The 245,119-nt window shown below is 42.9% G+C and overlaps 5 protein-coding genes and 1 long non-coding RNA gene across 11 annotated transcripts; 3 read left to right on the top strand and 3 right to left on the bottom strand.

Moving 5' to 3' along the window:
• Window positions 1–3,617: 3,617 nt before the first annotated feature.
• Window positions 3,618–49,852, bottom strand: ITIH5 (inter-alpha-trypsin inhibitor heavy chain 5). The gene is made up of 14 exons (XM_084506295.1): window positions 49,625–49,852; window positions 46,174–46,218; window positions 42,171–42,334; window positions 40,881–40,988; window positions 38,997–39,247; window positions 30,917–31,086; window positions 30,300–30,416; window positions 16,310–16,481; window positions 13,383–13,692; window positions 10,302–10,855; window positions 9,883–9,933; window positions 8,674–8,790; window positions 5,880–6,257; window positions 3,618–4,569 (listed from the first exon to the last, which is right to left on the bottom strand). Exons 1-14 carry the CDS (start codon window positions 49,742–49,744, stop codon window positions 4,271–4,273), a joined length of 2,856 nt encoding a protein of 951 aa, XP_084362421.1. The 5' UTR covers window positions 49,745–49,852; the 3' UTR covers window positions 3,618–4,270.
• A 6,595-nt stretch (window positions 49,853–56,447) lies between these two features.
• Window positions 56,448–84,019, top strand: ITIH2 (inter-alpha-trypsin inhibitor heavy chain 2). The gene is made up of 21 exons (XM_084503419.1): window positions 56,448–56,776; window positions 58,436–58,510; window positions 63,246–63,281; window positions 63,806–63,978; window positions 64,701–64,805; window positions 65,137–65,299; window positions 66,546–66,653; window positions 68,138–68,266; window positions 68,950–69,066; window positions 70,321–70,489; window positions 71,615–71,740; window positions 72,670–72,851; window positions 73,847–74,032; window positions 74,900–75,039; window positions 75,613–75,785; window positions 78,287–78,421; window positions 79,955–80,068; window positions 81,316–81,514; window positions 82,220–82,392; window positions 83,116–83,227; window positions 83,676–84,019. The coding sequence occupies exons 1-21, from the start codon at window positions 56,693–56,695 to the stop codon at window positions 83,821–83,823; spliced, it is 2,847 nt and encodes a 948-aa protein (XP_084359545.1). The 5' UTR covers window positions 56,448–56,692; the 3' UTR covers window positions 83,824–84,019.
• Window positions 84,020–86,314: 2,295 nt separating this feature from the next.
• KIN (Kin17 DNA and RNA binding protein) lies at window positions 86,315–99,631 on the bottom strand. 2 transcript variants are annotated; one of them, XM_084503423.1, is made up of 13 exons: window positions 99,441–99,631; window positions 98,299–98,393; window positions 97,338–97,381; window positions 97,116–97,238; window positions 96,007–96,188; window positions 94,820–94,868; window positions 94,414–94,471; window positions 90,770–90,893; window positions 90,280–90,330; window positions 89,545–89,613; window positions 88,383–88,482; window positions 88,041–88,141; window positions 86,315–86,583 (listed from the first exon to the last, which is right to left on the bottom strand). In XM_084503423.1, exons 1-13 carry the CDS (start codon window positions 99,552–99,554, stop codon window positions 86,521–86,523), a joined length of 1,173 nt encoding a protein of 390 aa, XP_084359549.1. In that variant the 5' UTR covers window positions 99,555–99,631; the 3' UTR covers window positions 86,315–86,520. The 2 variants fall into 2 exon arrangements, with proteins under 2 accessions (XP_084359549.1, XP_084359550.1); XM_084503424.1 differs by having other exon boundaries at window positions 90,770–90,890.
• ATP5F1C (ATP synthase F1 subunit gamma) lies at window positions 99,623–106,938 on the top strand (the record flags this gene model as incomplete). 5 transcript variants are annotated; one of them, XM_084503450.1, is made up of 10 exons in its annotated part: window positions 99,629–99,829; window positions 100,460–100,494; window positions 101,403–101,534; window positions 102,211–102,415; window positions 102,905–103,048; window positions 103,428–103,492; window positions 104,098–104,253; window positions 105,306–105,402; window positions 106,250–106,287; window positions 106,803–106,938. In XM_084503450.1, exons 1-9 carry the CDS (start codon window positions 99,786–99,788, stop codon window positions 106,254–106,256), a joined length of 885 nt encoding a protein of 294 aa, XP_084359576.1. In that variant the 5' UTR covers window positions 99,629–99,785. The 5 variants fall into 5 exon arrangements, with proteins under 5 accessions (XP_084359579.1, XP_084359576.1, XP_084359577.1 ...); XM_084503453.1 differs by lacking the exon at window positions 100,460–100,494 and having other exon boundaries at window positions 99,623–99,855; XM_084503451.1 differs by lacking the exon at window positions 106,250–106,287.
• Window positions 106,939–112,257: 5,319 nt separating this feature from the next.
• On the top strand, window positions 112,258–225,343 carry TAF3 (TATA-box binding protein associated factor 3). The gene is made up of 7 exons (XM_084503410.1): window positions 112,258–112,510; window positions 122,201–122,443; window positions 197,209–199,019; window positions 203,951–204,033; window positions 219,808–220,063; window positions 223,523–223,629; window positions 224,412–225,343. Exons 1-7 carry the CDS (start codon window positions 112,345–112,347, stop codon window positions 224,524–224,526), a joined length of 2,781 nt encoding a protein of 926 aa, XP_084359536.1. The 5' UTR covers window positions 112,258–112,344; the 3' UTR covers window positions 224,527–225,343.
• Window positions 115,750–118,547, bottom strand: LOC311430042. The gene is made up of 3 exons (XR_014688514.1): window positions 118,018–118,547; window positions 117,100–117,197; window positions 115,750–116,278 (listed from the first exon to the last, which is right to left on the bottom strand). It is a non-coding gene; the product is annotated as an uncharacterized lncRNA (long non-coding RNA).
• Window positions 225,344–245,119: the final 19,776 nt, after the last annotated feature.

Genomic DNA, 245,119 nt, shown 5'->3' with positions numbered 1-245,119 from the left:
CTGTAGATGGGTTGTATGAGCCACTTCAGTGCAAAACCTGATGCTGCCACATCAGCCTGTGCTAGATTCAGTCAGGAGCAGTCATCTGGGATTGATCGCAGTTGCTACCTTATGTTTGCTGGGAAACAGGAGTCGACTCCTTTTACCTAGCTCAAAACAATCATGAAAAATCTCTGCAGGAACATACTGAAAAGCCAGATCAGAAGAGTACACTGAAACCCTCATTAACCTGCCCTCACCTTGTAGGTGTAAGAGAAGAGCCTCAAGTGAGACTGGTGATGATAATCCATGCGTCATCTCAGATCCTGGCACGCATGAGGTGCAGGGCTTTGCCCTTGTTCTGTTGTCAACAGGCCGTGTTAGTCTATAAACAGCAAAAATGCCAAAACATTCTGGAGCTCTCCTGGGAACAGACCCGAGCAGCTGCTCAATGCACTCCCAGACTGGATGCAGATACAGCTGGGCTGACTGTGCAGAGTCGAACCAGGGAACAGTCCATAGAGCAAGATCTGATCCAGGATCCACTGTACAAACAGGTAGACCCAGTTGAGCTATAGGCAGGCCTTGCATACTGCAAAACTGTCCCCAGAAGTGTTGGGCAGGAGATCTGTTTATTTTAGTCTTCCTTCCCTTCTGTTTTCATAGGAAAACCCTATTCCCAAAACCCTATTCCTTAATCAGGCGTGTAGTTAAAGGGTTTGGCTTTTCTCACTTAGGGCTCTAGTCCTTTAAAAGTGAGGCTCAGAGGATGTGAAGTTTTGTGGGTGGCTGTTTTTTCCCAACTTCAAAGTAGTTTAGAAGTGTTAGATGCAAATCAAAGTCTCACATGCCCCTTAGTGAACTTGACATGCTTGGCTATGCTTGCAGCTGTGCAGACTTATAATGTATTTCTGGAAGAGCCTTTTTGTTTCTTCCTTACTTAATAGTCAAAATCCTACTTGTGCTGGCATACCAGAAGGCTCTTGGAACAAATGACATGCAGCTTTCTGAACAGATCATTTATATTGCTTCATGAAATCGCTCACAATGCAACTTTTTCTTGTCTGGTGGAGTCCTGTGCTGGTAAGGGCTGGAGCAACTTTTGTGCTTTTTAAGGTCTTGAGTAAAAATAATTGAAAATTGCTTCCCTGTTAGCATCTTGCCTCTGTTTCGAGGTGAACTGGTATTTCAGTTTTTGTTCTTGCTATAGGGCTTCTTACTACAGTGCTGCAGTGTGAAGAATGCAAATTCAGCCTCAGCAAAGCCCTTGCCCTAAAATGAGAGATGAGTGATGTGATCTTGGTCAGGGAATAAACATGATGGGTCAGCTTTTGGTTGATGCTGGGTGAGGTGGCTCACAACAGGCCATAGCCTGGGAAGTATGTCCTTTCCACTGCTGTTTCAGCAACCCTAAAGTCTGGAGTCCTCCCTCCTCTCTTCTCTAAAATGTTAGCACAACAGAAGAAATTGCACACTCCAAAGTGATGCTCAGCCTTCGTTCCTGAGCTATCTCAGCAGCTTGCAACCTTTAACCGTATCACTGCAGAGCCAAGTGCTTTCTGATCCTCTTGGAGCTGAGAATAGATGTGTGCAGTTGGCACAATGTGCTTCATTGGGTGCCTGTGTGCTCTCACAAAGGGGCATGAAGACCAAACCTGAATAAATCCTCCTTTTGAGGGAGGAAAAGTGTTGTGATACCACCTTTAGAGACTGGGAAGGCCAAAGTGTTCAGTCTATGACCTACCTTTGCCCTTAGTGCTCTTGGGGTAGCAGGAGGATGACCTTCTGAGGGGTTCTTTCAGCCATCAGGTAACGTAAGTTTATCCAGCAGCTTAAAGCATACCTACCCTTAGCTTCAAAGCTTGTTTCGTCTTTGCCAAATGAAAGCTTCACTGCAGCGTTCACTGTAAAATATTTATTGTGAAATGAATAACTGGAGCCTTAAGGAGAACTTGAGTATATTGCTCCAGGTGCTTCACAGGGCTGGGAAGTTTGACTCGATCATTGTTCTTTTCAGACCCTGGAAGGAATGTGTTCCTGGCTGGGCAAGAGGACCAATGATGCACCTGAAACATTAGCAATACATATGTGTACCTATACATACCTATATACAGGAGAGAGGAGATCCTATCCGAATCACTCCCCCTCGCAATACACTCGAACAGCAAAATGTGGGAGGAGAGTGAAAATTTCAAAGAAAGCTCTTTGTAATAACAACTGTATGAAGACACCTGCTGAACCTAGCACTGTCTAGAAGTTCACTGCCACTACCTTGTTCACCCTGTGCTGGTGAAATGGGATGGGATTTGGGAATGGACTGGGTGATCTTCCCACCTTCTTGGGTGGAGAGGTCAACCTCACAGACACTGTTTCTCTAATTTCTGATTCAAGTGCACACTGCTAAGCTTTGGTCTCTTCAGTCCTTGCATGCTCAGGACTGCCAAAGGTCTCTCCTTCAATTTTCCCTTGCAAGGAGGGCTGTCTTCCAAACCAGCTAGGAGCAAGGCAGTAAGTATTTTTGTCTCCATGTTTTCTTCCAATGCATGAGCCCCAGCACAAGTTTTACGGTGGTTGAGCTCTCCAGAAAGACTTTCCAGAGCACAATTAAGTCTAGCTGGTTGCTTTTGACTGTTTCCCTCTCCATACAACACATGGTGTGAATGAGCAACTGTGCTCTCTACCTGCTCTGCTGTCACAGCGCTAGGAGTGCTAACTCCATGACCAAGCAACTGGAAAACAACCCCACCCAAACCAACACCACCAGCTGGAGCTCCTACAGCAACAGTATGATATTTAAATATGCAAAAAATCAGTCAAGATTGACTATTTCTGTAGATCTCTGGCAATTCATTTTTCTTCTAACACATGGATATCATTTAGCTGCTGGGGATGCTTCCACCCCCCGCACATACCCGCCTTCCTTTCAGTCCTGGAAAAGGCAGCGTATACATGAGTTCAGTTTGGCCTTGTCATGTAAACGTCTTTGTGGCTGTCAAAGTCGTCTTTGGCCAAGTTCTCTACTCAGCAAACTCCCCTGTGGCTGATGTATAGCATTATTCAGCGGTGCCTCATTTTAAAATAGACCACAGCTTTGCTGTTTGGGTTTGGAGGTTTCCTTGCAGAGCAGCACCACCTGCAGTGGGGGTGGCTGGCAGACCCTTCCCTAACTTCCTGCTGCCAAATTCCTGCTCTGTACAAATTCCTGCAGTGTAAGGAAGGAGAAGCTGCCAGGGTATGAACTGGGATGAAAAGTTTTTGAAAATTTGGAGTAAATAAATACTTCATCCCTGATTAGAAAAGCAGCTAGAAATTTCTAGTCTAAATTCAAGATTTAGACAGTGCTTTATAGGGTCACAGGATTTGAGGGTGCAGATTCATCATCTTTTAGCAAATCTAAATCCCCGCGAAGCAGAAGTGATGCTCTGCTCAGGGAGGTGGGAGGTCTGTTGGAAGCTCACGATGGAATTTTATTTCTCACAGAGGGAGTAAAGAATCAGGATGAAATCACTAAACCGACGATGTCATTTAAATGGTATGCTCGATGGAATGGGAGCTAGCACCACTCCTATTGCTGCTGGGGACCACAGGTGCTTTTGAAGCAGGCAGCCCGTACTCTGGGACAGCAATAAACCACACAAGGGTTTTCACCGCTGTATTAAGTAGTAGTGGTACAGGGAACATCATGCTCAGTGGCAAATCCAAACCCCATCCCAGTAGCCATGAAAGCAATACCCTGTTGTGGCCTGTTGATTTAAGGTTTTGATCTCTGTTACCTTTTTGATGCTAACAGCTTTCTGCAGATGGATATCCACCCATCTCTCCTCTCTTGCTCTTCTCTCCCCAGGGACCATGGCTGGAGCATGTGCTCCAAGTCACTTCTTTGCAAACTTTTATCACCTAAGGTTAGACAGGCACTGTGCTGCATGATTCATGCCTTTCACTGGGTGACTCACCAGCCCCTGGGGGTATTGCACTGATCCCTGCATGGGTTTATTTGAAGGCCAGCAGCTCTCTGCACTGTTAGATTTGACAGCTAGTCCCTTTCTCCCTCCCGTCCCATGGGACATTGGTCCCTCTGTGTCCTCAACCCTTCCCCCCATCCTTGTCTTCAGAAATTTGATGAACCCTGTTCATCTAGCATGAAAGAGAGACAGTTGAATTCCAAGGGGAAAAAGCCTTGGTTTCTTTGGCACCACAAAGTAAAGAAATATTTATAAGTTGCCTATCTCTAGAGGCTTCAGAAGGGACCCACTGTCACACATGCTGCTGCAATGCATTGCTATTATCAGTCCTAAAGGCTGTTAATCATCCCAGAGGTGGTCCCAGTGTCGAAAGGATGAGAAGCCAAATAGTCTTTATAGCTCCCATCGATCAATTTGTCTGCATTGTTTTTGGCAAACCAGCAGTCAACTTCCTGCTGGCCATTGTAGATCCTCCTCTGCTTCCACACGACAGGAACAAGCCGTCCCTTCACTTTCAAGGTATTTGTAAGGTTTGTTTTTAGTGCTTCAGTTTGGTTCTGACCAACCTGCTGATGACTTGTGTTTAGAGATTCCTGAAGAAGTTTAACTTCATGGTTCAAGAACTGACCTGAAAGACAAGAAAAAATACGCTCTTTGAGTGGTTGTTTTGTGCCTGTACTTATAGGTAATTGTTTAATAGGCTGTATTTTGAGGATTCTTAAAGTATGGGGTAGTAAAGGGCTTTTCAGTAATAGCAGGATGAGTCTAGGTCCTTAGTTTCTTTTATAAATCTAACAGAGATAGATATTAGAATAAAACCCTATTTCTCTTCCACTAGTCAAGATACATTGGTTGAGCTAGAGCTTCTTGAGCAGTACGTTCCCCTCTGTGGGCCATGGTTACTAGAGGATAACAGCCCATAAAAAGCCCATCATCAAGTGGATAATGATTTAGGCCTGCAGCTCCCAGTTCTCTTCCTTTACCTTCTTGGGGGCAAGGTCTTTTATGTCAAACCTAAGTGTAGGTTAGAGTTTTGCACATGCAAGGGGCCTGAATTTAAAACTGCACTACTGAAAGATCATCTTCTGCTTAACCTGGGAGTATCTGAACATCATGGAAACCATGACTTCAGCCTTAGAGTTCAGCACCTGTAGATGTCCATGAACATCACTACTTCTCATCTGAAAGAGCCCAACCATTTAGACATTCTCTGAGTCTACCTAAAGGCTAGTTGCTCTCAAAATGCAGGGGTGGCTTGCCTTTCACTACAAAAGTTTGAAAGAAAGGGGCAACAAGAAATACTTATGTTTCTTGATCTCAACCAGGCTCAGTGTAAACAGCTCAGTGATGCACAGACAGACCCTCTGTACATATGAAAGCGCAGAACTTGAAGGCTGAAAGCCAGCAATTTCTGGCAATGCACTAGCTTTGTGACTAGAGCTCTCTTTCGGGATCTTCAAGACCTCAGTTGACTCTCCTCTTTGTTTAAAGAGAGTCAGACCCAACTCTGTTATGTTCCTGAGAGCACATTAGCAGCTGGGTTATTCTGATTTAAGACTATCATGAGAGAATGTCTTATTGGTCGTATTAGGGGTTCTTGTGAAATACTTGGTTTCTCTCTCTGTATTATTCATCTCTGGGAGCTTCTAGTGTGCACATTCAAATGGCAACTGCATTAAACATAAAAAATAAAAAGAGTGGATTTGAGAAAAACAGGCACAGGTGTATCAAGGATAGTGGAAGATAGCTCATACAGAGAAAGATGGGAGAGGAGTTGGGGATACGGGTAACAGAAGTCATTGACAAGTGGAAGTAAAAGTTCGTTTGGAAACTTAATTTCCACCTACCATTTTCACCACCTCCTGTCTCTGTCCTTTAAAACTGGAAGAATCATTTTTCTCTGGTTTACAGCTCTGAACCTGAGAACCTTTTACTTACCCAGTAACCCATGGGAGTCAGAAGAGAGGCCTTTACTGTTGGAGATATAGAACCCCAGGTGATCCTTCTGATATGGGGCTGGCTTCTTGTAGTGGTGGATGAGGATGACAAAGCTGATCGTGTCTCGTATCGTCACAGTGATGTTGGAATTGGCAGAGACGGACACTTCAAGGCTGCTGCTCCGCACAACAGCACTCCGGTCACAGGACAGAATAAGCCTTTCCCCATCATCCAGGATGATCCTGGTGGGTGTGATCTCTAGGTAAGATCTCTGTGGCTTATTGCTGAGGATAGTGATGGTATTGAAGTAAGTCCGATGTTTCTTGTGGCCATTGGGTGGTGCAGGAGCTCCAATTAGTTGCCCATTCACTGTTACACCTTTCAGGAAAAGAATCAGTAAGTGAAAGCTGGAACCAAGAATAGGTCTCTTGTCTCAAAGACACAAGCCTTGTAACCAAGGATATGCATATTCACTACCTTATGTTCAACTTATTTCACCTACCAGCATTCAAAACAGGTTGGCCAATGTATTATAAATTGATTATCTTATACAGAGCACCTAAATTTACCCAAGCTAAGAAATACTGGCTTGCTCTGGAGACAGGTGCCCCAGTCTCGTTAGTCCCAACCATGTGTATACCATGACACAAGACAGGATCAGTTGTTTCTAAGCTCCATCCAACCTTTGGACTACCTATCATCAACACAATGACATGGGCTTATTCAGCTACATAAGGTATATATTTACCTTCCTGACTGCTATAACCCTACCTGCCATGGTATGACTTGCATAGACTACCTGTGTGTTGAAGCATAAGCTCAGAGCTGGGCAAACACATCAGATCTTGGAGAACTAAGATAAGCTGCTGGTGGGCCTGTGTCAGAGGATCTCAAAGCAGTAGACATTTGAGGTTTGATGTCTGTCACTACCTGACTCTTAAGAAGAGATCTAACCTAGGAAACCACAGAGTAAGGGCTACTACCTTAGCCTGAACATGAAAGACCATCAGAACCTGTAGAGGGAATAGCCTGACCTACAAACAGTGTGATGTGCTAAACCTCCTCAGGCAACAGTGTAAGAAATTCAGGTTCTCCTTGTGTCACTGCAGAGGAGGACCTAGAACCTCCTGTTGGGTCCCTGACCTGCATTGGATTATTTCCACTTCACCAGTGCTGCCTTTCAAGCTTCCCTCAGTTTTGACCCAAAAGAAATACTTTTGAGTGGTCCAAGATGCAGATCTCATTGAGTCAACTGAAGCCTACATGTCCACAGCAAGATTAGCCATCATTTTAATTACTTCTGTGACTTCCTGTCCCTAAGACAGTGTCTCACTTCCCATAGGTCTCTGCACAGCTACTAGACAGCAACAATAAAGGAGGAGGCTTGTGGCTAACCCAAGTTAGACCCCAAGACATCAACACTTAGGTGCAATATCTCCATCTCCCATCATTCCAGAGGGAATCTGTCATTTCTGGCTTCATAGATTCATCTTGCTAGTTCTACAGAGCTTGCTTTCCTCAAATTCATCCTGCATTTGAACCACAGAATGACTCAAGCAGTAGCACATAGTCTGTGAAAGAAATTTAAGGGTAACATTGCCAGGAGATGGATGTGATTTACTGAGGCAGGCATGAACGCAGAAAGATGGAGGCTAGGCCACTGCTACATGGAATAGAATTATTGCGCCTTTATTGTGGGGCTTGTTTATCTCCTTTGTAAAACAAGTCTGTGCATTGTCTCTGGTTTTGACACCCCTGCCTCCCACCATTTCCCTGCTCAGGACATAATCTGCTTATTAGCTGCCCTGCTTAGAATTCCAGATCGGATCAGACCACAGTTTGGGCCTCTGGAGATCAGAGTGACTTGCATAAAGCAGATCCTGAATTATGTGGGTTTTCTTAAGGTTGCCATGCCTTGGTAATCAGTTTAGTAGTCTCTTCACTGAAACAGCCTCAGTGCTTGGTTAACCTGTACTTCTCTCTGTCCTGAAGCAATTGGTGCTGTAAGTAAACACTGAAGTTCTGATATCCAAGCAATCATGTCGAGTCCATGCTGTTAAATCTTTCATTTGCACGTTGTGACCTTGTAACTAGATGGCTGATGAAGCTGCACTGTCAAACAAATACGCTGCCTCCAAATACATGAATCCCCTGTATAATCTCTCAGCATGCTGGTGGCTGCTTGGCTCATGTAAACACTGAATTCTGACAATCCAAAATGCCTGTGCCTGTTTACTCAGCTGTGCTTGCTACAGCATTGGTCAAGCGCAACCCCAGGCCATACTGGATTCTCATCATCAGGAACTGAACTCTCCAATCTAGCTGGACTGAAGGGGTTCAATATGGTCCTCATACGTGGAGCTTGGCAGTTTTGCATGGAATTGCCACTCCCTTCATTATGGTCAATGAAGACCTGAACTGGGAAAAGTTTGGGTATATAAAAGCCAGAAACCATATTTCCCTATGGATATGGTCTAATCACTTTACACTCGCTTCTGTAGATGAGTCATATGTGTAACGGTGGCCATGCCTCCTTAATTTTAGGCTTGCTGTGAACTTACCAGTAAATCATGGCAGAGTGGAGGTAAGTGCAGAGTTTACCTCCCCTTCTAATCCAGGTGAGTAGAGCTGGAAAATTGGTGTACATGAATTTTCCATTGTCTGGCCTGAAAAGCACTTTTTTTTCCAACTTCCTCTGGTTCCTCGCCTACGAAATACCTTGGTTTTATTGCTACAGCGCTGGCCTTGCACTTCAGCTTTCCTTCACAAGCAACTACTTTGCTTAGCTGCTTACCAGATTCCTTATGATCAGAGACGAGTCGAAGAATGTCTCCGGGTTCTCCATCAATATTGAAGCAAACAGAGAACTTGCTGGAGGGAAAATCAATGACAAAGTGAGGGTCTCCATCCGCTGAGAAGACACGGAAAGGAAACAAATGTGAGATATACACAAAACTCCAGAGTCTAAGACTCTAACAATTTTTTTTTTCAAAGTGTGTTTTTCACCCTTTTTTTTTTTTTTTTTTTTTTTTTTGCTTTGTTTTCCTAAGGCCTCCTGGTTTATTGTTTATAAACAGTCAGATGGAATTTGCCAGGAAACACCAAGTTTTGCTTTGTTTTTCACAAAGATTGTTTTATTTTGCTTTGGTTTTCTCACAGAAGACAATGGGCTTTTAATGAGAACAGAAGCCCAAAGTAGCCTAGGAGAAAGTGAGGGTATTTTCTTCCTGAAATACCATTTCATATGGGAGTTGTCATGCAAGTTATATTCCCATTTTCCATACTCCATTTGTAGGCAACACCCCCCAGCATATGTAAATATATCCTCTAATCAAAAATTGCTACATGGGCACACCTCCCACTGAACCTTCCTCAATCTCAGTATCAGATTGGAGCAGTCAATGACAGATTTTAAACAATCCCATGACCTTAATTTTTCAACAGTCCTTGAAAAAACATCAAGTACCAGATAGGTATGATAATAACACAAGCCAAAACCCTAATTTGTAAAGTAACTGTGACCTTAACCAGCACAGTTCAAGGCTAAATTATTGATCTGGGCTTATTCTTTATTCATTTAATTATGAAAAAAATGTTACATAGAAGCAACAGGAAAATATTAAAACACTATAGGATTGTCTCTTCTTTTCTTCTCCAACAACATTTTTATGTTTTAACATTACTTTATAAAAATTAAACATTTTTTGATGAGTTCTAGTAAAGAGAGAATACACTTCATGTTCACTGATCTACATTATTTTCAAACATGACAATCAAATACTGTAGATCAACTCCCTTTCTGTGTTTCCCCACACCTATCCTCATTCCTGATCCCTTTAGTATTTTGTTTTTGTTTTCATTTGCCTCCCTGCTCTGCAGGCTAGTAAATAGAATTTTGGCTGAACTATTAGGATGGTTACACCACAGTGGCATGCAAGTGAATTGTTTTAAATCAACCCCAAATATCTTGGATTATAAAAGGCATGAAAAAAAAGCTACTGACCTGAAGTTTTGGAGATTTTAATTCTTTGCGTATCTTGTTGTCTGCGTATACCTAGGAGTGGGGAGAGAAGGCTGTTACTGAGCAGCAGAAAGAGCCATAATGCTAATTTGCATAATGCTCACAAGATACTATTTGGAGAGATTGTTGCACATACTCCTGCAGATATTTTAAGCTTCCCTCAAAACACTAATTTTTTTTTTGTAGTTTCTAAAGTACATGCTTCCGGGGGGAAGTTAGGTGCCTAAAAGTTCTTGCTCATGGTCACCCAGCCCACAACTAAAAAAATCAATACGAAAATCCCAGTTTTCTGTTTACCACCCTACCATTCATTGGCTCGATCATCCCTGTTACCAAGGCAGCTGTGAGAAATTACCTATTTGAAAATATTTCTTACCAGCATGTTTATTTTTTCCTCGTACCTGGTGGTGCCTTGTGTCCCTGCAAGCTCTGCAGCTTTTCACCAATGCCATCAGTAGAAGGTCTGATAAGCTCCTCTGGAGGTGGTTCTGAATGGAGCCCTGCCTCTCTCATCTTCAGAAAGGTGAAGGGAGTTACAAAATTGTAAGTCAGGGCCATTGACTTTGCTTTCTCCATCAAATATTCTTTCTCCTGATTGTCATCACTCTTCAGCCGGGAGTTAAGCAATTCCTTGATGGTGAGGTAACTCCATGCCCTCTCAATGTAGTTTTGATCACCTTTGCCATCTTCCAGGCCAGGGACAGCTGTGATGTCGTTCTTGCTTGGCAGGTCAATAGCCACATCTGTTTTAAGGAGGATGTACTTCTTGGAGTTGCTAGCAGTCACCTCCACATGGAGGCTATCTGAGGTACGGTTGATGAGTTTGCCAGCTATTATAATTTCAGAGCCATTGAAGTAGTTAGGGAAGAAGTTCTGAGTGACTTGTTCCACATCGTCTTCAGGGTAATCAACACGGATGTCAGAGAGGAGAGGTGTTCCTATCTCATCATAGAATCTAAAATAAAGACACATTACACACTGCTAGTACTATTCATACAAGTATATGCACATGCATTTGTAGTTATTCACAGCGAAGGATGTCAGACTATCTAACATGTCTTCCAGGATATTCAGGAGCAGTTAGAGCTACCAGGCCCCAAATTTAATTCACGTGTGCAGTGTAACTGGGCTCCAAGAGACATTGGAGTCTGTACCCTTGGAGGTTTTCAAAACTTGAGTGTAAAAGGCCTTGAGAAACCTCACCTAAATTTGAAGGTAGTTTCTCTCTGAGCAGGAGGCTGTATTACATGACCTCTACAGGCGCCTTTCAGCCAAAGTTATTCTCTGCCCCATTCTAGTTTTCAGTGTTTCTTAGACATCTAAACAGAGTCTCTTAAGTATGTTCAGAAGCATCCCAGCAGGGTCTGGCAGTTACCTAGCTTCCACTAGAATTCAGGAGCAAGGAGATATTTCTGGACACTTACATTTGCTTAAGAGGGCTTGTCCGTTAAGAATAAATTCTTGGCCTCCCAGGCTTAAAGAAAGCACTGTGGTTATTTCAAAGTGTACATAGAAAACATGCCATTACCCATTGTTTTCTAGTGGTATTATGTGTGGTATTCCATAGCCAGAAACAGTAAGTCAAGATACTAGGTCCCAAAAAGCTGGAGTGTATCTGAACGAAAACTTCTATATTGCTGGAAAAAGCCCTAGCTGCTACAGTTTGGGATGGTCAGTGTGGGACAGGCAAGAATAGTTTTCTGTTGGGCAAAGGAAAATAAAAATCAAGAGTATTTCAAAGGAATGCAGAAATCCTAACCGCTAAATACAGGAGGCCTGGAGGAAGAGAAATTAATTCTACCTTATCGTTGATTTTCTGTTGGAGCAAACCAATGGCTTCTGTGGCATCATAGTTTAATTCTACAATGCTTTGTTAATTTGACCCTACACTAAGAATACACTGTTCTGAGAATACATCGCATTGGACAGGCCAGAAAGCTTTTACAAGGGGTCAAGGCCTAAGTTTACAGTACTGTGTTTTCCCTGAAGCAAAGTGCTTTTGATGGAACTTTCCAGGCTCCTCCACGAATGCTAAATTTCCCATTTAAATGTCATTCTCCTCATCTCTTGGCAAAACATTTGAGTCTAATTTGGTAAATAAACAAAAAAGTGGCCTCAGCTCTTTTTCAGCTCAATCTGCATTTATTTTTCACATCTGCTTATGCAGATTGTTGGAAGGCTGGAGTTGCAATTCTTATTTTATTCTCGCTCTCTCATTAAAAAAAAAAAAAAAAATCCTGAATTGGTTGGCTTTCTTTGAAAATCTCTCTTGAGCACTTAGCATCTTCAATGCAGAGACCTCAACACATTTTAAAACATGAGTGAATTCAACCTGAGAACATTCTGTGGAATAGCTCCTGGAGTATACAAGTGGTGGAGTGAAGGATGCAACCTGTCTGGTAGCACAGCGCAAGCATCTGTGTAAAAATACAATCCATTGACTACAAAAGTCAGACATTTCATTGGTATCCACATACATTTTCCCTCCACCAGTGACTTGAATTGGCCTCCAGCAAGTTACTGTGCTTTTCCTTATAAATTTGGCACCAGATACCAAATGGGTTTGCCATCACTGACCTTGATAAACAGTGAGCTGCTTATCAGATAGAGGTGTTTGAAAAAAATACTTGCTGGGCTGGGTTTCTGTGGCCCAATCAATCAGCACATCCTTCACGTGCCAGGGAATGCCACTTGCTATCCAAAATGTGTGTTCAGAGAAGCAAATGACATGTGTGGAGTGGCAGATGGATCTACAAAATGTGTTTTAAAAGGAAGATGCTAATGTCCTAGCATAACCACCACAGAAAGAACAGTCTAGTGGAAGGCACATGATTGCATTGCTGCAGATAAATTAGGCACTATCCAAGCAAAATCAGAGTTACCTTCTCAATGACTGTCTCTTTTTGGTTTCTGAAGTTCAAAACGATAAGATTTTGGGAGCAAAAGCCAAACAATTTTACTTAGAAATACTGACACACTTCCTGACATTTTAGAGCAGATATTTTAGACAGAGCTATCACATAATCTCTTGTCCCACTAAATGATGAGGATTACAGAAAAGCTGTTTGGGTCACCAAGCAAAATAAGGGAATGAAACAACTACATGCTGTTTATGTTGTTAATTTAAAGTGATCAACGCATCTTTTCCTCCCTCCATCTACCTGAGGAGAGTTTGCACTTGCCTTCTACTTCTCTAGGTTTACATGCCCAGAAGAGTATTCTGAGTACGGGGAACAAATGTTTCATTCTGTGGGGCTCCAGTACCCCTCAGAGTGTCTGCTAGGAAGGAAACAATTTCTGGGTACACTTCCTTCCTGAAAGAAACTTTAAATCTCAGTTTCTAAGTATACCCTGCATCTTTCAACCAGAGCTGAGCCTCAGACAAATTTCCATGTCTTGCCACGTCTCCTGTGGAGGATTTCCTCCCACTAAATGGCCACAAGACCTGATGCAGATTCAAAGACAGAAAAAACAGAACAAACCCTTTCAGGAGGCTGGCTGCATCCTCATCCTCCTGGAAATGCCTTGTCATGCCACAGTTCTCCAGTGCCATCCTCTCCAGCAGCCTGTAGTCCACATCATTGCCAATGCCAATGGTGAAGAGGCAGAACTTATCACGGATGGCATCCTTGGTGTTGCTGAGGATTTTGGATGACTGTGTTTCCCCAACAGTGGGCCTCCCGTCAGTGAGGAAGATGATCAGAGAGACACTTCTGGCATCGATGTCGTTCTGAGCAATGTAATCATTTAGCAGCTTTGCACCAGTCTGGAGAGCACTGTTAATATTAGTTCCTGGGAAAGCACCAAAAGAATTAGCTCATTTCCCCTTCTAAGGGTGGTGCAAATAATTTTCCTAAACTCCTTTTAGTAGAATGACAGCAACTCTGTACATTATGATGTTCTTTTTCTCTGTGTGAGTTTGCAATATCTCTTTTACTCAGTTCAGCTCTTACTCAGCACCAGTTTGGAAAAAAGCTGCTTATATTCTTATGATTTGAAACATGAATTGCAGTTGATTCTGTGAAATTTCTCTATACTTGAATGTTTCAACGTACAACAATCAAGCAGCCATGGTAAGCAGAGTCACAGTACATACTATGTCCTACCGGTACATACAAAAACTGTTAAAGTTAATTACTGGACTCTCTGAGATGGTATCTGAACTGGGAAAACAAGTTCTGCCCAATTTTTCTGAAGGGCACAAGATTTGAAGAGAGAGAAAAGCCCTTCATGTGGGAAAACAAGTGGTTGGTATTGCTCTTCAAACCTGAGTGGCTAAGAAAGTTTAAAGAGATAAGAAATGGCTTTATTGGATGAGGAGTGTGTTTTCAAAATACAATTCCCTAGCAAAGAATGCAACTGCCTGAAGTGGAGAGAGAGGGAGAAAACAGACAATAAATGAGGGAATACAGGTATGTTAGAAAAATATGCATGGAAAGGATTCAAATCCACTGCACATTCAGAAAAAAAAGAAAAGAAAGCTGGAAGAGGAGTATGGCTGTCACCTGGCGCCAGGTATTTCTTGTGCTAGTCCAAGCAAAGAGGGATTGGTTGTGGAAAATTTACAAGATCAGCATGTCTGGATTAAAAACAGCTTTCAGTAAAAAAAAAAAAAAAAAAAAAAAAAAAGCAGGTGAAATAGAGTGAGAGACATACACAACAGATTCCTGCGTGTCCAGAAGGGGAGCTCTAGAGAGTTTACTAGCAAAGATGTGCTAGTAGGTCTGACCATGCATCATGAACTTAGAAGTTTAGTTTGCACAACTCCAGTGTCTGTACCAAGACAAAGAACAGGAAAGAGCATAAAACATCTGAAAAGTCCTCAGAATCCAGACAATCCAGACTGTGTTTCTGCAAAATGACTGAACCAAAATCCTGCACCTAAACGTCTTAATATTCTCAAAGTCCCCATCCAGGTCCAAAACCTCAGAAATAATTGCTTGCCCAGAAACAAATGAAAAACCATCTCATGCAGCAGACAGTGTTATTTCAAATCCAGCCACGTCACAGAGCCACAGAGCACTGAACAATGCCTTCTGAAACATGCACAGATATCGTGCCACAATATCTCATTCCCATTTCTTTGGCGTGCGAGTATGACACAGCAGTGCAAGCACAGCACATGCTCTGTGTGTTTGATGTGTGAGCCAAAGTGCATTCACGTTCACAGGAAGGTACTCAAGCCACAGCGTATTTATGAGGAAATGCAGAGTTAGCCAAAACTAAACGACTGCTTGCCTGTGGTGGAGAGTCACTGCACCTTCCTGTTGAACCCCAGAGTTAATCATTTCCTTTTGATTTTGTTCTGTCAGGTCCACAGGCAATCTCAGCTGTCCCTGCACAACTCTCTTTTGGCACTTCAGAAGTAAAAAGCTTTTCACTCTGAATTTTGTCCCACTATTGGCAATTGTTTAACTGGGCAGGTCTCTTGACCACTTCCTAAACTCTCTTCCTTGTAATGCAAACAGCGTGGAAAACCATCCTGTTTGCTGTGTTTTTCCATCAGAGCGTTTCCTTTGCTAGGAGTGGTCGCTGCTCAAGGGCAACCATAGGAAGACCCTGTCCGACCTTCAGCCAGCTGTGATCCCTTGCACGGAGAAAGATCTGTATAAGTCATTTTGTAGCCTATCTGAGGAGTGTTCAGCCAGGGTGGGCACAGCTGCCAAGGTACGCTTGATTACAAACCTTGCTGTGTTATTTTTTTTACACTAATGCCCATAGACTCCTAGGAGACCACTGAATCAAACTCAAAATCACGCCTGCACTATGCCACTGCTCTGGGGGCTCCTCTTCTCCCCTCTTCACTCCTGGCAATATGGCACAAGCAAAAAGGGATGAGAAATTCTTGAACATTATTATGGCTGTTCCTTAATGCTAGTTAGAAGGAAGAGACAAGAAGGAGACAGCACTAGGTGAGGAATCAGCTCTTGCAGAAGGCAACCCAACAGCCCACACTGGCTAGTCCAGTTATGGAGTTTACGACCCAGGCATAACTACATTCCTGCTTTTACACAGGTTTCCAGAAACTGCAAAAGTACCAACCCATGTCCTTCACAGGGACATGTTGTTTTTTTTTTTTCCCCTGTGTCATAAAGAAAGGATGTTTGGAATTTTCCCATTCTCGGGATGTCACTGAATGAATTGGAGAATAGGCCCAGTTTGGCTTTAAGAAGTGTATCAGATCATATGACCAGCTCTGGGGACAAATAGCCATGATGTAAGCTGATACAGGGCCCATATCCTTCCACCACTTGACCCTAAGTAGAGATAGCAAAGGGTTACTACTTCTCCCATGACTTAAGTGCCAATATTTTTTACTGCTACACGATACAGAACCATGTTCAGCAATGAATTCTGGTGTAGTTAATTGGATAGAAAAATGAATACCATTCATATCTCTGGATCCTACCTCCAGTAGGTGACATGTTATGAATGTACTTTTTGGCATCTCTTATATTATTTGGAGTAACTGGCACCAGCCGGTCCTGCTGCCAGACCTTTATTCGGTTGGAAAAGCCAATGATATTGAAGTGGTCTTCAGGCCTTAGGTCCTGGAGAATTGTGAAGAGAGCTTCTTTGGTCTGGAAAGAGAAGAGAAAAATAGACCAGTAGGTGCAACAGTCTCTGCTTTAGCAGGCAAGAATTAAGATGCTTACTGATCTTACAAATAATTCTACACTGCCAGTTTGGATCATGAAGGCAACTGGGATGTTCTTCCTTGTCTTGAGGCCTGATCTCTGTGGAGCCAGATGCTATGCAAATACAGAACAAAAGAACAACTCTTGCCCCGAAAGATGTTGAATAGCTGGGAGAGGAGTGCTTGGGCCTAAGTAAGCTTAAGAATCATTTATGACAATTAGGATAAAAATTCCTAGTGACTGGGAGAACCCTGCCCTGGACTAAGAAACACTGAATAACGTTAACACCAAAAGCCTCATGGATTTCTTCTAAAGTCCTCCAGGTTTGCAGTAAGGTAGAAGTGACACATGGTTACAAGAGTTATTTAAAAGTTGAAATGCCTCTAAATAAGTCAAGGATGCACATGCCTTGCTCATAATTAGGAAACCGATTGGTACATACATACTGCAATGAATGGTTCCACCAATTAACAGATGTATAAGCTAGTATGTTCAAATGAATACAAAAAAAAAAAAAAAAAAAAAAAAAAAAAAAAGAAGCCTTGACTCCTTGACTAATTACTGCTCATTCTACCTGCTAGTTAGTTTGGTCACAGGTATATTGTTTTTTCCAGCAATACAACACCAACATTATATTGCTCTGCTGCTTGCCATCCCATGCAAATACAGGCAACCAGACAGAGTATCAAGCCAAATAGTATCAAGCCGAGTTCATAATGAGAGAAATTAAGGTCCCTGTGTGATTGGAAAGACAGACCACCAAGGATAAGCCAACAGGAAGAGTACAGATGTGTCCAGTCCTCCCACTGTGACCAACTTTGCTGTAGCATCCATTCAGCTGTGTTTGCATGGAAATGAACTTCAGCTTATTGGGACCAGCTGAGAGAGGATGCCCAGAAGCAGTCCCCATCTGTGCAAAAACATACCCTGTATTTCGATGCAAAACACATGGGAGGAACATGAAGAAATACCTGTAAGCAGAGGGATCAGCAGCTTCTCTGCTCTGCCCCTTCTTGACCATCTTGGAATAATATGGTGGACACCTTGGCATTTAAGGTTTTTCTCATGCCTATCATGGAAATATATGAAGGCCTTGTCCAGAAGAAATACAAAATACAGTGCTGGAAAACAGATGTTTCTAGGCCTGATGTTGCTGTGCAAAGACCGTTTGGAAAGGTTCTCAAAGGACTGATCAAGCTGTGTCATCAATACCCCTCTGGATTCTGCGTGGAAGCTGATGATGCAACTGCAGACAAGTCACCCACAACAGTGGGATCTCTTATCCTCCCAGCTGGTGACTTGGCTTCCAGTCTGAGGTCCATCTGAAGTTAAGGGGGAATACATGTATTTCCCTTAGCTCCCAGCATTTTGGAGCCAGGTCTGGAATTCCTCCTTGTCTGCTTCTGTCTTATGTATTACCCATTCTCCCTCTAGGGATTGCAGGATTCATCTTCCATTTGGTCAGGTGGAACTCTGCTTCATGCCTTACCACCATTACCTTACCAATTTTAATGCATATTTCATAGACAAAAATAATACTGCAGGCACTGGTAGAAGAGGCTTTTCAAAGAGGAGACTCCCCAAATCTCATTATCCATACTGTAGCTGTGATTATAATTAACATCACTTGACATTTCCCATTACAAAAACCCTTTTTTCAGTTGCTTGCATTCTGTCAAACTGCACTTTCCTCAGAGGGATTTATTGGGCCCAAGAAAGCTCATTTTTTTCTTGTTTGTTTGCTTGCTTGCTTGTTTGTTTTTCTGAGAACAAGGCAATAGGAAAAACAATCTTGCTTTGGCTTTCTCACGGGGACACTGCCTCTCACCTCCAGCGTGCACAGAAATTCCTTTTGACATTCTTGCCTGCATTCAGCCAAAAGAAAATGTAAAAAGAAAAAACAATGCAGAGCAACAGTGAAGTGTGTGTGCAGACAGCATCCCAGCTACGACTGCTGAACAGGTCAGGAGAGAACTGCAGCAGTTTCCTAGAAAACTCAGCACTGCTCCACACCCTCACACAGGTTCCAAACGTGGGGTTGGGACCACCTCTCCCTCTCTTTCCTTCTTTCATACTCTCTTTCCTTTTCGTCTTTTATTTTGTCACAGTCGAGTTGTTTCCATGGAGTTTTAGTCAGTTTTTCCCAGGAAAAAGTTCTGTCATATATTAAAGTGGATGCACAGGCAACCCAGATTCCAGCATCTCCAACGTGTGCTTGTCTCTGTAACTTCACTAAAATAAACTTTGTGTACTATATATGCAAACATATGTGCAAGTGTTTACACACATGGTTTTGCTTCAAAGTGAGCAAAATATGAAGGCGGCCAAACGCTTCATCCCCAGTAAAAATGAAGGGTGGGATTCGATGTTCCCAACTCAATCATCAGAAAGCTGGGCACTTCATCTAATCCCTCTCCAGGCAGGGGGAGATACCTCCAGAGACTAATTCATCCCATCTGCTTTGGATAGTTTTTAGGACGGGCTGAGTCACTGTCTGGAAGTGCCTGTCTCCCAGCATTGCCTCCGGGAAGCTGAGTAGCTCAGTCAGAGGAAAGGTGGAACTCACCTCAGGACCTAAACCTGTCCAGTCCTGAACACCACGGTGCTTACTGGAGCCAAAAGGAGCTGAACTGGCTCTCCATTTCTCTCAGTGTTGCTCTGAATTGCTTGGCTCATCGCGTTTGTTTCTGTCTCTCCTCCCAGCCTGTAAGGAACTCCAGGTTTATCCTAAAGACTGCAGCCCTTGCAGGGTGGCAACACACGCCGTACCCATAAATGGGCTGCATGAGGGACCTGACATCCCTCTGGAGGACTGGATGAGATTCAGGAGCTGGCAGGCAAATGGAGCTTTAAATAAGGAGAACATCTTGGTAAAAGTGCACCGCCTGAAATCCTTAAATACACTGCTGTGACTGAGTGCTCTGGAAGCCCAGCCTCTCCTCCAGTCTCCCCAGCCTCCAGGAGAGGATTTAGAGCATTTCGTGCAGGGAGTGCCTGGCAGCAGCTTCGCTCGGGACACGGCAGCAGGTTTCTTGTTCTGGCCTTGTAAGGCCACAGCTGGAACCTCTCCTGGCTCGGAGGAGCCAAGGAGTGGGATTCCCAAGCTGATTGCTGCAATGGGGTCTTTGCACTTCCACTCTGGCCCCAGTGAGTCATTGCATCGAAATGCGTGCCAAAGACACTCTCCTGCGAGGCAGAAAATTAACCATTTCTTCCCTGCCAAGGGTCAGATCATTCCCCCACTGCTGTGCAGATGACATCGATCTCATTTGGGGGATAAATCTAACCCATTCACCATGAGGAAGCCCAGTTTAAGGTCCAACATTCTTGTGCCAGGTTCTTTAAGGTGAAACATTATTTCCAATGTGTTTGCCTGTACAGATGCACTTTTGTGTAGAGGATGGAGCAAGGATTAAAGGAGAGGGTGATAGGAATCAGCAATAAAGAACAGCTGAAAAAAGTCACTTTTTGCCAGTAGGGAATGGTTTGTAGTTGTCACAGACGAGTTTTAAATCAGGATTTAAAGAATTTAAATCAGGATAGCTCAGTGGGGAGATTCCTGTTTCCCTTAGATCAGCAAGGATGAAACTGAGCTGAGAGGCAGAGACCAAATTGCCATTCCAGTGCATTTAAGTTGAGAAATCATGATTCTGAATGAGCTGTCAGTAGAGCTGGAACCTCAGGCTTGAAACAACCAGAGCTACAAAATCTCACTCTCCAAATCTGGAGCAGAAACATCACGGTCCAAAGCTGGGGAAAGCCTGGGTGACAGTGGCTGGCTGGGGAGTGATTCAGAAATGGTGAGAAACTGACTCTCACCTCTACAGTGATACCTGGACATGCAACACAGCTGCTGCTCTTCTGGTTCATCCTTGCTGAGGGCCCTGCATCACAACTGAGATGGCTGAGGGCTGTACAACCACAGGCAACAGCAGGAAAGAGGAGAAATCCTTCAGCTACATGCCAGTTCAGCTGCCACTTGTCACCTCTGTATCTGCCCCTTGGGGCTATCTCTGACTTAGCTAAAACACTGGTGAAACAAAGCATGGAAAGAGGCATGCTCCCTTGGGCCAACTGAGAGCCTTCAGCCCTTTCTTGGGTCAAAGAGCTGCCTTGGAGACATCTGGGATGATGTCAGACCATCTGGGCACCTTTTAGGAGGAATGTGAGCCCCAGTGACATTTCCCCCACAGTCCCTTGGTTGTTTGAGGAGCAGGGTGAGGGCGAAGCCTGGCTACCCTGAACGCTGTGCAGTTCAAAGGGAGACAATGTATGGTTGTTAGATGCCACGGCGTTGCCAGACACTGGCTGTGCTACGAAGCAAGCAGGGAGCTCAAACACCTCATTATCATGCGTGTTCTAGGCCCACGTATTTAAATTTTCCATTGCCTAGCAGCACTTGTAAGTGCTCCATCCCAGGCCCACATCCTCTGTGCAAGCCTCATGCCAGCCCATAAAAATCAAAAGACCTTCAGTCAACGCTGACTCCAGTGCTGTACAAATAATGGGCCTCTGCAGCACAGCACAAACTCAGCCCCTTTTGGAAACAGCTTCCAGATGCTGAGGGAGCTCTCCCAGCAAGCAGTGCCTCTGAGCTCACTTGGCAATCCTTAGTCATACCCTGCACGCCCAAACACAGCTGGCATCTGCCCTCAGCAAGGGCAGGACAGGGAGACATCAGCACCAGCGACAGCCCCTTTCCAGCTTCAGGCAGCACCAGGAAACCGTGTGGGCTTGGGATGAGTGGGTCTAAAAAGCACGGCTAGCAGAGAGGAAGGTGTTAGAGACTGAAAGCTGTACCCATCAGCTGAAAGTATTGCACAAAAATGGACTTCAGGGAGCTGGAAGGGAGGACATGGGACCATCTTCAACCATACAGTGAAGGTAGCTGCAACTAGAGGACAAAATTTCAGCTGCATGCAGAGTCTTGACAACAGTATCCTGTATTTGGCACAAGAGATCACAAGTATATAGCACTGTTAGCTCTGAGGCTCATCTGCCCACTACTTTGGGAACTGGATGCATCAGAGCCTTTACTTTTTCCTTCCACATCTCCTGCAAGATTTCGTATTTGACAAGAAAGAAGCTATGCTGCGAGATGTAAGCTCAAAGGGAATTAGAAACACACAACTCTGGTTGAGTGCAACAGAGCACAGAAGGGCTCAGAAACCAGATATCCTACAGCGGGAAGGAGAAAAGTACAAGTAAATATGTTGTTTGGCAATACACTCTAAGGAAGCACGAGAAGAAAAATACAGAAGAATTGTCCTCCCTTCCCCCACCTCCATTTCATATCCTCCATGCTTTGGTTCATATCTTTCCCTTTCCAAATATGAACAGGCACCTATTGAAGCTCCAGAAGCGGCTTTTCCAAGCCAAAATGGCAATATCTGATCAGTTCTGGCCATAATTTATCAAAGGGATTAATACTGTGAGGTGAGGAAAGGCTGGAATTTGAAACACACCTGAAATGGCTCTGTCGAGTCCAAAATAGGTATTGCCACAGATTTGGTTTGGGATCCAGGCTGTGATCCCGGTAGCCACAGAAAAGGCTGTGGTAGCACCACTGCCATTTCACAGGGGGAAGATAACGTGCAGAAAAAGCACAGGTTCGGGCAGTGTCTTTTCTGCTGAGGACTCATGCCACATCTTACCAGGTTTTCTTTCCTCTATGGCCCCATTTCCCTTCTGCCCACATAATGCAGACCATGTGCCAATTGTCAGCTACAAGGACTTTGTACCAAAAATGGGTTTGAACCCAGAAGCATACCCTTGGATTTTTTGCCATCCTCCATGCCCCTCTTAGGGGAGGACAATCCGCCCTTTCTTCCACTGCATGGAGTGTCGTGCAGTTCAGGGACTGCAGCTCACCCCCTCCCCATCAATGTATCTTTGTGCTTTCTTCCTGGCAGACACTGATCACGTAACCAAGGAAAACTCCTTCACAATTCTGGACAACAAGCATTTTGTTTTATGCTGACACTGGTCTGTGAAGGGAGGGAGTTTGGATATAGAGCTCTGGACAATAAAGAACTGTCTCCAGTGCATGTACCAGCTTCTCACCCCAAAACATCACACAACCCTTGCTAATCAATTGAACTTTGATGACTCCCTGTATGGCCTTAGAAAAAGGTGCACTGCAGTTTCTGTCTGCAAAAGAAACTCTCCATCATTTAGAGGAAGTGTTTCTGTTGCCTATTTTGCCACTGATTTCCAGCTCAGCACTGAGCAAATCATTTTGTACCACATCTGTCCAGTTGTGGGTAATGCAGTTTTCCAGCACCCAACAGCATGATGAGGATAAACACATGAAAATCTGCAAAATGATCTGTTTTCTCAGGAATTGGGATTTCATGTGTGCAGAGTAACTCCTAAGTCTTTGCAGTCTTGCAGTAGCATTGATGATACAAATAAATACCTGGACAAAGACTGAAGGAGGCAAGCTGTTATCAGTACCATGCATCACTAGTTTAAGCCCTTACCAGCAATACTGGTTGCATTTGGAGCAGTAAAAGTTCCCGTAAAACTGGTCAAAAATAAAAGTTTAAAGGCTGCCCCACAGTGCCATACTGACATAACCCCATGGGAAACAACGAGGCTACGCAGGCAGCCAGCCAGACTGACACAGCAGCGTATGAAGGCCACATTCTTGCCTTGTGCTTAGCTCATTTTAAGTAGAATCACATCCCATAACACTCCAGTCAGGCACTCAGACCCTCCCCTTGTCAGCATGACAAACAATCTCCATGGAGCTAGCAGCAAAGAGGTTAATGCCAAGGGGAACATGCCCCATGCCCTCAATGCAGAGCTTGATGTCCCTCCCTCTGTCCTCAGAAGATGGAGCTAGTCGCAGTGCAAGAAAACTTTTCCGGGAACTTGGGACTTTCACTCCCTGCCCCTGTCACAGAGACCAGCTGCAGACACCGTGCTGGGAAGAACTGATATGCCCAAGAAGAGGCTGACCTCGGCACAGGCCTTGGATTTCAGCAGCAATTAGCCGCTACCTTACGCAGCAGGACGTGGGCTGAGGCACAGGTCGCTGTTTCTCATGTTGATTAACCTCCATCCTTCATTCTGCAGCCGCTCTCTCACAGTGGGTGGCTCAGCAGTCAGCAGCTTGCTGGGTCTGAAGCTTTCTAGTCCCTCCTCAGAATATCCTAGCTGTGCATGTAACCCACTAGGAGCAACGTGTTGCTCTTTTACAGAGAGGATATGCTACCTGTCTATGGAGAAAAGATCTGAGATATTTCTCCACGGAGAGACTGCATCATTCCTACTCAGAGAGGTGTCATTTCTCCATGGAGAGGAGGCATGTGTTATTTCTCCATGAAAGGGACTACTCTATGTCCACAGAGACAAGTACCTGTTATCCCTCTGCAGAGATCATGACTCTGTAGCCACCTCCTTTCACAGTCCTTGCCCTTTTTCCTTGAGCTGTGAAACTTCTTACTTTTAGATGCAACTTCATGAGATACATTTTCATCTCCAGTGAATGAGGGGTGGTGACAATGGTTGGTTGTTTGGAGTAAAATCCCAGTGCTTTTGCTTAGGGTTAGCACCAGGCAATGCAAACGCACTAAATAGTTGCTAAAAAGTAAAAATAAAAAATAAAAAATAAAAATAGAAAAAAAGCAAATTTGCCTGTTTTCCCACCTGAGAGTCTGCCACAGGGCCCTCACAGTCCTTCAGCACCTGCTCCCCTTCTCATTTTCCCCATTTCCAAATCTCCTCAGCATCTCCAGCTCCAGGATCCCCACTCTGTCCTACGTTCTGCACATCTCTGCCTCCATCCTGAGCCATTTCAAATGAACACAGGCAAAATCTTTGCCCAAAACTCTGCAGAGCTGAGAAGAGAGCAGATACTTTGAAGAACATCAGCTCATTACATCAGGGAATAACTATCCAAGCAAAAGTTTTCTCCTTATAACACAGATTGTATCACACACCCTGTGCCTAAGAGACCTCCAATTACATCATGCAGACCCCTGAATCAGAAGCTGCCTGTGAACACTGCCTGACGACTGTAGTGCTTCTTACTATAGTAACATAACACAGAAGACATCGTTCCTGTAGGCTTTCCAGCAAGGTCCCAGGCAGTCGTTCAGAGCCTTGACTGCTCTATGCAGTTGGAGACAGACTGATCCAGTTGGGCAATGCCTGTAGTATGTACCCTCTAATAGGGTGAAGGAGTATTTACTTGGAAATAGCAGTGTTGCAAGCAGTGCTAGACTAATAGCTTGGCTCTTGGCAAAGATCGGATGTCTTTTAGACTTGGGGGATCTTGTACAGCCACAAGCCCAGCCTGCACAAGACTGCAAGAAGGCAAGCACAGACAAAGAAAATAACTAAGTTCAAATTCATAATGACAGCATGAACAGAAGCCAGGTCTGCCTCCCAGGTAATTGCTCCAGCAACCGGAAAACACAGTTCTACCTTGGAAAGGACTGCAGAAAACAGATCTAACGTTTCACAGATTCATGTGTATGCCAAGGCCTTGAGGATACTGGGTCTGCAATCCAAGTCTGAGCCACAGGTATTTGTCTGTATCACTGTCACAGCTCTGCTTGTGCCTGGTCATGGACCCCTGACCCCCAGACTGACCTCCCAGCTTTATTTTGCCCCTTTCTTGTTTATCTGGACTCGCCTGGTGATCATTGGGCTGTGTTGGTCACTTCAGTGACATCTGGTTTTTGCTCAGCCTTTGATGAATTCAGCAAATTGATGAATCCCCTTGGAAACCTTGGGGAGAACTCTCACTGTTTTCATGGGTTTTCAGATCAAGCCCCAGCCCTATCTCCACATCAAACTCCACACTTGGTTTGCTTCCTATTTACTCTGAATCCAATTCAAAGACTTGCTATTTACATCTAGGCTGGGGTCTCCTTGGGGAATGCTGCCTCTACTTCTGCTTCAGTGTGGAGCAAATCAGCTGGGGCATGCCAGCCATTAGTCCTAACACCAGAAAAAGATGCTCCCTGTCCTGAAATCTGAGGGAATCTTGCTCTGAAACTTGCTTTTTGTGTGTGTGTGTGACCATGTCATTAATTTTAAGTTTTAGAATTTGGGAAAAACAGATTATTCTGCTGTATGACAAGTACTTGCACCTTTTTTGGAAGCTGGACAGTCAAGGACTGCATGGACTGACATTCTATTTAGTGTAGTGGTTACTATATTCCATATTCACACCTAAAGAGAAGACTGAGATGACGATATTGTATGTTCCTGAGTAGGAGACAACTGCATCGATTTATTTGGTTCTGGAGACAGAGCACACAGTTCCTCTGCATCAACTCAGATGGTTGCTTTCAAATGGAAATGGAAAAGATGACAAATCTTTCTTCTTCACAGTAGCTTTAAAATCACTTAAGGCTGTAATTAGGATTAGCATTTTTTTCCAAAATTCCCTGGTGGTTTAAGGTAGTTCTCCTGGACAGCAGCCACTATGTGGACTTGTAGTCAACAGGCCCACGGCCAGCTCTGCAGCAACCAACAAAAATAAGTAGAATTTGGAGGGAGAACATCATGTGTCCAGGTGCTTGCCTACTCTCTCACCGCCCTGAAACTACTCAGAGAGAGCCTGTGTGTTGAGGCACAGAATTTAGGGATAAGTGTATATAAGGCCTCCAAAGGGGCTCAGACAGTGTGGGTCATGAATCAGGGTTACCAAAAGTGTCCCTTGGATGGATGCAGGCAAGCAAACTAAAGCATTTGCAAACACGCAGCAGGACCCAGCTTCAGTTGAGTTCCTCCTAGCACAATTAACCTCAAAGAAAATTACAGCCTGGCACACTACCATTGACAAGCTGCCAGGCTTGCAGTGTAGCCAGCTGATTAACTGGGTGTGTGGGCATTTGCTGCCTGTGGGAAAGGTAAGGTGAAATGAATCTGTGGTTGAAACAACTACATTTTATGAAGTCTGCAAAACATCTGCAAATCCACCCTGCTGGGGACACGTTCACAGTTTGGAACATGCCTGATCTGTAATGTTGGAATTGCAGGCTGGTAAAGGTCCTCCTTCACCATCCTTCCACCATAACCTGCTTTGTCAGGTTGGAGATAATCATGGTAGTCACAAGGTGGTGAACCTGTAACTGGCCTGTCTTTCTCCTAACTGGGGGACTGCAATGCCCCTACCTCTAAAGCAAAAGGTGCCCATAAAAATCAGCAGATCAAACTGTTCAAAAGGGCAAATGACTTTGCTTCCTTGTAAATCTTGTAGATATAACCTGCTCCCCACACTCTTCTGGCTCCAATTAAAAGCAACTATTTCATACAGAGCTTACTTTCTCTCTGTAAATGAAGGAATAAAGCTCTTGAGGACAGGAACAGTATTTTCCTTTCCAGTGGGACAGAAATAATGACATGAAGTCTTGAACACATGAGCAATTTTTTTTCACTATTATTCTCAAGGGTTTTCTCTTCCTGAACTTAATCTCCCTACCTGATAGATGGTGAGTGTCACAAAGACCCAGATCCTCAGTGGAGGTGGACTGCTGTAACACAGATGAACTCATTAGACATTACCAGGTTTCAGAGGCAGTGAAAACCACAGGAGAAATGTGTACATTAGCTGGTCTTTCCCACAAAGCTCATATATACTTCAGTGATATGAGGGGAATGTCTCAAAGGTCTCAATGATTTGATTTAGCCTGATCAACCAGTCCCACTACATGTGTTTGCGAATGGGTCTGGATATCTCATTGCTTCAATGACTGAGATATCTTAGAAATCGAAAAATGGCACAGATAAAAATTCATGCAGGAAATGGAAAACCTTCAGAGAGGAAAAGAGGAAATGACTCAGATCAAGGAATTGCAGGATGCATGAAATACTGACTCCATTTGAGTCACATCGCCATTAACTCCATGAAAGCAGATGGGTGAAGAGTTCAAAATCTCCTTGAGTTGCTACAGAAAAGGCTGCACAGCTGATGTCTCTCATCCTTGCTTTTACAACCCTGAAACTGGCCTTTGACATAGTTACCAAAGCTGACCTGAAAGAGCACTCTCTAGAAGTGCTGAGTGTATTTTTAGCTGATCTTGCTTGTGACTCAGTAGACAGAAATGAGGAAAGGCTGTCCCATGGGAACTCCCAGCTCTCTACACACTACCATAGACTACCACAGCTGAGAGAAAAAGAGGCATTTCCCCTGCTCACAGGTATCTTGCCACCAGGGGACATGTCTGTAATTTAATAAACATCTAAATACCAACAACAGTTGGGTAAAAGGGTCACTGAGCAAACATGGAAAAGAATATTAATCAGCCAGTCCTAGATCTTGGGCTTTCTTTACCTAATCTCCAGTTTGGGTTGTTTTGTGTGTGTGTTTTCTTTTTCTGTTTCATTTTCTTCATTTGTTTTTTTATTTATCATTTAAGCCATTAAATAATTCATAGTTCAGTGAAGTTCTGTGTTTTCAAGCAGCTAAAATAAGAGCCAGGTAAGTGTTTAATGCACATAGCACTCCTCTATAACATATCAGGGGTTCTCCATAAAAAGAGTGTATCTGAGATAATGGGCAAAAGTTGAGCACACCCTTGACAAAAGTTCTGGCTAGAAGCTTGCTACAGGCTCAAAGGGCATCTACTTCAACCTAATTAGCCTGAAAATTATGTATTTTTAGTAGGAAGAGCAACGAATTAGGCCTTTAAGGGTTAATCCCTGGCCATGTTGTTTTTAGTAAGTGTGTAAAAAAGAACTCTAATATGGTCACGAGGAGAATAAAAGCTTTCATAATATAAGGTTAATCTGCTGACCCGAGGCACTACTTGTGCAGCTCACACCAGCACCAGCCCCTTCAGAGTCCTAATCTCCCTGTTTCGGTGCTCTACAAGCAGATTGTCTGCTTTCAGCATGCAGGGCTGGGTGCATTTGGGCACTATGTTTATTCTGCAAGGCAAGGCAGACATTTCTCAGCCAAAGGATAACAGAAAGCCAAGAGCCAAGCTCTGTCCACAGGAATTTGTAATGATTCCAAGGCATCTTCATTCAAGACCTGCTTCAGCACAGTACTAGGTGTGTTTTTTAACAGCTCTCTATTTGCTGCTCCAGTCACTGGGGAAGGTAATTAGGAGCCATAAAAGCCATACTCCATTTTAGCTTACAGTGGAGATAATTGGATTTAATAGGGACCATAGCTTCTAAATGAAGATTTATCATCACCACTGAAACCAGATGGTGAAGATTTCAGCAGAGAGAAAGGCTCACCCACAATATCCTTGATCAAAGGCAGAGAACTGTCAGGGGATTTACATGGTTTGTGTTTGTGAAGGCCATTTAGGATAGTGTTGGTGGCCAAGAAAAAAAAAAAAAAAAAAAAAAGCATGCTTTCAAATAACCACAATTTCCAGAAATGCCACTCCAGGTTCTAGGCAGACGACCAAGGATCCTGAGTGGACTAATTAGAGCCCCTTTACTGGCCAAGACAGAAGTCTGAGCCATTGGCCTTCAGTCATTTTAGTAGGGTTGTAATATGACATCATCCATCCAAGCTGAAACTGCCCCATACTGGTGTCTTATTAGAATTGTAGATTTTTTTAGGTTGGAAAAACCTTCAAGATTATAAAGTCCAACTGTCAACCTGTTCTGTCAAATCACTAAACTGTGTCCCTTAGTGCCACATCCATACATCTCATAAATACCTCCAGGGATGGTGACTACCTTTTCCATGGGCAGCTTGCTTGACTACCCCTTCTGTGAAGAAATCTTCCTAATATGCAATCTAAATGTCTAAATTTGATACCACCTTAACCTATGTGGAAAGTGACACTTCCCACTGCCTCTAGTTTGGCTATGATAAGAACGCAGAAGATAAAGATTTGGCCCATTCAACAGCCAGAAACCAACTAACAACTCATGACTGGAGCAACTCTTTAAGTGGAAGGAAACTACTAACCCTACCCAGGCTTTTCTCCTGTTTTCCACAGATACTTTAGATGGAAACTGGGCTTACCTCTCCAGTGTGAGTGCAGACCTGAGATATATCTATCTGAACAGAACTGAAATATTCATTTAACTCTGCTTCTAGTTTGGAGTGATAATATCGCACTGAGAGAGAGTTATTCCCCCAGGAATGGTGCCCTTTCAAACCAACTAGTTGCATCCTGAAATGGAGCTGGTTTCCATCTATCCAGCTCAGAGAATTTGAACAAACATGTTTAGATACTAGCCTGAACCCTCCACGTCGAAGGCCAGTTTTAAGCATTGGTGATATGGCCTTCAGCTTGATGTATTGGCTCATGTCAGGATCTTTTCCCTGGAAATGTCTGAGATTCATGGTGAAAGAATCAAATTCTCCAACAGTACAAATTGACCTTTCTTTCAAGAGAACCCATTGAGTTGTACATGACTATGGATTTTGCCAGCGGTTTTATAATGTGAAGACAGAAGCATCTTCTCTCTGCTAAGCTGGATACAATGGTCTGCTGAATGCACTTTGCTGGGAATTCTCTTATTCCACCTCTCTTCAAAATGACCAGAACAGAACTGCCCGGCACAATCCTATCTGTTCAGTTTTGGCAGTACTGGCCTTTTATGCAGAGCGATGAAGTCCTCTACACTCCTTGTTTCCATCCCAACCCCATTAGTATGGTAATTTCTCATTGCAGGTAAATCGTCTTGCCTTGAGGTGTCTTCAGAATCTCGTTTCACCTCAGACATAGCAAATATTTTGGAGAAGAACCCACTTGGTGAGATGAAGCCTGAAGCAAGCTTTTTACAACCATAAAGCCAACCAGCCCATAACACATGCAAGGACCTCACCTGTCTCAGTTTCGTTCCCACCATGGATGCGCTGCTGTCAAGGACAAAGACAACGTTCTTTGGTAACGGAGGAAGATCTGTGGGGGCGAAGTAGTGCACGAAGTACCCGTTAAGAATCTGTAAAAGAGTAATGAATTTAGGAATAGAAGGAAGATCATGATGCAATGATCCGCGCATATAATTATAGGATAATTCATTCGGCACACGTGGTCCTGCTTTCAATATCTGTGACTCTACTCTGGAGGATGAGTTCCCTCTTAATCCCAGTGCCCTGCTTATCCAGATTGGGGGGCCTAGTGAAATTCTTTGCATCTCCTTCCATGGTGGACATTAAGGTTTCCTTCCAAATGCAATAAGGATACAACATCCAGGGATCAGAACCACTACATGAAACTGAAGAGCAAATACAAAAAGAAAGCCAATGAAGTATGTAGCTGTTTTTGTTTTAAGTCCATCTTGTGGCTGCAAGCTCATTAATTTTATTTTGGATAGTTCTCACAAGATGGAGAAGTAGCCTTCACTTGGAAAACATCTGACAGGACACAGGGAGCATGCAAGACAATCGAACCATTTCAGACATAGTTAATAACATAGAAAAAATCAGTCATGTAACATACCTGAATATCCCCAACACTCAGCTCCCGGTTGACATCGTATCTAACTATGAAGTCTCCCAAAATGCCATTTCGGGCAATCTTGGTTTGTTCAACAACATTGGGACTGAATGTAACTTTAGCTAAGGTTTTTGTATGTCCAATTACAGTAGAAGGAGGAGGAGAAACATCACCTGTTGAGATAAAACCGTAATATTACAAGTTATTCCTATTTTCTTACAGACTTCCAGGCACAACACACAGTGTATTACCATGGAGTTAGGCCAACTAGCATAGTTACATACTGAGATTGAAGATTCATCTCACCAACAATAAAATAAGAATTTAGTAACCCCTGCCCTGAATGCTAAACTGAATTCAACATTGCAACGTTATCAGGGATAGAAACATTTATGCAATATTCCTATGTTCATTGCTGTTTGGAGGTCACTGAACTCAAAAGGCAGATACTCTCTGTGTGACTGCTAATCAATTTCTGTGCATAATACACATCAGATATCTAGGTGATATTAATACCAGCTAACTCAAGACATCTAGAATGCAGATCCTATACCTGAGCTCCTGCCAGTCAAAGCAGATATGATTCACTTGACCTGTTTAAACATTTCCTCTAGGATGAGATGAATCATACTGCAGATTTCTACAAAATATAAAGAGATCTTGAGGTGACTTGTTAGATATACTACAGACACGTGAGGTGGGATTGATCTGGCTGATTACAAGTGTCTGTGTAATGTCTACATCTGAACAAGTCACCGTAGCTCCCTTTATATGCAGCAAGAGCTATCAGTACAGTCACTGCAACTTCAGTCTGACATATTGAGCCAAAACCCAAACTTTGCTAGTGCAGTCAAGCAAACTGCATCCCGGAGATGTAACTCACCCCGATCTCCTTGAATCTGTCCTGAGTCAATGAAGACAGACATGCATCCCAGAGAAAGACAATAATTCAGGGCTGAATCTCCCTGAAGGAACACCTGCTTGTCTTGTCAGTTGTGTTGATTTTTTGAAGTTAAGTGATATGAAGATTTCTTCTTGTCTCTTTGTGTGGCCAAAATCCTACCTTACTGTCTTTTGGTGTGTCAGCTGTTTATTAGCTGTTTATTCCCTCTAAATCCCATGTGGACCCTTACATCAGACCAGCCAAAGTTTCAGAGCTGGCCTTGACCTGACCCAGAGTTAAGGGATAAGTGCTTTTCCGTTTGTGCTAACTAGCCGTTGAAAACTCTGAAATAGATTCTTAGCTGATGTTCTTTTTGGGTGCATCAGCTCTTACAGTGACTCCTCTGAGGCATGGAAGTACTATTATTTCTGCTCATGTGCTGATTAAAATTGGTTGGAATTAAATGCTTAATTATGCTGTGTTGGGGGGGAGGGTGTCTCTGTTCTTTGCCAAATATAGCCCAAAAAAGTTTGTGGTATGGCAGGGAAAAGAAAAAATGTGTGAAATTTGGTTCTGTTGTAGTTGTTCATAGTGCAAGTATCTACATCAGAGCTGATTTTCTAGGCTCCGTTATGCTCAACAGAGATCAGATCAAGGATCAGGGGAGATTAGAGTATGATACATCTGGTCATATGTAGGCAAATTCTTCTGGATAATTTTAATTATGTCCTAGACTCTGTTAATGATACTGATCACAATGACAAGGTGCAGGCAGGCTTGGAAAACTGCTTTCCACGGACTCCTGTAACACTGTCTGTGTAATGAAGAGTGGCACTTCACCTTTGTAAAGTGCTTGGAGCAGCGTTAGAGGACTGCAACATGACAGCTGTTGGCAACATTGAACACCATCCACCTCACATCTAGATCCCACAGTGATTTACCAAACTGGATACATAAAATTACATCCATTTAACAAGTGGGAAAATGGAGGCGTGAAGCGGTTACCTAACCCTCCTGACTTCCCACAAGTCAAAGTCCATAAAAATGCTAGTTATAGGGTTCTTGTGGGTTTATAAAATGATTAGCCAAAGCTGTGACACTTGCCCTAAAATGTTATGTACAATCTAGACTTATCTAGGCAAAGGAATGAAAGTAAGACTCATGAATCAATAGCACTCTAGCATTTCACTTGCACATCGCTTTGGCTTTACTTTCACAGACATCCTGTGAGTACGTTTGAACAGATAAGGCACAAGAGCACTCTATCAAGGCAGGGAGGGGTTTCCACTTAGGACCGATTTCTACACAAAAAAAAAATTGTACTTGGAAGACCTGGAAAGTGAAAGAAACTCATCATCAAAATTCTTGATAAAAGGAAGTGCAATGACAGATATTACTCAACTTCAGTAAAGTCAGCAATTGACTCTGCATCACAGCTTCTCTAAGTCAATTCTAATCCATCCATCCTGACAGAAACAGAACAAGAGGTCCCAACCAATGCATTGAAATTGCTTACAGACACTAGTGTCAAATGTTAAAAGGGGCTTATAAAATGATTACCCAGAGCTTTTTGACATTTACTCTAAAGTCTATGTACAGTTCAGATTTCCCCAGGCAAAGAAAAGTCATAAATCAGTAGCTCTATAAAATTTTATCTCCATGTTGATTTGGTTTTACTTTTATAGCCGCTCTCTGATCTGATGAATCAACAGATGTAATATGTTTCTAATACACTATGCATCAGATTTGCTTGTATTGGCCTTCTTGGATTTTGGGTCTGTCTTCTATCACTTCCAAGGTCCCATTTAACAGACAGTGTGTGGGAAATGCCCAGAATTCATAAAAATGGCTTAACAGCTCATTTATGTTTTCTGATTTATTTGAGGGTTTCACATTACTTCTCCTTAACTGCTGAAAAGCAAGCACTGCCATCAGGATTAGTGAAAGCCAGTCTTACACTGGAAACAGAAGGTCTCTCTTTTTACTCACTGCACACATATCTGTGACTGTAGCCTTTGGACTTCACTTCTACGTTTCTCTGCCCTGAGGTACATTGATGGGTTGAGCACGATATGCTGAGCATCACAACAAAATGAGTTACAGTCCCAGCATTTCTATGGACTGACTGTCTGAAATCAGCTGAGTAAGGTAGCCACTCCATGTTCCACATTCTCCTGTTTGTTAAATGAGCATAATCATACGCATCCAGTTTTGTGAAAGACTGTGGAATCTAGATGGGATCATGTGGATCACATTTCTTTTCTCAAATATTCTTCATAGCACTGTGTAAAGGTGGTAAGTGTCATTCCCTGTAACTCGGATAGGTCTTTAGGAACTCCTAGAGAGGAGCTTGCCAAGGCTGCCTCACATTGCCATTATCAGTGACACAAATATCTGTGAAAGCAGCTCCATCTTCGTAGTCATTCTTCTTCCATCTCTAAGATGGAAATTATATATATATATATATATAAAAGGACCTTTTTTATTGGTCCATATGGTGTATATATATATATTTTTTTTTATTTTTTTTTTACTTTTTCATCCTGGAATAATAGAAATCAACTCTGGAAGGCAGGTTATCTAATCCAACTCATGTTACCAGGCTCAGTCCCTTCCTACTTGATTTTGTGACATGGTCTAGAAACACTGCTGACCTCCAGAAATGGAAACTCAATAGCTGCCCTTGCCAGTCCTTTCCAGAACTCCACTTTTTCATGGTTAGGAATACTTTTTCAATGTCTAATTTACATTTTTCTTTCTGTATTACAAACCCATGACTTTTTGTCCTTTCTATTATTGACACAGAAAGCACAGTATTCTTTTCCACCTTGGAGCAGCCTTCTGTGTGTCTGAATACAATTACTATGTCTTTCCCAGGTTTCTCTTTTAGGCAGCATGATTGCTGGATCACGTTTACTCTTTCCCTGTTTACTGGCCCAGTTCTTATCAAATAAGTGACTGAGAAAGAAAAATCTATGAAGTATTGCAGACTATAAAACATGGATGAGCTCCAAAGACCGGAGCTAATCCATGCTCATGCTGAGGTCTTTAATAAGGTCTTTACACCAATTTTCCACCAAACTCTGATAAAATAAACAGAACAGACAAAAATATTTTTCATGCAAAAATGTAGTCCCCACATGATGAAAAGTTAAACCCAAATTATTTTGGAGGCTGGCAGAGGCAGCAAGAGAGCTCAAATGCCCAGTTCTTCCTCTGCTAACAGGTGGTAGCTTCTAGACAACTGTGACAAGAAATAAAATCCTGAAACTTACAACTCTGAAGAGAAATAAAATAATTTTTGAACAGTCTGGTATCTCCCTGCCCAAGTCCGTGGCTATTTCTCACACTGCTGCCCTGTAGGAACAGGATGAGAACATCCACTCCTGAGGATCCTGGGTTAGACGTCATTCAGAAAATGGCTCCACGCTGGGGTCACCAGAAAAGACCAGGATCACTGGCCTCAACACCTCCTGTTTTAGGCTTTGTATATGACAGAAGTGGACACCTGAACACATTAAAAATTTGTTTTCCAAAACATATGTGTCTATCATCTTCCTGTAGGATAAATACAACTCAAAGATGGTGCTGTGTGTGAAGGAGTCACTGGCATAGGAAATATCCTGGAAAGACCTGGTATCACCTCGTTTCTGCTCCATTCTCAGAGAGGATGTACACAGGACTTTCCAAGAGCAAAACACAGGGTGATTTTGCATAAATATCTGGAAAATTGTGAAACCAAGTTCAGTCTTGTATCTTGGGCCCTTACAGCTGAAACCAGGACGAACTGGACTCTTTACTGTTTCTACTCCTACTGCTACAGTGCTGCTTTATAAATGGCAAAAAAGTGTCCTTCACTCTTTCACATCAAGGGGCATCTCCTGTCTACAAGTCTTTAAGTTTTGTCTCTTCTATTTTGTCTCTTCAGACTGTATGGATACTAGCAGTTTGGATACAGTCAAAAGTGCAACTCATGAATGAACATTTAAACAGAGAACTTGTTTTTCAACTGTGTTTCCTGCCTGGTGCATTGGCTCTGCTGATAGCATGTAGAAAACACTACAAATGTAGGAGGACTGGTCCATGAAATATAGATCAGCTCCTCCACTTTTGGCTATCTAAAATATTTGCTCTCATTAGTTTCACCAATAGCATTTATTACCACAGCGGGTTGGCTTTTCAGCTGTGATCATCAATCACTGCTAGCACTCATCATCTGGAGCTAGTGATGGCTGCAGAGCCAAACAGATTTGATTTGCATCTTGATTTTCCTATCCTACATAAGTTCTTCAGGACCTGTATTCAGAAGAGGAATGCCATTTCTTATGCAGGTCAGTCACAGTTGAAAGTATTCAAATGACTTAGGAAGGTACATCCCATCCTGAATTCTGATCTGAGGTTGATGGCACTTCGGACATGTTACTGAGAATGCCATTAATTTATCACTTGATGTCACAATACAGTTTTCACCCAATAGTTTCAAGGTGATTTATTAATGCTTATCAACATCTCCCATTCTGTCATTAACAGAGAGGTATTGTAGACATCTTTGTAACCACAACAAACTGAGGAAGAGAGTTTTCATGATATATTCAGTCTCAAAGCAGTCATGCAGGACTACCTTCCAATGTGTAAGCCTCCATCCTTTGTTTGGTCATTTTTTAGGTCATAGCCTCTCATCTGGGGCACCACAGGTAACACAGTATGGCAGCATCTGGTTTGGCATCCTTTGCTGGCCACTTACAAGACGGCTACCATGCCCTCCAGTGAGGTGATCCTGAAGAGTTTTAAGTCACATGAAGTCTGAAAATAGACCAAGCACTGTCTTTTTGTTGGTTTGCAGCCACTCTTTAGCTGTAAGACCTGCAATTCACTGGTCACTTAAATTCACTTAAAAACCCACTGCCTTCTATGGCGGTCTCTCTACATAAGGATGTCCTGGTCTTGGGTCTCTAGGTGTTGTATGAGCAAGAAGACTTTGCAGACATTAACGGCTCAGATGTTTTGTTTTCCAGATGAAAGCAGACTGAAGTATAGTGGATTTCCAAGTGAAAAACTCCTTGCCTTGAACTAGGAGTATTCTTGTGGTTTCCATTTGTGCTCAGGAAAGCAGGAAGTTCCTATTGTCTGCTCCAACTGTGATTGATCTTGTTGGTCAGAAAAGGTCACACACAAAAAATCCCTCTCTGAAACAACCCGTCCTTCTCTGAGACTCTCTGCCAAGTCTTTTATTTTGCTTCAGATCAGAAAGAAGCTCCTCTGAGTGACACTCAGCTGAGTACCAATGAAGCTTTGGTCTGGCAGAGACAAAACCCACTCCTGCCTGCCCACGGTGGACCCAAAAAACATGTTTTGCACTTCAGTGACTTCCCTAGCAATGATCTCAGCAGAGCAACCAGATTTCACCAACTGTATAGGTTGATTATGCTATAGAGTTTTTAGTAGCAGTTCTGAATAAGGATAAAGCAAGTGAATCTGAGTTTCAGTTGCTTTGCCCATTCTACAATATCACATCTATTTTATTTACATTTTACTGGCTCGGGAGGATTATAGAATTACAGAGCTTGGGCCCATTTTTATATGAGCTATTTTGAACCTGAAGCACAGTGCCAAGAATGATCAATGCTCACAGATCACCATTTGGACAGCAAGTTACAAGAGTTTTCCCTGTATATCATTTACATACAGGAATTTCCACACTGTACTAGACCAGCAGCGTGTCTGCTCTGCTTAGTCTGTCTCCAACATTGATCAATGCCAGATGTTTTGCAGGAAGCCACATGCCACAATGCACTACGATACTCCCCAATAGGTGAAAAAGGCTTCCTGTCCCTCCAGATGAGGGACAGAGCACATTTATTACACAATGGAAGAATGTACAGCAGAGAGGCTAACTAGCTAGATGTATGTGGCCTGACTTGAAGTTAGTCCATCACTGGGGGCCTTGATTTCAGTGTGATTTGAATGAAATCAACAGAACCAGACTGAGCAAGCAGTTTAACTCCATAATCACATGCTTTAGGGTCTGGCAGGCACGAACAGCTCCACTGATTTACTGGTATTATGGCAGTTAGAGTAACTGAGTCTCACAAGTCTTTACCTCCTGCTTCCAGGTTAGACTCACCTTTTAACCTTATTATTGCTTTTTGTCAACTTGTAGCTATCTTGGTATCCTGTGCTCCTCATTGTTAGTTTACACTAGGAAACTGTTAATTTACACCTGCTGTCTCAACAGCAAGCAAAGATGGTTGGGGTAAGAGTAGAATCTTGGACCTCACTTTGAGCTTTGGCAAAACATGGTTTTTCCTCTTGGAATTTCCCATGTTCTAAAAAACAGGATTTCCTATCTGCCTTGGCATGGATGGATGGAAAAAACAATTCATTTAAAATAAACAGTTCCCAGGAGATGTTAAGCCAGGGAAGAAGCTGCTCAAATGCTAAGCACAAGGCCTGAAGGCCTAGTTCAAAGCTTGTGAAGACAATAGAAAAAAAATCCTAATGAATTGAATGGGATCAGCCCTATACTCAATAAACTTCAAAGTTCTCATGTGCTTATGCACAGACACCACACAGACACAGTCATCTATCGAAAACAGGACAAATGCCATCAGCCGTTGAAATAGGACTGAATTCCCACCATCAAACCTCACAGGGTTCATAATTCTGAAAACCTTTTCATGTCATAGCTATTATACCAACTTTATTGAACCTGGAGATTGCCCTGCCAGTGAATGAAATAGATCTCTAAATAGGAATTTCTGATAGCCTACAGTGCTTAGAGACTTGCTTGTCAGTGAAATGCAGCCACCCATGGGCAGCACGTACCTGCCATACACTGACTGCAGCAAGAGTTAAAAAGGGAAAGTAAAAAATGTGTCCTTCTAAAAAATACAGTCACAGCTGGAATTTGCCAGAATAACTCACACCTAATGAGCTGCTAGCATTTATTTTTCTTGTTATCTTCATGAGATGTGTCTTTTAGTTTCTAATATAGTCTTGATCCAGGATAATGTGGCTTTAATACAACGTTGGGGCTTTGTTTAATGGCTCATTTGGAGCAGAAGGTAATTGAACGAAACACTAGTCTATGCAATTATCCAAGACTGCTTTGGAGAACTCCCAGTACTGCCAGTCTGGTTCCTAAGAAGCAATTAGGGCCCCACAGGTAACAAAATCATGGATTATAAAATTTCTCCTTACCTTCAACCTTCCCATTGCCTTTATGCTTGCTGTTTCGAAGGGGAGGCACTTCCAGTGACACTATGCCCGAGTTCTCCAGGATGTTCACCTCCACTCGTAACCTGCCCACCAGCTGCTGGGGACGGATACTGACTGTATACTCATACTTCCCCAGTCGCCTCTGCAAGAGCTCTTCATAATGCAATAGGAAGTTGGCTTGCATCTTGCGAGGAATGAAGACAGAAGCTTTGAATGTCTCATAGCCATTCTCCCTAGAAGAAAAGAGGAGTATGACAAAAAAGTATAGCATAGAGCAGGACCCGAGAGGATTTGCAAGACCCATTGTCATGGTCTTCACTGGGATAGAGTTAATTTTCTTTGTAGAGTCTCATGTGATGGTGTGTTTTGGGTTTTTGATGAAAACAGTGGTGATGACACTCTGATGTTTTTAGTTATTGCAAAGCAGTACTTACACAGAGCCAAGGACTCTTCTGCTTCTCGTGCTGCCCTGCCAGCAACAAGGCTGGGGGTGCACCAAGTGCTGGGAGGGGACACAACCAGGACAGCTGGCCCAGGCTGACCAAAGCATCCCATACCGTATGATGTGATACCAGCAATAAAAGCCCGAATAAAGAAGGAGTGATGACTCTACCTCCCATACAGTGTACTACAGTGATAAGCTACCTAGCATTAGCATGATACCAGGCACTACTACTGTGAAAGGAAAATAAAAAAGTAACCTATGGAAAATGGAAACTTTTAATGCCATATAGGGGTAACATCAGAACTCACTAATGTGCAGTTCTGGTGATGCCCACAATTTAGTGAGTGTTGGAAAGCATTTGAGATTTTGAATTCTCTAGCATATTAGATATGTATTTTTAATGGTAGTCTTTAGGACAGTTCAGATGATCTCTCTGGGTCACTAACAATGGCCTAGCAATGACAGAGTTATTGTCTGCAGAAGAGGATACAACATGGCAGGAATACAGTGATTTATCTTGTCAATTCTTCCAGGTTCTGTCAGTCTCTGTCTGTAACCTGAGAGAGCATCCTTTGTTAAAGGCTTATGATAGATCTTTCCTACCATAAATTTGTCTAGTCACATATGAACAATTTTCAATGGCAAGAAACATGATTTATGTGAAAAATATCTTTGATTGTTTTGAACCTGACATCTAATCATTTTGTTTTTCTGTAGTTTTTCTACAAAAGATGGAAAACAAAGATACTTTAATCTCCTTCCACAGATCACTTGTGAGTTCAGATCTGTTAGACTTCTCCTTCCCTACAGTTCATCATTTTTTGGGTCTGAAAAGCCACAGTCTATTTAGATGTTCCTGATAAATGTGTTTAGGTTGGAATAATGCTTCTATCCAAGGTAAGTGGGAGTAGTGCAGGATTTTCCAGAGCAGCAAAATCCACTCGATGGTGTATCACTTTGAGAGGTATTTTGGGTAATTAGCACACTTGTCAAATTAGAGGGGAAAAATAACTGGTAGTGATGCTGAAGAAGTGCATTCAGGGGAACATATAGGATTTCAGATCATTACAGGGATGAGACTTTCTGCCAGTGCACGGCTAAAAAGACTACACTCAGTCAAGTATTGAGAACAGGGCAAGTAAATATGACAACAGAATGGTACTTGTGGTTTTACTTCTGACTTGAGCTTGACATCCTGGAGCAACTTGAAAGTGAAAATGTTATGTAACAGTGCTGGAAAAGGCCACACACAATTATATGTGACTTGGAGCATGGGAATGACACCAGGCAGTGAGGATAATGCTCTGTTTAGCTCCTTCATCTTCCTATAAATCCATGCATGGTTATGCCAGGGCAGCCAAAATAAAGACAGGAGGAGAGTATGTCACTTTCCAGAACACAGCTGAATGCACTACACTTACCTTGCATTCTGAGGGCCTGGAGGTTTCTTGGTCCTTGCTTTGTCATCAGTGCTGTTTTTCTTTTCTTTCCCCGTGACCTCCCCATAGTAAGTCTTGTTGCCAATGCTCCTAGAGAGATCAGAGATGGCAGCATGACTAATCTTCACCTACAGGCAGAGACAGCTCGCTGCAGAAGGGTTCATGGACCATGCACATGTGGACAGATGCTGGTGCAACTCTCCTTGAGTCCACTCAAGTCACTGAGCCAGAAACTGTCTGGGAAGTGCCTTGGTTGGTTATTCTGGTAGAGAACATTTTTACTCCAGGAGTTTACCTCTCTTAAATGACAGTTTAGTAGGTAACCTCCAAAGTATAACGTTGTTAAACAGAAAGCAAAACAATTGCCAAGACTCCCAGCCAGCACTGTTCTGTGTCTGGTCAGTGATATTCAGAATGACTTCTTTCAAATAGCTGCGTCGCTGACAAAAATGCATCTCCCTGGGAATGAGTTGCAAAACCATGGATTACAGAAAGGAAACAGTGCCTAACATACAGCCTGGCTGGGCAATGGCTAAAGACTGTTTTTCCTTCTATCAAACCAAATGGTAGTCTGTCTAATAAAGCTTGTCCCCTATCTGCTATAGTCAGGTCCAAAGTTGTGGCAGCATTATCTAACCACAGGAATCTGATTATGACTGAATAAAACAAATTTTTGAAACCAAGAGCTTAATTTATTGCTTAGTGAGTCATTTAAGTATGAGTTGGTTGCCTTCTGCTTGCCCTTATCATCCACAGAGTATGACTAGCACCTCCAGCAACAACTCAACCTGTATGCTAGTTGGATTTGACACTTGTCCTCCATTAACAGGGTGGAGAACCTGGAAAAATAAATAGCTTCTGAGGCACCACAGTCACTTAGGAGATGTAAATATGGTGTGACAGTATTACTGAAACTTTAATTGGAAAGGTTTCTGAAAGCTAGGAGAGATTTTCTGATCCAAATCTGAAAAAGAGAAGGAAGTTCTTAAAGGGCACTCATATGAGGAATAGAAGAATGTTCTTCAACAAGTAAATTGAGGTCTTCAATCTTAGTATCTGTCCTTCAAGGATTTGCTCTGTGCTGTGGGGCCATGACCAGTCTTGGATGGAGTATACCATGTGTGTGCTTCCTTTTTTTCCAACTGAAACTATTCAGTGCAAAAAGGCATTGATACAGTCCTACTGCAGATTATTCAGCTTTTAAAATCTCAGAGACCTGTCTGCAGGATGGAAGAACCATTGTTCATCTAGCTGCCAGCGCTACTTACGTACATGGTAAAGTTCGAGATGAAAGCTGCAGCTGGGATCTGCATCTCAAACACACCTTCTCTTGCCTCAGATCCGCTGTTCACCATCGTGCAGGACACCGTGGTGAAAGCATAGCGAGAAATGACTGTAGCTTTCACAGTGAATTCAGACATCCGAGGCCTGGTTTCCTGTAGATATCAAAAGGTTACCCATTAACAGAGACAGCTAGATAACTCCCCTCTTCAGTGTTTCACTGGGTTTAATATTTAATGTGCTCTAGCAAGGAATCCTCCTACATTGAATATTTGACTCCCTGTGAACACCAGGCAGCAGCAGGCAAGGTAGGGATTACCCTCAAAATATCAGGTGAGCTGCAAAAGGCAAACTAAAGACACAGCCGTGCCTTTGTTCATGCACATGGGCAAAAGCCACAATCATTCTCCAGTGCTCAGGAAGGGTCAGGACAGGATAAGTGCCCTGATTATGTGAGCATTTATGTTGTGAAACACATTGATAAAATCCATCTGTATAGAAGTTGCACCCTCCAACTCTGGACATTTGGGACAATGAGGATTAGTCCCTTATGGCCAGGAAGAGAAGTCCAAAATATCTCCCCATAGGGTCCATAACTGATGTCAGAGAAACTGACTGTGCACAAGAGCAGATGTAAAAACCTCTTGAAGGACTGAGATCACTGTGCATGGAGCAGCATCTTAAAACTCACACAGTCAGATCCCTAAGTTTTGTAAACAGAAAAACTGCTGTCAATGGAGCTGGTTGAGTCCTCCTCTGCTGAGAACTCATTCTGGAGGTCTTATCCAATGGATGGAAGAGACTTAATAAGAAACACTGACACTGTGACATGACTAACAAAATATTTTAGGCCTTTTAGGCCATGTTGGATTCCTTCCAGCAGAGAAGCAGAGGAGACTGCAATGAATGACACATGATGTAGCAATGGAAGCTGAAAGCCAATTTCTGCTTCTTGGGAATGTGTTTTTGTGCAGTTTCTGGGTTGCAGCATTTCTGTAACGTGATTTTTGACAGCAATGTCTCCATGGAACTGAACAGATTTCTTCCTGGAAAACTTCAGTATATTTAACTATAAGCAGTCTTTTAAAAATAAACTATTTGTTGCCTTAAACAGTCAAAGACTGTTCTTCAAAAGCAAAAGGGAGCTAAAGAGTAAAAGACATTGCAAATACTCACCAACTTTGCTAAACCAAATACATTGAGAATCTATTCCTACCGAGTATGATAAAAAGCTACAGCCACCAGAGACTTGTGAAGACAAGAACATGCTCTTCAACTGCATTACCAGCCTTTTTTTCCAAACACAAACAATTTTGCCAATTGGCTTAACAAAGGGAGCAATTGTTTGCATGAGAAAGTATGAAACAGAAACATTTCTGCAGTAGCTGATGGCATCAGAACAGCAGTAAGCAAGCATCCAACTAACGAAGCTGCTGGGCTAGTGAATTCCAGGCAAATGGAAGAATGAGGATCCATTAGAAACAAACACAAATCAACAGACTTAGAAATAAAGCCTCTACACTTTCAAGGCTTGAAAAGCCTCTCAAAAATGTGTCTCAAATGAACCTAATCATGACAGATACCTTTAACAGCTGGAGAACAAGTGACGTGCTCTGTGTCTATGTACACCCTGCTCAGCACAGGCTCAGCTCCCATGGAGCACAGTGGCTAAAATCAGCACTTTTTGAGCATGATTCACTTCACTAATTCCAGACAGCAAGATAGATCTACACAAGAATACATCTACTAACTGTAGATGTCCACCCTTAGGTCACAAGTCACTTCTACTCAATTCAGTGGTGACTGGGACTAGATTATGATGTTCTTAGGAATTTAGGACTTTCCCTCATACATGGGCTGGGATTTTCAGTTTCATTCTCCTGAAAGTGGAGAGAATGGGGAGTTTTGATCTGGAGCATTGTAGGCACATTTCCAGATATAATGAGCTAATTGCCTGTGGCCTAATAAGTGTTATAGAGGATTTAACTGCAGAAGTAAAAGAGAGAACCTGAAAATACAGCAAATTCTTTGGTTCCAAATGTCCTGCACCCACTGCTATTTTCAGCGTTTCCTCACAAACAGAGGATATGGATTTGCTCTTGTTCAGACAAGAACATACGAATGGTTGTATTGGGTCAGAACAAAAGTAATCCTAACCCCATAGTCTGTCACTGGCAGATATCAATAGAACATGCTCAGAGAAGAGTGTAAAATCAGACCAATCTTCACTGCTACCACCCAAGAACAGTCTCTCAGTTTTCACTAATTTGCAGCTGAACGAACTCCTACACTAAGCGTGGTATTTTTGTGTTTACTAAATCTCAGAGGATTGTTCTTCTATAACTTTATACATCTGTTTTATGAATCCATGTAAACTTTAGCACAAATAACACCCAGTAGTGAGGAATTCCACAGCTTAATGATATTTCATGAAGAACCACATCCCTTAAGAGTTTTCTTTTGCTGACTCTATTATCTGCTGATTTCAACTGATCTCTGACACATCTCCCTATCCCTCAGAATAAGATCCAGCTCTAATATCCTCAGGAATGGCAAAAACAAATGGAAAAAAAAAAAAAAAAAGACATACATCATATCTCCCTCCTCCTGATGGGTAGATGTTGCTGCTGGAGATAGCAAACACTACACAAGGGCATCACATACAACGGAGGATGAAAGAGCTGATTCATCCTCCCAGCCCTGGAAGGGATCTGCCATTCCTTGTATACAGAAAATATAAACGGTGGGGGCAGAAGCAGTTTCCAAACAGGTTGCTAGGTCGGGCTTGGCGGGCAGCCCAAGTTCCAGTCTGCAACTCTCGCGCATTCCCTGGAGCTCTTGCACAATCCTTCAGTGCTTGATGCTCTGACTTACAGCTGTGCAAATGCCTGTTTGTTTTCTCCACTTTTTATGAAGGCCTTCAGAAGATGAGAGACAGCACAAAGGAAAAAATAATAATAACAAACCATTTGTTTAATATTATTATTGCTGCGATTTATTATGCCTATTAAAAATAAAGCTAGGGAACGCCAAGCCAGCAGATTAGCACACTGGTATGGGAAACGTTGGCTGAAGGCTTTTTGAAGGTGTCCTGGTAATTATGATGAAGTGAGAGCTGAACATTTCCTGCCAAACAAATGATTTGACGTTTATTTACAGTGAATGTTTGGAAAGGCAGAAAAGAGCTGAAGATAAATGAAATTTGCTCCATGTTTTTACCTCTATCAGTTGTTTTCATCAAAATAAACTGACCGCATATCAGATTAGAAGTAATAAACTGGTAATGTGACTGCGAGTTACTCTCCTCTAGGCTGCTGATTCGTATCTGCCAAGGATCAAAGGGGCCAGAAGATAATAATGTGATGACTGCTCAGTGTGTGAAATGAGTTCCTCCAGTTCTCATTTGAGAAGCCTCTGTATCTCAAAGAAGCCAGAAAAATAGCTGGCCATGAACATCAGTTTCACTGGTTGCCTCTTTAGCTGAAGTTTTGATCTAAGCCATGCAAGTCTCAGTGCAACAATACAGCCAGATCTCACAAATTTTCTGTATATCTCATAACTGAAGACATACATCTTAAAGCTTAGGTTCCCCTACCAAAAAGAGGATGTTGGCTTCTCTGTTTTCTTCCTTTCTTAATAAACTTTGGCCTCTGCATTAACAGAGAACAACAGAGATCTTCAAATTTCAAAACTATCTCCCCCTTTCTCTTGAAATTCAATGAGATTTCAGCAGGCTCATGCTCATTGCATGGTTGAGGATGATAATATTAGAGGTTCTCTCCAAATTTGTGGTCAAGAATTTGAATTTTGGGAAGCTTCAGAAGAACACGAACATGTTGTATTGATCAAAACACGATCTTTTTCCCCTATATTCTCATCCTACCATTGTTCACCAACACAGTTTACTTCTGGGCACAGGGATGCACACACATACACACACACAGAGCAAGTGTAATTCTCATGAGGTAAAATAAAGACAGAGTGTGATACATACCAGCCTCTGCAAAAATCTGGTCTGTCTTGGGACACGACGTGCAACCTGCAGAAAGTAAAGGAAGTTAATGGAGCCTGTTCAACTTAGAGAAAGACTTGTCATTTGTTTAAATCCAGACATGGGCTTGTGTGACTGATCACCCATGGCCAGGTTCAAATGTTACTCTGGTTAAAACTAAAACCTAAATCTCTTCTATATTAACAGGCCCATTCATCAAAGCTCAGCAGTGGAATGCAGCTCTCGCAGGCAGGAAGGTTCTGTGTGCTTTGCAAGTGCTATTTGTTCAGAGACCTCTGCTCGAAGGCAGGGACATCAGCCCTTAGCCCTGTCTTTGGGTGTTGTGTCTTCAGCCTTGAGCATGTTCTGTTACAGCTTCCTAGGGAATTATTGCATTATGAGGTCTGCTAAATGGTCTGCAGGGATAAAAAGCTAGTTTTACTAGAAGAAATTCCCCAGTCCACATCCCCTAGTCTCTAGTAGGAAGGGAAGGACCTTCTGCCTTAGAATCTCAACAGGTTTGTCAAATTAATCAGAAGAGATCAAACTACCTGCAGTAGTTAAATTGCTTGTCAAATGTCATTCTCAGCCCACCTAAACCATCAGGTAAAAGCCAAAGCCCATTTCCCAGTCCAAACTTGGGGGTTTTATTATGAAAAAAAGTGGTTTTTACCTGTGACAACACAATCGCCCTCATTTTGTCAACATTCACAACAACAGGTCCCAGCTTAGCAACACGTCCAAATGCAATCCCTCCTCAAAACAGAGAGTACAAGTCTCTTGTCAATGAGGAACAACAAAGGAAGCCAAGTGACTTTTTTAAATGTCAGTGAAACTCCAGAGAGCAGAGGAATGCAATGATAATTTTTTACCTGATTTGCCCTTGTTGGTTTGCATTCAAAAAAATAGCATTCCTTGCCAAAGACATGATTTTATGCCTGTTTATGCAGCAAAGCTCAGAAAAGCCCAGGAGAGAAATTAAAGTCTCCTCTGTCAGAATCCTTATATTTTTTCTTTATTATTTTAGCCAACTTATTTTAAAATTAGAACCTAAGAAAAGCAGCTCCCTTAGGATATTCTCAATGGAGAGGAGAGGGAGAGGGAGAGGGAGAGGGAGAGGGAGAGGGAGAGGGAGAGGGAGAGGGAGAGGGAGAGGGAGAGGGAGAGGGAGAGGGAGAGGGAGAGGGAGAGGGAGAGGGAGAGGGAGAGGGAGAGGGAGAGGGAGAGGGAGAGGGAGAGGGAGAGGGAGAGGGAGAGGGAGAGGAATCCTCTGCAGTTTAAATTGCCAAAGAAACTTTCTGTCTGGGTATATTATATCAGACAAGTAAAGCACCTCAGCAGCCTGCTGTGAGAGGCTGCAGAGTCTCCAGCACTGCAGGGTCTTCAGAACAAGCCAGAAAAATGCCCATGAAGATAATCCTGCTTGGAGCTGTGGCAGGGATAAGATCAGTGCTCCTCAGAACTTTTTTACTAAAGGATTACATTTTGGAACAAATCCACCTGTCATCCTGTATGGTTTTTAACCACAATGGTTTTCAATGACTAATCGATGAAACTGGTAATTTGGCTATTGGCTATTGGTTTTGTCTTCCCCCATCACACACCAAAACTGCCTCTAGTGCAATGGTAATAACCAGCAACCTTGTCACCTACCTCAGCAGAGTGGTCAACCACTGAATAAGCCACATAATCCACTGTCAATGGAAATACCAAAAACCTGAGTGTGCTGACATTTGTGCAGGAAGGTCCTCCTGGGATATTACAGTTAAACACAGCCTTACAGGCTCTCCAGAATTAGTTGGATGTTTGTTATATGGATGTAATTTGTTGATCTAGGGGAAGCACCTGCCTCTGCTTAACGTGGCTTGTGTGTTTAGTGATGACAGAATGGTGTCCTCTTCTGGATCCAGCTGTCCCAGGGGACTAGGGAACCACCTCTATTTATACATCACTGTTTTTCTGTTGGAAGTTACTGCTGCCACTGATCTGCCATCAACATAGCTCCTGTGAAATCACGCTCCTTTAACTCAAGCAAAGTCAGCCAGATTATTTCAACACTGTGAGCCGGTTTCTTGAGCTTCTCAATTGATTTTCCCCATGAGCATATGAACAAATGCTCCCAGATACCACTCCACTGGCAGAACAGTGGTGGAAATATTGTCTACCACTTGAACAGCTGGGTGTGCAAGACCAGCTGTTGGTTTGTGGCTGAATTCCCCAAGAAGGGATATGTGTTTGCAGTAATTAGGATCAGCAATAAAGTTACTGAGGTCCTTGCAGTGGAGAGCAAGGGGCACTTTTGGAAAGAGATTCTTCCCATGCTAGCATGGGTGGGATGAGCAACTGAATAAGACAAGTGTAGATAACATATGAAGAGTCTCAGTCTTCCTATTTATTGCAAGACAGAAGGTACCAGATACAGGCATCTGGTGATGTTTTATACACTCTAGGATATCCTACAGGCATCCAGCACGGCACAGTTCTTCCACAGATCCTGCATCATATCTGCCAGCCCCACACGGGTGTCTCAGGTACTACAGAGCCTCTTGGATCTGATCAAATTTAGAGAACTGCGTAATGCCCTAAGTGACATACCGCAGGTCACCCATGATATCCACTACCTGAAAGATGTGATTACAGATCTGAAGCTCAATCTTTTACGCCACAGCCTCCCTCTGAAGTCTCATTTAACCCCCCAAACTACCATCCGAACTTTCTTCCTAACTTGCAAAAAGTTCATTGCCTTTTCAGCCCCACTTCCCCATAAAACCTAAGCAACTTGATGACACAGTATAACAGTCCTCACTTGCAGAAAACTTTTTTTTTCTCCTCTCGTTAAGAAGCATTTTCACAAGCTGCAATTCATGGAGGTTCGTTTAATCCAGCATGAGTTAAATATCAAGTATGGTAAGACTGCTACTGTAGGACAGGGCAGAAAAGCCTTCCTCCAAGCCTGAAATACTCCAAATTACTCAGACTGGCACAAGGCCAGGATACAGCATTAACTCCCTTGTCCCTGCAGACCACTTAACTTAACACAGATATAGTGATGCCGGCTTTGAAACCCTTCAGGGGCGGTAACACCGCGTCCCTTGGCAGCACAGGGGCTGGTGCTGTCCTGGCTCAGCACCTCAAAACGCCTGAGCTCTCAGCCACAGGGACAGTAGTGTGGCAAGCTGCACAGACGACTGAAATAAATTTGGTTTTAGCAGACTGCTGTGAGCATTAATACCAAACCCCAAAGACAGTGACCACAAATGAGTGACAAATTCAGCGCGTTTTTCTTGCTGTCAGTTCTCTCTCACCGCAGGGGCTGTCCAGGGATTTTCTTCACCTGACAGCCCTCCACACACACACTGAAAGCTCTCAGACTGGCTGCTTTCAATTAACCCATGACAATTAACAAGGCACAAGGCACCAGACGCTCCCAAATAATGACCGCCTTAAAACCTACTTGCTCCACGACGCTGTAGTCTGCCATCAGCTTCTCCTCCAGGTACCTTGCCAGCAGCTCCGAGTCCGGCTGCCCCGCGGCAATGGAGAAGCCCCAAAAGAGCCATAACCAAAGGATCATGACGAGGGGCAGCACCAGGCTGGGGCTGCCCCACAGGTGAGAGGAAAGCCTGAGGCTGCTGCTGTGTGCCTTGCTGCAGGACTGGGCTGCAAGGAGGCTGACAGGAGGCGAGCTGACCCACCCTCTTCTCCTCCTTCCCAGCTTGGGACCGGCCCCTTTTCCACTCAGGGCAGCTGCTGGGTTTCCCTGTCTGTCAGCAGAGTTTCAGTGAATTCCCCTCAGTTTGGGGTACCAAGTATCACCATGCCCCTCTCACTGCCACCCTCAGCCCCCATGTCGCCCCATAGGTGCACACAGGCAGAGGGAATCAGAGCTGGAGGTCCCTGTGGCACTGCCACCTGTCCTTTTGGTGCCAGCAGCACCCCAGCCCTATGGTGGCCCTCCATGGGGTGAATGAAGGCTAAAGAGACATTTCCTTCAGCAGCAGTGCCCAAGCACAGGGGCAGGGCCCAAGATAGCTGCTGGCACATGGTGCCTGCCTAAGGTGCTGGTGTCCAGCTCAAGTGGGAGCTGGAAAGTCTGTGGGGAAGTCTCCCTGTGGGGTCAGACATCATGTTGGGCAGCCTTGAATTTATAAGCCTGGGCTTATGCCACTGTTTGTATAAAAGAGCACCCCCCTGCCGCCCATTTGAGGAGCGTGATCCAAGCATGTACTGTAAGGTTTACCCAGGAGGGGTACAACCGTATGATTTCACCCCCTCTAAAGGGATTTTTAGGCTCTCTCCACCCCACCAGCCTGCTGAAGGGAACAGACAGTGGGGTGCTGAGGGAGGTATGGGCGAAGCACATGGTGAGGGCAGCCTGCAGGTGGGCTGAGCCACGCATCACTGAGCCCGTGGCAGCAGCAACACCTCCTCCTCCTCCTCCTTGGTGCAGAGATCCCAGGTTTGTTTGTGAAAGCAGCCCCAGGGCCCAGGTTCCCGGAGCAGGGCAGGGCTCCCTCCGCACCCTCTCCTTGGCACCCCGCCTGCTGCCTCACTGCGTGGCCGCTGGCGCCCCAGGAGCCCTGTCAGCATGGCAGCAGCCTCGCGCCTCACTTCAGCACTGCCATGCTCCAGACCCGTGCTTTTGTCCCTCTCTCTTGTTGTCCAGATTCTCAGCTGGGCAAAGCTTGGATGAGCCTCCCACTCCCCCTTCATTTCCTGGCAGCACAGCCCTCTCCTACCCCACCAGCCCCAGGGTGAAGGTGGCTTCTCAGGGCTGGCAGCACCAAGCCTGTTGGGTGCAATCTCCACGGCTTGGCTGCCCAAGCTGTTCCCACAGACACGTCTGTGCCAGCTGGCACCAATGGGACATGTCTCATCTCCAGGCACGTCTCATCCTCAGGTATTCAGGAGCTTGCATCTGCAGAGCTCAACCTAACCCCAAATCAGACACACTTACTACTACATTTTTTTATGCCAGCGGTAACTTCTCAACTCCAGCAAACCATGTTTTGTTTTGTTTTTTTTTCTGGTTTTAAATGCGGCATGCACCATCCTGTCGAGATTTAAACCACTGTGTTTTCATTTTCCAGTTCTGGGTCATCAGGGACTGAGGCTGTTTTGCTTCAGCTCCAGTCCATGACAATGATAGTCCAGTGAGTGACACAGTACCACAGACTTGACACCGTTCATATTGCCAGCCTGGTGCTTAAATGTCTCTCCAGCCCTGCTGGGAGGTGTAAATGCACCATTGGACTACTGGAGCCTAAAAGTTTCTCCTTCTGGAGTTCCTCCTTCTGCAGTGACACAAGAACACCCATCTGAAAGCATACATCCTCTGAGAGCACACACTCTGAGAGTCTTACGTCCTCCAAATCCATTATGTGTAATCGAGGAGCAGGAAGGTCCCTGGTCCCCATTCAGAATGAATGAGGGGAGCTAGAGACAGTGTAATGGGAAGGGACAGAAATGTTAAAGCCTTCTGAGCTTCCCATTAACAAATTGATATGCACATAGCACAGCAGTAAGTAAACATGAAGTCCCACTGTGCTCATACACAGGCTCCTCCTGGCCTTGACAGAAGGAGAGAAGGGATCAAAAGCCTGGCCAGTCCCTTACCTTCTGGGACCAGCCCACCACTGGCAGGTACAAGGGTCTCTGGACTGGTAATTTTCAGCTGGTATGGAATTATTTCTTTTTTTTTTTTTCATGCGTTGTCCAGAACAAACATGGAAGAGCTGAACACAGGTGTGTTGTGACATCGTGTGCCCTCACTGCTGGTATGAGGGATGTGCCTAAGCATCCCCTGTCCATGTTTCACTGAGCAGGGTCCATGGCTGAATAAAAGCCCTGCAGGCCTCCAGCATATGTTTATGTCTAGAAACAAGCATTTAAAACAATACAGATAGGATGATTTCCCCACTGTTTTGAAAAACCTAGAAGAAACAAAGGCACTCCTGTGAAAGCAAATCAAAACTAATCAAACCCAGTGGTGCCTGAGCAGGAAGGGAAGGTGTTGTCCTTTGTGAAAATAACCACTCATGACACCAGCTATCATTCTTTGCCTCTTAATTGGCATTCAGCTTATTTCTACAGCCACTCTGCTTCTCCTGTTGCATAGGTAAAGAACCAAGGGCCAGAGTAGATTTAAATACGGTGTCAGTGAAAAGAGATTGTAATATTAATAAAAGTTAATCCTAGACACATCTGGTGAAAGGAGAAAATTCAGAACAAAGCGAGGTCCTAAAGTAGGCATAGGATGAACAATGGGTATGAGAGAATGAGCTGGGAAAAGCAATGCCATGCCCAAGGTGATCAGGAGCAGCCAGTTCTACTCAGGCTCTCAGCAAGGGCACATAAGGACATATGACATAGCTGAATAAGACCAAGATGTGCTTTATTAACCATGTTTCAGATGTAGTTAGTTTTGGTGTGTGAATATTAAGCCTGAGGTCCTGATTGTTCACATTATCCCCTCTTCCTCCTCCTTGGAATACCATCTCCTGATTTGGGGTGGGGGGAACATGACGGGCACTGTCCTGGGTATGCTGTGGAGACAGAGATAAGCAATTACTCATGTGCGCCTGTTCACATTAGGCATGTTTGATTCTGACTTTTGCCAACTTAGCAGGATGAGCAGCTGTTCTTTGGGTGGGAGCTCACCAAATTAAATTGCCTGGCTTGACTCCAGACACCGTGTGCATGAAACACTGGAGAAAGGCATGACCTGGCAGGTGAGCTTCAATGCACATTTCACCTCGGATGGATCGTGTTATGTCAAGGAATCTCTCTGTGTTGACATACAAGCACATGCACCTTGGTGATGCTCTGTCCTCATAATCTGCATCCCCCCCATTTTTCCATGCAAGGCTCACAGATAGGACTAGTCTTCCTCATTTTCACTGTAAAGTTAAATAAACCCTGTAGGAAGGTGATGAATCTACAGAAAACTTTGGCATCTTCCAGCTCAAGAGCAGATGATTTTGGTCATAAGGTGTGTGTCATGACTTCATGGATTCATACATTAAAGGTTTCTAGTTCTCTATTCTTCTAGGCAGATGAATGGGATACCAGACACCCACCTTACACAGATACACCTGCATTAAACGCCCAACTAGAAGTGTCTGAACTAGGAACTTAAACTAAATGACATATTAACAAAACACTGAATTTATTGGCAAGCAAAGCCAGCGACTTGATCGAGCAATTGGCAAGAGTCCCAGAGGATTACACAGACATAGATAACTGTCCAGAGTTAAAATTAATTATGATGAAATGTGGAGAATTACATTAAATATTTTCTTTCAAGCCTTAAGCTAATCCATCTCCTCTGAAACATCCATCTGGGACCTGATGGTCCCCAGTTCTGACACTATCTGGGAGGTGTCTGTGCTCCTGGCAAGACTTTTCTGGGGTCCCGATGGCTGCTGTTCTCCTATTGCCATTAGCTGTGTGCACCATGGTGCAGCTGAGCAATTCAGAACTTCAGAAGCTGATTCAAATCATCCAGGATGCAAATTTTAAATATGCTAACAAACATAAAGTCTTTGCCAAAGGGTTTTAGTACGGGGAGAGTCTGAGTCTGCTGTGGAACTCACTTGGAAAAGGTCATCTGGGCAGATAGGTAGCTTGCTGAGTGGTTTTGAATGACAATACAAAGAGACAAAAGCCCAAGCAAGAGGAAAATGCATTGTATGTGTCTGCATAGCATTTCCCAGAATGGTTGGTGTGTAGGGGGATGGATGTCAGCAGGCACCCCATGCGAATGTGCTGCCTTGTAGGCACACTATTCTTACCTGGGTCATTGGAAATTTTCAGAGAAGAAATTCAGTTTGGGAAGGGAAAACTGGCTATCTCATAAGAGACATAAATCATGAGCATTCCTCCCCGTCTGCAGGCCAAGATAACACAATTTAATTATCCTGAGGAACAAACTCCCCAGCAGTAGCTCCAAGTGCTTGAAAACTTCTTTCCAGAGAAATTCTGGCCATGGGGAGGGCTAGTCATGAAGCAAACCAATCGACACATACCAGAAAACATCTGCATGAGATCCTGTCCTCCCTGTTAAATTCTGGGGAAGTTCACCTCGGGTAAGGGACAGGGATCTTCAAGAGTATCCTCACCTTTTGTTCTTCCCATATATTTTTTGTACCTTTGCCTTGAGAAGTTTCAACTTTTGGGACTCTTTTGGGCAGTATATTTGAGCAGTTCATGCCATCTAGTGGTTACACTGTTTTCCCAATGTTGTTATTTTTACCTAAAAAAAAAATAAAATAAAATAAGCTCCATTTTATGGTTAGGAACAGACTGAAATAAAGCATTAGGAAATTAATATGTAAATAAAAATCTGTTCTATTGGACTCCTTCATCTGTTCAGAGCACTAGTGATTAGTTTCCACGCCCAGGTTCCCTGATACCTCCAGAACATCTGTCTTAATCTTTACACTCCTGATGAGAAAGGACTGCTCACTGTCAGTAGGGGCCTGTGTGTGGACAGAACTCACATTATGGGGAAAATTCAAGCTACTATAGGAACCATCAAGACAGAAAAGGCTGGGTGCCCCACAGCTGCTGTTCCTGCAGTCCTAGTTAACCCCCACCATAGTCACAGCTCTGACTGCAGTCATAGAGGTGGAGTCAAAGAGTGGGTCCAAGTGATATGGTTAGATTGCTAGGCCCTTAACTATGTGATTTAAACCTGACCTAGATGTTTCACAAATCACTCAGCTGTAAGCCAACTCCCCATTTGAAGCAGCATGCCTGGGATCTTAATGCTGAGGATCTCCTCTGCCCAGAAAGCCTGTGAAAAACATAAATGCAGAGCAGCTGCAGGCTGTGTAAATGCACCATCTGAGAGCTGAACCAGAGCTTAGGATGGAAGTAATAAATAAGTGCTGTGGGGACCACTGGTGGATGGATCAATGCAGGAACAAGATCTGTGTGCTGTGAAAGTACTGGGTACAGTCTAGAGGCTCCTAAATTTTCTAGCAAATTATGAACTATGTGATCTCCAAGCTCGATATGCAGGATTGCCTGGAAGATTTGGGGAGAGAGTAAAATAGTGTTGGTAATTCAATTCCTCTTCTAGCATAACAGCTGTGAAACAGTATATATGAAGCTACTATGTGAGAGGATGAAAATGATCAAAACACCGTGGTTCTTTCTGTGATGTATAGCTGAGCTGTGGAACTTCTGGCTGGATGCTACGGATGCAAAAGTTTTATCCGATCTCTCCAGAGGAAACAATAGATTTATGGAAAATAAATTAATTGAGGATTGCTAAATAAATGGAAACCCTCTCCTAGTCAGGATGTACCATAGCTGCAAATAGCTGGAGACTGGAAAGGTCTTTGAAAAATACCTGATATGCTTGCTCCAGTTTTTATGTTCTCTCCTAACCGCTGTTGGCAACAGGTACACGGCAGTGAGTTGAAAAGCCACTATTCTGCTTGGGTTCCTTGTGAATCTCTGACTCTAGTTTCAGGTCTCAGCCTGAGAAGTGATCTGTTGAAAAGATGGAGGAAGAACTTGTGATATCTGCAGAGTAGTGATGCAGAAATCTTTTATTGAAACATCAAAATGTAGCATAACAGGATAAAGTGAGAGAATATGTTAGATATACCATGCTATGCTATGCTACACTGTTCCATATTATATTATACTATAGTCTGCTATTCTGTTGCTGGATCCACATAGTGATTCAATCTTTTCCATTGAATTTGCTCAGATATCTGCAAATTTTTCTTCCCAGAAGACTGGAAGTGGTACCCCAGCTTATTTTGCCAGAAACCTGCTTCCTCCCTTCTTTCTCCCTTTTGCCTTGCTGGCTTACTTTAATCCTATTTCTTTGAGTACCAAAGAGGCAGGGAGACCTAAACAGTTTCAAAATCACCCAGGAGCCTTACAGCATGCCTTTGAAAATCATCATCAGATGCTTTCATGTGACTAATTTCAAGAAACTAGAGCTATCCCACCACCAACGATGATCCTTTCCCAGTCGGAGAGGAAAAAGGGTATTTGTGTGGGTCAGGATCCAGCCCAAAGGTTTCTGCCCACCACTGTGAGGTGGCTGGGTGGGAGGGCCCTTCAAGAAGCACAATATCGCTGCCTCCATCGCTCTGCGAACCAGCCTCCACCTCATTTACTATAAACAAACAGGCTGGGAGTGAGTTCTTGCTTTGATCCTTCAAAGTTTTGGGTGCCCCAAGGTCTGTGCCTAGCAGGAAATTAGCCAAACATCAATGGGGACCTACAAAAGCAAGACGTGAGCCTATCCAAGCCAGAGCTGTTATCGAGGGCAGAGGCGACCGAAGACACTGTTTGGATAACCCTTGCTCGGACACCACAGCTCTGACTTGTGTTGCAAGGCAAATATTTACCTATGGCCTAAACAAAGTCAGCGTTTCAAAACTTTGTTCAAAATACTACATAACCCCAAGCCGTTTCCTTGAACTTGTCTCAGAGAAGGGAAGATCTTGTGTCTAGTACCTATGCGGGCTGTTCTCAGGAGACGAGCAGGAAGAAAATGAAGCACCTGGTCTGCTTAATGGTTTTGTACCTCATTTCTGAAGTAGGAAGCTTTGACCTCATTATCGACGAAATCCCAGATGTGAGTATTTCAAGAGAGGGCCTAGAGCTGCCTTCCTTGCTGAAGTCCAGATCAGTTGGAGCAGGCTTCAGTGAGGGCGGAATTGGGTCATTGCTTCATCATTCTGCTTGTGCCCCATGAATTCTCTTCTACTCTGAGCTGTAAATGGAATTTGTTCTGATAATTGGTTTTCTCCTGCCATTCGTAGTGTTGTTTTTTAATATTATTAAAGCCAGGATGTTATAAGGGTAACTCAACTCATTTAGCATAACTCAACTAATTTTTAACTCAACTTTGCCATTTTCTGGTGGTTTTAAGCTTTAAACATTCAAGTGGGCTACTATGCTCAGACCTTCAGTGTAGTTTAGATCCAGTTTCTCTGGAATAAGCAGCAATCCAGCACTTAGTTTTGTTTGTGGATGGGCTCTCCTGTATGAACCACGATGAATTTCAGCAAAGTTTCATAACAACTTAGTTTTTTGTTACAGGAATTCAAATATAGAGTTAAGATCCCATTGACTGTACATTTATTAGCAGAAAGATGAGATAATTTATAGAACAGCATGAAAATGCTTAAGGTAGATAATATAATAATAAAAACAAGTTTAGTTATAGTTTTGACTTGAAAGCTGAGTCCAGATTTAAACCCCTAGACTCCAGTGAATTTATATTTGAGTGTCTACACCTATTTCCAAATGAATTGAAAACTCTGTTTCAAATTCAACTTTCAAGTGTGTATTGAAATATTTCTATGAAGTCAGCAGGGATCAAACAAAGCTTTCTTTTCCTTTGCAAGAGTAAAAAAAATTAAAAAATAAAAAAAAGAATTAATGAGAAGCGATATTCTCTTTTTCTTTCTTCTTACAGCACTCTTCGTGACACAGTGAGCTTTTTATTCTGTGTTTATGATTCCCATAAATATTCTAGAAAATATTCAAGAAAAATGTTATGGAAAAAAAAAGTTCTGTGCTCCTTTCTAACCATAGATATTGTATCACTTTAATACCAATGTGCTTAAACAAATTAAGTTAATTTTGTGCAAAGCGTTGCATGTATGCTATCATTTAAGTTGGAAAGCAACTCATGAACTTAAATTTCTTTATTGCCATAAATTAAACTGCTAAGAAAGTTTAATTAAGAGTTTCGCTGTGGTGTAAAAAAACATACTTCTAATTGAAACGGTGCAGATTTACACTTGGAAAAGATCTGATGTACCTTTGCTGACCGTGGGTCAAACTTAATTCCCAAGTATAAAATCAGAGACAGTTTCCACTGGTGTGAGCATAAATTCTCTAAAGTTGCTGTTTTAAGTGAGATTAGTATCTGAAATGTTGCAATTAACATAGATGGACCCATTCCAATGGTAATCTGCCTCTTGCTTTTTATGGGCATTTCAGTATATTAAATATTACTCCTTGTTTCAGAAGAAAAGGTTGTGAAGTGATAGTGAAGGTCATGATGTTTTAAGAGTGTATAAAGCTAGTTGGCCACAGAAGGAAACTGAATGTTTGAATATGCAGCATTCTGGTCTGAGGTAGTTTAAACCTCTGCTCTGCATGTGCACCAAGGGGACATAAATTCCTTTTGGAACTCAGACTGCTAATCAACAACAATTCAAGTGATGAATCACATTGTAAGACAGCAGCAACACCTCTTTCTTTCCCTTTCTTTCTCCTCCAGGAAGTGGAAAACCTGATTGACGTAGAAATTGATGGATTTCCTCCAGTCTCCAAGTCAAGAAATGGCAGGTACCAGGTACAGTACCCTGAAATGCTTCAAGAAAAGGGAAGCAATAATCCCTGGGAGCTCTTTCCAAGCAGCTTGTTCCATTTCAAGGGTTGTGAAAGTGCAATCAGATGGGACCTGCAAGTCCTTATATACATTGAGACCTCCACATATCTTGTTGGGAGAACAGCTACTATCCTTTCTGTAGTACCTAGCATAAGGTCTTGTTTTATACCTGAGCTCCTAAGGTAGGAACATAATACAGATAATAAGCAATGGACACATTTGTCTGATTTTGTGTGTGATATACGTGGGCTTTTTCCATGATAAAATGGAAGGCAAGAACTTTTGACATCGGCAACATATGTTCAAACCTTCCAGTGCTGCACGTAGTTCATTCATTTATGTTTAGCTCAGGTCAAAAGAGTTCATTACAGTGTCACATAGCAAATGATCCGGTAGAGTCTGAGACCAAGAAAAATAACTTCTTTCCAGCATGCTGATGTGTTGCAGATAATTGTACTCTGTCAGCTTCTGAAACAGAACCATTTAAAACAACATTGCAGGAGTTTTCTTGTGTTTTGCATGGTAGTAATTAACAGAAATAATAATGATATCAGTTATTTAAAGATGCTGACTTTTATTACACTGAATGAAAACAATGACGACTGTAGTGGACCTTGACTTCCACCATAGCTCTGGTGTTGCCTTTCTTGAGCTTGCTCAGTATAGTGAATATGAAAGATCTTCTTGAATAAAGTTGGATTTCCCAGCATCTTTGAAGTTAAGCCCAGGCAAATGTGATTCATTTTTATCCTAAGGCTTTTCTTTTTGAATGAGTCTGAATGTAGTTTATTGACACCTAAAGCTCCCATTACACTGCCAGAAAGACGGATGATTTTAACATAAATATGAATTAAGCGAGTTCACATTTGCCAGACCAGTATTTAAATATTTTAATGACTATCTAAGCAGAAATCCTCTCTAGCTGCATTTCTTTGGGGCATCATTTCTTTCCAATATATCTATATTAGTGCCATATGCATTATGTTACCTTTGTCCCTGACTTTCTGGATACATAGAGATACAGACATATGTATGTAATAATTTGCAATTCTACTAGTGTCGTTTTTTTTTAATGATACCAGTTATTCCTTACATCCGTATAGTATTTCCCATTCTTTACCTATCAAATGAGTCTTTGCAAACCAGTAGAGCGAAGATCTCAGCTGCAGGATGAGTTACCCTTGTGTTAAAAGATTAATAGATTAATAAATGAAAAGAACTAGATTAATGAATGAAAATTAACTAACCAAACCATCTTGAGACTGTAGCTTTTGGCCAACAGTGGATGCACAGTTATTTATTGTCTCTCACTAGAGGAAGACTACCTTCCAAATTATTGCTTTAACAGTACATTTTCCTGCAGTGAGCTCACTAGTCCATTGGCAAGAAGACAACAGAAGTCCTCTGCAGCCCATACTGATAGGCTATAAAGAGAAAGAACTGTTTTCTAGGTACCATATTAAGTATTTTGCTGAAAAAATAAAATGAAAAAAAAATGTTCCTGAGTAACTCCAAAACCACTGTGTCTCAGGTATGTGAATGGTCTGTGTGACCACAAAAACAGACCACAAAAAACATTCCAACCCTGATGGGTTGGAATGCAGGTAACCTTGTGAACCTCTGTGTGGTGGAGCAGCACCGTTATCTCTGTTTTAGAGATAACGGCAGCACGTGTGTCTAGACTGCAAAGCAGGATGTTCTGTAGCAGGCCTGGTCCCGATCCTAGCAGACTAGAGACTCCAACTTGTGAGATCAGACCTATTTCCTTTACTGTTCTTCCTGCCTGGTTTCCTATCCATGAGAACCAGCATAGGGAGGAAATGAGGAAGGAGAGAAAGGGTGGAATCATAGAATCATAGAATGATAGAAAGGTTTGTGTTGAAAAGAACCTTAAAGATCATCTAATTCCAACCCCCCTGTCATAGGCAGAGACACCTACCACTAGACCAAATTGCTTAAAGCCCCATCCAACCTGGCCTTAAACACTTCCATGGATGGGGCATCCACAGTTTCTCTGGGAATCAACTCGCTGGATACATCCCACAGATAACCTAACCCCCCTGCAATGTCTTTTAATGCATTACCTTTCATAATGCACTCCTTCCTTAGACACCATGGCTGCTTCCTCCATGGACAAGACAGAAGGAGCCAGGGTCAGGAGCCCTGAATAATATGCAGTTTGAAGCACCCAATATTTTATTTTATTTTTTTGTGGTAGATTGCATAGCTGTTGCAACATTCATGCACAGTGATTTGGACAAAGATCATACTAAGAGCTAAATACCCATAGCCTGCACAGATATCAGGACAAGATGGGTCTCAGTACTCTGAAGATATGGCTCTGAATCTATTAAGACCAGATCCTTAGAACAGTTCCTGAGGCACTTCTTGTCTCTACCCTAATATGCATTTTACTGCACATTAGGTTTGCACGAGGTATTGTTTCAATGCAGTGTGTTCATTTGGATGTGGTGTGAAGGAAAATATCAGCCCCAAGTCTTCACTTTAGAAACAACATGAGTCTCACATGTCACAGAAGTCTCTTCAAAGGCCATGTTTTCAGTAACTACACCAGCACTAAAACCTGAAGTATAATTATCTACAGCTCTGTCCTCTTGACCTGCTGGAGTGGCTACACTTTGCAACCTTTGAGATCCTAGGGGGTTGGTTGGCCCACCCCATGTCTGATCAGTAACAGCAGCTGTGGGAGTCACTACGTGTACAACTGATAAGCTCATGTCTCCATCACCACCTCCCCCTTTTCCTCCATCCTCACAAAAACAATCAGGAAGGAAACTTGGGCATTTTGAAAGCTTTATGTGGGTGAGTTGGAAACCCTGAGACCCACTGAAAAACAGAAAAGTACCACAATTAAAAATAAAAAATCCCCAATGTACTGAGGTACCACAATTAAAATGTTTTTAAAAATCCCCATTGTACTAATGCAAAATTGAATTTGTTTCATTTGATGTTTGTTTACTCTTAGTTGGTACCCACAGTGTGATGTTTCCTACCCTAAGGATATGTCTAGGGACAACAGTTTTTTCTTCACAGTCTGATTCTTTATCAGATGTGAAGGGTCCAGTTCATTGTACAATGATGTTTGTAGGGTTTCACGATGGACTGTGCAAGGATCAACCCGTCATGTTTTGCAGGGGGTATCTACTGTGCCATAAACTTCCAGAGACTGAAATCCTGAATGTTGCAGGTGGAACCTGTACAGCTGTGAAATAAGAACCTGAATGTGTTCTCAGCAAGATGGAAATCCTTCAGTCTATCTGTTGGGCTTCAAAGAATCCTTACAATCATTTAATTAAAATGATCTTGCTATGACATGTATCCCCTCTTATGCAGCTCTAGATTCTCCTGGTATAAAAATTAGCTTCAAACAAAATTACTAAATGCAGAGCAAGTCTTTTATGCACCATGCGACTAAAGCAGTTATCATAAGCATCTTCTGTGGGTTAGGGTCCTTTTAGCTTCAAGTACTAGTTAAAACTGAGATAGGATTGATCTGTTTTTGTACATTTTCATAATTTACCCATCAGAATGTGAACTAGGCTCCTAATCATCCTCAGTTAAGCTGAAGGCCTTAATTTTGTTGCCTTAATGTATGCATCTAGTAGTGTGTGAAATAGCATAGGGAGTCCAAACCATCTTATGGGCTGTGGGATAACAAGCAAGACCTACAAGAGCCTCATGACCTCCTGGAGCCCCATCTCACAGCAAGGTGGTACTCTTGGACACCTCCAGCAGCACTGGGCACCCAATCCCCTAATCAGTACAGTCAGTGAAGTGTAGGGCAGGACTCATTTAACCAAGTGAAGGTATCTATTTCCAGATGTAGTGGACCACCCCATTCATTCTGAAGAGCTGAGGTTGCCTGTAGACCAATGTAGACAGCTGTATTAAGCAATTGCTTCTCTCCCTAGAATTAGGTGAGCCAAATCCCATCCCAGGGTTACTGCTCTGAGTTTAAGTTTCAGGGAATTAAACAGAATGAGTCAAATAGCCACAAGATGTCACCACCTCTTCAGAGAAATTCCCAAATGGAAATATTTTTATGGCAGGAAATAAAAACAACCAATAATGAGCATTGTTTCGGTTCATCTAAGCAATACATTGCGTATGTTAACGTTGCGTATGTAAAAGTGCATAAATTGATATAACACCAATTACATAATTGATTTATATATAAACACATATCACATGGTATTCAGTGATATAAATAAATATTCTGTAATGTAAATAAAAACAAAATTAGCTAAAATTTCAGGGATTTGAGGTTTTCCACTTTTCCCAAGACAAGAGATTTTGTTGTTGTTATTAAAAGCTAGGGTTTCTGCCTATGACTTTTTGCCAGTATGTTTTGTTTTCACAAAGGATGTTTTTATTCTTGAAGGAATACATATGTTCTCAAGAGAACCTTTTCTTGTTCTCTTCATATGATCAAATAAAAGAAGAGAGCTGCCTTTCTGTTTTGGCAGAGTCTAAATCACAGCTGGCAGATCACATGCTCCAAGATCCCATGTATAAATACATAAAATAAGACAAAAGGAATCCGCACACCACATCTGAGAACTCAAACTGATTCTGATCATTTTGGAAGCAGCTTTTAGATAGTTACCACTGTTCGAAACAGCCACAATCTGTGCTCTTAGCTCTGCTGAAATACATTCTCTGTATTTTTCTTTTGCAGAGAAGCACATCCGACTGGGGATACGTTGAAGATCTGGTGAGTTTTTCCTTCCTTTGTGGAAAAATATTGAACAAAGTGATTTTGTAGTTAACCTTTTTTTTTTTTCTTTTCTTTTTTTTCCTTTTTTTTTTTCTTTTTGGAAATCAATCTTTTTGTTTGTTCAGTTCCTTGCTTTTACTCCTGGTTGGGTATTAACCTATTTTCTTTAAACAGCCGACTGTTTGCATAATGCTGTTTATACAACTGCTCCTGGAGGGAGAAGAGTATGGTAAATATGAAGAAATAAGCAACAAAAGTGATTAGACAAAGGCAGATTTTAATATACCAGTTTAATACTGTTCTGCCACTGATATGGTTTAACCATTTACAATACTAGGTCAATATTCAATGCTTCAGGTCTTTTTTATTTATGACCTTTCTTGAAAATAGAAGCTCCCTCTTCCTCAATATGTGATGTTGAGAATTACTTTGTAACCAAGACTATAAAAGGAGTTGATACTGCTGTGGAATATATTTTCTAGCTGTGTCCCAAATTTATAGAGTCGTTTTGTCAATTACAGGTGGAGGATGATGACAAAATAGGTCTCTACAGCTACAAAGTCCAATCCACTATAACCTCACGGTTGGCCAACACTATGATCCAAGCCAAAATGGTGAATAACGCAAAACGGTCCCAGCACATAGTGTTTGATGTACAAGTTCCCAAAGGAGCTTTTATTGACAACTTTACTATGTAAGTAGAGGGCAGATAACAGCTTTGTGCTCTAGTAGGTTCGATAAAGAGGGAGAATATAGTGGGAGGAAAATATTCATAAAATCAAAACACTTCATTATCTTTCAGTTTTGGTGTAATTTAAACACGCTTTCTCAATGCAGAGAGGCTCATGCCATTGTATTATCTGTCTGTCCATCTCTCTGTCCCTGGTAATTGTTGGGCCATTGGCCAATGTCAACAAAATTTGACAAAAGGACAGAAGTCTCAAATAGACTACCTGTCTTGTGCAAATTGGCACCAGATCAAAGGAGAGACCCAAATGAGAGCCATGACCAAACAGAAATAAGGTAGCTTGGTTCCGTATTCATTCAGTGAGGAAGCAGCCAGCTGTTGGTTGGCAGACATGTACTGAGCCCTATTTCTAGACAGCCAGGACACGAGTAACTACCTGCCCTCTCCAAAGGATGGAGAAGGTGGGAAGGAGGTGAGGGAGTGCAGTTCCTCCTCAGAGTGCAAGAGGGTTGGCTACATAAAATAAATAAAGAAAAAAAAAAGCAGGCAGGGAAAAAGACAAAGACGTACCAGAAAACATTAATTTGGGGTTAAGCAAGAGCCTTATTAATTTATTTCCCACCAGCTTATAAAGAGATTAGATTTCACCGGTGTTTTTCTGAAGTAGAAAAACAGTCACTGATGGTGAAATTGTTTCTTTTACAAACTGACTGTCTTCTATCTCCTAGGGATGTCAATGGTATAACATTTACCAGCTCGATTCGAGAAAAATCTGAAGCCAGAAGGATGTACTCTCAAGCAAAAGCCAAAGGCAAAGCTGCTGGAATAGTGAGGTATAAGGACTTTGGCATATGGGTACTGTACTAAACTTACGCATATGAGCACTGAGCTGGCCTATTCCAAGAGGAGAGAGTTGAGGGGGGACCCTAGGAAGGAAAAAGGGTTGGAGAGGCAGGTTTTGGTTACTTAGAGCAACTCTGACAATTAACTGTCAGTGACTTCCATTTCTGTTTTCAGCTCGATAAAACATGTGGTGCTGACAGTTCCCTGGTATAGTCCTCAGTTAGAATTGGATTCACCAAATGCATAACTCTAAACCAAAACATAAAAAAGCTCTCTTTCTACTTGTATTTTCTCAAAATAACTCCACAGCTAACTTTTCAGGAGCAATGCCTTGGATATGGAAAACTTCAAAACCGAAGTGAATGTGCCTCCAGGAACAAGAATCCAGTTTGAACTTCACTATCAGGAAATGATTCGAAGGAAACTGAGCTCCTATGAGCATGTTATTTCCATGAAGCCAGGACGCTTGGCAAAGCACATGGAGGTAAAGTAGAGCTTTTGTGTGTAGGCAGCACCCCACAGGTGAATCCTCCCTGAGAAGGCCACCAAAGTTCCTGTGAGCCCTACGGCAGGACATTTCTTCTACAGATCCTTTCTTTTGTGTGGTCTTGATGCAAATAGCCTCAAGGTCACTGCACAGGCCAGCACCAGACACTTCAAGATGAGAGCTGTGTAGCCACCTGAGTGAAGAGCAAATGTGTTCTGCCTCCTCCTCTTATACTAACCTGGTTGGGCATCTCCAGAATCATGACTAACTCACGTCACAACGACATGAGCAAACAAGATTTGGTCCATATATACCCTCGTGTAAACTTTCCTTGACAAAAGGAAAACAAACAACATGTGCTACTCATTCAGAATAGGGCTTTTTACAATAACCCCAGCTTCATGAGATAGTGTCCTATGATAGCAGATGTTCTCTGAATGACAGTTCCTCCACAGCTGGCTGCCAAAAGATAATTAGTTTTATTCTTACCCTCTTTCTTATATGCATCCAAGGATGTCTTCCATCATCTGTCAAGAGGCAGGATTCAGGGCTAGCTGGGTATTTCCATCTGGCTGTTCTTATGGTTCTGTATCATAAATGCATTCTTCCGCTTTCCTTGGCTTCAACACAAGCTGTAAATGAAAGTTTGCTGCTCACATTTCCTTGCTGCTCACATTTCCTCTGTTTCAAGTTTTCCAAAGGCCTGAGTTAGTCTGAAAAGGACATCATATCCTGCTTCCAAGTAGACCTACTTGCTATTCAGAAACAAAAGCACAAAACACCCTTATTTCAGGCCAACAGGATCACCCTAGCCATCCAACCAAAAATGAAAATACTCTTTGTCCTGTCACCAGCATGTGTAGAGAGGAAGACTCATCACCTAACATTCCTCCTGGCCTCAGTACAAAAAACAGCATTTAGGCAGAGACATTTAATGTTTTTCTGCTTCCAGAATATCACCTTTGACTCCCGTCACAGTGCTTGCCACAAGGAGAGGGAGGAGGAGAAAGAATGAACATTTCCAACAAACTCTTCTACTCTTTGGATGCATTTTTTTATCTTTCCATCATGATTTGTTTTCAGTATTGCATATCCCCACCCCAGATGACTTTAGCCTTATAGAAGCATTCTCAAGAGGATTCCACCCTTCTTGTGGAGTTTGTCTATGGGTAGTTTATGAGATACCCACTGTGTACAACACTGGCGCTGGACTGTACTAAATGCCCTCCCTTCCTGCCTCTAGGTGGATGTCCGCATTATTGAGCCTCAAGGACTTCGCTATGTACACGTTCCCAATTCCCTCGGAGATCATTTTGATGGAATCACCACCATCTCCAAGGGAGAGAAAAAGGTAACAGTCACAGAGTGTAAATAGCTTGAAAACTTCAGTTTTCACATATGTTACTACATAGGTATGCTATTTCCTCAAACCTGCTACACGCGTGGTAAAATATGACAAAAATATAGTATTTTCATTATTGCTACCTAGCTGTATGTACAAAATGCTCCAATATCACTGAGCAGTACAGAAACAGCAAGTAGCCTGCCCATCTTTGCACAAAGCTTTCATTTGTAATTTTGAAAGAGCAGTACACAGGCATTGCTGGATGTGAAAAAGGTAGGTGATGAATATCAAGTGGTATAACCACTCTGGAATAACTCCATAATCTCATTTTCAGCTGAGAACATCTGCAAGGGGAATTATTTTAGGAATGCTGTTTTTCTTGACATTCCTAGCCTAGCTATCTTCAGCATAGCTGTTGTGTATAGAAAAACCCTCCCAGAGTAGAATTTTCTAGCAATGACTCTAGTGGGATACACCTCTTCTCACTCTTAGACACAGATCTAACAAAAGGTATGTGACTCAGACCCCAAAATCAGTTTATATTGCTATAACACTATATCCAGCAGTACTGTTCCGTGATATCCAGGTTCAGCTTCATGTCTCATTCACTCACATTCCTAGTTTAGCAAACTAATTCAGAGCTAATGTTAACAGATATCATCAGAGAGAGTTTAATCATGAATTTGAAGGAAAATAAGTGAACACTAATTCAAAGTCCTATTCAGCTGCTTTTATGGCACATTCTTCTCAAGTCAAAAGGCAATGTTTGTTGTCATTTTCCACCTTTAATGTCATGGCAATATTCTTAATCACATATATAACTGATATATAGCAAAATATTGCCAATAGTCCTGAGTATTCAGATCAATGAAACAGAGATGTTTCACATGTTCCAAAGACCTTACAGTATAAGGAAGATGATGCACAAGCACTAACTCTGAGTGTATGGGAAAGTTTGTTTCTGGATATATTTATTATGTCTTAAGAAATTTATCTTAAGTTATCTAGTTATCTAGTGAAAGCAGAGAAATAATAACATAAAACCTGCAAAACCAGTCACAGGACTGAGAATAATTTCTACTACGCAATTTATAGACAAATGACAAGCTCACACTTCTTCAAAAAAAAAAAAAAAAGTTAAAAAAATGCTAAAATTATGGATAATTTCAACTAGGAAAATGCTAAATAGGACAGCATATTACCTCCTAGAAATGGTTTGCCTGGCTCTCATATAAATATTTGGTGTTGTAAAGGTGGGTCACTGTGTTTGTGTCACAGTTGCTACTACTGAATCAGCATGTCCAGGCAAACCTTAGTGCAGTTTTTCTTATGAAGTGACAAAGATAATTTCTCACTTACACCAAGTGTGTAAATAAAGAAAGAAGAAAATATTTCTGTAAAATATTTCATAAATTGATGAACTCTTTTCATTTCAAAGATCTACCTTTCACACAACATCTGATTAACTGATGATCACTTCTCATTTCCAGGCTCATGTTTCTTTCAAGCCAACAATGGCTCAACAACGAAAATGCCCCACGTGCTCATCCACAGCAGTGGATGGAAATTTTGTGGTGCAGTATGATGTGAACAGAGAAAAAACAGGTGGAGAGTTAGAAGTAAGTATTGTTTAACCAGGATGGGAGATGGGTGAATAAAAAAATTGCTGTCATTAGACAAACTGTGCTAAACATCATCACTGTATTCCTTCTGCAGTTCAGTAGGCAGAAATGAAGCTGTGCTGGTGTGTTCAGGGAGAACAAGCATGAGAGAGAGCTCTGTATCCAATTGAAAGAACAGAGAGATTTTAAGTGAGCAGAATGGATTTACTTTATTTATGACTAAGGCATGGACCTACATATAGTCAGGAGCAGATTTCTGTCTTGTCCACAAGCCAATGTCTTTCATAACTAGATGTTGAATCAGAGGACAGTCATTGGAAGTTGTACTAATATATTATAAGGAGACAGACAGAACATCACTATTTTTATGTTATGAAGAAAAGTTATGTGGTAGAATTATTACAGAGAGAACAGCCTTTTAAAAAACATTTTCATTCATCCCCATGCCAGTGCATCAGTGCATGGTAGTTGTCCAAGAACTGGACTCTGCTTTTCTTGATTAACAGTAAAGACTATGGAGGATAGATGGTGTAAGGCTACAAGTACAAATATGTGCAGAGCTTGAAGTTAGATTTGGCCCATAAAGATGAATATAATTTTCTGTTCTGTTGTTGTGTTGAGTTTCCTGGCATCTTTAATATAGCTCACTTGACAGTGAAGCTTTTTATTTTATTTTGCAGATTTTTAATGGCTATTTTATTCACTTTTTTGCTCCGGAAAATCTTGATCCTCTGCCCAAAAACATTTTGTTTGTTATAGACGTCAGTGGCTCAATGTGGGGACTGAAAATGAAACAAGTAAGTGTTTGACTAAAAGAACCTCCTGCCAACTTTTCCCATGTGCTTTACCGCACAACTCTGTGGCAGACTGCCACTCAGAATTACCAGGCTGATTCTTTACTCTGTCAAAAGTCTCAGTGAATTTGGTGAACATTTGGTGAATCAAGGTCTTCATTATTTTATTCATTATTTGTAACTCTCCTTTCATGTTGTAAGGAAGAGATATTGCCATCAGAATACCGATTTTAGCTCCACAGTAAAAATTTATATGACACATCACAAAACATTTTACAAGGACTCTGAACCCCCTTTTTTCAAACTTCCATTAGTAAATCCTGAGAAAGTCTCAGTGGGGGTACTACATCTCTGCTTTCAAAAAGTTGTGGCCAAATTGTTGATTGCCCACTGAACAGCAGTAACATAACCCATGGGTAAAAAAATAAATAAAAATAAAAATTAAAAAAAAAAAAAAGATGGTTTAGTCTGCAAAAGAAAAGACCTAGAGAGACGTAATGGGCATTCAAGTATGCAAGCTGTTGTTCCAAAAGAAAAACCCAGCAACTGACATTCATGTCCACCAAAGGGGGTAGAATAAGATGGAATCAGATGGATTTACAGCAGGAAAGATTTATATTAAATATTAAAAAACAAAACAAAACAAAAAAAAAAAATCTTTATAGTGCTGAGAGGGGAGTTTGAGAGGTTGTAGATCGTTTGTCACTGAAGGTTTTTAAAAACTGGATAGACAAACACTTGTCTGGAATGATCTAGGTATATTTGAATTTGTTTCAGAGTGTAATACTAAGGCTTGGCAGATTGCTTCCTTTGGGAAATCAATGCTGCAAAACTGGGATATAGGCTAATTGTTACTTCTTGAAATCACATATCTTCAAACAGATGTTACCCAGCCTAAAATGACAGCATTGCGGGCAGAGCTAAATCTCCTGAGCTAGTAATTCCTTTCACCTGGACAACAATGTCCCACAGACTGCTTCTCTCTCTTACCTCAGCCTTTGTTAACAGGTGTTAAGCAAGGATAGGTTGAGACACATGGGTTTGATCTTGCTAATTGCATTTTTCCTGTGTTTCATTAGAGAAAAGTTCTACTTTGCGTGAGAAGTATAAACTAGAAGAGATTTGGGAGCAGATGTTATTTTGGATTTCAGTACTCACATTCTTATTCATCAGAGGCATCTGCTTGTAGCCACGCTAAGAAGATGTTCTCAGTAACAGGACCTTAAACTTGTCATCTTTTGAATTTCCTCTTTTCAGACCATTGAGGCCATGAAGGCAATATTGAGTGAGCTCCGTGCTGCCGATCAATTTTCTCTTATTGACTTCAACCACAATGTCCGATGCTGGAGAGATAATTTAGTCTCAGCTACCCCAGCACAGGTTGAAGATGCTAAGAAGTACATCCAGACAATCCATCCCAACGGGGGTATGAGGTTTTGATTGCAAGGTGCTCTTGGAAGTATCACAGAAATGGGTATCTAATACAACCTTCAGATTGGTGGAGTATTCTTAAAAAGAAGTCTGATTCCTAAGATGTTCTCCCATGCCCTGAGGCTAAAGGGGAGCAAGGCTTCCATTTTATTGTGTTATGGGATGGGGTGGCATCTCCTTCCCCTGAATAAACTATGACAGATGTGAGCCTAGGGAGGAAGTAGAAGAGCTGTAGATCCTTCTTCTGCCCTGTTAGCACCACCACAATACCATGCCCCAGAAATGAGGTATGTTTGTGGCTGGTGTGTCACCTCTGCTTTACTATACCATAGTACAGCTATCTTTATAGGGCTTATCTGCAGCCTTATAGACCCCAAATATACATGAAAGACCATGGCCATCTCATGGCTTTGTGAAGCAAGGTCTCTCTTAACCCAAAGGCTGTAAATTGTAGACTACACCGTGATCTAGTAAGTGCCACCCTGTGCAAGCTGTTCATCCTTTTTGTGTCTTATTTCCTTGTCTGGTAAAGAGGGACAGTTGCCTTTTTCAGCCTTTGGAGGCTTCATTCTGGTCCTACTGGAATTGCTGGCAGTGGTGGGGTGGCCCAGCTGTGGACAACAGCCTGGGGTGAAAAAGGGTATCAACATCTGGTCTCTTCATGGAACTTAGTGCAAAATGTGTATGTGTGTGTATATACAAGTGTGTATACATTCGTATAAGTATTCATATATTTCAATATCTTGGTATGAAAAAAGTAACACGCTGGTGAACAAACTCAAGAGCAGATGAATTACAGCAGGTGAATTAATTTTCTATTTCTAAGCAATGTAAAACCTGGCTGATTCTGTCAATTTCCATACATGGTATAATTATGAATTAGAAAAATGGAGGTCTATTTAACACAATGACCCACATGCAACACCTTTCAGCTTCTGTTTCCTCAGGGAACCAGAGTGCTAGCAGATGTACCATAAGCATCACAGAGGAGGGGGTTTGCTGCCTTGATCTCAGGTCTTTGTCCATGCTAATTAATTCCATTAGAAACTCAGAACTGATCTGGATTTGACAAGAGACTCAACAATTATCAAACCTGTTTTCTTCATTATGTCTTTGACAGGCACCAATATCAATGAAGCTCTTCTCCGAGCCACATTCATCCTCAACGAAGCTCAAAACTTAGGCATGTTGGACCCTAACTCAGTCTCCATGATTGTACTGGTCTCTGACGGAGACCCAACAGTAGGTAAGGATCCTGCTTTAAGTGAGAAGAAAGGCCAGTGGGATTAACCTGACAAATGCATGCAGCACATAGACACTTTGACAGTACGTTTAAAAAAAAATGTTCCCCTTTCTTCCAATGGGTTGCTGTTCTTTTGCCAAGTGCTAGAGATGCCATGGGGCTTTGTACAGAAATTTTCAATAGATGAGCAGGTTATGTTATGCAGGTTATTCTTGCAACTATGTGTGAGTCCTATAAGAGAGGTAAGCACAACAACCTTAAAGAAAATTTCCTCTTCCAGTGGTCTCAGTCCACACAGATCTATGCAGTCCCCAGTGAAACACTGAAATCAGAAAAATAAGGCAGAAAGCAAATTAATTTGGGTTGAATTTGACACAGGTCAGAATCAATCCATCAGTGCAAGATGCCAGCCCATTAGACAAACTGCCATTCAAAATAAGTTTAAAAAAAAATAATAATAATTTTTTTTGTTTTGTTTTAGTAAGTTGTTTTTGGTTTTGTTTTTAACTGTGCCAATGGTAGCATAAGACATAGTAAATGTTACAAACCAAACCAAACCAAACCTATATGAAGATGTCTTAGTCTTCAGCGAGCTTAAAGCAGGAGTTATGGGAGAAGTCTGGATGCTTTGCAATGGCAGACTCCCTGGGAAGTTAGTAAAAGCCCTCAATAGACAAAGAATATATCATCATATACCAAAAAGTTTGTTCAAAGGAATTGTCTTCAGTGGAAATGATTTGTTAATCTCCATCTGGGAGAAGCCCAAATGTCACTCTAGACAGGGTTTATCTGACCTTATTTTATAGAAGTTTGTCATCTGAGCTAGCTGTCTAGACTCTCCTTATAATTAAGAGAGAACCAGAGACACTGCATGGGAGACTCTCACTTCCACCATTGCTCATATGGATGTCATTTTTTTGTGTGTCTCAAAGGTGAGCTCAAGCTGACTACAATTCAGAAGAATGTGAAGCAGAGCATAAAGGATGAATTCTCTCTCTTCTGCCTCGGGATTGGATTTGATGTAGATTACGATTTCCTGCAGAGAATTGCAACTGACAACCGTGGCATGGCCCAGAGGATTTTTGGAAATCAGGAGACCTCTGCCCAAATGAAGGTGCATTTCTTGCCCATTGCCTCTGAAACTGACGACCCAGTTTTTCTAACAGCTCAGTGCTCCTAATTACAATTTTTATAGCATCTATAATGCATATTTACTGTACTGCTCAGTGTAGGATTTATATACTGTAAAACGGTCCTAACCAAAAAATAGATCATCTGAATTAAAATTAAGTCCTGGATTTTACCTCAGGCCACTTCAGTGTTAGAAAATGCCCAAACATAAATATTAAATGTTAGTCCAAAATTTACCAGTATAAGAAAGTGCACAGTTCTAGGAGGCTCTAGCTCCAAGTCTGTGAACAGCAACAAACTCTTGTTTCCTTATGCTGTTTATACCCTTATTCCATTTCAATTCACTTGTTTCATCAGGACAGGTGTGACAGGACACACTGCACAAAGTTTTCAGCTCTGGCAGCCCTGGGAGTGCAGCCCCTTAGTAGGAGATGGCTGCCACCCGTGGCATTGTATGGGTAACTGCTTTCCCTCTCTGGTCCCATATGCTAACCCCAGCTGTGTACAAATCCTAGTTCACATCAGCCAAGTACAACGGGATCAGCAATGGGTAGACAGTCCACAGTTCAGAAGTGAACACAAGTGACACAGAGACTTAATTTTGGGCAAGAATTAGGTGGGAAGCAGCTATTTGTCTTACATAATAGCCAAGAGCTGACCAACCTGGTAATCAGTGCAGGCTCATATAGACCTGTGGTCAAGTTGTAGGCAGAAAACAAGTTCTGTAATAATAGTCCGTGTGGTTATGACCATCCTTTGACTTCCACAGAACGTGGGCCAGACCTCCATGCCATACCCACATACAGATGTGCAAAGGCTTAACTATAAAGGACTCTGCATCCAATGGGACAGGGAAAGATCGCCTTGCCCACCAATGCTCCCAGTTTCGTCACCTGCTCTCCTTTCAGTAGGAATGGCACACTTAGGAGGGTTACTTTGGGTACAACAGACTCACTTCTCTGTCTCCTCCCATGTCAGAAATTCTACAACCAGGTCTCCACCCCGCTCTTGAAGAAGATTCAGTTCAACTACCCGCAGGAGTCAGTGTCAGACGTCACCCAGAGCAGCTTCCACAACTACTTTGGTGGCTCAGAGATTGTGGTGGCTGGGAAGGTGGACACGGAGAACCTGCAGCACTTGGAAAGCATCGTCACAGCAACAGCAGTGAGTGAGGCTCTCTAGGATACCTGCTCCTGGGGCTTGAGCTGGTTTATTCACTCATGCATATGGTCTCCTTTTGCAAACTGGAATTTTGCTCTAAGACTATGGAGTCCTCCTTCGTGCCTTGTGGAGGGGCAGGGGGAGATTCCCTAAGGTAGCTCTGTGTATGGCTGAACCTCCCACTGTTGGGGAGTTCAAGCTGGTGGCTCTACGGGGTGATGTCCTAGTGCTGGCCTTTTATGCTCTGCCTTATGGTATGTGCAATGAGACTTTCCCCATGTTTCAGGGCTGTTTTTCCTCATGGAGCAGAATGGGGTTGGGAGGAAATACTACATCCAGCTCCTTCTTTCTGAGGAGACTCAAAATATCCACACTATTACAGGGCTAGGGAGTCATCATTTGTTATTTGTTGCAAAAATCAAGCATGTTCAATCTCCTTCCCAACCAAAACATAGTGCTGCTCAAGGACCTGTGGGAGAAAGGAGAATTTGGCTTCTGTTGCTCAGGAGGAATTATACATGGCAAAGCCTGAGAAGAGGATAGAGAAGCTTTGTTAAGAGCAGAGGAAAAGCTGCTTCTTATTTTGGTATGCGGTAGCACCTTCTTTGGCTACTGCTAACAGCAGCTTTACCTATTTTAATCCACTGTCACTAAAAGTGTCTTTAACAGAAGACCATCTTGCCATATCTCCCCTCCCCATGGCCATCAGGCCAACACTGCTGGGATTTTCTGATCTAGACGTAACCATGGACAAAGCCATAGTAGGTTCTTAATGCCATCCATGCCAAGAGGTGACAAGGAGGGGACCTCAGAGCCACCCCATTCATCTGGCTCACCCTCCATCATCTTAATTTCTCATTTATTCCATAGGCAAATGCAGAGCTTGTCATGGAAACCCTGCGAGATGTTGAAGAGCTGGATGGTTTCATGAAGAAAGACAAATATGCAGATCCTGAATTCACTAAGAAGCTGTGGGCCTATCTGACTGTCAACCAGATGCTGGCAGAGAGGTGAGGAGAAACATGATCTGTGGTGGGAGGGAAGGGAAACTGGAGAGCAATCTGGTCCTCTCTGAGACCACAGGGAGATGGGCTTCACATGGGTAAGATAAACAAATCAAAATAAAGGTAGGTGATACCTCCAGACCCTTACACTCCTATTGTTAGCACTCACAGATATCAGGCAATAGGGTTTGAGAGCAATTAATTAGAGGAATAAGACTTAGATGCAGCTGTGGGGCTGGGTGAATGAAATTCATTTGCCTTTTAGAGCCTGAGTAAGAGCTACAGTTTCAGGATGAAGCCCGTTGACCTTAGGAAGTCTGATGAATCCCACCTAAAGCAGAATGAGGTCTTCTGTTGAGATCAGAAGATGGGACTGGGCATCTCTGAGTCCAGCCCAAAGGCCACAGAAGCCAAGAATAGTCTTCTCATATAGACTGTGTTCATATGACCCCTCAGCTTTGCCTTCTTGCAACCTCTGGATCCTATCAGCTTGGTTCTGTGATTGCTCTGTGGAGGCATAATCACAGCAGTTTGCATGCAGAGCTACTAACTATGACTTATGTTTTATTTCCCACCCAGAAACACAGCCCCCACTGCAGCTTTGAAGAGAAACATCACCAAATCCATCCTGCAGATGTCCCTTGACCATCATATTGTCACCCCCTTCACAGCCATGCTGATAGAGAACTCTGAGAAAGACGAGATAATGCTGGCAGACCAGCCCAAAGACCCCAGAAGGGGCTGCTGCTCAGGTCAGTGTCTCAGTCTGTCCATTACTCTACCTCTCATTTTAGATTTGTTCTCCTCGTATCTCTAAAAATAACTGTGTTGATTGTTCAGTCACAGTACTTGTACTTTTAGGACAGCCCCTATTTTCAGGGAAGGCTGACCAAATCTTCAGCCACTCTGAGAGCATCCTGTTGCACAAGTGCTCTTTGGAGCCATCGGATTCAGTGAGGGCTGAATGTGCTGACATTGCACTGATGAACTTCATGATAAACCAGTTTTGTAACAGATTGAATGTCTTGTTACTGGGGCAGATAAGTCTAGTTCCCCACACTGAATCAAGCTGTAGAATTGGCCAAACTGTGTCTTATCACCACTTTCATATCTTGGAAGTTTCCCAAGGTTGTTAGCAATCAGCCACAAGCATATGTGGAATCTGAGTTGTCCTAACAATATAGAATCCCTTATTAATTAAACTTCTGGATTACTCCTTTAAATCTATCACTCCAACACATGTTCCTCCTTACTGCTATCCTAGGACTAGCCAAACAAGGTGGGTTTGGGTTGTTCTGGCATTAGATGATGGAGCCAGTCGCAAAGCAATGGCTGTTGTCACCTGTGGGTCATCCCTGTCCATCCACGTGTTCCCTGCAGAACCTAACAGCAGCTATTTTGTGCCCTCATCAGCCAGTGACTTGAAAAAGCACAACTCTTGCTGTTAGGAAAACACTGCCAGTAAAAAAGTAGAAGAAAAAAAAAAGTAAAGAAAATAAAAGATCAACTCCTTGGGCATCTAAGTCTGGTGATTTACAATTTATTAATAAGTGGGAGAGTTTAAAATTGGCTGTGAAGGAAAGAAACAACCTACATAAGGGCAACAGGCAGCATCATCCATCTGGCATTTCACACTCAAAGTGATTGTGATTTTTTGGAAACTCCAGGCACATCCAGCATGCTCAGTCCTCACACTCCTGGTTGCCTATAAAGATGTCCTGATGCTGACTTGGTGAAATGAGGTTTTTATGTCTGCCAGTTGTTAATTTCTAGTTCATTTATGTGTCTTTTCAATTCTAATGTGTGCAGCTGAGACCCAAAGAGAAATGAAATGTTTGTTACTGGGTGCTACAGCTCATGACTATCAAACAGTTCAGCAGAGACCTGGCATGTATTACAGTGAGAATTCATTACAGATGGCACCAGCTGACATTCAGATCATGTTTATTTTGATTTACAAGATGCAAAGGACTTAAGTGATTTTATCATTAGGTCCTTGTGTCTTTAAGCGTGTGACAGAATAGTCAAAACTTAACAGCACCGAAATTAGTGTCAAAACATCTGCACTCCTGAACCGTAGCAGAGGACAGAACTTATCAAAGTTGTATCAGAGTAAATCTGTGTTTCTGATTGTGCAAAACATGCAGGCTCTACCAAAAGGTTTATGTATACAAGCATATGTATAATCCGAAGCAGACTTTTCTGTTTGTCCCTATACAATTCTCATTAGGGCAGCACTGTCTGCATAGACAGACTCAGTGGCTTCCACCAAAATAACTCACTTTTCAAAGGATTAGGTAACTGTTCTTTTATCAGAATGGTCTTATTGCAAAACTGAGCTGTGCATAGGATAGTTTCTTCATGCCTAACAGTCTGTAGGGTTAATATGGCTTGGAAACTCCTGCGGTTATGACCAATTTTTAGTTCCATTATTACTTGCACTGGCTTCACACATAACTGTCCTAATAGAAATAACACTGGCTGAGTAAAAATAACCCAGCATCTGCATTAGGGGTTCAAGAGAGAGGATGTTGAGATATTTGGAAGATATAGCCATGAAGGTTTAAGATGTGACTGTCCTGCTGTCCTCTAATTCATTTCCCCCCTGCACCCTTCATAGCATGGCTCGCTGATGTGCCCTGCTCTGGCTCTTGCCCAGAATATTAAAACTTTATGAATTGAAAGCTTTATGAATTGAGTGGGAGAGAGGTGACACGTTACTTTCTCTTCTCTATGGCAAAGGAAGAGAAACTTCTAGCAGAATGGGAAACGTAGGGGATGATGTTTTAAATGTTTGCATTTATTTGCAGTTGCACATGGGCCATTCTAGGGCATGCAGAAACAGACATACCTATTTTCAGGCACCCCAGACTCAGGACCAAAGTCAGCACAGCTTTTTACTGCATGCTAGATTTTAAACATGCAGTTGTTTATATGGCAGACCACTAAAGGCATTGCTTTGAGGGCCTTGCTGAAGTGGGGCCTATTCAGTAAGGGTTAAAATGTCAGGCTGCATTTTTCACCAATAGCTTACATGTAGCTTTATTGCACCGGTAAGCAGGTCATGTTTCTCTGGCAGTGATGCTGGAGCAAACCCATCCTAATTGTACATAAATCTGCCTGTAGTAATAGTGTTGTGCCTGCTTTACATTGGTACAGGAACATCAGGCTCTGATCCACTGCATTACTTTTAAAATTATGCTGTTAAAATGTCTGTTCTAACAAAAATCTAATTATGGCTGTCATTTAACAGGCACTTTGGGATTAACTCCAAATGCACCTAATAATAATAAAGGTATCCCAGCCTGGGCCAATGTCACAGCTGTACCAGTCAGCTTCATGCCTGAGCAAAGGAGTCCTCCGGTGTCTGCTGTGAGCATAAACAGAGGTAAAAGCTACAGCATTTCCCTGCAGGGAAGTACCAGACAGCAACATTCATTACCCAAAAAACAAATAAAGGAAATCATCATAGTTGTTGGGCACTTTGGGAATTCCAGCTTTGGTGACATGATGCTGAGCATCCATGAATGATTTAAACCAGCTCTTAAACTGCAGCTGGGACAACTGGAATAAAGTAAAATGAAACACGGCAATTTAGCAAAGGTCCTGCCTCCACTGATGATGGAGGTGCCTATTGGTTGTCCTATTTTTCCCTGTTGAGTTTTCTGTACTGTATACAAGCTGTATCTTCATTTAAGGGCTAGTGCACAAAAGAATAAATCAACTGCTGTGACTAGCTGATGAAGCTACTCCACAACAGTTGCAGAGGACATCAGTGTGAAAGGCACTCGATACAGCCCTTGCTGAAGGTCTGTGCATGGCACAACCATGGGTGTCCCAGATCACAGCCACCTCCATCAAATTCTTGCAAATCCATGTAACGCCTGAGGTTTAAGCTTTTCTTTCTAAAATATTGAGTCATTTTGACTTGGAATAAATGACTCTGTAAAAACATGCCCTACATTACAAGAGGGAGAGTAATTTAGACCCTAATAGGATCCCAGTGATCCCATCTGCTGCTGCCTGCTTCCCCAAGGCTAAGGCTTTCACTGAGCTTGCAAGCAGCCTCACAGCAGCAGCAAAGCCAACGTAAAGTTACTGCCATTGTAAATGACAGCACAAATGCTCTGTGGTAGATAAAAATCTCTGAATGTTCTGGTGACGGATGGATCCTGTTAACACTTGGGCCTGTGCCACAGTTCAGTGCCTTCTTACACAAACCATCTGGGAAAACCACTGCCTATAAAAGTGGTATTACTACAGTAACTCTGTGATTATGCCTGTATGCAAATGGGTGTATTTACAAAGCTATCAAACAAAAAGCTATCAAACCCCTCCCCAGCATAGATCAAGGGTTAATTTAAGACTTAGAGATAGTCAAGAAATTGCTTGGAAAAGAAGGGGACTGAGGCAAAGTTACCTGCCCATCTTACACAAGTATTTTGCACTGGAAATTTTGTGTTCTGGGAAATGCTGATCAAAATGGGCCCTGGCATCAAGCTGAAGAAGACAAAGGAGCTGGTAAGAATAATGAAAAAAGATTGACTCTGATCAAGAGTTTCAGTATATTCAAAAGATTTAATACGTTCAAAAGAGTCAATATATTCAAAAGCTCCTTCACCCCCTGAAAGTTACCTGTTACCACTTTCTGTGAAGAGAATCCTGGCCAAGGGGCTAGGATTTGCTGAGCATACAGGAAGAGCTAAATGATTCCAAAACGTGAGGAACACCAGTAAATGAATGGAAGCTGGCCAGAATATCCCTGTAGGCAATGAGCAGAGGGGTGGATATCTCTGAATGTTGACAGGGAGATGGTCAGATGCCAGCCACCACCAAACCACCAAGAGTTGAGCAGTGCTTGTGTCCTCCAGGACAGGTACCAGCCTGCTTATCACACTCCTTTCTTTTCTTTCTGTTTCAGTGGACAACGACCCACATTTCATCATATACCTGCCCAAGAGCCAGAGGAACATCTGCTTTAATATCAACTCGGAGCCTGGAGATATCCTCAACTTGGTTTCTGATCGTGGTACTGGTAAGGGTATAAAAAGTGCAGTTTAAGTTATGGCACAGTTTTCTTCCCTCGGGTCTGTAAAGTATTGAAAGGGTGCAGGGAAAATGTATACAAGGAGGATGCACGGTGACAAGAGCATGGCTATCAGATTGAGGGAAGTGATTATGTCCCTCCATATCTGGATTACTGTGTCCAATTTGAGGGTTGCCAGTACAAAAAATGACCAAAGTCGGTGGTGGCCACAGAGATATTTTGGGGCTGGAACACAGGATGTACAGGCAGGGGCTGACAGAGCTGTGGCCAATCAATATATTTATTTATTTATTTATTTTAAAAATACTCAAAGTCTCAGGATGAATCTTGTTGCTGTCTACAAACACCTAATCAGAAGGCAAAGATGTAGCCAGATGGTTCTCAGAGATGCATAGCAAAAGCAAAAGAGGCAACAGAAGCCAGTTGAAACATATCAAATTCACACTAGAGGATACTAGGAAAAGCGCACCATAAGGACAGTCAAATACTGTAAAGGGGGGCAGGATACATGAGGAAATCCCCATCATTAAAGATATTATGCACTAAACTGAAAAAGGCCCTGAGCAACCCAGTCTAGATAAGCCTGCTTTGAATGGAGGATTGGACTAGAGAGCTCCAGAAATCCATCCAGAACATAAATTGCTCCATGATTTTTTCCTTGTTGCCTGCCCCCATTAAACACTAACGACTTGCATACAATTAAGGTCACTCCTGACCCACATTAAAGCAGAGGCACAAGTTTCCAGGGTACTTCCACCACAGGCAGAGGGTAGAACCTGGCTCCTGGCATCCACTTTTCTGCCTGCTTTCTCCAAATGGTGGTGGCTTAAAACACTGTAGGCTGAATCTTCTTGTCTTCATGTGCTCACCTTCCCAACAATCAGGGTTTGCCTATTAAAGCGTGGCAGTGTTTGCTTTTGTCCAGAAGGGTGAAAATGCTTGGGAAATCCCTCCACTGCCCATCCCTCTCACCTGTCACACAAGGGACTGAATGGCTTATGAATCGACTCATAATACCAGCAAGACCTAGCATGGATTCCCACCAAATTAATATGCCAAGGGGTGAATAGTACCATCAGGAGGTGATCTGATAAATTCCTTGCTTGTTAGGAGGAGGGGTCAGAGGGGGGTCCCACTTCGGCTGATCCCATGGCACTCCCTGCTGAGAGCAGAATCCCAAAACTCTAGGTTGTACTCCAACACTCAGGCAACATTTCTTTCTCTGCTCTTCACAGGAGTTGTTGTCAACGGGCAGCTAATCGGGGCCAAGAAGGCAGAGAATAAGAAACTCAACACCTACTTTGGCAAAATTGGGTTTTATTTCAAAACCAAAGGCCTGAAAGTGGAGATCAATACAGAGACAATAACGCTGAAGGATGGATCTTACAGCATCGCGCTGACCTGGTCTGACACGGGACACATCATTCGGAAACAGTAAGTTGCTGAGCATTTGTTGGTTGCCCCATGGAGACCGTTTGCAACACAGCATTGGGTTTATCTACCCGTGGGTGGGATCCAGGCTGCAGGGTGCCTACATTTGGGTGTGTGCATCTTAGCTACCCATATGAGGTCTCAATATGAAGATTACAAATTTAATGAAGATTAGGCAGCAGAGCCAAAAGGGTGATTAAATTCATCAAGAGCAAATACAAAGAGCTGAATTTCTCTCCCTGCTGCTAACTGTATTAACAAAGACCAAGATTCAGTTGCCTGAACATAAGTACGCCGTATTATTTGAGGTACCCAAGGGGCTCCTGATATACACCAATAGATGGGAGATGACTCACAACATCCCAGAGACCTTCACCTGCAGATTAGCAGCTGGCAGCAAAACTGGACATCCTCCAGCACTGGACACCCACGTAGGCAGTGGGTCCAGTTCTTAACTCTCATTATTTGTCACAAGAGCTTGGATTTGTAGGGCAGGATTCGGTTGCCTGAACACGGGCATGAAGTATCCTATTAGACAATGTCCTGCCAAACCTCTGGGACCACTCCAGGGCTATGGGTTTCTCCTGGGGCCTGTCCTATCTCCTAGCCTCATGCAGTAGCTTTGGATGTCCCAAAGCATCTCAAGGGGCCTGAGAGCTGCCCCATGGGCAGCTGAACTGAACCGTATTTTTGTTTTGTTCCTGCTAGACTTCTCATATCGGTGAAGAAGGAAAGCAATGTCACTATCACCGTGGGTGAGGAAATGTCCTTCATGGTTCTGCTGCACCGTGTGTGGAAGAATCACCCAGTTAACGTTGACTTCCTGGGAATCTACATCCCCCCTGAAAACCAGTTATCTCCTGAAGCACATGGGCTGATAGGTAAGGGCTGGGTGCTGGGACAAGGGGGGTGCTAGGAAGGGTTTTTGCTAGATCTTTGAGTGAATCAGCCATCTCTGAGTCCTGATGGAGAAGGCATGAAAAGCATTCAAGTAGGAAATCGGGGAGATTTCTGTAATGTCCTGGAAGCTCCAAGGACACTGTGGGACATCAGGGGCCAGGAGATAATTCCTTATCCCAGCTGTGGAGGGTGTTTTCATAGAAGGCCTGCTAGCCTTGGTCATGTTGTCACGGGGCTTTCCCAGCCTGGCTAATCTGTTGTGAGTTGAAAACAAGCCTGAATCAAACGCCTCAAACCTTCTTTCTTCTTTCTGAAATGTCTGTGAAAAAGTTTGTAATTCAGCTCTCCCTTTTCTGGCAAGAGTATAAAACAAAAGCCAAGGGCTCAGTCCACAGGGAAAAAGAGCCCTCCAAGCCCTGGACCCACCCAGGGCTCCTTTTAAGATGTGGGAACCCAGTGCAGCAGAGGTGGTTTTCCCTTCACAGCTCCAGTCTGCTTAAGTAAAGGTTCACTGGCTCAGAAGCAGAGCTTTTTAACCGCCCTGTGCGGGTGATCCTATAGAGCTGGAGACACGATGCTGTGATCCATGCAGAGTGGTTTGCCTCCAGCAGCCAGTTTGGATTTTCAGAAGTGCCCAGCAGCAGCTTACATCACAGCCACAAAAGTTAGTACATGCGAAGAGCTTTGAATCTCTCTTTGATCAGGTCAGTTCGCAGCTGAACCAGAAGTGTATATCCACCACCAAAGACCTGGGCAAATTCCAGAAAAACCACAAGCCACCATGGAAGTGAAAGGAAACAAGCTCACCGTTACCAGGTAGACATAATGTGCTTTATTGCTCTTTCTAAATCTTTCTTCTCTTTTTAATGACATCACTGACTGCAGGCTTAATAATTTTTAAGGATCTTGAGGGGAAAATAATCCCTGTTTTCCCTCTGCTAACAAATAATCTGGCTTTAGCTTTTGGCAAGACACTCAGGGCAGTAATGCAAGTTGGGTTCTTTTGTATTTGTACCTGGGCATGAGCAGTCCTGGCCCTGTAGCTGCCCATCATCTCATCTTGGACAGACCGTATAAAAGTGCCTGGGATGCCCACAAAAGGCCCACGCAGTCACAGAAACATGAAATTCATTGCATTTGTGGTCATTTCCACTCTGCCAGTGAAGGCGCCACTTTGCAGTGCCAGAAGCAAGCAGGATTAATGATGTCTTCTCATCTACTTGTCATGCCCTGACCTTCATTTTGGGTGGCCTCTTCCTCACAGGGGACTGCAGAAGGACTACAGGACAGACCGTGTGTTTGGGACTAACGTGCAGTGCTGGTTTGTGCACAACAGTGGGAAAGGCTTCATTGACGGCCATTACAAAGATTACCTCGTCCCTCACCTGTACAGCTTTTTGAAGAAACCCTGAATGCTCAAGCACTAGACAGATTTATTACAAAAAATTCTTCTCTGCTCCTTCACACCCCAAACAGTAGTTGTCAGCCTACCAAGCTGGATTGACCAAAGGTGACTTCATCCATTCTTTTATAAGTGATCAGTGTTTCAAAGTGTTTCAAATGTAACTCCCTTTTCCATTAAAAATAAATAAATCTGTAATAAGGTGACATGCTGGAGTGGAGTCGGTATCTTGTACTTACCCTGTGTGATTTGGTGTATATTAAACCACATTAAAAATATTAACTACTTTGTAATATACATCTCATAGTAGACGTCACAGCATTGTGACTTCTGTAGCGTGGGCAACACCCACAGACAGATGTAGAACTTAAGCTTTTGCCTTGTCAAAGCACTAGGAAAATGCAAGTTCAAGGACTGCTGGATTAAGAGAAAAGGAACGTGGGGTCTGGAATGGGTATCCTAAGGAGTCTCCAGTCTTTAAGCATGAGTTAACTAGTGGTCAGAAATGTCCTTGAAATGGCTGATAGTGCCATATTGCAGGGAAATAAATTGGATGAGCCCAAAATATCTTCCAGACTTTGCTTGTTTTTGGGAAAAATTTCAATGTCACAGTGAAGTTCATACCCAGATATAAAACTGGTAAAATCAGATAAAGAGCCTAGAATTCAGACTATACAGAAATCACCAACAGGACTAAAAGCTTCTCCTCCAGGGGGATTAGTTCTACCATTTCATGGCCCGTATGTGAAAAGCAGTGAATAATCATTCTCTGTTCATCTCCACACAACTCAACTTTTCTATTATATTCACTCTAACGTTTCAGGCTCTAGAATGTCAGGTGTAATTGTTTTCAGTGAGAGAAAAGCTGTTCAGTTTTTTCATTTATTCTCATTAGTCTCTTACATGCCTCTTCTTAATCAGAACCTGTCCTTTGAGAAAAGGTAGAGCTCTTTACACAATCCAGGTTGCTCAAACAGCCTAAATTGACAGCCAATCTTCTGTCTTCAGATCCCTTCTGCATTTTTTTTTTTAGGTACTGCATTACTGCTAGACTTGCATTTATGTCTGGGATCCCTGGAAAGCCATTTGGTTCTCCTGTATGAGGTCATTCCAGACAGCAGCTTGTTTCACTAAGCCTCTGCAGTCTTCCAGCCTTCCTGCAGGGGTCCCCTGGAAACCACAAAATCATGGTTCTCTGAGGCAAAGAAAGGTACAATAGTGACTTCGCTGCTACTGACCCTGAACTGTAGATTGCAGTGCAACTGATGTCACGTCACTGAATGTGACATCACAACAGCATCCTGTCCTATGCGACCCTCAGCCCACTAAAGAAGGTGCTGAGTACCTCTTCTAAGAAAAAAAAAAATCAAGTCTCATGAAAGGATTTTTGCTCAAACACAGAAAATTGTTGTGTTAGCATGGCAAAAAAGTTCTACTATTCCCAGATGAGCAGACCAGATGGTCTTCTCACCTTCCCCAGCTTCCTACATCTCAGCTTCCCCCAAAAGCCACACAGCATCAAACACAGCAGCTTCCCACAGCTAAGATCTGCTCTGAAAGGTACAGGGGTATCAGTTTTCTTGCCATCAGGTTCCAGATCCACACAGTGTAATCAGAGGCAGACTGAACCATAAGGTGATGGTTTGTAGTTTGCCTGGGTTGTAGTTTGCCTGTAAAAGAAAAACTTGCACCTTTCTATTCCACAAGTAAGGCAGTTACAACAGTTGGACACTTTACTGTGCTCTTCAGTAGATATAAACCTACAGAGTGCCACCCAGTGTGTTTAAAAGGCTGAAAAGGAATACACTCACCTAAGAAAGGTTTACATTTATTCCTGAAAAGCCTTAAAAATATTGTACAAAATGTGTCAAAAAATAAAAAAATAATGTTAATCATTTAGCATCCACAGCAAAGTATGGAAACAATGAAAATATGAACAAAGGAAAAGGCTCTGGAAAACCCAAACAGCAATCACCAACTCATATCTGCACGCACTCAGGTTGGCATCCTAGAAAGCCCACAAGTAACATTTATCTTGGCAGTCCACATGCAGATAAACTGCATATTGGTATTATTAGAAGCCCTGAAAACAAGGTGATGGAGAAAGTTGATTATGTGGATTCTACTACAGATGATAAGTTAACTAAAAATAAGTTGGTAACAACACTTAATAAACCAGACCATTCTTTAGAAAAAATCCAGAATAATCCCTTGCAGCACTGCTACCTTCTTGCTATTCTGTTAATCCTTTCCCTTGTTCCTCCAGCCAGAATTTAATTTTGGCTGCAGGCTGAAAAGTGTGCAGTTTAAACTTCATTGGCCCTAACACTCTCCGCCCACCTCAAGCAGTTATTGTAGGTAATTCTCTACCCTACGGAACTTGTAATGCACCTCAGTAAATAGAATACGCCAGCTTGCAGCTATCTGCTGTGTTTTACAAAAGGAAATTGAATCAAGTATCATAAAATAACTCTGAAACAGAATCAGAGTACTTCCACTGATAAGATTTCCACAAACATTTTATGTAACAAATTTATAGTGATTTTTAAATAAAACCAGTTTGCTCGTGGTTGATTTCTATATACATTATAAATACATATACACAGAAAACAAAAACCCTGACATGGTAGAGTCTTGTATCTGCCTGGAAGAAGCCAGAAAGATGTTTTCGGGAACCAAAATCATCTCTTGCTCCACAGTTAGCGCCTCAGGCAAGTTTGGAAATGTCTTCATACTGGATACCTTCAACTCGGCGTCCTTTTAAAGGTCCCTGGAAAATAACACAGTGTAAGAAATAAGATCAGAGCATAAACTCGTTTGTTGAATTTCCCACCAGAGAACTTAAAGTAACGTAGCTAAATAGGCCGTATCAAATCTTGCTGCATTCAGTTGTTTTTTAAGAAGCACAACTGAAATGAACAGTACTGGAAACCCCAGGCATTAGCATTTTTATCCGGTGCTGTGCACAGTAAAAGCACAACAGCTACTTTTCTGTTTAAGAGCTCTGCGCAAAAGCCACATATAAATACACAACGGCTGTTGTACAGGTGATACATAGTGGAATGCATTAAAAAAAAAAGAACTGCAGGTTTGGGATTTTTTCACAACACAGCATTTTCTGTTTCATTGCCTGCAATCTGACTGCAGAACATGAAAAGGCTCCAATATTGTCCCAGAAATCTTTTCACGTTCAGGACACTTTGTGTTAATTCAAGTTCCTCAAATTTTGGGGCAAATATAAGCAGCTGTTTTGAGTTGATTCACTGTAAGCTTCTAAGGAATAACAGATTTGATTTTGAATACAGACATGTTATATATAAAACTCCTGGTAACCTTACAATCATTAAGAAAATTCTCACAGACTTTAGTGGTTTTCAGAGGTAGTTTCACCCTTTTTTAATGTATAGACTTACAGTTCACACAGAAGGAGGTAATCTTTACATCTACATATACAAGAACATGAGAAAAAGTAGCCTCCTTTCCCAAGACCAATGTTTCACAATCCTCATCTCCAGCCAAAGCTGTGGTTAGGACACCTGCACAGTCTGTCCTCAAGCAAATTCTCCAGAATTCCACATGGGCTGAGTTTCTGCAGCCCTTCTTTAAACAGGATACTAACAGGGTCTATCTCCTGCCATATCCACGAGTTTAGAGATGGCGTGGCAGAGGAGAGCAAAGAAATAGCCACAAACACAGAGGTGATCACGTGGCTTAACTTTAGCCCGGAGAAAGGTGGGATGTAAAAAAACAAACAGCCAAAAACAAACCTCAAATGTAGTTGTTAACTATAAACAAAACAACAGAGAAGCATATAAAGCCCCGTATTCAGCCTAGTGGAAGGGAAGAGAAAAAGGGAGGAGAAAAATCACCTCCCTGCATATTTCACTTTTTTTTTTTTTTTTACCTTCCCACAAAACAGTGCAACAACAGCCACATTCAAAACAAACATACAAAATATTTTGCAAGTCTCTTTCAAGTTAAAAACTTGCCAAATTCAGCATCTTGGCATCTTCTTAAAAGCAAATAGCAGAACCTTAATCTGCAATGAAGAACAAGCAGCTGTTTTCCTACTGGTTGGGAATAGAGGGGTGAGCACAGCATTTTGTACACCATAAATCCCACCTATAAGACGGGATTAATGACACCTTTTTTTTTTTGTGAAAGCTCTCCAGCATACAGATGAAAAAGCACTCTACACAAACTAACCTTACAGCATTTTATACTTACAGAGTCGATGATTATTGTTGCTGAAAATTTCTTTTCATTGATAGATTCCAAGATGCCTTCGTTTCCCCTGTAACCACCATTTAATACCATAACTTTCTTGCCTGAAGTGAGAAATAGGAGAACGGTTACAAAGAGGGCTCCCAACTTCTTTTCATGGAGTTGGGTTCAACTTCACCACCCACCACAGAACAGAAGGTTTCTCCTCGAGGCTCCAGCAAGCTGTCTTACAGCCTGCCCGTTCACAAAGTGTTTTCAAGTGGATGATTTGTGGTTTAAAAGAACTAAAATTTAAGTTTTGCTGTGACTGCTAAGTTGGAAAACAAGCAAAACAAACAGCCATACCTGGTGCTGGTATTACTGTCTCCAGATGTGTCTGATCAAGCTTCAGTTTGTCTCCAGAATCTATCATCTTCACAACTGCTGTGTATTTGTCAATCACTTCCTGTTGTGAAAGTCAGAGGCCTAACAGTGACTATGACATCCAAAAATTCTCTAAGTTTACATTTTCAAAGTTAACAAATTCAGGACCATGAGTCTGCATTTGTACATTTTCAAATGCAATGATGACTTCTGAGCTGTCCTAAAGGCATCCAGCTTCTGTAAGCCACCAGCTGGCCTCACTCTGAAGTTAAGGCTACCCTCAAAGCACTTCTCTTAAGCATCAATGACTGGTCTACTTTGTAAATGAAGACCAAAAATTTTGGTCAGCCTTGTCTGAAGATTTTGTCAACCTTCAGATAAAGCTACCTTAGCTATCCTCTCAAAGATGGGGAGTAAATTCTTTCTCTCTTGGTGGGCTAAACTGGCGTTACTGCCTCTCAATGAGGAAAAATGTTACTGACCATCTTTACACCTAGCATAAACCACATTCAACCTCCCTTGTTCAGAGCTCAGTGGAAGACAGCCACCGGTACAGATGACCTTCTAAGATGCTTACCAAAAAAAGCTGTGATTCTGAGCTCTCTATGCTCCTGTCAATCATTCAAAACACACTTGGATGTTGTTCTTCGGTGCTCCTGCCAGTGACTGTTTGGCCTCGGACTACCTAGCACAGCATTATTTCACTAGCAGTGGCTAAAAGAAACCACTTCTGAACAGAGCAAGGCTTACAGACTGAAGATTTTGTACACAAAAGATATCTTGCTCAAAGGCAGCATGTGGTGTAAATATTTGTGCAAAACTGACTCGTCTCAGATTAAAATGCAATTGCACTGCTCTTGGTCTTCTCATACTGAAAAAGTGACCGTTCCCCACAAGGGATGTGTTCATAGGGATAAGCTGGGCAGGACAAAAACAGCTAAAGGATCACTGAGTAAATGCAACTAAATCAATTCAGAGATTTGCTCGGCCCAGAGTAAGTCCCAGTGAAGTTAAGGTGAATTACAGCCCCATCAAGTGTTCACTCGAGGCTGAACAGCTTACACAGTGAAACAGAAAACTTCAGAAGTCATCTGATACCAGAACAACTTAACCAAAGCGATGTGCTTCCATTTCCACACTTTACCTTAACGACTCCTTTCTTTTTGTGATACTTCTCCCCCAGCTTTTTTGTGACAATTTTTACAACGATTTCCTGGAAGATTTGAAAGGAAGGAAAAAAAAACACATTACAATGACAAAATATACAAACAATTACACAACCTAATTACACATTCAAGTCACTCTAACCCCAACCACAGTGACACTATGGACACACTGAAGGAAGCAGCAATAGCTGCTCTGCTCTCATCATTCAACACCTTGTATTTACCCTTGAATTGTTGGTTCCAAGTATAATCTCTCAGGACTTCTTTTGTTTTACATATTCAGTTACATTTTAATGTAGGGTATAAAATGACAGCCCTCAACGGTTAAAGGGCAGTTCTTGATCTAAAAAACAGTCTAAAATGAGGTCTCGCATCTCAAAGGCTGATGCTGAACTCTGCATCTCTGTGAGTCAACTACTAGCATAGGAAGAAGAGGGCTGTAAGTCACACCACGATTTAAACATCATCTGCAGAGACTGATGGCACCAACTCCCTAATTAAAGAATTCCACCCCATCTGAGATCTGGTATATGATGTTTCTAGTTGAGCATGACCTGCAGTCTGAGAGGGCAATTCCTCACAGATACTTTAATTTCTCACATTTGGCAGCTTGGGAAATGAGTGAATTTAAGTTGGAATCTGCTTTTGGATCTTTACATGCTTCAAATCACTAGCAGCTTCATTGTTTTGACAATAATTTTTAAGACACTTACAGGCTGCAACCAGTAGTCTGTTCGAGATATTCTTTTCTTCTCTTCTTCAAGCTACAGAACAACGAGAAATAATCACCATTTATTTTCTCCTTTTACCGCAGCTTCCCCATGCTTTCAAACAGCTGAACCAATTCTCCAGACCCACATCAAGCAGAGAAAAGTACAAGGGTATGCCATCATGTGTTTGCTGCACAAAAATGAATCTGATGAGATCTAGCAGTCCATGATAAAATGATGGAGATTTACATTTATTTCTGTCAAGATATTTTCTTCTCTTGCAAAAGCTGTATTCCTTTACTTCCAACATCTGGATTGTGTGGGGAGCACAGATGAGCAGCAGCAAACAGTTTTAAATGGGAAGTGAAATAGTTTTGCCTGATAGGACATGAAAGTCTGAATTCCACAGGAACTGAAGGTCTGAGGTAATTGAGGCCCTGGGAGAGTGGACTCATTGGGGTTATAAAGACAGAGATCCTTGCACAACTGTTACCTCCATAATCTCATCCAGTGCAGATTTCTTCTTTTTCTCTTTGGACTGACCAGAGCTATGAGACGATTCTTTTCTTTTAACTGCCCCTTCCGCTGTCTTCAATGCACTTGGTCCAAGGACGCTGCTGGAAGAACAAGATGGAGTTTTCACAGCAGACCTCAACTTGTCTCCTCTACCAAGCTGCATTTGAAGAACTGTTTGCACAAAAAGGCCTGCTGATCTTTCTGACTTCTGTTGCGCAACGTCACCTTCCAGACCACTCATGCCTCCTCTAGGACTGCGCTTTGCAGCGAGAGCTGATCTCAAGGTGTGAGTTCCATGTCCCCTGATGCTCACTGCAAGCAGTCCAGTTAATGAAAACCACCTAGTGGGCAGTTCACCAGTGCAAAAGCTAAGAGTTGTCTGGGGGCTCGAGTTAAATGGTAAAGGCAAAAACAAGTCTGCAAATAAGAGTTTTACATTTGCTTGGAATATTTCCTTCAAATACTTGAATAAAAATGGCAAGCTTGTGGCTGTAGAGAAGCCACCCGGACTGAGCAACTCTCCAACACAGGTAGAGGCCTGGAAATCCTTCCAGACAGAGATAATCAATCAATCAGGCAGAGGGAGGGAAACAAGGGGAAATTGTAGAAAAGGGCTCTACACCCAGCAAATAAACACCACCTCCAGGGTCATATGTAAAAATAGGCAAACAGCCTATGATTTATGAAAGAAAAGAGCAATCAGCACAAATATTTTTATCTTAGGGATCAGGGAACACCTAGGTAAAGTGAGAACTGCTTAAAGGCAGCCTGTGTTTGCACATTTTTATAGAAAAACATTTGGATGCAGTAAAAATTAGGGTGTTTTCTCATCCAGAAAGGTGAAGAAGGTCACCTCTTACTGTGAGGTGGACAGTAAGATAATCTTACAGCCTTACAACAAACTTCATGTTTTGCCTGGGTTCTCTAGTGAGGATGTTGGAGGTACTAGCAAAGGGAAGATTCATAATGGGAACGAGATACAGAAATGGCAATAGAAACAAAATTGAGAGAAAAATCAAACGTGTCTCAAAGGAAGACTGGAAAACCTCCATAGTAGAGTTCTAGAAAAAACAGCGCATTAAACCACAAATCCAACAGCAAATACTTAAAATAAATATCTTATATAGGGCAAAATACAATTAAAACAACAACTGGAATGCCTACATTTAAGAAAGAAAATGAATATGTTGTGAGGTCACTAAGGGATTCCTGGGTGCCAGGACTAAAACAAGTCTTATTTAAGGTATTCATCAAGGACCCTGGAACAAAGAGTGAGAGACCACCAACACTATTCAGGTGTGCCATCAGCATGGATGACACAAAAAAGAACTGGATGCAAGAAAGGACTGTTTTACCTTGAAACCTGTTTTACATGAGACAAAATTAACCAGCACGTTAGGCAAGCTCACATGCTTTGGAACAGTTTACTCTGAGTAGCTTCTGTCTACTGGAAGCTCAGTGTTTAAGAACAACAGAAGCAGAGGAGGGTCTAGCTATAAGCGTGGATGACAACTACCAACGCAGACCAACCATGAGGGTCAAACGCAACCCTAGGAGGCATCAAGCCAGACAAGTATTAGTGTCTTGCATAAGCCACGGTGAGGTTTCCTTTGCAGCATGCACAAATTGGATCAGCTCTCCTGTTCCAAGGAAGTTTAGCTGACTCTAGAACAAGAGCAAGGAAGGGATCAAGAAAACAAGGCCAGCACAGTAAAAGCTAGCACAGTATAAGCCTGCTCATGCAGTACAGGAAAGGTTGAAAGGCTAAAACTGTTCTCTATATATATTTAGTGCCTGAGGAGAAAGAATCACTGGGGAGAAAAACAACCATTTACATTAAACACCCGCACCAACACAAGACCAACTGGTATAAACTGGCCATGACTACATTTAGACAGAAAACTGCGGACAAATTCCTAAACATTAGGGCAAACAGGTTCTGAAGGAACTCCCCGTGGGATTGTAGGGCTGGGGAGCCCCTGACTGCAGACAGCAGAGGCTGGTAACTGTGTGGGCAGGACTGTGCACGGGTACATTTGCAGTAGGGTGACCTTGGCCATAGCTCCTACCTATTCCTTAATTAGAAGTAATTCTAATCTTGTCCACTAGAGCAGCCCCGTTAAGCACGGATTTGAGGATGCAAGTTCTCAAAGAAAAAAATAAACCCAGGGCCCTTGGTTTACTTAAAGGTGAGCATACAGAAAGCATCAGAAGCCGTTCCTGCAGCGGTGATTCCCAGCTCCATGTCAGGTACATGGAAACACAACAGAGGGCACACCTCCCCTCTCACCCCCCTTCTCAGCAAGTCTCCAACTACATCTCTGTACCCTAAAACCAGGAGCCCCATGCCCTCCAAAATCCACCATCCACAGCCTATGGCCTCTTGGCCCTATTTCTGTCCCCATTCAGGAAATGCAAGCACTAATCCTTGGCAGGATTCTGCAGCGTGTGGTATCAGGTTGAACCCAAATGATCCTCAGCAGCAGCCAACACATCTCACAGCTGCAGAACACACCTTTAGGCTGACACAGGGAGGCAGGATTCACTTCAGTCATACACGGAAACTATATCCCCAGTGACAGATAAACCACAGCCACCTTACTGCGAAGGAGATATCCAAATTTTGTTTCAACACTACCTTTACAAAGCTTACATAAAAGTACCTATCTTATACTTTGAAAAAAAATAGATCTCCTGGTACATGATTTCACATTCAGCCAAATTTTAGCAAGCACCCTAAAAGCAAACCTGAGTTTTCTTCACTCAAACTATTCAGGTGAGTGTCTGCATTAAGTTTCAAACTCACCTTAAGCACAACTCAACACTTAGGGATAATTTACAAGTATTCCTCAAAGCCTGCATCTGTATCTCTTATTGCAAAGAACTACTTTACTGTCTCATTTTCTGCCTGGCATATCACCCATCAGATACCTTATCTGGAAGCTAAGCTTATGATGAGAAGAAAGCTTTCGTTTTACCTGCAATACATTTAATTACAATATTGCCTCACAAGAAAAGATGTGCTGCTCATCACACAGTTCCCCAGACTGCTGTGAGTACAGATCGTTTGCATTATTGATCTCTTCTGTCCATGTTGCTTGTGGTTATATGATGACAATTAAATTTGTGAGCTTTAGAAAGATTTATGTCAGGTAGGTTCAGCTCCTTTAAAGATGATCAGGGAAAGTGTTACCTCCAATTAGACAAAGCAGTCAAAGGTTTTAGGAATTGAAATGAACAAGTCATGAATACCCATTCACAGAAGGCAGCTGGGACTAGATGGGATTCACTTTAAATAGTTTGATTAGATCCCTTATCCACTATCTCACATAATAATCTCTTCCTAGAGGAACCTACTACTGCTTATTACTTTATTGGCACCTACCACGGACCTTAGTGAATTCAAGAAGGCTCCTCACAGCATGCGTTTAAGATCTAACCATTCAACCACTTAAAATACAAAAGGAACCATGAAGCTGCCTAGTATCCCCTCCTGAATAAATGGCAGGATGAGACAGCAGACTCTAGATACTCCAGGACAACATACATCTTCCAATACAAATACCATTGACATGTAAGTAATTTGTAAAAGTCAAGGTTGTCCTTAAATTCTTTTCTCACCTGGTTTTAGAAGATGCTGCTACTGAAGTACTTGCTCCTTTGTTTAAATTAAATGCAACTGAAAAACAAAAACAAAAAAAAAAAAAGAATTACTTTTTGTCTATCTTTATATGTAAGTACATTGAAAGGTGTTACAATTTTAACAATCCACAAATGGGAAAGATCGTAAGATTTAAAACAAAAATTAGCAAGTATTTTCACTTTTAAAATAAACTAGTTCAAAAAATTACACTAGTTCAAAAAAAGTACACAAAAATTCTCCGTGTTTCCACATTTCCATTGCTCTTTTTAACTTATCTCAAAGTACTTTATGAAGCACTGAGCAAGACTTAGTTCTCATCACATTTTAGTCCCAAGATCAGCTTCTGTAAGTTCTAAAAACCGGCATGTTTCAAGAATCAGTTACCTTTTTCTTCTTCATTTTCTCTGTTCAGTTCAGTATAGACTGGTGCCTCCTGCCAAAAGAATACAAAATAGATTTCAGAAAGCTGAGCCAAGATATCATTTTTTTGTGATCACTGATTAGCTCAGTTTTACAGGCTACTGTGAGGTTATCTAGTAACTGTAATAATCTGCCTGGCTTGATTCATACAATTATAAATTGAAAACATTATCTCATCACAGGCTGCTGTGCAAACTTAACTACTCAACACTCTCTCCAGAGATGCTGTCTAAACTTGCTTGATTCTAGCATGAAAGGAAAGGGGGCTTACCTTAAATTTTCTCATTTTGAACCAGCATGATTAGACTGGTTTTTGGACAGACTGATAACCTAAAGAAGAAAAATACTGGAATCTTTCCAGATTTTTAGTACTAAAGGCTCAGACCATTTAAATTTCAATTAGTTTTAAATTAAGTAAAAGATAATTGCTTACAACTGCATTTAAATGTACCTATCAACATCCAGGATCAAATGAGAGGTCTCAATCCCAGGCAACAACACATAGGGAAGTCATGGAACGATGCCAAAGGAACAGCTCCCAAACTGCATGCTGGGACTATCAAAAAAAAACTTTTCACTTTGTGGATTTGATTATTTCAGCCTCACGGGTTACCTTAGCCTTCCTACTGTACTTGTTATTTGCAGCCCTAAAAGTTTTTAAAACATCATAAATGTAGACATCATCCTGGACATTGTTCACTCTCCTATTTTAAAATCAGGATTTTTAAATTGCTTATGACTTGAAGAGAACTATTACTCACTTAGTGGTAAAGCAAGCCAGGTACAAAGCAATTCCAAGCGTTCCTCCAGAGCAGGCTATAATCTTAGATAAATGTTTAACAGAAGTTTCAGGACATAAGTGCAATAATGTGATGATTTAAGTATGGGAAAAGACAACATAAATCAAACCTGACATGGCTAGGATCAGACAGTAAGATGGGGAAATAATTTTTCTCTTGGTTTAGAGAAGAACAGTGCTGTAAATGCAGCCACAATTGCCCACTGCTCCCCAGTTTGAACTGGTGACCAGCTTGCAACCTGGTGCCTGAAGATTAGTTATCACCTTTTAACTGACTGCAAAGGAAATGCCAGTGGGAGGATCCTAGCAGCATTAACTGAACTGAAAGGAATTATAATGCAATTTTCCTCACCAGTTCCTTCCCCTCCAAGCCTCTCCTAACTTGCTGTTCAATGAATTTCGCAGTTTTTTCTTCATCGTCAAGGTCTTGCTTCTTCTTCCTCTCTTGTTCCTGTTGCCTGCGAATAGTCTCTGGGTCCCTATCGATATACTGAATGTACCAGCCTTTTGGAGTCTCATCCACCTTGCAAAGACCTAAAAACCCACAAGAAAAAATTAAATTAATACTAACAAACAACAAGGGAGGAACAAAAAATATATCAAGATCATTTTCATAGCTCACGTTTGCTATAATGACCTCTTCTTTAGGAATATTTAGGAAATACTTTTTTGAATATTTCATAGGGAGACAATACATCCCCTACAGGCCTAGTTAAATTGACTTTGAATTATCTTTATTGATTGTTTCCTTCCTTCGGCTAGCCAGTTCTATTTGGAAATAGGCCAGAAGATGTAGTAAAGCAGACAGAATGCTTTCCTTATTGAAGAAAAGGCTTCCTTCACACTGTTTTAACAAGGAGGTAAACAGAAATCTAACGTCTATAAACACTATAGCATCACACTGTAGGAAACTTCATTATGCTCCCTTATTGTTACTGACACTCAGAGTGCCTTTTCAAACGTTAAATGACTCACGAATGCATCCTGTAGTACACAGGCAATTAAGCCAATGTAAAATTTGTGGTACCACAGTACAACACTCTGTTCCCCCCACTGAACCCAAAATTGCTCAAGTTTAAACCCTTTCATTAGGTCAGGAATGAAAACAATTGTGTGCTTCTTGTCACCTTAAATCCTGAAGGATTCTGTATTTGTAAGAGATGTCCTGCCACAGTTTTTACTTTTTAAATGACAACTCTTGGAAGTTGACTTAGGATTTAGCAATACCTCCAGTAACTACAGGAAAGATTCACAATTGATGCACTTATCCCAGAGCACTGGCACTTTCCATAAGCAAATTCCTAACGGTTAGCACAGAAATGTGTTTGAACATCTGCTACACACATACAGGAGGGAAGGGAAAGAAACAGGAGAACTAACACAAATACTTATTGATTACTTATCAGCAATACCATTATCTAATAATTTTAAAATTTCCTGACCCTGACCAACCCTATTCACCTTCTCTCCCCAGCCATTTCGTGAAATCAGTCAGCGTCTCCCACTGCGTGGCGTTCATGTGGATGTGCTCGCGGTGACTGATGTATTCGTTGTACACGATGTTATTGTGGACTCTCTTGGTTCCTGAAACAGAATTAATATTAAACGTAAGTATTGGACCTAGGAGAAACCAACCAAAATGGAAACAAGAGACAACATTAAAAACAAGCAAACAGTATTTACCAAATCGTCTTCTGAGCAGCTCTAGGAAATCATTTCGGAATTCCCTTAGGGGATAAAAATAAAGTATTTTAGGAAAATGTAAAGAATTACAGAGAGATTTTCTACTGTCATTAGCATTTATGTCACAGCAACATAAACAGGAGCACTCTTTGAGCTGAGCGTGATGAAATTCAGCTGCTCATTTCCCTCTTTTCAGTGAGGTGGCACTAAGCACAGTGTGTACACATACAAGTTAAATCCTCCGAAGGCATTAATACCCTTTCAAAGGGATAAAAAAGAAAGAATGAAGCCTAAACACTTCCCGCTAATTGCTGGTATTTCATTACCAGCTATCTTCCAGGCTTGACTAACGGCTGACACAAAACACGAGGCAGGACAAAGGGCAGCAGCAGGCTGGAGAGATTGATCACTCATCTCGCTGCTAATTCAATGGCAGGAGGATAAAGCCTCCCTTCAGCCTCCTGCTGCAGCCAGCTGCACTGTCAGGCAGGTCAGCTGGACAAAGGAATGAGGGAAACAGCGAGACCCGGGGCAGATCACCAGCTTCTTATCTCCCTGCAATGGTTTTCAGCTCTTTGTAACTCTGTGAGCGTGACAGCCGCTGAGCTGGGGCACAACAGGGACATAATTTGTAAGGGAGAGCAACTCAGAACAGGGCTCAGACATGGGATAAAGCTATCATACTTGGGATAAAAATCATCTGGGAGAAAAAGTTGCTGCATTTGGGGGTGAAAAAAAACTCAAATGGGATAAGATTGTCATATTTTAAACATCGTGGCTCCCTGAAATCTCTTACGTGCTTTCAAGAGGAAACTTTTCAAAGAGCCATTAAAAATATAGCTGGCACTAAGGTGTATCAGAATAAAGTGTCTTCAGTGGGTCATAACTGGCCTTAAGAGGTTTGGCTGTGCAGATCCGACATAGGAATGCAGAGCTGGGTAAGAAGATGTAGCAAACTTACTCAGAGAAGTAATTCAGGAATTGCTGGGGATTCTCAGAAGCCAGCAGCAATTGCCTCTGGTGGGACTCGGACATGCAGTGACATTTGAAGCCATTCTATAAAACAAAAATAACTATTTTAGCTTTGTCTCAATTAGTTTGCTGCTCCTCCTGGTGAGGCAAGCCAGAAACAAAACCCTCCTGAGTTGAGGAAACCAGGAGGAAGAGGACACTCGCATTCCATGGGCATCTGGTCCCAGGTGAACACAACCAAAAAGAGGGGGAAGGGTCAGAGAGAAAAGATCTTTTTCTAACAGGAGAAGCAGGGAAGATCATGAGACAGAATGACAAGGGTGGAAAAGTGACCTTACTGCACTCCAGATATGCAGCATCCCCTCAAGCACGTCACAGTACTCGTCCTGAACCCAAGGGAAACCACGACCTCCCTGAACTCCTAAGGCTGATGAGAGCCACCTCGTACTTATCCCCACTGCCCTGTTAAGGTTGTGGGGAGTGAATTACCCCACCAGGGTGGTTTGGAACCACCGCACTCTCCCTCTCACCCAGGGCTGATCAATCACTGTGTTGGGGATTGATTGTGCCCAAAGAAGGCTTGGGGCCACTGTGCTTTCACTGAAGTGGCTCAGGACTTCTCCCGGGGGGGGAGGACTGGGGATCCTAGTGGGATAAATCCCTAATCCAATTGATCAGGAACCCTTCAGGTCCCACCCAGCTCCTCCCAAGGAGATTTTGATCCACACAGGAGGGGCTGCAAAGCCCCAGAACCTGAAGATCTTCCCCAGAAGAGATCCATACAGATCCTCTCCCAATCAGAGATCCCTGGCTCCCACTGAACGAGGTCCAGTCTCTCCCTGACAGACTCAAACCCCAACGGGAAGGATAAGAACACACAAAAGGCGACTGCAGAACGGCTGCCAGCCCTGAAACTCCTCCTGGGGACCCCACAAGAAGGTCAGGAGCCCAATACACAGCCCCTGAGGGGTCAGGGCCCTTCAGGAGGCCCCCCACAGCACCCCTAAGGGGGTCGAGGCCCTTTAGACGCCCTCATGCAGCCCCTAGAGGGGTCGGGGCCCTTCAGGCGCCCCCCCCACAGCCCGAGGCCCCCCCCCAGGGTTAGGATTGGTGCACCCAGGCGGGGCTCACCTCATCGCGGCACTGCTTCTGGCACATCTGGCAGTACCAGCGGAGCTTCTGCAGCCCCTTGGACTTGATGCGGTTGGCGATGGCCTTGGGGCTGAGGAAATCCGACTTCCCCATGGCGCCCGCGGGCCGCCTCCTTCCCCCGGCACCCTCCCGGAAGTCACCGCCGGAAGTCGCCGAGGGGCATACCGGAAGTCACCGAGGTGCTGCCGGAAGTCGCCTTCCTTGAGCCCTGCGCGCGTGCGCGGTGCGGCGGCGCTGACCTTCAGCGGGGCTAGGGGGGGAGCCGCCGCCATCTTGGCCCCGGGCGCTGCCGCCGCCGCCGCCGCTGTCACCGCCACCGCCGCCATGTTGTGCCGGGGCGCTGCCGTCGGGCTTTACCAGCCGGCATGGTAACGGGAAGGGCTGGGGAGGAGCTGTGAGGGGGAGATGGGGTCGGGGGGGGAGCTGTGAGGGGTCTGGGGGGAGCTGTGAGGGGTCGAGGGGGAGCTCTGAGGGGTCGAGGGGGAGCTCTGAGGGGAGCTCTGAGGGGAGCCGTGAGGGGGCGATGCGGCTGAGGGGAGCTCTGAGGGGGCGAAGGAGCAGGGGGAGCTGTGAGGGGAACGATGGGGCAAGGAAGGGGTCTCAGGGCTCTGCTCTTTACGGGCAGGCGGCTGGTGGTGCAGGGTGAGGGGATGGACAGGGCCAGGAGGGTGTTTGTCACGGTGTTACCCTCTCTGCTTCCTGGGTTTAAGTATTTAAGAAGAAAAACGTGAGGTGTTTTGGAGGTTGTGCCCTTCTGGTGTCCTGCGCTGCGGGCCTTGTTTGCCTTATGCTGTTAGCCAAGGTAGAGGATAATCTATTAAGTGATATATCTAAAGAAAGAAATGTGGAAGAAATGTGGAAGGTTTGGAGAGATGTGTCCCTGCTGAGGGGTGTTTTTTGAAAAATAACTGTTCTTAAATTTCCGCCTCTCATAAACGGACCTGTCTTTGACAGGTGTTGTAATGAACTGCCCTAATTTCTCCCACTTTCATTTTCAGGGGCCAAGTCAGGAATATGGCAACTCTGAAAGACAGTAAGTGCTGCTTTGGCCTGCTTTTCAGAGGGAAAAATGTTGCAGGAAGGCCCTTTGTTAGATGATAATTTCAGCTGGTATCTGTTGGATAAAGTCATTGTGGTAGACCACAACAATGATATGTGAGCCTCATTGAACTTACATGAACCATGTGTCCTTCAGGAAAGTCACCGCTTAAAACATTGCTAGAACTAATTCAGGTGCTGTATAAGCAAACCAGCATAGTCTTATTCAAACACGTCTTAAAAGTAACTTTGTCAAATCTTTTAAAACAGGCTTTTGTTCATCTTTAAGTGAACAGAGCTTATTTTGTTATGTTTATTGTCCCACATTGGGGAATAAAAGGTTGTCTGAACGTTTCTGCTTTGATAATGCTTCTTTAAGCTATTACAGGTTTTTATACAGGGGCTTGGTCTTGGACTTGTTCTTGGACACCTGTTTTGTTTCCTTTTCACATCAATATCTTTATGAATCTCATTGCCACAATCTAAACAGAGCAGGGAAGCTATTCTGTCTCTTTATAGTATTAGGTCTGTATTTGTTCCCTGTCATCCCGGAAAAGCTGGCAATATTCCTCAAATTATGTGTTTGAGAAAGAGGTAGAAATGGAAGGAAAGAGTAGTAAATAAATCTTATGTTGGGGTAAATACTAAATTTATGTCTAGGGTGCAAAACTAACTGCTGTAAAAATGCATTTGTATTAGGTGGTTTGCTGTGTATGCTGTCTTGGTACAAATACACAGGGCATACCTTTTGTGAGGTTTATTTGGGTGTAGTTTATTTTTTTTCTTCTTTGAGGAACGCAGGGAATGACTTCTGAATAGCTCTTAATAGCATTTTATTGCTTGTTATCAATGTCATTGTGCCCCGTTTTAACTAGTTTTGACCTTCATCCATTAACCTTCTAGTTACCCGGCGTTTGAAGTCCATCAAGAACATTCAGAAAATCACAAAGTCCATGAAGATGGTTTCTGCAGCAAAATACGCAAGAGCTGAGAGGGAGCTGAAGCCTGCTAGAATATATGGAACAGGAGCACTGGGTGAGAGAAGGCTCTTGCATTTCAATTTGGGAATAGAAGAGGGAAGCTTTTAGGATGTTGATTAAATGCCTACACTTTTAAATGCCTAGACTTTTAACCTTTTTGAAGATTTTTTTCCAAAAGAATTTGTATCCCTAAGCCACTGTTACCTGGAGTATTCCTTTATAAGTAATTTATGGAAAGATATGTTTAAGAGTTGTACTGTGAAATTCATTCTGATAACTGAATTATTTTTTAACTTTGTGTGGTTGTATAATTTACTTTATTAGTCATAAAAGCAACATCACTCAGATTTTTTGGCCTCCTTCTTCCTGTTAATGAAATAGTGTTGTACCTCCGGTAGCATCAGGTCTAATACTTAAAGGTACTGCCAAACCTTACTGGAAACTCTTGAACTGCACGTGCTTCTTGGACACTGGACTTGCAATCGGTGTCATTATTTAGTTGAAATTCACTGATGCAGAGGTGCAGGTGGCTTTGAATTGCTTCTTTGTCACCTGGTCAGATCATGTGCAAACTTGGAATGATTGTAAGGGAGGTAGAATTCACCTCGCTGTGATGTGGAATTCCTTTACAAGTGATTTTAACTGAAATTAGTCAAAGACGTTTTGATGGGACCTATTTGCTTCCTGGCACTTTTGAATAACTTACTTATTTCCTTTTTTTTTGTTTTCAGCTCTGTATGAGAAAGCAGAAATTAAGGCACCTGAGGACAAGAAGAAGCACCTGCTTATTGGTGTGTCCTCTGACAGAGGTCTGTGTGGTGCTATCCATACATCTATTGCTAAAACCTTGAAGAATCAGATTACCAACCTCTCAAATGCGGGGAAAGAAGTTATGGTGGTTGGTGTAGGCGACAAGATTAGAGGCCTACTTCAGAGGTAAAAAAAAAAAAAAAAAAAAAAAAAAAAAAGGAGAGGGGTTGGGGTTGTTTTTTCCTGTTGTAGAAATTTTAAAATTGCAAAACTGCTCAAAGCTGTGTGGCATTCACAGCTAATTGCATTTTATTTAACTGTGCTAAATACAAGTTCCTTTAGATAAAAGAAAATTGCTGATGGGCTAAAATGGGTTTTGATCACTTGGATTTGACCACTGTCTTACAAAACTGCTGCATGACATTTCAGATTTGTTCCAAAAATGCAAGGTAGCAACATGAACCCTGTTGCAAGTGTCTGCTCATCATGAAGCTGTAGTTAAATTATAATCATAATTTAACTGGGGGAGGGAAGCAAAATTTCTCCCAGACCCTAATTCAGTAGGATGCTTGGTTCCTAACACTAGTAAGTTAGTGTCATTCCTTGCCTCTTGGTGCTAGGTAGTTGTTTGCTAGAGCACCAGCTTGGTTCTGACACAGATTTTTGTTACTGCAGGACACACAGCAATTACTTCCTGATGACATTCAAAGAAGTGGGCCGGAGACCTCCTAGCTTTGGAGATGCTTCAATCATTGCTTCAGAGTTGCTAAACTCTGGGTACGAATTTGATGAAGGCTCTGTCATCTTCAATCGGTTCAGGTAAGGTTAAACTGAAGCTGCACTGGAAAGATCTTGGGTGAAAGACTTCCAAATACGGTGTTGATCCAGTGAAATAAAATGTGAAAACTGTGAATTGGCATGTTCAGTTTAGAAGGTACAGTGCGGTTTGTTATTGTGTGTGAAGAGCTGATCTTGTGGTTTGGTCGTTCCTTTTTTTTAATAGCTATGGTTGGAGTTCTCTTTTTACTTGTATAGCGCGTGCTGTTCTATTTCCAGTTAGTGCATCGTTATATTTTTCAGGTATTTGATATCTCTTCATCAGGAGTATCACAAAAATTTGAGGAATTAGGACAGAAGTTGTCTGTTAGAAGTTGATATTAAATGCTCAGCCAAAGCCTGTTATGCTTTTTTTATATAGATCTGTCATCTCCTACAAAACTGATGAAAAACCAATCTTCTCATTTGAAACAGTTGCTGGTGCTGGTAAGTAACAAACTGGAAACCACCAGGTATGTCAAGGGATAGAAAGTATTTTTGCAGAGAAAGTATTCCACGTATGGAAATAAGATGTTAAGTCATCGTATTATGGTGCCTGTATCATAAGTTTAAAATTTTGTTTTCTCTTGGCATTCCAAGGCTGACAAATCCAATGGCTGTGGGGAGGGAGGTGAAAAAGAAATGTTGTACTAATTTTGGTTTGAGACTTTTCTCTCAAGCAAGAATTGCATATGCAAAACCCTTGGTTCCAGTGTTTTTGGCATTGAGTGGTTTTGCGCTATTCAGTAGAAACACCCCAAAATGTTTGTGCAGCATTGTGCGGGAAGATTAAACATAATACACCACTGATACTTTGGCCCTTGTTAGAATCTGGCTTGCCAGTGATTAAACTTAATTAAAAACACCAAATATGTAATCTTGCTCGTTAATTTATGTTATGAAAGTAGACATAGTACAAGGAGAAAATCCCTCCACGTTGCCTTAAGTGGAAACAAGCTTTCGTACGACATGTTTTCCACATGATATTGTGGTGTTTTGTTAAAAGTAGTACAGCTTGGGTTTCTCTGAATCCACTCTTCCATATTTTACAGAAAGCCTAAGTATCTACGATGACATCGATGCTGATGTGCTGAGAAACTACCAGGAATTTACACTTGCAAATATTCTGTACTACTCCCTGAAGGAGTCCACCACCAGTGAGCAGAGTGCTAGGATGACCGCCATGGACAACGCAAGCAAAAACGCATGTGAGTCTGCTGCCTGGGTTATCCAGGACTTCAACTGCTGACCTCCCTTTTTGCAATTTTTTGCTTCCAAAATGATCAGAAGTGAACCAGCTTTTCTCTTAATTACAATTTGAGTCATTTTTTGTGAGCTAATTCTATTGTTGCTTTTTTTGGAACATGTGAACCTCATTTTGTCCCTGGAAAGAAGGATTGCTGTCAATTTTCTAGAAAACAAGACTAGGTGACTGAAAGCAAACTTAATGTTTTTTTAAATAAGAACATGAAATATTCAACTAACCTGGTGGCAGGCCTGAGGATTTCCATATTTATTTTATAAACCTGTATCTATTTGTAGGACTGATGTAACTAGTAATGCATCAATTTAAAGGTGGGGAAACTGAAACAGGTTAAATATTTTACCACCTGTCATGCAGAAAGTTGAGAATATGCAAGTATTCCTTGGGTGATGTCCAAGTTGAGTGCACTGCAGTGAGTTGCAGTTGGTGTTAGTGGGAGAGTGCCAATAACATTTAACGGGGCATGGTGATAAGACTTCAGTCTCAAGAAAGTAGTGTTGCATAAAGCTTACTGGAAGCTGAATGAAGCTGATGTGATATGCAGTAGGACTACCTGGAACTGTAAGTATAGGTCTCTGCTGACCTCTTTATCTTGAAAGTGGTGGTACAGTCTCCATTAAAAGGAAAAAAGAATTTAAAAAATCAGGCTCCATTTGCCATAACAGCAGTAACTTAGAAGGAAATATTGCTGGTATTTACAGGGAAATCTAACTTAAGCATACACTATTTGGTTTTATGTTAAAATAAGTGATAATGGTACTGTGGTATTTATTAGTCTGTCACCTGTTCTTTAGGTGTTTAGTTCAGTTGCCTCGAGCCAAATTACCTAGTTTCTAGATTGGCTGTGAGTTGTATTACCTGTAGGGGAAACTGAAAAGTGCAGTGAGACTCTTGATCATCCCCGTGGATTTACAAGAATATTTGGTCTTCTGTTCATTCAACTTTTCCTGTATTTGAATACTTATATGCTTAAATTCCCACCTTAATTTATTCTAGCTGAGATGATTGACAAATTGACCTTGACATTCAACCGTACCCGTCAAGCCGTCATTACCAAGGAGCTTATTGAGATCATCTCTGGTGCTGCTGCTCTGTGAGTACCCGTATAAACATGAAATAGGAGTTGTTCCAAAGTCATGTCGTGCTTGCATCCTGCTTCAGTCAGGTTAACGGGGAAGGTCAAGGCGTGTAACTTCCAGAACCAAAGGGAAAACAGCCCATGGCATGACTCCCAAGTTTTTTCAGCTTGTGGCAGTTCTACTAACAAATGTGAAGCTTGACAGTCTTTTATGGCTAGATACGCTTCAAAAGCTGGTAAAATAGATTTTTAGCTTCAACACACATCCTTGCCTGAGCAGAGGATGTTTCCGCATTTTGGGTTTTGAATTGGTTTCCCCGCTGCCCCTGCTACATGTTTTTTTTCGTACTGTCTGCCTCAAGCAGCCCAGCGCATTGCTATAGTACAGCAGAGGAACTCAGGTGACTGAAATACCTTTGCATAAACCAGCCTTGTGTGTTCAGAAGTTTGGGGGAGGGGTTGGAAAGAAGAGGGAATTTCTAGAGTCTGTTGATGCCAACTGTGTATCATAAATGTTAAAGTTGAGTATATTGCTTGTTTCCGTGAGAATGAAGTTCTGCAACTGTGTGTACGGCAGGTTACAAAATGTGTGGGCTTAGACCACACTTTGTAACTGCATGTAGCCAATGTGTATTACAGCTAACAGTTGAAAAACTTGTGGTGTACTCAAAGATGCAAATACATGTGATAATACCCTGTATGTTTACAGTGTCTGGAATACATCCCCTATTGCAATTACGTGCTGTATTGTGCTCCTCACAATACATTTGCAGTTATGAATACTTGCATAGTTTTGCCTTAATTTGCATGAGTTGCTTGCTAACCTGCTTGTTCTGTTTTTTTCTCATAATACCATAACCAGGGATTAATCGACAAAAGAGGTTCAGCCAAATCCAAGAGGTAAAGTTATGGAATAGATTGCATTTAAAATGGAGGGTTTCTAAACACAGTCTTAAACAAGGAAGTCAGAGTTCAGTGATGCTGTTCAGACAAATTTCTACTCTCAGACAGCTGAGAAACTGCCCATTGCTAGTTTGAATCTAAGAGGTTAAGCACCAATTATTTTAAACAAACTATGCCCATAATAGCATACATCAATATTTGACAGTTTTCTATGTTTCTTTTTAATTTATGGGTTATTGGATTCATTTGAAATTACAGTTTATTTTTTTCTATAGTGCCTTGTAATGCTGTGTTATGACTTAAAAATGTCTGTAACACATTGTACCTGAGGAGGGTTCCTTAGCAAAATAAGCACATTCAAAGCTTCAAGGAAGAACAGAATTGATATAGAGAATTTGAGGGGAGCGGGGAGTAAGGGAGATGAATGAGTTGATAAAGCATTTAGATTGGAGGAGATGAGTTTAAAAAAGAATTAATTGAAGGATTTTAATTTGATTCACTTTGCCTTACAGGTGAAGAAGAGTCCTTCTGAGCAGATGGTTTAACTTCCCGGTGTCTGTGTTAATGAGACTGCTTTGCTATTTTGTGAAGAAGTGGTAAAGCCCCAGAAATATATGTAAATTCTTACAATAAACCACCTACATGAAACACATGTTCTTGTTTGTCTATAGAGCAAATGCTTTCAGTTGTCTAAACATCTGGCTTTGATTTGATTGCTCTTTTAAAATACAATTTTTAAAGGCCATGAACCTTATTCTTTTAATTTCTGGCATAGAAAGCATATAAGTGGGAGCTTCTTTTGAAGAGTAAAAGAGATTCTGTGTTTAGTGTACTAACACCTTGTGTTTTAAAGTGTTGGTTTTTTCATATGTGTTGTATTGTGCCCTGAAGGAGGGTAACAGAGGAATAATCTCTCTGGATCATGCAGTTGGAACACTGACCTCTATCTCATTTGAACACAATACTAGTACTGTTTCCAGAAGTTTACATTCTAAAAGAAACTGAGCCGATGATATGAATCATTTCAGTGTTTACTTGAAATGCACACTGTTCATATATATTTGAATGCTGTAAAATACAATAATGCTCCCATTTCCAGCCTTCACTGGGCGTGGCAGATATGAGAAAGGAAAAATGTGAATAAAAGGATATAGCAGAAGTGTAGGAAAGAAATAGTGGTGTAGTATGACCATAAAAGTTGAAAGCTCCCAGCCCAAGTTCTGCAATTAAATCAAGAGCTCTGAAGGACTCAGCATCATACAGGACAGAAACGGGAAGAGGATCTACAGAAGAGATCTGAAGAAAATGGATGTGGCATTAAGCATCAAACCCATCTGAGTTTGACAGCAGGGATGGGCATAAGCAGCCACATCCCGTTTGCTCAAGCTGCTCTTGGATTGAGTTAGCCCTAAGTCAGCTGGTCTAAAAACCATAAGTGCTGTTTGATCAATTCAATTTCTAGCTGACAGCTACGAGCCTGTAATTCTTGAAGCATAATTTTATTTTTATGTAGAACACTTAAATCAAGAAATCAAGCTTTGTCATGTTTCCTTTTCTACTTAAATGTGGGAAACTGTTTTAAACTTGGAAGCCTAGAACAGCAGTGGATTGTAATTTACTCTATTGGGAGTTTGCCCTATACTTAACAATCTCATTTTTTGAGGTAGTCTTGATTTACATTCTACTTCTAATGTTGCACACCTATAGGGCCAAAGCTTCCCAGCGGTGCCTGATTTCCACGGCTGCTGTTGTGGTGGAGCATTATTGACTCCTGTTGTCAGCACCTTGCATGCTCTGCTGATGCTGTGTAAAAATCCCACCTGGCTTTGCCCTGCCTGCCTGCAGCTGGGAATGCAGAGTGGGTAGGAGGCTCATGGGGTTGAGCAGGGATCCATTTCTCACGTCCCAGATGAGAGGGATGGTGTGCAGGTGTAACATTGAGCATGAAAATGTTGATCTCTGTGAAACTTGTTGGCAAATTGGGATCTGCTGAAGAGGCCTGAGGCAGGAGGAACTCCGTGGTACAGCAGCGTCTTGTATGATCATTCCCTTCTTTGTCCTCCCTACCCCTTCCAAGACATAAGGAAGTGGTTAGCACGCAGCCTGGGTCAAACCTGTGTTCCCACTGCAGGCCCTGGGGTATCCTCGTCTTTTTGTGCTGCCCTCTTGCCCAGCAGGCTGCATTTTTGCCAGGGCTGCTGGACCTGCCACGGTGTAGCACATTCTGCCTTGTGCTTTGGCCCAGCGTTTTCAGGACTCTTTCTTGAATCCATTCTCTGTTGTTAAGATGATAGGTAAAGGTTCTAATCTTTTGAGTAACAGCATTTGATTTTACAGCAGTTCAGACACTTCAGCCCTAACATCCTCTGACTTTGCAATCATTGCAATGACTACAAGAGCTCTGCATAAAATTTCTGACCTAGTATGATGCATTATATGCTCCTAGGTACCACAGAAGTAGCATGTCCACAGAAGGACATTCTTTCCAACTCTTTGAATCCCATGTTAATTCCCTTAAGAATACTTGTGAAATTTTGAACAGGTGAGCTGTGCATTTGCAGTTGCTTAAAATGCTCAAAAAATTTTTAGAAGATTGGAAGTGTCAGTTCAAAACTCCCCAAAGCTGCTTGGATTGAAGAGAGTGAGCAAAGAACATGCTGTGTCCTGAAAAATGATGAACTGACAGACTTTGTCATCAGTCTCGCTCCCCTCTCCCTAGATTGCAGGCTTGAGAGGTGGCTGACCTGAGAGACTAGACTGTTTATTGACTAATTAGCACACTACTAATTATCTAATAAATCAATGAGTAATTCACAAACTAATTAACTTCTGGTAATACAACGCTGTTATTTACAATTCTGTGTTTCACACTTGGATTAGTTACACACAATGAGTTACAGTTTGGCTTTTGTGTTAGTGCCTACCCAAGCAGTATCATATAACACTTCCATTGCTCCTCACTCCACCCCTCGCACTACTAAATAACTATTATTTTTGTTTCTGGATCCTCCTTCCCACCACCACCATTTCATCCTTTCCCTGCCCTCTTTTTTTCCCAAATAAACAACTCCCCCATAAACACTTTCCTCATTGTTCCCAGTTTTGCTACATCTGTTGCCAAAATCTGTTGTTCTACTCCCCAAAAGATCCCCCAAACTCAATTATTTGGCTTATGTTGGGTGCATAGGGTTTTACACACTTTCTACTTCAGACCTGTTTCCCTCATGAAATTCAAGCACTTCTTTATCTTACATTCAAGAATCCACATACTGCAGCAAGGCTGCATACTTTTCCACACTCATTGTGCTCATCCTGCTCTCCACTGTTTGATTAAAAGTCATTGGCTTTAATTTTGTGTGTGTGGTTTTGTTTTGTTTGTTTTGTCTTTTTTTTTTGATAGTGTTATAGTTCCCTGGCTATGCCCTGTCTTGTTATCAGGGATGGCACTGGAGTGGGACCTCTTACCTGCACATAAGTGCACACAAACGTGCTTTTACAGATGTTTGTCTGCTTGTTTTTGTGGTTCCACCCTGTGCAACAACCTGCAGTTCCAGAAGAGATTCACAAACACATTTTCAATTACTGAAATTAGAAAGGGGAGGAGTGTAACAAGTCAGCCTTTCTTTTTTTTTTTTTTTTTCCTTTTTTTTTTTTTTATTTTTTATTTTTTTTCTCTGCAAGGAAGAAATAATCCCCTACAAGTCTCCTGGCTTCAAAATCAATTTTTTTTCTCAAACTGATTCTTAAATCAGGCTCCTTCCTGTGTCCTAGAGAAGGACACAGTGTCCTGTGTCCATCACTGTCAAAGGATTCTCTCTGTTACACTAAAATTTCCCCTCCCATTTCTCAGATTCATATTCCTTGCAGCACAGGAACCCTGAAACTTCCACAGGAGCACAGGAGGTTGCTCCAAAACGAACCAGATGCCAGGTTGGCAACATATGTGATCTGTGTGGTGACAGATGTGGTGAGACTGTGTGGGAGTGACGAGGTGGGACATGGTAGCCCTAAGCCACAGCCTCCAAGAGGTTGTGGCTTAGGCCACATTAGAGTCCTGTTACCTGTCAGGAGAGGCCAACCCCCAGCTTCCCACACTTCCTTTTCAGGTAGTTGCAGAGAGCAATGACGTCTCCCCTGAGCCTCCTCTTCTCCAGACTAAACAAACCCAATTCCCTCACCCACTCCTCACAGGACTTGTGCTCCAGATCCTTCACCAGCTTCGTAGCATTTCTCTGGACATGTTCCAGGGCCTCGATGCCCTTGTACTGAGAGGACCAAAACTGAACACAATTCAGTTATATATATCTGGGGGGACTGGGGGGAGGTAGTGGTGGCTCCAGAATGAGACCTGGCTCAGTCACAGAATCCCAGAACAGCTGAGGTTGGAAGGAACCTCTGAAGCTCATCCAGTCCAACCCCTCTGCCAAGCAGGATCACCTAGAGCACATTGCACAGGATGACATCCAGACGGGTTTTGAATATCTCAAGGGATGGGGCATCCACAACCTCTCTGGGCAACCTGTTCCAATGCTTTGTCATCCTCACAGCAAAGAAATGCCCTCTCATATTCAGATTGAACCTCATAATCATATTCAGCTAGAACCTCATATTTAGCTTCTTGTATGCAGCTAGGACCTCATACTCAGCCTCTTATATTCAGCCTGGACCTCCTATTTAGCCTCCCATATTCTGCTTCCACCTCATGTTCAGCCAGGACCTCATATTCAGCCTCTCGTATTCAGCTCGGACCCTCATATTTAGCCTCCCGTATTCAGCTGGGACCCTTGTATTTAGGTTGTCGTATTCAGCCTCCACCTCATAGTCAGCCTCCACCTCATCTTCAGCCTCTCACATCCACCTGGGACCTCATATTCAGCCTCTTGTACCCAACACCTCCTCTCACATTCAGCCTCTCATATTCAGCCTCAACCTTGTGTTTAGTCTCTCACACTCATCCTCTTGTACCCAGCTGAGACCTCATATTCAGCCTCTCATCTTCAGCGTCCACCTCATCTTCAGCCCCTCACATGCAGCCAGGACCTCACATTCAGTTGGGACCCTCACATTTAGCCTCCCACATTCAGCCTCCACCTCACCCTCAGCCTCTCACACCCACCTGGAACCTCACACTCACCTCTCCCACCCAACACCCCCTCTTACACTCAACCTCTTACACTCAATTCAACCTCTCCCACTCAGCTTAGACCTCACACCCCCCTTCCCCTCCTCAACACCCCCTCCCCACACACCTCCCTTCACCCCTTTCCCCCTTTTTTTTCCCCAAAATTTGGAGGAAGTGTGTTCGGCTCTGGTGAGGCCGCACCTCGAGTACTGTGTTCAGTTTTGGGCCCCTCGCTACAAGAAGGACATGGAGGTGCTCGAGAGAGTCCAGAGAAGGGCGACGAAGCTGGTGAGGGGTCTGGAGAACAAGTCCTACGAGGAGCGGCTGAGGGAGCTGGGCTTGTTCAGCCTGGAGAAGAGGAGGCTCAGGGGTGACCTTATTGCTCTTTACAGATACCTTAAAGGAGGCTGTAGAGAGGTGGGGGTTGGTCTGTTCTCCCAGGTGCCTGGTGACAGGACGAGGGGGAATGGGCTTAAGTTGCGCCAGGGGAGTTTTAGGTTAGATGTTAGGAAGAACTTCTTTACTGAAAGGGTTGTGAGGCATTGGAACAGGCTGCCCAGGGAAGTGGTGGAGTCACCATCCCTGGAAGTCTTTAAAAGACGTTTAGATGTAGAGCTTAGGGATATGGTTTAGTGGGGACTGTTAGCGTTAGGTCAGAGGTTGGACTCGATGATCTTGAGGTCTCTTCCATCCTAGAAATTCTGTGATTTCTGTGAAAAATCCCCCCCCAGCCTAACTAATCGAGCCCCCCCCCCTCCACCCTTTCCCGCTCGATGCGCTCGGCGCTGGAGCGGCGGCGCCTGGCGCGGGGCGGGCGGCGGGGAGAGGCGGCAGCGCCAAGATGGCGGCGGCGGAGGCGGCGGCGGGCCCGGCGTGAGGCGGCCGCGGCCCTCCCGGCCCGGGGAGCCGGGGAGGCAGGCAGGGAGGGCGGCATGTGCGAGACCTACTCGCGGTGGCTGCTCCGGGTGTCGGTGGCGCAGATCTGCCAGGCCTTGGGCTGGGATTCGGTGCAGGTCTCGGCCTGCGACCTCCTCACCGACGTGCTGCAGCGGTACCTGCAGGGGCTGGGCCGGGGCTGCCACCGCTACTGCGAGCTGTGTGAGTGAGGGGACGGCTCGGGGAAAAAGGGGGGAGGGGATTAGGGGGGTGGCGGAGAGGTTTTGGGGGTGATGGGGGGGCTTGGGGAGGTGGAGGTGGGTGTTGGGGCGCTTAGGGGTGGTGATGGGGGGTTTTTGGGGGAGGTGAGGGGGTTTTGGGGGAGGTGAGGGGGTTTTGGGGGAGGTGAGGGGGTTTTGGGGGAGGTGAGGGGGTTTTGGGGGAGATGAGGGGGGTTTTGGGGGAGATGAGAGGGTTTGGGGGGGAGGTGAGGGGGTTTGGGGGTTGATGAGGGGGTTTGGGGGGTGATGAGGAGCTTTTGGGGGAGGTGAGGGGGTTTGTAGGGTGATGAGGGGGTTTTTGGGGGAGGTGAGGGGGTTTGGGGGGAGGTGAGGGGGTTTGGGGGGAGGTGAGGGGGTTTGGAGGGTGATGGGGGGTTTGGGGGGAGGTGAGGGGGGTTTGGGGGGAGATGAGGGGGTTTTGGGGGAGGTGAGGGGGGTTTGTGGGGTGATGAGGGGGTTTTGGGGGAGGTGAGGGGGCTTGGGGGGTGGCAAGGGAACTTTCGCGGAGATGAGATGATTTGGGGGGCTAGGGGTGGTGATTGGAGGATCTGAGGGGGTGATGGGGAGGCTTTGGGTAGAGATGAGGGGCTTGGAGTGGTGATTGAGAGGTTTAGGGGGGTAATGAGGGGTTTGGGAGGTTTATAGGAGCAGTGAGAGACTTACATGCTTAATGTAAGGTCTTGGGGGTCTTGAGATAGCAATGGAGGCGTTTGGGGGGCTTGGCGGGGTGATGGGGGGCTTGAGGTAGAGATGGGTGTCTTGAAGTGGTTATGGGGAGATTTGTGAGGCTTGGGGCTGTGATGGGGTGGTGAGAGAGGGGCTCAGGGAGTGATGGAGGGGTGTGGGGGTGTTGGAGTGGTAATGGGGGGTTTGGGGGTGGTGCTGGAGGCAGGAGGCTGGGGAACACCGTGGGGAGAGGGGCTGCGGGAAGGGACAAGGTCAGTGCCACTCGGATGTGGGCTGGGGGAGCAGGGTCAGGCAAGGTGAGCTCCAGAGGTCCCTGCCCACCTCAGCTGCTCTGTGGTTCCCTGAAGGGAGGTGTTGGGCTGGGACTGGGGGCTGTGTGGAGGAAGGCAGGAGAGTCATAGAGGCATTAGTGTTGGAAAAGACTTCCCAGATCATTTGGTCCAACCATCCCCCTACCACCACTGTCACCACCAAACCCTGTCCCCAAGCACCACGTCCAACCTCTCCTTGAACACCCCCAGGGACGGTGACTCCACCACCTCCCTGGGCAACCCGTCCCAGTGCCTGACTGCTCTTTCTGAGCAGAAATGTCTCCTCATTGCCAACCTGAACCTCCCCTGGCACAACTTGAGGCCATTCCCTCTGGTCCTATCACTGGTTACCTGTGAGAAGAGGCTGATCCCCAGCTCCCTAGCTCCCCACAGCTTCCTTTCAGGTAGTTGCAGAGAGCAATGAGATCTCCCGAGCCTCCTCTTCTCCAGACTAAACACCCCCAGTGCCCTCAGTAGGGCAGCCCTGGGGACAGTGGAGGTAGGAGCAGTCTTTTGGGGTCACAGGAAAAGTGACTGTGCGTAGGAAGGCTGTGGGGAGTGTTGGTTATGGGGCTAAGAGCAATATGGGGAGCTGTGCTTGTGCGGCCGTGGACATACCTCTATAGAGTGTCATCGAGCTGTGGTGCCTGAGGTGAGGGGTTAATATGTATCAGGGTGGCATGGGGCTGGGGGTGTGTATGTATGGGGTAAGCAGTGGTGCTGAGGGGCCAGGAATGTGTCAGGGGCTATGGGGCCACTGTGTGTGAGGGCAGGGATGCGCCTGAGTGTTTTCTGGGGGGTTGATGGAGCTGTAGGAGAGATGTGGGATGTGCGTTTGGGGGAAGCAATAGGGCTGCATGTGTAAGGGGTGGGGGTACGTGTATTGGGAGAGGGAGGGGTGTAATTTTGGTGCCCGTGGTATGGGGTGAGAGCCACCCCATGTGGATGCAGTGGAAGGGGTTTGACTGTGGGGACTGGCACTGACACCGCTGCTGAGCTGCCATCAGCAGGAGCTGGAGTGAAGGAGGGGGACGGGGTGCCCAGGGCCTTGCTGGATTTGGGGTGAGGCTGTGCAGGGGGGGAATGGGGCCACCAGCCCCATTGCTGGGGCCTGGAAGGGGGAGTCTACGCCAAGAGGGACAAGAGAAAGAAGTGGGGTCTGTGTGAGCACATGGCAGCGGGGACAGATGGGGGATAGGGCAACAAACAGTGCTGCTGGGTCTGGCAGTGGGACAGGGGGTGACATTGTGAGGCCCTAAGGGTTGTGTGGGACCCCACAGGATAGGATTTGAGGGAGGCAGGTGGCCCTATAGCAAGTGGGGGTGCTGACGGGTCTGTATCACATGTGGCAGAGGAGAGTGAGGAGATGCCTGCGGTACAGGAACGTGAGGAAGGGGGTGCCAGGATCCTGCTGGGTCCGGGAGAGCATGGGGAGGTGGCTGGGGGTGAGGATGAAACCTTGCTGCCCTATTTGTAGGGCATAACGTGAGGGGCGGGGGGCTGCCAGTGCTGCTGTTGGGTCTGTGAGGGTTGGAGCGGGGATAAAGCTGGGGGTGCAGGGGCGTTGTTGGCTGCTTGTTCAGAGTGAATTCGGCGCAGAGACCCGCAGGAGAGGAGCAGCCTGGGTCTGGAGGTGCTGCTGCCTGTTCTGAAAAGTTGGATGCGAAGCTGTGTGCAGTGCCTGAGCCCAAACAGGAGCTGCCTGTGAGGACGTTACAGGAGACAGCGCACAGAGCTCAGAGCAGCGGGGCTACGGGGTAAAAAAGGAGCCAGCCTGGGCTCGGTCAGAGCTCCCCCTTGCCCTGGGGTCGGTGTAAATTCCAGGCTGATGCTCTGTTGGCGGATCGGTGCTGGTGGAAGAGGTGAGCTGGGGAGCAGCGTTGCCTCCCAGGCACGGCTGACTCTGCCGCAGGTACTGCAGCTCTTGTAAGCCCGGGAGGAGAAGGTGCAGAGGTGAGGAAAATCCAGCTTTGGCCTTTTGTTGCTTGAGGAATTGGAAATACTCAGTGGGAGACAGTGGAAATAAAACGTCCCCTCTAGCTCTGGGTACCCCAAAAAGTGGGGAAGGAAATCTTTTTCCCCCTTGGTGCGTGGAGAAGGAAGATGTATCACGTGTATACATAATTTAATGAGAAGGGGAACGTGTTGTTTTCACACCAGTGATACAGTATTTCTTAAACTTTCTTAAAATAATTCCTGTATTTCTTTCTTTAAAAGCTTTGTGACAAGACTTCTTAACGCTCAGCTGATGTCTCACCGCTTCTTCAGCCTCGTTTCCTTTTGCTCCTAAAATAAGTCACCGTACAAACCCAGCTTGGGATGAATGAGCAGGATTTTGCCACGGTTTGGCAGAAGGGGAATTAATTAAATCCCAATTGTAGCATCTTCATTGTCGGCGCGTTATCTTGGAGTCAGACCGGTTGGGCTCGAGTTAGCAGGGTTGTCAGCTGGGGGGACGTAATCTTTGTATTCAAACTGGGATGGATTTACCCCGACGTAGCTGCGACCGTGTGGCATTGCTCTGAGAAGCATGGCATCGCTGCTCACGCAGTTTCTCAGCTGCAGGAGAAAGTGACGGCTTTCCCAGCTGTGTTAGATCTTTGTTCCAGCTGTTACATCCCATTAGGAGAGCCGCGTCCAGGATTTTCAGTGCTTTTCTGCTGTTGTTTCTTTGCATTTGCAGTGGCTGCGGTTGACGGGAGCTTCTGGGGCTGTTAATAGAAGGGAAAAGGATTTGCAAAGTGGCCTCGAGGAGTTTGATGCTGCGAAATGCCTCGGAATATCTGTGCTGGGGGCGGAGAGGGTGAACTTACAGGGGAGATAGTAAGGGTTGCCTTTGCATGATGCTGTTTATTTTTGTTGAAAGCTTATAAGAGGAAATTATTCACTATGCTGTGTGCTTCCCATGCATGTCTATACACTCAAACATTTGGAACACGGTGCTGGAATGTGTAATTAAGGCATTGGGCTACCAAACAAGCTGGCATTGTGTGGTTTCTGAGAGCCAGGATGCCCATTTTTGCCCTTGTTTGTTTTAGGGAGAGGTTCCCTGCCGTGTGCTGCTGCTTTTTGCACTCACGGTCCACGGGGGCTTGCCAAAAGCGGCAGCACAGCTGGGGCTTTGACTTAACCCCTGTGATTTCCTTTCAAACATTGTACTGGGGACACCATCCCATGAAGACAGCCTCGTTTGCTGTGGGTTTAGGAGTTTAGCTAACAGCTTGGCAGCGGGGCAGTTGGTCGTGGATGTCCAGTCCAAGAGTCCACTTGCCACCGTGTTTGTGTGAGCGATGTTATTGATCAGAGGGATGGGGACAGGAGGCATGATCTCTGCCCCCAAAAGTCTGATTTTCTTCTCTTACGTTGCTTTAAAGAGCAACCAGATTGCTTAGCTTCAGTCACTGAGGACACTGGGGCATGTTGCAGCAGAGGTGTAAAGCTGTATGATATAACAGAACACATTTACCCCTGGTTTTATAAACAGGACAGATTTAGATCGCACTTCTAGTTTTAGGAGCAGATGATAAACTACCTTGGAGGTGTTCTGGATGGAGAAGTGAGTTTTTCACCAGTCTTTCCCTGGGTTTCCCATGCTGAACAAATCCTTGGATATCCTCTCACTTCTTTCTGCTGAAATTTGCAGGAAGCAAAGATTTTGGTTTCATATCACGTGAATATATTTTTTAAAAGACTATTTTTATATGAGCATGAAAGAATTTATAAATAAAATCCCCCTCTATTTTAATACATTAAAATTTTATATTAATAATACAAACGCATTCATGAAGGCAGGGTGTGATCTGATGAGCACAACCTTGTCTTAGAAGGCAAAATGACAGATCTTGCAAAATGTTTTGCCAGCATAGAGCTGGCTCAAAAACTGCTCTAGTTTTCTGTGAGCTGTCTCCTGCAAAGGAAAACTGAACTTCATTATGGCAAATCTCTGCTTTGGAGAATGCCAAAAGCAGGCTCATATTTCCACTGGAATTAACACAGCGGAGAGGATTGACCTGGCATCAATCAAATTTACCTTGTAGATTTTTTCATTTTTAAAAAAATTATTTCAACCTTCTAAGTATGTAATAACCTAAATCAAATAATAGTAACCTCCACCAAAGCATTAGGTCTTGGTGCTCGATTTCAGTGAGCAGATTCCCTGCTCTGATGTTGAATGTTGTAACCAATATCTGTCCAGGGCCAGTAACGCTTCTTATAAGTGTACCTCTTTATGTCCTGATAACCTTAAATTTTGATGTTCTCAAGCTAATTAACTTGCTGGCTACAAATGAAGGACAACTTCATTTTTTTTTTGCTTGACATTTATTACCAGGAAAAGGAGCAGACTCCAAGCAGCCATAACAAGAAGATTCTTTTGCCTGCTTGGTAAAATTACATAAATAAGGCTCTTTTTCTCCAGTTAAGTGCACTCAAACAAGGCATGTATACTTACTAAATAATCTGCTGTGTGCTTCTGGCTGTTCCTGTGGATGCAGGATTGAAGTGGTGAGTTGTCTGCCTGAGTTACCCAACCATCGGTGCAGGTACAGCAGGGTTTAATGCGTGGCAGGGCCGTGCGACTTGCTGCAGCACAAGGAGTCCGTGAGGGAGCTGAGGAGCTGTACCTAAATAATCCCCTGCTTAAAAATGAAATAATCTCTCTTTGATACCAGCCATGAGGGTGAACGCTGAGCTATTTATAAGAGGCTGCACGTGTTGCATGGGTAGTGACTCAGGAGTTCTTCTCAATGTATTTATTATAGAGCTGCAGTTTCTCCCTCCTTAAAAAAAAGGCACGAAACCAAAAGCTCTCTGTCCTGCCCTTACTCACTTGTTAATTTTTCACTGACTGGCGTGATCTTTGGGCCTCGAAGGGGGAGGTGATGGGGAGGTGGAGGCAGGACAGAAGTAATCCATCCATCAGCCCTTCCCGAGGCTGAACTGGAGGAAAGCACAGGAGTTTTTCCCCGTGCCAGCCTCAGCTCCAGCAGTTTCTTTGGACACCGTGGATATCTGTTGGCTGGTTTGCAGTGGAGCCGAATTAACTGCAGATTAATTGAATTAACTGCAGGTGACACAGAGCTGTAGGGCTGAGGACTGGAAAACTGCCCGCCTGCCTTGGTTCTGCTGCTTCCCCGCAGTTCCAGTGCTGGTTTGGGATCCACTTCTGCGTGCAGATCCCTCCACACCTGTTGTTCACTTGTGCATAATTGAGGCTGAGGGTAAGGTGACTGCGTGGCCCTTCCTGCAGCTTCCTGACGTGCTGGTTTGGGGCTGGTTGTTGCAGCTGGATCAGTTTCAGTGTACAGTTGCCACTTAGGAGGACTGTACAGCCTAAAAGCTTGTGAGAACAATGCTCTCCTAGTTCTCTGTCCTTTGGGTAAGGAGAAGAGTTGTGTCTTGCTGCCTGAAGTATTCCCACCTGCTTGCTTCTCTTTCCAGTCCTAGAGAATGGATATTATTCGAAGCATTGTGATATAGGGAGCAGCATGAGGCTGGCACTGGAAGGCTTCAGCATCTGAATTTTTAAACAAGTATCTGAAGAATATCAAGAGAAGTTCACTATGCTCAGAATTAATTTTTTTTGGCATCATTAGCTCACGAAAAAATCCCTAAGACTAAATAAAAGACCAGGAGAATTACGTGTTTGTCAGCATTCTCTTTCATGTGTCTGGCTTCTGCTATTTCAGTCACTTTTTTTTTTTATTGAACCAGACAGTAAAGAGAAATGTTAGACCATTCATAAGTATAAAGGCACAAGTTTGGTTGTTTTTTTTTTTTTCATGTTTGATGAATCACCTGAAGTTACATTTAATACATTTGTGTGCTGTGTGTATTTCCAGCTGATAAGTGTTTTGAAACCGAAACTTGTTTCTGTTCGCCTTTCTCACTCAGGGTAGTCTCTCTTGAAAAGAAGAGGTGAAATGATCAGCGCTTTCATTCCCGTGACAGTTTTCAGGAAGTTTTGAGCTTTTAATCAGTTTTACAACTTGTCATGACTTCTTTGGGTGGAGATACATAAAAATGAAACTTCTCTATTTGCTTTTTTTTCTTCATTTAAAAAAGAAGGCATTTTTAATCTGTTACCCTCATCTTTTGAGCCTGCTTTTTAATGATACAGTTGTTTAAATATTTTCATGCCTTAAACACTCGTGATAGTTGCTTCTCTGCCCCGTGTTCTTAATAACCACTTGTAGGAAGAAATCCTTTTTAGCATTTATCACTTGCTACTCATGTCAATTTGTTTTTGGAGGTTGAAAAGATCACAAGCAGAACTGGAAAAGGACCTTCTCATATCACAGCCATAAACTGGACTAACCCTTCACCCTAAGCACGTGGCAGTGCTGGTGGCAAGAGGCCCTTGCTGAACAGAGCTTCCGAAATGCTGTCGTGGAGCCACTGCCATGGGGCAGGTGTTTTGCCTTGTAGTACTTGCTGCATCCTGCCTTGAATGTCCCCCTAACATCTGGCTGGGGAGCTTATTTAGGAATTTTCCCTGCTTGTGGGCTTGATTTTTCTTCCAAGACAGGGCAGACACAAGCACAGGGTGCACCCATGTCTGTTGGTACACTCTCCAGGTCTAGGTGATACCCACCTGGGTGAGTGCTGAGGCTCGCTGTGGACCATCCCTGTCCTCCTAATCACACAGCCAGGCACTTCAAGAGCATCCAGGGAATAAACGTGCTCTAATTCTGAGCTTGTTGAAAAGTTTCCCTAGGGATTTCGTTTTAACTGGCTGTCCAGCTTGTACCCATTAGGTCTCGATGCTTTAGCAAGTGATTCAGGAAGTTTACAGGTATCTGCGTTGTCTGAAGATCACTAAAAGTGACAACACAAATTTTCTTATCCACGTCAACTGAGTTTATTTTTTTTAATAAATAAAAAACTCACCTGTCAAGTGCCCAGTGGCTACAGGGATCTCCAAACTGCCCTAAATTGGCAATAGCAGTAATTACATTTGTGTGAGATTCCAGATTTCTGTCCCTGAAGTCTGCAGGGGAAATCAGTATTGCACTCGTACTAGATATCATAAAAACACAAAATACGAGATGATTCTTGTTGTGCAGAGTTCCCGTTCTGAATACAGACAAAAGAGGTGCTAACTTAACTCTGATCTCCATTTTAGCCATGGAGAGAATTAAAACACCAGCGACTTGCCCAGAGTCACACAAGAGGCCTGTGTTGTAGAGCTGACAATCAAAGCCATAATCTGAGTATTACCCTTATCTTCACCGCGAGACTAAGAAGAGAAATTCTAGAATAAAATTCTTATTTTCTGAATGTACCTGCAGGCATAAGTTGGCTGGGAGCTTGAATTCATCCAGTGAAGTGAGAACCAGCCCTGCATTGGCTTCCAGATAAATCAAGAGGAGATTAGGTTCAAGGAAGAACAAAAGAGCAGATCACAGATCCCCCCGACCCAGTTCTCCAAGGCTGGGGCTTCAGATCCTGCATTCACAACGGTCATTATGTTCCTGCAGTAAGCACGGGCTGCTTTTCTATAGTGACTCAGAAAACTAAATCCCAGCTTATTATCCTGTAGGAATACAATATCTTTGTAAACCAACTGTATATAACTTCAATAATTCAGAATAATTTTATAATTTTTTTAAAAAAATCATGTTTGAGATCCAAGGCATCTTTATTATTGTGATTACAAGAAGTTAGGATGAGGCTTAAAGTGGTGCCTTAGGTACTGAGGCCAGGTGCCCAGTTCTCCCTCTGGAGGCCTTTGGAGGAATTGCCCTCTGCTCAGAGAAACTGAGGCACTTGGAGGACTTCTGGGCTGTGTAATTTAAATCTTTGACCCTAATTACATGCGTGGAAAAACCTGCTTCCTCTATTGGACTGTTTTGGAGATTGTGTAAAAGAATAGTGTAAGAATTCATTGTGTTTTTCATAAGGAAAAGATTTTTGCTCTAGAGTCTAATTTAAAATGCACCACAGGAAATCAGTCCCTGAAAGTTAGAATAGGATGTTCTCTTCTCATCAGACCACTGCGTGGTATTGCTGTGTTTCATCTGGGAGGTATATCTAACTGGTAGGTAAAGTGACTCATAGTTTATGAAGCTGGTAGATTTCATCTGATGGAAAGATGCTATGCAAAGTATTTTTGTTATCGAGAGATAAATGAGATACCTTCTACTTTGCTACCTATGAACTACATTAGTGCAGCAAAATGGAATTGTTAATTTTCCAGATTGAAAAAAATAATCTTTGTTCTGTTACATGCTGGTAAAGGGGCGCTTTTTGCATATTGAGGGTTTATTTTGTTCGTTTCAACGTACATTATGAAATAGAAAACTATTTTGAGTGGTGTTACATGGTGTTAATTGTTTGTTGCCAGGAAAATCTGCCTCTTGCTGCTTCTTCGGTTTACTTGCTGTGTTTGTTGGCGTACAGTTGTTTAAAATGGTAGGGGTTGAAATAAAACACTTTTAAATGGGAGTACAGTCTTAACCCAAAACTTTTTTATAGCCCAATAAACAGTAAACCTGGCAAAACTGAGGGTCGGTAACCTCTGTTACTGGTGGTGAGCAGTGGCAGGTTGTAATCTCTGAGCACAGATCTTCAGGTTAATATTTTTTAACTGGATTTTTGCAAAAACTTTTTTTTTTTTTTTTTTTTTGTTACAGATGGCCGCACAGATCCAATTTTGGATGATGTAGGGGATGCCTTCAAACTTATGGGGGTTAACCTGCATGAGCTAGAAGATTACATACACAATATTGAACCTGTGACTTTCGCACACCAAATCCCTTCGTTTCCCGTCAGCAAGAACAATGTCCTACAGTTTCCCCAGCCTGGGAGTAAAGATGCAGAAGAAAGAAAAGAATACATCCCTGACTATATGCCGCCTATTGTCTCCTCTCAAGAAGGTGCGGAATTAATCATTTGCTTTTTAAATTTTATTTCCTGCGTGTTTGCAGATTTGTTTGCATCGTTGAGCTGTTCAAGCTGTGCTGCCGGCTGTAGTCACTAGGAATTACATAGGCAGAGATGACGTTAAAACGTGGTTAAAAAGAGGAAATAGTGCTGTGGCAAAAGCTTGTTTTCCACTGTTAATTTACGTGCCACAGAGATTAACTGGTGTCAAAGTACGCCATGCTAATACACGTTCCTATAATGCATTTAAGTTCTCGGATGGCCATAGAAATTAATGCTTTATAGTAATTCAAATATGTCTCTTACACATACTGTGAGAACTTGCATAATTAGGTAAAGGCAGAAAAGGGAAGGTTGGCAAGACCTGCACAGGGTTCCCAGGTCCTGACAGCTGGTTTTGCTTCTGTTGAATAAATTCAGCAAAAGCCCAACCTTCCAGTTAAAATGAAGTCAGATTTAAAATAAATAAGAGTCGTTTAGAGGCGCAGTGCTTGCTTTTAATTCTCTTTGCCAATGTTGACTGGTATTTTATCATCACTATTTCAAGTGTTCTCTTTTCCTTTCTTGTATTAAAAGTCCTGCACAGAGGCTAAGGATCACTGTAACAGTGAAACCAACTATAGAAATGTGACAAGCTGCAGTTAACCTAAGAATTTTATCAGCAGCAGTGGAAAAAGCGAAATCTTTTTTTTTTCCTGGTTTTTTTTTTTTTTTTTTTTTTTTTAACTACGTGAAACTTGATTGCTAACTATTAAGATAAATGTTTAAGAGCTTTGACCTAGTCCAACTTTCTCTTTGAATAGTGAACATCCTGCATGTGTGCTTTCTGAGGAAATGCATGTAAGTTTGTGGCTCGAGTACAAAAATGCCAGGCAGAAGAACATTCTTTCCTGAAAGAGTATGTAATAAACTGGCACAATTCTCAAAATGTTTATTTCGTTTAAAGTTTACGTGGGGACAGAATGGATATCGTGCTCTGTTTTGCCTATTGTTCTTTTTGAAGAGCTTAGGTCTCAAATTTTGAATGCTGAAATACGTGCAAATTTCTGCCCAGTGTAAAGATGAAAACAAATGACATCGCCTTGTTGGTAAGATGCAATGTGTGCCCTGCCACTACAAATGTTGCGTGGGGCAGTTTTTCCATGATTACTAAGCAGTATCTTCAATCTTGCATACGTCACGTTCAGATAGCATTACTAGGTGCTTCAGTTAGTCTAAATGAAATTATTGTTGGGAAACAGCTATCAAAAGTGTAAACGAATGTCAGATAGGGTGGTTTCAGTGTGTGCAGTTGTTCGGAAAAAATGCTCCATTTCCAGTAACAATCGGAGGACTTAATTATGCTGATGAGTGTTTCCGAAGCTCTATGCCTGACTTTCCTGTTTTCTCTCTGTATTCTATGCAATTATTTTATAGATCAATAGCATTTTAATGGCTCTTGCCTCCATACAATGCAGGAAGTAAAAATTCTGTTCAAAGCAGAACTATTTTCTTGAATTGATAAGAAGATACTAAAATCTCCCTGTTGTGGAGTTTGCTAAAAGGATTGTTTTTAAAACCTAACAAAATCTCTTAAACTAGGAAGAGACAGGCACAATGTAAATATATATGTAGAGAGCATTAATAAGGGAAAAGTATAGAAGATGACTTTGAAAAGTGACTAAGGATTTTAGCTGTACCGTTCTAGCTACTTCTTGATACACGTTAGTCTGATTTTTCAGGAGGTAAACACACACCATTCTGTCACAGCAATCCAGCTTCTTTGAAGTGTAAGAAGTTACCCAGAAGTTCTGCATTTTTTTTTTTTAATATTTTATTTTATTTGGAAAATTGTACTTCTAAAAGTATGCGAGAAAGATCAAATCCAAAAAAGCTCAAAGCAGTTGTAGACAAGTATCTGGACACAGGGAGAGAGAGATGAGAGGGAGCATTACAGATTCAGTCTGGCTATACATGACATAAAAAGCAAGAGTAAAAATTGAAATGGGGACAGTTGTGCTTTTTTTTTTGTATGTAACTTTTTATACTCTCTCTCTTGCAAGTTAGATCCAGGAGTTAGATTTTAGCACTCCTTATAAATAATGTATGAATCCTTTTAACACCCGAAGCAAGAAGATATCATTTCCAAAGTTGGATGAGAACCAGGAAAACTTCTAATGCCTAAGGCTAGTGTGTCAGAGGACCTATAGACACAACTTCAGGGAAAAGAATACAATTTTTTTTTTAATAGAAATTTAAAGCAAGCATTAAATATAATTGCTGAATGCAGGTTTGTTACTGTTGATGTAAAATACTTACAGTTGAGAACACTTTAATTCTGAATTAAGTGCTTTCTGAGGGTGCTATTTGTAATTTTGTGCCTCATATATCCCTTTTTGGAAGGGGTGAGGTGTATCAAGAAACTGTCTTATATGCTTTGTTGTATTTTACTCTGAGTAAAATCTGGAAGAAAAGCATACTTTTGCAGGTTAGAGGAATGCTTTGCTTGAACACTGAAGAACTGCAGTAACTGGCTGAATAGTTCACAGATCTTTACAGAAGTAACAAAACCCTATTATTACTAAGATTATGCAATACATAATATTTGTGTTGCTTTGAGTATGCAATAAAGATAATGAGCCCATAACGAGGGCTTCGATCACGTTATGATGTGTAACGTAAATCTTTCAGTCAGTTAAAGCATCTATCAGGAAAATGGCCCATTTGATATGGAAGCCTAGAGCTCAGCTCGTGTTATGAATATTTATTTACTGATATGATGCAGGTATCGCTGGTGCTGATATATTTTAGTAATAATGTAGCCACGATGGCCTAAGGGTAGGACCAAAAAAAAAGGTTTATTTGGAGAGGTAATATCATTTAGTTTTATCAGTTGATCCAATTAAAAGTATTATCTCAGTGACAAAGTGACTTCATAGGTAATTCTAGCTAGGTGCTTTAGTAATATAAAGAGTTTTTTAATTGTTTGTTTAAATAAAACCCAGTGTTCAGTATGCACCATGACCAGTAGGTGCTGCTAATCCTCTTCTCAAAAGTCCTCCTGTTCTCTGTGTGTAACTAACTTCTTATTTCCACCTACTCTAGAACTGGCGGTTTTGTGTTCAGCGCATGCAGTCTACCCAGCAGTTTGTGTGATGTCTTAGTTATCATTGCCAAAGACTTGATAAGAGCAAAAAGCCCTGTCCAGCCTGAGCAAAGCCGTTTCCTTCGTGTCTGCTCAATAGTAAGAAATGCTGAAACAGCTCTCTGACTGATTTCTGAACTTGTGGGGGAAGGTGATGACGGCAAATAGGTTTTCGCCATCTCTAATTTGTATCTCTTGGAAGTTTAGTTGTGGCAGAAGTTTTGTTCGAAGAAAGCAGAAAACGTTTTCTTGCTTCAAACTACAAGTGCCTCATTTCAGTAACTTACACTAACTAGATGAACTGGTGCGTGATCCAAATGCTTGCACTGCAAGGATCTGCATATGAAATGACATATTTTAGAAAACAATCTGATCCAGTATTGCCATGGCAAATGTTGTTTTTTAGCAGTATTTCTTACAAAGGACACTGAAGGGATAATTTTATGCCAATGTATCATGATGTTCGCTGTCTGCCGATTTTTAATTAGTCTCCTTTTTGTTTTTTCAGAGTTATTTTAGCACTGTTGTCACTAAAATGTCATGGTAAACTTGTAAGACAGATTATAGAAGGAGAAAAAAATAAATTAGTTGCAAAACATGATGGTCATGCTTTATTTCTCGTGCTTTAATGTGAAGAACATAAGTTTTGCAATAATACATCAACTTCATAGAATTTGTTGATTCCATTTGAAGCAAAACAGTGCTGAGTTAAAACTAGGCCAGCTGAGAAAGCCCAGATACTTTACCACAGCTAATAATAATCAGTATTACATTTATTCTGTGATAGTGTTTAGAGCCCTGGATCCCCGTGCTTTAAGAACATGTATCGTTCTCCATAGCTGAAAAGGAAAGTGTGAATCCTACATGTGCTGTGGTAACCTTGATTTTTAGCTTTGTAGGATCAATTTCTATTTGTGCTTGCTGCATTACCACATTTTTAATAATAACAAGATATTTATTTATTTATTTATTTTAAATAACAATTTTGTCCTCTGCTTTCATTTTGTTTTTTTGGCTTTGTGAAGTGACTGGTAGTCTTTCCCCGTGTCTCTCGTTGGGAGACTGAAGAAAACGTTGTTTCTGTGCATGTAATATTAATCATAGTCTATCATATTTGCATTAGACCCTAATTCTTCTCTTGCACTAAATCATGTTGAGGTACATCAGAATGATATGAGGGAAAAGTTATGAGAGTCTCTTCTCATTATGAGAGTTTTTAGGGAGTCAGACAGTCACTCCCACCTTGTAGAAGTTCAGCTTCTTTCCCTTAGAGATCATCTGGAAACAAATGAAATTTGCACTGGGTATTAAGTTTTGTGGTCTTCCATTCTTGATAATGTGTGTTCAAGCACTTGGCGTTGTATTTCTGATCGTTGAGTCAGGACTGGTTCTTGGCATGCTGTACAAATTTTGGATTTATTTATAGCCTTTTCTGTCAGAGCATTTTATTTCCCTGGCAGATCAAAGCGTACAATTGTTGATCTCCTTACAGTCCTGCTTTACACCCCCTCCCCCTTTGCCTTCGATGCGATATTGGAACCCGTTACCTGCCAAAGCCTGATGCTTGCAGCCACCTGGAAGCCTGGAAACCCAGCTGTCAAATTGCAGATCTTCTTAGAACATCTCTAGCTTTTCATACGGTGTTGGCTGCTAAAAATCACACTTGAATTGATGACAATGAGTGGGATGAAGTGAGGTTGGTGATCAAAACAACATTTTAGCTTCTTATACCTAGGACCTAGTGGTGCTGGAACTGTAATTGTGTAAAGCATTAAGCATCAGACATAAAGCATTAGTGTCTAGCTCCAGTGGCTGGATATATCAGATTTTAAAACTGTCACTGGCCCCTCAGTCTAGCAGTGCTTTTTTTGGCCGTGGTCCAGAACTGAATGTAGCAAGGAGCTCAGACCAGCCTAATTTCAATCTCTGGTTTCCTCAAGGGTTAAACAAAGCCAATGCCTCTCTAAATTATCATGTAGTGGGCTTAAAAAAGAATAGTGGGATATTGACTTTGCCATTTTGATAACTCCGGTCTCGCCGTCACTGTTTTTAAGCCTTTCTGCCTATCCCAAGATCGAGTTGAATCCCACGGACTAACTCTTCTCTATTTTAACAGCTGCACTGATGGTTTAAAAGCAGCAATGATCTTTTCAGCAGAGCTTTCCTAGCATACTTGGCTAAGGAAACCACCACCCATCAGTAAACAGGTATTGTGTAGTCAACTGGTTTGAAGAGTTAACCCCCCTGCTAGCTTGTGAATGCTTTGCTCCTGGCTGCTAACCATGCCCGGTTGCTGAGTGTTTGCAAGCTCCCTTTAGCTGTCTTTGCAGCGAGCGAAGTGTTAGGTGCTGATTGCTTTTGTGTGAGTGAGTCTTCCTCCGTGCATCAGCCTAGCAAGGAAGAAGCAACAGGAGAAACAGACAAAATGAGAAAGGCAGCCAAGCTTGAGATGCAGACAGAAGAAAAGCGTTGGGAAAGAGCCAATAGGAGAGGCAGGTTTCAAAGAAAAAGGAAAATATGAGACAGGAACAAAAAGTATACAGAAAATGTGCCCGGCTTAAATCTTGCCATTAGACAGAAAAATAACTCTTACAGAGAACGCGTGGTGATAAAGCTGTAATTGGGAAGACAGCTGTATCTTTACCTTTTCTTAAGCACTAGTATCATAATCTAAAGCATAATTTCCACTGAAATGCTGCAAGAAAGGATTTAACGAGGAAAATTTAAAGAAAAAAAAAGCTTACAGTGTCAAGCTAAATAGGCTTTCACTGAAGAGCTTCAGTTAATTTGCAGCATTTGGGAAAAAAAAAATCAATGTAATAAGCACCATAGTAAAACTTTAACCATGGCAGAAAACCAATCACATAGCTGGAATTTGTAGAATACATAGACAGAGGCAGACACTATTTTATATTCTGTGGGGGGTTAGTACCTAACTTTCCTTAATCATTCATGTCTTGGAAAAAAAAAATCTCTTTTTTTGCAGGAAGGAAAATGGCTGCTGGAAGCGGGGAAGGGAGGAAATGAATTAAGTGTTTGCATTGTTTTTTTAAAGAGGAGGGAAATCTTCATCTTAGCTTGTGATGATTTTTCATGGTTTTGCTTTTTTTTTTTATACATACACGTTCTGTCCTTGAAAAAAAAAAAAAAAAAAACGGCCTGAAACCTGGCTATAGCTGTGTAGCAAAATCAGAAAAAATATTTTATTAAGATGCTGACTCCAATTTTTTTTAAAAGGAGTGTAGCAAGAAGTTAGTAGTACTAGCAATAAAAATTCAGCATTGGGAAAATTCATTTTATTTAGTTTCTTCAGCTATCAGAGTTTTACTTGCTGCATATGGCAAATGAAAAGTCATGTTCACTGCTTTTCTTCAAGGGGATATCATCCCTTTAAGGCAGTCTCAGAAAGATTGTTCTGTTTTGTTTTTTTATGTTGTTGTTTTTTTTTTTTCCAGACCTGTTTAGATAACTTACAAGTTGTTAGTGATTCGTAGGGATTCAAAATTAAAACTGCACAATGCAGAAGTTGCTTCTTAAAAGCTAGCTTTTTGCAGTAAGTGATTTACATTGAATTGGAATAAAAGTCATGGGTTCTTTCAGTGCATTGTGATGTGCAAATTGCAGTTTGGGCTGTAAGAAAACTGAAGGAGAAAACAGAACTTTATGATAAAAGGATTCTGTTGTCTCGTGTTTTGAACAGAATCGCTGTCATGATTTTCATTTCCCGGAGATCTTTTTGCAGCAAAACTTCTGTCACTTGCCTTGACTTGTCACGTCAGATCAGTTTTTTCCCTTTTCTGACAATGTGTGACTGTGTTTGGAGCCTGCGTGGCTTCCTGCACTGTCTACTGCCACTATGCTTGAGGATTTTGTTTCATCTGGATCATCGGACACCTTTGTGCCTTTGAAAGCATGTTTCAAATTAGGTTATCGCCTGATAGCTGCGGTACTGTTCTCGAGCCTTTCAGGCTTTCCCTTACTGTACTGAGTGTTTTCGGTGGCTCTAGGGAAGGGGGTGGGAAATGGAAAGTCTAGCGGCTGCTTAGAGCAGGATAGAAGAGCAACAGGCCGGTTTGAAGGTCTGACCTTGTAACTTTAATATCTTTGGTGCTTCTTCTTCATACAGGAACATTTCCTACTTTTCCTCTCATCGGTGTTATTTCTCTTTCACTTTTGTCACTGAGCATGTGTTATCTTAATGAAAATGTTAGCCAGTAATTACCAACATGTGCCCTTTAAAAAAGCAAATAAAAATTATTTTAGCTACTGGGATCAAACCTTTAAATTTGATTGTTCCCCCTTGCCCAGGTATTTGTGCCCAGCTTTCTGAGAGACTGCTCATAACCCAAGCAAGCCTTAATTTTGTACTGTATGAGAGAATCGTTTGGGAAGGACATAGAAAATGTTTTTATATGGTAAGATCTTGCACATCTCTCTGATTTTGAAAAATGTGACCTGAAGTTTTTCCAGCAATGCCAGTTTCCTCATGGTGCTGATTAACATTTGCGTGGACGTGGGGAAGGATCCATCCACATGTTGGGTTCAGAAGTCATCTTTCCCAGAAGTTGTTGGAATAACTCTACTCTCCAGACCACTTGCTTGCAGTGTTACTTGTTTCAGGTAGTTTAAAACACTTCTGAAGTGTCTGAAACATCTCTTGTGAAAATACCCATGCTTGGAGCTATTCAGGAATAGACAGCACACATTGTTTAGATGCACGTTTTCAAGTCTAGCTGAGCCTAACCTTGATCTTAGCATCAGAACAAGCCGGTGTCTAGACAAAGATCACTCCTGGATTACGGGCCCCGTATCTCTCCCGCATTAATCAGGTGAATGACTCATTAGGAGCTTCTGCAGACAAGTATGTGGCAGAGTCCAGGGTAAGACCAAGGAACCCTGCCTTCTAATTTTTAAAATTGCGATTAAGAAAGCTCATCTGAATTATTTGTCTTTTGCCACACACAGATAAGCACTATAACTTTACTGTACAGCTCTTCAGTGCCTTCAAGTCTTCACCTTTGAGCGTGTGTTCCTGTTTGCTGCATCTCTCCGCTAAAGGGAATATTAGGGAGTGGGTAAGTCGTTAGGGAGGGATAACTCATTTTGGTGTGTAGGCAGCTCCACTTCATTCTGCAAGAGTTTGAAGTTGGATGGCTAACAGCAAGACTTCAAAATAGTTGGAGACGTGACCCTGGTTCATGTAGCGAGGCACTTGGATAATTAAAATTCATGTGTAGCGTGGTGGTTTTTTGGATTCTTTCATTTTGTAATTGCGCTTGTTAGATACTTTAATGACTTACTGATGACTTGACAAGTCAAAATAATTTTTTTTTAGTTTGGATTTTATTCCTTTGAACAGTTGTGTATTGTGTGACTAGGTAAAGTGTGATTCTGTTTGCATGTTGTGTATAAATATATATTGTTCGGACCAGCTAAGTAACAGCTACCATAGCATAGTTGTGTTTTTGAGAAACAATGTCAAACTTGAGCGGGGCTGGATCCAGCTTGCATTTAGCCCAAGGCTGGAAAACAAAGGGTCTTCAGGTGGTAACACAGTAAGTCACAAACTTCTCAGCCTTGGTTGGAGATGAACATTTCAATCATGTTTATAAGTGATGACACCACGCTGCCAGAGGTGGTGTTTTATATGGAGAGATAAACTGAAGCTCAACTCTGTGTGCGAGTGTGTTTAAAAACAGTCCAATAACAACTTAAATGGCCTTTATTCTGGCCACTTCACTCTCTGCAGCATTTGGCTTAATTTATTTTCTTGGGTGAACTTGTTTGCCCTCCTGCATTCGTGCTGTTGATGTCTGCAGCTTTCCCGTTCCAAAGGGCTGTGTTAAAGGAAGGCTGAGCGTTTCATGTGTATTCGTACGGTTGGGATGGAGCATACTTTTCTTCAAACGTTATGAGCTCTCTTCCCTGAGGGGAGGAGGATGGTACTGATTCTGTGCGTCTGAGAGGTACGGCTTAACAGATTGGCCAAATAATCCATTCTGAATTGGAGAGTGAACAATTTTAATACCCCTTATCTTGCATAGATTTTTGTGGATACTCATCTCAGCAAATGAACTTTGCATTTCTAAATGTTTCGAGCAGCATGTTGGTTCAGGTAGAGCATACTTGAATCTTAATATTCTCCAAGTTTCTCCACGTTTCTCCAAGTTTCTGTGCGTGTGGAACTTTTGTTCCTTGGCGTATTCAAACAAATGGCTCACGCTTATGTGCGGACAACGTTAATGATGTCTGACAGTCACAATTGGGAATAGCATGGAGGAAATAATAGTTCTTGACCAATCGCTAAAACACAGGAAGTCCCGGTGCCATAGGAAGGGAGAGAAACTCACTTTTCATTTCCTTTCGAGTCCACTGTGCTCAGATTAACTTTCAAGGGAACTGAGATGTAGCTTAGAGGATTTGGTCTTCAATCGTGTTACCTATGCGTGGAGCCCATCTCAGCAGGCAGCAAGGCACCAGCCAGAAAAGCTCTCATAGCTCAGCTGCTGGGTATCCTATTGCAAATTAAATATGAAACAAGGATACATTTGGTTTTGCATGGGAAACTTTAACACATGCATTAGGGAGGCTTTCTTTCTGTTCTGAATATTTTAAATCACAATATTGCTGAAGGTGATAGCTCATCTGTAATCTGTCAGGGATATCTGGTTCCTTTTGCTGTTTTAAAGAGAATTGATGGATTTTTTTTTCCCATTCCTATGTGCAACAGTTTTAATTTTGTATAACACAAGTTTTACAAGTTCAGATCAGCAAGAATAAATTGCAAGGCATGTTGGAATTAAGTTACCTTTTTTCATTGTGTGTGTGTAAAATATTCTATAAAGAAATGTTTGCAATGTGATTACAACATTTTTGTGTCTTTTAAAGATTAAAGCTGCAGTTAAACTCAGTTATCCTTGTCCAGAGAGGTTGATTTTGGAATTTTAAAGAAGCTGCGGAATTGGGAATGAAAATCCATGGAAGTTTTGGTGAGATTTAGCCACTCATTTATCATACTTCAGCATCAAACCTTGACTTTTTTCAGTAATGGGGAGAAAAAAGTCCTTAAAAACATGACATAAAACCGCATTGATCTTGATGAGCTAAAAAATGAAGGTGGAATTTTATTGCTGTGGTGTTGCCAGGTAGATCTTAACCTGCTCGGTTACACCTAGAAACTGCAGCATATGAAGGGTGTATCACAACTCAGGCTGATTGTGGCTATTGAGACAATTAACTAATTTTTAGGATGCTTACAGAAAGTAAAATTTATGTGAATTACAAAGTGATAAGTATCTTAATGCTTATGCTGCCTTCTCGTAGATGAGCTGATTTTCACGGAGCACGGTTTATGCAGAAACTCTCTTTTAAACTCAAGGTGATTCAGGCTGAAACACTGAATTTCTTCAAAACCTCGGTTTTATAACCGGTCCAGCTTTAAGGGGATTTCCCTTCGCACAGACATCCCCTCTCATGTCAGCTCACCAAGCGGCGCTCCTTGCACACACTTCTTCCCATCCCTGCTGTCTGGAGGCAGGGAGCTGGGTGAGTGAGCTCTCAGTACCTCTTCCAGACCTCTCTGCTGTAATTGCACACGGCCAGAATGCCAACGTAAAGCCATCTTAAAAACCCAGTGTTGCCTGGTCAAATCCAAAATGCTTCCAGAAATGTGCAGAGTGAAGAATGTTGGTAGAAATTTAATGTGAGCTGGTGGTTGAGCTTGAATTTTGCAGCATTTTTAGGGGTGGAATTGGATTTTGCACACCTGGTCTCTGTGCTTGGTGCACAGGACACGTCCTGCGCTGTGCCATAGCAGTTATGATTTTCCTATGACTTTCCTACAATTTCCGAGGCTAAGCCAAGCAGGGTTGCTGCGGTCTGTACAGGAATCACCCAAGGAAACACGCTGAAGCAGGAAACGGTGTCAATTAGCAGATGGCCTTTTATAAGCAGCTCGCCCTGCCGCGGAGGCCGGCATATTTCAAATGAGATGAAAAATTAAGTCCCGGCCACTTGCGGTGATTAAAGCCTCGGCGGCTCACTTTTCAGGAGTGGCACGTTAACCCTCCTGGCGCTGCTCCAGTCGGGTTACAGCCTGCTGCCAACCCGGCTGCCCTGAGCAGTTTCAAATTCGTAGGGTAAAAACCGCTTGGTGCTCTTCTCTGCTGCCGCGTGGCCACCGCATCCTCCCTGAGCTCACTGCTTTTCAGCCCTAATTGGAGCAGTTCAGAGCTGAGGCCAACTCCTATTGACTGAGGACACACAGAAAGCATTTTTTTCCCCTTTTTTAATGGCAGATCCAGCCGTGCACATGCGTTTTCTAGGGTAGTGTTAGACCTGAACGTGTGATGATGATGATAAATAAATCTAAGGCTGTTAGGCTCTTTCTGGTGCTTACGTGTGATGATGATAAATAAATTTGAGGCTGTTGGGCTCTTTCTGGAGCCTAGGGCAGGGCAGGGAGGGGATCCCATCCTGGAGTCACAGCGGTGTTTGCAGACAACCACCCGTGTGTGATCTGCAGGGGCTGCTGTTGAGGCCAATAAAAAAACCTTGATGCCTTTTCCCCAAATAGTTTTCTTCCTTTCGCGTGCCTCGTAGGACCGCTTTTGTGCGTAATACAGATAATAACTTCCAGACGATGTTTTTGATCGTAGAGAAAAGGTGTGTGGGCTTTTGGAGCAATTAGATGCAAATAAATGAGTCGGAGGGACAAATGGTTATAGTCTGCTGGGATGGAAACGTGTGTGATGTGGGGAGGTGATGCTGGCAGTGCTGTACGCACCACCAGAAGAATGCATGTCGGGGTTAAATAACTTATAGCAGGTTTTTTTTTTTTTTTGGCAAATGGGATAATTCTTATCAGCCCCTAGGAGAACGGTGAGCACTCGTGCTTCCAGCCCGCGCCGCTACGCATGTGCTGGCTCTGTGCAGTGGCTGCTGGCCTTATCTAAACAGAAAACCCTTCCCAGCTTGAGAACAACTCGGCGACTTTTTAATATCAAAAGGAGCACATTATGTGCGACACATGTACGAGACTCAAAGGCACATGTGTGCTGCCGAAAGTTTGTGGAGTTGGTGTGTGCGTGCTAATCTCCTGGGAGTTCGTCACTCCCAGCTTTCATCAAGAGCAAAGGGAGTCAGAGCCGGAGGACTTCTGTTCGCTGCCACTCCATCTGAAAGAACCAGCTCCTTCTTCCTTAGTTCAAGGCAGCGTGCCCAGAAGTACATGCACATCGTGCCTATCAATAGAGTCGCAGGACTCTGACTTGCTTTTTAAGTGAAAATAAATGAAAATGTTTTAATTCCTTATTGTTAGGCAGCGGAGGAGGTTTCTGCTGCGCTCTAATTGTTTTAGATCTGTTTCTTGCTGCAGTGCATCTCGGCATTAAGCTGCTGTTACCTCTAATGTTGCACAGAAGAGATTAAATATATTGGTTGTATCTTAAGGGAAGGACTTTAGATTTTCCTTCTAAGAGGAAAAGCTTAGATGTGGCTTAAAAACCCACTCTCTTTTGGTTATCACAAAGATGACTCCAAGGTGACAGCCATTCAAACCACTCGGAGTCACTGCAGCCTCTCAGTGTCCGCTTTTGCAGTTTCTTTGCCTTAATTGGTGTAAGTTTTGCTTTCCCAGATAATCTTTTATGAAAGGGCAGTGAGATGAGGCAACACGTGAGCTGCAGGGCGAGATCCCCTCCTGAAGTCGTGCCCACCGAGGATCGCATTAACACGGAGAGAACACTCCAGCTATCAGATAACGCGCTCAACACGACTCTCCAGAATTAGGTGACTTTGTTTCCTGGCCTGCATTTAGTGTCCTGGCGTCTAACAAAGCCCGGGGTTACTTTTTGAACAGCCCAAGCTGCCTTAGTTCCATTCTTTGTCCTGAACCAGGGTCCGTTTGTTTCTCTAATATTAAGACAACAGCTGTGACCTCTTCATTTTAATGAGCCAAAGCTTTGTTAGACCAGGAACCTCTCCTGGCCATAGGCATGTGAATATATTTAAGGCAGTTCAATTTCTGTAAGAAACAGCATGCAAAGGGAAGTCCTGCTTCCTCATCCAGAGAGCCACATTCCTAATTGCAGCGGAGTTCGCTGAGAATGACGTTTGGCAGAAATCCAGAGCAGTGCTCAGCCTCGTCGCTTCTTGTTTCAGAGCGAGGCACCTTAACTGTTCTGTCAGCGCACCTTCTGAATTAATATACGGAAAGGTAGAAAGAAGTGGAGATTTTCAAGGTGTTTTTTCGTTAGTTCTTTTTGAAAGCATGTTAGTACTGTACTCATCAAGGATTTATGTTTCTTAAATGTTAGCCGGCTGGGCTGCGTTGTGTAACACATACTTTCACTCTGCCGATGCGATGTCAAGGCTGAAACCTTTGTTCTGCAAAACTCCACTTGTTTCAGCTTTAATTTTGCTTTTTATTTGCTCCTCTCGTTTATAGCATTCATAGCAAAAATGTGTCCTTAAAGTAACAACAGCACAATCTGGTTATGTATGGCAAATGAAATAATACCAAAGGTCTAGGCTGTCTCTAATCCAAGTCTATGTAGGACTTCATAGTGCTATGTGTTTTGAGGCTATAAAATCCATTTCATAAGGAGAATATTTTAAGCTTTATGTTAAAATTTAAATTTTAAAAAAAGTTAGCATCACTAAAACACCAGTAATAATATTTACTGCATTTTAACTGAAATAAATTAGGTTTATTTCTAAGTTTACTTCCAATTGCTTGCTAGATCTTTCCACCACTGCCTTCTTTCTTGCTTGAAAACAAAGCAAAGGAGCATATATCCAGAGAGAATGGTTTCTGTACACTGCATGCTAGCTTTCAGAATGGATGCTTTGGGAGGGAAGCCAAGAAGAGCAAAACAAGCACATGTGAAGAAAATGAAATGTTTAAAGCTGATCTGAGCAGCGGAGATCAGATAACTGCAGTCGTAGTGTGTCTTCTTGGAGGCTGTATTAGCGCTCGCTATGCGGTAATCTGTTAAAGAATAAGAGCTTAGTGTATGATACACCTGGCACAATTCTGAGCGTTAGGTCCAGCAGTTTGCTCCTGACAATCACTGTCCTTTGGAGACAAAAAGAAAAGAAATGGGGAGAAGAAAAAAAAAAAGGGAAAACAAGTAAAATGTCCACCAGGCAAATGAACACGTTCTGCAGTTGGGTTCAACCCAAGTTGTCAGGGCACACCAAGCTGCAGGCAGTGTCACTGTCATCCCAGTTGCAGCTCTGGGAAAAACACAGGACCACGACCTGTTTCCAGTTCCTACTGCACTGATTTGAGGTGCTGAGGACGTGGGGATGCTGGGGGAAGGAACACAGTGGTTTGGAGGCAGCAAAACCATCCCGCAAATATGATGTGGTGGTGTGGCTCAGTGTATGACTCTGAGGGTAGGTTTTGTTCTTCAGGACCAAAGATGTGTGTCAAAGAGATGTTCTCCAGGACCAAAGTGTGTGTCTAAGGTTTGTTGCAGTGAAAGGTAAAGATGAGGGTACTGAACAAATTAGGTACTAGAGACAGCAGAGCCCTGTTAACAGGACACTTTTGTAGGGTCAGTTTATAGCGCTGAGAAGAACCCAAGACCAATTTTGCTTGACCGGGTTGTCAGTGTCTGTCTGGGCAGGTTTTGGGATGTGCTTTGGATCCCAAGCATGGCAGAATTATTTGGATCTGTTCAATCTGCTCAGTAGCCTTGTACAAAATGCACCTGGGGCAACATGTGCTGGAGGGACTTTTTTTATTCTGAGGCTACACCTACATCTTTTTGTCCAAATTCTGCACTGGATCCATCTGATGATGGAATCTCTGCTGAGAAGCAGAACCTATCGGTGCAGGTAGAGTGCCGTGTTAAGGAGTTACCCTTGCTCTGCTACATGAGCAAGATTTTGGGAGATGCTTATGGCACTGTCTTGTACAGGTTAATTCTGAGATGTCCTTTCTCCCCGTGACAGTGGGGCTATGTGGGTACACTGTCAGCTAATATTTAGAAGCTATTGTGAGCTAATTGCACAGAAAATACGCTTTCTGCTCTTTTTTTTTCTCTTCCTCAATCTTCTAAACATCTTGGAAAACGAGATATTTTTCTCCTCCCTCTTAAAATTCAGTTAGATGAGATCTAGTGTTTTCAAATAACCCAGCTGTGGTTTTTTGCCATAGCATTCATATCTCATTTGCTGCCTGATGCAAATTCAATAATCGTATCGGTTCAGGCTACATTTACTGCATCGGCGGATCTTTAACGGCGATATTTTACAAATCACGGCAGCGATGCGTGGGTCGCACTCTTATTTTTGGAGGAATTTCCAACTTGAAAGAGCAATAAGCTTTCTTTACACGAGCTAGAAAATCCCAAGGTGTAAAAGCCCGAAAGGTCTATATCACTCTTCTCCCTTCAGATACCACACGTGCAGAAATTCTGTAGCATCGTTCCAAGCCTCAAGTGGAGAGAAGTTATGACTTAAGGCTATTGAGCGTGTAGCTCTCAGACAGCTGCAAGTTCTGCTATTTTTAAACCCTTCTCGCATTCAACGAGGGCTTGAGTTAATCTATGCAATAATGTATTCAATGAACTTTGATTTAAAACATTTTTGATATTTTAGCTGCACTTTACTAATCGAAAAGGAACGTGGAAGCAAATCTATTGTGAGCTCAGTCTTACGGCAACTTTTGCAAAGAGTTTGAGCTGCTATGTAAAATCTATGCACAAGATGCTGAAATTCTGACTTTTTTTCTTTGTTTCCTGAGAATTATTAATGTCTGATGCATGATTTAAAATGGAAACGGCATTGTAACCTTCACCATATTCACCATAGTGTCACTATCAGCTTGCTATAGTTAAACCATTTGGAGAGAGAAAATAAAAAGAGCTATCAGGTAGTATGTTGGTCTTTTTATTTGAATGCACTTCACTTTTAACAAAAAATAGAGCTGGTATATACGTGCCTAGGGATGTTTTTCAGAGGGACTAAAGAGCCTGAGAGCTGTTGGTGCTCAGTGAGTTCTGGTTTTATCCATTAGCTTGTGATTTTGAAAAACCTCTTATACTCCTTTTCCTGACCTTAACTTTTATGTATGTGTTACTTTGCTTTCCCAGGATATTTAGCAATCATTATTTTTTCTCAGATCCCAGTCTTTCCAGCAGTCGAAATTTTCATTTTTCTGAAACCCCTCCTAATTTGAGAGCTGCTTTCCAAGCCTGTGTGTCCTGCCAAAACTGGACGTTGTTTTTTTGGCATACGGGTCTACACTGCTCCCATGCAGTGCTCTGGGTCTTGGGATACTACAAAGACTGACCTATGTGCTGTGGTCAAGTTTGCAGCACCTTTTTGCTCTGCCTTTTGATGCTGCTTTCTAGTAATTAACCCTCCTAAGGAGTCCATGCTCCTATTTCTAATTAACAGGTGTCTTGAAATTAATATTGTTTTCCTGCACACCGAGATCATCTTACATTCTCCTAAGCATAATAGTTCACGGCTGTATTTCTAATAGCTGTCATTTCCCACTAATGTTTGCTCCACGCTCTCAGTGTTACACCTTCGGACCAGTTTCATTTAACAGGATCATCCCTGTTTTTACAGCATGCCACAATCAGAGTGTGCCTGAGTTATACTTGTCTGGTTCCTTACTAGATAACTCCCTGCATTTGTTAATTCCACTTGTCTGGATTCTTTCAGCATGTTTAATTTTTCGTCCGAGACTTTTCAAGTAAGATTTTGCGATGCTGTCAGATAGCAAACTTTAAAGCTTGTATTACAGTTTCCAGTTATCTATTATTTTTTTGTAGTTCTTTCAGAAGATTCTGAAAATTGATCAAGTTATCTTTTTCTTTTTTTTGTCTCCCTGTGTAATTTTGTAGTGTTTTTTTTTCTTTTCTTAATATGTCCTAATTCTCTTATAGGTTGAAGTGGTAGTTGTTAGGGTCATTCTTTTGAAGTGTGTGCATATTCTGGACTGACTGATAATATTAATTAGATACATGTAATAACAAGCAGCTTTAGTAATTAGCGAACCCCTGATAGAGACGGCACAATAGTTTGAGACATGAATTTTCTCGAGCAGCAAGACAAAGTGATTCAGATGCTCTTCGTTTCAGTCTCAAAACAATGTTGTCTGCTGCATGCAGACTTCTTGGCTAGAGCCTTCAGGACACACACCGCTTATAATCCTGGAACTTGATAGTGATGGTTGCAGTCTGAGACTGTTCAGAATGGAAAAAAAAAAATACAATGTGTGGGTTTTCAATCACTAAAAATCCTCGTATTCTGTAAAAGTTTATTTTTATAGGGATGTGAAGATATTAGGAAGGAAGCAGAAGCAGCTGAAAATGGAAACAACCCCCCGATGTTTGAAAAAGTCAGAGTAAAGTGCAGATAAAGAGGGACAGGCTTAGTATGCTTGCCGTTTATATTTCCATCTCTAATTTCTTGAAATGTGCACGGCACTTATTCACCTCGGGTAAGCTGTATTCCCTCATTTATTGAACAAGGTGCTGAATAAAGACCCAAAAACTTAAGAGGAAAGCTCAGCAGTTGCGGGGGACAGCCTAAGGCTGCCTGGGTTCCTATTTGGGATGTGGCAGCTGATACAGGGAGGTGGCTGTAACCCGTCACCATCCCTACAGGCAAATAGTTTTCTCTGGAGCTCCAAGAAATGGAATTAGGTCCAAACCTGGTGGCTGCTGCGGTCCAGATCCAGCAGAACTGGGAGGTTTGAGGGTTTGTGTGTCCGTAACCCTGAACAAAGTTTTGATGTGTATCTCGACAGTGTTACATCAGTGCTTGCTGCGTTTTTTATCAAATGGAAGATGGACAATTATATGCAATTATTTTTCCCTATTAAATGTGCTTATTGTGGTTTCCATACCCCTTCTCCTAATTTTCAGTGATACTCCTATGCATTTCCTTGTAGGTAAAGCCTGATGTGAGATATTGATATGGAACAGAAATAACAGGGAAGAATTACTTTAGATTCTTTAAATAGATTTTTGCAGAAAGCATTTCAGTATGCTGAAGAAGCAAAAATAAATTTCATAAAAATAACTAAAAAACCCTATCTTCTAAAAGGGAAGTTAATAATTTCTGTCAGCGGAACACTTTGCTTAATCACCTTGATGAGATCCTAAATGAAAAACTTTCTGCAGCTTAGTTAATACCACAAGTGAGTGCAGAAAGCTGGATGTGGCCACCAGAGGTGGTTTTCGCTGGTAGTGTTTGTGATCTTGTTTCTCACCGCTTTTGCAGAGCAGCTGTTCTGTTCTGCATGTCCTCTAATAATCAGGCTGTGTCTTTAACAGCATATTGGTAAGGGAACAAATACAATAACTTGAAAGTACGAAAAAGTTAAGATTTTCCCTATAGGTGTCCCTTGGCAAGGTTCTTACAGTCACGTTTTGTTTCCCTTCTTCAAGTTACTTTGGCTATTTGTGGCGATTCTTTTTTTTCTCTCAACTTCCAGAAATTGTTTCTGAATGTTCTAAAATCTTCCAGAAGAGGACGGGGCAGTTTTGATCTGTTTTACAGCCACTGCTGTTTGGCAAGAGTCTGCTACTTACATATATGCCAGTTATGCTCTGAAATGGGATTCTTCTAGGGTTATATTTTTTCCTGAATATGGATAACAGTTTAACTTGGGAATAATGTATTGCTCTTCCTCCGTTTCATTAGGTTTCCTGTTGTTTTGTGTTGGTTTTTGTTGGGGACATTTAATTTTTTTAGTAAATATTTTATCCGTACATTGATTCATATCCATACATATCCATGCATTGATTCCCTCTCTGTACAGAGCTTAAAAGCGCTGACTCCGTTAACTTTTACAGGAGTGATCTGTGGGGAAAAAGTTCTCCGTGTAATGCTTTGATAGTGACATGCTGGTTTGGAAAACGCTTCTTGTATTTGCTTGCTGCACGTAAAAAGGTGTGCCTGTAAAATCTGATCTCATGTGCTATCACTAATTCTCACGTTGTAAAAAATGTAACTGTAAAAAATTAATTAGAGGCATGAATATAGAGTAAAACCGTAAATTTTCTCTTGGAAAAAAACCTGCTTTGCATATTTTAGACAGAGTTCACTGTTGTAATAAATAGGAATCATGAAAGCTGCTGCATGGGTCCCAGCAATTGGCAGCTCACCACGCGTCCTGATATTCTAGCACACAGAAATGAAGGCATTCTTCCTCATTTTCACTGAGCAGAAAGCAAAACACATCCTGAACAAGTGCTGGGGAAAAATACTTGTAGGGTAGAAACCAAGGGCTTTGTGATTTGGGGAAGGCTGCTTTAAAAAGTTGCTGTTGTGTGCTGTTCAATCTGCGTTGTGGATGTAATAGCGTGTGCTGGGCATGCAGAGGAGGGTCACTTTATTCTCCGTTTCTAGCTTTGTTTGACATCTGCAAATCCTCTCTCCCATTCCGTATGAGCTGTGGGTAGATTGCTTATGAGTGAATTATAGTTTGTTTTTCCCTTTTTTTTTTTTTTTCTAAAAAGTTTGTTTTCAGGGAAAGAGGAAAAAAAGGCTTTGCCCCTGAAGTGAGCTCCCTTATTCTGCAGACAACTTGAGTTTGCACAGAGGGTTTCCAGCTGGTGCAGGCAGTCCTGGTGGTGGAAGTGGAGGCATTCCTGCTGCTGCTCTGCTTCATCTCTCCTCTGCCAGCGCTGCTTCTCGTCTCGGTGCTGCAGCAACTGGCAGTGGGTAGCAGAGGAGGTAGGGGACTGGGAGCTTGCCTGAGCTGGGTCTCAGGCCGAGGGGAAGCTCTCCCGACCCTGCCAGAAAGTTACTGGCGCTTAAACCCCAGGTGGGGAGCTAATTTGGGTGGCCGCTGTGTCCTTGAGTGCCACCTGAACGGAGAATTCCTCGAAGTCTGGATTTTCATATGAGCGAGCAGATAAGTCTGCAGTAAATTAGGGACACACATTCACTTTGATTATTAATTTGGTATTTCTGTCACACTCGCTGGCCTGTTTTTCCCGTATTTGAGCCTCCTTGTCTCTTCAAAAAGCCTCAGTTTAATGGGGATAAAATGTTTTTCACCTTTATTGCTCTCTGGACCCCTGTAGCAATTTGTACGCTGAACTGTCAAACTTCTCACGGTTCTCCGCCGTTGTGATTATTCAGAAGACTACGCAATCATGTTTTCTGTTTTGTTGACAAGGAGATTAGCTTATACCCTAGAACTCCTGTGGGTCACAGCCCGCTGGATTTTCTTAGAAATACACACCGAGTTTACGATTATTCCTTTCAGGAACTAAATGCAGCAGCTTAATGCAGCTGATCGCTCCTGGCACTGCCCGCCTGAAACCACCGGAGAGCAATGGATGGGAGATTTTAGATTGCACAACCCTGTAACACAAAACTAACCCTCCCTTCATGAAGCCAAAAAGCAAGCCACCTACGAGCAGGCGTTTCTTACGTTAAGGCTACAGATTTAACCAGGCAGCAAGCAGACCTTCAGGATTCAGCAGTAACAGCAAATCGTCCCTTGTTTGCATACCATTTTGAGTCAGCACGTTAAGTGGTTTCGTCTCGTTTGAATGTATGGTAATGTTACACATCCATGATATTGCATTGTTAATACGCAATTTTTTTTGTTATTGCACTCATGTGGCTTCACGTCAGTTGTACACCCTGACTTTTAACCTTCTGTGTGCGTGTGTTTAGATACACGTCCAGTGGAGGCTCACCTGCTGCTTTCAGTGCAGCACGTTTTCCTGGGTAAAAAAAAAAAAAAAGCTTAGTAAAAATGTAAACTCGTGAAAATTACATTTATAACACAGATTTGAAATATAAGGAGGTTGTGGGTGAAGAAAGGTGCCCGACTCTTCAAAATCCCACCATTTTGATCTCAGCCTTTTCTGTACTACGGTGCATGAGCAGCTGATTTTTCAGGACACGGTTAACCAAAAACGCCCCATTTTGCTGTTGTGAAACGGGGGCAAAAGAGGTAAACCAGGAAGCAGAAAGCCCAGGGCTCGTAACAGTGTGTAGCAATTAAAAAGGCTGTAGGGATTGTTAAAAACTCCTCTTTCTTTGCAGTTAGCAGCACCTGTGGGTCCTCCCAACCTTGAAGGTTTGTACCTGCTTGATTTCAAACCATGGCACTTGATAAAGATTGGAGAAGTCGGTGTCCATATCAAAGACTGAGCGAGCATCCCGCTCTCCAGCACCGCCATCTAGATCAGCACCTGAGGGACTGCTGCCTCTCAGGAGCCTGCCGAGGTGTTGGGAAAGTTACAGGATTTTATAGTACATGCAAAAAAAAACCCTTTCTTTGGGACTGCCAGCCTGCATTTGCATGTTACACTGACTGTTCTCTCATTTTAAACCACAAAAGAAAAATCAGAATTCTCTAGAATAGTTTTTTTAAAGCCTGTTTAATCTCCTTATTTAGATAGTTTTATGGCTGCAATCTAATCCAGCACACCTGGGTGCTTGTGGCTGTAGTTTTTTTGCAGGTGACAAAAGCTACCTGTGAGCTCACTGTTCGAGCTGCTGAACTGGGGGAAAGGCAATGCTCAGACTGTCAGAACTGTGGTTAATTTATATCGGTTGAAATTCTTAAAAGTTTTGATGTAGGAAAAAAAAACAAACGTTAAAGGGGAAGTCAGTTTCATGGTCATTTGTTTTACTCTCCCAGGGAAGGTAGGAGAGCCAAGGGATGTAAAGCAGGGTGTACAACTGTGTGTCTGCACGAGGTCAGGCCTGAAAACTTCAATTTTTAGATATGAAATTGTGCTGATGAAATCATTTCCCCCAAACACACGTACTTGGAACAGCAGCAGTGAAACCAGATTGTGACGGTCCGATCTCCGAGGAAGACTTTCCTTTTACTTGGCCATTTTAAAATCCCTGTTGTAACCCTGGCAGTGGTGATGGGGGTGTATTTGTGGTTTAGGGCTTTTGTTTCCTTTATTTTTAGGGAAAAAAGAATGGTAAGGAAGTTGTCGGAAATTTCTGTGCTACATTTCTGGGTTGTGCTCAGATCCTTTGCTGCTTGTTTCAGTTTCCCCTTTCCCACTCGGCCACCTAAAATGAGAACTCAGAAAACCAGCAGTCAGCCTCCCCTCCGTGGTACGATGGCTGTTTTGTTAGCTGCTTTCTTGTCAGGAGCCTGACTGCCATGTTTGGGGATATTTATTAAAAAAAAAAACAAACAACAGTTTTCTTGTTGAGACACAGTAATTCATATTTTTATATGGTTTAGATTATTCCATAGTTTTGTTTTAAATTTATTTGTTTCAGAGGTGCTGTCATCTCGTCTGATTTTATCTGTAATGACGCACAGACAAGCTAAGTTTGACCTTAAAAGAGCAGTGTGGGATCCTACACGGATCAGTCTTTGGGAATATCCTTGCTAGATGGATTCTGCGAGCGAGAACCAAACAATTTGGACCTCAGACATCAATGGCTAAATTTCTTTGAGCTACGAACGTCTGTTAAAAGATTAGCTGCAATCTCATTGAAAAACACGTCCATACCACAATGCCACGCTAGCCTGTTCTTCCTGCAGAAAGTTGGCTTAATTCAATTTTGAGCTGGTGCCTAATTTTAGGCAGAAACTATCCCAAAATAGGGAGATGCCCAGTTGTGGGTTCTGCTTGGTGCCGGTGCAGCAATCGAGCATTATTTCGATCTATCAGTAGAGGGCACTGTTGTTGCGTTAAAAACCCTTGAAAGTCTCATCTCCAGCTTTTCTTAATATATATATATTATTTTTATTTTGGAAAGTGTTTAATGTTCTCCATGTAATTAAATTCAGTTCCCTGCATAATTAGCAATGGAACCTTATTCTTTGTGCCACTGCTGTGGGTAGTATTATTTTTGTCTCTATTTGCCTTCAGTTGATGCAAAATACCGTTGCCTATCGAAATGCAGAAGTTTTATAGCTCTCTCTCAAAGCTAAGCAATATGTAAAGGTGGAAATACAACGCTGGGTAGTTAGTTTCATTTAGTTTCTCGGAGTAAATAGGAAGCCTTTAAAATTCCTGCTCGTGGCTTGGGAAATAGCAGAGTTAATGCGCCATAATAATTTTACCTTTGTACCCGAATGTGTGTTATAACGTTGTCGGATCGTCGTGCTTGCAGGTTGTTACAAATAAATATGCAAACCCATAATATTTAATTACGTGGGAAACCTATTGATCTTATTTGGCAGATTTTTTTTTTCTTTCTTTAAATTGTTTTCCTCGGTATCTTTGTAAGAAGTTGTACTGTACCGGTGCTGTTGAGCACCCAGAAATATTAATTACAGAGTGATCAGGCATCGTTATTTTTCATTAATTGCAAATGCAAAGTAATTACAATGACCTAGAAACAGTTTGCTTGTCCAAATACCTGTAAACATCCTAATTTTTTTCTAATTTATGAAGACCGGCTACAAAATGTCGTGTCGGAGAGAAATAATTTTCTGAGGCACCCGAGATCTTAAATCTTAACGCTTGCATTACCTTCGGATGCTCGTAAAGAAACAGTATTTGGAGGAGGGAGGTCTATTAATATTCTCTTACGTTTGGCTTTGAAATTGGCAAATACATACAGAATTAATTATACACGTTGGAGTTTTCTTTCAGAAAGTGCCTCTTTGTCTGTGACCGGTTGGGTTACGTGACCGACCCGGAGAAGTTTGCGTTAGAGATCGAGGGATACGTTGTGCTGCGGACTGGCGGGGTGCTCTTACAGTCATTTAAAAAGCAACCACAAAAGACATCTTCCCCCAAATCTCTGTTGCCTTAGAAATAGTGGGGAATGTTTTTTTGTGTTGTGTTGTGTTTTTTTTTCCCCCCTTCTCTCCTGCAGCTGAAAAATGTTAATTGAGATATCGTCAGCAGAAGACGGCGAGGGAAGGGAAAGGAGCACCAAGGAGTTCGGAGGAAAGTGGCCGGGACGGTGCGGCTCCTCGCTGCCAGGGCTGCCCCGGGAGCAGATCGCGGTGTCGGGGCCGGATCCTGCCACGGACCCGGTGCCTTTGTGCTCTGTAGGGTCTCCGGGAAGCGAGGCCTCAGCGCTTGGCAGGGTCTGTCCGCAGGAGCCGTGTCTCAAGGCCAATGCCGTGTCCAAAGTCGCCGCTAGGATTGCGGCTGGAAGCAACTTTAAATAACAAAGGGCAAAGTTGGCTGCGGTGCTGTGTGTTGCAGTGCAACGCTGCTGGCTTGTACAGGCACAGGCAATCCCCCCCAAAAACATACTCAGTAACGTTGCAGTGCAGCAGGTTGTAATGAGCTGACTGTGGGTATTTGCTAAGATGAATCCTATGCCCAAGAAAACTCCAATTCAGTATAGGGTTCTGCTCTTTAAACCTTTCCTCCACTTCATTTCTTATTTAGTAATGTCTCCTTGCGTCCCTTTGGTAGGCTAATATTCAAGCAAATTCTTGTTTCATCTGAAGCATTAATACTGACGCACTGCTCCTGTATCATCCCTGTAGCTGTTATCTTCTGTATGTTTTCCCCATGAGAGGCTATCGCAGGTTTTTAGTCCAGACTGTTTGTATTCGACAAGGTCAAGATAAGTTTTATCTCTCCAGATAAGTCAAGTGCATGGGGATCGATACGGTTACAGTAAAATACATTGGTAATATTTATTGCCGAGATGCTAATGAATTTTTAAAGCTTGTAAGAAGCCGTCAGTGCAGTGTGGATGCCCTAAATGCTCGTTTCTAACGGGTCTGTGCAATTACAGACATGGGAACTCTTTAAAAAGTAAGGACCCTCATGTTTTTAACGGGGAGGGAACTTCTCACTTTCCCTTCCCCAAATCCTAATAGATTTGTAGGATGCAAGCAGAATAGGTGCTTGCTTTCTCTTAACTTGGGTGTGTGTCTAGGGCTTTTTTTGTGCGGCTTATCCTCAGGTTACCTGGTAGGATTGTAAGGCTGCCTTATTTTTAGCATGCTAATAGTTTTTTCAGAATTTTGCCTTCCAATTTTTATTGACAAGGTAATTGTCTTTGTTTTGGCTTTGACAGAGTAGCTTAGGCCAGTTTCATTTGTGATATAAATTTCCCTGGGTGCGTATTTATGCAGTTAAATCAATAAGTATTTCATAATCTCTCTAAATACTTATGTAACTTAATAATTCCATCCATTATGATGCAGCTACTTAAATATGTATTTTATGTAGGGGCATTTAAAAATGCAAATTATAGGGATTATTTTCCTTCGGGCTTTGTATTTTTCTGTTGCATCAGATAGAGAGTAAGAAAATTAACCCACAAAAAAATCCTACTAAAGTAATACTGAAGATCTGACTTATATCCGGTGAAGATAATTTGGTGATAAGGCTGCATGGCTCGCTTCAACTCATTTTGCTTTCTGTGTTTTCTGTAGTCGATTTTTTGAAGCCCCGCGATGTAGCCCGGTGTGAGGGCTAACTTAAGGAGAAAGTTTCCACCCCTGCCACGGCCGCCTTCTTCGGGGCCTTTTATTCCTTCCCGTTGCTTTCTTTTGTAGGTGTCTTTTCTCCCCCTCCTGTCTCAAACAGCACCCAAAGGTTGTTTTACTCGGAAATTCAAAATCAGGAGGGATAATGCTGCATTTGGGAACTACGTAGCTTCCCTTCGTCTTTACCACAGAGGTTTGATACCTGACACATTTAATTTAATTTAATTAGGGAGGCAGAACCCCATCTTGGTGTTCATTAAGGGGATTATTCATCAAAGTTATTGCTTCCTTGATGGAGAATAACAATATCACTCGCAATGGCTGATGTTGCTCTCATAATTATATTACTTTCTACTATTTTTCTCTCCGGGGCTTTGTACTTAGTCTCTTTATTTAAAAATTTGAAATTGAGGGAAGCGTAAACTTCTGCTGTAGCAAATTCACGAGGGCCACATCTATTTTATTCCAGCAGCTTTATGTCATGTAAATGCTTTTTGGAAGAAAGAAGAAAAAAAAAAATCAGCTTTTTATTGGTTCTCAGAGCTGTCTTTAAATATTTGTATTTCTTTCAAGCTTCGCTGTGCGTCGGCTCGGGGCCTGAGGTTGCTGGCTGCCTGTTTGCTGATGTAGCTGAACTCTGCCGCGCTCAAACCCTGCCGAGATGGCTGGAGCAAGGAAACCTCCGCGGAGCAGGGAGTCACCGCAGGGCTCTCTGGAACAGAGTTGAAACCTAATGGAAAATTAATAAGGGGCGGAGAGGTGGGGGGGAGAGAGAGCGGGCTGTTTGCAAAAGTTATCTTTTGTAAGGCAGCCCTAATCGAATATTCAGAAAATGACAAGCTTTAAAAATAGAACAATTGTCCTTTTAAAGCATGCCTACTTTGGTTAATTTCCCCCCAAGTATCCGGTGTCTGTGACTCAGAAAAACCCTTATCTGCTGCAGGGGGGGAAAAAGAGCACTGCAGAAAAGGTGACAAGTTTTCACCTCTTTCCTCGGAGAACGTTTTAATTCCGCTTTAATCAGCCTGCCAATAAAAGAGTACTTGGCGTTCAAGGGGAAACAAATCAAAATATGCATTTATCAGTCATGAGGCAGAATTCAATCGCTCGCAACCGATGAACTCCAAAAGGAATGAAACCAGTACCATCACGCTGCCTTGGTGGTTAGCTTTGTACCATCAAAGAACTGCTACTATCTTCGGCTGCCACATCCACTGTTTGTCTGTCATCCCTAATTAAGGCCTTTCAAAAGAAACGCTTCATAATTGCTCTTAATGGTTAAAATAAAAATTTTTGCATCTAGATAACCATGCTAGTGCTCTGCTGCGGTGCAGATTTGCCAGTTCTGCAGCTGCCAAAATAACTGGAAAAATACTTGGCCTGGAGATGGGGCAGAGGAAAAGAAAGAGGTTGCAAAGTGGTACTGTCAGAGTTACAACACGGGGCTCCTAAAAGGGCACGTCACGGGCCTATCTTATTAAAATAAACTTTATTTTCCACTAGGAAAGGAGACTTGAGGTTCATGTTGCACTGCACAGGTGGGCTCTCATTTCAGACTCCTCTCTGCTGCTCCTGGTAAGAAAGAGGAGCCTGAAGTGGAAAAAAAGTTTGTTTTTTTGTTGCTCTTTTTTTTTTTTTTTTACATTTAAGCAAAGTTGGACGCTGTTTCATGTATGGGTGTTCCTAGGTTGTGGGAATTTGTTGCTCTGGCTTTTATGCTTGTTTAGCAGGAGGCAAACACATTGCTCACTTTATTGATATTAAACAGAGTCGTCCTGATGGTTCCAGTAGTTAAACTACAGCATTATACACAAAGCTGAAGCTTTCTGCTGAGAGAAACTGCATTCTTTGGGCTTATCTTGCTCCCTGCACTGGAATTTACATGCGTAACTACCAGTGCATCAAGATGAGTTTTTCGCCTTTGTGTGGTTTGCATCTCAATGAGGGCGGAGAGGTGCAGCCTGTTTAGCTTTCATTCTCCTCACCCTGAAAAATGGTTAAAACTCACCTCACACTTTATTTACGCTTTGTTCCATCCGGCTTCTCCTCTCCTTGCAAGGATTTACGGGGCCGGAAAGCAAGAGGCAGGCTGTTCTGGTTTCCTTTTTCCCCCTTCCCATCCCTGTTTGCTTTCTTGTCGTGCAGAATGATGCCCTTGCCCTGCGTGCACAAACCTTCAGGGTTTGTTGAGCTCCAGACCTGGCCTCAACGCCGGTCTCCAGGATCTGCAGCCTCCTCCTGGAGCTGGAAGTGCAAACTACCAGCCCTCACACGGGTTTCATGTGCAAAACCACCAGGATCTGACCTCTACTCTCTCCTTTTCCCCTTCCTGTGGTTCCACAGTATCTCACTTGTGTTGCCCCCGTCTGCGGGGCTTTCTGCTCTCCTCCATCCCACTGAGCTCCATCCTCTCTGCAGACCTCACCTCCTGACCTCCTTCCCCCAACCCGGGAGTCCATCAGACAAAGGAGGTGCGTTGTCATCTGGGTAGTAGATACAAATAAATTGCATTGTATTTTTTCCTTTTACGGTTGATTTTAATCTCCCGATTCAAAAACATGCTGGTTTCGCTTTCAGGTAAAAAAAATATAAAGCAGGATTGTTAAAAAGCCTGTTTGGGTTCACGTCCCTTGCTATTGCTTGAGTTGCCGGGACAACTCGTGGCACGCTGAAATTAAAAAGGGGAGAAGCAAAGTTTGGACCTGGTGCTGGGGGGACAGTTTGGTTTCCTCTGCCCTTGGAGAGTGGCTATGTCAGCCTACAGGAGTAGGAGTGAAGGGCTTTGGGCATTCAGCTCTTAATTTCAGGTCTGCTTATGTTTAATTAACATTAGACTAAGCGGGCTTGATTCCAAAGGTACGTTGCATGCCTTTGGAAGATGACATTTAGGAAAACCCAGCAGAACTGTAAATAATAATAAGTTTACAAAAAGACTCTTAGGGCTGTAAATAAATGCTTTAGGTTTATACCTTGTTGCTTAAATAAACAACTTGACCAACAACAGATATCACAGAAACCAAGTTTTCAGAATAACTTTATTTTAAAGGAGAACTGGAAGGCTTGGAAAACCTTGCATGAAGCTTCTTACATCTCACACATGCGTTTGCATTCGTGCTTTTGTCACGTAGACTTAGGGAGACTTTGTGCTCTTGTGCAGGTTTCTTCACTTCTTGCCTCTGTTGCCCAATTTTCTGATAATGTTCGGTACTCAAGAAGTTTTTATATATTATATATTCACTCTGGGAGAACACAGAAGCATCTGGCTGGTGTGTATTGTTTATGTGAACTCTGAGGTCTTAAATAAAATGTCTGTACTGCTATATGTCAATATACATGTACCTGTGTTTTACAGAGAGCTGATGAGAAAAATGATAAATCGTGAGACAGCACCAAGGAAGGAATGTCCCGGGGAGGCAGGAGGAGGAGAATGAGTGTAAGGTATAGGATGAGTCAGAAGCTGACAGAGTTCTTCAGAATTTGGTAATTAGCAGAAGAGAAAATAGGAGTCAGCATGAGCTGGAATGACAAAGATCTCCAAGTTCTTTTGAGAATGCAGACATCGAGGTGTTGTAATGTTGGGTCTGTATCCTGGTAGAGGACTTAGTTTGTTACCCCATATAGGATAGATAAATTGCAGATATACCACAGAAAAGTATGGGTTGCTCTTTGGAGGACGGCTGTGAAAGCTCCTACTTCAAAGAAAAAAAAAAAAATCTTCCTTTAATTCTCCTTGCAGAGCTTGTGTACTGAGTCAGAGGGACCTGCAAACTTGCTTTGTGAGTGGAGCCATGGCTGGTCCTGTAACTTCTATCCATTATTTTCCAAGTTTCTTGGGAACCTTTCAGCTTTGTGGCAATACATTTCCTGCACTTGGTGCAATGCTGTTAGGGAGGAGGCAAAAAAGCTGCATTCTATACTATCGTCTTTGGGTATTAGAGGCATAATTTCTCTTTTACCTTCCCCATACCTTTTCTCTGTACTATTTTATTTTTTTATAAAGCCAGCAGGTGAGTTGACCGGATACCTGTGACACAGTTTTGGCCAGTTCTGCCCTGGCAGGACTAATTAGCTGCTCTGTTATGTTGTGATGGTATGTTTGGCATCGAACAGTCACCTATTGTTATTTTTTCCTGACTCTCCTATAAAGGGAAACCACAGTAACTGAAGGGGGCCTCTGATTTCGTGAACCTTTGCCTGGGTGTGTTTGGGTGTGTTATTCCAGCATTCTCAAGCAATTCTTATTAGGCTTCTCTTGACCAAACCTTGGTCTCTATAAGATTAGTGGGAAATGTCCCCCTTATTTCTTTGGGGGCAGATTTTGCTACTCTTCAAAGCTGGCAATAAATAGCTGCTCCCGGTCACGGGAGCAAAACGCATTTGAGTGAAGGGTCAGGAAGAGGTGGCAATGCTAAGAAATGTCTTTGAATGTCAGAATCAATTCAAATATTCCTGTATTGAAACGACTGAATTGATGGCATTGTTTTAATTCGTGGAACCTTTTAAAGCCCCGCCTTTCATTTGGAAATATTAACGCTTAAAAGTACGGAGTGCCTCCAAGCTGTACTTTTTGCATTTTTTCAGTGACGTGAAACTTCGAGTCTGTCTACTTTAGATAAAAGATGTACGAAAAAGGGAGACGAAGGAAAAACTGATTCGAGACCCCTTCCTTGAGGCTTCTTAATCTGCTGCAATCACTGTACGTTCTTAACCCTGTAGGTGAATGAAGTTGGAGGCTCGGCTATCCTCTTTGAAAACAAAAGCCACAAAAACGCGGATGCACTGGGTTTCAGAAAAAGCCGCCCCGGCCGTAGCCCGCAGTGTGGTGGTAACCCAAGGGTCAGACGAACTTGAACTGCAGCGTTAGGGCTGGCAGGACGGCTCTCGGGCTTTTCCTGTGAACGCTCTCGCTCTGTGCTGCTGCCCGGGGCTCGCACGCTGCTGCCGCGAACTTTTCCGAGTGGCTCCTGCAGAAAATTCCTGCCATCTGCGGGTCCCAGCGTCCTCCGCTCGCCAGGAGCTTTTATTTTACCTCCCCAATTTGCTCGGCTGCTGGGAACTTCGCCTTGTGATGGGAAGCAATACGGTTTAAAGAAAAATGTTTGGGCATGTCCTATTTGTCTTAGGAGAGGAATTGCTGAGTGTCCGATGGGTAGCTTGTTTTTAACACAGATGGGCTAGAGTTGACTGAAAGAACAGACACAATTTTCTGTGTTTTATTGGATCCAGCACGCGCATTTTGATGTTTGCTTAATGTTCCAATCAGTAACGGCGAAATCCAGCTTTCTGTAAGTAACTACTAGCTCCTAGCCTCATTTTTTCGGATTGTGGAACTCTGTACACTTTAAAATATGATGTAACAGCTCTGCTGGAAGCGTCTTTATACCAAACACGTTTGGTTCAAAAGGTAGCCTAAAAACTTAGGTAACAGCTGACCTGGAGGACAGGCAAATTACACCCAGAAGCAGCAGTGTTGCTGTTTAGGTTTACTTAAATGTTTGTACTTTCTAAATTAGACACGAAGAGCCATGAACAGTAAGTTCTGTGAAGCAGTGGCTTCTGCTTTTACAGTTGTGAAGACGATTTTACAGTTGCACAAGATGATTGAATCAGACTCCAATCAGTTTAATGTATTCCTGGATTTCTTTATTTTAAACCGGAGGAATCACGATAACATTTACTTCAACCTTCAGTAAGAGGCAGTAAACTTCTGGTCTGCTCGCTTTATATAAAATCCAGGTCGTTTTGAATTTTCAACCTCATTTTCTCCTCTGATAGTGCCTGTGCAGAGCTCCTACAGGAGGCAAACGCTCTCGCTGGCAGGCCAGCCTAAGGCACACTTACTGATAAGGAAAAGTGACAGCGAGCTTCAAAAGAAACAAAACAAAAAGGGCCTAAAACACGCTCCGTGTGCAGGCGTGACCCGTGCTAGCCTGACCCTCTGATTCAGGGCATCCCCTGTCTGATGCAGGGGGGGTGGCCAAGTGTCTGCAACCCCTCTGTAGCTACACAGCACCAAACCCAGGATTGATTAAATCCTGGTTATTGGATCAGCTTGATTTTGATTACAGCTTGATTTTTTTTTTTTTTTTTTAATGCTGATTTTTGAAACTTTAAAAAAAAAAAAAAAGCACATTGCATTCATAACCGTGAGAACTTAGAAACTGCTTCCCGTGGAAGCTGGGGTCGCTCAGGCAGCCCCGTCGACCTTTACGTGGTCCCGAGTAAAATACAAAATACCTTTCTAAAAAAAAAAAAAAAAAAAAAGTGGTGGAATTTAGCAAGCTTATAATGTTCTCCCTTCCTTCTGTCATTTCCCATCTTGATTTAGGGTTGCAAATTCGGCTGGGGGAACTATGTAAGGTTTGTATTTTTAATCCTCCCCAGGATCCTTTCATGCCCATCCAGGAGTAACAAGGGGACCCCGCGTTGGACAAAGCATTTGGTGGCTTGGGGGAAGTTCCTCATTCCTGACAGCTGGAGCAGGAGCGAGACCCGGGTTATCCTGCTGTCGCTGCCCTTTTCCTTGGCAGGATCTGGTTGGACGGGGAAGGACCAAGAAGAAGGGCAGCCAGCAAAGCCCGTGGTGGCAGAGGAACCTTGCAGGATGCACGAAGACGTCGGGGCCATGGGGAGCTTTTTGTAGCTGAGCATCTGCCTCTGCATGGCAGCGTTGGTCCAGTTGGTTCTGCTGCCTCCCATGTACATGAGGGTTTCACACAAGTGTTTAAACGAAGAGAAAGAGAAGAAGAAAAGAGAAGAGGTAGGGAGCAGGACGGAGAAACGGCCTTAAAGCGTAGCAGATAAAGGAAGTGCTGGGGGTGCAGTCGAGCTAATCTGCTTGAGATCTCGGTGAAATGCCAGTTGTGTTTGGTTTCGTGTTTGTGTATATATTCCCTGCATTGTTAGATGTTTCTGTGTCTGAAGGAGTGCTAGCTGCTGCAGGAGGTTTAAGGAGGTATGAAAAACATTCCTTCTAAAAATACTGGGAAGCTCCCTCCACCCCCATTGTTTATTGGAAACTTTTCCCCCCTCTTAAGATATTTGATTATGGTGTAATGCAGCTAATTTAAGCATCTGTTTATCACTGCCTGGCTAGACTGAATGTGAAATTTCAATTGAATTACCTCCCAAGAGAGCTTTGAGCTCGGAGGGGAAAACAAATCATTTTCTCTCCGTTCCCCTGGGATTGTCAATAAAAAGAATTCATCTAAATAGTTTACATGCGTTTTGAAATGTTGCATCTACTAGACTCGGTTTTGTTGTCGGTGGAAAATTGCCAGTGTGAGCGCGATATCAGCTCTAACTTGGCTCTGGCAGTGTCGCAGTGGGGCTGTGCAGCGCCTGGAAAGGCTCCGGCCACGGGAGCATCCGCAGCTACTTCGCGTTTGATCACGAAGCGTGCGTGGTTTATTGCAGAGCAGCAGAATAGCCGAGGAGCCTGAGCTGCCTACAACCTCGGGACGCGCCCTGCCACCAGCCCCGTAGCCTCTCCATCCCTTCCAGGTGACGTTTCAATACCTCGTGTTGTGGCTGTGGGTGCCTGGTGGGATCCCACGAGCACCTCACACCGCAGCTCTGGCTGCTCCTGCGGATCTGTGTGCATACATACTAAATATTTCCGTTTCCACAAGAAACAGTGGATTTTCTCTGTTCCCATTATTTGTCATCGTGGTAACAAAGCTCTGGGAAGGAGCAGAGCACGGGTTCTTCTTTCTAGGCCTGGTCGCTTGCTTTCTAAAGAAGCTCCTTACGAGGTTTTCATCTTCTCCATCATTTTGGTAGCGAGAAGAGAGTACGTTTTCTGTGTTTGAAGTGAATTCTGCTCCCAACCTGCAGCCTGCGGATGGGACCTGTAGGTGCCTTTACTCCGCTGGGAGCTGGAACCCAGGTGGTGCGTAGCGCTCAAGCTGGAGCATGTGGACGTGTCTGAGAGCTGCCGGCAGCAATCCACGTCCCACTGCTGCCCCAGTGCCTCCCCAGCCATTCTTCCCACAGGACAGGCAAGTTCTCCTCCCCTTAGCTTCACCCAGTGGGAGAGAGCCCGAGACTGTCTGACAAATATCTGGGGGCTACGTTTCCAGACGCAAGCGGGGACAAAAAAGGTCAGACGTGGCTATGGGAACATCCAAGCTCACCTTTGTGCCCATCACCTGAGTCTCGCCCATGGAGACACTGTTGTGCTTCTTCAGTTTTCTGCTCTTTAGGCTCACTTGGAGCGATGGTAACGTAATTCAGTCTGACAAACCACAGCTTTCTCCCAGAAACACAGAGCATCTCCTGCAAAGCCCCGGCAGGGGACAACAGGAGAGATTAGAGACGGAGGGCTAAGAGCAATAAACCTGGAAGGCGTAGGGATAGAGAAAGTGCTGTACCCCAGATGTCACACCCCAAACCAGGGGGCAGCTGCCCTGAACAGCAAGCAGACGGGAGAGAGGTGGCTGGCAGCATTTGCTTTGCTTACAGCTCTCCAGCTTCCAGCACAGATTCCAGCTGAGAGCTGGCAGAAGGTCCTGCCAGAGGAAGGTGGGTGCCTAATCGGCGAACACCTTTACGCCAGTTCGCCTTTTATGATGTGGTTAGGCAAAATTTGCTCTCGTACAGGCATCCAGGCAGCGAAGAAAAAACTTCTTTAAAGATCTTCTAATCGTGATAGCGGTAAGCAGATTGGAGCTACCCTTGCAGGGCGAATGCCTCTGGATTATTTAGGAGTGGAGATGTGTTCAGACCTGCAGGAGCTTCGCAGTTAAACCCATCGCCCTCTTACTGCTCTCTGTTTTGGGCCCTACTTCTGTTTGTATTGATTGTAAAACAACCTCATTATTTTAACTGGGAGAATGATGAGCCAGCAGGTTGGATGGCAATCAAAAGAAGAGCCTAAAAATTGTGCAAACTTTTAAATAAGACAGACACGGGCTTAAAGGAATTGTAGAGCTTGCTTGTTGAGGAGTTCCATGCTTCTGCAGTGAGTCTGGTAGCTGGTCATGGTTAGTGGCAGAGCCTAAGGACGTTAAACACCATGTGCATAGCCTCTATATCTTCATGACAGTTAAAATCAGCAGGAGTTTAAGATCATCACGGGGAGGGTTTGAAGAGAAGAGTCCCAATGTTGCTTGTTTACTTGTCGATACGTCTTTTGTATGGGGAATTGATCGAGTACTCATTTGCCAAAGCAATAAAAACTGCTCACAGATTGCGGTGGTCTATGAACGACTGCTTCTACATTTAAGTTTTTAAATTATAGCAGTGTTCACTGCTAGCCACACAGGCATCAGTAAAAATTGCTCTGGATTTTTATTCCAGAATGGTAGCAGACCAAAAGCCTGTGGGTCTGCTGGAGCATTGGGTATGCTATGCACGTGTTGCAGGGTGCTCATAGTCCATGTTTCCTTTCCGACCCTAAATACAGGACCGTTAGATTTTACAGAGTAAATATATATAAAAAGATTTATACATAAAATGATTAATCCCAATAGGGTTGATAGTAAACTGCAGAACTTTTTGGTTTTTAGGTTATTTTAATGAGTTGCTGGCACTGTCAACAGGAAAGCTCTACTACTGCGTAGGAATATGATGAGAAAGGACAGGTCTTGGGGCACGATGAGAAAGGACAAGTCTTGTAATTTAAAGTCCGTTGCTAGAAGGACAGTGAGCTCCTTCTCCATGGCCCTCCATTGTCTTCCAGTGTGCCCTTGGCCCACGATGCTTCATCCGTGCCTGTGTCACCGTGCTTGTAAAACACCATCAAGGAGAAATTCATTTTTTAGATCCCCGAGCCGACGTCGTCTTCTCGGAGAGGCGTACGAGATGCTGGTAACTTAGTTTGTGTAACGTTAAAAGCGAGGGCCTGCAGGAGAGTAATCTTGGAGAGTTTCCCAGCACAAATAAGCCCCGTGTCACCCAAAGTCAGAAGTCTCCCTTGAGTGAAGACCATTACCCTCGGGGCGCGCGTCGGTCGCTCTTTAAAATTCTTATAAAAACAAAGAAATTTAATTAGCTGGTATAAAAACGGGGCATGCGTCTCCTGGCAAACATTCAATTAACTTTTTAGTGCTTGCTCCTTAATGCCGCGTTTGACCAGCGGGGCGTTGCGAACGACTTTCCTTTGGGAGGGAGCCGGGCTGGAACGCGGAATCGCACCGGAGCTGTGCTCTGACGGCCAGTCAGGGCTGGTCATCAACATTTTTCCCATGATCTTGGAGTGTGGAGCTGGTTACATTTTACTTATGCCTGTGAGACGCGCTTTGCTTTGGGACGGGTCTTTTCTAGGCTGGGTGATGTCGTATCGAGGGTATAATGTAGCTCGTTTTGCAATTACGGGCTAGATTGCAGTGGTTTAGCATGAACTGCCAATTAAAAGCAACTCTATAATACTTCTAATTCCCATGGCTAATGGGCTGAAAATATGGAGCTCTTTGACCTGGTTTGAATCCAAGCTAAAGATGAATTATGTTGTCTTCTGGTAATTCGTCTGCTGAATATGTAGAGATCGCATTTTCTGCTGGTAAAATGGCAAATCGTGCAAGTGTCGACTCCCGGCTTTGGGAAACGTTGGCTTCCTAAGGCTGAGCTGCCGTGGTGCTGGGTGTGTTCTGAGTAATGCACGAGAAATACTTGAGTTAACAGTGTATGTTTTGTAGGACTTTGGTTTACCTACATCTGTATACATCGATACCCTTTATCATCTCCTTTAGCATTCATCTCGTGTTGTTTTGCTCACTGCTCATGAAACAATTGGAAGGGAAAGTTTCTCTGGATTTCCTTTCCTGAGCATCCTGTGTCCTTTTGGCAGCGTAAACCTCACTGGCTGAATCCTGGAAAAGGATCTCATGCTGGTCTTTAATTGCAGTGCATAATTTTTATAGTTTTCCTCAAAGGGATCGCTTTAATTTTTTTAATATGGGGTTAAATCCGCTGTCTAAATATCCGAGTTTTGTTGATCCTGCGGCAGAACAAAATGAAATACCTCCAGGTTAAACTTGAGGCTGGTTGGGCTGTTAAGAGCTGTATAAATATGCGAGGTGCCTGAGCTTATATGAAGAAAAATGCTCAGCTCGTCAAACGCGGGAGTGATTACGTTGCAGGGCAGCAGGAGTTCTCCTGGAAACAGGGGAAATTATCAGAGTACCAGGACAGAATGCAAAGGTCGATCTGCTGAATACAAATAAAGTATTGAGCACCAGGTTCTGCCTCACGGAGCCGGCGCTTTTGGAAACGCTGCGATAAATGCACTGATAAATTCAAGGGAATGAGTGCTATTGCGAAAGCCTGATGAAGGCTAGAAAGTGTCCAGCTCGTAGGAATTGCACTGCTTGGTCAGGCACAATGAAATTAAATAGAATTTGCTTTAGTGAAATTGCATCAAGGATGATTAAAGGTGCTTCTGGGAAAAGGTGGTGATCACTTTCCACCGAAGCCACTTCAGTGACTTCATTGCCTACCCTGTAGGTCTGTTTTGTTTGTTGTTTTTTTTTTCCCCTTTTGCTCTTTTTCTCTAACTTCAGGCTCCTCTGCCTCCCCTGTTCCCTGCTCTGAGCCTTTTGGGAAACCTCCAGAGATAAGAGCAGGTCTGCTTCAAGTGAGCAGGAGCTCATCATCGGCACCGTTCCTCCAGACCATGAGTTTCCCCAAATACAGCACCTCCTGTGCTTTCACCTTCTTTTTTTCCTGGTCCTTTAACACCACGTTTCGGGTCCGGGGCTGCCGTTTTAGCTTTGTTGCAAGCACTCCAAAAAGATGATGGATGTAACACACACCGGTGAGGCTGAGACCTGCAGGATGGCGCTGGTCACTGCTCCATCCTCAGCTCAGCTCCATGGTCAGGATTGGATCTGTCCTGTTCCCAGCCAAGTCACCAATTCCCAGGTGCCAAAATCACCTCTGGTGCAGCATCACAGGTAACGGGGCTTCTCAGCAGCTCCTGGGCTCTTCCCTCGATGCCCAAGCATGTGCTGAAGGTTGGCCATGACCTTCCAAAACGTTCTCCCATGGCAGGGAAGAAGCAGCTTGTGCACACAAACCAGGGGACCTGAGAGCCTGGAAAACCTTGTGGTACTTCTGCTAATTAACCAAAATATTAATCCCCAGCAAATGATTTTCTAGCTGGTTACGGCAAACGGCACCAGAGCTGCAGCGTTAAAGGGAGGCAGAGCTGTCTGTGCAAGTCCAACAGCTGTGGGTCTTGCTGGAGTATTTTTGCATTACTTCAGGGACCTCTGGCCTCGTGGGTGTAGAGCAATGAATTGAAGCAACTGAACTCTTTCCAATTGTTTTGCTTTCCTTTCTAAAAACTGCTCCAGCTCAGCAGCGCCTGGCTGTGCTCGCGGGGAACTTGCAGTGCCCTGGAGTGCCTGGAGCTGCTTTTACCCCAGACGGGCTGACAGTGCAACCCATCCTTTATGGTAAAACACAACACGTATCCACCCAGAGGTACACACACACGTGTCTAACCCACGTGTAGCACCCGGGGGTTACCAAGATGAAACTGCCTCATGGGTTTTTTTTTGTTTCCATCTGATTGTTTGGCAGATATTGAAATGATGCTCTGGCAATGGGAGCAGAGTTACTCTAAACAACAACAACAAAAAAGACTTAAATTCATGCAAGAACCTCTTGGCGCTGTAAATGGAGCCTGCTTCCTCGTGTGAATATATTTTCTTGACATTTTACCTCTTCTGTTGCTGGTTAATACTAGACCGAGAAATGTAAGGAATATTTTTCATGCCCGTATTTGTTGGAGCAGTGCATGTGCTCTCTCCGGTCATTTATTCCCCCTTCATTTTTGTACCAATTGTAGCATGAACTAATTATTTTCCCAGCTTGAGACGCATTCGAGTTGCGTTTGATAACTGTTTATTTTAGAGATGCCTTTTTGAAGCGCTGACCTAAGCTGAGACTTGGGTTCGTCTGCTCCGCTCCCTTCAAAGGCACGGGGAAAATGAGGGGGTTCAGGGGGAGGAAGGCTTGCTGTGCCGCCCTCCGAATATCCAGGTGAGACGTTGATGCTCCCACTAACAGGATTATCTCCTCTCCGGGCTGGCAAGTCCCTCGTATTGCCCAGGTGGTGGCAGGGAAAGAAGCAGGGAGGTTGTGGCCAAGGAGCCAGATCGCTGTTGGACTGAAAGCATTTCTCCAGCGCGATGCTGCCTGCTCCTGTCTCCTTTCCAAAGGATTTGCTGTTGGCCGGTCTGAAATAACCTCAAATCCACCGCGGAGCTGGAAAGTTGCTGCAAAACGAAGCAGTGTTAACGCTGCTGCTAATAAAGGAGCTGCAGTTTCCGACAGCTTGAAATTGGCCCTGTAAATTTGACACCGAGTTGAGCTTCCGAGGTGCTAATGCCTCAGATTACACTGGGTGGCTGGGATTTTTTCGTGACGTGGCAGTAATGTAGACGGTAATGCCTTACACTGGCCTTTCAGAAGGGGTTTCTTCGGAGGGTTGAGCTTGCAGTGAAGATTTAAAGGCTGTCAGTGTAGATGTGACCGTCCTGTGTATTTTTCGATTCGAGCAGACTGCTTTTGTTGTAATAGAGCAAATGGTAAAAACGCAATATTTTGGCTTCAAATTACACCTTTAGCCTTTTACAACATAAATAGATGCTCTGTATGGCAAGAAAAGATAATTCAATACCACTTGAAAAAGTTCGTTATCTTCATATTCCCATAATTTCATAAATTCCCTAATTTAGGGCTCGAGCGGAGTTTGCTGACTGCTTTGTGTGCACCCAAAGGGGCAGTTGTTACCCTGAGAAGCTTGGTCCCGGGGCATCGAACACAGGATTTGATACTGCGTTAAGCAGTAAACCATGATCAATTTTATGCACTTTTAGAGCTGGTTTCAAGTATCTGTAGACTGTTCTTCATCAGAAAACAAGGCTCTCGATTGAACTAATACTTTGCTTGAACGGGATTTTGCTTTCTGTAGAAAACTGCCTTTTGTGGTAAACCAGAAAACTTCTTTTTTCATTTCTTGTAGGAAAGAGTTCTTCACAGGAAACCATTTTCAGACCAGCTTTAAAAAATACAGATAGTAAGACCACTTTACAGTTTTTTCTCATCACCCGTAAGGAAACTAAATGCTAAACTATCACCATTCTGTGAGGTTTACTGAAAGCAGAAAAGATGTCTCGCCTTTTTATGCTTTGCCAGTCCCCCAGAAAAGGAAGAAAAGAGATTAAAATATAAATACTGGGGTATTTTTGCCCAAAAGGTTGAAGTGTAGAGCTTTAGCTGCTTCACTGCCTCCTCTAAACTTCTGCTTGCTGCTCCCATTTGCAGCAGCAAGCACGGGGAATGCAGCAGCCTAAAATGTTTAAAAATGCTTGGGACAAGAGGAGGGGAAACAGAGGAGGAGGTTAGGTTGGCTTTTTGCAGGAAAACGTGGTACTTTGGCCAAACGCTGCTAAAACAGCAGCTTTTCAGGCAAGAAACGAGTTTCCATTTGGAAACCGCTGGAGCTGCTTGGCTGACCCGTGCCTTTTCCTCCCGGACTGGGTTCCCTGGGTGGACTTGGGTTTCTTCATCCGAATGACTGCGCCTTTTCACGGAGCCATGCTGGTAAACCAGAGAAAACAGGCGGGCCTGAAAGCTGCACGTACAGAGAGCCGCAGGAGGGGAAAAAAAACAGCGGCCCCAAACCGCGGTGCCCGTGAGATGCAAGGATGGGGGCTGTAGAAGGGCACGTTGGGGTTTTCGTCTTTTCAGCCCGAAAAAAACCTCAGCATTTAGTTGTGTTAAAGCAAAACAGTGCCAGCAGGTACTTCGTTAATATACTGATGCAATATTGGATTTATAGATAAATATTATGTGCTTGTCTCTGCTGTAGGTGGGTGCAGGAGCTACCAGCAATCGTTCCCAGACTCTGCTAGAGCAGCTTAGGTCAATTCTTGCAGCAGATCAGTGGCTGGGCTAGTGTTGGCACGTAAGATTTGATTCCTTGTCTCTTCCTTGACCTTTAAGAGCACAATAATTTTGAGATAATTGGTGTTTTTAATTAAAGAAAAAAAATACATTATTTGCATATTTTTCATTTTGACAGCCATCTGTTCGTCGGCCTCAGCCCAAACAAGCAAAATCATACTTCTAATAGGTGAATAAACAACTTTGTTGATGCTGTTGGTTATTGGCAGTTGCTATAGCAATAGGGCTGCCGCGGATTCCCATAGAATGTTTCTGGTATGTGGCTGCTCACCACATCAATCAGATCGGAGGTGCATCCTCCCTGGTAATGGAGATGATAAAAATACCATCGCTGCACATATATCATAAAATTGGGTTCTCATGGTGCCCGGGATGGTAGGAGGTAGATGTCTGTGTTTTTTTTCTTGCAGCAGCATGAGGTGTGGGTCGATTTCCTCACATTTTGTTCCCTGGGATAACTCCAAGTGGAAGGATTTTTTGTTACAGCATCCTCGTGCATGGGCTGGTCAGTGCCAAAGCAGCAGGACCATGTAACCATGGTGGAGGAAAGCTGTCCCACAGTTCATTTTTGAGGCCATAAAACCATCCTTGAAGAGCAGGAGTGAAACATTAGGACTGCCCTTCCTTATTCTTAACCTGAAAGTCGCAGTGAAGGGGAGTGTTTTGAGAGCGTGGGCTGGTTTCTTCTTTCCACCTCTCAGCAGTGGCTTTTCCTGGATTCCAGGAAGTTTTTCCACTAATCCTAAATTGTGTTTTCGCAGGCTGCCCTCCTCGCCAAACGATAGCTTTGCATGCAGCAAGGTGGAGCTCTCCAGATCACCCCCAGCACCACGGGAGCGTTCCTGGGGTGCTCAACCCACCCAAATTCAACCCATCTGGCTTTATTTCAGTGCGTGATCTTGTACACACGTGGGGACGTCCAGGCATAGCTGGTGCCTTCCTTCAAACCTCATGTGTGCAAATAAATCGTGCCGTGCCTCGACAGCTGATCGATGCCAGCTCGGTCCTTTCCTTAGGCAGGAGGAAATCCGATGGAAAAATCGATTATTAACATGATGCGGTAGAAATTCGGGGCTAGAAAAGGCAGGAAATGAGGCTGGGGTTTTTTGGTTGCCATTTTAATTCGGCTACATGGCTCATAAAACGTCCACAAATTAAATTGCGTGCTGTGGTTGGAACATGAACGTGGATTTTGGTGAGCTGAGCTCTGCGTAGCTGGGCAGTGGAAGAGCTGTGCACGGAGCACAAACCCTTTTGGGGTGGGTAGGTGGGAAGTGGTGCCCGTGAGGAGGAGTTCTGTCTAAATGCATATTCAGAGAAAGGAACACGTTAATTTCAGCTACAAATTGTGTTGTGAGGCCTTTATACGATTGCTCGATTATAACCTCATTAACTGTTCTTTTAACTGAATATGGAGACAGGCTGAAGCTCTGAAATCCTGGTCTAAATTTTATTTTATTTTTAAAATTTTTGCTCCCATCCAGGGATTTGGTTCAGGATCTACTTTAAACACATACAGAAGTTTTCAGAGGCTAATACAGGCTACCACAGGTATCTGAGTTAGGTTTGACACATGATCCCAGGCAGGAACCCAACTCCACTATGAAGCCATTACACAAAGAGACACTTCCAGAAGATGATTCAAAACACTGGACGTCTAAATTAGATGTCTAACAAAATCTATTTAAATACTTCTACCTTTTTCCTCCCCGCACTGTTCTTCCCACAGAGATCTATACAAATCCACTAACAAAACCCAAATCATTTTCACTGTTTGGTCTTCTGATTGCTTGGCCTTAAACCCAAGACCAGCTACCAAAACACAATTATTTAAGTTTTCGTGTTTTCACATGGCTCTCCATGTAAAAGTTGAAGAACCCAGGACTGCAAACCACATAATGTGAATTAAATGTGGCAGTAGACAGCGAGTGTTTGTGTTACAGCAACAGTATCACAGGTTCATTTCCTTTGTATATCTTACTTCGCTTTTGCAAACTGGCATAGGGTTTTTCCAGGTTTTTCTGTATACTTTTCGAGCGGCTTTTGTTTCCAGAGATGTAAATTAAAAGGGATGACATTTCCATGCGAGGAGAAGAAATGTTTATTTTAAGAACACACAAGTACCAGTTACAATATCGCTTGTTGATTCCACCTTGCCAGAAGGGCTTTGCCTGGAAGATGAATGTGAATTTGAAAAGGACGCTGTCAAAGTAATTGGGCTTTACAACTTACTCCTATTATCCAAATCTTTGCGTCAAGCTCCTCTGGTTTGCCTCTTAAACACGCGGTAGCAACCTTTAAGAAAAAAGTTTGCGGTGCCTCGGTGCCTGCCCTAAGGTATATTAATAGGGTTTGTACCCAGGAACTTCCCCAAAGGAAGAAAAAAAAAATAAAGTGCACACAAACCTCGGGACAAGTGGAGATGGTTTTCGTCGTGCCACCGTCACACGACAAAGCTGTGCAGATCCAGGTAGCGAAAATATCCTCGTGCCACCACTCCAGAGGCATTTTTACACTTTCTTGTGAATTAGATAATCAATAAAACAAGGAAAGGGGATAGTGTGAGGCTCAGCAGAGCTACAGCACGCAGTTCCTTTACCTTGCTTTACCTTGAACGTCTTACTTGTGTTTTTGTCTACCTGTTGCACGCCTATCTGCAGATAGCATGCTTATGGAAAACTTAAAAGTGAAATTGAATATTGTGCTGCTGGATAATGTGGCAATGCTCGGTCTTTTCCCTGTGCCACTGCTGAAATGGCCAGCTTTCCCCCGATCTTTTATTAGAGATGTAAGATTTGCAGTCCTTTTTGTGGTATATTCTTAATACTGCCTTGTTTCTTTTGCCCTCTGCTTTCCTGTTTGAATTTCTGTTTTTCTGGATGTTAGGAGGTTTCATAAGTACATGTGTTCCTTGACAGTTCCAGTTCATGCACGCGTAAACAAATACATATTCCTCGGTGCTGTTTCAGTTCTGCAGTTGCAGTGCCTTTCTCCCCCTTTATCAGTGGCACCGTTGGTAGAGACAGAAATGGAAACTTTTTCAACTCAAACCAGCTGGGATATCATTGATCAAGATGATCAAATTCAGCCCAGGAAAGTGTGGTGTAAGTAGTAATTGGAGCTGTAATGGAATTGAAGCGGTGTTTTTCTTGCTGTTTGTTTTTAGGATATTTCATGACCTAGTCATTCGTTTTCCCTCCCTTAAAAATATAAATTTTTCAAAGGTAAAGTTAAAGGGTTTTAGAGCTTCTTAAACAGCAGATGCAAAGGTTATCATTTGTCTTTCAGAAAGTATTTAATATATTAGAAAGGGAAATATGACTCTCTAAGGGATTTTCAAATCAGTGCCATCTTTTTCCCTTGGTGTGTTATACCTAACATTGCTGTTTAAAAACGTGCAACGAGACTTCATAGTTTAGAGAAGGGAAAAAAAGCCTTCCCAAGACCCTGGATTTATGTTTTACAAAGAAAACACAGTACAAAGAAATGAGCATTTGATGATGACTTTCAAAGGAAGCAGATTAAGTGGTTCGCAAGTCCTGTGGCATTTGGCACGTGGGCAGACTCAAGCAATAAGTCAAAAAGACACAGATAAAATATTGTCAGAGAGCTGGCTTCGTGGCATCTGTTTTAATGCCAGCAATCTAATTTTGAATTATTCTTACAAATTAGGGAGGCAGTTTACACCAGTGAGTATTTTTCCCTTAATTTTAGAGTGCCAGGCTGGCAAACCTCCTTGCCTCAACCATCTCCTTTGCAATACTTATTTTTTCCAGAGCTAAGTTCCAGAGTCAGCTCCAGAAATTAATTTACTTTTCTCTCTAAAATGTGTTTGAAAGACAAAAACTGAACTGTCTTAAGTACTTACACGTCATCAGTCACTGCAATTGCCACGATGTTTAGACTTGCAGTCTGTTTGCAGAGTGAGGGAGGTGGTTGTGCAACGTCAGGAGACGACTTCTACCATGGCGTGATCACTGGGAGGATATTTTGAGGCAAGGAAATACTTTTATCAATCAAATACATTTTATTAGCACATTCAGTCATCAATCCTGCTTTCCTTAATTGTAACTAATTTTCACTGTAGTGAAAATAATAGGAAGTATAAGTATAGGAAAATAATAGGAAGAATAGGAAGTGTAAAAATCACTAAAAGTTAATAATTTTCACTATAGTCCAGATATAGCTATGTTTTTCCTAGTTTCTTCCCTCTAATTCTTTCCATTTGCTCCCCCATCCCATGTACTTCTTGGCAACACTTGCCCATAGTTTTTATATTCTTCTCTGTAGGAAGGTGAAACTAACACAGTCATAGCAGTCCTGATAAATATGGAGCCTGCCTGTATTGATTACATGGGATCTGTGATTGTAGATTGTATATGTAAAAATACACAAGCACTGTGTATTTTTACAATATTATAAATTTTATAGATTTACAATATTACAAATTTTAAACACAAAAACACACATACATACACACATGAAAGTAGTTGTTGTACAACTTTGGCCAGTTCACCTTGCTGCTGATCAGTAATAAAAGCTCTGTGACAAATTCAACAACTGTTTTTTAAATTAATCAGTATTCTGGAATCAGAGAAATTGTTCTCCCCTTTTTTACTCAGTTTTTGAAAGGTCTGTGCAGCTCCTCGTGCATTACACATCCTCCACATCCATTCTGTGAGCTGTGTAGCATTACGATTGTACAATTAAAATTGTTCAAAGGGGTACAGGGCACCAAATTTTCATTTGTGTAGTTCATCATATATCAGACTTTAGTGTTGAGGTACAAAAAAAGCTGTTCCCTTTTAAATAAAATGACAGCAATCCAGAAAGCTTGAAGTGTTTCTGTCCATTGGAAGATTGACGTTAACACTTCACCTATACTCAACCAGAAGCAATTTTAAAAGGTCTGTTGTTTCCCCTTTTTTTCAAACCTGAACTAGAATTTTTATTTATAATTAATGCACACACCTAAACATCACAGTTTTGCTTTAGCTTTCAGGGCTACCACAAAAAATATGCAGTCATCTCTGATTCAGGCCAGGGAAACTGTTCTCTGGGTTTTCTCTGTGTGCTCATATTCAGCCAGAAATCACTCACACGCTTTCTCGTCTTTATGCTGTGGGAATCCCAAAGCATCTACAAAACCATCTCTGCACACTGCTGCAGAGAGGTCCCCTACAGCCAGCCGGGCAAAAAACCCTTTTAGCCTGCCCCTTGTGGCTGTATGGGCAGGGCTGCTCTGGGCAGTGCAAGGATGCTTTCACCCCTCTGCTGCTCCTTCAGCCACCTTCCCTGGATGCAAAGCCATAGCAGTTTTTGGCCATAGTACACACACACACATAAACCAGGTAATTGACATTTTAAAGGATTGCCAAGATCACATAAAATTATGTTATAATTTCTCATCGTTCATGCAAGTCACTTGTTTAAACGTTTTTATTTTTATTTTTACTGTGGTAGTCAGAATAAACATGATAGCGTTTCAAGAAGCACAGCAATGCTTTGGAAACCAAACTCCCGAGGAAAAGATTGTTTAATTTTGTGTGTATTTTGTGCAGGAAACATTTTTGGCATTCCTGCCTTCCTCTTTCTTATTTTTTGAACACTTTAGGTTTTCTTGCTTGGTTTAATGCAGCATAGCCTCCTCTAAATTTAGTGGGAAGTGTAAACGTATGTAATGCTTTTTCTGTGGTTAGAAAATACATGTAGCATTAAGTTATTAAAGCTCGACTTTAAACTATGTCTTGGGCTAATGATTTTACAGTATAATTGCCTTAGTTAATTTGAAGGCAGGTATACATACAGCTTATTCCATTTTGGCACTATAAAGTTTGCCATTGGTATTATACCTCATTTTTTATATGATTTACATAATTTGTGAAACAGATTTAATATTTTGTGTGTGAGCTAATTAGTTTCTGGTTTAGAGCCTGCATTGTATGTTCATTGGTTTCTGGACACCTTTTACAGTAGCACAGGAGGTCATTGTCGGATCTAAATCCTTTGTGGAGCAATCAATCCCGATTTAATAAAATAAGTTACATAATTTTTAATGTAATTAAACTGGGTTCCATGCAATTGTTTTCAGCTGTAAATGTGCTGAATCGGAAGAAATATAGTAGTGATGTGTTAATTACTGTGCTGGGCTCTTTCCCTCGTTGTGGTGTAATTCTAGATTGCAGGACTTGAGACGAGCATGATTTAAATGCACCTCTGAGGGGCTCTTAAGGGGCGTACTGCTTCTCCTGATAGGGGTGAGGGAAGAAAATGACCATTTCCAGTAGAATTAAGTAGTCTTTCTGCTTAACTTTCAGAAGTCTCAATGTTAACGTATCACTCTGACAACATTTACTAGTCCTTGCCAGATGACAGCAATACCAAGCAGCGATTTCTTGAAGACTTCTTGCCATGAAACCACGGCAGGTGGCAGTGAGTTTGGGTTTCTCAACCAAATGCCAGCTTCCCTGGGCCAGCCGAGCCCTGGGCACGTTTGGTAAGCCCAGCTCCTCTGTGCACAATAAGCATCTTACAGTCACATCTCAAACCAGCTAGAAAAAAAAAGTTCTTTTCCTCTGGTATGTGGTTCCTACACGAGGGCGCACGCTGGTTGTTTTCCTCTCCAAGGAATTGTTTTCTTGGCTGCCGCCATCCCATGTTTCACAGCCCTGTGTAGCTTTAACGGCTCCTGTCTTAATAGGAGTCTAAACAGTCTCCTGTAGCCTTTGTGTCAAAATGAGTGAAAGCTTTGGAAATCGTTTTGGTGTTCATTGAGCAGGAAAAGGAGTTCCTTGAAAGGGAAAGGCTATTTCTCCAGTTAAAAATCTCCACGAGCAATTCCTTGCTGGAAGATTTTGTCCCCCTTCCTTGTGCGAACTCCAAAGTTTAATTTACACAGATTATTGCATACACAAATTATTTCAAGCTTGGATTTTATTTGTTGCTCTCCTTTTTACCCGTGCACGATGTGCCCGTGCTTTTTGTTTTTCTTGGTAGAACAGTTGCACAAGGAGGTAAGTTAATGAGACAGAACCAGAACACAAGGCAGGCATTTCCCTTCTCCCGTGCTCTTAGTAACTGGTGCGGGGATTAAAAAGAACAAATAAACTTCAAATTCAATCAGCCATTAAGCAAATCTCTATCTGGAGGGCCAGTCGCTAGAAGCTGTATTGTGTGCATAACTCTGGATCTGCTGAACACATTTTGTCTTAGAAGCAAGTCCTACCACTTGCCTTGGTGCTCTTTGCTAACGTGCAGCTGATTTCATTTAAAAGCGGCCAAGAGCAGTCTCTTACGTAGGCCTGCGCGTTGATAGATGGCTTTTTGGAGTATTTCTAGAAAACACCAATGAAGGTCATGTTTTTTCTGACACGTTTACATGTATACACAGCTCTGAAAAATAAAGTGTGGGGAAAACAAAGCTGAGCCCGTGCGGTTGTATTTGCAGATTTCCTTTCTCTGCAAAGTTAGACCTTTGCAATGCAGCTGTGCTGGTGGAAGCCTTTCAAACATTTATTTCAGAGCGGGAATCCTGCTTGTCCGACGTTAAACAATTAGATGAAGCGTAATCTCGCTTACTTCCCGTGGAATGCCACACTTTTATTGCTGTCATTTATCAGTTGCAAGATGTAAATAAGACGCGAGCTTAGGAGGCGGACCGAGATAAAACCAGATTGTATTGATCCTTGCGCGGTGCGGAATGAAACCGAAAATCATCTGACATGTACCCACCGGTCATCAAAGCAATTTTTGAAGAATAAAGGCGGAATATGGACATATAAATTCCTTATCTTGTTTGCTTGAAATACGTGGGCAGCTTGGAAGTCTGAAACCTGATAAAAATCGCAGCTAATTGTGTGAGATAGCACCTATTATTTTCATCATAGCCTTAAAACGGGGGAGATTGCAGCTTAGGCTAAAAGCAGCTTGAAGTAGGCAGAAACTTTGGAGAAGCGCTGACAATTTATTGATGGATAACTGGTGACGGGGGGGAGAAAACCATCAAAACTTTCACATTGCTGACAGCAAACAAAACAGAATGAAAAACCGAGGTTTGGGGCATGTAACAAGTTAATGATTTTTTTTTTTTTTTCCTTTTTTCCTTTTTTTTAATCTTTTCCCATCCCCCCGCACTGTCAGGGAGACAAGACGGCTGCTGATTTCTTCAAGCCTTAAAGTTAGCTGACCTCCTCGCTGAACCCGACTTTAATGTAAACATTTTCTTGAGATGGTTCGTAGCAGGGCCAGCAAATCTGGAGAATATTAGTGGCGCTGTGTTTGCGGGAAGCAGGAATCCCTTGGTAATTCTCAGGAGCTCTTTTCCAAGCCAAGGCAGCCTGAGACACAGTTGTGTTTTCAGTTTTGCAGGGTTCGTTGGTAATGCCCTGTGTATCTTTTAAAAATGTAATTAGTAAGACACATAATTAGTTTTTACTTTGAAGTAGAGTTTTTTTACTTGCCTTAGCTCTGTTAAAACTCCTATTTCCCCCCCTCCCATAGGTAAATAATATGATAGCATAACGTGCTGCTTGCTTTAAAGGTTGATATTTTAGCGTTGATATACGAAGCCGAACAGAGGAGTGAAATGAGAGCACAGCTTCCTTCAGGTCCCTCTCTCAGTAAGAAAATTGAATTCCTTTCATGTTCCCCACTTCAGTGCAGTGTGACTTGATGCTGACTTGACCTCGGTATCTCAAGGAAGGGTTGTTGCCCATTGAGGTGGGTGTTTGCATTCTGGGGATGCTCTCCTGTGCCCATTTTGTACAGTGTGAGCTGATGCTGACTGTGTTTTTTGGCTTCAAAACACATTTCACACATCGATCTTCCCAACATCGCATCCGGGCTGTATTTGCTGCAGCCCAGGGCAGGGGCTCCAGAGTGCTGGGAGACATCGCTCACTGGGGCACAAGATTATTGCACATGCTCTGTCTTCTCCTAGGCTGTAAAATCTGAATTTGACTAGCACAAAAAAGTGTGGTTACCCATAAGGAATCTCTGCCTGCTGGAGGCTGCGTTTTCCCTGTCTGGTGGTGGTTTGCCATCAGCATGTGTTCGTGTTGACTTGTACTCCAAAAATTGCATTCAATCTGTTGACCCGTTAGGTGGAAAAATTGGGCAGAATCAGCAGATTGATAGAAAGAACCTGTGCATGTAGTTGATTTTTTTTTTTTCTGTGCAAAAAAATACAATTACTTTCATGATTCAGGGAAAAACCTTACAATTCTCCCATTGCACAGTATCTGAATTCCAGTTTCCTCTTCCACCACAAAGCTGCAGGGATGGAAAATTCTCTTTAGTTCTTTCGCATCAAATATTGAGCAAGAAAAAAAAACATCCCTTAAAGCCAAAAACCCCTGTTTTCTGCTAATGTGTTTTTTCTTCCACCAGTATGTACCGTTGCCATCCTGAACAAACCTGCCACGAACAGAACACAACCAGGGCTTTGGCAGAGCCAGAGCAGAACACGGACAGAACATTACCGACATTTGCTCGGTTTTTGAGATGAGTTGCCTCAATTAATCATTTTTTTTCCTTTCCCTTCTACCCCAGCTCTCCCTATTCATTCGCCGTGCCGCGTAGTCCTAGGCTCTGGATTCTCTTCATTTATCTTTTTTTGGAGGCTGTCAGGTGCTCTGAGCGCGCTGGACGCTAGTTGGAGCATGTGCGACTTCCTGAAATAGCACTAATAATCCCCAGGTTTGAGTTATTACATAATAATTTGATTGACACATCTCACTTTTTTTTTTTTTTTTCAGGGTTTGATTGCAGGTATGCTTAATTGGTGTTAAAATTGGCTGTTGTGTATGTTCTTTGTCACGGCTTGTTTAATACCTGGTGTTCGCAATTGTCCCAGTTTTACCGTCTTGAAAGATGGTTTCTATTTAGTTCCTTTAATGTTTTGCACTGTTTGTTTTAAAACCCACAAATTTAGCTGAAGTGTTTGTTGTTTTTTTTTTTTTTTTCTTAAGAATGTTAACTTCAGAAATAAAATATTTCCTGTTTATCAGCAAAAGTGTTTCTTCCCACTTGCTGGCATGATTTCGAAGATGGATTTTTTTCTATTTCCTTCTCTTGCGCTGCCTTTCTTTCTTGTGCTAAACATAATGCACCCTGAGCAATGATAAAGCTTATTTAACCCAAATATACCTGCCTCACCTCAAATAAATACAAAATAAATTGGGCAAAAGAAAGAGATAATATTTTTGAATCAGTATACAAACATTGCTCTCTGTAAGATATTCATTGTACTGCAATAAATGTGGAAAATATATTGAATTTATGCACACATGATTGACTTTTCATACAGTGAACCCAGGTTAAACATCTTGAATATGGAATATGAATAGAGCTAACATTTTCATATGAAGCAATAATGAAAATGAACAGAGCTCCATTTCGACTGATAGCAAAGAACATTTGATACTCCGAGGCATAAAAATGTGTTTAGTACTTGGGTTTTGTTAAGCTTGACAGAAGCCAGGAAATGGGACGGTACAACCGCGGCATAAAGGCTTCTTCTGTACCCGATGACAGACTCGAGGATGTAGCTTGGCAAAAACAATACCGCCACCCGCCTGCTCTTCGCTCCCTCCAGTAAAAGGAGAAGCTATTTGGGGCCGCCTGTCGGCGGTGGGTTCAGGTCTGAAAATCCCAAGCACCACGACGTGTGTTTTGTTCCCTGGCGCCAGGCCGTGGGCAGAGGGGAGGGAGGAGAGGGAAGAGAAAAACCTTCTCCCCTGCCTTATCCAGGGTGGATGAGGCGGGTGATATGGTTATTGCTTTGTTCTGTAATAGGGCCGGATGGAAATGGGGTTTGGGGTGGGTAATGGGATGTCCTGGTGCTTTCCTATTGGATTTGCAGACCAGTGGCGCTGTGTGCTCAGAGCTCCTACCCCGTGGTCCTCTCCTCGCCCCCATTACCCCACCAGAACTCGCAGTCGAGCCTTTTGGGCAGAGGATAACAAGGGCTGTGTTTCAGGGCCTTTTTCCTGCGGTGGTTTCAGGCCCCGAGGAGCTTTACATGGTGAGTCTGTGTTACCGTTTGATAGGCAGAAAGATCAGAAATCAAAATGCGCAGGTCATGGTAAAGCTGCCTCAAACTCTTTCTGTTCCCTGCCCAGCCACCCCTCACACATCCAGCAGAAATTCAAGTTGCTTTTCCCTTGCAGCCCTATAAATTAATTTGTTTTCTTAGTTGTGACCCTATAAATGCTGTTGTTTAATACAGATCGCATTTGAAGAGTTGACCTCTTCTTTGGTTATAGTGTTTTAAATTCAATGTTTAAAGGTACCTAAAAATCAACTTGAGGAAAAGCTTGGCACAACATTTAGGGTCTGACATATGAGTCTCACCAGTCCTGTAAATGTGCAGAAAAACTCTCTCGAAGAGTCACACGGGGAAAAAGCTGTCTGATCAACGAATACGCAGCTCGGAAGGAAACTTTGGCATCCATTCAATTAAAATAGGCTCTTCATTGAGCCTGTGCTAACCCAGAACGGGCGCTTTTTGCTTTCTTTCAAGGAGAGGGAGACAAAAATAAGCTAACGAGGAAACCTCTTGGCTTCCAAGCTCCAGGTGTTTTCAGACGGTATTTGCTGAAAAGGCGTTGTGATGCACGTGGTTTCATCTTCACCATGAGGATTTACATGAAATACGTAGAACTTGCCAGTTAAACCATAACTAACACTGTTTAAATTCCTTAGGACTGACCCAAAATACCTTGGTATTGCGTATTTGAATTAGAAATGTGTTAGGTCCCGGACCGCTCGTCTTTGCAATGAATGGTTTCTGTATTGTTCATTGCACTTTTTAACAGGTTTCTCTCTGTTTTTTGCTAGTTCTTTATTGCAAATAAGGATTCTTAATTCATGAGTCCTCTGAATTTGCGCCCAGCCTTTGGCTGACCAGCAAGCAGGCTTGTGTCATTCACTCTCAGTTTGTGCACCTGTAAAATGGGTCTGGGGGGACATAGTGCTGAAAACATGCACATCATCTCCTGTTTCCTTGCAGAATATACTAGGGTGTTATGCAGAGAGGACTTGCAGCTGGGATAGGACGATCCCGTAAGTTGTTTCCAAGTTGCAGGTGATGTATAAGGGACCATACAGTTGTAGGTTTTGAGTGCAATGAAGTTTTTAGTCCAATGAGGAAGATCCTGTACCCCAGTTTTAAAGCCCTTTGGGAACCCATGTGGATTAACTGGTGGTGCTGTGTTTTCCAAACCCCAAAAAAGTGACAAAACACGGCAGGAGGAGAAGGAAACCAAAGATTTTGTCTTCCCATCCTTAACGTCATCATTGCTGCCTGCAGCTGCAGAACTTTGTGGTGCCTTGGCCAAGTGCATCCCCTTGCAGCAGCAGCCTTGCTGCGCCCATTCCTGCTTTCAGGAGACGAAGGCCAGTTTTGCAATTAGTGCACTGGGCTGGGATGGGGGAGATGGGGGTCAGGCTTGCTTTGTGACCTTAGGTAGGTCACTTCCTCCATAAATCAGCGTTATTACAGTAATATTTCCTTTCCTTCATCTTAGGTATGCCTTCCGTGTTTGATTTGTAAACTGTTCTGACTGAGGGCTTTTCAGGTTAAGTCTGGACAGCATCTACCGCAATGGAGGTCTGCAGTTAGCTGGGGTCTCCGAGATGCTTCTTTAATAAAAGCGATCATAAATTCCAAGCTATTATTATGTTACATTATTCTTTCAGAGGTTGAGATGTATGAGGTTGTACTTGTTAACCTCTAAGAAGTCAGGAAATACCAGTGGTGAGCTTAGACTTAAAACGTCGTCACACCAGTGTGGTATGGTCACAAGTGATTTCTCAGGCACGATAACATTGATATTTGATTTACCAGAACTCTGTAAACACGAAGGGATGCAGCGTAACATTGTGCATTCAGAGCAGGGATCCTGCTGTACCGTAGCCTTGCTTGAGATTTACATCCAGGCTCCTGATTTAGTTTTTGGTGGAGTTTTGTAGGTGCTCATCATTGTGCATTTAAGAGATAATCATCTGCTTTGATAGAAATGTATTCATCGGTAATATTATATTTTACAGTGAACATTTCAGCCAGAGCCCAGAGATGCATTTCAGAAGCACGGCAGCATTTTAATCAGCACGTGCCATGTGAACAAACACGCTGCTGAGGCCCAGTCCAAGCGACCCGAGTCCTCCAGCTCTGCCCAGTGCTTCCCAGTTTAACGCTGACTGTGCCTTTACAACCCAGCGTGAGTGCACAGGAAATCCCTGCTCATTCCTGAGCAGACCTAGGAAAAGAAAACAACGGCAGCAGATGCTTTGGCCAGGGCGAGTCATTCAGCCTGCTCTGATTTTCCAAGCACTCCCCAGCCGTGCAGGTACATAGGAGGGGAACACAGACGGGGTTTTCTCTTCTGCAGGACACACGCAGCCAGTTTAATAATTTTATAGGGGCATCAGCTGTGAACATCTCCACTACCAAAGATGTGTAACCCAATTCAGGGTGCTTTCAGGCATTCCTGACAGTGTCTCAGGATGGTTTTATATGAAACTTGTTGGGTATTTAAAAGGGAGCTATATAAATATATCTAATTTTGGCTGCACACTAGCAGAGTGGGCTGTCCTGTACATGACCAAGGTTTAATACTGTAGAAAAGCAGAAAATTGTGATGCAGAAGACAGTCCTGGATTTTTTGCAGAGTTTTGTTCACTTTTGCTTGCTCTGCTTGATAAGGAGCGGGATAAGGACCTAAAAGCCCTGACTTGTTTAGGGAGGAAGCCTTGCTTACATCTGTGGGAGTAGGGCCAATTATTCCCCATACAGCGCAGCTTCCTGGAGAGTTCTGTCCCTCCATTTCACATTGCTTTGACAGCCATGGAAATCCTCTCTCTCATTATTTTGTACCTTACTGAATTTATGTGGGTGAGTTCAACGATACCATACCTAGTTTTTAACAAAAAACCCTCCAAAGCACCATTAGGAGAGGTTGTTCAAGTAGTTTCTCTGCTCTGAGTTGCAGTTGCTCCTGGTTTTGTTCCGTTCCCCCATGATTTTGGGAGTGAGCAATTTTACTAAACTTTTTTTTTTTTTTTAAAGGCTGTGACAGGCCAGACCTGATAAATTTTAACATGATAGGGAAAGCTATAACCTGCTGAAAATGGGGGTTATAATTAAAATGTGTAGGCATCCTGAATTATAGCTGTTGCGAGGGTTCCAGCTATAGTAATAATTGAAGAGCGTTTAATAATTTTATATGTTCTTTTCTAGCTTGGCCTTGAGCTTCGGCAGGACTTCAGTTTCAAGATAATTTTCTTGTCCTCAAAAGTTAAATTGCTTTCTTTAATATAAAGCATACAATAAGGAGTGCAATTGAAAAGCTGCATGCCCACTGAACTGCTCTTTCAGCGTCAGCCTCCGCTGGTTAGGAGCAGATCCAGAGGAACAAACACTCTTTTATTATTAGATGATAAATCCCTGATGCCGTATCACTGTTTTGGCTTTCAACCTTATTGAACTTTCAAGAGAAATGCCTTTGTTTATAACATCAACTTCCCAGTAGCATCCAAATATCTGTCACTGGGCTGTGGACGTGAATTTTTATTTGGTAAAACTGTACAGCGTGCTGTGTGAGCAGAAGTAGATGTGTGTTTTTTACCATTTTTAGTGCAGAATTTTGCTTGCGAGCTACAACTTCTAATAACCTTTAATTAAAAGAGATGATGAATTAAGGTGGGTTTTTCTGAGTGCTGAAGAAATATAAAATATTTCTGCTGTAAGTTATCGATATTAAGTTATCCTAGATCACTTAAGTGCTTTAAGAATATGGCTCTGAGTTCAAAAACCCAAATGGAAACAGTGCTTTAGAAAGTATTATTTACCACCACATAGAAATATCGAAATAAATAACAGTATATCTAACAATCTGAGTTTGTTAAACACAGGGAACCTGTTGGAATGGAAAAGCAATCTGCATTTCTGCATGCGTGTGTGTGGCAAGCGGCGTTTCCACGTGTGACTCTGAACTTCGCTGTTCTCCTGGGGCTTCTGCAGGCTCTACAGCTGGGGAAACTGAGGCAAGGCTCTGAATTTGGCAGGAAAATTAGGGTAGAGGCAAAGCAAAGGTAAAAATGGAACTTCGCAGGTTGCTGGATGGGTGTGTTAAGTCCAAGGCTGCCCGTGAAATTTGGTTCCATATCCTTTCCGTTTTTCTACTCAGCATGTTTTTTCAACAGGAGCCTTGATTTCAATGCAGTACTGGAATATTATGCCAGCAAACATTTTTACAATATCAATATATAATAATAATGTATTTATCTATTAATATATATTAAAGTATATTGTGTATATTAATCTATAATATGGTATAAAATTCTAATTATTGTGTAATAATATAATATTTATTATTACATTATTATATAATAGCCCACAGTATAATGTTGGTTACCAGCCTTACCAAATATTAAACAAACTAGCAAGTTTTTTCTTCCTATAGGAGCTTCCTAGCAGAGTTGAGTGTGTCGTCAAGATCCCGTATGTCATAATGCCAAGACACGTCGTTAAAAGGGCTTTATAAGCCATCAGGCTTTAGGCAGTGTTTTCTGCCGAGGAGTAGCAAGTTGGTAGCCTGCCATAATTTGGTTTTTAAGTTTGTCTGTTGAGTGACTCCCAATTTGTATAGATAATATATTGTGTGTTAAAGGGAGTGCTCAGCTTTTGTACCTTCCCTTCCATTAAGAAGATGAGACCGCGGATAACTCCGAGTTTCAGATAATGTGGGATCAAATGCGTTAGCGAGTCGTACTGTAGCAAATCAGCACAATGACTATTTTATGTTTGAAGTGGAGATCATGTTTTGCGTGCCTGTAAATGCCTTGTTGGAAAAATCAATTCTCAGCATCCCCTTTCTCCGTGTTTTTAGTCGTTTCGCCTCGACTGTAGCTTGACACTGAACATTTCAGTGTGCTCCCATGCAGGGTTTAACTCTTGACGTCTTTCAGCTTGCTCCAGGTTTATATCAGGGTAGCTGAGACTGCTGTATAGTTTTGAAGGACATGTGCTGTTAGCCAGTGCTTAATTGTTGTGCTTGTTGTAAAGCAACATGTGAAAAGCAGGCACAGAAGACATCTGAAGAAGAAATTCAACAAGTAGTGCTGGATAACTGTTGCCTCAAGACATTATCCTAGACTCTTAATATTAAACTCCTAATATTTTAATAAATAATATTCCTAATAAATAATATTCCTAATATTCCTAATATCTAAACTCCTGATATTTTTGGCCATCTCCATTTCTTTGGCAGACCTGCAGCACGTGGAACAGCAAAGCTTAGAGCATCCTGCACAGCAGGCTCGGCAGAGCAGGCTTCAGCTGGGGCAGGCAAATGAAAGAGGAAGGCGTCCTGGAGCACCTAGAGAGCTCAAAGCACATGGGGAAATGATCATCAATTAATCAGAATATATTATCAAATAATAATCACCAAATTATGAATAATTTGATGGAGGGTGTGGATCTTCCATGCGCCTCTGAGCTGGTCTCCAGCAGAACAGGGTCTTCAAATCTGCTTGAAATGGGAAAGTCGATGAGAGAAAGAGGTAGGGGAAGGGCTATTCCAAACCGCAGAGCTGGTGGAAGAGGGTTCATAGAGAGATGTCACTTGTTCCTTCGTTGGATTTATTTATTTTTCCTCGCTTGGAAGGCAGTCTGCTGTATTCCACATGAGATGGTCTCTGCCCTGGGTGCAGTAAGCTTTTTCATTTTATGAAGGGCTGCTTTGGTAGCGTGCTGAAAATGTGACTGTGACCTATTTAGACGGGTTAGAGAGGGGTGCAAAGCTCTCTGCACTAGGAAAAAGTATCGTTTTCCAGCTGGGCAGAAAATCGCATTTCTGCTGTAATAGAACACAAGAGCTCATTGAACACCGGAGTGGGGTGACTGAGCCGCCGGGGGAATGAAGTCTCCGCTTAAATATTCCATCAGATAGCAGAAATCCTGGGAGTCCAAGGAGCAGAATCATTGGCTTCAGCAGATGACCAAAAACTGCAGCTTTTTCTTCAGCCAGACTGCCCGGCTGCAGCTGAGGATTGTTTTTAGAGGCACTGCAAGATGCTTTCTGTCTGTATCCTCCAGGTCAGTCACCGAGCACAACCCTGTGCTGGCCAGGAGGCGACCTGCAGAGATCCATGCGTGGCTCAGCCTGCTTTAGAAACAGCAGCTTTGGGAACAGAAGCTTCTGTTTCTTAGCAAATCAAACGGTTGACCTAAACACTCGCAGCTGGGGTGGGGAGCTGCTGGAAATGGCTGGTGGTGGGGCAGCACAAGGCTTGCGTCAGTGATGCTGCAGCAGAGCAGGTTTGTAGGAGGAGGCAGTCTCTCTTCTTAGACCTGTGGTCAAGGGAAAAGCCTGCAAGCCTGAGAGCATGGTGCACTTCTGCCTTGTGCATCCAAAATTGTTTGTTTGTTTGTTTGTTTTTCCCATCTGTCCTTACTGATAAAATAGGAGACCTCTCCTCCTTGTAAACCTGGTATTTCTTCCAGGAAATACAGATGATGGATTTTTTTGAAACGTATTTTAAGATTTCCTTAAGCTTGGCAGGTTTATGTTGTAAGAAAAATATTAATGAGCAAGAACTTCTGTGTTCGGTCCATGCAGGTGCTGCATGGTGCAGCACAGTTCAGTTACCAAATTCCATTATGCAAGTTGGGCACATCTTATCTGGGCCTCGTGCTAGCATCACAGCAGCAAACTTGTTGAATTCCCCTACGTTATGGAAATAGCTGGTGTAGAACCGAAACTGTCTTACAAGTTTTGACACAAGTCCCTTTCAACCAACGGGGAACATATATTATTTTCTATCCTTCAAAGCTGCTTTTCTGCAGAGATAACGTGGGCAAGGATAGCTTCGGAGATAGGCGCTCACTCAGCGGAGGAACATTTCTGTATTACTCGCAGAGATAAGGCCGTATTAAGAACTTCCTCGGAGTTCTTACCAAAAATCAATTCTATCTTTTATAGTTCTCCAGAGATAATTCGTCCCTGTCCCCATCCTAATCCTCAGCAGGGGGACAGAGGCGGGAGGAGGATGCGGTGCAGAAGTGGATGGGACCGCCTCGCTGGCCTCTCGCTGTTAAATTCCAGGTTAAATCCCACCTTTTTCTGTGTGGGGCCTCCGACACGAGGTGCTGGTTGTGCCCACATCCCTCACAGCCTGCTGGCCAAAGCAGCTAATGGATTGCAAGGAATTCAACCCTCAGCCTTAAGAAACTGCTTCAGGAGCAATGCACAGTGAGGCTGTGGAGGAACAAATGCCAACATTGCCTTTATTTATTTATTTTTAGGACATCCAAGCAGTGAAGGATAGTATTTTTTCCCCTTCTGGCCATGAGAGGCAGTCCCTGTATAATAAAATACCCACTTAGCTGCAGTATAGTCTCTTAAGCAAAAGCAGAAGTGGTGGCTTCTGGGTTAGCTTCCCATCCTCATCCTACATTTAAAATGTTCAGCCCTACAACCATCATTTTGTGTGATGACGACCATACACAACTGGCTTGTTCTTTCTCAGTTCTGGTTGCTTTTTCCTCTGTGAGATGAGGCCATCGGCTTTGTTTGTCAGTGCTAATTCTTTGCCATCTGTAAAAATACGTGCCTGTGGCATGAGCAGGTTGTCCTGAAACGTCGGGTCTCTCTAATGGAAAATATCCCAAGAAATGGCTTGGCAGAAATAATATTCCCCAGCAAGAATGAATTCAGACTTTTATTCTGAATCAGGTGCCTCGTGTCTCTAAATAGGGGCTGTTCCCAAGCAGTTACAGAGCTTATTAATCACATTGCTTATGATAAATGGTATTTTTTGCTCCTCTGTCATTCAGCATGTCTGGCGGATGTCAAGGACAGTTCTCCAGCATTTGTCTAGCGTATCGAAAATGGAAATAATGTATTTACAGTTTCTCAGGTGTGCTGGCTAAAATTGTTCCCTGTTTTTTCTCCTTCCAGTTCTTTACACTTTCCGTGATAAATCACTACTTTTCTTTTTTTCCTTTCTAATTTGCAGAAGGCCTAGGTGCATGCCTAACACTTAGAGGATTGTCACTTAGAGGATTACAAAGGTGTCCTTGTTCTTGCTGGCAAACTTTATGGTTAGATTTTTTTCTCCCTGTAAGTCACATAAATTAAAAAAAAAAAAAAGTTTTCTGCGCAGATGAATAACTTCTAGATTTTCATACAATTTTTTTAATAGCCAGAGCACACAATATTTATCCCATGGTAGCAGATGAGTGTTAGAGACCCATGAAGAATTTATGGCAAAAGGAAACGTGTTTGTTTTTTTTTTTATCAAAATTCCTCGTGCTTTTTTTTTGTTGTTGTTGTTATTTCATCCCACAGTTCTGGAGATCGTTTTGATTGAACTTAATGAGTTCCTGGCTGTACACAGAGTACACCAACGCTTTGTGTTTCTTTCCCTAGTCCAGAACTGGTGGAGGCGGGGGGGAAGCTTGGAAATAAAATGAGAATCTGAGGTCTGCCGGGCTCTTATTGGGCGCTTGAAACAAACTCAAATATATGTGGATCTGAAATTCTGTGCTAAAGGGTCTCCAAAAGAAGTGGTGGCAGGTCCTCTTCATCCATCTCAGTGATATTTCATCTTTGAGGGAGATGTGCAGGCATTATCTGAGGTTCTCGTCCTGCTGTCTGTCAGCTTGGAGCAGCCACAGGTCTTGGTGGCAGGGACAAGAGGGAATTGCCTTCTCTCATTTTATTATGGAATAACATAAGGGGAGTGAAACAACAAAATTTAGAAGGCAAACTGAGGAGTGAGCTCTGCTGAGTCAAAGATGCCATTAAGGAAAAATAAATAAATCTCCAGCCCTAGGTGATAATGGGATCTTCTGTGGGATGCTGCCAACAGGAGCCAGCCTCTGGTTTTGCATTTCTCTCCCCTTCCTTTGGGTTGGTTAAAGGATTAAATGGGCGAGCAGAATGGGCAGCTGTGCTCTGGGGAACCCCACGTCATGCAGGTACCCCGTGGCCCAAGCTGCTGCTCCCCCAAGCAGCTCCCAGCTCCTGAGCTTTATATTAGAAACCAAAAAAGTCCAGCAGATGACAAGATAATTCATCATGGCTGTAATGTACTAGGAGGACACATTCCCGTGATTTAGCCTTTTGGTGACAAATTCACCATTTTAAGCAAGAAAATCAGCAACTCGGTGACCAAACTATGATTCTTCAGCTATCCCTGGTTTCTACCATAACGTATGAATAATAAAGCAGGATCGGCAAAAGATATATCTCTAAAAGCCTTTTGAAAGGAGTGAATGCTTCATGAGAATGAGGTGTAATTACTTTTTAATAACCGCTGAGATATGTCACATCTGAACAGCTTCTTATCTCTGAGAGTATCCTCGGGCATTTTGTATTTTTCTGGATGTGCATAAGAAATGAAGGCACGGTATCTGTCATGACAGGTGTGACATGGAGAACGGAGGAGTGGAGGGACTCTCCCTAAATGAGTGGTTGAGGAGCAGAGCCTGCAGGATGTACCCTGTGTGGTGGTGTAACTGAGCCGCCAACGATGCCTCCCGCTTACATTCTGGTTTGTTCCCCAGTTGCTTTGACTACGTGTCCACGTCCTCACCCATCCCATCTTTCCGTATTTACCCCTGAAATATTTATTTAGTAGAGCGCCTCCTTGTCTTATCTCCCTCTCTGTACTACTTCTTGCAGTCCAGTGTTTCATCAGCTCCTTGTATCCTTTCCTTCACTCTTGCCTTTGTCTTGCCACCGATTTCCTTCACCAGTTCAAGAAAATATCCCAAATGACACAAAAAGCAAATGTGTCCTCGTTGCTTCTGCTAAATGTTAGTGATGGAGAAAGCTTAGGATGAGGGACAGGAAACAAAGGAGGTGTAATGTTGGAAGGGGCAGGCCGTGAAGGCCAAGCAAAAGGATGCAACTACAAAGACGAGCAAACATGGAAAAAAGAAGAAACTTAGAAATGGGGAAGAAAATCTTCAGTCTTCTTCATGATTTATTCATGCCTCAATGTGGGTGACTGCGGTAGTTCACAAACAAATGTCAGGTCCCTGCCCCGTGCTTTTACAACTGGAGCTGCGAACTGGGAGAAAGCAATACACAAAACCTCCCGCGTTTCAATTTATTTCTCTGCAACGCATCCCAGAGCATCTTTCATTTTGGGGAGAGGAGGTAATGACAGATTGTTGTTGCTAATAGGATTTGGGTCAAACTGCTGCTTACTGTTTGGCACGTAACTAGATTAATAGGGTGGGTGTTCTTCAAAATTACATGCCACGGCAGGAGGATAATCCCCTCCCCACCGAATTTCAAGTCCCGCTCATCAGCGGAGGAGTTTGGCTGAGCATGCTCTGCAATGATTTATCCATTAAGACCCAAGCTTCCCCACCAGTGGCTTTAATCCCAGCTCGGAAGGAGCTGCCTTGCCATGGCTGAGCACGCCTCGTTCTGCCTGGATCCTGAGAATGCCAACAGTTCGAGCTCACTCCTGTCCATAAATCTCCCCTCCACGCCCCAAAACCCATAAAGCGCACTGGCAAAGGTGGCACAAGTTGGGGTTTATGGGAGCTTTATCTGCTTTAGCCAAGAGCTGGAAGACAGCCGAGCAATTTAGGTTAAAAATCACCAAATTCCTGCTCCGGGTGCCCGCAGAGGTCTTCAGCTTGTGGCTTCTGTGGCAGCCCTCGGAGAGCATCTTCTGGTCTCCTGAGCATCTCAGCTCCCTCTCAGCAGGGAATCACCTGGGAGGCTGCTGGTCTCAGGGCCCCGAAATGGGAAGATTACCTGGGAATCTGACAACTCCAAAATGAGGGAGTTCTTTTTTTAGATCGGAGTGGAAAGTTAACGTTACGTAAAACTGCCTACTGAAGCCAATTCCTGTGCTAAACTTGTTTTCATAGTTGGTTGGTGTTTTATTTTTTCATTTCTCCCAAGTGTCCAAGAAAAATCCTGCTTAGCTAAAAGACATCAATTCAGTTTAAATCAGGGTATCCAACCCTTTGAGGCCAGTACTGATGTGTGCGCACACAGTTCTTGTTTAAATTGAGGCTGCTGCTTACTGGCTCTTTGTTTGCTTCTCCACTCTCCCAGCTTTCTATGCAGAGGATGCTTATCTCGTAAACTGCTGAAAACCTAATTGCTGAGCACCTTTTTTTAAAAAAAATAATTTAGATGGAAAAGCAATATCCTGCAGAATTTCTGTGTATTTCTGTATAGCACCTATATGCTATTCATGCAACCCAACTTGGGGGGAAAGGATCTATTCTGATCGAGTTAACTTCTAGTTAAGCCTAATCATTTTTTATTTTTTTTAAAGCAGAGTTCAATGCAAAGCACTTCTCATTTTCCTCCACAATCAGAGCATCGTTTTTGCTTTGTTAAAGGACACAAGTTGCATCCCTTAGATACGCAGCTTGGGCAAGCCTTACAAAACAATTAGCGCGTCTTTCACATGGGCTAAACTTGATTGAATAATTACTCAAATAATGGTCAGTAATGGAATACATAGGGTTATCTCTTGGCTAATCCTCAGGTAATGGAGTTGGTGTATCTCTGATTTTTCTCATAGCGGTTCCCAGCGAGCAGAAGACTGAGGCAAAAGTGATTATGGGAAGTGGAGGGAGTCACTGGAGGCCAGCAAGGAAAAGGAGGCCTTATCTTAAGCAATTAATCAAGAAAACTCCTATTGTGGGACAATTATTCAAAGTTAATTCTAAAATAGCTTCAGAGCCTGAGGTCCTGGTTTTGTGTGCGTGTTTTGGTTTTGTTTTGTTTACTTTTAAGAATTTCGCCAAGGTCATTGGGAGCGCTGGGGCAGAGTTTGCACCAAAACGAAGGCTGCTGCACGCTGAAGAGTGGGTTAAGCCTCACCCAACGTTGGCTTTTGGTGGTTGTCAAAACTGTATTTTATTTTTTTATTTAAAAATCCAAAGTTTCTAAAATTAGACAATCTTCTGAAACTTGTGTAATGTTTCAGACATCCGTAAAAGCATCATTTCTTGCATCCAAAAGGAGCATATCACAAATCATTTCTCCTTCATGTAATCATCACCCCAGTTCTCCTGGGGTACATACAAGACTGATATCTTTGAATCTCCCCTCAATTCTTTTTCTCTGGTTTATGCACTGCTTTTTGCTTAGCTCAGTCGTCTTGCAAAGGCTTGCAGCAACTGCAGGATTGCAGGGCTGTTTTGTGACTGCACCGGTGGCTTTGCAAAAGGCTTCTCTCTTTCAAGTTGTCCCCCAAGCAGCTCTCGTTCTGTAGGAGCGCCCAGTAGCCTGCCTTGCTCAGTTTTAAGCCTCTGAGCTCCCTTGGAAGTGAGATTTATTTGAAGATGTTGCTGTGATCCATGAGGTCCTGCAGAAAGAAGCAATAGATTTGAGCAGCCGTCCCTGAAAAATTATAAGGTCACCGTAAAAAAAACACGGGTTTTAAATTGGATGTGGTTTAAATTCTCCTGCAGCCTCCTGAACGGGGCTGCGTGCCGAAATGGGAAGCTGCCTGCAGAATTACGACTCGGCACCGTCACCCCATGCTCTCCTGGCACGTTTTTTTCCAGCCCTGCTGACAGCAGCATCTTGAACCTGACTTCAGCGCAGGGCTGCCCCGATGGGTCCATGCTCACACAGCCTGATGGGTTCTCCATCTTCCGACGGGCACCTTTGGCAGGGCAGGGTTGCAGAGGGAGGGGGACAGGCGTGTTCCCGTACAGAACCAAGCAGAGAGGCTGAGAGACAAAGAGAGTCACTAATTGGATTTGTAGCTGTAAGGAAAAAAACTCTTAAAGTAAACATTTTCCTCTCTTTAAGTCTTTCCTTGGCTCCTTTCGTGAAGACCGCCTGAAAGTATCCGTTTCGGGGGTGAACCCTTCCCAGCAAATTTAATTTTGAGGCTTGTCAAGCTTTATTAAAGCCTTATCATCAGTGATTTCCTTCTCTGCTAGATCAAGAAGATTGGATTTGTTATGGGATTCGTATTGTAGCTCGGAATTCTTCCCAGCAAATGGGGGGGGGGGAACGTTTGTGCCGAGACGCACGCTACCAGCACGCAGCGCCAAGGTCCCGCGTTGTGCCTTGTCAGCACAAACCCACGGAGATTTTGGAGGCTGCTCAGCCAAAATCCTAAGCTGGAAGCACGTATGTATTTCTGAGTTAGCATTTGCTTGAATAAACATGTTGCTCTGGATGACCAAAGTTTCCCTAACTGCTGCTGGTGTCCTTAATGAAGTTTTATACCCAGTTCCCAGCACCATGAACATCTGGTAAACACTTCTACGTGTGGCATGTGTACATATATTAAGAGAGAGGATGAACACATGCCTTCTTCTGACTTTGCAGATGTCGTAACTCTGTTAGCCTTAGTGGGAATTTCCAGTTCCTGGTAGGATGGTTTGGTTTTATTTTTTTTAAAATTTCAGTGATGTATTTTCATCTGTGCCCCTGTGGATAGATATTGAAGATCAGGGTTTTGTCCAACAGTGTAGTGGACTTCTTCCCGTTTATTCTAGAGCACAGCATCTGGTTGACATCTTTATTTAGCTCAATTCATATATTGAAAATAAACTTCTCCCTCTCCCCCAGTCTTTCTCATCTTCTATAAAATATTCTTGATTAGCTTGGGAATGCTCCGTTTCCCTTTCTTATCCAATGAAAACAATCAAATGTAAGGAAGAGTTTCTATATACATGCTCAGATATTTTTTTTCCAGTGCCCAGAAGTAACCAAAGCACCTTAAAAAATACCATTGTGGTTCTCACCCTGAGCAGCTCACCATTTGGCTTTGAACGTGCCCTTGCAATTGCAAGTAAGGCACAATAGGAAAAGGAGCAGAAGGACAATTAATGGCCAAATGAGTTGAAGTGAAAAGTTATTTGAAGGGGATTTAAACCTTCTTCACCTTTTTTACAATGGCAAAGTTGTGGTTTTGCCCTGCCTAATGGGAGTGGTGGTGGTCTTTGACTAGGGTTGAGCCAAAGCTTCCCTCTGGTCAAGCATTTTTGCAGAATCTCCATCATGTGAGCAAGTATAGAGCACGTTAATATTCAAACTAGTCGAAATTTACTTTTTGAGGACATAAAGCAAGTCATGGGAGGATGCCCTTAATTACAGCTGATGGCAAGCTGAAGCTGGTGGAGGTGCTCTCTTGGTGGGGACTTCGTGCCACCCTTAGCATGCTGATGGCCACGTCCTCAGGGTTGGGATTTTGAGCTGAGCTGACCTGTCAATAGGAAAACACCTTTTTCCTATTCCTGTTCCTTCCATGCTGCTGCTTACACCTCGGACATCTTCCCTACACTGGTCAATATTGTGCCTTTACATATGGTCCTACAGGTAGCCCAGAGTAATAAATCCCTACAGTGTACCTTTGCTGGGAGGTACAAATAGTTGCTTCGTAAAATATTTGTAAAAGTCTTTTTTTTTTTTTTTTAGCATGGGAATTTATTAAAGGTAGAACCGTATATTTTCTTACACAGAACAGCAATATAGAGAAGGAAAAGCACTGTAAAAACCTTCAAAATGTTTATGTAGGTTCAGTGTATTTGTTTTCGCTGAGATCTGTGATACTTGAAAAGCTGGTTTGGAAAGCTCAGCCAGAAAGATTAGATATGTGGGTGCAAAGTGAAAAGACTGACCGTCTGCTTCCCTTTTGTCACGAAAAAAATACGTATAAACCCCTCATATTACATCTGAGAGTTGGCAGATACAGATAATGCTGCGTGGATTTGGAGTCTTTAGATCACAAATTTGATCTTTGCAGGGGGAGCGGTGCAGAGTCTTAGTTGTAACAGAAATCCTGCCCAGAAATACTCATGGGGAGATTATGAAAATGCTATAGGTACCGACGCTGGCTACAAAGATCTACTTGTGCATATGTCTTTAAAGGGGGGAAAAACTCCTTAATACACAGTATTACCATAGCTAGGCCCTATTATACTATTGTAATCATAGCCGAAGCAAGAACGGTGATTAACGATGGCAATTTATTGTATCTGACGAGTGGAGAAAATAGGAGATGTTGTCGTTATCATAAATCATATCATAAATAACCAAAGAGAAGCACTCAGAAAGCTTGTGTGGTGTCAGCAGCAAGGCCTTTCAGGCACGTTAGCCCAGGATGTAGCCATAGAAACCCCAAAGTCATATTGTTATCTTAGTCTTGCTGCAGTTATGTGATACAACAGTATTAACATATAGATTAGGCCATTTATAATACTAGGTGTCATTTCAGGTTGGCTTGCTTATATAGCATTTTAGTTTTTTATTGTGCCGAATGTTAGGGAAACGCTGCATTTTTCCAGGTCAGTATATAGCCATTTATAACAGATCAGCTTCACACCTCTGTCAGTCTTGCTAATGTACTGTGTTATTGATTGGTTGTACTGTGTGAATTGTCATTGCCTAATTACCTCGTCTTTGCTAATAATTTCATTTTTTGGAAGTCAAATGTTCCTTTGCAGAGAAAATCTCCACTCCTGCATGCGTGCGCCCGGGAAAGTTCCCCACCCTGGTAAGGACTGGACATCCATGATGATAAAAAACATGCTAAAAAAGCATGCAGATTTGTCCAGATTTTGTCACGGGGAGGTTTTCTCCCCCCATCCACGCTGGGATCTCGTAGCACCCTCCCTCCTGCAGCTGTCAGGGGAGAGGCTCCATCGCAGGTGAGGCAAAGCAGCACCAAGGTGACCACAAAAAGCCTGCCCCACCGCCGCGCCACGTTCTCACACGTGGTCTCGCTCAATGGCTTCCTAAAGATGCTTCTGTGGTTGTTTTTGCTTTACATCCAGAGGCTTCACAACAGCTTCGTCCACGTTAGCATAACGTTGCCATGCACATGCATTTATTTGTATACGGGATCTACGCAAACCGCTGATCCACTAGTAAGAAGTCAAAGAAAAAATAAAGTCTCCCTCTTTGCATGTAGGCAGGAGTTTGCTTGCTGTGTGCAGCCCAAATGCGGGACTGATATTTTGTCGGGTCAGAGAGAGAGACCGTGAGCTGATAACAATCTGCCAACTGTGTTTTTCTGTCTTCAGCAGGAAGTTGGGTGTGTCGTTTTAAGAATCCTGGGTAGTTTGGCTTGATAAACATTGCATACTCTAAATGTAAAGTATTATAATGAGGACCTCCGCTAGTAAGTATTTAAAAGTGCTTTTTTTCTCTTGGCATCCAGTATCCCAGAGCAGCACTGGAAGCTAAAGTTGCACATCTTACCCTTCCTTCAGCCAAGATCTGATGCCGCCAAGGGATGCTCCACTCCTCAATCCTCTTCTTTCCCACACCCTTGAGCCCAAGACGGGTTTTTTACTTTGCCAACTGGACAGAAAATATATTTTCTCTCTTTAATTCCCCCCCAGATATATTTCCATCTGAGTTAGACGGTTAAGTCAGTTCACTATGGAGGAGGGTGATGATAGAAGAAGGGAGGTGTAGGACTTCTCTCCAGACTTCCCTAGCCCAAAAGTTTGCATGTTAACATCACAGACCAGATTGATGATTTGAGTTCAAACCAACAGATCATCTTTCTTATTTCAGCCTGGATTAGTTCCCCATTTTTTTGCCTACATGCTTGATCCAGGACAAAAGAGGGGATGGGATTGTACCTTTTTAAAGCAATCCTGTGATGTAGAGCTATGGCTTTAGTAGCCATGGTTTGTTTCTGGTGAATTCTGGATTTCTTATTCTCATATTGGTGTCTAAACTTGAATTTCTTCAATGATTTCATACCAAAAAATGCCTAAGGAAGAGTGTGAAGCAGTTGTTCGGCAGAGAGGAGAGGTAACTGCTTTGTGAGGTCTGGAAATTCACCTGTCCTGAGCCAGGTTATGGCTATCATCTGGATTTCAAGATCTCATCATTAGGGACGGAGGGGAGTTTTGTTAACCACGTGTAGCTTTTGGACAGGTTGAAAACTGCTTTTGGAGTTATTCATTGAGAACTGCTTTTGGAGTTATTCATGAAAGTATACATCAAGCCTGTCAGTCCTGTTGAACACCTCCCAGCCAGGTTCATGTTGGTTGTTGAAGGAGCCACCAGGCCACTTGGTCCAAAAATCTCAAATACGACTCACGAGTCTGGATGCTCAACTTCAGGCACCTCTGACATCCTCTTTACCATCTTTCAGTTGTGTCGGCAAAGTCACCAACCACACCTGAAAGCTCTGAGTTTTATTTTTCAAATACATTTGTGGTTTCTCTGTTTTAGAACATAACCGAGAATGAACTGGAATGAACTCAATGGCAATTTCAGTGGTCAAACTGGAGACACGTGGAAAAAGAGCTCCTGCTGTGGTGCAATATTACCAGCACTCTTCCCAGGCAAAGACTTGATTGGAAAATGCCCAGGGTTGGTAATAGGTTGGTTGATCTCCTTTATAGGGCACAAGAGAAATGTGTCAGTGCATCACCTGTTTGGTGAACAAGTCACATCAGTGATTAGTTGTCTTCATGTGACGGAGAAGTTCTGTATATAAATCCAGCATTTTAGACTCAAAATGCATTGCAGGTATCGTAGTGTGTTCATTTTGCATTAGGGTATCAGGATATTGGTCTGTAGGGTATCAGGATTGAATTTTGTTGCTCTTGCATCAATTTCCTTTACAGACTACAAGCACGCTTTCTGTTTGTTTTGGGGAAAAGCCATTGTTACTACAAGGTAAAGAGATGCACCCTATCGTGGCATAAGAAAAAGTCCTTTCACTGTTAGCAGAAGTCAAAAGCCTCTACTTATTAGGATATGGTCGGGATATTAAGCTCTTGATTTAGTGCCTTACAATTTCCCAAAAGATATTTTTAGCTTAATCTCATGCTTTACCTAGACAATAGGAAAATGATTTTGGTCTGAAGTAAAAGGAAAGTTTGAAGTCTGAAGGAAAGTATATGGTATTTTTTCATTGGAAAGTTACATATAATGGGGTGGGAAGGATCACTTTCTTGTATTTGGGAATCTGAGCTGGATTATGTATAAAATCTTCAGCTTGACATCCGTGCTTGGAAAGAGGGATGAATTTAAGATTTCAGTATAGGCATTGCCACATTGTGCCCTTTCCTGTGTCCAAATTTTCCTTAAAAAACAAATTCCATATCGAGGCAGAAGGATTCAGGGACCTGATATAAGCAGAACTGTGTGAGAAGGAAATTCCCCAACTGATACTGGATGAGACCTACTGGCTGGTCTATATTTGGCGCTTCTACATTCCTCTAGAAAACAAAAAGTTCAAGTTCTGTTAAAAATAAAGGTTATGTAAGGGATGTAATTGTTGAAAATAAGCATGTGTGGATTGTATGGAAGTAACAGCTCATCCAGAGATGCATCCAGCGGGTTAGCTCAGATAGCTGATAATATTCGTCTGGCATAGTAAAGTTATTATCAAATACAAAATGCTGAAACCTCATGTTTCTATAACAGTAAGAGTTGGCTTCCACAGAAACTTTTCCTGCCAGAGTTTAGTGCATTTTCTATGTTAGTCGTTGCATTGAAGCTCAGAGGTTGCTGTTAGCAATATTTCGTTGTGCTTTCTTCAGCAAGTAGCGTCCAGGTGAGGCCAGCAGGTCTGCCCACATCATCCTGTGCTCAGAGGTACTGCATCCTTCATTGGTCTCCAGGTCTTAGCGGGATGCTTTTCTCCTGCCACCACCCTGTAACCTAGGGAAATACTAATCCAATTTCCAGAAGAGAGGCTGGAGCTTTGCTTAAATGAAATACCAGCTGACAGATCATGTTCTTTAGGACTTTCTCTAATTGTAAGTGCTTGGACTGCTGTCTCTAAAGGTATCGAGAAAAGGTCTGGTAATGACCAAGATGATGACAATTTTAATTTTCTGTATATTTTATGATATATATATGTGTGTCTTAGTTTTTCTGGCTTGAAGAATACCTGTACATAGGTGCCTTTCTCTTCAATCAGAAGAGTTTTGCAGATTTTTCCCTGCTTTTCCTTTCATCTGACCTGTTGCTGAAAGAGCAGCGAGCCTCCTATAATGGGGCAGCCGGGGAAGAACCACTGTGTGCTATGGGTGATTGCGTTACTTCTTCTGCCATAATCACAGAACTTCTGTTCCTGTGTCAGATGTAGGGACAAATAGTCCCTAGATCGTCATGAACTTGGAAGTTCATTACCAAAGTGTTGAGTATTGCTGTCCTGAAACCAAGCCATGGCCAAATTAAGGAGGTGTATATTCAATAAGCCTTTGGTTTTGGAATCCCTGCTGCTACAGGAACACGGTGTACAAAGAAGGAAATTTTGTGCTGCTTTAGTGGTTTTTCGTTAAAAAGGTGCAGGAGTTTCGGTTTCTTGCCTGATCTGTTCAGCTTTAAAAGCTTTTCCAGGATTTAAAGTGGTGACAGATCCCCGCTGCTTGCATTTCAGATTCTAATGTTCTCCATCCTGCTATCCCGAGGAGCTACATATTTATCAAATTCAGCTTTTACAACAGCTCTGCGAGGTGAAATTATCATCACTTGTCAGATGGGGAGGCGGCAGCACGCAGTGTGACCTGCCCGAGCTCGTGCTGCAGACCTGCACCCGGAGAGGGACGGACTCCTTGCTCCCTTTCCGTGCACCTGAACTTCAAAATCATCCTTTTGTGGAAGTTTCGTCCTGCATATTGCCTCTGATACACTCCGGAACAAAATGCTGTCTTAATAACTACTCTTCTCGTGCCTGTCAGCTTGTTTTATTTCAGCAGCAGCAAATCCATGTTTGGGGCCAAGCTCGCCCCTCCTGGATCGTGGTGCCTCCTTTGAACCCAGGCTCTGCATATGGGGACAGCCGACATAATAAACAACTGCTCTGTAAAGCTTTAGTAACGTGAGCATTAATATTGATCCGGCACTGCTTTCTCTAACAACAACAAAAAAATATATATGTATCCGTTATCTTGAGAAACCTTCCAAACAGCTCCAGTCTCCTTTCATTACAGGAGAGAGTTATTAGGGCAGATGGCCGAGGTGATATCCGTTTGACCTAGAGATGCTAACTCAAGAGGAGGATCATTAATAAGGTGGTCGGAGATAGGGAGAGATCGCCGTAAAGAGGGTTAAGAAGCAATCCGGTGCACAAAGGCTTGCACAGCAAGAAGTGCCCGGTACCGAATGAGATGGGCAAAGGTGACAAAGTGGCCGCACGATTTTAAATACTCATCACCGAGTCAAGCAGATTACCTTTAAAGGCTGATGGTTTTTGCCATGCTCAGTTCCTGCTCCATCATGAATCCTCCTGGAGAAAAAAAAAAAGGGCCCAGAGCTCTTATATTTAAGACAGAGATTGCACTTTCTCTAATTAAAAAGGGAAAAAAAAAAAAAGGCGCTTTATTGTTTTTTTGCCATGGCCACAGCTGCAATGGCTCAGGTTTGAAAGCTGCTGTCTGGCAGAAAACCAGTCCTCGCCGAGGATCAGACCGTGGCCTTGTTCCAAGAGAAATTTGGGTTTCATTTGACCAAGATAGGATTCCAGATTGTCATCTGAGCATGTCTGAAAAGTGGTGAATGTGTGTCAGTAGTTAAGTGCTCGTGAACTTCCTTAGTCCCTGGATTGTTCAGGACTGACCCAGGCAATTTTTTCCAGATGTCTGGGGGAATCCAAGTCCTTAGCAAAGGGCTGGTAATGCTTCTGCTTCCTTGCTAAGTTGTCTTTGTGGCTTGCAGGAATGCGCATGAAAGCTCGGAGCCAAGACACCCCGATTTCTGCTCTCACCTCTCCAAACTGCACTTTAACCTCTTCTGCCCTTCCCTGGCATCTCCGCACGAGATCATAGAAACTTCTCGGGTCTGGTGCTAGCTTTACTTGGCCTTATAAAAAAAATAAGCATCGCCCTTTTTTGTTGTACAAAGCTCCAGTTCCTGTTCTCCGAACCTCCTCCAAAATTGTTTTTTCGCTTTTGATCCGGCAGCTGCTCGTTTTCGGCAATCCTGAGTAGGTAAAACATGAGAAGTACCTTGGGATGGGAGGGAGTTACAAAAATATGAAATATTGCAGTGCACTTCGGTGAGCCACAGTGTAACCGGGGGGCTGCTTAAGCAGGCACCATGCAGAAATCTTTAGAAAAAAATCTTGAAATTATTCTAGCAATATTTTTCTAGTTTGTTTTTTTTTTACTATTGCAGTAGCTTTTCATCCAATTTAGTCACTATGATACACTACTTTTTATCCTCGTGGTTTTTACATTAAAATATGTTATGTTTCCATCTCTAATGTGTGGATGTGCAAGCCCTGTCTTTCCTGATGTCTGAATTTGGCTACGCTTTTTGTCTTGTGGCCAAGGCGGAAGACTTCGTTAAATCCCAGCTTTACCGTATGGTGTTTGTTTTAAATTTTATCGCTCTTTAAAATTGAAAATGAAAACAAACTCTTCGCAGCAAACTAAGTACTGAAAGGGGTTGGGAGGGAATTGCTCGGTAGCAACCGATGCTGGATGACATCTGATGAATGCTAATTCTTCATCCCCAAAACAATTTTGAGCAGATGAAGGGAGCTGATTTCTGCAACAGCTTAAACAGAGATTGAAATGACTTCCATGATCTGGCAGCAGATTTTTTCCCACAGAGCAGGTGCAGGCTCGGTCCACAGTGATTTCTCAGTTATACTCTAACTTTGCTGTTTCAGAAATGTAATGTCAGTGCCCAGCCAGGCAAAACCTAACTCCCTAACATTTCTGTTTTTCACGGAAGGCTAAGACTTTATCCTCAGGCAAAGTCTCCTCTCTGGGCTGGCTGCTGTAAATCCTCTGGGCCCTGGCAAAAGCCAGAGTTGCTAGCTCATTTTACTTAATTTGTGATGCTGGCAAGATTTGTGCTGCAGCCCAGGGCTCTTAACTCAACTCTACTAAATCAGAGCATTGACACATTACAGTAGAGAAACCTCAGCACGGAAAACCTGAAAATAAATGCCTCCCAAAGAGAGATTTCAGAAAGATGCTGTCTTACGAAGCTCCAAACGGGGTTAGTGTTACGAGTTGCTCAGTGTTTACTTCACTAAAACCACCTGCTCATTAAGAAGCTGGGCTTTATCCGCTAGCATAATATGTTTTTTGCAGGGATGGAACCGGCGTGGATGTAATGACGCAATTACAACCAGTGGAAATGTGGCAGCATAAAACTCCGGTGTGGACGTTCTTATTCCAGACCAAAAATCCTTTTTCCTGCTTAGATAATTCCATTTCAAAAGTGAGGAAGTGTAGCCAAAAGGATAAAGTGCTTGACTGTGGTTCAGGAGATCAGAGTTTCTCTTATTCTCAAACCTGCACTGGCTTTTCTGAGAGATCTCAAGTGAATTTTCTCCTTTCTCTGCACCGTAATGTCACACATGTAAGACTGAAGATGGTCATAGAAGTAGGAAAAAAACAAATAATTGCAATTAAAAAATGAAAAAAAAAAACAACAGAGCAACCACACAGGTGATGTCCACACTGGCTTGAAACAGTGGGTGCCTGATGTTCATACTGGGCATGTTTGGGGGTTTGTGTTATTTTCAAAAAATGGCTTTTTTGGTCTCACAGCCTGACTGCCCACTTGTGGCTTGAGCTTAGGTGTGTTCCTCTGGCATTATATCTTTCATTTTGGTTTCTATAAAGCAAGAATCCAGCTTATGCACTCCAGGATTACTCCATGGTGTAAACAGAGTGACACGGGATGATAGGAGATGGCTTCCAAAGGCACGCTCCTGAACCAACACGCGATGCAGAGGTGTTTCCATATAATCGTAACAGATAATGTCCGCATACAGCAAGCTCTTGAGATAGAATCAGAAAAAGAACCTGGCAGGTTGAACGGGGCTCAGTCCTCTGCTTTAACCTTCAGGCTGCGCCGCTTCAAGAAAAACAAATCAGGTTTAGGAAGACAGTTTCCTAGTAGTTAATCCACCGTCAAAATGCTGTGATATATAAGCAAGACAGCTAATTCCAGTGAATTTTACTTTGATGTATACTTTGCAGTCCACTTTGTTACAGCAAAAACCACTTCAGCCTCTCTTCCTTTGTTTAAAATGAATGAAGCAGGTTCATGTAATCCAAACTGATGCAGTAAGAATTAATCAGGGCATTTTTATACATGACTGGTGCTTCAGACCTGCTGTGAAAGGTCTGTCACCATGGGTGAGGTATGCTCTCGTGTCCTGTGCTCATGGGTTTGGTGTTAGATTTGAGGTAAGGAAACCTGCCAGTTGTGATGGTGGCTGTTGCTGAGAAGAAGCACCTTGTTTTCCTTCCACGTAGACCAGCAGGAGCCTGTTGGATGTCCAGTTCTCTCTTTTGGGCTGAAATTCCTGGGAACTTGTGATGCTTGTTTGTTTCTGTAAAACACATTTTGAATTATCCTAATGCTTTTTGTAAACGTTCTTTGTTACAGAAGAGGAAGAGGAACAGGTGCCTACCGATGGAGGGACATCTGCAGAGGCCATGCAGGTGCCACTGGAAGAAGAGGGAGATATGGAAGAGGACGAGGCAATTAATGATGAAAATTACTTGAGCAAGAGACCGTTAGAAAGTCCTGAAGCTGAAGAATTCCCACCTGTGAAACGGCCGAAACTATCTGTTTCTAAAGGTGATGCTCTGGATGGAGCTTTGGAGCCACGTGAGCCTCTTAGCTCAATAAATACCCAAAAAGTACCACCAATGCTTTCTCCAGTTCATGTTCAGGACAGTACGGACTTAGCCCCTCCTTCACCAGAACCACCAATGTTGGCTCCTATTGCAAAACCGCAAGCGCCCAAAACTATAGAGGCAAAGCCATTTGCACCCAAAACAAAATCCAAAACAAGTTCTCCAGGGCAAAAGACAAAATCACCTAAAACTACTCCCTCACCAGTGGTTGCTGGAAGCCCCATACGTTCACCAAAAACTGGATCCAAAGAGAAAAAGTCACCAGGTCGCGCCAAGAGCCCAAAAAGCCCCAAAAGTCCAAAAGCTCCTGCTCATGTTCCCCCACCACCTGTTAAGCCTGAGACACCAAGCAGAACCCCTGTGGCTGCATTAAGTGACAAGATAGGAAAGGAAAACATTCAAGTAAAACAAGCGCAGACAACACCTGAGCCTGTCACCAAGCCAAATATAGAAAACCAGACTAAGAAATTACCAGTAATGGACAAGACTATTGATGATTCAATAGATGCTGTGATTGCTCGTGCGTGTGCAGAACGAGAACCTGATCCCTTTGAGTTTTCCTCTGGTTCTGAATCTGAAGGGGAGATTTTTACCAGCCCAAAAAGACTTTCTGTTTCAGAGACTACAACTCCTAAACCTTCTGTTTCTGCCAATAATACCAGTAAGGCAGGAGCAACCCCAGTACCTCCATCAGGTGGGACTTCAAGCTCAGACATTTCATGGACAATGGATGACTCGATTGATGAGGTCATTCGAAAGGCAAACATGGGGACACCTTCTAATCCACCTACCAACTTCACTTACTTCTCTTCTCCTTCTGCTTCACCGCCAACTCCAGAGCCTCTTCTCAAAGTCTATGAGGAGAAAACCAAGTTGGCTACATCAGTAGAAGTGAAAAAGAAACTGAAAAAAGAGCTGAAGACAAAAATGAAGAAGAAAGAAAAACAAAAGGAAAAAGATAAAGAGAAAAACAAGGAGAAAAATAAGGAGAAGGAAAAGAACAAGGAGAAAGATAAAGACAAGGAAGTAAACAAGGAAGCGAAATTTCAGTGGAAGGAGCTACTCAAAGATGATGATCTTGATCCCTATAAATTCAAACTAAAGGACTTTGAGGACACGGACACAAAAGTAAAGTTGAAAGATGGCAATACCAAAAAAGAAAAAGAAAAGCATAAAGATAAAAAGAAAGAGAAGGAGAAAGGTAAAAAAGACAAGGATAAGAAAGACAAAGAGAAACTTAAAGATAAGGGTAAGGAAGATAAGATAAAGGTTCCATCAGCACCTCTTGTGTTACCTCCCAAAGAAATGTCTTTGCCCTTGTTCAGCACACCAGCTGCCATGAGGCTTCCCGGCATGTTACCTTCCTTGTCTCCAATGCTTCCTGAAAAACTGTTTGAAGACAAAGAGAAACCAAAAGAGAAGAAAAAGGACAAGAAAGAGAAGAAGAAAAAGAAAGAAAGGGAAAAAGACAAAGAAAAGGAAAAGAAGGAAAAGGAAAAGGAGAGGAAAGAGAGAGAAAAGAAAGAGAAAGAAAAAGAGAAACACAAACATGAAAAGGTGAGTTGTATAGAAGAGTTGACACGGCATATTCGTTTGAAAAGTACATGTGGATTCCTGTATTTGCTGCTGAGCATTCAGGTGATGTGTGATTACAGGTTTGATATTAAAAACAAACAAAAAACAGCTTAAAGTAAGAAGTCCTCCGAAAGTTTCAGGCATCATCCCACCTCTTTGGGAGACAAAACAAAGGAAGTTCAACTTTGTGAATTTGAAATGTGAGATTGTCTTACATTGCTTTTTGGTTTTGGTTTGGTTTTTTGTTTGTTTGTTTTACCCCAAATTTCTGGTTTTCCTCAACTCACTTTTCACTTTGAAACACACAACAAATGTATGTACTGTTCCAAGGCACAATTTTTGTTCTGTAAATTTCCACTAGTGGTGTCAGCAACGTTTCATAGAAACTTCAAATTTCGTTTCTAGAAGTCCACTGTTTCAAAGATTATAGAAATCTGTAGATTGCCAAGTGGGCATAAGTGAGGAGCAGGAGTTATTTGTCACTATGTCAGGAGAAAAAGGAAACAAGTTCACCATTTACATCACATTTCAGAACTGCTACAGAATCCTCCATTAGCCAGACCAAAGCCTTGTTGCTCTAATTTGATGGCAGTAAGGAAATTGTTTGCAAACTATGGTCTAAGTGCATACACTGAATGTTCAAATATCACCTGTAGTTTTGAATTTGAAGCTTGAGAGAGAGAAAGGGACAACTGATTTCGAAATGGGCTGAGCTCCTACTTCTGTAGCTCTTACTGATTTACATCAGCTGAAGACAGTTTCTTCTTTCCAATATCACCTAATCTTCAGAATATCTTTAATATATAAGAAATGAAACCAGCATATTTGCATGTTATCAGATTTGAAATCCCATTAGAAATGGCTCCCCTAATTCAGCATTTGCTGTACTCTTTGTCACTTCACCTTATAATGTGCATTAAATTGTTAATACAAAAAAAAAAAAAAAAAAAAAAAAGAAGAAAGAGATTGTCGTGGATACAGATAACCTTGGATACAGGATTTCCTAAATCTCTGTCCTTAGCATTAGGAAGCACTACTTAATTTCTGGTTTTACAAAGATTCTCTTTGCGTCCTGCTTTGAGGATGATACTCAGTTCATACAAGCTCAGACTTGGGATATTCTTCGCTTTCCATTTTTGCCACTGTGAGAGATCGTACCCTGTTGTGCTACCTGGTAGACTTGAAACAAACTGCTGAGTTCAAAATTTAGACTACTTTTTAAGTAGAAAAATGGCTTTTCAGTGCAGAATCCAGCTGATCGGGGAAACTAACATTTGTCTGCTGTGCATGAATCAGTGATTGACGGAGTGGTGCTCTAGTTGTCCATGTTAATTTAATGTCCAAGTTTGAGGCTGCAAAACACTGTTTCATGGGCTCCTCATTTGGTCTGGATGGCAGCTGTCTCCCTGCCCCTCATGCTCAAGGTGTCTTATCAGTATTTCATTGAGAATTTTGGGAGAGTTTCCTCAATAAATTAAATACTCTTATATAAAATAGAGATAAGTTGCTTGTTTTTCATACATTTGATTTTGCGTTTCTTCTTCAATTCTCTGAATCTAATTTGATGTAGAGCAATATAACAGCTACACAAACAAATACAAACTGATAAAGCTTGAGTATGGACTGAATATATATACATTAGGAAAAAGAGTTCAACAGTAAGAAAAACTTGGACAAATTAAATTGACAAAGCTGCCCATTACCTTGGCAAAAAGTCCCTGTCAAAAGATAAACTTTAAAGCTAGAATGCATGAAAGAATCCCCAGATAGAATTAAAATTTAAACTGATTCTTGATAGATAAGCTTTTTTTAAATCCACCTCTTTGCTTCAAGTCAGGATTTTAAAAATAAATTTCCCCTTTAAATCTCTTGAGCGATTTTCATTTTTTGCAAGGCCGCACTGCTGGTGTCCTGGAAAAATGGAGAGTTAGAGCTTTATCAGTTGGTGCCCTGAGGTATGTGGCAAAGAAGCTAAATCCTTGAAGATTAGCAAAAAAAATGCAGCACATGGCAATAAGGGGCTTATATGACTACTAGTATTAGTTCAGGTGAAAGAAGTATTGCTTATACATAAAACTGGACAAATCCACTGACAATGTATTTTTAGTTAGCTACAAAGGAGTCTTATATTGCTGGACTTTACCTCTTTGGTGATTTGGGAAGCTTAGTAATCCACTGTAAATGCTCTTCTGCTGGCCCCAATTCCCAGTATTACTCCCGAATGCTGCTCTTTCCTTTTAACCCCTAAAAGTACACGTTTCCTTAATTTAGCTTTTAGATCACGCAATGACTTACTTAGGCAGCGGTCGTGCTTTAGGAGCAAATGATGGAGTTACTGCTCGCGACGCATCTGCTTTGGAGGTATAAGTACAACCTGGAAGGTAGGTTTGGGGGCTGCTGAAAACTTCAGCCCCTGCTGGCCATTACAAACCATCAGACACGTTACATAAAGCAGTAAGTAGCAGCTGTTGGTGTTCTTAAACAGAAGAGTTTACTCTGTATAAGAATCAGTGGTAACGTTTCTATTTTTTTGAGTATAATTACAGTTATTATGCAAGCATGTGCCTCATCCTGTTGGGGAATTGAAGCTGGTTATACCATTTTCCGTGTAATTTACCCCACATTTTTGGACAGAAGGACTCAGAGAAGTACCAAGTACTCCACATAAATGGCTGAAAGCAGAAGTTAAAGCCTAAAGTGTTCAGTCTCAGGGCTGAACAAGAGGAGACCGGGTAGGGCTTGCAGCTCTGTGCTCTGCTCGAAGTGTTGGGGTGCTGCCCTGGGAACCCAGAGATGAGGCTGGGAGCAAGGGTGCTGCCCTGCATGTGGTGCCAAATTAAGAGCAGACAATTGAAGCAGTTACACCCCGCTTCTACGACAGAGATTACCAGGCATGCTGTAGGAATGACTGAGCAGCTCGTGAAGCAGCTGCTGACCCAGTTTCAGCTAACCTTAATACGCTGAGCTGTAAACTAAAGCAGTCGAGGAACAGCCTCACGAGCAAGGGAGCCGTCCTCACATCGGGGCCGGGCTTGCCACTGCTGTCCCAAAGTAAACAGCTCTTACTCGTGAGTGAAAATCTTGCCATCGGTGCCAAGGAGGACCAGGATATCCACAATATCGCTGTGAATGCTCCTTAATTTTTGTTCTGCTCCAACCCTGCACACAAAACCATTGGTAAAAAGATGCTTCCTCTCCTCTTGCATCAAAGGATAAGAGTGTGGATTGTTGCGGAGCCCAGTTTTCCTCTCAGAGCAGACTGTGCTGTTAGTGTTTGACATAAAGAAGTGTTTTATGTGCTTTCCTTCTGCCATATGAGCCCCTGCCACCATTTCTTAGAACAGCTTTGCGATATATAAATAATAATGCAGAGGATGTTGATACAAAGGACCAATGAGGTAGGTATCTTTGTGTGCTTGAAGCACAGGCTTCAATACCATGCCTCCATTCAGTGGATGATGCTACAGTCTAAAATGCCAGGAAAGCAGCTAAAAGACTTACACATGGAAAGCAGCAGTGAAATTGTCCCAGCCAGTGGGAGCTCCAGAGATTAAAAAAAAAAAAAAAAACTCTTGCAACATTGCAGGGGCATGACATAACAAAAAATTGGGCTGTATAAACAAAAGGGTAGAGAGTAGCCTGTGAAGCACGCTGATACATATCCACAGAGAGCTTTATCAAAAAATGTGGTTAACAGTATCAAAACAGAAATACTGCACAAGCTGCAGCCCTTCTCTCTGGAGTAGACATCTCCTGATGTCCAATTTTTTAGACAAGGTGTGTGGCACAGGACTTTGTCCTTAGCAGACCTAACAAGTCCTACCCGAGCCCTTCCCTTCTGGCCTGCTGTCTCCTGCACTAGTCTGTGCTGTAAATTGTTTGTGTGCCTTCTCTTTCTCTATGAAAGTATTTTAAAACAGATTCTTGCCACCAAGAATTGCTCAGGTTTCCATTCAGTGTATGCTTGCTCTTTTTGTCTCACAAGTTCTTGGGCCGTATTTTACTAAATTCCTGTTTTATTAAATACAGTGATGCACATGCTCAAAATGTGATCTCCTTGTGCATATATATATACATAAAATGTGTATATATAAATATATATAATGTGTATTTATATATATTTCTCTTATATATGTATATAAGTGGGGCAACTTCTGTATGGAAAATCATTAGAGTTTCACTGTCAAATCTGAGAAGATTCTGTACAGGTGTTGCAAAGCAGTAGCTTTGGCTGGCTCAAAGTTGATAATTATGGCAGAGTTCAAAGAGTTTACGGACATATTCTAGTGATCCAAATCCACCAGATACCGAGTTTGAAAATCAGGCCATCTGACTTCCAGCTGGAAAATAACCATTAGAAACCTCAGCCAAACTGCATTCAAAAGCAGTGATTCTGTTACGTGTATGTGGATAAGCACTTTCATAAAGAATTCAGCGTCGGTGCTTGAGGTTTATTTGCTTTTCCTGTGTGTAACTTTGATTGAAGAGTGCCACAGTACATTTATGTGATGAATCTGGGTAATAATGGCTTGAATTTAAGTCTCAGAAAAAAAGTGCAAACACCTGTCAAGTTTGAGCACTAAGGTCAAAGCATTTCATGTAATTGTTTATAAACATACCGGATTTTTTAGATAAATGCTAAATCAGTAAGACTTGTAAAGAAGTATGTGGGCTATTACAAAGTCAGGGGAATTTCAATTTGACTTTTTAGTTCAGAATTTGTATTTTTGATTTGCCGTGGCTGGGAGCTCCCAGCAAACTGTGACCATCCGTGCTGCAGCACAAAGCGTGAGAGAACAGTAAAAGTATTAAGCCAGTATACTCTGGTTAACTCTACCAGTGCTTTCATGTAATTAATATTGTTTGGGAGTCTCTTTACAGTCTTTGATTGGTGATTGTGTTCCCTTGTACAGATAAAGGTGGAACCAGTTGTTCCAGCTCCATCACCGGTTATTCCTCGGCTGACATTAAGAGTGGGTGCAGGCCAAGACAAGATGTAAGTACAAAAAAAGCCATCTGCAAGGTGGATGCTTAACACAATTCATCATCTGTCACATGTGGCAGCTCTTATTTTCAGTGGAAAACAGTTAAAAATTAGTGGCAAATGACACTCATGCAGCTATGACATCTTCTGGTCATTCTAACAAAAAATCAAGCAGAACACGTACCAAGAGAAACTTCTTAGATATTTTGCTCTAAGTGGAACCTGTCATCTTCCATCCATCCTGTTTTTCCCAGGCAAGATTACGAGACTCCATCTAGACTCATATGCTACCTCCGGTGACACTGAGTCAGGCTTCCATAATGGATGGGTATCGCTAGAGTAACCTGCAGCCAAGTTTCATAATGCACTTCAGCTAACAGTTGTTTTATGCTTTAAAGCATAACAATTGAAATGCCTTTATGCGTGTCTGTTTTATTATAATTGTTGATGATTATTCCTGAGTGTACCTAACACATCTCAAATGTTTCTCCATTAGCTCCCTAATTATTGGGTGCTGCTGTACAAATAATAGTTGCTTAGTACTGAATAGCCATAAATAGAATGATCCCTATCCTGAGATCATACAGCATAAGCAGGTGGGTAGAGACTCTGGGGAAACCAAGCCTCACTGGGCTTTGTAGGCTACTCCTGTCTCATGTGTGAAAGTTTCATTTAATCATTTTTTTGTCTGTTTTTGATTGCATAGACTACACTTTTGTGTCTGGTGGTAAACCTGAGCACCAAACAGATTTTTCCTTTCTGATTATCCCATTAAACATTGCTAATCTAATTGCTTCTCTTTTATAGACATTCTGAACTAAATCCCCTAATCACTAATTTTTCTGCTTAATAAGTTGAGTGGCATCTCTGATGATTGTTCTGTTTTTCTCTGCTGCCCTATTCTATTCTTTGGCCAATTAGGTAACTGTGAATTATGTTGGTTTGCAGTTGCTATGGGACAGAAGCAACCAAGGATGGTTTTGATGGGACACCACCCCAAATATCAAAGCTTCTTGCTGTTCTCTCTATGCTTTTCCACCATTCCTGTTGTCTCCCTTCCACAGCATGAGTGTGATCTAAAACTTCTGTGCCTCAGATCGTATGAAAGCACTTGCTATCTCAGGACAGCTGTCTGTCCTTCTGCACGCAACCTGAACATGTGCAGCTGGACAGACTGTCCATTTAAAGCCTGCAAATCCAGTTTCCATCTCGAGGAGCTATGGATACTTTCAAACTCTTCTGATCAAGGATTGTAGAAATGTTGATATCAGAAAAAAAAAAAAAAAAAGAAAAAAGTTTTATTTTCAAGGCAGAACTTGTAGATCATAGTTCTGAAACCATATTTTAGTACCCAAAATACTATTTTGCTTCCCCTCTTATCTCACCCCAATCTTTCTCACGCCCACACACATTTTGAAAAGAGACTTCAGACTTTATCTGCTTCCTACAAATCATGTGATCACATCATCTTCAGGTCTGCTAGCTTGCAGTGTGTCAGAGATACTGACATCTCAGTTTTTGGCCTTCTGGGAAACGCAGTTCTATCCCAGTTTCCTATATACCTCTCTATTGGCACCTTGACAGGTGACTTAGCTTAAAGTTTCTCAACAAAATAAGGAAGAATTAAGCAGTAAGGCAGAGATCTTCAGGGGTAGAGGAGTTCTGGAGGCAGCTGATAGGCAGTGCTAAAAAGTGCTTGGGCAGCATCGGTACGGGGCACGGGAGGGGAACTCCATCTTCACCACTTGATACTTATCTTTGATACTGCTTCAGGTTGTGCAACCAGATGAGGCTTCAGTCCTTAGTATTCCATCTCTATTTGTGTACTCATTTCCCTTTCCTTCCCTAGACATCTCCCCTCTACGCCTACCATATGGGCTTTCTAACATTGACTGCCTGTAAAAGTTGCACCTTCTGACCAATGGCAAACACAAAATTTTGGAGCTTTGTAATAGCTTTTAGGATTTGTCATAGTTTTCCAAGGCAAAACCCAGAAAGAAATCTGCTGTTGCACAAGGAAACCCAGTTTGTGCCATGTGGCCTTGGTTCTGTTTTGTGTGGTGTCCAATGTCTAATGCAGCAGGGCTTGCAGGTGAGCTGCCCTACTCTAAATGTTTTTGCTCTCATCCTAAGCAATTAATATTCAGTCTTGACTTAGAGCATATTTTAATTTTCATATGTAGTGATCATTATAAGGACTGGTGTGGCTCTGAGACAAAGCATTACATGTGATTTGGGCTTCTGAGGTATACCAGAAGTCTCTGCTACCTGGATTAAAGTTTTTAGTTGCAAGACCATAGTAGGTTCATCAACCTTTTACATAGCTTGTAAGAGACAGAAATAAAAGCTAGGCTTCTGTGATATGTTATGTTGAGGGAAAGTTAAATTTATATTTCTTCTGTGTTGATAACAAAGGTCTGAATATCAGCTAATTGTCAGGTGGGATTGTTGTGTGTTGATTCAGATGTCTCTGGAGACTTTACTAGCATGGAATTGTTTAAAATTATTGTGAGTGGCCATGGAAATATGTCAGAAGAGTTTCTGGGGACTGATAGAAATTGATGAGTTATAAAACTAGATGGACTAGTGAGTTCTTTCAGTTTCCTCTGTTAGGAGAAAGAGCTTGTTGGGAGGGTTTGGGAGGAACTTAAATACCTATTCAGTTGGAAGCTGGTCTGAACTTCATGCAAAACATTGTCTTTAATGGAAGTACTTGCAAAGCTTGATGAGCTCACAAAGTATTTCATAGAATCATTTAGGCTGGAAAAGACTCATAAGCTCATCATGTCCGGCCATCACCTAACACTACCAAGTCCACCTCCAAACCATGTCCCTCAGTGCCACGTCCATGTCTCTTAAATACCTCCAGGGCTGGTGACTCCACCACTTCCCTAGGCAGCCTGTTCAGTGCCTAACTGCCCTTTCTGTGAGGAAATTCTTCCAAATTTCAGATATTTGAAGAAAAGATGTTAGATTTGATGGCACTTAAAGTGTAAGTTCATATCTCCCTGTAAATACAGCAAAAGGATGGCAGCACGAGTCTACTCAAATAATGCAGCAGTGCTGAGGAAGACGCCTTTGCAGTGGAGCAAACAATTTTGCTATCATTTTGCTTCTCAGCTTCTCTGCATGGACCAGCATACAAAGCAGTGCTGGTTGTGGCAGAGAACTTCTATTATTTCGGTGAATACAAGTACGTAGTGGACAGTCGAGCTTGTCTAGTGCACAAACATTCTTCGAACACCCATCAGTTCAAAAGAGATGGCAGTTAATGACATTAGCTTAATGGACATGAAAATGTAGCTCTTGCTGAACGATGGAAAGACCAATATTGGAAAACTGTTCCACTTCAGGTTTTTTTGGAAGTGTTTTAACTGCACAGTAAAACAAGAAGAAAGTAGATTCTAATCAAAGCATTTCCATCTTAGTTGTAAACAATTACAGCAATACTTGCTTGGATGCCACATTAGAAGAAATTTACTGGATTCCATTCTAATGCAATTAGAGCTAATTTTGTTCTTTAAATGAATAAAAGGTCAGCTAGTAAATCTAGTTTATCTCAAGTCCAGGCTTCAATAAATTGTTTTATTTAATTTGTTGTAAAAGATCTTATCCTTAATGGGCCTAGCTCTTATTAGTTTGCTTGGGTTCTGAAATATTTATGACCACCTTTTTAGATATGATTTGAATGATATGTAGGAAGGGTTTTTCACTGTTTTTTTTCCACTCCAGTGTTATCAGGGTTGAAGATTGCTAACTGAGTTAGTATAGGAAGGAACTAGAGATGTTATCTTTAAAAAAAAATAGTAAAAAGCACAAAGCTACTATAGACTTTTCAATTTTAAATCATCTGCAAATGATGAGCAGAAATTAATACTTTTATTCAGTTGAATCATGGTTTCTTTTTGTACCGTTATTTTTCCTGAGCAAAAATCACATTTCATAAACACAAGTTTTTAAAAACTTTCATACACATGAGTTTCATACATGTAAATTTTTAAAAAGCATATCTATTGATGAGCTGTTGACATTCCAGTTACGAGCACAGTTGCCATAAATGTCAGGAAAAGCGTGTGCTGTAATTTTTGATACAGACAAAATACATAAAATACGATTTAAATACAACTTTTAAGAAAAAACACATGGTTTCTAACACTAATGGCAGACCACAAAGCAGAGTACCACTCGTTAGTCATTAAGTGCTTCTGTGACGCAGAAGCAGGATATATGTGCGCATATATATATATTCATGTGTTTGTGAAATGAAGCCTCTGAACTTTATCTTAAAATGTTGGGCTTTTGCTCCAGACTTTTGCCGCACTGATGGTGTGTTCCCTGCCGTCAGCAGGAAGACAGACATGAATAGGGGAAGGACAGGTATTTTAACAGTGTTTAACTTGTAAATCTGACCAGCCGCTCGGCTGAAATTGCCCCTTGTCTTGCATATTTTTAAAGCGAGTAGATCTGTGACCTTCTCCACAAAAATAGCACACATGCTAAGAAATGTGTGTCCATGTGTCTATAAAAATGTGTATTAAATAACCTGTGGATTTTAAAATAAAATCCGAAAAGGATTAAGGGATAGAAGAAGATATTTTTCTTTTTATCCAGATATTTAATTGACTCCACTAAAGCTTTTTATCGCTTGCTAGGATGTTATCAGTCCAGGGGCATACTTACGTTCCTTTGGAGGCTCACTCAACAGCATGATATGCCCATGACAAAAGCCACCAGCCTAACTAACTGACATCCTTTGTAGGGCACCTCAAAGCCAAGTGGCAATATGGACCAAATTAATTTGCAACCTCTAAGTGCAGTCTCTCTGAGTAATATTACAGACTCAGAAGTATCTTTCTGGGACTAAGAGGGGAGCCTGTCCCGTCTCTTTTTGTTTTATTAGAGTTTCTGTGATTGACCATCCAAGGATTTCCACCCCAGTAGGGTGCTCATAACACGTATTTTTATAAGTTGGCCAAATGGCATATGTCTGACAAAGTGAAAGCCTGAAAGGAAATACAGCTTGAGAAAATGGCATGATTCTGAAGCTCTATCCTGACCTGAAACACAGCTGGACTGCTGGAAGGTGTTTATTTTTCATAAATCGATGGCTTGGGTCATCACTGCTACTTGCTCAAGAATTGATTATTTGAAGTGCAGCCGCAGTTGGGCAACAGAATTCCAATCGAACAGTTCTTTATTCATGCTTTTTGAAATTGTGTAAAGCTTTACCATCTAACCTGTATCAGGATTCCATCAAATTTATTATAGGGTATCGGTCTCCAAAAACAAATGCCTAAAATGTGGATATCCTATCTGCAACAAGCCTAATTTACAGGAATTGAGCTGCAAACTCTCTGGAGATTAAATTTTCTTGGGAACACACAAAGTCAGGCTTAAACAAGGTAAGGGCACCAAAGGAGGAGATGAGAGTTGTTGGCAGCTCCATGAATACACTTTTATTGACCTGGTTGAAGAAAAGAAATTAGGCAGACTGTGTTGGTATTCCCCAGAGTTCACTGGGGATCTGTAATTGCTGGTGTAACATGAATATGCATTTTTTGGAAGGTACTCAAACAAATGTGTTTTTTTGAGCTGTGTAATTGGCTAGATATCTAAGATAGGACTTTGCTGTTAGCTTCAATTAAAGTAGAATTCTGCCCTATGTAGTTTTCAAGAATGCCTCTCATTTTGACACTATCATCTCTGGTGGGTATTCATGAACTTTCATTTTTAATGGGCTTGCTCTCTTACGGATAAACAAGACCTTGGGAAGAAACTTTTGAACTTTGGGTGCTATTTAGCAGGGAGCCATTCAGACGTTGATAATTTAGATTGCTGTCTTCACCGTGTTTGCCCACAATAGCTGAATAATGGGGTTCATTAAACTCCCTTTGTAGGCACATCCAAATTGTTTGCCTCTAGCCTTGGCTCCCTGTGTGTGGCTAGGGAGGAAAGGATTGGCTTTTTATTGACTTGTCAAGCCATAGGTTTGCATTACCGGCCAAGTAGCTCGTGACCCATTCCATTTATTTCACTGTTTTGTGGTGGGGAAACAGGTAAAGGAATCCTGCTGGAAGCCCCTCCTTCCGCACGTTTTCATGAATAAGAGCAGTGTTTGTAGCAGTTAAGGCACCGTGACCAAATCCTCCAAAAGACGTAATGCAAGCAGCATGGGGCTATTGTGGGACGCAGCTGTGGGCGGTGTTGGTTACCCCGCGAGACGTTGCTTATTCAACAGAAAGCTCTGGAGGAGAGCTTGCTGTGGAATTAAATAGGAGGGAAAAAGTGATACTTCGGGGAGAAAACTGGAGAAAGGGAAACCACTGTTTGGGAAAATTAAACAATAGAGGCCGAGCAGCGAAAGTCTCTGTTTATTGCAGTGCTAATGGGTATCCCAATTATTTTACAATGCAGCACTTAGCAGTGAAAGCTTGTGTTAACTGTGCTTTGCCAGAATTAACGCCCCGGGTGTCACTCCAGCTCTTGCTGTAAGACAGAGAAGAGCGTGTAATAGTTAAATCGGTTTTGATATGATCAATAGACCACCTAAGTGAGGAGGCAGAGCGATGAAAAATGATCTTGCTCCTCTCCAAGGCTGCAGAGGTGTGCTTTAGGAATTCCAGTGATCTTGGCTGCTCTCATAAATCTGTGTGTGTGTGTATGCAGACCCGCATTTTTCTGTTCTATAATCATTAAATTAGAAGAGCTGGAGGACTGGTTTTTCAATGCCTTTTCAAATTCTGAATGGATACGCATTTTAATGGAGATATTGTTTGGGGTATGATTCATATCCCTTTCCTGATTGTTCTTTTGGAGTGTAACATATTGGCCCCAATGCTGCCGTGAAAGCCTCATGTGTGGTCTTGTATCCATCCAGAAGTCCTCTTCGCTGCAGTGGAGGTTCCCCAGCCCCTCCCTTGCTGCAGGATTGCAGCTTTTACATGAAGAAAAAAAAAAAAAAAAAGAAGAAGAAGAATATCATATCCCTTTTAGTGAAACACGTAAATAATTGGTTTATATTTCTAAAGGTGATTCAGAATAGTTTTTTCTTCCTTGTATGTGAGTTATTTCCAACTTCAGATTTAGTCTTTAGCTTTTTCTTTTTTTTCTTTTTTTTTTTTTTCTTCTTTTTAATTACAGAAGCCACCCCAACTAATTATTCATCCTGTTTATGGTAGCTGGTAGGCTGTGGCGAATTATTTTCATTTTGCTGCTGGCCACATCGGGTGATGACTCCAAAAGTGAATCCATAAAAATGCTTGAGTCATTAGAAAACAAAACAAGTTACTGTGAGATTCTTTGATTTTTCTGCTTATTGCTCAAGAGTAAAAAATTGTATACTGTACAACGCAATTAAAGAAAAAAAACCTTCGGGCATGTTTAGACACATAAGCAAATTGCTTGTTGTAAATGGGCATGAGCAGCTGCCCTTGCAAAGTACAACATAAATCGATCCAATCCGTGTGAAAGAATGGAAAGGCAGATGGGTATTTGTTTAAAAGAACAGTTTTGCCTCGTTAGAGGATTATTGCAGGAGATGGGTACTGATTTGTGCTTGTCTTTGATGGAGATGCTTCTTTTTACTGAAGTTTTTAAACAAAAGTAAGTAAACTACATACACCAAAGAACTCATATTTTAGTTCCTGACAGCTGTGTGTGGAGAAGAGCTCCATGGAGAAGTTACCTTCCCTAGACATAAGAGAAGAAGGTGGTCCTACCCAAATTTAGTAAAAGCACCCTATGAGCAGCTGAGCTGTACCTATACAGAGCCTACAAGTTCAGGACTGGCATCTTGTATGTTTCTTACAGAAGTATTTCTCAGTAACAAGCTGGAAATTACCATTTCAGACGTTCCTAAACCCATGCTGGCATAATTTCCTAGTAGTTAATGAAATTTTGTATTCTACCCTGGTTCCCATTAAAACGGGTAGATGTAGCTTCTAGATCATGCATCCCATAGCATTTCCCAGGACAAATGATGATAAAGGGCAGTTTGCAATGAACACATAAGAGAAAGTTTGCAAAGAGCTCATTGGCATAAACATGTTTTACCAGCTTCTGGCTTTGCTGTTCAGAGCTCAGCACAAGGGGATAATGTTAGGTGGTTTTCCCATCGAAGCTCTGAGCAGCTTTGTTATTGATGATAAGAGAGAAAAGAAGATGAAAGATAGCGAGACGCCACGCTACCAGCTCAGTTGTGTTTTGTCAGACTGGCGATGAACCATCCCGAGCTGTAAGTCAGGATGGTGAGAAAGAATAGGAGGGAGATGTGGGAGTCATTGGCAGAAAGGCGGTTGTGGTTGCTGGGAGAAATAGCCTGGTGTAACAGATACAGAGGGTGGAGGCCACAGACAGGACTCTGTTTTACTTAAAGTGATGGAAAAATAAACAGTAGAAAACCTGTAATTTGGTTTCAAGAGTGCAGATGCCTGTAAACCAAAGGAGATAGCTGGAAAAGTCAGCAGGACTGAAGACCTAATGGATTCAAAAGTGGTGATTTCTGCCTGTGGAAAGGGGGAAATGAGTGAAATGCATCAGTAACTCCTTCAAAATGGGTGTTGAGAGCAAGCATAGCACCTCTAGCAGAAAAAGGCTGTTAGCAGAGGGGTTGTGTCTTCAGAGCAGAAGGCTGTGGAGGTGAAGTCAGGCTCACCAGAAGTCAAGCTGAATTAAATGTTGCAAAGGAAGAGAGGATCATGGAAGTGAAGACAGGGAGGAGATGAAGGATAATGTCAGTATGAGCCAAGAAGGGACTCATACAATATCCCAAGTTGGAAGGGACCCACAAGGATCATCAAGGCCAACTCCTGGCTCCACGCAGCACCACCCAAAACTCAGTCTGTCTCAGACACCCTCTGTCTGAGAGCATTGTCTTGATCTCCATCAGGCTTGGTGCCGTGACCACTGCCCTGGGGAGCCTGTCCCAGTGCCTCTTGGTGAAGAACCTTTTCCTAATGCCCAACCTGAACCTACCTGACGTAGCTTCATGCTGTTCTTGGGTCCTGTCACTGGTCACCAAAGAGAGTATCTTGCCTCTGATCCCATGTCTGTTCTGCCCTTTACTGAGAACCTAAGACAAGAGGGATAATGGCAGTAGGTTGACAGTGGTGAAAGTTAATGGTAATGGATTGAGAAGCAAAAATATAAGGACATTTGCAAAGTGATGTCAAGGAACAGGATAATCTTCCTCCCAAGTTACAAAATACCTGGCTTGTGAATTTTCAGACTCAGTGACAAGTAAGTTTTGAATACATTTAGTTTTATTTTAAAATTCAATGTTGGTTAAACCTATTTTAATAAATAATATAAAAGGGAAAACAGAAATGTGGAAGGAGGGCAAAGTAATCGAGGTATCTGATGACAGCAATACATTTAATTACAGAACAAATTTTGGAGGAAGAGCTAATTAAAGGCTTGGAAATAAATGGAATAAAATACAACATGGAAGTAAGCCATACTAAATCAGCTTGATAACAATTTTTGATAACTGATTCTCTACTTTCACATGGTCCAGTTGGCAGTCCCTGCGGGAGATGTGGCTGGGCAGGGCTGATTTTTTGCCATGCATCTCAGATATCTGTTTCCACCACCAATGCTGAGAGTGACTGCTTCCACCTCCCACTGCAGAGCAATTTTTTTTTTTTGGTTTTGCAGTACAGGAAGAAGCAGTTGCTGAGTACATAATCAAATTGCTTCCCCTCCAAGGGAAAGCCTCAGCTGCAGTGGAGAAGAGCTGGGACACGCATATGTGCGTGGCTGGAATAAAATTGACAGCTGTCCTCCTGTCGGGAGAAGGGATGAATGAAAGGTAGCAAATCTGAGCTCCCTGGATTTTAGGAAAATGTTTAATACTATCATAGTGAAGCTGACAAAGACAGGGATTAGCAGAGGAGCTGTTTAGTAAGGAACTAGCTCAAAGGTAGATAGCAACTGAGAGTAATAAGAGAGCTTATCTAACCAGAGAGAAGGTCACTAGTGAACATGCTCAAGGATGTGTTTCAGGACTGGTCTGCTTTAATGATTTCAGTAAAAATTTAGTCCCAATAGAAGGTAGAGCACTGATGTCATTTTTTGTCAATGAGGTTGAAGGACGGTGTCAGTACCGTCTGGAAAGAACTTGGTCCCCTCAAATACAAGGGAAAACTCATTTTTAATTCAATACAAGAAAAAGTGCAGTTAAAGCTTTTGCATTTGAAGAGTGCCAAGAGAAACTTAGAACCAGTTGGTAGGTGAGTCAAGTGGGTGATGGATCATGAGTTGATCGTGGAGGTGCCACCATGATCCAAGGGTGACCATAGGATGCATTGCAAGTGGTCATTTTAGCAGAGATAGTGGAAGTGTCCAAGCCATCATCTGAGATGCTGTTGGTACTTCACCTGAAATGTTATATTCAGTTCTTGAACACTGCTTCAGGAACAATGAATTGTTGAGAGCAGGTGCGAAGGAGGGCTTGGAGAACTGGTAGGGGAAGCAGAGAGGAGTCTCTGTTATGATAGGAGAGGAGAACAACTTTGTGTGTTTAGTCTAGCATGTGAAGAGGGGATATGATTGCTGGCTACAAATACATCAGGCAAGTAAACATTTTGCAGGGAGAAAGCTATTTAAGCTAAAGAACAATGCTGGCACAAAAACAAATGGGAATTAATTGGCTATGAATGGAGGCTGGAAATTAGAAGAGGTTTCTGTGCCACCAGAATGGTGCGATCCTGAAGCAGGGTAATAGTGGGGACAAAAAGATTAACCGGTTTTAAGACGAAGCTCAATAAACTTGTGAATGGGATTAGGTGACATGATGCCTGTGAAATTGCTAGCCTCATTTGTCCGGGAAGGGATGTTTGTGGGGTTTTGCCATAGTGATGAAATGGTGAGTGAGCTATAGGAGCTCTGTGTGCACCATCAAAACCCCAGGTGCTTACAAGGACCTCGTGCCACCCGTGTTTGGCCAGGCAGTGTTAACAGAAAGAGATGGTGTCTTGGAACACGTGTTCATTGCTTGTTTTCTTTGGTAGAGAAGAATATCACCCTAAAAGCAATTAATCACACAAAAATACGTTTTTATTATTATTTCAAGGTGAAGTATTGAAGTCTTTTCACTTGCAAAATTGCTAGGGGCTTGGCTGAAGGTTTGATGCATTTTGGCACCCTGCAAACACGCAAGCTGGTCATAGCGCATATTTGTGGAGCCTCTGTTTGCCAATACGACTTGTTTGCACAGAATAAAATATTCAGCAGGGCACAAGAGATAAAAACTAAATTTCCCTTTCTAAAAGTAATATGGGAATTAGCTTACATTACAGAGCTTAAATTACACTGATTCTCCTCCAGGGTTGGAATAAAATTTTCAAAATCACCTCTAATCTGTGAGGAATCTAAACCATATGGAAATGTTCCTAATTCCCCTGGGTGTTTTTGACACTTCTACCCATAGGTCTTAGAGTATTTCAATATTTTTTTTTTTTCTGGTGAAACAATCTCAGTTACAAATGTGAGATTTCTCAGTAATTAAAATAGTTGCACCACCTCTCTTTCTAGCATTGAGGAACTTGTATCAATAAGGGAATATCAACACTAATAGATAAGAAATGTCACCCATAATAATGAGTGGCAGTTGTGCTAGCTTTAATTATGTCAGTATGGTTGGTGGTGACATTTTTCTATGTACAGAGACCCTTTAGCTCATGCTTCTTGCTTAAAAATGGGTCATTATGACTTCTAAAGTGTTGTCCTCTTTTAGGCAGAGCCTACGTGAAACAATTTTTAAGGAGCTTGACCTCCAAGAAACAAAGATTCCCATAATTCTTGACCAGACCTTTCTCAGTCCTGACACAGCATTTTTTGGAGCCCATCGCTCATAGCAGACATTCAGCTCTGTGGTTCTTATCCTATTTTTGAAAAGCCATTTCCTTTCAGTGCACGTGTCTTTTCCTTATGTTTATATGAAGCAGTCAACGGGGCTTTCAGCCATAAGGATCAGAATAAAATCAAATAAATTGCTTCCAAAGATAGCAAACTATTTCACACCTTGGAGCCTCCTTTTGCTCCAGATGTGGCGTGTTAGCTCATGCCAATTAGAGGCGATTATAAACTGACTGACCTGTTGTGATGCTAAAGAGCTGGGGAGAATTTGCACTTTGCTTGCGAGCCAACGCCGTTTTCATCCAGTTTGGGTTTGGATGTGTCTATGTGAACAGTGATTGCTCCAGAGTAGTGATGAAAATGGGATTTCATTAACTCTAATGTTGTGAAGGGTTTATTTTAAACATATTATGGATACATGTGTTCAGTTAGAAAAGCACCGAGGTTCTTAAGAAGTACAGTTCCTGTTAGCATTTAAGGAGAAATACAAAGAGAATTTAGGTTGGGCACAACCAGGTGCACAACATTTACATTAATTCTGTTTTTTCAAAAGGGAGTGGTAGCCTTTAGTTATGATATACGGAGGCTCTTGTTACCACATCTATTCCAAGGGTTTTCTCACACCTCTTCATTCTGGGGGAACTGTTTTGATTCAAAAACAGCTTTGATTTTTATCTTTCAGTGTAGAATACAGATGTGATACATCACCAGGTGAGCAGCCTGCAGAGAGAAGTGTGATTCTCATCTTGGGACTCTGAGCGTGTTGATGGTGGCTGACGTCCATTTGTGTTTTATGACTTCAAAAAGTATTAATCCAGCTCCAGTTTTTGAGTTTATGGATGAGGAGGAGGGGAAAGGAGGTGAAATTTCATCTTTATGTAGTGTTGTACCTACAGACTTACAGGTCCTGATTTTGGAAGCATAGGAAAAACTCATTTGGGATAGAATATAACGATACAGGTATGGTGATGTCCAAAAGTGCTGATTAAAACCTAGCATGGACCTCAGTAGCAGGAGGATCGAAGCTTTGCTACAGCGAGTACCGCCTACTTGCAGCGTGCTCCGTGCCTCACTTTTCTTGTCTATAAAATAGATCTCGTAAATCTTGCCATCATTTACATACTGTTTTGATATCAGGTTTCTCTCCAAGTCTGAAGTAACATTAATTATTAGTCGTGGGACTGCTATTTCCCTTTGATTTCTCCCCACCTCCATATTGCCATGTGTGCAGCCCCTTTTTCAGGAAGGAGGACAGGCCCAACCACCCTCTCGGAGATTACTCCATCGCCTCTAATGGTGTAGCACGAAGCCATTCATTTCTCCACTCTGGAGTCTAAAGTCTCAGAACTTTATTAGCCCAAGGGAGTGGTAGGCCCAAGCGTGCTCCAAAATGCCGATCTCCCGTTTTGATAACTGAGCTCTAAAAATCAAGATAAACAAGCTGCCCTATATATTGAACGTGTCTTAATTGCACACTTGAAGCAAACCAGCCAATCAATGGGGATGTGTCACCCGCTAATGAATATTTGTAGTTTTGGAAGATTTTATTCGTGATGTTCCCTACAGTTTCTGCACTTATGAGTAGAATGGCTTTTGAAGACCCTGTTCAGGAGGAGAACCTGGCTTTATCTTGGCCAGGAAACTATAATTTAATTTAATACATTCGCTGGGCATGGTCACTCTTATTCAAATTGTATTAGCTAATACTTCTTTTAAACTGTTTACATTGTGTGCAAAGTTGTGTTTAAAGTCCTATTAGCTAATACTTTTCCTAGTACAGACCAGGGAAGGGTTGACTCTCTGAAGAACTCATGGCAGGACTTTGTTTACTTGGAGGGGGGTAGAAGTGGGCGCAGCGAAAGCAGGAATAATGATGTTTGAAACCCTACAAATGACTTCTGCTGAGCCAAATATTTTGTTCTCTGTTCCTCTCCACAGTTTTATTATTGCCAAATTTTATTTTATTTTTATGAAGAGGAGGCTTTTAAGTCAAAGGGGTGACTGTACAAGCCATGGGAGTAGTGCCACTACCCAGGGTCTTGAGCGTTCAGCTTTGGGAACAGTGGAAGGAAGAAGGCACAAAAGCAGCATCAGAGATGGTGTGTGGCCAGCCTGAAAGAGCCCAAGTGAGCCATGTGCTAAGGTTTTCATTGAACCAGAAATGCATCGCAGACATTGAAGAGACAATGAGAAAGCTTGCTTGGTCGGAGATAACAGTGTTTTTTCAAAGGTAGCCCCCTAACTAGGGGCAGGAGTAGACGTCTAGGTTGCTCCCAGGACAACGTGATAGCAGGACCTCCTTCCTTCTGCATGTTGCAGGCAGGGAGTTAAGAGTGCTCTGGTTTGACACACAGTCAGGAACCTTTCAGACACATTTGGGGAGCCTGAGCCCCGAAATCAGGCCCCTGAAGTAATCGCTAGATGACTTTCAAGCAGTGTGAAAGCCTTTAGTGCAGGGGATGGCCAGGAAGACCATCCATCAGCTTTTAGATTCTGCTCCACTCTAAGTTTCTAAACTTCCTTGGTTTTGGTTTTCCTCCGGTAGTCACTTACATGGGGTCTCAGAAGGTCGGTGTTATGGTTCCCTGGATGTGATGTGGCAGACTAGTCAATAAACACAAACCCATTGCTCTGTTTCCTTTCACTCTTTTTTCCTCGTACTTGCCATAGTTCTGATTTAGTAGGGCAAGTGGCATATCTAGGGAGAAAAACATGATTATCTCAGCTGAGCTTTAAATATCATGTAGTTCCAGCTTGTTCTCTAATGATGGCTTGGATTATTGACTTGAATTGCAGATGAGGTCTCCGATGCTATCGATACTGCCTTTTGAATATCATAAAGGAGCTGCAGAAAACTCTTCAGCTGCACATAAAGTTCCCACTGACAGTGGAGCTGGGCTTTCCTCCCCTCGTTCTCAGGAGTTGTTCCAACTCGATCTTCATGGTTTTCCTACCAATGTCTGCCTTTTTTTTTCCTTTCTTAAGATGTCCTCCTTCCTGGAATGTCTAACCTTTCTTTAATTTTCCTTCTTCCTCCAGTCCCTTCACAAATGAACTGCACTCCCACAGTTACCATTCATATATAAATAAGTTAAATGATTTACCAAAATGTGGTAAAAACAAATAGTCCTAGCCTGTGTTTTGTTTGGGGTTTTTCTGTTTTGTTTTACAAAAAGCCCTTTTCCTTCTTCTCGTGTTTCCAGTCTCGAGTCGTATTGTAAGGGCCTTGTCTGTTAAAATGCAGGCACATCAATAACACCATGTCTCAACATTCGTTAATAAATACTGGGTCCCCCATATATCCCCCTTCCTGGGCAAGATTATTCTATACTGTCTATTTACTAGAGCTACATCCTGTCTACTTCAGCTACTCGAGTAAGTAGCAATATTTTAACTGCTGAGTATATAGTGTGCGTCATTTATTTGTCCTGACTAGATCTACTGCTGATTTCATAAACATTTGAGGAAAGAAATACCAAACTAGCAAATATTTGCAGAACCCCCTAATGTAGAGTCTTAAGAGGATGATATCGTCTCGCAGTTTGAAGATTAAAATCAGTGCTGTTCACAGCTGATTAACTTTCCTTTCTAATATTTCCCACAAATTGAGCTAATGTAATAAAACTTAACGAAACAAGGTTTAGTGAAGCCACAGAGAATATTTATATGACAGCGAGCTAAGGAGTGGTTCAGGCTGTCCCGACATTCACTTTGTAATAGCTCTGTACTTTATCCTGTCCGCTCGTCAGGGTCTGTGAATGGATGGGTGTAGCAATGAGAGCAGCCCTTGTGCTGGGTTGAAACAGCCTCAGTGCTGACTTAAAGGTGATGTGAATCAGCTGCACTATATTTTCTCTGTATCTGCTCGGTGATCGAGCGGTGCTTTCTTTCCCATCAGCTCTTAACGATTCTCATTTTTTGGTCCTTCAGAGTCATCAGCAAAGTGGTGCCAGCCCCGGAGGCCAAACCTGCTACTCCTGCGAGCCGGCCCAAAACACCTCCACCTGTGCCATCACCGGTGCCAGCTCCTGTCCATGTCACCCCTCCTCCAGCTCCTGCTCCTCCTCCTCCGCAGCCTACGGTCTCGCCAGTCGTGCTTCCACCTCCATCTCCAGCCGTCTCTGCGGCCGGAGGCTCCAAAGCGCCTGTCAGGAGCGTGGTGACCGAGACTGTCAGTACTTACGTGGTAGGTAACGCGTGCTGCCATGTGTTGTCCCAGCACATTCATCTTCTCAATTGCTGAGCTTCGTGGTGACTCATCTCAAACTGAGGGTGCCGGACTTGCGATGTTGCTCTCCACTAAGCAACTCTTATCTGCCTCTTGCTTCCGTGCACTTGTTTTGAAAGGTTAATCATTAAAACACTACTACTTAGGTTGGTATTTTCCCATGTTTCCAGCCCAACACTTAAATTTCTTCTAACAAGTCCAGTTATATCCCATTTATCCTCACCTAACTGAGCTAGAGCATAAAGTTTTGGAGATGGAGATTTTTTTTATAGATGCTTTCATAAGCACTGAATTGAAACCTCAAATGTCAAACTCGCCATAGATTTTGCTGTCAGTCGGGTAAAGTACAAAGCCCTCACACAACATCAAGAATGTGACTTAGCCATCATTTGAGGTGCATAGAGTACACTACTCTGGTTTCCTCAACATAGAGAAATTGTAAATGTTTGTGCTTCTCGAAGTCTGTAGCTAGCTCCTCAGTCTGTTTGACATTTGCTCTGAACTTGGTCTCTCTGGCAGCGTTAAGACTTCTTCATTCCTTTAGAAAAGTCTCCCGTACAACACAACACAGGAACTACATTCTCTAAAAGAGTGTGGACACACCTTTGGGCAGGACTGCAATTGTTTTGCTACAGCAAATTTCTGCTCTAGATGCAGTGTAAGACGGAAGCCCTACCGTTTTTGATCACTGAGGAGCAGCACATACCACCAACAGTAGCAGCAGTGTTGTTATCCTCCCCGTCCTGGCTGAGTTCCAGCTTGGATGGTGACACCTTGCTTATCTATAGCGGGTGCCAGTTTAAAAATCTCACCATTTAAAGCACCTGAAACTTGCTTTTGTTACAGAGTTTACTTTAATTGTAACATGCACATGATTTTTTTTTAATTCCTGTTTTTATAAAGATTCCTAGTGTAAATCTACCCTGCTGGTTCTAACGGAGAAGGTGCTCTTCCTTGCTTAACTGTTGTATCATGTTACTGGTCTCTATTTAAACAGCTGCTACATTTCACTCCAGAGTTGGTTACAGTACTCGACTACCTCACATAAGCTGTGCATATCTTCAGGGTGAAGGATATGTATCCTCACCTTCTCCATCACAGCATAAATGTGGTGTCACTCTTACACATTACAGTAGTGTCCAGAAGCTTTGAAAAACACCCTAGGAGAGAAGCATTTTCAAAATACTGCACTACAGCAAATTTTCCGCAGTATTAAAGGCAAATAATTTAGAGATGATGATAGTTTAAAGAAGGAAAACTTATAACTTTTCCTAAGGCCAGTACTTCAGTGGTAACACACTTAGCACCTCAGGGAGAATTCAGAGAACCGTACTCAGTAGGCTCCAGGTTATCTTTATTTTTCTTTTATAACATTATAGTTGAAACCAGGGCTTTACTGCAGTAGGATCCAAGTAGGTATGCAGGCAGAGAGACTCCCGATGTGAGAAGTTTCCAAGTCAAAAAGCTGACAAAGAGGTTGGAGAAGAAGGGAATAATTAATAATTATTAGCCCCTTGTATGAAGGGAATCCAGGACACAGAATGATGAAATGGCGTTCCCAAGGGCGCATGGGAAAGCTCTCGGGGAGATAAGATTGGAGCCAGTGTGACAGGGGTACACGACTCCCTTCTGCACGGAAGGACAAAGGATGATGTTATACTTGGAAAACAAAAGTTATTATGTGGGATCTCCCTGCGGGATAGTATCTCAGTAAGTGTGTTCTGATCGTTAACTCGAAATGGTTTGTACTAAAATAGCATTGGGCAGTCACACACTGTCCCTCCTTCCACGACCCTTGGCTCGTCAAGGAACACGAAGTTAGGAGACATTTTGACATCCTCATTCAGCAGCCCAAGTTCTTAACAAACACAAAGAGGTTTTGGTGGACCACCTTGCCCCCCTCCAGCCCGTGATCTTCTAAAATACCGAGACGAGCATTCTGCCAAAAAGCATCCCCCTGAAAACTTAAGTTTGGACAATTTGGGGTGTCTGTCTCCTGATGGGGCAGTGTCAGGCAGCATTCCCTATAGGTGTCACCACTGGTGCCCAAACCTGGCAGTGCCCAGATGGGGCACGTGCCAAGTGGCAGTGCCCACAGGTGGGAGCGTGGCGGTAGGACTGAGCCTTACAATCAGCGAGCTTCAAAAGCCAGTTCATCGTGTGATGCTGCACGTTGCGGTTGGGAAGGGTTTGGTCCCTGCTTAATATTCCTGGGCTTTGTTTTTTCCAGTTTTAGATCACACAGAAGTGCAGGGCTTTAAGAGGAGTCAGTCGAGAGTGGTGTGTTGGTTGCAGCTTTGGTATATTCCTATTGATTTTTCTGGCAGGGGTGTAAGATGTACAGACCACCGTGTAGTAGCTTTATGTTGTGTTTTCTTTTTTCCCCTAAGAACATTTGGGGATTTTCATCTGCTGCTTTTTAATATCGCATTCGTAAGCTGTACAGATAGCAGAAAGTTATTGTCTTAGATACGTGTAACTGCACTAATGCACAAAAGCTGAGAACAAAACAGTTCATATTTTTGAGATTGGGTTATAATGTGCAAATCTCCATAAAGGAATGATGAAATCAGGGTAATACCCCAGGCATTCTGTATTCTATATTGGGAATTTACACTTCTTTGGATGGACTTTGTGACATTTTTCACGTATGTTGTTACCAAAGAACTGTTAAAGAAAGCACTTGAAATTTAAAAATACAAATATGGCTCTGGCAGGGCATAAACATTAAAAAACATCATGAAACTCTGAATATGATAAACCCGGCAAGCAGCTGCTTAATACTGTAAATGATCTGCCTCTCTTGTTTCATTTACCCTTTAGTAAATTGTGCTGTGACATAAATGTCATAAGGGGAATGGAAAGTTACTCAGTAACAACTTTTTTTTTTATATCCTGATCTTATCAGCTAGTCGAGTTGAAGACTTTGGCTAATAAGTAATAAAGCAACATATCCACATTGCACTGGATATTTTACATGCGCATAAGACTGTTATCTTCTGCAGGAGCCTGCTGTAGCTCGTTCTCGCCATTACGAGGGTAGAAATGTGAAAAGCCAGCCTTCTGGTCGTGGTGGTGTATAGACAGAGCAGGAATTGTGTGGCCGAGCCCCGGCTGCTCTGTGGGTTGCTCTGTGTGAGTGGCTGTGAGTAGGTCGGGTGGCACAACTGGCTTTGCTGGTTCACGGGACAATACAGAAAAATGCATGCCTTTGCCTCAAGTACAGCATAGGAAAAATCAATTAAAACCTAATGCTGAGCACCTAGGGTGAGAGAAGTCCTAAATAAGAAAGGTGACCATTGAAAAGCTTTGTTGGATAAGCAACAATTTTTTTGTTGTTTAATTATTATTTAAATATTGATTTTGCTGCCTGCTTGCCCTGCAAACCAGCTAACTTTCCTTTTTTCTTTGCACCAGATCCGAGACGAATGGGGTAACCAGATCTGGATCTGTCCTGGCTGTAACAAGCCAGATGATGGCAGTCCAATGATAGGTTGTGATGACTGCGATGATTGGTATCACTGGTAAGTTGTTCTCATCCATCCTGTTCTGCCGTTCCCCGCAGATTGTGGCTATATTATTAACCCCCCCTTTTTTTTTCTTTTTTTTTTTTTTTTTTGTTCGTGAGGCTGGGAATATTTGAATGGCTTTGCTGTGCCCAATTTAATAATCTGGAAGATACTTTTATCTCTGTTTCTCTGGAATTTGAAGCAGCAGATTTTAAACTAAAGGAGTGTTACTTTAATTAATGGGAATCGGTGATAACAGTTGTTTTTGAAACGATGAGGAAATATGGCTGATTCCGGTAATTTTGAAAGAAGTACAGGATTATGAGCACAGTGTATACAGATAGACATTTCAAGTTATGAAGCATTGTATGAACAGTAATATAAATGTCAGCTCATATAAGGGGTTCGAGGAATTAATCACTTTTTAGGCCTTTTTTTTAACCAGCTACATAAAATCATAAGGTTTTTTTTTTGCAGATGTATTAAAGAAGCATTTAAAATTATTTTAAATCTAGCCTATTATTCCTGAAAGTGCGGTCATATTTTCTATTAAAACGATTTCTTATCTGAGTGTCCTTTCGATATATTTTCTTGTTTCAAAGCAAGTTTATTTTACATTTCTGTTAGATGATTGTATTAATCAATGCAGTGATGATATAATTGCTCTGCTAATTTGGGGGGAGGAAGGGGAGGAAGGCCAGATCCTGTATCCCACTGAAATGTTTAATTTCTTGGGGTAAGAAATAAAAGTAACGTTACTTCTCTGCAATGACACCACATTTCCCTGTCCTCCACAGGCCTTGCGTCGGGATAACGACTGCACCCCCAGAAGAGATCCAGTGGTTCTGCTCCAAGTGTGCCAACAAAAAGAAAGATAAAAAACACAAGAAGAGGAAGCACAGAGCACACTGAAGACCTTGCTGTGGATTGAAGTCGTGTGGTCGCTTCAGCACTTCGGCCCTGGCTCCATCGCAGAGGGATGCGGTGTGCTCGCCTCTCACCCTCCGTCACCGGGTGTTTTGGGTTTGACTCTGCAGTGAATCAAGGGCAAGGATCTCTTGTCCGTTGGGGGCTGTTGCATTTTTCAGGCTGTACGAGCCCAGGGGGTTGGATTTTGGTACATTCTGATGCTGTCTTTCACCTACCGAGGGACGTTTTTGCACAGAGCGATATGAAGACTTCAGTAGTTAATGGTACCGCTCCCACTCCTGTGGCTCGGCAGCAACAAAGTTGAATGTTGTACATACCTGTTATATTTCCTTCTCAATTTCTTTTGAATTCCTCTGGAACCTTTGCAGTAAGGTGACGAGAGGAGAAGAAAATGTAAATTGCAGTAAGTTGTAAACTGAGGAGACCTTCTGGAATGATTTCTGTAGTCTGGATGCAGTTCAGCCTCTACTCCCGCTGAGCCAGATAATCATAATGTGGAAATAAAAAGTGGCTGGTAAATATTTTTGTGACAAGAATATATGAAGCTTTTTCCCTTGATTTTTAGTACTAACATAAAATAAACATGTTCAAGCTTTTGTGAAATATCTTCTATTTTTTAAAAAACAAAGTTTCTATTGTGTCAATTTTTTTCTTCAGTGTGAATTTATTTTGGTGGACCTGTAATATATTTTATACTTTGGTTTTGTTTTTTAGTCTTTGTCGATGTACCGTTTCATTGCTTGTACATTTCATGGGTGTGTAAAAACACTTCACATTAAAAGAGTTTCACACATGTAAATACCTGATATTTATAAAGTACCTTTTTATTTTTTAGGGCATGAGGATTTTTATTTTTGTTTGCCTGAGAAGACAAACCTAGCAGCTATTAAAAGCCCATGTAACACACGCTTGTCCTTGTGGCTTTAAGGGATTGGCGAGATCTGCCCCAGTGGTGCGCACACGAGAAGTCAACCAGCACCATAATTAGGCCTCGATTCAGATACTTAAACATGTGGTAACTGCTTAAGAAGTGAGTAATCCTATTGCCTTCAAGGAGACTGTTCCCACACTTAGTTATACATGTGCTTAAATGCCTTCTGAATTGAGGGCTTAGGCCAGGGGCTCTGCACTTTTAATGGTAGCTCCAGTGTGTTAATCTGTAGCTGGAGCTCAGATTTTTTTTTCTTTTTTTTTTTTTTTTTTTTTTTCTTTTTTTAACAAGTGGTAGCAAGTTTTCCAAAATGGTCAGGTTCATGTTTAGGTGAAGGAGATGCCTGATGCCATTAAGGCCAGAAGATACATTTTTCTGCTTTGTGTATCCCCTTGGTAAGACCAACAAAGTGAATGCGTATTATATTTTTAATGAGGGGGAAAATTGCAGAGGAAAAAATAAGAAAACAACAGTATTATATATTGTAGTGCAGTGGTCTCAGAGCTAAATAAACCGTAAGAATAAATTTGAAGAAAAAAAATAAATCTTTTGTTTCTGAATTCAGAGGGAGCATTTGGATTTCATTGCTTAATTTGGGGATATTTCTACTTCAAACTGTTCAGCGAGAAACATCTGAGGTTTGAGCGTACAGCCCTTTAACCTGTTGCACAGATATTAAGGGTTATTTTTTAAATGCATCCAAACTGATATTAATGACAATGAATTAGTCATGTTTTTAAAAGCTCCAGTCTAGTTAGGGAAATGAGGCTTTGCTGATAGAACTGTTAAATTGCAAATCAGGGGAGATACGGATGAAATTGGTTTATTAAAAGTGCACTGTTACCTTCTTTGTTCAATGCCACCTCATTTATATTCTGTCCCTGCTAATTACCAGTCAGTGCGTCAGTCAAGAAAAGTTCTTGAGTTCGATTTTTTTTTTTATCTCGAATTGTTGAATGTCTCAAACCTGCTTCTTGTTTTCCTCCACGTGTAATGTGCAGACATACAAAATATACAGTCTTTGGTCGTTTCTGGTTGCAATAATAAAGAACTAGCTTTTGGTAAGTTGTTTCATCCATTTCCTCCGCTCAGCTAATCACAACCCCTCGCATTTATTTGACTGAATTATTCAAGGTGCCATGGAAGAAGGGACGAACTTTTGTCGTTTCAGCCACAGGACAGAGGTTTCTGTGAATGCTCGTGCACCGCTGCCGCCGGATTGCTTTCCTACCCCAGGTTTTATGATTTTATAAACGACCTCGGTGGTAATAAAACCAAAGAATCATTTTCAGGAGCTTGTGTGGCTCATGGGATTAGTAACAGGAGAAGGGGCCTTTCACCTCTGGGTCATCGGTTCGGAGCAGCCTCGGTCAGCAGCCGTGAAGAGCCTGACTCCCCTTTCACTTACACTGGTGTAGACCAGGAATCGGGGGCACAAAAGAATAATCGGCTTCCAAAAATAGCTACCCACCAAGTAGCCGTGGGGTATGGACCTTCCTTCCCCAGAAAAAAAAATACTGAGGTGTTTGGAATTTGCTTTGTGTTTGCAGTTATAACTTCACATCTTGTGTTTCCATTTATACAAGCTCTGCCAGAATTAGGGCTCTTCCCTTTGCTCATTGGTTTTATGCTTGGGCATTTTAATTCCTCTGAATCTGGGTGTGACTGGGGTTTTGGCCTACTGCAGCCGTCTTCCGTGAAATGAGGGCACTTGGGGTGTTTAAGGGTTGTTTTTCTCGTTGATTTTCATGGAAGAGCATCAGGGACCTGGGTGTTTTCCCTGCCTTGGAGGGCAACTTTGTCAAAGAGGATGCAAGCTCTGCCTTGGGAAAACATCTATTTTCACAGATAGAGCAAGGTCATGGACAGAGCTGCTTAAAAGTGTAGAAAGTGAGGAATTCAGAGATTTCAGTGAGAAGACAACTCGCTGTCTGCCATGGTGAGAAGGCAGATACAGCCTTCCCCTTTACTGATGCACACAGTACGGAGAGGATTCAAGCGGTACAGCAAGTATTGGTAGGGAATACTCCAGAAAACCGTGCAAAAACTATTCCGTGAGAAAAGCTTGTTGGATCCTGCCTTTACTCTAGGGCCAGATTTTTATCTGGAGTCAGTTGGGAGTCAGTTGGAGCTGTGTCAGCTTACAGAGGCTGAGGAGCTCTGCACTCGCGCTCCACCGCCGGCTTCGGGGATAGGGAAGCAGCCACATCTGTCACGAAACGAGACTTTTTTATTATCCTCTCTTGTTGTAGATGTAAGTCTTCGGTAAGGCAGCCTACACCAGCAGGGTGCTGGAGAAAACAGCAATGCCAGCTCCTCGCTGCAAAGTGTCTTGAGCAAAATCGCCAGCTGTTAGTGAGCTTTGCACCCCCCTCAAAAAATCTATGGTGTTAATATCGAGAAGGTGAGCAAAAAGCCCTGAAATAGAAAAAAAAATATCTTCAGAAATGGAAAAATCTATCTTGACTACTGATTTTATTGGAGGGCAGAGATACAAATGCAGAGCATCCATCCCCGGCGTAATGGAGATGCACTTTTCTGGAGATAATCTACCTTCGGGGCTGTATGTCATGCTCAGAGCATAATTTCTCTGCTTGACAAGGTGTTTCTCTTCTGAAGGTGTCCGCAGCTCAGTACAGTGAGGATCTTTATGCTCCACGACTGATTTGTGATTCCAAATGTCCTGGAAGAAAGAAAGAAATAAAAAGAATCAGAGGGTATCAGAGCCTGCTAACTTTGTCTGGGCTTTCCAGAGATAAAATATAGTGTATTACTTCACTGTATCACCTAAACCTTCTTTGTTCTCCTTTCAATAGGACGATTAAACAAAGACCTCCTAACCAAATTAAAGTATAAAATGAACACTGAGATATGGAAACCTTGCCAGGAAGAATGTTAATGAATGAAGTTCACTAAAGGCGTGCTGGCTAAGTTTTCAATACAAATAGTTTTATGGCCAATCTCTTTAGATCATAGCAGCTTGCTTTAGAAGTTTAAGTCTCAAAAGTAGATGAGTTTCCTTCGTCGGAGAATGATTTAGATAATGCTCTGAATAAACTCCCTCTTCACAGTCTTGTCAGTCACGCTATTTAGGAATCTCTCCCTTTCTTCTGGGGACTCCCGGATCAGCTCTAACCTAAAAAATAGAAAGCTGCTATTAATCCCTGGATGGCAGAGGATGCTGTAACGGGAGATTTATGGCTGGCAAACGGCTCCTACCTGGCTGATGCGAGCAGGAATGGTCAGATGTGAGCTGCCCAACAGTTTTCTGAGCAGTCAAATGCCGTCTAAACCTAAACTAGGTACAAGATTTTCCATGTGGTTTTTAAAAAGCACAAGGAGAAAGCCATTTTTAGCGAATACACAGGGAACTGATGTGCTCTTAGCATCAGTGTTTCCATCAGGACTTCCAAGAGATTAAAAAAAAAAAAAAAAAAAAAAAAAAGCAATAAGACTTGGATGATTTTATTGCCTAAACAAGGGAGAAAGAAACTTAAAAATTGACTGGAAGTTCAGGTTTAATCATCTGTCATGAGCAGGAATTTGTTTCATAAATTACAAACTTGCCTGTCGATTCCTCCCTAAGCCAACATGATTTTGATGATGACAGGAGCTTTGATGCCTGTCACTTATTGCTGTGGGACTAATGAGCAGGGTGAAGGTGGGGGTCACCTACTGGCCACCCTGGTGTCTCCAGGGCCCCTGGTGCTGTCACTGCCCAGCTGCATGCAGTCCTTCAGCACAGGAGGGCTCAAGTTGTGACCAAGTAGATCCCCCCACCCATCAGGGACTGGGCACAATTTGCTGTAGTTGTTTAAAATTTGGCATTCAAGTTATGCTGTAAGAATAGTCACGTTAGGTGTATACCTCTCCTCAGAGATTTCGTTCCCCGCGTGATAACCATGGCACAAAGGGAGAAATGCACTCCTGTTATCGGGAAACTTGGCCCCAGTGCTCAGCTCTGGTGTAGCTGAGTTTGGGCACCAGATCTGTGCGTGCCCCAGTTTCCACCTGCAGGAGCAGGATAACGTTTCTTGCTCTGGCAGCTTGGCTTCAGCCTTGGACCCAGGCTGATGAGAAGCTGGCAGAACAGCCCAGACATTCCCACAAGCTAAATCACCCATCGCTCCCCACCGGAGCTATCGGCAGCTCCCTTGGCACAGGGTCTGATCCTGAACCCACTCCTCAATTAAACCTTTCTCTGCACTTGTATTTTCATAAAGATTGGGTGCTGGAAGCCATCTGCTGAACCAGACAGGTCCCTTGGCCTTGCAAATTGTAGTTGACCCTTTTCCAACAAATTTTCCAACATGAACCCAACCTTCTCATTGGCTCAGTTGTGGCCTCCTGGGCTCACATCAAGACCTGATTTTGCTACTCCTGGCTCTGTTTTGCTTCCAAGGCTATCTGGTGGGATTTATCTAAGAAACTGCTTCGTGGTTAAAGTTACTTTGGGGACACCAAAATCTGCCTCTCATAATTAATACAATAGCTGCCTTCTCTGGGCTTTGTGGGCTGTGAAATGCCTGAGTTAGTGCTAGGAGCTGGCTTGTATTAAGACGCTGAGAATGAAGTGGTGCTGTTGTTCTCAATACTTTCTGCAAAGACAGATGCTCAGTCAACCCCAAAATCCAGGCCTTTGCCTCAATATCTAATAACCCAGCTCAGCCATCAACTCTTAGTGCCACCCACTTTCTAAAAGGCTGAGTTTGCAGTGTCGTGTCCCTTCAACCCTTATGACTGCTACTGGCTAAATGCTGCATTTCTTTGGTTTCAGAGTTGCTTTGGGCCGACAATGAAAGAATTTCTCAAATTAAGTATGTTCAGCAATGTTGTGCTGAGGATGGCACTAGAGGTGCCGTAGCTATCTAACGCATGAGATGCTCTTTAGGGGATTTAACCACGGGCTATGCAAAGTCTGGAGCTGGAGCAGAGACAGAGCCCTTTGGAGATGCTCTGCCTTGATGGCCGGATTACAGTGGAGAAAGGATTTTCAGAGTAATTGATCCTAAACTTGAGGTGTCTTGTGTATCCCATCTGGGGTGTTTAAATCTACCTGGAGGTTTCACAACAAATACGGCAAAGCCATGAGCTCAAGCAACTATCACAGCCCACCAGCTTAACCTGGTTTCAGACTCTATTTACTTGGACCACAAGGGTCCATTTTGCAAAAGTTTTGTGTTCCTTAGACTTGGGAAACATGTCTCCTGCCTACCACAAGTTTTGGAAGAGGATCCTGCTCCCTTTGCTTCTCTGCACCTCGTGTTTCTGTGCTCTGTAATATTTGGCCACATGACCTATGGGGTCCAGAAAGAAGGACTGTTTTTGCCCAGTTCAGATGGTATTAAGATGACTCTTTGGCTATCACGAAGACAGTGTATATACCTCTCCTTTCAAACAAGTGTGCATCTGGGCCATAGACAACAGAAATGCACTCAGCAGCAGCAGACTGAAGGCAGCTGGTGACAAGATTTTCCCTTCTGTGTAGCCTCTAGACCAGCAGTTGCTAAAGCAAATATGTTTTAAAAGGATTAAATCTGAAATCCACGTGTTTGTCCACCAGCACACCAGGTACTGTGGCTATATGATGAAACCAGAGCACAGGATCTTGTGGTGCCTTTTCATTCTTTAGTATTGTGATAGCAACCAAGCAGGAGAAATGAGTTGTTCCTACACACTCCTTTTTGATGATGGCAAAATTTCAGCCATTCTCTCTGTACATGGCAGTGACCTTTCTAGCAGTTCAAGTATTTCCTCCACATCTGGGTAAACACAGATTCTTATGCACCACTAATACCACAGACCTATTTTTCTTAGTATGTCTTCTGCTAAGAAAGAATCCCATACAGAAAATTGGATTCCTTGTCTCAAATGAATCTGATCATCATGGGATATTTTCACACTTTTAGGAGCTTGGATGGAAAAAAAGGTGCAGGGGAGCGCAGAGAGTGAAACGTTAGGAGCTACTGAGAAAGCACACGGTGTGAGTAAATGTATTCCTCCCACACAGGGACTGCTCAATCCCACCTTCACCCCTCGTCACCTGTATGGCAGGATTTGGAGTGTCACTGACCAGTGCAGGTCGAGTTCACCTCCATGCCCAGGATCTTTGGAAAACACCAGTTCCCCAGAGTTAAAACAGGTGCAGCTCGTAACGTCTTGCAAACACCTCCAAGGGCAGATCTGCTGTTACTAATGATGGTTGGGCCCGAGGTGAGCTTTTGGCAGGTATCAAATCCTCCTTTCGAGCTGAGAAGTTCCCAGTACTAGAGAGCAACGCCATGGTCTACTTAGGTTTTGTAAGCCGTTAATGAGTCACTCGATATCAGCCAGATCAGTTCGCTTACATGGAAAGGGCTCTTATTTCTCCTGGTGGCGTTGACTTCGGCTTGTAGAGCAGGGGAGCGCAGAGCTCCAGTGACTGATCCTTCCTACACTCGGTTGCACAAGGCAGCAGTGGCGCGATGGACTCATCTCGGATTCCTTCGGGAGGTGGTGACAGAGCTCCACCTTAATGAGTTCATCGCCCTGCCAGCATTCTTCCCACACCCAGGTGCCCATCTTGGCAAAGCTGCTCTTTACCAGCTCGCTGGAAAAAGTTCCCCTGGCTTTTAACTAGCTACAGATCTCGGGATGCCCGCCTGCCTCCTAATTTTCAGTTGGCCCTGGTTGATGGCCCGGCAGTGTTTGCAAGCACGGCCAAGCGTGTTGGTTTGGTCTTGTGGAAGGAGGGTGGTGGAGAGATGTGGGGGGACCGGATTAATTGCTGGGGCTCCCACTAGGCTAAGCTCTGTACAAGTCATCCAGTGTGCAGGTGGGTGGAGGGAGGAGCCAGCGCCTTAGCCCGTGCCTGAGGCTCCTGTGAGTATTATACCAGCTTTGTTTACCAAAGCCATGCTTAAATGGCTGCAGAGCTCCATCACGTCTTTGTTTTTCTTCTCGCTGCTGGATCACATATGCTGGTCACAGAGTTAACACTTACCAAATAGTATTACTTGGACTTCTGGTATGAAACCAGCCTTGGATGCACCCATTGCAAAATAATTTCAGAGATGAGCATACCCTTGGCATCGCCTTCCCCAAGGTACTCTAATTTAGCAGTAATTTAGCTGTTTGTCTCCATTTTGAGTTATCCTTATCTCAATCAGAAGAGTTGTTCTCCTTCCAGTGGGTGCCTTGCTTTTCCTCACCTGACACCGCACATTCCCTCTCCCTGCAAGACCAGTGCTCTTGTCATCGGCTGCTGGTACAACTTCCACATCTCCAGCATCCAGGAGCTGCTGCGGATCAGACCCTGGCAGATAGCAACCTGTCTCTTCCCTGCTGGCAACATGCTCATCAGCCGGGGGATATAATTGACCACTTCTTGTAGGAATTTAGGACATAGGGGGGCTTTCTGAAACAGCTAGCTAAATTTTGTCATGGCAGCACAACTTGTGCCACCATGCCATGCCCACACATGGATGCATTTGGGCAAGGCGGGTGGGTGGATGGTCTCAACAGTCACTGGTTGAGGGTAATAAAAACAAATAACCATTCAACATGGGTATTAGTTTAATGGCTGAAGGACTTGAAAGCTGTAGTAGATCCCATCAGATGTGCTCAGAGAAACAGGGGCCCCAACTAGAGTCGATCAGTTGCTGAGAACTAGTTTGGATTTGTTTTATGCGGGCATTACAGACAGTGAAACTGATCAGGGTGACAAAGTGATCTGTGCCAGGTCACAGAGCACATCAGGAACAAAGCTAAGTGGGGAACAGGCACTTCCAAGCCCCCAGCTCTACTCAACACCAAGCAGAGCTCCGCCAGTACTGGAGCCATCTGAGGCCAAGACGGGCAGCGCCTGCACCAGGACCAGAAGAGTCACTTGACAATGCAAGAAGGAAAACTTTGTTCTGCTTTCTAACCTTCAGGTCCCTTCTAACAGCTGTGTTTTAAATCCAGGCTTTACTGGAGACATCTGTTGCAAAATACACCTCTGGGTCTTGTTTATCCTTGGGTACCTCTCTGGGTGCTTTTCCATGCACCTTTGTATGAACCTATCACTGGGGACACCAGTTTTCTTTGAGGTTTTGTCTTCAAAACAGGTCTCAGCTGCCAAGATCTCCATACAACAGACATGCAGAGGGCACGATCCTTCTGTAAGGTCCTTCCAAACCAAAAACACGGGGAGATAGCAGGATGTTGGGTCCTCTCAAGGGTGCCTGACATTCCTCCCAACCACAACTGTGACATAACGCAAGGTGTTCTTAGCAAAAACCTTGCAAGAATTGGACAAGACCTGGTGATTTTGGATAAAATCAGGTTATTTATTCATGAACCAAAAGAAGCAACTCTGCAGAAGCCCGGGTTGCTTTGTCATAGGCGTATATGTAGACAGGACTGTGGTCTGGTGAGCAAACTGGAAATGAGAGTCTCCCAGCTGGTTGTGATAAACTCTATCAGCCAACAGACATCTGAGAAAGGCATTTCCATTTCTGTGGTCCCAGGTCAGGATAAGGTGTTTCTAAACCCATGTTTGTTTTTTCTTCCCCAGTGTTACTGCACAGCATCTCCAAGTTGAGGTGGTTCAGCTGCCTCCACTGTAATTTTCCACACCTAGGTTCTTTGGATTTCTTTTTTAAGTCTCACCTTAACTCTAAATTTATTCAGGTTTGTTTTTGTTCATATGGTAATCACAACATTCTTTTGATATATTTATATATATATATATATTTAAGCCTTGGTTTACTGAGATTTGCTAGTAACCTTCGTTCCAGTTTACCATTTTTGTGCGTGGGGATATTTGAAATGAATATAATTATATTTAATAGCTTTTGCAGGTACTAAAGCATCTTTTGATTTGAGTCCTAACTTTCGTTATTACCCCCCACACACATACACACCTTTTTAGATATTCTCTGTTTAACATATGCCTAGAGATTAATTAAAGTGTCATTAAAATGCCTTTAGTACATTTTGTGTCCTACATGCCTGGAAATATTTTTTTCCCACAGTCAGAATTGTTGTGCTTGTACCAACAATAACTGGCATGTGGCTTGTTTTGTAGATCGCCATGAGATATAACGAACGCTCCTAATTAGAAGAAAACACATTCATTTTTTGGATGCGTGTTCAAAGATTTCTCAGGAAGACCCACTCGCTTTTCATTTGCATCTCTCCATCACTCTTGGCCGGCTCTGATGCCGGGGCAGAGTGCTTGTTCAGGAGCATGGGGTGAGCCCCACAATGCAGAGGCTCTCACAAGGGAAACTCCAGACCCAAGCAAATCCTCCTGACCAGTTATGGGCAGAGTTTCTACTCCATCCATATGTTTTCAAGCTTTGCATATTTAAGCATGTGTCCAGCCCAGACTTGGATACAAGCTCTCCCTCCCCTTTTAATATTTCCACTTGGGGAGAACCCACAGCTGGGAAGGAGCTAGATTTGACAATCCAGGCTCATGAATGACAGGAGTAGGTTTATCTACTGCCAAATTCTACAACTGCCCTTGCAAAATCAGAGGCAGGCAGAAGAGGGGCACAGGTATATTCTGACCTTGCTTTGATGATTAGAAAAACTAAAAAAGGGGTAAAAAAAAAAATACAAAAATACAAAATAAAGCATTTGCTTAATTCCCCCTTTCATTTTCCCTGCATTGTTTCCAGGCCAGTCATCTGCGAGGTGCATTTCTCAACCAGAGCCTCACATCAGCACTGCCTTTCCAGCAGGAACTCCATGTCCATGCACGCACGCAGCCAGCACGCGACTGTCAGGAGGGAAGACGCAGCGTGAAGCTGAGATGATCTCATCTCCATCAGAAAAACAGCCAAGACAGCCCGCATCTGAGAGGTTTTTTAGCAGGGGAGCCAGAGCTGGAGCCTTCCTTGTGCCCTTGCTGGGTGGGACGCACCAGGAAGGAGCCAAGTGGGGCATCACAGAGGCTTTCAGCATCGCCTCAGCGCAGTTCCCGCAATCTCCTCCAGCCCTCTCCTAAAAGAGACGGGAAGAATAAAACAAAAAAATCAGAGCAAATTACCGACTTCTCGGGAAAGATCACACTGGAGATAGCACCGTAATTATAATCCCTTTCAACAGCTGAAAGGAGTTTTGTTGTTCCACGGCCTCACTTCCAAACCCCGCTGGGTTTTGCAACTGTAGGCTTTGGCGAGGCTCTGCCGAGCACCTCTCCCCCTGCTGGTAATTTGTCGTCGGCTTCAGAGCGGCCTTGGCCTCATCGTAGGCTGGCGTTATGGTGGGGACACCCTTGGGTGTCAGCCAGTGGGGAGAGCTGGGCAGCCCCCCAGCCATGCCCCTCTCCTCCTTGCCATGACTCAGGGAGGGGGCGACCGACTCGCCGCTCAACAACACGTCCCACTGTTGTAAGAGGGCTGGCTGCGACCCGCCTTGCAATTACCAGCTTGTTTGGGGAAAAATGCTAATAAGCACCCTGGGGAAGGAGAACCAGGGAGGGAGGTGGATGCTGCCTTGACTCAGCTCCTCTTGGGGCGAGGGGAGAAGGAGGGCAATGCTCGAGGGCGGGTTTGCGTGGCATGGCCTTGCTCACCCCTCCGTGGTGCAGACCCTGTCCTTGGCTTGGCCATCCCGTCCTGGATGAGCTGGTAGAAAGCCCTGGAGAAGAGGTTTCCACAAGTTTTAGACAGGAGACGTACACCACCATCCTCTCCCTATTGATGCTTACAGCTTCTCTGCCTCTCTCCTTCCCCAGGCATCTTATTGCCGATGAATTTTTCCCTCCCTCACTTTTCTGGTGGCTGCCACTTTGCAGCGATGGTAGACAGCCACACCAGGCCACCATTGCTTCAGAAACAAGGAGCCACCACCAAAAACAACCCCAGGTCTTCGCTTCTGTAGCCCTCGACCCCTCTGTCCCCCCTTGCAGGTCAGCGCTGTGGGTTATAATTTGCACTACAGTAGCTCCAATCAGGATCTGGTGTATTATTTATCGCATTTAGTACCTGCCATCAGTCATGAAAACTTAACAAAGACCCTATTGGGTTTATCTATAGGCAGCTAAACAAACGTATCTTGCTCTCCCGTTATCTTCTTGTTAACAAAACACTATCAGGATGTTCTAAACATCAGCATTTACTGCACAAGAGCCCTTTATCTGGCATGATATATAGAGAGCCCATCAATTAGTGCAGGGGGCTCGGAAATACCTGCCACGCTTCGCTCAAAAGTCCCAGCTCCATCCCAGAGCTGCATCGCAAGCAAATATCCCTGCTTGCTTCCTCATTTCAGGCATTCCTGTGTGAGCTGAGAGAGCTCAGTGTGAGTGGAAATCATAAGAAATATCTAATTCCCACTTTTTTTTTTCTTTAATATCAGACCAGGCAGGATGGAGAATTTCCATGGAAGGAGCTGCACTAGGGCAGCATCAGGAAGCTGGGTAGTGCAGGGGGTGGTGAGAAGGAAATGAGCTTTTATTTTGCAAGGCCAGATGTTGTTTGGGATTGAAGCACCATGAGCTGGGGCATCTTTCTGGCAGCAAGGACTTGTCAGCAGGATCTGTCCCTTTTGGGTCCCTCCTTCACAATGTCCCCAAGCCTGGCTCCTGCTCAGCATCCTCTGCAGTCCACAGCATGGACACAGCAGGTCTTGGGCACAAGACCCAGGACAACTCCTTTCCCCAAATGTCTCCATTAAATCACCACAGGAGAGGAGGATTTGCTCTGCCCTACAGCATAAACCATGCTGCCATGTGTCAGCTGGACCAATAATGTTTTGTCCTCTGCAGTGGTTGAAAGCAATTCTTCAGATAAATGACAAATCGGGAGGTCTAACCCCAAATCCATTTTTTTTTCTGAATATTTTGCAAATTGGGAACTTTTTGTAAACAGGCACCTGGCCTGGTTTGGAAACTGCAGTTGTCTCAAAGTAATGGTTTTTTCTCAGGAGATGTTTCCCTCTAGGTGGATCTCCATGCTCAGGGCTTTAGGCACTGGCAGAGGTTGAATACATGTGGAAAAGTGGCTGTCCTGGTCACTTTGGTGGCTCCATGCATCCAAAAGAAGGTGCAGAATGCTCCAAGGCTGTCATTTTATATTTTAATTTATTTATTTTATTTTATTCATTTCATTTCATTTCATTTCATTTCATTTCATTTCATTGTTTTTTAATTCATAAAATAATCCAAAAATAAGAGGAGAAACCTTGGAGGATCTGGGGCTGAGCCAACCTCTGCATATAGCTTTGAAGCAGTGGCAGCAAAAATTAAATGAAATAGCTGATAAAACCAGTGAAACCAGTGACAGGAGCCGGAGAAGGAAGATGGGATCAGAGCTTTGGGCCAGGTCAGTGCAATTAGGAGTGTGTTTTGCATGAAGCTGAGCAGGACACTGTAGGAGGGAGGCCAAAGGGGTGCAGCAGTACAGAGAGATAAGATCCCGGACTGGTGCTGGAGCTGTCTGGACAGAGACGAGTAGGAGGCACCTTAGATTTTTCCCGTGAGCTTATCGCCATGGGCCATCTTCTCCTCCTCTTTCACATCAGCAGTGGCCCTGATGCTTCAGAACCGTCGGAGCAGGCGCCCAGCCCTCGGCGCCACAGCTCCGAGCCCCCTTGCAGGGGCACAGAGCTTTTTTTTTGTCACTACAAGGTTGGAAACGTGTGGCTCTGGAGACACTGAGCTGCCTGCAAACAGGGTTGGAAAAGGTCAGTAAATGTTGTCTTTTCAAGGGATTGGTGGCCAGCAGGCACCAAATGTGGAGATTTGTAGATTTTGGGGTCAATGGTACACCTACAAAGACTAAAGATGCTTTACCTCTTTTTCCTTCCATTTGCTGAACTTGAGCCCGGGGATATTTCTCTCTTTGAAAACAGAAATAAATGCGGTGAAATGACACCGGTTATCCAACACCACCTCACCCCAAGGAAGAGCTGGGGACCTGTGCTGGCTCAAGGCAGTGGGGTGGCCATGGTCTCCTCCACAGGGCTGCTCCCCACAGTTGTACATCTCCCTGTGCCAGTCTGAAACCAGGACACAGTCCCAGTGGGAAAGGGGCTGCTCGCTAAAAGCCATCCCGAAGTGAAGAATCACATTTGGTCTCTGGAGGCAAAGGATCGGGCTGAAATAAAATCCACCAGCATGGCCTCAGCTGGGAAAGGGCTCGTTGGTGCTGGCAGCCCCTGAGGTTAGCGGGGGTGCTTTCCATCAGCATCTTGTCCTCTTACGGCCAGAGCTGAATTTACACCCTTAAGCCATCCCTTAACACCACAAGAAGGACACCATACAACTTATACCCAAAGCCACAAAGCCCAGGTAAGGAACCAGGCAGAAATTTAACTTTAAAAAAAAAAACACCTGGGCAGGGAGTGGTCATTGCTGGATGCTAATTGTGTTTGGGAGGTTTTGTAGGGTGAATCTCCATGTGAGTTTTACATCCAGGTATTCACCTCTCCGCTCTCATCTTGCTGCTGTTGGCTGTTTTTTTCCTCCAGCTGCTATTAAAGTTACTATTTGATAGGAGAACAAAAGGCAAATAGGAATCATTGGTGCAAAACCTCGCCATCTAAGCATGATCTCTCTGGACCAGGAACTCTAAGCCCCTGATTTGTATGATATACAGTTTGGGTACAATAATATCTGCTACAGTTATTATTACCTATATTACAAAGATCTCAAAAAAAAAAAAAAAAAAAAAGAGCGATTGCACACGTGCCAGCTAGTTTCTCTGTTAGGGGGAGGGAAAAAAAAAAAAAGAATAAAAGTTTAATAAACGTGTGCTGTGTTGTGGATGACTTTGTGGCGACCTTTGTTGCAAATGGCCTATGCATGCGGAATAATGGTCTCCGTGCAGAGAGGGAAATGGCTTAGTGCTATCATCGTTGCCTCGGTAACCATCAGAGTCTCCATCTAGCAGAGAGAAATGAGTTATGAAAAGGCTTGAGTGAAGAAGGGATTAACACATGATCCCAGGGACAGCATGTCAATCAAAATCAGCGGAGAAATTACACTGCTCTATTTGAGAATGTCTCCGGAAACGCGCCCTTAGTGGCTGTACGTATGTGGATGTATGCATGGCTCTGATCCTCGTATGGAATATGTATATTGCTGTGTCTTGTGTGTACGGCTTGGGTGTTCACACTCATGCACAAGCTCACCCTGCCTTCCCAGGGACCTATAGGTTCGTGGCCAAGCACACACGGGTGGCACCTCTCCATAGGGATGCGTGTCTGCACCGATGCCCATAAAGTGCTCAGCCCCGTGCTGAGCAAATTAAAACCTTCAGAATAAAAAATAAAAATAAGAAATAAAAATAAGGAGAAACAGCTCCCTTATTACACACCCTAAATACAAAAGCTGGGTGATGTGGCAAGGATGGCTTTCGACCGAAGGTCTCATTGGCATCACTCAAATTTCTCACCTCATTTTCGCACTCCTGCAACTTGTAGGTCAAGGGCATGGGAAGCAGACCCAGGCTGAACCACCTTGGGGTTGTAGATATTGCAGCCTCCCTGGTAGTTACAACCCCTGGTGCTGCTCAGCCGTGTGTGGCTGTGCACACATTTCCTATGGCAATTGTTTGCCTTGACTCAGCCGACGAGCTTTACATTACCTGGGACCCGAGCGAGTTTTCTGCTAACCGCGGGAACGAAATGGGATTGCTGTGAGGGGAGGGCTTCTCTGGGCTCATCTCTGTGCCTGGAAAAGGCCTCGGTGTTTGTTCTGTTCATTGGCCACCCCAGTAATAGAAAACTTTCTCTTCCAGGAAATTCTCTCTCTCTTTTTTTTTTTTTTTTTTTTTTTAATAGACGATCATCACAGCAAAAGCAAAATTCATCCTACTGCAGGCACCCATCGCCTCCCTGCCATGTGTGGGTGCCTGTCCTCATGTGTCCCATGTCCAGATCATCCTGCATCCCATGCACAGCTCAGGTTTTGGCTCTAGGGAGCATTCTCTGCTTCCCAACCATACCTGTACATCCCCTACACGCAAAGGGTCTTCCTCTGCCCCCATCCTGATGTACTCCCACCAAACATCTCCATACAGACCCTTTTCCTGCTTATGCACAGAAACCCATGGTGTCTCCCTCAGTCCTCTCCCTCCAAAAACGTGTTCCCTGTGTCAACCTCAGGACCACAAGCCCACCCCAGGACCATGAACCCACCCCCAGTTACCCAGCCCTCTCCCCCAGCCCTGCTCTAATGCACCTTTTTGTGCAAAAGGTGCACACCCCCCTTGCACACATCTTTGCATTCCTCCTCCATGAATCCCCTGCACCCCCAAAATCACCCCACATCTTCCCCAGGAGTTTCAAAAACCCACAGCTGCACCCACTCATTTGGGATGCACTGACTGGTGTTGAACCGACACATGGGTGCCACCCAAATGTCCCAAATGCTCCCCGAACCAGACACCAATAAAGGACACCCGCAGCCTGGCAACCCTATGGCCGTGCATTCCCCACATCCCTGACTCTTTTTTGGGGGGGCTGCCCAAGCTCCCCATCCCTCCCCAGACCCAGTCCCTTGCTTTTCCCTGGGGTTTATCCCCCCTCTGCCCTTCTCCTTCCCTCCCCCAGCCTCCCCCCCAAGTTTAAAGCCACCAGCCCAGCCAACGGTTAACCAAATCGCCTTGACCTCGCTGCTATTTGATATTCGCCTCCTTGACACTCATTTAGGAGCGCGCAGCGGTAAAGCAGACATTGGACAAGTCCAGTCTGAAACCAAAGCCCTATGAAAGGAGGAGAGAGATCAGAAGAACCTGATAGCCAGGAACTTGTTCTCTCCAAAGGCTTTCTGGACATTTTAGCCTGGATCAGGGGTCCGTGGAGCGCCAGTTCGTCGCCAAGCAGGGTGTAAACGTTAAATGTTAGCTATTTGTTCCAGAGATTGGCATGAAGATCGAGCCTTTCTGCCTCCTCTCCCCCCCGGCCCCCCTCCCGCAGTCTCTCCAGCCCGTCCAGAGGCTCACAGACACTCATTCATTAGCGGTTTAATAACCCTCCCGACGTGATAACATCCTTTAGTCCCGGCTCTGTGAGCGGAGGTGACCCTAGAGGGAGGGGGGGGTGGGACGGGGACCGGGAGGGGGCTGCTCACTCGAGATGCTTCGTGGGGGGGGGGGGGGGCTGATCCCACTGCAATTGCCGGGTGAAGAAAAGCATCCTCCTCCTCCCCCGTAATAAAATTAATAAAATAAAATTAAATAAACTTGGTGGCTCCTGTCCCTAGAAGTCCTTTGGTCACCAAAGGGGTCCCCAAACCCCCCGTCCCCCCGCCTCCGGGTGCCCGCATGGGCTGCAGAGATGCTGGCCATGCCTCACCTGAGCAAGCCCTATATTATTTTAAGTGGTTCTAATTCAACATTTATCGCCTTTGCCCCGTAACTGCGGATCCAGGCATCTGAAGCAACCTTTCGAAACTCCGATTAGTTCAGCCTCGTTCAGCGCCTTGTCCTCCCTCTCCTTTTCTCCCCACTTTCCTCGCTCCCTTTCTGCGCGACTTTCATGCGCCGCAGATAAGATATAAAATGCTCTGTCGGGATACTGTAATATTAAACATCAAAAGTGGCATCAATTGAAGACCAAACGCCCGGAAAACAAAGGGGAAGGCTGGGAGATGTTCATCAGCTAATTACAACTGCAAATATTATGCAAATTTATCTTGGCAGAGCAATGGAGAAAGCGAGTTTAAGTGCGGAGATAATGCTGGAATATTGAATGTTCAGCTGAGGGTGGGACGTGGTCCAATAAATTAATCTAAGGGCGAGCCGGCATGATACATATATATATATATCCGCATATCCCTATCAACCCATCTGCGCCTCAAATTGGGGGATCAAAAATCAGGGTTATAACCGATACTCGAAATTCCTCGACAAATATTGCACGGAGGGATGGTGGGGGACCCGAGATTGCCTTTCGGGTGGGATTTTGCGTGGAGAAACGGGAACCTCCAGCAAGCAGGCGGGCATCTGCACCGCGCCCCCCCGGCGGGGGGGAGCTGCCCCCACCCAAGTCCCCCTCGACGGGAGCATCCCCTGTAGGCAAAGGGGAAAACAAGTTGTTTTGCAACCCTGTTTCAGAAGCGTCTCCCGCTTCCTGGAAAGAAAAAAAAAAATAATTATAATAGAGCCGGTTAATGATTAAACACTGTCCCTGTGCCGGGAGAGGCAAGAAGGGATGAGGGGGAGCCAGGGAAACTTAAACCAGGCAGAGAAGGGCTGGCAGCACCTGTGCCCGGAAATTTTAGCATCAGGATTGCCGGGTATACGGGAATATCTATATTATATCTACATTATATATAAAAGCAAAAGCGAGGCGCAGCTCGAGCACGAGTTGGGATTTCGACACCATTTTCTCTCCGGTGCTGCCCCAGAAATGAAAAGACAGGGATGCTTCGGGGATAATCATCCCTCAGCCCTTCGGCACGGTTTTGGGGTGCCTTGAGCCCGTATTGACTGGGACCAAGGCTGAACTTTGGGGATGAGTTCCTCTTGCTTTGGGAATCCCCTTTACCCCAAAAAGGGCAGAGAAAGGGATAACGGCGGCAGGAAAGGTTTGATTCGCATCCCTTCCTTGCGCAGGTGAGGAGGCAGCCACTGCCTGCGCGGTCCCTTCAAGGATTCAAAAGAATGCGTTCAAATCCAGCAAAATATCAGCAGATCTCCCCCTCTTCAGGCACATGCCTACACCAATACCAATAATTTCAGGTGGATGCCCCTTTTCCATTCCTGCAGCCCGAAACACAGAGCAGCGTTCATTTGCATACAAAGCAACCCGCGGAATTTCTCCAGTTTAAGAGAAATGCCTTAAAAAAAAAAAAAAAAAAAAGGAGGCAAAGGAGGCAGACAGAGGGGGAGAGAGAGGGGAGAGGCTCCTAGCAGAAATCTTATCGATTTTTTGCTATGCATGTATTTATTTGGCAATGGGGCGGGGAGAAAATTGAACATTATTGGCAGCCCTCCCTTACACACACAGACACATAAGAAAAAAAAAAAAAAAAGATGCAAATTATGTTTTATCTTAACCCGGCTCCGTGCTTTATTCAATGTTTATGATGCATTATCTCCCCCTTAAATAAAAAATAAATCATGTAAAATTAGGATCTCGCAGCCGCCGAGAGAAGCAGCTCCGGTCGATTTTCTTAATTTCAGCCTGAAAGTGACACACTAATTAAAGCGCCTCGTGTCCCCCCCCTCCCCAACTTCTTTTTATTATTATTGTTATTATCAGATCTACCTTATATTTTCCCAATTAAAAAAAAAAAAAATCCGTCTCGCTGCCCCCAGGATAAAACTAAACTAAAATAAGGACCCCCGTTTTTTTTTTTTTTTCCCCCAACGTTGCCCATCGCTTTCCGCCATCAGATTCATTGTGATGTATTAGATGCAATAAATTATCCCATGTAACAAAACATTGGGAGCTGAAAGGGTGATAATCTGGAAAGCAGAGATAAGGATTCATTATTCCGAATCATTATGAATCCAACGTTGCCTCTGACTTCTTTCTTAATCAGCTCCTCTGATCCTGGATATGTGAGCAGCACAGATAAGGAAAGAGTCATTTATAATTCTGTACCTCGTCTAATATTTTAAATAAAGTCAGAGGCAAGAAAACGCTATAAAACACAAGCAAGAGGCGGGCTCCGAATGAAATATCACTTCGATGTTGTTAGAGCCGCAGTAAGATTTAATTAAAATTCCCCACTTCCACGTGCTTTATATATTTTTATAAATATATTTTGCACCTTGGCCGTAATTGATGGGAATTTGCAGTTGTGGCTATTTGTTGGGCTCTGGGGTTGACTTTATTTCCAAGCCTCCGCTTTGGATAAAGGCAGATCGGGGGCGATGAAGAGGGAGAGGGGGGCGGAAATTATTTTAATTTGCGAGCCCCCCCCTCCAGCCCCGCTCCCCCTCCCCGAGCTGGCACCAAGTCCCCGGGTCGATCGCACCGCTGTAGGATGCTGCGTTGAATGGAAATCGTTTTCAAGCGAATATACTCCGCGCACACAAAGCCCAGGATCAATGCCAAGCCGGCCGATTTGGGGAGATCGAGCCGGTGGCGGCTTTCTCCCCCCTTCCTCGGCAAGGGGGATCGAGGCGAGGATACTAAAAAAATAACCTCCGTGGGGCTGGGGTTTCACACCTGGAGGGGGGCATTATTGATTATATGGGCAACTTTTCTCCGGGGTGGGGGCCCAGAAGGGTGGGTTTTCTCCCCGGAGCAGGCTCGGCGGTTGAATTATAGCGAATAAACTATCCCCAAGCTCCTTTCTGCAGCCGGCCGAGCTCTTCTGGGGACCAACAATGTATGTATGGGACCGTCTTTACGGAGGGTCCGGCTGCGAATCTGGGCTCAGGCGGAGCCGAAATCGATTGTGTGTATGTGTGGAGGTATTTATTTCCATGCCTGGCCGGAAAAACGGGTGCCAAGAGGCGAGCAAGAGGTGTGCTCAGCCACACAGGCTGGGGGAATCACAGCATCCCCCTTTATTTGGCAAACACGACGCCCACACCGTAGATGTGCGGCTATTTAGTTATTTAAATGACTTCTGGCCATCTAGCCGGCGCTTCAGCGGGAAGCTAAACTGCAGGCACCGGGGAAGGGCTGCGATATTTCCGATAAACCCCGGGTGCCGTTTAAAGCCTCATTAGTTATGTTTAACCTGTGAATCGCCAGCCCTCCGAGCTG

Source organism: Aythya ferina (genome assembly GCF_964211825.1).
Source record: "Aythya ferina genome assembly, chromosome: 1".
In the NCBI taxonomy this organism is placed as follows: domain Eukaryota; kingdom Metazoa; phylum Chordata; class Aves; order Anseriformes; family Anatidae; genus Aythya; species Aythya ferina.
Note: the sequence above shows the minus strand (reverse complement) of the source record. Positions and strands in the feature narration are given on the sequence as shown.

Coding starts and splice junctions, on each gene's coding strand:
- ITIH5 (XM_084506295.1), bottom strand. CDS start 49,744: ATGATCCTTTGGTTATGGCTCTTTTGGGGCTTCTCCATTGCCGCGGGG. Junction 31,087..38,996: donor AGGCAATGGGAAGGTTGAAG/GTAAGGAGAAAT, acceptor TTATCTCAACAG/GTGATGTTTCTCCTCCTCCT. Junction 16,482..30,299: donor TGGGAACGAAACTGAGACAG/GTGAGGTCCTTG, acceptor TTCTCTTTCCAG/ACCAAAGAAGCTCTCTTCAC.
- ITIH2 (XM_084503419.1), top strand. CDS start 56,693: ATGAAGCACCTGGTCTGCTTAATGGTTTTGTACCTCATTTCTGAAGTA. Junction 78,422..79,954: donor TGCTGTGAGCATAAACAGAG/GTAAAAGCTACA, acceptor TTTCTGTTTCAG/TGGACAACGACCCACATTTC. Junction 81,515..82,219: donor GGACACATCATTCGGAAACA/GTAAGTTGCTGA, acceptor TGTTCCTGCTAG/ACTTCTCATATCGGTGAAGA.
- KIN (XM_084503423.1), bottom strand. CDS start 99,554: ATGGGGAAGTCGGATTTCCTCAGCCCCAAGGCCATCGCCAACCGCATC. Junction 97,239..97,337: donor GCTGCTCAGAAGACGATTTG/GTAAATACTGTT, acceptor ATTCTGTTTCAG/GAACCAAGAGAGTCCACAAT. Junction 86,584..88,040: donor CAACAATAATCATCGACTCT/GTAAGTATAAAA, acceptor GTTATTTTCCAG/GGACCTTTAAAAGGACGCCG.
- TAF3 (XM_084503410.1), top strand. CDS start 112,345: ATGTGCGAGACCTACTCGCGGTGGCTGCTCCGGGTGTCGGTGGCGCAG. Junction 204,034..219,807: donor GGTGCAGGCCAAGACAAGAT/GTAAGTACAAAA, acceptor TTGGTCCTTCAG/AGTCATCAGCAAAGTGGTGC. Junction 220,064..223,522: donor AGACTGTCAGTACTTACGTG/GTAGGTAACGCG, acceptor TCTTTGCACCAG/ATCCGAGACGAATGGGGTAA.